The sequence below is a fragment of the Embiotoca jacksoni genome, unplaced genomic scaffold (assembly GCF_022577435.1).
Source record: "Embiotoca jacksoni isolate LCO1_2020_lvr unplaced genomic scaffold, fEmbJac1.0.p SCAF_11, whole genome shotgun sequence".
NCBI classification, from domain to species: domain Eukaryota; kingdom Metazoa; phylum Chordata; class Actinopteri; family Embiotocidae; genus Embiotoca; species Embiotoca jacksoni.
Genome location: NW_027185241.1, coordinates 3,323,890 through 3,547,806, shown reverse-complemented (window position 1 = coordinate 3,547,806; position 223,917 = coordinate 3,323,890). Strand labels below are relative to the sequence as shown.

General features: G+C 41.2%; 7 protein-coding genes across 11 annotated transcripts; 2 read left to right on the top strand and 5 right to left on the bottom strand.

Annotated features, from left to right (window-relative positions):
• Positions 1–18,911: 18,911 nt before the first annotated feature.
• Positions 18,912–25,015, bottom strand: rps19 (ribosomal protein S19). The gene is made up of 6 exons (XM_069142327.1): positions 24,983–25,015; positions 23,874–23,944; positions 23,551–23,651; positions 22,919–23,102; positions 20,843–20,897; positions 18,912–18,963 (listed from the first exon to the last, which is right to left on the bottom strand). Exons 2-6 carry the CDS (start codon positions 23,942–23,944, stop codon positions 18,934–18,936), a joined length of 441 nt encoding a protein of 146 aa, XP_068998428.1. The 5' UTR covers positions 24,983–25,015; the 3' UTR covers positions 18,912–18,933.
• Positions 25,016–27,309: 2,294 nt separating this feature from the next.
• Positions 27,310–29,304, top strand: LOC138191454 (adenosine receptor A1-like). Its single transcript, XM_069138298.1, has 2 exons — positions 27,310–27,677; positions 28,446–29,304. Exons 1-2 carry the CDS (start codon positions 27,310–27,312, stop codon positions 29,302–29,304), a joined length of 1,227 nt encoding a protein of 408 aa, XP_068994399.1.
• A 2,551-nt stretch (positions 29,305–31,855) lies between these two features.
• cadm4 (cell adhesion molecule 4) lies at positions 31,856–169,993 on the bottom strand. Of its 3 annotated transcripts, XM_069142326.1 has the most exons (9): positions 67,923–70,110; positions 60,522–60,668; positions 54,561–54,848; positions 51,763–51,924; positions 50,080–50,170; positions 45,406–45,578; positions 35,164–35,292; positions 34,093–34,171; positions 33,797–33,886 (listed from the first exon to the last, which is right to left on the bottom strand). In XM_069142326.1, exons 1-8 carry the CDS (start codon positions 68,017–68,019, stop codon positions 34,131–34,133), a joined length of 1,128 nt encoding a protein of 375 aa, XP_068998427.1. In that variant the 5' UTR covers positions 68,020–70,110; the 3' UTR covers positions 33,797–33,886; positions 34,093–34,130. The 3 variants fall into 3 exon arrangements, with proteins under 3 accessions (XP_068998426.1, XP_068998425.1, XP_068998427.1); XM_069142325.1 differs by lacking the exons at positions 34,093–34,171; positions 67,923–70,110 and adding an exon at positions 169,821–169,993 and having other exon boundaries at positions 31,856–33,886; XM_069142324.1 differs by lacking the exon at positions 34,093–34,171 and having other exon boundaries at positions 31,856–33,886; positions 67,923–70,109.
• Positions 169,994–173,295: 3,302 nt separating this feature from the next.
• On the bottom strand, positions 173,296–183,435 carry LOC138193984 (opioid-binding protein/cell adhesion molecule). The gene is made up of 7 exons (XM_069142323.1): positions 183,312–183,435; positions 182,345–182,466; positions 181,416–181,614; positions 180,194–180,339; positions 178,000–178,144; positions 174,961–175,105; positions 173,296–174,080 (listed from the first exon to the last, which is right to left on the bottom strand). Exons 1-7 carry the CDS (start codon positions 183,361–183,363, stop codon positions 173,993–173,995), a joined length of 897 nt encoding a protein of 298 aa, XP_068998424.1. The 5' UTR covers positions 183,364–183,435; the 3' UTR covers positions 173,296–173,992.
• Positions 183,436–185,644: 2,209 nt separating this feature from the next.
• taf12 (TAF12 RNA polymerase II, TATA box binding protein (TBP)-associated factor) lies at positions 185,645–187,966 on the top strand. Its single transcript, XM_069142322.1, has 5 exons — positions 185,645–185,902; positions 186,218–186,295; positions 186,563–186,677; positions 187,382–187,470; positions 187,646–187,966. The coding sequence occupies exons 1-5, from the start codon at positions 185,825–185,827 to the stop codon at positions 187,679–187,681; spliced, it is 396 nt and encodes a 131-aa protein (XP_068998423.1). The 5' UTR covers positions 185,645–185,824; the 3' UTR covers positions 187,682–187,966.
• A 1,039-nt stretch (positions 187,967–189,005) lies between these two features.
• rab42b (RAB42, member RAS oncogene family) lies at positions 189,006–193,515 on the bottom strand. The gene is made up of 3 exons (XM_069142321.1): positions 192,152–193,515; positions 191,691–191,917; positions 189,006–190,755 (listed from the first exon to the last, which is right to left on the bottom strand). The coding sequence occupies exons 2-3, from the start codon at positions 191,906–191,908 to the stop codon at positions 190,305–190,307; spliced, it is 669 nt and encodes a 222-aa protein (XP_068998422.1). The 5' UTR covers positions 191,909–191,917; positions 192,152–193,515; the 3' UTR covers positions 189,006–190,304.
• An 81-nt stretch (positions 193,516–193,596) lies between these two features.
• On the bottom strand, positions 193,597–208,194 carry ctps1b (CTP synthase 1b). 3 transcript variants are annotated; one of them, XM_069142318.1, is made up of 18 exons: positions 207,868–208,188; positions 203,662–203,842; positions 202,859–203,029; positions 202,461–202,561; positions 201,639–201,755; positions 201,337–201,420; positions 201,016–201,096; positions 200,389–200,540; positions 199,928–200,060; positions 198,049–198,137; positions 197,396–197,490; positions 196,289–196,351; positions 196,109–196,152; positions 195,924–196,020; positions 195,757–195,812; positions 195,427–195,523; positions 195,062–195,206; positions 193,597–194,506 (listed from the first exon to the last, which is right to left on the bottom strand). In XM_069142318.1, exons 1-18 carry the CDS (start codon positions 208,060–208,062, stop codon positions 194,431–194,433), a joined length of 1,977 nt encoding a protein of 658 aa, XP_068998419.1. In that variant the 5' UTR covers positions 208,063–208,188; the 3' UTR covers positions 193,597–194,430. The 3 variants fall into 3 exon arrangements, with proteins under 3 accessions (XP_068998419.1, XP_068998420.1, XP_068998421.1); XM_069142319.1 differs by lacking the exon at positions 207,868–208,188 and adding an exon at positions 204,559–204,666; XM_069142320.1 differs by lacking the exon at positions 195,427–195,523 and having other exon boundaries at positions 207,868–208,194.
• Positions 208,195–223,917: the final 15,723 nt, after the last annotated feature.

The window sequence follows — 223,917 nt, the reverse complement described above, 5'->3', positions numbered from 1 at the left end:
TCAAAGCAACAGAAGGTCATTTCTTGGAAGCGGGTTAAGTTGCCTGTCATTGACAGACATACCATTCATTCCTAGACATGTAATCCCTTCAGAATCTGTTTAGGTATTTACATGGTATGGTACAGCCTATTTAGGTATTTGCACTTCAGATATACAGTTATCAAGATGGTCTAAGCAGCTTTTTTTTTACAATGCTATAATACAAGTCTCAGTGCTAGGAGTGGGTATTGTTTGACCAATGAAGTTGATTTATGCCAAATCCCATAAGCTTGGAGTTCGAAACCATAAACTGCCATAAATCCACTCTAAGATGGCTTAATGGTACCATTGTCCACCTAACTGCACAACACAAACATCTGTCTCCTTGTAGTTTCTTTCTACTGGAGACAGGTTGACTGTGGAGAAGCACCAAATGATCGGCACACCCTGCAGGTAATAATAGTCCCTTGCAGAGCAGTTGCATTCAAAGACACACATTCCAAACATACTTGGCCCAAAGCAGATGGTTAATATTTTCTCAGCCCTGTTCGAGGAGGAGACGTGATACTTGGAACCTGCTACATTTTAGCATTTACTGTACATAGAACAGTCACCTCGATGGATAGGATCTGATAGTCGAGCTGCCAGGAATGCACACTCACAGCTGTCTTACTCATAAAGAAAGAAGAAATTTGGCAGGAGTTTATAAAGGCTACTGAGAGTTTGATGGGACTGAGGCAGCCAGTTAACCCTCACATCCATTCATTTGACCAAACTGTCTTTTGCTCCATCTATTCTTGACAGCAGGAGGGGGAAAAAGTCTTCCCACCAACTATCGAATGTCAATAAAATCACTCATCCCTTAATATCGACCCAGTCATAATCATCTTTCCATGCTGTAGAGACACGAGCTATACAAATAAATCTTCTGTCCTGTGGACTTAGCACTGCATAACCCTTGCACTGCCTTACATAAGGCCTGTATCATGCGGCGTAGTTGTGAATAATGCTGATTTAGCCAAACGGGGTATTTTTACGTAAGGCTTTTAGTCATGCATACAGTAGCTGTTATTTACTGTATTGGCTCATTACCTAATGGAGCTGCAGCAGAGGAGAGGATGGATGAGGACACAAGGAAACAGAAGGGGTTAGTGCAAGTATTTGCAATGAGGAAATGCAGGGAATATGTACATGAGCAGAAGACAAAGAGGGATTAGAAGAGAAAGAGAGAAGAAAAAGGAGGAAGAGAGAAGATAAATGCTCCTAGACATTTCTTGGCATAAATTAATTACATTAAGTGTTTGCTAGAGCCACAAACAGCAGCTCATTATATCGGAGTTCAGACTTATTTAGGTCGGCACAGGTAAGGCAAAGGTGCAACGTCACAATGAGGAAACCTATTGGCCAATTTGTAAAAACTGTCAGTCAAGAGATGTTTTTAAAATGACAGGGCAACAATCTTTCTTCAAACAGTGTATGGAATACTTTGAAATGCGTCACTCAAGTGCAGAAAACTATTATTTTAGAACCACAGTCTCCATGTTTCTCACAATGAACACATCTTTGTGGAAACTAACGTTAGACCGTTAACATACTATTTTGCCTATTGCGCAAGTAACCCAAAGTGACACCGACAACACTTCTTGAATAGACCATTGCCTAAATTCAAGGTTTTTTATCAAATCAATTTTGGTTTGCCAGTAAATGTACTGTTTTGTTTCTTAACAGTTGATGAAAGAGTTTCAACACACTCATCAACCAACCAGTTTTCTGACGCTTACTTGGATCCAGGTCACAACTGGGGCAGACTAAGCAAGACTAAGCAACCACATGTCTGTCTCCCCTGCCATGTCCTCCAGCTTCCCACAAGGACCTTGGTATGCTCTTAAACCATGTGGGATTTAATTGCCCCAGTTTGCTCCAAACACATCCTAAACAGACGTGCCCAGAATACCTCTAACAGAGATACATTTAGAAGGCTTTCTGCTTTAATGCCTGAACCAACCTAACTTTCTCCATCAAACACAAAATATTACCAGTCTTGTTCCAAGCGCTGTAATTCCAGGCTCCTCGCCCAGAAAAGGAAATTTAAGCAAGTTGAATCAGTTGGCCTCTTTATATTAGGTGTACCTACTGCCTTTTGATGCCACACTTTATCTTACCATGACTTATAAGTAAGACCCAGAGATACTTGATCTTCTTCACGAGGGACCTCAACATACAGGAGTCCATCACTGACAAATATCACAGAAGCAATGCTTACATCCCCAATAGGACACTCCCCACTACCCGGCTGCACTTAGAGGTTAATTTCATAAACAGCTGAATTGGTACCAAGGCACAACTTCTCAATCCCAATGACCATAGTGAGTGGATACATATGGATTATGCTCTAACTCTGGTCATATAAGTACACAGCAAATTCACATTTTTGGAATCAACTCTCCGAGATCAAATCAACTCGATTTGCTTGTACATGTGAGACCACGGATACACTCTCAAGCAGAGTGAAAGTAACTCTTTTCTAGGAGTTGATCTTTTAATACTTTTCAGGAGTTGAACCTGAACGCTTTGGGAGTTAAAACTCGACTCCCATGCAGAGTAAAATTGTATTTTAACCTTGAGTTGTTTGAATGTGAACTCTTTCACAATGTTAACAGTCAACAGTTAAAAGCATGTATTATTTGACATTCATGGAGTTAAAATTTCATCCCACTAAAAAGGTTTTAGGTAAGGCTGATTACAAGATAACCACATATTCCTCACAAATTCATAGTTAACAATTATATGCAGTGTGATTATATGCAGTGTGCAGCAATTAATGCTGCATGAAAACTTTGTGTAACCAGTTAAAAACTAACAGAAGTATTATTTTGACTGTGATTGGTATATATCTTACGTTCCTACCTTGTACACTTATGGTTTTGAATGATGGCCCCATTTTATTTATCATTATCTTCATTGAAATATTAATAAACAGCATGTTTTAACAAAACTAAATGTAATTTCTGCCCGTCACTTAGATTTAATTTGGTTGCTTTATTCTCAAAAGTTACCAAGAAATAACTAAGGCATGCTGGGAAATGCTAATATGGTAACAAAGCTGCCAAGTAAACACCGGGAGTAGTGTTGAATCATGCTCCTCAACACTCAGCGAATGAACACCAAAATATTACCCCACCAAAGATAATCCCTGAACACAAGCTGGAGTCTAACTTGGAAAAGAAACTCCCAAAATCCAACTTTATGTTTAACTCCAGGATATTCCCCTCCAGAAATTTGCTGTGTAGATTTCTTGCATCCCCACTCCCATATTCCAACAAACTCCCCTAACCAAAAATCCCTGGGATACAAGATCACAACCCTTCTCCAAGTCCACAGAGCATATGATGTGGTCAAACGCCCATAAACCCTTAGCAAGTCTGACGCTGTATAGAAACAAAAGAAAGTATTAAGTTTATTAGCCAGGTGTTCACTATCTTAGTTGATCACATTCGCATGCTAACATTTGCTAAACACAAAATACAGCTGGGGCTGGTGGGAAGTTTTGCAAGTATTTGGTTAACAATTAAAGATTTGGACAACTTACATTTTTGACCTGATGATGGTGCTAAAAGAAGACTCCAAAAATTGAACAATGCATTGATGGACTCATGGTGGGACAGTTTAAAAAAAACGATCAAAAATTATGTAGCACATATCTTTATATCCTGCACATCCTTTTTATTTGTCTAATCTTGGTGCCTACGTTACCAACAATGTAATAGAATATATCAAATAATCCATCCCAAGGGGGACATTACTGTCTGTGCCAAATTTCATGCCAATCCATCCAATACTGTAGCTGTTAATACCCCTCACTCCAACATACAAAACCTCAAAGCAGTGCCAGAGGAAAAGACAGGGAATCCCTTGGGGTTCATCCTCTCGGCACAATGAATACCTGTACAAGATTTCAAGTCAGTGTATCCAGTGGTTAATGATGTGTTTCTGTCTGAACTAAAGCGGTGGATGGACCAACTCGGCACCATTGCAGCCCCGTGGAAACACACTGCTGGCATGGCTACAAATTAATTTTTATGTGTGTTCTGTGTTCCCCTTTATTGGGACGTAGGGAAATTTGCATTATATGGCTGTCAAATGACTCCAAAAGGGCTCAAAATCATACAAGGTCACAACATGCGAGAATTCTGCAAACACGGAGACTTGTCAGCATTTTAAGACACTCGTTGAACGCCATGTAAGAAAATTGTCACACTTTCAAAATGTAATACAGACAGCCTACTTTTATAGTCCCTTGTTTTATGTGATTTACCACCCCCACGTCAAAAATTAGGCTACCTGACGGGGAGAATATTTGACACATCAGCCTAAAGCCAGGGGATAAAATGAAACAGAGACATGGAGGCACTACAAAGGGAACAGAGATGTGTAATGAAAGAATAATGAAGAGAACAGATTAGAAGTGGAAGAGGAGGGGAGAACTTTAATTCCAAAGTCAGAGGATGGGTAACATATCGCCCCGGGGAATAATAGCAAAGTGTTGGCAGAGAGAAAAAAAAAAAAGGGGGGGGGAGATAAAAAGTGAAGGTAGCCGTAATCTTGTATTAATTATTGTCCCAACATCGCAGGGAAGAATGAATGATGTGCTGAAGCTCCATCCTTCTCTCCATGATTCTTTGATCTATCCCTTTGTTTCACTCTTACTCTCTCTCTCTAGATGTGCCCTCTATCTCTGTCCACACTAATCTTTCAATATATCTCCTTTCCACTTCCCTCCTCTTGGCCTCCTTCTTTTTGGCTGGGTTACAGATGATCACATAGCTATTTTCCAAGCATTGATACATGGTAAAGTGGGAGTCAGAGTGCAGAATTTGCACAGTGATTAAGCTATTCTCTGGGAATTGACCGTTACTGTTAAATTTCCATATCACTTTGATTGGATGCCAACTGACTCTGATGATCAATAGACCCAAACACAGTCACTAAGATGAACTAATCATCATGATTCAGCAAAACTTCTTTTCTGTCCTAATGGTTCACCTGCCTTCGATGTAATAAATTTAATAGGTTCAATTTCACTTAATGGGCCCAATGACAGTACTTTGGTACAAAACGTCTCCCGGCGGTATATTTACAGCGTTGGTTATAACAAGATCAAATAAGCTTCAGCATTTCGTTTGTGTGCCCGGAAGAGTGTCACTGGTATAACTCCTCTTAATGAGGGTTTGTGTTTATCAAAGTGGATTCAGTCTGACTGGTCATGAGGCACAATACCAGCCTCTCTGACAGTAACTGTGGGAGGGAAATCTGTACAGGAAATGGTGCTGAACAATATGGCAGTCACATACCCGCCTCTGTGCGTATAGAGCAGGTCACTGCATCACAAAGGTCATCTCTGTGGTCAACTGCTGGCAGCACCGTTTACAAGAACTGGAACAAGTCATTCATGCACTTATGTTGTCATGGTTTTTATCCCATTACATAATATACTGTACAATTTCTACAGTATTCTGCAATTCAGTTTTAATTTGTAAGTTTTGGATTATAGGCTTTCTACAGCATCAGCAAAGAGGCTGGACCATGGCGATAATGTAATCTACAGTCAAATCTTAGAGCTACTTCATATACAGCAAATAATAAAAATGCTCTTAGAACACAATATGACAACAGTCACGGTGATTAAACTGGGAAATAGGGAACGTTTCTGATTCACCTTTATTTGCACAACATTCAAATAAAACACATGTAGTCTAATATTGCATACAAAATGGTCTGATCGCGTCGATAAATCTGTATATTCCCAAGCCTCAACAAATGTAATTTTCAGCACAGCGCAAATAATGCATTCTATAATTGTATTTGTTTTAGATTTGTTCAGTATTATATGTCCTGTATACAAAGCCCTCAAGTAAACAGCTATAATCCACTAAAAGTCACTTTTATTTGGCTATTCTTCAAAGACCAACCCAGTGTTCATATTTTATTCATACAAATCAGTTTTTTAACAACGTCAATAAATAAATAAATTTTTCGGGCGCATTATTCACAGCAGTGAATGCATATGTTTTGAAAATTTTGTGTCAAAGTTGGATGTTAATTGGTTGAAGTTTTTTTTTGTTGTTGTTTGTTTTTTCTCCACCATGCTATAACTGATTTATGTTCACCTCTGCAGTTGGTTAAAGGCTCATGTCACTATTCAATTCAATTCAATTTGATTTATATAGCGCCAGATCACAACACAGGTTATTTCATGGCACTCAACACATTAAAGTCCTTACAACAGAACTTTACAGCATTATACAGAGAAACCCAACAATGCAATAATTCCCACATAAGCGAGGAGGGAAAAAAAACTCTTTTAGGGAGAAAAACCTCCAACAGAGGGAAGGAAAACTATTATACTACTGCTACTATATAAACACTATTAATGGATGAACTATACTGCCACAATACATTATAAATCAAGGTTGTAATGCTGTAATGTTCAGCCTAAGCAAACAGATAAATGCAAATACTAACTGTATGCTTTCAGAGACTACCAAACCAGTTTACTGTAAACTCATTTGTAGAGAAGATATTGTCTTTAAATGAATTCAAAAGAAAAAATTGTTTATCTGCAATGAAACCATTATTAAGATACAAACACATAGTTTTAAACTTGATTTTAAATCAAATAATAATCACGATACGACATAAATCTACAAATAGAGGCTTATCTACTTTCAACAATTAAGTCAGGCAGGGAACAGGTTGTCTTGTTGAAAGAGCTTTTAAAGTAAGGCTGTATATGACTTTTCCACAAAACCATGAATAATATATATTTTTATGCTTTTCATGCAGCCTACTCTTTTATACTCTTGAACCGCAGTTGGCTTTTCTTCAGACGTCTTTTTCTGCAAAGCATGTAAATGTAGCTTTCAGAGGAAAATTAATTAGGAATCAGCGCTTTGCCTTCAAAGTCTCTGCACTGCACTTTATGTTGCTTACAAACACACCCTCACAATCCTCCATGCCTGCTGGGCTACGTGGACTTTATCGTGCCTACACCAACTCAATGTTGGCGGTCTCTGCATTCAAACCCTCAGGCATTGAATATGAATACATAAACCATTTTGTAGAATATTAATCACCCTTTTCCACTGAATGAATTGCAGGCAACTGCAATTTCTCTGTGTCCTCCCCGGGGTTACAATAGAAATATGAAAGTGTTACCACCTCTGTCAAATTTAAATGGTGTATTTATGTACGAGCACATTTTTTATTTGCATGTTTAGGCCGCCCTGGTGGGTTTGCTTGCTGATGTGACCCAAAGCAATGTTATCCTGTAATTTAAAAGCCCCTTTGCAGGGTACATTCTCCAATAAACACACAAGTGCTTATGTAAGTAACTGGTGTAAGATGTTGCATATTTTTGACCTAACAAGAACACAATGAGGTTTTTCCATCCAAGAGTGGACTTTAAGATGTAGAAAACATTTGCCCTCAGAGAAGTGGAAACTATTAGAAATTGGAAATGATTATGAATAACATGAAGTAAAATAATCCAGAGATAAAATAAATGATACATATTTTCCCTACTATATTCGAATTAAAACAACATGATGCAATTATTTTACATTAAAATAACAGCCTAATATCATTTGAATCGTACACTAACTTGTAAAGGGGAGAATGACATATTTTGTCACTCCCACTCCACACCCAATACACTTGTTCTTGCATCATGTAACTTTAATAAATTGGTACAATCTCCAATGAAAAGCGAAAAAGTTAATGCCACTACGCCACACACTACCAACTATTGGTCAACAGTGAGTTACAAGAAGAAGCTAGTTTGGTATTCTCAGAAAAAAGGAATTTTGGCAGAGGTGAATACACCAAAGAGGACATCCATAGAGGAAACTAGAATAGAAAAAGAGTGACTGAGCTAGAAGCAAGAAGAGAGTAATTGGTTGGATTGGTTCCGAGTCGATTGGGGAGAGCTTCACAAACTAAATGGCGAAGATAGTTGCCAAGGTGGCTTTCTTGCTGAATGAGTACCAAGTAATATGAGCTGGATTGTTGTAACTTTTGTTGTTGCACTTGCTCGTTGTTTGACTGTTTGCAAAACTGTTGACTCGCTAGTTTTTGATTCTAAGCCAAGTCAGCTCATTTTAACTGAGGTCTAGCCACACCCTACACCTCTCAGGGTGATACTAAGCAACTTAGCTATGTTGGCTAGCGAGCCACCCAAGTTTCCATCACTTAGTGTCTGGAAAGTCCAAGTTTTGTAGGGTTAATTTAGTTGAGCAGCTGTTGTTTGTTGGATAGTATCTCTTATATTCTTACATGACAGCACAATTGGTGGATTGCGTTGTCATTATGATTTCATGTCATTATGTCTTGTAGCCACAGAGGCCGCTGTTTCCGTTGCTCAGAAAAAGTTGAATAATGTACAGAGCTTAAAAATATTTATTACGAAATTTGGAAATTCGTTTAACTAAGGTCGTCACATTTGTATTTGTGGCTTAGCTTTAGGTATGGGGAAGTTTTTTAAGAACTCGTGTTTACACTTTCACAAGCAAGTCAACAGCTCCTGATCTGAGGGTCTAAGATAAAAGATAAACCATATTTTTCTCAATGCCTCTGTCATTCTGCCTGATCTCTTTTCCGTCTTTGTGAGCATGCGTGTCTGCTGTAGTCCAACGTGTGGACCCATCTGTGTGTGTCCAATGAAGCCTAAACCATTACATCTCTACTGATGTGGCCCCCCACGACAGGAGCCAAGAGCAGGCCGTCCCCCTGAGACACACAGTACCAGACGTTCCCATTCTCACAAATGCGCGCGCACACACACAAATAATCACCAATCTGACTGATCCACTGACCAATATACTAATCTTCAAACATCTTTCACTCTTTTTGTCACACTCCAGCCTCTTCTCCCTCACTCATCTCTCTGTCCAGCTTATCTGGACCCCCTCATCCTTCTCTCATCAGATCGACTGCCCTCCCTCCCTGTCTCTTCCCCTTTGAAACTACTTCTCTCCCCCTCTCCTGTCCATAATGGGGAGTAATTATGGCATTACTGCCACAATGAATGTGCAGTGTGGGCTGAGGAACCGTGACACACGCTCATGCACCATGGCCAAGTGTTGCCATCAATACAAACTTCTGTGACTCCACAGGAGGGCATTAGGAGGGGAGAGAGGTGGAGGATGAGGAAGGATGGAGGTTAGAGGGGACAAAAAAAAAAAAAAAAAAAGGGCAATGGAGAGTCAATTACTGCAAAAGGAGAAGGCACAGGAAAGGTGAAGAAAAAAAAAAGACTGGGCGTGGGTTTGTTAGCTGTTGCGGAATAGAGAGAGTGAGTACAGCCAAGATCAAAGTGATTGAGTGAAGAGAAACAGTGTGAGGGACTGATGTGATTCGGACTGCAGCAAATTGACTTGGGGCAGGAGATAGAGAAAGTGGAAAAGAAGGAGGGGGAAGGCCGAAAGGGAAGGTTTCTGTGAATAAAAGCAACAGTGAGCGATTGCAAGCCGGTGGGCCCTCACTGACTGACCGTACAGTTTGTCTAGCTCGGCTGGCTGGGCTGGGCTGGGCAGACTGTTTGACATGACGAGATTTAATGCAACTCTGTAGTGGGCTGCCAATGGGAATAAGACTAGTAGCAAGGTTGTATATCACACTGCTGTGACAGAGCGAGAGGAGCCAGCCACGTTTGTGGGGGTAACTTTCCATTGCAATCGTTTCTAGCTGAATTGTGTGCACAGAGGGAGCATGAGCTTTTTGTTTTGGGATTTTTAAGAGCATTTTTGCTAAAAAAAAAAAAAAAAAAAAAAAAAAAAAAAGATACAAGAAGTGGACAGGGACCACGGCATTAAATATTAAATCATCAAATTAAGTGGTCAACGCATTTTCTCACACCTCATTGCCTTCTGATGAGTAAATTACTTCTGCTGCTGAGGCTGCCTGTACAAATCAATATTTGTTATTGTAATCAATTGGCAGCAGATGGTTTTTGCCATAAATGGGATCCGACTGAAATTCGAGCGGCCGGCTGTACAGCACTTGAGTAGAGTGCATTAGGGGCCCTGTGCCGCAACAATGACATCAATTAGTGTGTATATTCGTAACATGTTTGTATCTAATGGTTGCTGATGCAATATCAGATGACTGCCCAAAGTCTTCTGTGTTCCGTCAGCCCAAAACAATCCACCGTATTCATGAGTCATGTTGGACTTCTACCAGCCAAACACAATTCTGATGTCATCAACATGGGCCTGGCTCATGCTTCGTGATGACCTCGTGATCGCTTGTCATCGCTGTCAGGATCAGAAGGAGGGTGACGCAGCACTCGTCTGTGGGTAGAGATGAACAGAAATGGTCCTAGATCATAATGCGGCATTAAGTCTGTGGTCACAAGGCACATGATCAGGAAGCATATGAAACTGTATCGTGTTGTTTGGTGCATTGATTTGGGGACAGTGAGTAAATCAGCTTTGTGTAATTCTGTATTGCATCGATTATTCAAAAGAAATCGAGGGTAGAGAACGCGGGAATTATTTTTATGTTTCTGTTTTTAGACTAAGATGAATTACAAGCAGATTTTCAGTCCACTTGAAGTCACACTGAAATATTCCTCGTGATAAAAACAGAATGACAAAGAGAGCTAGGGCAAATATGTTTCATGGTTTTAAGAAATATTTCTTTGCCGATGTGTTAATTTTACCTAAAAATGTTGACACTAAAATTGTAAAAGACACAATCTGCATCACTCTTATCAACATGTAACAACCGACTTTTGCTACCCTGTTATGATTTTAACTATTTTTTTATTTTTGTGATCGTGCCATGAACTCGATTGATGGACTGCATTTTTTTTCTTCATGTTTGTTCTTGTTTGGAAGGTTTTGTGACCCGCAGAGACATTTCATCTTCGGCTGTGCACTTCTGTATGGTTGAATGAATGAAGTTGAACTGAATAATTTTTTCATCCGTCAGGAACTGTTGCTTTACTTCATCTTCATCAATCTTTCAGTGTTTTAGCTCTAATGTCCCTCTCTCTCTCTCCCTCCCTTCCTCCCCCTCTTCTGCCCATCTCTAGTCTTAAGGTACATTCTAGAAAAAGTCAAGTCTTGCTCATCTGCATGCAGAGCGCCTTGGTTCCAGCTGTGAACAGAGGATTGAAATGGAAATGGGAAGAGGAGAAAGAGCAGATTACGCTCCTCAAATGCATGCACTACCTCCTGGCTGGCCCACCAGCTGAGAAGAGAGATAGAAAAGGAACATGGGTGGGTGGGTGGGTGGATGATTGGGGGTTAAGGAGGGAAATGTAGGAAGCAGAGTTAGACAACAACAAAGTAAAGAGAGTGAACGGAAATGTGGGGAGAATAAAGGAAAGATGTAAAAGACTGCAGATGGCAGACTTAAAATTGTGTAAAACTAGATCAGTATCTTAAAGACATCAAGTTTTCACACACACACACACACACACACACACACACACACACACACACACACACACACACACACACACACACCAGCAGACAGACTTGGACTGAAAGGCATGATTAAATGAGTGTATGTGTATGTGACATTATGCTGTACTACACAAAGCGGATACATCTCATAAATGATAACAATGTGCAAGGTTGGTCTGAATGATATCAGACAAAGTAAAGGATCCTGGCTGCATTGTATTGTTACTGAGAAATGGCAATGAAGGAAAAACGGTGTGGAGTTTCATTTACCAGCTCAAAAAGTATTAAGATGTGACTGGAAGTATGTTTTTAAAAAAGCTCTAGATTTTGCTGAAACTGATTTTACTGAAAAGATGAGGATTATAATTTTTTGTTGTTGTTGTTTTTAAATCACAGGATTTATCTACTTGACGTTACAATTAAAATATTGAAATGAACTTTAGTTTAATATACCGTTTCCAAATGTCAGGGGGCCTGCCAGTTTGATACATTGCTATTCATGAGATTCCTGTGTCCTGGTGCTTCAGCAGAGTGGTGTGTATTGACCTCAGCTGGAACAGCCAGATGGGAAAAAGGAAGAGCAACAGAATGAGAAGAAAACACTGTATAATGGAGAGTGAAAAAATGAAATAATGAGAGGAGAAAATGAGACAGAGAAATCCAAGGAAAACAATTTCTCTATCAGGACCCAGAGAGGCGTGACGACCCTGTGCTTTGCTGACTGCTCATTTCGAGCAGGCCCAGAGGCTATAGTGCACAAATGTTAGCCGAATGTTGTACCAAACCTCTGCCACAGCAGGATCCGACTGTCAAATAAAATGCTCTTTAAGAAGACAGGTAACCGCGGTGTGACTGGATTTCTATGATTGTTGTCAGCCATCAAAATGCAACTTCTGGTGTCAGCGTTTCTCTCACCCTGACATCACGAGTCCAACAGGTTCCAAATCTCAACTGACAAATCAGCAGTGGTTAAAGACTTCATCCAGAGGTATTATGTGAATTTGGAAAAGAATTCCTTTTTGTGTAAACGTGCAGAAATATGCAATCTGCATTTGCAACTATTTCGAAAACAGTCAATGTTGTGCAGAGCCATGGAGTTTCTCAGGAGATGTGCGGCTAGAGAGTTAACGAGAAGAGGAAGCTTTGAAAGCGGCCCAGAACTTAATCTGATTTCCACTAACACAAGCTCATCTTTGTGACACACTGATTTAACACGCATACATCAGCAATGCCCAGTGTTTTCACCCACTTTTCCACTCTGATACACACATGCACAAGGAAGAAAGCAGCATATTGACAGCATTTTTTTTTTTTTTAAATATTTGTGTGCTCGGAGTGAGATAAAAAAAAAAAGAAAAAAAAGAAATCCGAAGACAAAAACATGCAGGCAGTAAGGAAAGAAATCTGATAAAAGAAAATAATTCCATACAGATGATGAAGCACGAGAAAGTGATAGAAATGGTACAGTAGGCCAGGGGTGTTTAATGGAAAACAAGGATATAAAAGAGGAGAAACAGACTGGAGAAGAAGTAACACAGGGAAGAGAAAGAAAATAAGGGCATTTTGGAATTTGTCCAGGGGGAGGGGAGATCACATTGAGCCGAGGAGGTCACTGTGTGAAAGAGGCACAGAGACCACGCAGAAGCCCAAAATTAGTTCCCTCACCTCCGCAACCCTGCCCGCGCAACAGACACACTTGTACACTCACTTGTACACCCATTCACACAGAACACCTGGTTTGGGTGTCAAGAATGATGACAGTGTAGCAAATGTGTACGCGTACAGTAACTACAAACCAATCTGTTGCAACTTGGTGGTGCACTGCTGAATCTCTGCAGCTCTACAACTCCATCTAGTTCTCTTCCCTAAGTTCAATTGAGGGACATGTTAGGAAGTCACAAGATAATCACACTGAAGTCGACACAGGCTGCATAGTCTGAGTCATAGATTTTCTATTTGGATTGTGAAATGTGGAAAACAAAATGTGTGGGGGGGGGGAAATTAGTTGGGTGCAACTTACTTTGGGTTTTAAATCATATAAAGTAATTTTGGTGATCAGATGAAATTCTTGGCAGTGGTGGAGGAGTGATTTTCTTTACTTTCTCTGAAATACAATAGGGTAAAGAGTACCTCAAAATTGTATTAAAATACTTCAGTGGAGTAAAAGTATTTTCCATCATTGACTGTTGGTTTGTTTATAACCTATCTGATCGGACTAATGATGTTTCCTGCCCCACGTCTCTAGCTATGTTGCCATATTCTAGATCTCAGTATTTACTTTGGTGAGTGCATTATAACAAAAAAGAAATTGTGGCAATTTCTTTTTTATGAAGGCCTATGCAGTACTAAAACTACACAATCCTTTGAAACCCTTTCAAGCAGCAGCATTGTCACTTACACTAATCAATCACAGCTTCTTATTATTTACATATAGATAAAATCGTCCCGTGACTCGTCAACCATACACTGACCCTCTATGACTGAAAAATTCACAACCTTTTGAGACAGTTAATCACAATTGGGGAAAAACTAAGTTTTGCTTCCTTTCCATAAACGGCGGTTAATGCAATCATAAAATCCATTTCCCTCAAATTGACAAGATTTGCCTGCATACTTGGATTAAATTAAAATATCTTCAAGCAAACCTCTCTCAAGATTTCGCTAAAAATAAGAAAACATTCCATGTTTGATTTAATCTAAAAGAGGTGGACAGCAAGGACAAGACCTTTTAAGTAGAGCCAAGGCATAGCACAATGGCAAACCCAGAGGATGAGGGCTTTCAGCCCTGATAAGGAATGGTATAACTGAGGGAAGGGGTAATAGGGTAGTAATGGTACTAAAGGAGAAAGGAGAACACAGGCACACAACAGGAAACTTGCTCTAAGAGCAATGGCAGCTGTGACCACATCTGACCGTTTTGATTTCTTTTAGTATTTAAATATTTTATTATCTTGGAATATTTTACCACAGACGTTCACCTGAAGAGAACCACAACACTTTTCCAGTCAAGTGTTCATGTTTACAGTAAACCCGGCACAACATGAAATTCAGCAAAAGGCCATCGAGTACAAGGTACCCTCAACCATCTTCTCATGCATGCACTAAATCTTAAAAAACATTTCTAGTGTACCGCAGCAAAGAGTCCTGTGTCCTGGCTGTGGGTGAGAAAGCTGGGCTTTTAGATAGTGGGTCTGGAAAGCTAGCTGAAGCGGCTCTGTTGGTTGAGTTCTTACATGGTTTGGTCACTTTCTGACACCTCTGCTTGGCATTTCTTTGGGGATTTTCCCTCCCTCCTACAGGTACATAAAGATAGTGAGAGCGATAGAGAAATGATGAAGCACAGAGCTCCAATCTCTCTCTCACACACACACACACACACACACACACACACGTCCTCCTATCTCACTCCGTCACTGTGTCAACCATCTCCACAGCCGTTCGGTGTCACACTGGTGTCTAGCTGTCTCCCTGTCACTCTTTTGTTCTGTGCTGAAGAAAGCGCAGGGCCGCAGCATCAAAGTATGAATGACTTGAAAGCTCCGATCTGAATGTGCACACACACGAGCATGGGCATAGCTTAGAAATGATATGACCTGCACACACGCAAACGCACGCACACACACACACACACACACACACACACACACAGAGAGAGAGGACACACTGTGCAATTCAGTTCGGCTGGCTTTGTAGACAGCATCTGTTCTGCGCCCCGTCAACCTCCCTCTGCACCCCACCCTCTGTGACAGGTGGAGGGGATTGAGACCCACAAGCAGGCACACACTAAAGTAACTGACGCATGGTTAGTGTTTTGCCTGCACACACACACACACACACACACACACACACATATGTGTACACACCTGCTGTGGGGCAGTACTACAGTGCCCTGTGGTGCCAGGCTGGCTGAGCGGCACGTTGCATGTTTACACCACCTGCTCTCAGGCCAAACACAGGATGAGGGATTAGAGCTGACAGCAGCAACACACACATACAGTAGACAGATGTACATAAAACTATGAAGGAGGGCAACAAGGGCACATTTCTTTCTTACACACTCGTACATCTATCAGCTGCTCACACCCACCGGGACGGATAAGTGTGTGGAGCGGTCTTCTCGCTCAGACTTGTGATGCGGAGCAGGGCAGCTCGGCTCTCTTCTAAAACAAAACGGACCTTTTGGCCTCAGACTAATTTCTGTAAACAATCCTGCAGACGAGGGCTGACCCGCACCGCACAGCATCAACAACCTCTACAGGAGATCTGTGATACTTTAACCACTGGCTGTTGGAATAAGATTCACAAACAACGATGCGACTTGAAATCATAAATATCTATCACAGAACCAACTGACAAGCATTGAATCAGATCTCACAGCTAAGAACCATCAGCACAAAAAAAAAAAGATTTGAACACTAAACTGAATGAGATTGTGATTCTGATAAGAAAGCAACGTAGTTTCTGAGAAAAGCATTGTGTGGTGCAACAGAAAGGGCTGATGATGTTATCTCGACTAAGCCAGCAGCATCTGGGTCAACCCTCCCCAAGAAAACTCACTCGACTCAATATGCCAGGGAATGCTGGGAAACTTTCTGGGGGATGTCTTGTCTTGTGAGGAAAACATGCCACAGGGCATGAAACCATAGGTTGACAGTGTGTGTGTGTGTGTGTGTGTGTGTGTGTGTGTGTGTGTGTCGGAACTCTCCTGATAGTGGTTTCTATTTTGGAGACTTGTGCAGCAGACATTTCTTAGTTATCGGCTGTTTCCAGCCCCGAGGAGGTGAGGCTGGTCTGCATCCATTCTCAGTGATCAAGCTGAGCTGCCAAAGGATTGGGAGATTGAGTAGGCGCGCGCACACGCACACACACACACACACGCACGCACGCACGCACGCACGCACGCACGCACGCACAACAAACCACTTGAATGTGCATTTGTTTAAGTGGTAATTGTTCCACAGCAGTAATTGCTATAATGAAGCCTGCTGATAATTACGCTGCTCAAACCACGGCACAAACAAATTGACTGACTGGAGCTGAAATAGCCTGGAAAACAAGGCACGTTATCACCGAATAAGGATTCACACACGTATGAACAAGCGTACACATACACAGTCCAGCAGCAGCAAGTGAACAAACATTGCAGACCTCCTCTGGTGGAGTCCACACATTTCTCTCCACCACTCAAGGACACGGTGATCCTTCTCTCGCTACCAAATTACAGGGTAGAAGAAAAAGCCGGATCATGAAGAGGAGGCGAGAGAGAGAGAGAGAGAGAGAGAGAGAGAGAGAGAGAGAGAGAGGGATTGGCCAGGGGATGGGAGCCATGATGGGTTCAGGTGTTCAGGAACAGCTGGTCTTCAAATGAAAACAAAAGGGAGATGGAGGGGATATGAGAGAGAGAGAGAGAGAGAGAGAGAGAGAGAGAGAATGGAGAATAGGAGCATAAAAAGACCAGAGATTAATATTTCCTGAGAGACATGCAGAATAATAAATGAAGACTGTTTATTATGATTGACGTTATAAAAAGACGTGACAGCCGCTCATTCAGTTAGACGAGCCAGCGCATGATGTGTGCTGCACTGTGTATACTATACACACACACACACACACACAGATAGATACAGTGGATGACAGACTGGCAAACACAGCAGGCACACTGTCCACAGATCGACAACACGATATCTCTCAAACACAGGATCAAGTATAAACTCCCTCGCACGAGCGGGTAGCGCAGCAGGCTGTGTGCAAGGGCTCAGCTCTGTCAGCAAACACTGCCTTCTGGTTGTTGTTCATCAAATCTGGACATGAAGGGAGTTAACAACATAAAAGCAATCTGCATTATCTCAAAGGCGACATAGATAAATGTAAACTGCATCACTAGCACCCCCCCCCCTTCCTCTTCCCTCTCCTCCCCATTCGGTTGCGCTTGTAGTTTTTGTTGCCTCAAACCGAGCTGAGGAATGAAATGAGATTAAAAAATAAAAAATAATAAAAAAAAATGAGAATGAAAATAGAGATTGGATGTTTAAGTCAGTTGACCCTGCATATTCCTCCGTGGAAGCTGTTGCAGTGAACATTTGTGAAGTGTTGTATATTTTTGCATAATGCCAAGTGATTTAGAAAATACTTCTTCTATTGGCCGTCGAACTATTAATCTCAGTTATTGGAGAAGGATATTTAATACTTTTCTGCAAATACTGCACCTATTAATAAGTCTGTGCTTTTTGGAAACCAGCTAATGCTTTAATAAGTAGAACTGCTTTCTGCAAAGGTTCATGATATATAATCTATGCGCTCATGTACCGCAATGACACATTCTATAGGCTTTGGCACCCTCTGCAGGATTGTAGAGGTACCGCCAAATTAAAACACTACTGGTCTTCATGATCTGAAGCGCTTTGTGCAACAGGACATGCAAATGTACCTTCATACAAGTGAAGATATTATAGTAGCTTGACCAAACTGAAAGGCACATATTCAAAAGTCACACTGTAGATAATAGCTTTGGATTCAAACATGGAACCACACGATCCATTCAGTCTTCAAGGAGACAAATTAGAAGTACCTGCATTGCCATCAAACCGCGTCTTAAATGAAACCCCCCCGTAAGTGGCTCAAGGTGAGTTTGTCTTGGCGGTGATGGCATAAAAGTAATGTCCGGTAATTTTCCCCCACTTCATTAACATTCTCAATTTTGTTTGAGAACATTGTTGGCCGTTTTTAATCTCTAGGTGGCAGTGTGGCCCTGAACGAAACTGCTAAATCATGACATCATTCCTCACTACAGAACTGTCAACTGTGCTGCTTATGGAAATGTAATCATACGTCTTTGTTAACCGGACAATTTCCATTGATTGTCATGGTATCGCAGAACAATCTTGCACGGCAAATCTGATATGTGAACACCAGTGGCAAGAACCCAAGATTAATATGGAAGAGAAAGTGGGTACTGTGATAGTAAGAGTAGCTGGCCAATGATGAGAAGCTGCATTTGCTTTGTGATGAACCGCTTCCAGGAAGCTTTTTCAAAACTGTCCCCAGTCATCAAGCGTGTGCTAGCAACACGGTATGAACACACTACAAATGGTGGTCATTCTCTTGCTCGTTGCTCTTCGGACAAAATCACATTTAAACCAGACTGCCAGATATCAGATAGAGACGACTTCATGCAAAAGCTTGCTTTCCTCTGGCAACGTGTTTCGTAGCGGTCATTAAGTCAGAAGGGAAACGGCTCATCGGGACATCTGTACGGAACTTTCCGGTTTTTTTCTTTCCAACTAAACTGCTTTTAGAACTTGAACACAGCCGAAAGAATATAAACTCAGACACTAACTCAAGCATGTTCTCAAACTGTGAGCGGAGTATTTCAAAATACCGACACCATTCGCGTCCATGGGTTCAACTTGATTGTTCACACAAGAAAAAAAAGAAAAGAAAAAGAAAGGCGCGCACACAGCTATCGACTTTTTCCAAAAAAGATTTATTAAACAGTTTTCTTGTTTGCAGCTGCAACCTGTGGAGAAACACAAAAAACAAACAAACATGAGGCATATTCATAAGTTACATCCTGCCCCAAATTAGGTGTTGTTCATTTGAAACCTTGTCTTCAAATAGAAATCCAATTAGCCAACTAGCTGGGGGGGGGGGGAGAAGAGGTATTTAAACGATTTCATCATGCTGCCGTGGTTGGTGCAAACGATCACAACCATTTTAATTAATTTGATTTAACTGCAGTAAGAGCAAACTTCCCATTTTCATAATATTCCATTAGTTTACTTTAAAATGTTCACAAAACACAGGACTGGTTCAAAAGGAAGTCTGCAATTTAACGGGAGTAAGACACTATCAAAATGTAATTTCACAGGGACTTGAGAGCAAACGCGGTTTGGAAGAGAAACAGCTTTCCGTGTTACAGCTGCTGCCAAAAACACCAGGAATAGTCTGATATTACATGGCAGAACTTCACTTGCAAAGGAAAAGGCATCACTCTCTCAACAAGCCATCAGAAACTACAACGCGCGCGAGGGATTCGAGAGGAAGCAGTGGAGCCGCACCAACATGTTTCCTGCCAGTTCTGTGCGGCGGGCGGGGCTGCCCGGGCCTGCTCATCTGCATACTGCTCATTAGAATGGGTAAACAAGGAGAAAACTGGTGCCATACGGCAGACTTACCAAGCATGAAATTCCCTCCTCATGTTTACCCCTTTTACCCTTGGATTATCACAACGTTGCCACCTCTCCTGATTTTTGACAAGGCCCAACTGCGATTTTTTTTTTTTTGTGTGTGTGTGCGACGGCTAAAACAAATTTCAGCAGTGAAGTGTGCCACATAAGGCAAAACTTACTTTGCTGGTGGAGAAAAGTGTGCCCAAGGACAAGCGCCTTGAAAAGCCTCGAACGCTAAAGTGACACAGGGGCCCTGTACTCCCACAACAGACAAGGTGTTGCATCAAAGTAAAGAACGATATTTCTGTGATGATCACGCGCGCTTAAGGCGCCATCCTGCGTTTGTCAGAATGTCACATCAAACAGCAGAGTGTGTCAGGCAACATCAGACACAGAAAACTCCCTCTGCCTGGACGGCATGGGGTTACCATGACATTTAACAGCTGGAGAGCTCGATACTGGAGCATTTCAATTCTAGCAATGAGTTAGACCAGACTTTAACACGTATATAGTCTACGACACACGGATGCGCAACGTAATGGTTATGCAACGGTTTTGCAAACGGACAAACAAAAAAAGAAAACCAAGGGCATCCCCACAATACGAATATCCTGCTTTACAGACCTGTACTGCGTTAGGCTCAGTCCGATTCAAAGCCTTTTGATTGTGATTCCTTTTACACGTGTAAGTTAATGCAACACTGTGTTTTCAAAACGTGTTTCAGCACAGGAAGGTGATGCAGAAAAGGAGCCGTGGTCAAGGTGTTTCAACAGGACGTGGTCACATTACCAGTCCAATGATTTGTTAAAATTGTGTAAAGATTAGAGGCAAGCTGCCGATAGTGTGTAACCGCCAGAGTGACTCATTGGTCTTCATCACATCAGAAAATAATGTGTCCTTTTCAGATACAACCCTTACACTCTGAATACTCCAGACTCACCGCATGTCAAATGTTGCTATAAACCTGCCACGGCGCGACTATTTCAGTCCACAATCTCGACCTCTATCCACTGAGTTACCTCGTTCGAGATCCCTGTTGCAACAGAAAACAACAACCGCCTCCGAGGTATCTAACTAAGATTTGGATCGTTCTTTAAAGGCCCACCTGCTTGTTTCTTTTTGATCTTTAGCTATTTTACGGACAGGGCTCTCCTCCGCACGGTCCGTCAAATAATTAAGTTAGTTGTATGCATGTCAACATAATTAGCAAAGAGATTAGTTTCTCACCTGGCCAGCGATTCTGTCCAGGTCTCTGGTTCCCTGGGGGGTTAGTCTGCGTCCACTAAGAGAAATTAAAAAAAAAAAAAGCAGCATAAATTAGAGAAACAATGGAATACATCAACTTTTAGAACTTGGTCAAAAATCAATAGACAAAATAACAACAACTTTATGCCACAAATATCCATCCATCCATATTTGCAAAAACCACAACAACCCTGACACAAAGGCCAATCCAAAATTGGGTTTCATTTTTCTGCTCACATGGAATGAATAAAACCAAGCCAATCAATTAGTCGTTTGGTTACAGAGAAATCACATGTTTTCGGGCTCAGAGCAAAATCCTAGCTTATGCATTTGGGGATGTCGCAGTTATTCGACATTATATTAACTTATCTTCTTCACATCAAGGTTCTGCAAATATAAAATGACCCAGGGGAAAATGACTATTTATTACCGACTATTGCAAAGATGAGTGGCAGTATGTGTGGAACCACAAGAGCGCGCGCGCGTGTGTGTGTGCGTGTGTGTGTGTGTGTGTGTGTGTGTGTGTGTGTGTGTGTGTGTGTGTGTGTGCGTGTGTGTGTTAGTTACTGTGCCCCAAAACCACTCTGCACAACAAGTGGTGTGAATCTCTCGATTCAATTCAGGATCATTTCAAGGCAATGCCTGATGCAACAAAAAGAAAGAGGCGTCACATTTTGACTGTTACTTCATTTCAGTGCGTGTCAAAATATGAACTCCTGTCAGCCGAGCTAACTGGTGGGGTCAAAGAATGAGCAGGCTGCTACGCTGAAGATGAATACTTTTACTGGGTATTGCAGCCACTCAATGCTCCACTCCAACCGTTTATATGCCGGCGATCTTGTACAAAAATCCCCCAACGCCTCAGCTTCACCATGAAAAACGAATTAAGTCATTATCTCCTTCTACAAACCCCTCTGTACATCAACTCTGTGCTGCGTTGTGCCCTCGCAGCCGAGTTCCAATTTTTATGTTCCATCGTGATTACGACAATGGATTTTTGTCAGTTTTGAATAGATTCAGAGTAACAAAAGATATGAATTGTGACTCCAATGTGAATCAATTATTTCACCCAGCCCTGACACGTGCATATGCCAACTTAAACATGCAGTCAGCTCATAGCGCGTGTACAAAAACCACATATATAAACAGAAGGTTTGGATTAAAAACCGTTTTAATCAGTCCATCAAGGATTTCAAAGTTTTTTGTGATCGTTGCGATACAACAATCGCAAGTTGAGAAAGAAAAAGGACAATTTTTAAAAGCACTACCTGATTAAGGAATAAATATGCAATCACTTCCTGTGATAATAATCGTGTTCCACATCAGAAATATTTTAGTTCTAATCTTTTTTTTATTGAACTTGGAGAACCATGGTGCTAAAAGTAACAAAACATTTTTTTATATATATGTGAGACTTTAGAGCTTTACAGAACAGTCTGTGACTGTAATATAGAATACGGAGACTACATCAGCTGTCAAAATAAGAGCTTTAGATGCTGTTTAATTCATGTTAATTCAACACGGGCCTGCTGTATCCACAAAACAAAGTGCAGTCTTACAACTTGACGCGTGTATACATATTCTGTAGGATACAGTAATATGTAATCGCTCCCATTGATAATAAGCATTTCATTCAAAAAATATATTGTGAAGGCCACGTTTTCCGCCACTTCCGTTTTTTCCTCCGGTGCACCGGAGTTTGTTTTCATGAGATAATGAGAGCCGTACTGAATGTAAATGAGGAGTTATGTGTGTTCATAAAGCCAGTTTTGTCTGAAAATACTGACTTTATGCACTTATACTTTCAGCACAGCTTTTGCTGATGACATTTAATTTTTTTTTATTTAAAAAATTTGCAAGCTCCTGCAAATATTGAGACGTTGGCTTGAATTTGTGTCAATTATTGCGATCGCAAATTCCTGGAGGGGCTGTTTATCGCTGAGTAATTTATGAATACAATAGTGTTCACATTTTTTGATTGAGTTAAATTCACTTCATTGCCAAAAAACATGAATTTCAACCAATCAACTGATAAATTGTAGTTTTAAATACACTCACCCATTGGGATCCTTCTCAATCATCTTGAGCAGCTCAAGGGACTGCAGCACTTTGCGAGCCACATTTTTTGATCCTACACTGTAGTGGGCCGGGCACACGCCGTTCCTCTGGCGGCCACCATAGATCTTGGTCATGGAGCCAACACCAGCACCACCACGGAGGTACAGGTGGCGAACTGTGGATGCTGTTGGAGCAGAGAGATGAGGGGCCAGTCACAACGCATTACTGAGGGGCTTCCAAACAACACGCAAAAAAAAAAGAAAAAAAAAAGAGGCATTTGGATAAACAGGCTTATGATCTTGGGAGGAAATCATGACAAATTATTGTTTCATAATTAACGAGCAAGGCCCTAAAGTGAACACCTAGCACAAAATAAGCTTTGCAAATTTAAGACAACTTTTGAACTGTGGGATGTAAAAAAATAAATCATCAAAGTCAAAACAGTTTCGCAAATAAAATGACCCCATCCTCTTCTTTAAAAGATTTTCAACCACCATTTAAATCTAAAAAAATAATGTGCAAATTTAAGCCTAAAACAGTAATAAGAAGTCTCAGTGGTGAGCCTTTGGAAATCTCAGGAAATAAAACGTTTAGGACATGCGTGACTAATGAACGTAAACATTTGGACTTACCAGCTCTAATGTAGTACCAGTTCTCATCACTGGGGGCCAGCTCCTTGTGCTTACCCAGTTTGACCAGGTCCACCCAGTCAGGCACCTTCAGCTTTCCTGACCTGGACACAGGAGAGAAGGTTCAGCATGAACTAAACCACAACAACCCTTTTTGATAATTGCACTGCAGTTGAGCTCAATTGCTGGCTGCATGTGGCACAAAGTACGCAAACAAATCCACAGAAAACGACATTTAAACACAAGCACTTTTTTTTGGAGCCCGGTTGATGGGGAGATGCTAAAATCCAAAAGATTAAAGAGGTTTACAAAGAAACAACACTCACTTCTTCAGGAAGGCAGCCAGGGCTCGTACGAACTCCTGCTGGTTGACGTCTTTCACCGTGACTCCTGGCATCTGTAAGACAAAAACAAGTGTTACATGAAGCCAAAACCACAGAAATAACAGAATACGCGCCTTCACCCTTGGTTTCTGGGAGGCTCGGCTGCTGTGGTCGCAGAGCCGGGTTGGTTGGTGGGCAGTTATTTGACTAAATGAGATGTATTTTCCACGTAGTTCTCAACTATTATCAACACAATGTTTAAAATGCACCGATCACTGAAATGATAAGTTGCCAAACGATGCAAAAGCTTGTGGTAAAGCAATAGTGGCATACTTGCTGTGGGGAAAAACACCCAGGGGGGGGGGGGGAAAGCAAGTTATAAGTGATATAAATGGCAGGGAGGAAAAAAAAAAAGCCTTGATCAGCCGAAATTGTTAGATTAAAACATCTCTTGAATATAATGAGAATTTAATCCGTTTCACGAGTAAAAAAAAATAAAAAATAAAATACACTTCACGTGAGCTTGCACAGGAGCACGGGTTGCTAAACCAACAAAACTAGTTATGCGTACAATGAAACGACACTTTAGTAACACGATGATCAAGCCGACACATGAGTCCATTAGTCCAGGACCATGTGTTTGGACTCTGTTAACGTCCACACTTTCAACCGGCATGTTGGCTTTCAATGTGATTATCACTGAGCTAACGTAACCGCGAAGCTACATTTGGTTGTTAAATGTTTTACCTTCCCATTTTCAAAACATCTTCCGATTCACGAAGACGCGATTATTTGTTTAGGCATACCGACACATTTCAGTAGTTAATTAAAAAATAAAAATAAAAAACGAATCGGGAGCAGCTAGCCTCTTGCTAATAGGCCTCAACGAGGTTGCATGGAGGCATCCATTACCAACAGGCATGTAGTACGCTAGCAATATTCAAACGAAATCCTTTAAAATAACACTAAATACGTCTTGTGACCCCCACGGAGGGGCAGCCACCTTCTTTATGTGTACATTATATCGTGATTAAACACGCTTGAAGCGCAAACGCTCGTGATTTTAGTCAATTTCGTGCAATATAAGAGAGGCAGGAGAAACGGCGCTTTACCTTGCTTGTCGACAGCGAAGGGAAGAGGATGGAACGGGGTTTCCTACTCGTGTTAAAACGGGCAAATCTCGTTTTTTTACGCGAGACTAGGCCGTTGTTTTTCCCACCGATGAAACTCATCGTCCCCATTGTAATTGTGACATTAACATTACAGATCCAAAATTGAATGACAGTATTTTCAGTCTTTGACTCTCCCCTGTCCACAGAAATGCATAATTTATTGTATTCTCACTTTTATCATGTATATCTCAAGTTGTGAATGTACACAAGTCACAAATAAAAAGTGCCAAAAGAAAATGTTATTCTGATATATTCTAGTGCAGCAAACAATGTACCTTAAAATGGAGGGAATAATAATTTATTTTCTATTGCTTTTTCCTGCTGTCCTCAGGATCTCCAATTCAATTTTTCAACAAACAACTGTTGTTGTTGCCTATTCAATTTTTGTTTACAGTGTGCCACTGCCTGGATATTGGCTCTTTTGGTAGACGGTGGAAAAATAATTTGTTCACAAAGGGAATACAGGTACATTTTCCATAATAGCTGTCAGCCCAACAGTTCAGTTCTTTTAAATAGTAGAAATAAACAAACAAAGTTCTTTCATTTTTTAAAGATTTTTCAGTAGCTCCCAGATTCTTATCCTGTTTGTATCCTGTTTTGCATTAAGAACAAAGAATAAACTTTATTTTCTATGTGTGTCCATGTTCCTGTGTGTGTGTGTGTGTGTGTGTACCTTATTTACATAGTTCCCTGGCTGTGCAGAGGGGGTGTTGCCCTTTGCACATCTCAGATGGAAAGGGCAGCCATGTTCCAACATTGACACAATTGATATGTTTGCAGAGACAGGAGAGAAATAGAAGGCAGGTTGATAAGCAGAGGTTTATAAATCAGGTTTATTCTGTCAGAGGGGGTAGACAGTTAGATTGAGAGGTGAGAGGGAGAGATAGAAACCCTTAAGGGAAATAAAGAGACACCCAAGTCATACAGAAGTTAGATTACAGCTTTGTGTACACTGACATCGCAGGGCTTCACAACAGGTAACTACCTTTTTATTTCAATTTACCTTTTTGTCTTAATATCAACATCCAGGCACCCAATGACTTTGACTTTTCCCCTCTCTTTAATTGGCTGTGACTGAAAGGTTTGGCCGTATAACTGGAATGTACTTTCAAAGAGCTTAATTGATTAATTAATGCAATTAATTACATTGGGAGGAGTTTAATCCACCTTGTGTGAATTTTCAATTCAGATTGTTTGCTGGAATTAATTAAATAAGTACTAATAAGTAAATCAATTTTGCTGAGGCCCTTCAAGTAGTGAGACAGGAGACAACTGTGTAAAGTGATTATGAAGTGGTATAAAGAGGTTATTTCAGCCAGTCATGATTATTATGGGAGTAACGACTAACAACAAGTGTTCCGAAAAGGTCAATCTAATTACATGGAATGGACAGGTGGCATATTGAGGTGGAAAATCAGGTATTTCAATATTCACCCACTCCTCTTTATGTGAGGCTATTGTTTGAAAATGCACTAAAATTAGCTGCCAATCATTTGGAAATTACTCATCGGGGGAGTGCGCACTTGTGTGATTGAGTGTCGGTGTTCATTTACACATAAATGTATAGGTCTATTTGCGTTTCGGAGAGTATGTGTGTGTGAGGGATGCATGGTGGGCCAGAGAGAGAAGGGGAGGCAAAAAAATAAAAAAGCCAGAAAAAGCGGAGAGAAGATGGTGTTAACAGTATGTTGTCACCCAGCTTGGTGCCTGTTGTTCTGTGTTTGCATGGTGCTCACATCCTCAATGGAAAAGTTCTGTCAAGTCTGGTCTGACCTTTTCACTCTCCAAGCACGTTTACAGCTCTCCAATACCTATCAAAATATTTGCTCTCTCCCTGCCTGTCTCTCTGCCCCAAGCACAAACTTGCATCACATTTTCAATCCTTCTACAACTGTACTTTCTCCCTCGCTGACTTGTTTTTAGTATTCTGACCTACACCCCTGCGTTTAACCTCAAAATTCCCTCAACCAACTGTCACTCTTTTCTATTCCCTTTTTTCTATGTCTTTCTCTCTACATATGTTTGACCATTCCTTTGACAAAGCAACTGAATCCTTCAGGGGCCATCTTTGCTGATGTGAGATCCATGTGGGAACATAGGGCAGGGGTTGCAAGTGGAGCGGGAATGAATGAAGCTGAAGATGTTTTTTTTTCTTTACTTCTTTCTCATTCATATTATTATCAGTAATGACTTTTTAGATGGTATTCAAATATATTATTTGCCTTTATAAATCTCTCTCTTTTTAATTGTTTTATTCTCCACCAGACATGGAATTGATGTGGCTGTACTCCCTATGCCAGTGCGCTCTATTTGTATATGTAATTGTGACGAGTGTGAGGTTATGCATGGCAGTCACTGGCAATCGTACCAGGGCTGATTTCCCAGAGGGAACCCAGGATGCCAGGCCCCAACCTGGGAGCGTCTCGTGCTGTCTTCGGCTGTGTCTGGGCTGGGTAGGGGCAGTTGGAGGTGCAGTGGGAGTTCCTATTACCGTGTCACTAAACTTGCGAACCCCCCAGTGCCTGTACACATGCATAACCCTTGTGTGTTGCCCGTTGCTGGTCAGGCAGTTTACCATGTTCCTGTTAATGCTACTTACGCTGGACGCCCACCTGCACCATCATTTGGCAGACAGGTGAGTCGAGAAGAGGGTTACATCAGTTCAAGAAAAATGAATATATAAAAAGTGTCAAAAATGAACATACATCAATTAGAAACCTTACATAAAGTATTTTGTTCTTAAAATAAAACAGAGCCTCACATTTGCATACAATCCTTTAATACTTTCTTGCATGTCTGTGGGAAAGGGTGAATATGTGGGTGGCAAGAGTCAAGTAACACTCTCAAGTCCACTTTTAGCTATAAAGGAAGAAAATCAATATCAGTGTAAAAAAAAAAAAAAAAATGTCAGGCTGTATGGAATACTGTTACATGCAGGCTGCTTGTTCAATAGTTATAAGTCGGCTTACAGCATATGGCCATCTGAGAGACGGATTGTAAATATAATTAGGCTGTGGGGCTCCTAAATGTTTGACTGACTTTGACATACAAATTCAGTTTTTCAGTGGAAGAGAGTCAGTATTATATCTTTCTCAATGATGTTCAGTTACACCAATCAGTTGGTGCATGTCAGTAAGATCAAATGTTCTGCTCTATGCTCAGATGAAAAAAGCTAATGCAGTCAGGTCAGGAGCTTGCTCACATATTACAGCAAATCTCTTCCACAAGTAAGAAATTAAGTTTAGGATGAAAAAACCTTTTCCTGATAGGAGAAGCCATGTTGTATTTTTGGTGTGAAAGCAATGCAGGAGTGTAAGACACATTATTTTCTTTCTTTGGTTAAAGAACTGGAGAACAGTCTCCGTATTAAATATATCTACATTAATATGTCTTTGGATTCCAGATACTCCTCAGTGGTGACCCGTCAGCGAGCTCTGTGTGTGGTCCTGCTGTGCTGGGTGGGCTCCGTTCTGTCCTCCTTCGCTCAGTTCATCGGCTCAGATGTCCTTGACACCTGGAGAGGCGATGGTACTGGTCTGGGCTCAGATGGCCACGAGCTGGGCGGAAACTGGACGACCCCTTTAACCAATCTCACCCCTTCGCCACCCCCTAAGTACCACTATGACCGCAAGGTGATCGGAAAGTTTCTTCCATATGGAGGCTTCTTGTCAAAGTTTTATGTGGAGGACATGCACAACTTCACCTACGCTGAGATTCACAGCAGCCACTGGGGCGTGTGTGCTCCTGATACTATTCTCACTCCACAGTTCCTAGTCTATGTTCATGGGATGACAGTGTTCATGCTTCCCTTGCTTTGCCTGCTGGCCATATACCTTGATCTGCTATGCATGAAACCAAGGAAGACTCCCTTTAGTCATGCAGACCCCCCAAAACATGACTCCTGCTTGGTCCGTTCCCTGGCCCTGTCCCTCTCTCTTTTAGTTTTGCTGTGCCTGCCGCTCCACATTCTCCACGCTCTCTTGCTTTTCACCCCCAGTACCCATCTTCCTGCCTGGGCTCATGCAGTTGCCTTGTTCCTCTTCCAGATGTACAGTCTTGTGCCCCTGATCCTCTTCACTCCTCCTGGCAAACAAGTGGGGGAAGAACGGGCATCCTTTCCTCTTGCTGTTCCCAATCTTCCTCCTGCAGTAGCCCTGTCCAGAGCAAAATCTGTCCGTATGGCACTGTGTGAGGCAGTGCAAGCAGCTCCATGGTCTTCAGCCAAACACTCCCTTAAAGCCAAAGTGTGCCCAGAGGTCTGAATTTGTTTATAAAGTGGAATATCTGAACATTTGTTTCATATGTAAAACATTTTCGGAAACTAAAAACAACTAAATAATCTTCCGATAAATTCCATCCATGTTTTGTGTGCGTAAGAAATAGCTGTTTGGAAAAAAAACAACTTGTGGACTGAATAAATATAGCAAATTACTGTTTGTTGTTGGCTTTTTAACTAATCAGCAACCTCATGCAAACACGTTATGAATAACACACTAATGAAAAAGGCCAGTTAATTATCAGGTTCCACACCAAATGTCAGTGAGAAAATTAAGTCTCCCAATGACAACAACCATCCTGATCACAGATGTCTGTTTTCTTTGACTGCTTTTCCTGTGGGTCTCATTCTAATCCTATTTTAAATCTCTGCTAAGTCAACCAACAGTAATGTAGATATATGAGTGACAGCATTTAATTAAATATTTGGTAATAACAGAGTGGTCCAGAGAGGATGAGGTATTGTTGGGAAAACCTAATTAACCTGGTTATGACACAATAATCATGGCTGTTTTGATTAAACCTGTAAATACAATGTGAAGTTCTCTTGTAATAAAAAGGGCCATGCTGTGACTAATTGGATTGTTCATCTTGAGCCATGTTGGTGTTGAGAAATCACTGATGGAGAAAAAAAATATGTCTCCTTCTGCATAGAACACGGGCATGACAACCAACATGCATTTCATTCTCTCTTTTTTTTTCTCTGGTTCTTGTGATCAAAGACCTGCTCTTTCTCTTCCTTACTCGCTGGATTTAGATTTGATGTCCACTTTTTTTTCTTATTGATCATTTTCCAGCTCTCTATAGTTCTTGTGTCTATTTTAAATTAATTTCCTTACTCGTGCTTTCCATCTCTCTCTTCAAAAAATAAACAGACTATTTTGTATTACTGCAAAAGAAAAAAAGCTGACTAGAACACATTATTGACAGAGGAATCTGGCATAAGGTAAAAAAAAGAAAAACGATTTCCCCCGCTTCCCTGAAGTGGCTGCCCATTCAATTGTTCTGTCTGCCTGAAAGCACTCTGCTTCCTGATTATGCTAGGCCTAGACACACTCAACCACCTCAATCAATGCCTCGGGCTATACTGTCACCCTGTACACACCTCTTTGCCACGCTAGGGTCACACTGCCAAGACTAAAGAACATTAGCTGTGTTCACCATCCAAGGGTTACAAGCGTTGGCTTCGAAGATTGATAAGACTGTGTGTAATCCACCATGTTGCAGCCAGAAAAATAAAGAGTTTGTGTTTGGATGGACTGTGATATTTACAGCAACTCGTAGAAATGAAATATTATTGTCATAAATTGGTCATAAATGGGAGATTCCTTGATCTGAACTCGTTCCAGGACATTAAGCGGTGAAACTAGCATCAGAGAGAAGCTATGTGAGTGATTCACTGACCTGTTTCTGTCATTATTGGCCAGATTAGGGTACATTCAATTCATGTCATAAACTCTGAGAGGAATATAACTGTTTTCTGGCTTGTTCTTATTTCCTTTTGTCTTATGTTTATTGATTTGATAATCACCATCTATCATCAGTGGTGGTCTGATTGTCATCCAGATAGCAGTTGAATTGCATCATTAGTATGACCAGTCTGATTTCCCAGGATCCACCAGAGAAATCAGTAGCAGCATTAGTAACCAGCCAACAGTAAATTCTGTGAATTTCAATGTGATTACAATTTTTCAATATGGGATACATAAAAAAAGAGGTTTTTTTTAACTAAAAAGTTTACTTTTTGTTGAGGCTTTTTTTTTTCTGTGAGGAGAAGCAGACATAACAGTATGAAATGGCAAATGAAAATCAGACAGAGTGCTGTGAATCCCACAGGAAAACAAACAAATGAAACCTTTGTTTGAAGGACATACAGTTCTATTGTGAAGACATAAAAAAAGGGGACAATATTCTATTTTATTACTCATCGACCACAAAGGTCTGATAGCAGGAGATACTGAAGATATGTCTGGTGTGGTCTGAATTGTTTGTTGACCAGAGTGTCAACTCATGCTTGTAGCGCCTGGCAAGTCCATTACTTTGATTGCCGTTTGACAATCTGTCTTTATGACAGCGACCGTGGAGCTTTGCCGTCGATGGAAGAGAAACACATCGATCTATCACCCTTGCGACCTCCAGTAGCTTTCAAATCTAGCCCTGCACACAGATGGACATGTTGAGTGCTTCTCGACAGAATCGGGTATTGATTGTGTGGAAGTTAATGGCAGAGTCATATTTTTTTGCGTGCATCTGACTCAACCCTCCTGTCACCCTTTTCTTCCCCACTATCTGTTCTTATGATCCATTAGCCCCGACACAGAACCCTCCATTTTGTTTATTCTGTTTATTTTGAATGAGCTGCCAGTTATAACCAACTCCACCGCCTTCATCTCTATCGTCCCACCTACAGTATAACTCCCCTATTCCCCATTGATGTCATCATAAGCTCCATCTCCTGTTTCCTTTCACAGTATTTCAAAAACAGCACCTGCTAATTACACTGTAAACACATCCAAAAACCAGTCTGATCCCCAAGGCTTATTTTTGGATTCTTTTTTTATTTTGTCGTGCTTTGTATCTTTCCCCTATAAAGAAATAGTTAGCTATATATCAACAATGACACATGGACTCTAAAATAAACAAGAGTGAAAGACAGGAGAAGAGACAACTAGGCACAGGAGACAAAGAGAGAGAGAAAGACTGGGAAAGAGAGGAAAGGTAGGAAAGGTAAGAGGAAAAATAGTGAAAAATGACAGCAATTTCTCTACAGTAGAACCAAAAACAAACCATGGGAAGTGTACATTTCTTTAACATTTACAATTATAATAATAACAACAGCAATAATAATAACAGTAACAACAATCATAATTGTTCAAATAATAATAATAATTAATACAAAAATCAATAAGACCTCTGGTTTCTCATAAAGACATGATTTTTTTATTCTTTTTTTACATTTTCTTTAAAGATCACTGGACAGTAGTTTGTTCGGCTTTGTACCTCTATAGGCTAATATTCTGTGTTAGTATAGTTGCTTCATAATGCGTTTTAATAGTAAACTGTTTTCTTATTTCTTAAAAGTTTAATTTAATTTATGTTGCTGTTCTTTTTTTTTTTTATACAAACAAGGAATTTAGAGATATGTATACTTGTTCTTTCAATATGTTTACTTTATGTATGAATGTGTGCATGTATCTGCATATGTGTGGTAGCATTCAGAAAAAATATCCATCCATTTCATTCTGTCATTCATTCCTTTTGCTATCGCTCCTCTTGCCCTTCTTATGAAGACTTTTAAACCTTTTTATCCTCTTCATGACATTCTAAAATAATTAAGCTTTTCTTTAATGCCTTAGCAAGTCATATTCCTTTCTTCTTTCTCGGGAACATAGCCCAACACTAATCCTTTCATTATTAGGAGCCAACAAAGGAGGAGCGATAGAGGGGGACAGACAGAGAGAAAGAGAGATATAAGAGAGTAAGGAGAGGATGGTAACAGGTGAACAGAGAGGAAGGAGGACGTAGAGAATATATAAAAACTGTTGCAGCAAGAGGGATAAAATAATTTTTAAAAATCACTAAAAGCTGATTTTTGTAATCACAAATTGGCAGGCTACCCAACAGGGATAGCAAAACAGCACGGTTAGCATGTTCATGAAGTTTGGATACTTTCTGGGACTCTGGCCTTACACACCCCAGTGTTGTTAGGGAATTATGTATGAGTTGCGCTCGGTAGGCAGGATGCTTTGGCAATTTACAAAATTTCAATTTTCTAGCATGGAGGACTTAATAGCTCCTGGTCAACTCCCCCTCTCCGCTTTGCTCCACCCCCCCTCCATCCTCACACATTGCTCCCCCTGTCTGCGTCAGTTAAAGACGGAGCTTTGTGAAATGGATTCTTCTATTCTCCAGGCAGGGAATTATAGCACTCATCTGCCTCTAATTCTCCCTTCCACTTTGGCGGCTGCACAGGCAGAGTGCTGGTTTTCTTTGTGCTCCCCGCTTCCCTCTCGATCAAAATAATTATGGCATCATTTAGTTTTTGTCTACATTCACCTCGCTCTGTCCCCCCCCCTCGCTCTTCTTCTCTCATTCTATCTATTTTCCCCAGTTTCTCCGACTTACAGTATATGGCACAGTCGTTAATGGCTGGTAGGTCTAGAGGCTCTCTTTTTCTCAGTCTGTCTCTTGGTTTATGTGTGCTCGTTCGAGGAGGACATGGATTGGAGCGGGATGGATTGGCTGTGTGCAGTATCTGTATACAGTCGTTTTCAGAAGGCCGCCTGTTATGGCGCATTGTATAGAGGTGTTTGTGTGTGCGTGTGTGTGTGTGTGTGTGTGTGTGTGTGTGTGTGTGTGTGTGTGTGTGTGTGTGTATACTGTATATAAGGTGGGACACAGGGAGAGGATGGGGTAGGGGTATGAGGTCAGAAGAGAAGGGAATAGGGATGGAGAAGGGCTACAGTAGGTACTCCTTCTTGCCCTGGCTGGCGTCGTTCCCATTAAGGAAGGCCTCCTGCACCTCACCATGTTCATCCAACCCACTGGCCTCATGGGTAAGATAGGAACCTGAAAGACAAGAAATAGAAAGAGAGCGACAGACAGAGAGAGAAGGAGAGAGAAGGAGGGAGAGAGAGAGAGAGAGAGAGAGAGCGAGAGAGAGAGAGAGAGAGAGAGAGATTGTAGGGGGCAGGTTAGTGGCAAAGCGTCATGATCATTGCAGCGTCATGCGGCATTATCAAACCAATCAGCGCTTATATTATTGAGTACCATACCTATGACTGATTAATTCATTAGTTAACTGATTGTTAGGTCAATACCAGGCAAGAATAGGCTCTCGTGTACGGTATGAGCCTACCAGCAGAATTTAGAAGTGGGGGTATGGATGCGTTGAGAGAAGAGTCATAAGAGGTGGAAGTAATAGAAGAAGGATAATAGAGGATAATAGAGAATAAAAGACAGGGAGGGAAGAGAGATTGGTAGAAAAGGGTGGAGGAAATGTTAGGCGCAAAAGAACAATGGCACATCTGTGTCATTCAGAAAACCTATTAGACTCATTTTACCACCCCTCAGGCCCGTATGATTAATGATTCTGTGTAGTGCAGGTTATAGAGAGCACTGCACAAGTCATCTTCCTGCTGGACTGTCCCTTCACTCCAGGGGTGAGTGACACTCTCATTCTCCTTACCACAGAGGTTGACTGGCACACTGACACTCACGATGGCGCAAAGACAGAGCCCTAATGGCCCTGTCCCAACACTGACTGGTTGTAATGGTCCTGTCTCCATGCTGATTGGCAGTCAAGCCATACTGAATGTTGACTGACTACTTGTGTCTCCATAGGGTAAGTTGCAGCCTGCAACACTATTCCAAGATCATTTCTTGGCAGCTGTAATGCATAGTGTAAGGTTGGCAATAGGGGGGCACTTAAAAAGATAGGGAACGCAGGAAGGCTGCTTTTAATAGATGAGCCTTGATACACTAACATATAGTCATAAAACATCGCAACCACACCTACATTTCCCACCCCACCCCTTCTCTTCCACTATCCTGGCCAAGGTCGTTTATCATGGACAGTGCCTGACTAGAGAGGAACATCCTATCCTGCTTGCTTTCTGCTGACAAGTTTACACCTTAGTTTAAAAGATTATTTTCAAAGTATCTGGGTGTAACTGGGTTCCAATGATTTTTTTCACAGCATGTTAGGCCATAAAGTGTAGAAATGAGAAAATGTGCCTGTTGAAACTACTTATAAATGACCTTGATTCACAAAATGTGTCTCCTCCTGGAGAAATAAACTTTAGTGTTACTTTATGCATGCATGTGAGAGTGTGTCTGTGTATTACCTTTCTGTCGGACAGAGCACCAGATGGTGACAATGAGGACACAGATGACGGTGAAAACCAGCAGTGCCAGAACGCCACCTATCACTGCATAAGGTACCGCGCTGTGAGTCTCTACCACTGCACCAGGATCTGATAAGGAACAAGAGAGACAAATTGTGTGTGTGGGTAGAGTGTCAGGTGTATAAAGGGAATGCGGGCAAAGAAATCGAGACAAGGAAATAGATGGATCAAATATAAAAGCAGGAGAGAGAAAGAAAACCACAATAAAACGGCAGCTTGGGAAAGGGTACAGGGAGCAAGACAGCAAAAGAGAAGTCAATGTTTTTCACCCAACTCACATTATCACCTTTCATCACCTCCCAACGCACAGAATGCCAGACAGTCAGAATGGGTGAGAAAAAAGGTAAAGAAATGAGGAGAGTGAATAAAGAAATACGGATGTCAGACTCTACACAACCACTTCATCCAAGAATCTGTCAAGAGCTCAATGCATTTTGAATGAGGGTAACTTTGAGTGTGTTTACACCTCGAGTGGTGCAGCCCTCGGAAAGGAAACCAAACACTTCACCACAAAATGAGTAGAGAGAGAAAAAGACCAGTTAAATATGGAGAGATTTTATGGTTTAAAATTGCAATAGTGGTGAGAAAATTTTACACAGTAAAGAGAAAGGGGATAGTGAAAAAAAAAGTGCAGTTTATTGTTGTTAATGTATCAGTTAGTCAACCGAAAGAAAATTAGATGACAATAATTTTCAAAATTGCTTAATATTTTTTTATTTTTTTATTTTTGACATAAATAAATAAATTGCAGCTTCTGAAATGTGAAGATATACTACTTTTTGTGTGTTTAATATCATACTAAACTGAATAAGTCTGTGTTTGCAACTGTTGTTACACACGCGTGGACACAAAAAAACAATATGACATCTAAGAACTTGTAATGTTCATTGTTCAGTATTTTGAACATTCAACAGAGTAGTTGAAAATAAAACATTTTAATCGTCAGTGGCAATTTCTGGAGATCACGTGTGCAGGTACACATATTACTGTGTAAAATTTTAACAGTGGATACTGGTTGACAACAATAAATACAGGTATTTGTGTGCACAGATGCAGAGAGAGCAAAAATAAATGGCTGTTTTAATACGAATGAAGGTAAATGTGTATTGCCGAAAAGCGTGTCTTTGAGTCTGGACTCAGACAGTGTCTGAGCTGCTGGCAATAACACAATAACTAGTGCCTTTTGATGGGGAGATGTAGTGTGTCATCTGGTGAGGCCAATAGAGAGCAAGGACACAAAGTTATTGATGCAGATCTTGAACCTTGATCGGGTGGAATTAAAACATGAATCATTAAGACAGTGCTAACACATAGAGATCAGGAGAGAACGAGAGAGAGATGGAGGAGAGATAAGGGAAAAGAAGATGAAGAAGCCGAGCAGGTATTGACAGATGAAAAAAACCTGCATTCTTGTACATGTATTTATTGGATAAGTGTCTGACTGAGCACTGTGACAAACTGTCACATTCCCCGTTATGTGTATGATCAAGTATTGGCATATGCGTGTGTGGTTACGAGGATTATTGGTGAATCATGCAGACACACAGCACATGGGATTCAACTTTGATAAGATCAAGCAGTTGAGACCCAGGCAATATTTCACAGGAGATGAAAAAGCATCTGCTCAAGCACTCTACCTTTACCTCACACCAGCCTGTTCTTAATCCTCGGCAGCCCAAAGCTCCACAGGAAGTGAATGACAGTATTAAAAGTGTGTTGCTTCTCAGAGGAGCCCCTCAGATGATACATAAACATCAACTAAACATTCACCAAACCGTTCAAGCCACAGCTTTTCTCAAGACTCTTTATGACATATGCCCAGCAGGTAAACAACCTCTACTTGCCACAGAAGATGGCAGAGGCAACAGAAGAACAAGAGGAAAGCTCCCGCTCCCTTTGCTTCATCTCTTCTTTTAAGTAACAGAGAGGAGAGAAGAGAGACAGAGAGTAGCTGAAGGTGTGCAGAGAAAGAAGAGATAACAGTGAGCAAGTGTTCGTGTGACTATATGAGATAAATAGATTCTGCAGTCAAAAAGAGTAGGAAAATGGAGAAATTTAGTAGTACACGCATACACGCACACAGGGTAGCACAGTAGTGCTAGAAGCAACCTTTCTTGTACCTGCAGTGTTACTCTCTGGGAAAATATGATTAGACAACCACCTGGATCCCTGATCTTTCTTCCTTTCTTTCTGTATATGTGTGTGTTTGTGAGTGTGTGCGTGCAGATGAATATGTTTGTGTGGCACCTTCCGAGCCCTCCAGAGCCCAGTGTCAGTCAGTTAAAGGCTGGGTCCACCACCAGTTCCTTAAACTCTTAACACAGACTCATTAACAGTACCCACCAAGCACAAAGATACCCAGTCCAGACCACACACACACGCACGCACGCACGCACACGCACACAAATGCTGACTGGGCAATGTGTGTGGGGGAGCATCAAACATCTAGTGATAAGAAAAGAGAGAGTGGGTGGTTGTGCGTGGTGCATACCCAAGCGTCTGCAGGCACGTAGATGCAGGGCAAAGGAAAGTTGCAGAAAAAGGGTGTGTGTGCGCACGCTCGCGCGCGTGTGTGGGGGGGAAGAGGGAGGGGGTCACCTGAGAAACCATTGAATGCCCAGGGGAATTGAAGCCATCAAAGGATAGCAGGAAAGGACAAGGAGAAAGATGAAGGCAGGGTAGGGGGGCTATGAACTGCAAGAGATGGGTCATGTGGTCGGAGTAGGCTAAGATAGCATTATTGCTACGTTCTTTTTTTTCGTTTTTCTTTTTGACAGCAATTGGTAGCTGTGGTTTAAGGTGCATTATGTAGATTTATAAATTATATGTCTGTGAGCGAGATTAAGAATTATGTGTCTCCATAATTATTAACAATAATAGTAGGATTTTTTTTTTAAATTTTTTTTTTATCTTGAATTGACCTATTTGATTGAACTTTTTTATGATAACAAAATAATAAATAGTAACTGATGAAAGCTTAAAGGCTGCTCGAAATATATGAAGATATTTATGTGAAAATAATCAAATGCAAAATTTTTTATTTTCCTTAATTTCTTAAATTTTTTTGATTGAACTACAACTTAGAATTAGTATTATTAAAGGTATGTGTACACCCAAAATCTTACATAATAATTGTAGCCAAAGTACAGTACACTGATGAAGTGTTTGTGTATAATACAAAATATGTGGAATAATGACAACATGGTTAAATTGAAAAATAATGTCCTCATAATAAATTTTAGTCTGTGTCAAAGGCTACAAAAAAAAAAATGCACCTGGTTTAATAATTAAACTATGATGAAGTTTGGCTAACTTGGCCACATGTGATCCTCTCCCTGTAGCTCATAGCTTTGTTTTGACACTCACCCTTGGAGGGTAGCACAGCTAGGATAAAGAGGTGTGTCCATTTTACCTTTTGGCTCCGGGGCGAAGCTGGGTGTTAGGAGGGTTGGGGTGGCAGGATGGGAGGTGATTGGTTGGGTGGTAGAAGGAGTGGGAGGGACCGTGGAAGTGACTGACACATTATCTACAGACAGACAGGGAATGGGATGACACACACATATACAAACGCTATTATCTACAACATGCAGGGACATTTCACAGGTGTTGCAGGGTTTCATACTCAAGGTAACTCTGCATATAAAACATGACACATGTTTTAATATTGTTGAATATTCATGAGTTTCATGGCTGCTCAGCTGTCACTGGACAGTAGTATCGAAGAAAGTTCATTACATATACACAATGCACAAATTGGATGAAACACTTATTTCAGACACAGCAGTTGAAACTCATGCCATTCATAAGGCATAAGCTACATGTCATAAGATGCAAATGTTAAGAATTATTTTCCGAAATGGCTGTATGTTCCAAATGGAATTTATCTCGACCCGTGACAAGCAATGAGGAATGATGTTCTCTGGCAGACCTCAGCCGAGTGAGTTAGAGAAGTTGCTTACAATGGAAAAAGCATGTTTTAAAGCAGAGTCTGAGGAGAATTCCACCTGGCAGACTGACATTCATCTACAAAGCAATTTGAATACGTAGGAACACATTCTCTATCACTGACACATTTTCTATGGTACAATGGCAGGAGAGACGGAGACATTGTCTGTGACAGATGCATTCCCAATAGAACAGTGCCATGCAGGGACTGTCTCATTCAATGCTGAACAAAAGCTTGGATCTTGACACATTCTCCAAATCAGTGGCTAATACACAATGGTAGGTAGAGAGGTAAAAAGAGACAAGTTCATATTGCTGTTAAAGACAAAAATAATGGCTGACAAGGACTAAAAGGGAGATGGAGACGTGGGTGTGGATGTGTGCGTGCACATCAGCACTTTCGGAGTGAATAATATGCCACTTCATCAAACAATCTCTCTAAAACTGTAACATGCAAGGTAGTCTACATAATCCAAGTCTGGGACAGACAGACAGACAGACACACACACACACACACACACACACACACACACCTTTCTTTCAGGCAAATGCAGCCTTGTACACAATTATACACATCCTCACATGTGCTTATACACAAATAGATAATTGTCTATCCATTAACTCTCACACACACACACACACACACACACACACACACACACACACACACACACTGCCTTTTCTACTCAGGAGTAATTTATTGGTAAGTATTCCTCTGTCTCTTCTCTCACTTTCTCCCACCGGCCCTGAGATCATCAATCTCCTTTTGCACTCTTCTTATGTCAGCACTATATTTCCCCCCTCCTGCTTTTTTTCTTTCTTTAGGCCCAGCCATGGTCTTCTTCTCTCTGTTAAGAAATTCTGATGATGTATTTTGTGTAAAAGACAAAGAGTGAAGAAAAACTGAAAGAGAGAATGGACCAAATGGAAATGATTAAAATGAACTGCATATCGTGCACGTGTGTGTGGATACATGCACGCGCATGTAGTTGTCAATTGAGCCCGCGGACTGAAGATTCATATCCGAGGTCGCTGCACTAATTAACTGGACGCTGATTAATTTCTCTGCAATACCATGAAAGACCTAAAAATCTTTTTTTTTTCTCACCGTCAAACTTATTTTTATTGTTTTTTTCCATCATCTCTCACTTTTCTTTTCTCTCTTCTTCATCAACCAAACTCTCTTCTGTTATTTGTACTCCCCTCCTTCCTTCACTTCCGTTCATTCAGCCGCCTCAGCTGGCTCTCTGGTTTCATTCCTCTGTGACTACGTTCCCTCACTGCCTCTCTTCAACTTAATTAAGGAGAATGCCATACAGCTGTCGTTCTCTTGGCCGATAGCGCCCTTTTTTTTTTTCTTTCCTCATCATATTGTTATTCATTAACACTATATGCCTGCCAATCAGGCACACAGCCCATGTTATTTCGAGGGATGGATGAGGCGGCACTTGTGATAATGACGTTTTTCATCGTATCTTGTCCTCGCAGTGGTGTGCCTGAGGATGCTGCACCACCGTTTTGGATGAATCCTGTTATTCTTTCATGTTCAGTGTTTTGTATTATGGTGGCCTTTCCCAAAGCAGTTGTCTATCCAGTTGTTTATCAATGCACCTAATGTTGCACATTGGTAGATGGACCCCTGCTTGGGCCAATACTGATTGGATTAAAACTCTCCCAAAAACGTACTCAACACAAAGTGTATTATCAATGTGCTGAGGGAAACATCACTGAAGACAAGTTTTTTCAAACAAAATTGACTCTGCATTATCGTGGCCTGGCTTCCCCTGCCACTAGCCTCCAACCTTTTTTAAAAATTTTTTTATTTTACTTTCATTCTCATTCTGTGTTTTTGAAATTTTCACTTCATTAAATGGAGGTTCTGCGTTTTTCATTCCAATTATCCTGATGCCTTATTACGACAGTCAAGGAGACACAGACTAATCCCTGGTCAACTAATATCCCTCTCTATCTCCCTAAGTAGCCATCCTTTCATCTTTCTGTCACTCTTCTTCACTTTCCATGAATCTCTAAAACTAGTAGTCTCTTTTTCCCTCTGGTCACGTTCGGCTCTGTTATGCAGAAATATGCACGCACATGCGTGCACACGCACGCACGCGCGCGCGCACACACACACACGCACACGCAGAGTTAGGTGTGTTACATACTACATAAAAACTAACAATTCTTACATTCCCATCGCCACCTCCTCTCTCTCCTTCCCTCTCTCTCCATCTCTCACACTCTCTCATGCAGTTCAATTGTAATGGGTTTTATTGGCTTGGCGATTCATCTGAGTGCAACAGCTCAGTTCAATTACATAAGGGAGCCCTGTGGGCTTTCACCAGACAATCAGAAACATTCTCCTCCCTGTTACATGCACGCACATGCACGCGCATGCACCTTTGCGTATGCACATAAAAAAAAAAAATCCAATTTCTACTTAACAAAGGTGGCACAGAGATGAAACAACACACAGAGGCCACATCCTTTTTGCATTCTGCAGACACTTGCTCCATGTGTGTGTGTGTGTGTGTGCGCACACTGTGATTCATTCAAAACATTTCTCACATTTATATCATCAGTGACTTTCTGAGAGTTCCAGAAATGTAATTTCATTCCTTTAATATGTGAACATACATGCACCCTAACAAGAAACATCTCACTCTCTCGAAATCATAAAAACACGTGCACACAGGCAAACTCATTTATTCACACACGCAGACACACACACACACAGACTTATGTCTATACAAGTGTGACCGGTCAAATAAAGCTCAGCTTCAATGCATCATGTCTTTGCCACAGCCCAGGCTCCCCGGAGAGCTTCTCTCACTCTCTGTTTTCTATCACTAGCATTATACCTGTCTCCTTTTGTAAACTGACAGCGCCTAAAACACATGCAACAAATTGGTAGCCACGTTTGCCTGAGTTTGTGCTCAGTGTACAGATCCTCATGTCAGATAATTCTTACAGAGGGAAGGTTGACACGGAATGAGAGGGAGAGATGAGCGAGTTTTTCCTGCACCTGCAATAAAATGGTTCAGTTTATGCTGACTCATCCCTAACAATGCACATCTTCCAGAACTCCTCTTTTTGCCCGCACTTCTTCCCCAAGCGCACCCTGGGATTCCCGCTGGGAAGGCTGAGAGCCAACTAAACTGACATTTCGTTTATCTGACAAACTGTGGTGTTGAATGTTAACCTAAGTTCGATCTCCATCGTCCTTCGTCTCTCCCCTTTCATCCTGCCTTCCTGCTCTCCACCCATTTCTACCTACCTCGCTCTCCCGTCCATCCTTCCCCAACCCCTCATTCCTTCATGCTCACTTCTCTATGAGCCCTTTTCTGACAAAGCGAGGCCATCTTCGAGTAAAGACAACTAACTGCAGCTCAACCTAGAATAAAGGGCACACTGGTGGCAAGGTGAGAAACAATGGTAGTGTTGGAGGAGTGGGGAGAGGAAGAGGAAGTGGACAGAAGGTGCGAAATAGGTGAGAACAGTGGGCAGAGCAACAGAAAGGAAGGACATTGAAGATAGGAGTGAGAAATAAGAGGAGAGTCAATGGAGCAGAGAGAATAGCAGAAGAGAGGAGGAGGGGAGTTGTAAGAAAAAGGAGAAAGAGAAGGAGGAACAGGAGTAGAATATTTTTTCTATCACTAGTGCTTCGGAATAAGGGATTCTTTTTCACTGTTTGTAAAAGAACTAAACAATTATGACACCTACGAACATCGTAGGTGCTGGAATAAAAAGAGAAAGCACATTCCAGGTAAGTGTTAGAGTTATGAGTCATCTCAGCATATTTTACAGCAAATTTATTTTCAATACAGACTGATGAGCTTCGCTTAATGCTCAGAGAGTAGAATGTCATCAACAACACATTTAAATGATCAATGGTGGTTTATTTGCATTGGCAAATGGGAGATGTATGGCATATACTGCCTTTTTGTAATTATGTAGCAATTACAAAGTCAGACATAACAGTGTAAACATTGTAGCCTGAATTCAATGGGTTCATTCGATTTTTCTTAAGAAAGAATTAACACCACGTTGCTGTGACGTTCAGCAAAATCAAGAGCAACTGTCAGGTGTCTACAGATTAATATGATGGCTGCATCAACAACTCTGAGCTCTTTGAGATAACATTTGAAACAATGTGCCCAGTGGGCGAGTACATTTTGTTTTTTAAGTACAGTAAACCACCACTGATACAGGGCTACAGCCAGAGGATTTAAGAGGCGGATTGCTGGAAATCTGTGGCGCAGCAGAGAGAAGCTGGAGCTGAGCGTATCTTGGTTATGTGGATTTCTGGCCGTTTTCCTGGAGTTTAGTCGAGGCAGGATTCCTTATTTCAAATGTACCCCCTTTTTTCCACAATAAGAAAGGATGAGAACAACTGTGATACATCAAATTAATGACTAACACAGAGGAACAGCATGAAATAAAGAAGATAAATGATGAAATGTGAGAAAAAATGGCACAGACAAAAACAAACAAAGATGACAGATAAAGGCTGGTGAAGGAGGAAACTGAGGAAGAGAGAAAAAGAGAACATTTTTCTACAGAGGTGGCGACACATATCAAAGCTCGACATATCGAACCTTCTGGGATAGAGAGACAGACAGAAAGAAATAAAGAAGAAGAGCGAGAGGGGGTAGTGGGTGGGGATGTCACCTTTCATCTTGCCACTGTTGCCACCCTTGATGCCTTTGGAAAGCTTCCATTATGTGTCGTTTGATGCATGTACCAGAGTCTGCACAGTGTGTCTATGTGTGTGTGTGAGAGGGAAAGGGAGTGTTATCATAATAGATATATAGATAGATGAGGGGGTGCTAACTACAAGCAGCCTAAAAATGTTACATAAAATATCTTCTCTCTATTGCCTTCATTCCTCCCTGTGCTTCTGATCTCCAAATCAGGTGATGGGGATGCAATGAAAGGATCTACCAGCAGGGGGGGGTGGAGATCAAAAGGGCAAATGTGCTGAGTGACAGCAGTGTGCATGCAATTAGGCCAAACCACAAATGTATTGGATGTGAATCCATAGAAGCTTCTAATGATGAGCTTGTTTTGCAATTTAGCCTCACTGCTGCGCCATTAAAAATCTCACAAATCCTGTTTTGTTTTTATTCGACAGCAAGTTTACTCGGCTGTTTCATGTGTGGATTACACAACATTAACGGAATCCTGTTTCCCCGATGTTCTTCGAACTCAGAGAGAAAGCTGGCCAATTTGTCACATTTGCTGAAAAATAGTGATACAAGATTTTCATGTGATGTTGCAAGCTCCGCCGTCATCCTTTTGGAGCCACGATGTGTAAGTGTATCTGGGTCAACCTTCATTAAGAATGTAGCCACCAACAGTGAATCTAGGTGCAACATCTTGGAAAACTTGTAAAACCTGACAACAAAAGCCCCTAACCCACATCTTCCTCCCCGAAGAAACGTCTAACCAAGCAACAAGCTAAATTTATTCATCTGAATTTTAAATGCAACAGATGTTCAACTGTTTTTCGTTTTTTTGCCAAATGTTTCCATGTAAAATTCATTTCCAACAGATTCAGCATTGAATTAATAGTTTGCACTGTGTTGTAACTTCTGTTGTCTTTTTCGCCGATGTGCCATCTTGAACTGTGAAATTCATTCGGTTGTGAAAACGTCTTGTATCTGTATTTATTGCACTTAAGGATTTAAGTTAGTCTGAATTCCGTGAGAAGAGGGGTGGTCACAGCGGAGATAATAAACCACTTCTTTACGAGAGATAGCCTGAATAATAATGTTGGTGACTAGTATCTGAGCATGGTAGTCTCCATTGCTTTGCGGAATCAATACTGCTGTTGAATTGATTGCGAAGGAGTTTTAGCACAGGTTTCCTGCTGTGTCTGCTTCAGGAAAACAAATAAAACTGAATGACGGATGAGACTAGCATCAAGATGTAATGGGTATGTTGCCCACTGCCAGAACAGCCAGACTCCAAAGAAACTGGAAAGATAAAAGAATCAATAAAACGTAGAAGACGTCTAAAAAAAAATAGAATCAAAACACAAGAACAATAAATGTAACAAACACAGGATCCATTGAACACAAAATTAGTCAAAACAGATTAAAATGGCCTCAGATACCAAGACTCGGAATCAAAACAACATAGAAAAAAAAACATTCAAAGAAGCAAACTTTTCAAGAACTTGCAGATATTCAAAGAAAAGTTGCAACAAACTAACTTTCCGCGATGGTTACTCACCATACACCAACAGGGTGTAATGATCAGCAGCACGTCCATAGTTGTTCTGGGCCTGGCACAAGTATGTCCCATTGTGTGATTGGCTGAGACGGGAAATCTGAAGAGTGGGGCCTGAAATCTCTGCCCTCTCAGGTAAGGTGTCATTAATCTTGGACCATTGAATATTTCTGGGCCTGGAAGGAAGGAAGGAAGGGCAGAGTGACAGTTTAATGTTCGATGGTGCAAATCAATTGGAAGAAAACTGACATTTTTCATTATCAATCAATCAATTCACTTCAATTTGGGTTTTTCTTTTTGCCTTTAATTTTTTGACACGTTACCAGTTGATTGAGTCAAAACAAAATCAAAAGATGGATAGATTCAAACATAACTTTTTAATGTATGGCCTGTTAAAACAGTTAAATTGTAGATTTGGATGATTTTGCTTGTTTATTATCACCCTTACAACCACCAGTGCAGTGCAAGGGATTACAATTACAGAATTAGCATTTACATTGAGTTACTGATCCCAGTGAGGCTTTGTTGCTTTGACAAACTAAGGGTCGACTTGTTTGCTGTCTTGTCGGGGGTTTAGTGGAGGGTTCAGATCAGTCTGGTTTCTGGCTGTTTTGTGGAAAGTCTAGTCTGACAAGCCCAGAGTTTGGAGGTATGCTGTTAAGTGGTTAGCCACTCATAAGAGAAGAACTTGACTTCAAAGTTGTTCTATCACTGAACATCTTGTGTCTTTACATGTATATGTAGGTTAGACTAAATTCCGTAATCACCAGGATTGGTTTAAGTTTGTTGAAGGAAATACAAACCCCTAAGTTTCCAGTGGGGTATCACGCCTAAGTGTGTAATAAATCGGCAGTCCACTAGAGGATAGCGTGTCAGTGTGACGACTGGCCTTACCTCGGCGTAATAAGTTGACGAATGTTATGTGAGGAAGGTCATGTAACGATGTGCCAAAATGCTAAGCTCTGATTAGTCAGGCAGGTTGAGGGTAGTTGGATGCATATAAATGGCAGACATTGACACAGGAGGCCAGGGTTCTGGTCCACAACAGTGTAGTGAATTTCTTTAAATAAATCTTTTCCTAACCTTATCCAAGTTTTGGTGCCAAACTGTTGTTTTTATAAACTCAACCACATGATTTTTCACATGGTTTTGTTTTTCTAAACCACATGGTTTTTGATGCCTATGTGTGGGTGTTCACGATTTTGAATTGTTCAAAGGCACCTTTGAAAGAACTGATATTGTTACAAGTGATATAACTTATAACTTGTTGAATGATGACTTATTTCATTGAATAATAAATAATGGGTGATTGAATTTAACTACATCTTATAGGGAAGTTGCCGAATACTGACAACTTCACAACAACTACCGCCACAACAATTGCCATCAGTAAACTGCTCATAGTCTCACACATTTGGTAAAGCTTAAACTACTGAATGATATAAAAAAAAATGAGGAAATGAAAAGAAACAAGAGATTGAAGCACAGAGAACTGGGGTGCTATAAAAAGACAGGTGCCCATAGGGTGTGGTTGACATGAGAAGAAAGAATAAAAGGCAGTTGAAGAAAGAGCCAATGGCTAAAGGGCTGCATCCTGATAAATAATGAGGAGATGGATGGTCAAAGGGCAGCGGTGGTGTGAAAGAGTTGGCAGGAGCAAGAGGAGGGCAGATGAGAGAGAAGTAGGGTGTCAGATGTACAGAGAAAAAAAAAAAAAGAAAAAAAAAGCAGAAAGACAGCTGGGGATAAAAGAATGCGTAGTACTACAGGTAGAGAGGGGAGACGGAGAGGAGACGGTGTGGTGGGAGATGAAGGGAAGGAACTGGCAGACAAAATGAATTGGTCATGAAAGATGGGCAAGCAGAGCAGACAGGAGGTGCTTGGATTACAGAGACACCCTGGCGAACAAATCTCTATGTGTATGTGTGTGTGTTTGTGTGTTTGTGTGTGTGTGGGTCTGGCTCGGTGTCATGGCTCATGCCACCCTGGCCAGATTACAAACATGACTCATCTGGATTCTAATCCCCCAGGAAGTCTAATTAAACCTCTTTCTTGGTTAGTCACACACATACACAGAATCTCTTACTCCTCCTACGCACACACACACACACACACACACACGCACACACACACACACACACACACACACACACACACAAATATGCCCCTCTGTTTCTCTCTCGCTAACACACGCATACCTCTTATCCCGCACACAGTAATTCCTTGTACAGCTAACACACAAATAAGAAGGTAATCAAGCAAAATTACAAGACATTGTCTCCATCTCCCATCTCAATAACAGACAGACAATGAGTTTACCCCCTCACCAAAAGGATGTGGTATGTCATTGGTCATTAATGCTTAACAGACAGTTAACTGGGGCAGAGAGCAAGCGTGAGGGTGACAAGGGTACTGCAATGTGTGTGTGTGTGTGAGCAGTCCAGAGTGCGATGAGGGTCAGAGTCCTTAGCTCTGCCGGCAGTCCCATCCCTCACTGTCTCTCACACACACCCACACCCACACACACACTAGCCGTTACAAAGCTTTAGTAGGGCTATGGCCAATACGCTTCTCAGCCAGTCCTCACCAATTGGGGATTTCACCAAAGTCATCGCACCCGCACAAACACACACTTTGGCTGCATGAAGCTGGGGAGCTTTAGTGAACCTGATGCCCACAGACAGACGGACAATCTAGCAGAGGGTTTAACAGCTTAGGACCCAATACCCTTCTGGAAAGTGCACAAAGGGCTGCGAACACTCTAGAAAAAGGCTTTGTTCCAAAGCTGGCTCTTATAATTGTTGACTGCTGATTGGGTTCAGTGGCTCTGACACTCTTACTCACGTACAAGTTTATAATATGTCCACATTTACATTCAGTTTCTAGTATCCTCTTACCAGCTCCCAGTAACTGCTCAGCCAGTGTTAAGCTCTTTTTCTCTTTGTCCTTCATGCAATAAATATGGATCAGGTGTTTTTTTATCCACCCGTCAGTAAATGTCAGGTGAGATACCACTGTTCTGTTTTTGATCAAACTTAGAAGTTCAGAATTTCTTTGGCATGTGCTCCAACTCTAAAAAACTTCTGATTGGTTTATTGACAGTGGCCATATTCCAAAGTGATATAGAACACAATCCCGGTTTATCTTCAACTATAGATCAAGGTATATATATATATATATATATATATATTTTCTGTCTTTTTGGGATTGAATAGCTCAAAGAGTGGCGACATTATTTATGAAGGACAGCATGTGGTCATACTTCCCGCTAATAGTCTACTTAATTATAGCCTGTTCATTTTCAGGGATAGTTCTTAGAAAGAACAAAGAGGTCATACGGTAATTAATGTAATGTAATGTAAAGAATGTAAAGAAATTTGTGGAGATTAGAAATACTGGGTAATTACTCAAAGTTTCTGAGAAAGAACACTGGAATTATGCGGGATTAATTATATTGAAACAATAAGAAAAGAGGTCAACATATAGAGAGAAACTGATGTATTAGAAAAACACAGCGGGTAGGGTCTCCTATATTCAGCTGACTATTTAAGCTATTTAAAAGGAAACACTCTCTTTGGAACCTGTATTGACGGTTGATAAAGTACACACGTTGTCCTTTCATTGATGCCCTGATTTACTCTCACACCTTTGGTAGCCATCCAACAAAACCTGTGGAGCAGGGAGAGGTTGCTCAAGGAAGATTCCACAGAAGGAAAAGATTTGTTTTAATGTAAGATGGATGGTATTTACTTGGAAAAGAAAGAGTAATATATTTCAGGAAAGCTGTATGTCATCTTAAAATGTACCAGTCTGCCTTGCTACATTTTCTTTTTTCAGATATGTTGATTATTTTTGAAAATTATTTTCAGGAAATAATGAAAAAAAAAAAAAAATTACACAAATTAACAAACAGATACTTAGATTTAACTCCCACAGCTGAAAAGTGAAACTGCTGAGCTCACAGTAACAAGCTGTTTTAAAGCCCTCTTAGATTGCTTACTGTGTTTGTAAATTCAAGCATATTCTATATTAAGGTACTGTGATTTATATGCTGTGGGTAAATATGTGAACGAAAAAGTTGTCTATGTCTGTTGCTGTCTGTGTAGCTATAGCTACCAGCTGTTTGATGATAAATGTAATTGTCATAGCAGCTCAAAACAATTCCCCAAAATTGTTTTAATGTGATTATTTATGGTATCCTATTATACCACTGAGAATTGTTTTACTTGAAAAGGCTGATGTTGAACCTGAAAACCTCCTGCATGTCCTCCTCAATTAAAACCTTTCCATCTTAAACTGATACGTCAAAACTCATCACACCTTTTCATGTGCAGACGCTTTGTTGAAACAAACCTTTCATAATTTATGATTATAGAATAAGAGAAAATGCCCAAACACACTCTTGACAGCTCAGAATGAGGTAGCATTTTGTGCCAGATGAGGAACGTAACTGTTTCATATCTTATGAGAGATGAAGCTGAATTCACCTGTGATTTGACTTAATTTTTTTGATGAATGACTACAGCTGTGTTGTGCTCATACAAACTATTTTGTTACATTTTATAGTTGTAAGATTTGCGTCATTACACCATGTGCAAGGTAAAACATGGGAAACATTTTCTGAAAGTAAAGTACACAGACACAAAACTGTTTTGCACATGAACAACACAGACTTACAGAGGGTTCCCACTGACGGAGCAGGTGAGGCTGAGTGAGTCGCCCTCTCGCAAGATGCCAGAAGGAGGAACAATCCGCACTGTGGGTGCAACTTTAGACAAAAAGAGAGAGGAGGGAAGGGTTACATGAGTATGCCTGTATGAGAAAGTACAAGAAAATCACAACAGAAAACAAAAAGGAGGAGCAAGGGAAAAGTGGCAGGAGGATGGGTTTTTAACATCTGTTTCCAAGGCAACCAGCTGAAAATCCTGTGTTTGAGACACCTGTTATCATAAGCAGCCCACCACTCCAGCAGCTGCTGCACTGAACTTACTTCAGTAACAGAGCGATGGGAAGCCAAATCCAGTCTGACTGGTTGGTCATTATTGCCTGTTTGCTGGCTGGGGGAACCACCAGCGTGCAGATTGACACAACTGTTGAATATGAATAATTCTGAGCTATCAACCAACATTAATATGCAGGAGGCAAATGAATGGTACTGAAAGACTGATGTATGCGTACTTATAAGCATAAAATCACCCACTGTAAATATTTATATATGCCTGTGGAGTGTTTGATTATCAAAATTACTGACATATTGCAGGATAAGAATCACAATGAACGGTCAAGATTCCTGAAATAAGAGAACAAATGGAGTAATTAATTATTGGTGGTTTGTTGAATCCCATCACACTGATGACGGAGGAGAAAGTTTCTGTTCCTTCTGTCCCCAGGAGCTGCATGTCTCTGCTCTGTGAGCAACAGTTAATGTTTTGGATCTCGATGCTGTCCTTTTTTCTCTCTGCTCTCCTCTCACCCCAACCGGTCGAGGCAGATGGCCGCCCACCTATGAGCCTGGTTCTTTCTGCGGTTTCTTCCTGTTAAGAGGGAGTTTTTCCCTTCTCTCTGTTGGAGGTTTTTCTCCCTTAAAGAGGATTCCCCCCCCCTCCTAGTTTATGAGGGAATTGTCAAATTGTTGGGTTTTTCTGTATAATGTTGTAAAGTTTGGCGGGAAAGACTTTAATGTATTAAGTGCCATGAAATAACCTGTGTTGTAATTTGGCGCAATATAAATAAAATTGAATTGAATTGAAAGAGAATTATAAGAATTATATTTACTTTTAGCACCATGCAATATACCATAAGTTGATATTAATGGATCAATACTATGTATCAATTTTGGACCTCAGAAAGAAAAGCAACCCAACTGTGGAAGATAATAGGGTTTCATTTCATTGCAAACACTAATATGATCGAGCTTTTTCAGTTGATGTTGGTTAGCTCTTTAAACCACAGGCCAGGACCATAACCTGGCCACAGGCCTATTTCTGTCAGCTCCCAGCATGACAAGATTTGTATGTGTTAGGTTTTAATGAGAGCAGGTCTCATACAGGGCAGCTCTGAATATCAGTCATTTGAAACTCTGTGCTGTGTATAAATGAGCTGCATTCTAAAATGAGATATCCACCATTTAAAAAAACGAGGCTCTTCCCCTGACAAAATTATTGCTGGCATTATAGTAAAACACCATAACAAATAGTACTGAAGTAGCAATTTAAGGGACAGCAACACTGAAGGAATAATGTGTGTTTCTGAAATATTTGACGATGAAGATTGTGTCACTTAATTTGTTTGAAAGATGAACAGACAGTTTTTTGATAGAAAGTACTACACACACACAATTTGATTTGAGAGGAGACTTACAATAAACATCCAGGCGATAATGTCGAATCCTCTTCTGCCCGGTCAGAGCAGGGTGGAACGCCTCACAACTCAGGGCTGCACCGTTGTCTTTCCTTTCTACCGGGATGCGGATGGTGCTGGACACACTGAAGGTCTTCCCCATGTCCTGCTGGGACACCACACCTGAAGAGAGGCAAAGGTACACAACAGAAGAGATAAATGAAGGGAAAGAACAGAGGTAAGCTGGCCAAGAAACATGTTAACAGTCTAAACATGCCCGTTCTTCTTCCTTTTTCCCTGCTGAGACACCACACCTGAGGTGTAAGACTAAGAGAGACGGAGGCAGAAGAAAAGAGAAGAAGACATTTCTGACACAAGCACAGAAGGGGATAGAAGTAAGCAGACTGATGAATGAGCTTTTACACCAGATACCTGTAGACGTGAGGATGAGTAGTGAAGGACAGAATTAGAGAGACAGAGAAGAAAAAGCAATTTGCATCCATATTTTATGGCAATTATGAGCGGCAGCAGAGTTTGTTTTCAGATGGTAAATAAACTTAATGTGTGTGTGAGTGAAAGTAAAGAGAGCGATGGAGGAGAGAGAAGGATAAAAGAGAGAATATGCATAACCCAATTGAGATTTTAACTGAGCCAGACATGGAGAGAGAGGGACGTCAAAGGAATAGGGTGAGAGAAGAAAGGGAGAAGAGAGAGGGACCCATAGACAGAGAGCGAGGGCAGCAAAACAAGCATGATTGATATGTATGTGTGTGTGTGTGTGGGGGGGGGGGGGACATGAAAGAGGATGATAACAGTGCCAAGGCAGATGCAGAGTGGAAGAAAGATGCAAGAAGAGAGGAGGAGGAGAGACAGATGGAGGAAGGAGGAACAGTGGGGCCAAACTAATGGGACTTGACATGGTCACGTATTGGGAGTTTGTGCTTGTTTAGGCAGAATACAATATTACTTATATCGCGCTGAGTTTTCAATTATTGCCGGTGAGCAAATACAAGTAAGCGTAATCGAAGAGAGAGGACGGCGGTGTGTGCAGATGAGCCAGAATAAGGGAGCGGTGGGAAGATAGTGTCTTAAATAAAGAGTGCTTCCTATATCTGTTGGGATCTGCCTTTAACCTTTGGTGTCGCAGTTCATTTAACTCAGGGCCAAAAGAGATGGAAAGAGGAGAAAAGCGAGGGGAGGAAAGAGGGGAAGAGGAGAGAGTAGAAGAGGAGAGGGAAGCCTTAGGAAACAAGATGAGATGGGAGAGGCAAAAGTAAAGCTCCTGTCTTTGACTCTTGAAGCCCCTTGCAACCTATAACCATGCTGAGGAGCATCACATCTTTGTTTTTTTTGCAGAATTTCACTGGTGACAAAGGGAGATCAGATGAAAGGAAGGGGAAGGAGTAAAAGGGGAAGGACAGAAAGAGGAGAGACAGAATGACAGTGACAGGTGTGTTCTGACAGAGAAAAAGGGAAGAGACTGGATGAAAGAGACACTGATTGTCAGACGAAAATAGAAAGTAAAAGAGACTATGGCTGTCATGAAGTTTAAAAGGGCAAAACATCGCTCATTGTATGTCCCGAAATCTGTTGACATTCATGTTGAAACATTATCTCACATTATTTCATCTGGTGCATGTGAGTTATTTGAAGACAGCGAATGTAAATTAAGGAATAACAATAAAGTCTCCATTTGACAAAGATTTGTACTTTTGAACAATGCTGCCTGCATGTATTAAAAAGTGCAGCCAAAATTGAAGAAAAATAATAGCCATGAGCCTCGGCAAAAAATGCTTTGCATAAACAGACACCAAGAGATTTTTTTGTTCTTGCTCAGTCAAGGTTTTTGAGGAATTCAAATCAAACGACATATTATACACAAGCGCTGATTTGACAGCAGAATGCAAAAGAGGATTTCTTGCGGGTTAAAGAGACCGAAGGCTACGGAACGATAGGTGTCAGATGTATTATTTAGTGAAACGCCCCTTTAAATGAAAAAAGCCGAAGGAGACAGCGAGTTAGAAAGAGGGATAGATCAAGGTAACAGACTGATGGATGGCTCATAGATTTATCAGAAGCAAAGAAGTAAGGGGAGTTTGATGGTGAACTAAAAACTGTCTTCATAAGTCTGAGATAAACTGAAAATATGGAGTGTATATGTAGTACTTGAGCTTTCATATAATAGTGCACTTGTCAGATTAGGTGGAAATGAAATACATTGAAGAGAAAACTTTCAAGAGCAGAGATTGCAAAGGAAGGTACAAAGACAGGGCAACGTATATCTGTTTTGATAGAAAAAGGATTTGACTAGTGGACATAGAAAGACAAAAAAGATTTCAAGTATTTCTGGTAGTTTCTCTTGATGTGTGCCGTCTTAATATAAATACACAGATATATACTTCTTCCATGAACTTTAAACTTCTCCTCGAAGGAATAGTAATAGCAAAATTATTACTATTCAAAACTCAAAAAGTGTGTTTGATGAGTTGAAACGAGATTGTCGGCTATAAATATTGCAAAGAACAATGGATCAGAATGAAGGAAACAGGAGGAGAGATTTGGCAGCCCAGACCCCCACTTCCTCCACCCATTCATCCATCATTCTATCTTTACCTGCTCCAATCAACTGATCCATCTGCCAGTCTTCCTGTCAACCCATCAATCACCCATCCATTCATTCATTCTTCTTTTATTCAGCAGTCAGTCTGCAATATCATCCGACCTTTCCACTTCACCTGGCCTATATTATCTCATTAACCTCCTTATTTATCGCCCATCATCATCATCTGACCATCCATCAGTCAGCCATGTTCTGGTACCTGGTATCTCCCGGCCATTACGCATCCAGCGTAGGGTGGCGGCCGGCTTGCTGCGCGGCGACATGCAGGTGAGCTCCACCTCGCCGCCCTCCACGGCCTCCTGCTTCACCTCCACCGTGGGCGTCTCTGGGGGCACCGAGACAGAGAGCGTGGCCACCTGGTGGTGTGTAGCGTCCGTGTAGAGCTGGCAGAAGTAGCCGCCCTCATCCGACACGCTGACGTTGGTCAGTGTGATGCGTACCAGCCGTGGCGTGAAGAGCACCATCTGGAAACGGTCGTCCTTCAGGGCTGGAATAAAGTGAAAATGAAGGAGCGTAGTAGGGAGATGTAGGTGGGAAGTAAGTGAAAGAGCATGAGTTGGTGTTGTTGGAGAAAGGAAATAGAGGTGGGGATGAAAAGGAAGAGTGATTGAAAACATGGGAAAGAAGATAGGATGTAAGTGACGAGAAGAGTGGCAAGAACAAGGAGACTGGTAGTGAGTTTAATTGAAAAACCTCAAACTATCTCTGTAATGTGATAGATTAAATTTAAATAAGTACTAATCACTGTAGCCTATTTATATAAGAGAGTAGCCTAACAGCACAAAGAAATGGAAAACAACAAGAAAAATCCCTTTTCTCTGGGTCAAGGTAATTGATTTTTTTTTTTCAGATTCTTCATAGACAGATACAGAGCATCAATAATTGTTTTTGTCATGGTGCTTTGCATACTTGAAAAGCACACACACAAACACATGCACACAAACAGACCACCAAAGAGGGTTTTAATACATTTTGCTGGCAGGCTTTCACTTGTGTTATTTTGAATTTGTGTTTTGATGAGAAGTATCTTGGGGAGCTGGTTTGTAGCTCACTCACAAACTCTTAAATCATCAGGATGTAGATTCTCTACAAGTGGGAGCTGTTTGGTTTCTGACAAAACAGTTGTACCTATGCACACCTAGCTGAGTAAACAGAATTTTGTTTAACTTCATTTTTCAGTCTGACATTAAGTTCATGAAAAGTGTTTGTTGTCGTTATTTAGAAAGGCTCCAAATACGGTCAACTCTGTCTCCGAAAGATCCAAGATTTCAATGAAATGCCAGACTACCTACTTCAATGCGACTGTTAACAAACCCAAAGGGTGACGTCACAGTGGGTTGCCAACTGTGACCACAACACTTCACCAAGGGTATGTTCGATATCAGCAGCGATTTAGAAGTCTGGATGCAGGCTAGTGCAAACCTGCTCCACCTACAGGAATGTAAGGTAATGGCAGTTAAGACCTGTGGATGTAGGGGTCTTGATGATGCCACTTAACACTTAATGTATCCTTATTAATGAATGCCTTCAGTATATCTTTTAATTTTTCTATGTGTATTTTTTAAAAGTATAATATATTTACCTGTTTTTAGACAGTAAATGGTAAGTAAATCAAACAACACGAGGGAAGCAATGGCAATGACATTTTCAGCTTTGGAGTTATTCCTTGGCACCAAGATAGTTTGCTCTGTATTGGCAAAGAGTCAGTCTTCCACAGTCTGGAATGAGAGTGGAGCTTTCACCCTTTAATTTGTGATGTCACTCTCATGGATAGCTCTACAGGGCAAAAACAAATTGCAAAACATTGGAGAAATAGTGTGTGTGACAGCACCCTAGATGATTTGCTGCACTAGAATTGATTATGCTGCTAAATCTAAAGCTTGGTTTGATAAAAAAAAAAAAAAAAAAAAAAAAAAAAAAAAAAAAAAAGTTCAGAGAGAGTTTGCAAAGTCAGTCTCGATGGAGCAGCTCCGGGCTTTACATTGATACAACATAACAGATGTCTTGCCTCTCTCATTTCCAGCTTTGAGGGAGAGTGTTGTTCATTTTCCCGAGCACTGATTGGTCTATCCTAAACTAGAATGTATTCATTCATTCTCTTTGTAACCGATTGCTTTATTCCTCTGTAAGCCTGTTTCTAATTAGTGTCTGGCATTTTTATTGTTTATCTTATTAGGTTTTAATCATTATTGTTTTGTGTGATGCAAAGAACTCTGTAAATCTTTTGAAAGGTGCTACGCTTATTGTGCAGCCAAACATGATTTTTTTTGGAAAGCTATTAAATTGAGTGATGCAACCTTTCCATTGGTGAGAGACAGGCTAAATACTTAATCGTACAAAGGGTAAACACTGGAGTTCAGACTATGGTAAAAAAAAAACAACAAAGACATCAGCTTTACAAACACAGAAATTCTACAGCCAATCCTGTACCTCAAACCAATAAGCTACAATTACTGGCCCCAAAATGCACAAAATAGACACAAAAAAATAAAAGGAGAGACTGTGACAGGAAAAATTAGAGGAGGTGAACATGTACCAATTTTACTTTCGTTGCGAAAGAAAGAGTAGAATCGATGGGGAGAAAAATGCTGATAATAACAAATAATGCTAATAACAGTCTGTGGGTGACATTGGCTCGATGTCTAAAGATTCTCATATATACCTTTGAGACTCATTTTGTATCAACTTCATTGTGAAACCTCTCTCGCTCTCCATCTCTATTTTCTTTTCCCCTTTTCTTTGTTCCTTTGTGTTGGATTTGGCTCACAGAGAAAAGCAGACACTTCCCTGATGCAACGGACAATCATCTCGCAGCATAAAACATAGCATTGATTCTATGGTATAGATATTGGCTTTGTTGGTGTGCGTATGGTGTATATTTGTGTGCGGGAAAGAATGGGGATGAAGACAGAATGAGTGAAATAGACTAATATTACTACATAATGCAGCAGGCGGGATAAGATAACATACATATAGAGACAGAAATCCACAGGATATCACTGCCTGGAGTGATAGAGTTAGGCCACTTTTCCTGGAAGTACACCACACTAATCTCACCACCCCACCCCATGAAATTTCCCCTTCACTGGATGGCAGCAAGGCCATTGCTAGAGAGGTATTCCCCACAGATAGGTAAATCTTTTTCCCCCCTCCCTGCCCTAAATGGTAACTAAATGTCAGACTTCTGTTCAAGTCCAAGTTCCCCTTTATTGTCCTATCTCATTTGCATGCTGAGATGGCAATAAGAGAAGAAATAGCGATATGGACAACTGAGGAGAAATGGTCCATTTGGTTAGTTCCACTGCTCTATTATATATATCTGTCCCCACTATCTCATAAAACACAACCGTGACTGATTGCTTGCTTGCAAAACAGACATCCTAATTCAGTGCACTTAGTGAATCAGCTCTTGGGCAGCTAGCGTGCAATGGCTCGGCAGAGAAAGCCCTTAGTTTGTTAGCCTATAATCTGGGTGGCAGATGGGCAATAGGCAAGTGATGGAGCAAACGTGGAAGAAGAGAGAGCCAAAGTGAGATGTAATTTACACTCCCAGAAAATGTCCCCAACAAGGCTTTTTGGTGCTTATGGAAGCCAAATTCCCCAATGCTGTCTTTATCCGTTGCCTGATCTTGCTTTTTCTTATTCTCTCTGTTGCTGTGTAACCCTCTGCACCTTTTCTCATTCTCCCCCCACTTATTCTTTCATATTGTCTCTTACTTTTTAGAACCTCAAACTTCTTCTCCTTTCACGTTCTGATTAGGCTTCATCTTGCTTTCAGAAGGGTGCAGGTCCTTGTCTCGAGGGAGAGCAGGCAGGGCGGCTCTGTTTAAATACTTAATAGAACTTCTTGGCAGTGCTGATCTGATAGAATTGGGGGGAGAGTTGAAAGTAAGGTTTCTCAAAGCAGTCACCTCAACTACCCAATTAAGTGTGCTCCATGATCGTGGTGCCTAACAAGTGAAGGAAAAGTGTTTGACTGCTTTACCTGTGAACAAAGAAACAATGTGAGGAACTATTTTGTCTCTAGTATTTTACTCTAATCCATGGCAGTCTGTTCAGGAATTGTTCTCTGACTTCTATTTTGTCAGAGCCTGTTCTAGTGGGGAGTGAGGGATTTTTGATTGTTGAATCAATGTAAGTCTTCAAAGTTTTAATGATTAGAAAGTTGAAAATGTGTTCAAATGAAAGTTTTCACATGCAGAAGTTTTTGAGTTATAATTTTTTTTTTTCATTTATTTTCTGTAGTTAAAGGCAAAGTTTCAAGCAGTTCTTAAGTCTGAGTGTATTTTACCTTGCTGTAAGCCCATACTTCTTAACACCTCCTCATCATTTGGAGGTTTAACTGCAAGGTCAGCTTCTGAAAATCAGCTCTTCATCTAGCAGCCATTCATTATCTTGACGTTAACGCAAGCCTTTCCTTTAATTCACAAGTCTTTTCTGCATTTGAGAATGTGTACTACTGCTAGCAATTTAGTTTATTTTCCGTTTCATGTACTGGAAAGAAGGTTGAAGGCTGTGTGAAAGTGGAACTTGCATGAAAATCTATCAAGAGCTCAAAGCCAAACAAACACTGTGACATTTTGTTGTATATCAAGCTAAAATTGTGTCTGTCTTCTGCTGTATTTAATTTAACTTAATTAAATTGAAAAATATGAAAAAATATGTCCGGAGCAACAGTAGCATTATAAGATCAAAATATCATGTGTACGATACTTTGGAGCATAGCAACGTTCAGCTACAGTACAGTAAGGCAGATTGAGTTTTAGATAGCTCGCTCTGGAAAAAATGACTCGCTTCATATTTCTAAATCAAGCTGGGAAAATGAATACCTGTTACACAATTACAACGGCATGAGACCACACTTTTTTTTGGAGTAGCGAGGCATATGACAAACTGAGTTCTCTTACTTTTCAGGAGAGAGAAAGATCAGTAGAAGGCACTGTTGAGGTGTTTGAACAGTAGAAAGCTCATTAGATAAAAGGTGAGCCGGTGCTTTTTCAAGGGGATTCAGGGTTTCTGGTTGGCTGCTCTGCCAACTGGTTAGATATGATTTCTACTTTGATCGTCGCAGACTGTGTTTCTGATATAATTTGTGAAAGAATGCTATGTTGTGCATAACAATACAATGTGTGCTCAAAAACCTGCACCTGTACTCCAATTTGCACTTTACTTATGGGTGTTTTGTTGGTTAAAAGGATATTATCAGGAGGTTTAAATATTAAATGAAGCATAAATTCAGGAGTTTGTTCATTTGATATAATTTTATTGATCAAGAAGGGCCATGTTTTCTTTTTTTTTCCTGTTGCAGGCTTGTTTACATATGACTTTAGGGAAAGCGGGAGGGTCCACTCAATCAAATACACAGCCAACTAGCATATACTTTTAAATTTGTTTTAAACCCAACCCAAGGTCACGAGACCGGCTATGTCTCAAAAATATAACTCTGAACAATTAAAAACACATTTTGACGCTATGAACACAATCTAATGTTTCATCATGTAGATTACGTAGTGCAAGTAAATATCTATTGCTTCACCACGAAACATGATGGAATTTTTGCTTCAATTAAACTGCCACACAAATTTCAAAGGCAACTTTTGACATTTTTTTTTTTATCACGTTTCTTGCTCGCAGGTTCCCTAGCAGGTCAACTTTTGTCCTTAATTAGTAAAAAAAAAAAAAAAAAAAAAAAAAACGCCTTATTTGCCTACCCAGAGGCAATCAATGAAATTTGCCTGCATTATAATATTGATTACAATGATAATTTGCCATAAACCTACCTTTAAAAAAACATGTGATTGCCAAGGCCATGCTCTAATGAGGGCTGTATAATAAGCTCTGATCTCATCACTGGGGTTAACAGTGGATTATGCAGAGAGCTTCGAACCATGCTTTTAAAACAGTTGAAGCAGTCACTCTGCGAGGGCAGGCAGTAAGCCCATCTCCTAAATTAACTTGGTGGTATTTGACTTTTTAATGTGAAATCGCTTCAAAGGCAAAGTAAGGACATTTGCAGTTGGAAAAAAAATTTAAGTGTAAGTGTTGGTGAATCAGTGCTAATGTGTCTAAAACACTGCCTTCAAATATCATGGAGGGCACATGCATAGACACAAAAAGATTAAGTTTGCCTGTAGAGTCAAATGTACGTGCCGATACACACCTCGTGTACCATTGAAGAAGAGAGTCTGCCGGCGGGGATTCTGGATGACCACAATTGATCCATCATAGTTCTGCAGGCGGCAGGAGATCTGGGCTGTGCCTCCCTCCAAGACTGTCACATTCTCTGCTTGCACTGCCTGACAACGGGCTGAGGGAGAGAAAGATGGACGTTAATATAGTGTTTCAGGAGTTGGACAATGGAGAGGGAAAAAAAAGCAGGAGACAAGAGGACAGGGAACAGATGCAGAGAAAAAGATGTGTTTAGTTCACATCTCTCTTCAGATATAATCTTTCAAAATAGGGTACTTCAAAAAAGCATCCTTCATTTACTTGCCATTCATCTTGCAGACACAACAAAGGAAGAAATGGAGAGGGGGATGAAAAGAGATGAGGAGTGATAGAAATGAGATGGAAAGTGAGGGAAAAAACACTGGAAGACTCAACAAGTAAAAGAGGATCCTTATGAGTAATGCATTCTTATGATTATAATAGGGATAATTATAATTACTGCCATTCATCTCTTTACATTCACAAATACACATACAAACAGCTATATTGCCTCTAGTCTAACAGAATAGATCAACATGCACATTTGAATACATAAAGCCTTATTAAATCTCTAAGTGGCTGTTGGTCTATTGGAATTCAGACACACACACTTGAATGGGCACACACATACACAATCACGGACACATATGGACCAACACACTCACACAAAGGCACCCAAACAGATCACAAGACAGGGTCCCTGACACTTCATGTGTGTATTTTAATAGTTTAAATTGCAGTCGTATTGTACGAGTCTGTGATTTAGAAGTGCAGCACTGTGAGGCACAGTGGCCGCCTTGAATACACTTCACAAATTCCTAATACCATTTCTCTTCTCGGCGAGAGAGCTAAACCAATTGATTGCACTCCATGGTCCAAATGCAGCAGTTTTTATTATGTGGGTGGGGTGTCACACGCCAGCTTTGGCTCTTTTGCAGATAACACAGATACTTTTATAAGCACGCGTGTGTACACATGCTCCACTAAGTGCACACCAACAATTGAGGACAGACACAGAAATATACATGCATGCAAAGCGATGTTCACACTCACAGAAACTTTCTCACAAAATCATTTCAAACAAATTCATCTGGATCTGATCAATATTTTTAGACAAAGGGGCAGAGAAACAGCAGGGAGCCTCTTTGATGTTGTGGACAGCTCAAGAGTCAGTAATGAGGAGGTTGATTACGCTCTGATTGTTGCACCCTCCATGTCAGTGGGTCAGGTTGTTGACACGACTGGGCTGAGTCACACCTCCCACTGAGCACAATAGATACAGAGCACTGGCATTTGAATTCAAAATGATTTGCAGAGCAATTAGTCATATGGTTCCAGCCAGGAGTGGGACGTGATTGCCTTGAAGAGCGTGTACAGCTTGCTTGACTGTCAAAACTAGTATTTACCAATTTGCATGATCATTTGCATTTCTTCTCTCCTTGGCAAAGTGTTGGCCGTGGAGAGGATTTAGAGAAACAACGACATCGATATTGTAGCACAATGATGAACCAGGCAACGAGAGTAGCCGATAAAGACAGCGGGACTACATATATTTCACTGCTGAGTCTAGCAGTTTCTCTGAGCTCTGTAAAACACCTTCAGAAGGGAGGAAATGTTGTGAGACAAACAGATGGTGGCTGCCATATCGGGAGTTGCTGACTTGACTGCTTTGGCCCAAAATAAATGTCTATATCTTCAACTAAGCGTGTCCTAAGTGTTGCGTTTGTGTGTGTACAATAGGTGGCCATGTGAATTGGGTATGCATGGTTAGCATATTGCAATTAAGCTACTTTGACATTATCTGATCCTTCCAACTACATCCAAATCTAATTCCCCTCTTGATTTTAATCTCCTTTAATGAAATACTCAAAGCCTAAATATTCATCACAGCAGGGGAAACACACAGTGGATAGTGAACAGAAGACCGGAAAAAACCAAGAGGGAATAAAGACAAAGGAGAGTTTAATACTCGATGGAACCAAGAAAAAAATCTTAACAATTACCACTAATTGTAGTCATTATTGCTCCCATTCTCTGCGTCAATATTGTGATTCATATCGGGGGCCGTCCAAGCCTTCCCAATTATTTTTCTAATAGCTGTTATTACTCATCACCATAGCAACTGGGCTTGTTTTAAACAGTAGTAATTGTAATAGTCCTGATGTGTATCTTGACAAAGTCAATGCGGTGTCAGTGTGTGATTAGTGACCCATCAGAACCAGCAGAAAAAGAGGCCTTCAAGTGGGAGAGCAACTCAGGACAAAGAAAGCGGTCGAAAGTTTGCAATTGGGAAAAGGCCAGAAAAGCTAATTGGCTGTCCATTTGTACACCCACTTCTCTTGACAGCTGTCACCTCTTCAAAGAAAATGAGCTGTAGTGGAATGGCAGAAAAGTGCAAAGAGAAGCGACAAATAAAAATAAAAATAAAAAATCATTAACGGCTGTTGCAAGCATGACGACTTACATCTGCTGCTGCCTGCTGAGAGATGCCACCCAGTAACACCTGCTGGCTGTTAGTAGATGATCAATCTGGGGGAAGGGTACAGAGGGATGGAGAGATGGTGGAGGAGTGAGGGCTTTAACCAGGAAATGATAGCGGGAGTTGGGAAGTGATGGTTTGGGTATAATAATGCAGCTGGAGGGGGCTGGATGAAATATACGAGCGATGACGCATATTCTTCCACTCCCGCTCATAACGCAGCTGGGTATAGCACTTTAGCCTGACTGTAGTTTTTATGGGCTGCCATTCAAGTCGAGGCCATGAGCCTGTGCCTCTTATCACCAGCATAGTAGGGTCCACAGAGGGAACGGGAAGAAGGGAATCAACCTTTGTGACAGAGGTATTAATCTCACCCCCATTAAAATCCGTGCCCATAATAAAAATGCTCCGCAAGCGTTGACTCATATCAAGAGAGAATGCGGAGAGTAATCGATATCATGGTAGTGCACTGACGGCAATGATCAACGGATAAATAAAACTGTAAGGGGAACAACAACAATCACTTCTCTCTCCATCCAAGCGGGGGCAGTATTTCATAGCAGTGAATTGGTGCTTCGCATCATTTGAAATGCTTCTACCCCCCACCTATCACATCCCTGAAAAAAAGGAGCCATTATTTACTATGTCAATAGACGCCCGAAAAGGGCGATCATTTCAAAATACATAAACAAATAAATAAATAATAGGTTCACAAATTCATAAGACAAGGCTGTTCAGGGGCCCGTCCCAATGGTCCCGCAATGGGGTTGAGTTATAAGCCAGTGGAGGCAGGGGATGGGGTGATGGAGTGAGGGGATGAAAGGAGGTGTAGAGAGTTAAAAGAGGGGGATTTGGGAGGCAGCCAGGTGGACTGCTGGCTCACCCTTGGTCACGGTAAATTCTAGAAACTGCCTCAGTCGTGCAGGGTTAGAGGACTGAATTACCGCCTTGCTGCGTCTCTCTCTCTCTATCGGTTTCCAACTCCCCTTATTTCTCTCTCACTCCACATCTGAGAGTGGAGAAAGGTAAAGACTGAACAAAGGGACAAGCCAAATAAGAGATAAACTGTCTCCATTTGTCCAAAATAAGCCCCCATGTATCCTTGAAGCAGTGCAGTCACTGTCTCTCTATTCATTATCTGTCATTATCTTTCAATTGGAGGTGGGCCAAGAGCTTGTGTTTTCTTTTGCATGCTGGCCACGGATTTACAAGGGAATCGATGCAGGAGGCTACAATGCATAACCCCTTATGTTGTTACTGCTTTAATTAAAACAATAACAGCAGCTCGCAGTTTCCACTCATTTGGGGTCGTCCGTTGGCAACTTCTCCATCGCTTCCCATCTGTACATTTTTCCCGTTATCCCCCGAGTCTGCGAGCCGATTTCCACAGTTTGTATGCAAATGAAGTTTGCACTGTTTATGTGCGTGTATGTGTGTACGATGCACTTGCTCTAGGTTAATCACAGAGTTTTGCGGTGTACGGACTCCATGAAATAGCTGACTTTGAGGCTCTTCTCCTACATACCCCCGTGTAGACCCACAATTCCCTCTCCTCTCTTTCTATTCCCAGTCTAAAATTATCACTCCATCTCTCTCAGGGAGCCAGAACTCTGCCAATCAAATCCAGTGCCAAGAAAAAAATTCTACCTCTATAAATAATACATAATCCTTTACAAATCTTACTGTCGTCTCACTCATTACCTTCATTCTGTTGCTTTCTCCTTTCCTCCTTTTCTTCGCTCTTGCTCAGCCTTTCTTCTCATATCTTGAGTGTAGTTCTCCCCTCCCTCATTTTCACTTAGTCCACAACTCATAACTCTTTCCTCCTGCTGCCTTCGTGTCTAATCTCATTCTCACATCTCCCTCTTTCTCTTTTTATTTAAACCCGCAGTCTCTCTATCCGTCTCCTCCCCACCTTCCGCCTGATCTAATCCTTGATTCCTCCTCCCTTCATCGTCCCTTTTCCTTTCTTCCTCTCTTCTTCCTCCTTCTCATTTTCCTTATCTTTTATTGCATCGTTCATCATGCATCTTCGTCATTAGTGCTGTCCTAAAGGTCCCCTTTCCTCACTTTCTTTCCTGGGCCTCAAGAGAATAGTTGAAACGCTTTCCATCTTCCTCCTATGTTAGCTGCTGTCTCTTCAGCCTTGTCCCTCCTTCTTTCCTCATGTCGTTTTTCCTGGCCTTGGAATGATTTCATTCTGAACTGCAATATGCGTTCATTCCCTTTGCAATCTCTCTCATTCTTTCTCTTTTTGTGACTCAGTGGGAATTTTTTCCTGCCTCTCTGCTGGTTCTATCTCCACACTCTCCTTTGCTAAATGTGATTTGTTCTGCAGCTCAAGTCTGCAGCATAATCATGCTGTGTTTATGGTGTGCCGAGAAAGCGGAAGAGAGGAAGCAAGGGAAAGACAGAAAAAATAGAGGACTGAATGGGACAAGAGGACAAAATAAGTAAGGGGAGCAAGAGACTGAATTTCTCAGTTTTTCCCCCCTCTTTCATCTTGTCTACTTTTGCTTCTTTTAATTGCCTGTCATAAAGCTCCGCACTCTCTCCACTTTCTATCCCCCTTTCTCTGTCTGTCCTTCTTAATCTCTCTCTCTCTCTCTCTCTCTCTCTCTGTTCCAAAGAAACTTTAGACCTTTTCTCATCCAGCTCCCTCTCCATCACAGTGTTGTGCATAAAATTGCTTCTTTTCACTCTTGACCTCTCATTAGAAACATTTACTTTAATTTATTTATATATTTCACATCCTGTTTTTAACATTCAGATTGTGCTCACGAGTTATGCTGCCTCCATCCTCTGCACTGAAATCTGTTGTCCTCTTCCTCTCATCACCTGTACCCTTCATTTATTGCACCTCCTCCCTTTCCTTTACCCACATCCCTCATTTGACCTTCGCATCTTTATGTCTCTCCAGCCCTTCGGCGTATTTCAATCACCTCGTCCCTCTCTTGCCCCATACCCTCTATTCTTCCCTCCCGCTGCATTGCATATGCCTGAGCGCTCTTCTCTCCTCTTGTCCACCCATTCCATTACTTTTTCACCTCTTCCTACCATTCACAAACTACCATTTCCCTCTTGCTTTTCTTTTTCCTCTCCTTCCTCCCATTTTCTAACAGCCAAAGCTGGTTAGCTCTATCTACTGTGCAGAGTTTTATTGCCCGGGTCTGTCACAGCCCCAACAACCCTGCGACAATGGCCACCACACACACTCCAACAGAGGCTTAAAGGAAATTTACAGGGCTATTACACGACGGCAACGACACTGGAGATTCACCACAGCCAAAAGCACTGGTACTAACACCCTTTCAAAATCCACCACATGGCTGCCTTCCCTTTGGTGTGTACATGTTGTGTGTATGATCCCAGTGTGATGCTGATGGATGTGTATGTGGGAGAAATAAATTGTGTGGATGTGTACATGCATTTACAACATGAGTGAGTGTGTGTGTGTGCGTGCGTGCGTGTGAGTGTTTGTATCTCTGTGTGTATGAGAGAGTGTATGTCCGTGCACATTCAAGGCCCAATACAAAACTGCCCTACTGGCATGAATTACATAACCAAGCCGACTGCCAAGACACAAACGCCTTCTTTCTCTGTATCCCTCACTCCCCCCCCCATTGTCTCCCCCACCCAGCATCCCCCTCAACATCCCACAAAACAGAATGTCCTTCTGTTGATCTAATATGCAAAAAAATAAAATAAATAAAAGCACTGATTTGAGATTTGGCACTAAGAAGAAGGTGCTGTGCACAGCGGTGCCATGCCTGTTTACCAATGAGCAGCAGGCAAAGACAATCTCCCTGTATTTAATGCATAATACTAATGACAGGAGGTATTAATAGCAGGGAGCAACTCTGTCACTGATCTCACCTCACTCCATGTACTGCTTTTTCTCCCTATCGCTGCCTTGTGTTCAATCAATCTCATGACTCTTGGTTTCAAATCTCGACCTCATGCAGCTCCTTTTGAGGCCTTGTCTCTTATTTTATCTTTGCACCCATCCCCTCCGTCTCTCTTTCTTCCATACACACACAGACTGCACTGTTCTCCATCTCTTTCTCACCATTTCTTTTTCTCTGCCTCTGCTCCCTCCCTCCCTAACATACAGTACACGTTTCTATTCAGCCAAATCCGTCTTTCCGTGTGTTAGTCTGTCTCTCTCAACACATACAGGATTGCTCTCTTACACTTCACTGTTTCCTACATTCTCTTCCTACCTCGCCATTTGTTTCACTATATCTCCTAGACTCTGGGGGCATTTATTAGGTTCTTCAGAGGAAAATTGAGAAAGAGGCTTCAGACACTCTTATATCTCTCTTTCATTCTCTGTTTTCATTTGTTACCATTTCCCTTAAAGTCCTTTGGTCTACACGTACCCACTCTCTCTCTCTCCATCTGGTCTGATTCCCCAGTCCTTTCACCTCCTGGGCCTACACTCCTGTCTTCCTATTCACGCTCTTCTTAATCTTAATTAACAATTCCAACTTAATTACCAGCATTTTGAACAATTTATTTGAAGCTTTAATTTCATGATTCCATCGTGAGCTATCTCCCCTTGGTCATGTGCTGGGCACTGCACTGAATCTCATTCTGTATCACTTTACACCAATTACCACCATATTCACAATTGTATTCTAGTTTTTATACAAACAGTAATATCACATTACAACATTTAGAGGTATATCTGCAGGGAGTTCACCATCCTGTCTGTAATATGAAATGACTGTGTACATGTGAAAATTATGTGCTTGTTTCCTTGACTTATTTGGTGGGTAATGACACCTGAGTTTCCCTCTAGAATCAATACTGCACGTCTCATTTAATCTCTGTGTGTGTGCATGGCGGTGCACGCAAGCGTGCACGACTTACGAGTGATGCAGAGCAGGATCAGGACCAGGCTGCGCAGGGCCAGAGAGAAGGAGGCAGGGAGGAGGCGGCAGAGGACAGAGCTTCGGACAGGCCTCATTGTGTATTGAGAAGTGTGTGTATGTGTGAACGTGTATGTGTGTGGCTGTGCACGTTTGATCAATGGCTCCTCTGTGACCCTGCCTGCACTGCTCCAGACAAACTAGTCCACACACACGCATGCACACACCGATTTGTTCTCAACTGCAATGCTGCAGACACGCGCACACGCTAACTGTTCAGCTTTACTTTAGTGCAATCAGACAGAAGTTGTTGTTTGACGACAACACTTGAAGAAAGAACTCTTATGTGCCACACTGCATTGCAGCACATGCAAAGAAACTGCTTTAGCTCCTAAGTCACATAGGACTGACTTGTAGCCAAGGCTTGCACGCAATACACAGAATTTTGGCCGGAGCTCAGGGTGATAACAGAGCTAGCGATTTAGACACTTCTCACAATGCACACAGAGAAGAGCTTGGAGCAACAAAGTTCCTCTGTTGACTTTAGCACCTTGTGCTGCTTGGAAAGAACTTACGACATGTATTGTCTTAAATCCATAAAATATGGAAGCTTTGGAAGCTACAAAGTTGCACAGTGGCTCAGTCCCATCTGAAAAACACAAAAACAAAGCAAACACCAATAGACTTACAATTTTTTTTTAACCACAGTGCTCTGAGCCTCCTGAGACCAAAGTCCAAGATTCACAGATCAATAACCAGAAAAAACAATACTTAAAAGTCCAAAACAGATGCGCAATTATGTGGTATTTACCAGCAGTTGCATCCAGTAATGGCAGCTGTGCAATTAACCGAATGAGGGACAATTTCACTCTTCACCAACTGTACACTGCAATGTCAACATCAGAGCTAAACAAGTTCTCAGCAAAATGAGCCACACAGTTAACTACAACAACAAATAGGCTGCTTGTCTCCTGTAGGTCAAACCACGCTGCTGCCAGCAACAGAAAACATCGATATTACTATATTTTAGTCAGATACAGCCTGAGAAACTGTCTACAAAGACAGTCTAGTTTATCTGTACTGGTGTTGACTGAACGCTAACTTTTGAAATAGAGCTACCTACATCGCTGTGCCCTCAAGGACAGAGAAATCTAGGGCAAGAATTTTCATACAAACAGATTGTATTTTAATGAGTCAAACGGTTTTCAACTCTTCTCACCCGACACATCAGCAGGCAGAAGTCAATGTTCCTTTGAGATGTAACCCAACCGACCAGGCCTCTGGAGAGATTGAGCCACTATCTTACCGCACCTCATCTAAAGATAGCTGAGGTTAAATAAAATCCACTGAGTTCAAGTGACACTTCATAAAGAAAGAGAGTGGAAGTGCTTGCCCTGTGTAGAATAACCAACTTACAAAGGGTTGAGCGAACTGCAGTCACACGTTTTAGTTTCAGACATTACATATTTTGGTTTGCTACTTTACTCCAGAGACTTGCACAGTATCTTGACGAGGGTACCGACTATTACTCGCTTGAATTCTGGAACTTTGTCGATGTGCTATCATGTACACACTGTAGCGAAATAGACAGTGATTTTACATGGTAATTTTAGACTCCAAAGAATAATCACAGGCTATCAGACAGGATAATCGTGCAGCATCGACCTGCCTGACACTTCCTTCTCATCATGCACCACTGAGTGCAGACAGAGCCTGGTTGCACTCCAGATGCACACACACTCGTACACACCGATCTGAAAGCCCGCTGTGCTTAAGGTCCACAAAGGGTCCCGCTGATTGTCGGGACGTGATGCGTTGTTGGTCTATGAGAGTGTGTCAGTTTAGTGTGTTTGTATGTCTAAGTGCTTAATGTGTGCGTGTTTGAAGTGTAGAGACAAAGCGTGACGAGCTGCACCACACACCTCACTGAGCACTATCTGATGAAGTAAAGTGCGGGTGTCATCCTTAGATTAATACACACTCTCTCTCACTCAAACACAATGAGCTCTAACGGCGACGGCCCCGACACTCGTGGCAAAGCCGAAAGCGGATCATCACCGATCTTCCCTACAGTGCTGACTTCATTGGTCAACTGGCTGGTGCTGAGGAAATTACTCTGTGTTGGTGTACACCAGCAGCTCGGGTCTGGCAGGTCAGAGCTCTGGCGGTGGAAGGACAGAAACAAAGTCTATTCACTTGTTCAAATTGATCTCCTTAAATTGTGCTTAGTTTATCCAAATTTCTCCCCTTCTCTCTGTCCTCTTCCTTTCGTCCTACAGTCTGTAGAAGCTGGTTAGTTCCCACAAGCTTGTCCTCGTTTTGCTTCACTTCTTCCCTGTCGATCAGTGAAAACTGTTATAATCCCAGTGCGCTATCGCTGTCCATCACATCCATCTGCCTGTCCGTTTTCTGTCTTCCACTTCTTTATATAACCCTGAACTCCCTCCTTTGCTTAGAATGTGTGTGTGTTAGCGTGGGATCAGTGTCTGCATATTTTGCATACTATTTTGTGAAGGTTAGAGATGTGTGTGTGTGTGTGTGGATGGAAGCACTGACAATGATAGCCTTTCAGGTCGACAAACAGTGGCAGTGTGTGTGTGTGTGTGTGTGTGTGTGTGTGTGTGTGTGTGTGTGTGAATGTGCTTGACTGTCCAGTGTTGACTGAAGCAGGGTGTACATTTGGCTGACTGTTTGGTCCTTTCACTATCTACTACCCATTAATTTATCCATGCAGGCACACACAGAGGCATCACAGTGCCTCTTTATGTTAAATGGCCATTTTATGACTGCATGCGGACGGCTGTCTGCTAAAAAGAACTGTATATATGTTTGTGTGTTTTTTTTTTTATTCAAAGTGGATGTAGATAAAGCAAAAATGAACATGACTTTGACTATGTTATGCGTTGTACTGATGTGAACCTGGACCATTAATAAAATTGTATCTGCTCTGTATTTATTATGTACCGAGGAAACAGAAATCATTGCTAACAGCTAGACCAACCTGTCATTGTACTTTGTATAAACACAATGTGCATAATGCAATTCTTTTGTACAAGCTCATTTCCACGTGTACTATCATTACTGCTACTGGCAATAAAACTGGCAATATAAAGCCAATAGTGTACGCTAACTACACTTGACTCTGCTTCTCAGACTTTCATTGTCCAGTAAAATGTGAAAGGCAACACAGTTTTGCTTTTATATTAGCACCTCTACTTCTTCGTTAATCAACTGATCATAAACTATTAGCTCTAATCTGCCACATGCTACATTTACAAACATTATTATGCATCCAATTTGAAGCATGCTGCTCCCTATTATCAAGTAAAATAAAGTCAAAATGTATTAATCAAGTGCTTTTAACAAAATAGGGTCATCACTAAGTGCTTTAAAGATAAACAAAGGGCATAATTACAGACAAAAAGAAGAACACATTCCAAATCATTGCACGACTGGCGAGTATGTGTGCATTTCTGTGTCTACAAAGTCCCTGTGTGGGAAACCCCCTGATGGGTGTATTTGTTTTTGTCGCAGTGTGTGCGGAAGGAAGGGAAGTAATGGCAAATTGTGTCCCCTAGACCCCTTACTCTTTTCTCTCTCTCTCCCCCTCTCGCTCTCTCATCCAAATCAAATTTTTAATGGGCTTCATTGGTGCCACCGTGGAATAAGTGTTGCCAAAGCACTTAAGGGGCTTAAGTCAGCAGCGTGCTGAAAATATTAAGCACTCAAACAGCCTTACAAGGATCCCTGCCTGCTTAAGTATGCCGAGGAGGTCGTGCCAGCATTTAATACCAATGCTATTAAAGCCCTCCGACAAGGGAGAGGAACAGAAATATAGATACGTACGGTATGTACCACAACTAGGGATAGATGAAGAGATGGCAGCTGGCTGGAAGAATGGTAAGAGGCTGTGAAGGCATTAGGTGGACAATTCATGAGAAGACAAGGGATGGTCAAAAGGATGGAGGGGCAAAAAGCTTAAAAAGATTAGTAGTGAGGTGGAAGAAAATAGTGAAACTAATAACAAGAGAGAGAACAGAAAAGTGAAAAGAAGTGGTGCGAAAGTTGAAGAGAGGCATAGGATGGAGGAATTTAGAAAAAAAAACCAAAAAAAAAACAAGATGTGTAGTGGAGGAAAGATGCGAGGGAATTGAGCCAAGGTGTGGGAGGTAAGGGTTGATGGGATAGCTGTGAACCAGCAGCAGAGGGCTAATGCAGAGATTCTATCGGGAGGCTTATCCAAGATTAAATTTCTCTTTGTCCTTAAGGCGCTTCTTGGGTAAGCGGAAGTGTCAAATTTATTTCTTATGTCTCCCCTGAGGTTGTTGCGGCAAGTGGGTTGGGAGCATGTTCATGCGTATGTGTGTGTCTTAGTGTATTGGTGGTGGTGGTATAGCGAAGGTGGGGCGTATATGTACATGTCTGTGTAGGCATGAATCTTGAGGGTTTATTGGCCGGCAAAGTGTGAGGAATGTCATGTCTTCCTGAAAGGTAACGATAAATCAAATGAACATTTCCCCTCAGGGTGTTTCAGCATATGGGAACACCCAAGTATAAGCGTGGTTGCATTAATGTAGGCGTGTGAAGTCATACATACTTTAAATAGACATTCATGGATGGAGATTGTGTATATGCTGGAGGCAACTCAAAAAGCATTTTCAAGGTTTCTCCCTTTCTAAAGTTTGTTTTATGGAGCTGCCACAAAGTCCTAGACTACTAGAAAGTCACAAGAACGTATTATCTGAACTGTCCTGATTGAGTAATCTCCTCTGGGATTCTCCTCAGTGTAAACAAAATGCACAATATAATTTGCAACTGCTGTTCAAGATACTACAAACCCAATAGGCCTGATTCCTTGTACACTATCTTTTACAAGGAGAACATCAGAAACTCCAAATTACTGGCCATTTTTTTTCTGATAAAAAAAAGCTATTTTGACCCACGTCTGATCACATTCCTATCAGAGTAGGCACGCTCAGTCAGCCTCTCCCTGGTCCCTTGCTCTCCTTCTCCTCTCTTCTTTCTGATTTTTTGTTTGTCTGGCTGACTTGGTGTTAATAGCTAGCCTAGAGCCATGCACTAGCTAATCCAACTGGGTTTGCTCTGAACTCTCTAATTAGAAAAGTCACAGTTCCTCGATCTATGGACACTATCAGTGACTGCATTTTCTGGAGGCACGGCTCAGGCTACTTCCTGCTCACCTCACGTTCCCCGGCAAAGAGGATCAATACGACCCGATCATTTGGGTAGCTTTCGAGTGACACCAACAGTCTTCCTTCACACAATTTAGGATGACAAAGTTTTTATTTTCTTTATTTTTCTGAGTTTGTTGACAGTGGAGCCTGGCAAATAAGTCAAAATCAATACCGCTCACAACATGACATGCTAACAAGAATACAAAACAGATATTAGGATTTGAATCACTGGCTGTCTGAAATGCATGTTTTGGGTGGGTGTGTACATGCGAGGAGTGCGTTTTCTTTTTTAATAAATCACTTTGTCTCACCTTTGTGTTGTGTGTATCTATGGTAAACCCTGAGATGAAACTCCTTTTCTGGCAGACAACAGACTTGGCACTGTCTTTTCACTGGTTTTATAGGGTGGAAGGGAAGACATAAAGGCGCTGTGGTAGACACTGTAGACATCCTATTATTAGTCACATCCTATTATGCGTTTACCATGCATCAACCGCACATTAAATGGGACAATTTTAGCTTTGCCTTTTGCAGCCCAGCAAAGAATTCAGCATGCATTTTAGAGCATAACGCTATCAAGTGACTGCAAGAACTAAAGATGGAGAATTCTGTTGAATGCTGCTGCTAGTGTAGTTTAAGAAGCCAGCTGAGGCTCACTGCTTTAGTAGAAATATTTTATTTAATTCACTTAATCAGATACATTAGTTATTAGAAAAAAAAAACACAAAACATTAAAAACTTTCTGACATACATGTGTTTTTATCTTGAAAACATCCTGAAATGTTACTTTCTTCAGGCCATACATGAATGTGACCCAGATTTGCAATTTATCTGCAAAAACTTCCTGGGAATCTTCTACTTCAGTCCCAGTCTGCAAAAAAGCTAGAGGAGGTCCAAAAACAAAAACATTAAAAGGAAAATCTTACTACTGAATCAGGAAATTCAACAAATTGACATACTGGAGTTTCTTACAATCCAAACAGGATCAGATTATCAGATATGTCGACAATCTAATAATCTTAAATACAGTACATATAGTACAGAATAAAGAGCCACAGTGGAATGCCATTGTGTAACCCTGTCTTGTAAACTTGCAAACATAGAAAAGTAATTTGTGAAACATAATGCTTTTCAAGTACTTTTTTTTTTTTAATAAATGAAGGAATGTTAACTTTGAAGAAGCCTTAAAATGTTCACATTGAATGTATCAGCAAAGTCCTTAATATCTGTGTCTGTATATCTGTATTTCTTTTGTATTTGCTACAATGTCAGTTTCTGCATGGCAACTAAAGAATTATTACTATTGTGTAAGGGCAGTCTGAGATTGTGGTCTTCATTAAACATGTTTAAAAATTAAAAAAGAAAGTTCAAGCACAAGATGGAATGCAGTACCTTTTCCTTCATTTAACCAAAACCATACTCGCTTCTGAACGTTAAGTAGGTTTGATAAGTTTAAGTAAGTGCTATTATAGACTAAACCTACCAACACAACAGCCTAAAAGGACACTATTCCCCCCAGTGAGTACTGTGCTTTGGATGCTCACCTACTCCCATGTGTCAGGCCAATGAACAAAGTGCTGCAAAACATCACAGATAACCAAAACAAATCAAATAGAGTTGAAAATAATTTAAATAGTACATATCAAGAAAGTTAGACTTCCTAAACTGGAAAAATTCAATTGTAGCAGCAGATGTATTTGAAAATCGAATTGGCAAAGCAAACTAGAATGCATTTTGTAAGAGAAATGGTTGTATTGTGAATGACTGAAGCAGTCTCAGAATTTAACAAGGTTGTTGAACAAGAGGAAAAATTATACTGTGTCAAAGTACTGTCTGTAAACCCAATACACGACTTTTAATGAATAGAACCTTTAGTTTGAACACAGAAAACTGGAGGTACACTTGTTAGAAGTTAATGCAGGAACTGTGCAGGCTATGTGTGAAAACGGCTTTAGAAGAGGCAGCCATCCTTGCAAGTGCGAATAAAGTCAATTGGGAACATAGCAGCTGTTCTTAGTCAGATAATTTTATCAGACAATATTGGCCAATCACAGATGCATCGGTACTGGCATTTATGTTTTCCATTATGCATGCATGTATGTATTTTGTTGCAAAAAAAAGGTGCATCGAATAACTTAGAAATGGTGTCATCACATAATTTGTCAAGCAGAAAGCGCACTGTCTGCAGCACATGTGGCAGAGTACTCATCATGGCTGAACAGACGGTGGTCCGGACTCCGGGTCAAGTGGTGTCTTAGCAATAGCTTACTTTTGTAAAATACATTGCTGGAAAGTTAATAAACAATTAACTTTGCAAGGAAGCTAGATTGGCGAATTCGTGAAACACCGCGAGAATCCACTTTGTCAGGCTTCAAGTTAAGCAATTGTGTCCAAACCAGCAGGTTCGGACCAATCAGCCTCCTATGAGAACTTACTGGCAGCTATGAACGTGGTTTAGGTGTAACAGTGAGGACAGTGAGAAGTGACTGTTGATTAGAACTCAACAATTAACTTATTGGTTAAATGTATCCCATGATAGCGGTGATAGACAAATGGTTCACCCAATCACTTGCTGAGTTGTTGTTTTTTAAGTGCCTGCCCTTTTACAGTTCCCAAGGACGACTTCTCAGATGGTTCTGTGTAACAAATCATTAGGCGTGTTTAGATAAACCATGACCTTATCATTTATTCTTCTCAGTATAATTCCAGTGCAACAACGTCCCTGACAAATGCATATCACTCATTTCTATATAGGTTAACAATATTATCTGAAATATCAATATTGGATTATTTTTCTCCAATGTCAGAATCTTTGCTATAGGCCTAGAGGGCTGTAAGCTATTTAACACAAACATGACACTTAAATGCGCTCTGGGACCTTGCTGTTTCCTACATGCATTAATAAAAAGATATAGTTTAAGTATGAGAAGGCATTACGAGTATACTTTATGCAGACCCATGCAAGGCCTCCCCATTGGGATGCAACAGAATGCTAAGCTCAGTCATCCCTTATTCAGTAAGATAAACGCAAACAGTGTTACCTGCCAAGTTAAAAGGCACCGTCTGAGTTTCCTAACGAGTGTAGCTGTGTGCACTGAGAGCCACATGCTACACAGCTACCTGCTGGGAGTAACACTCATTATCCATGTGACATCGTACCTCCCGGTGACAGGCTACGACTCTCTGCTCACTGTTTTCACTGTTGCGGTGCATGAGTCAGACTCTCTTCTTTGTGTTGCCGGTGCATGTGCTAACATTTGCATTATGATACGTGTGGAATTCTCTTTTGTTCCCTGATGTGTGTTTGCGTGACAGATAGTTGTCATTGTGCCTATATGTGTATGGACCAGCTCACTATCTTGCTCTTTATTTTTTAGGAATATGCATGTGATAGCTTATCGATGCTCATATCGACTTGTCAAGGCCGCAGTGTATAATGTTTAATTTTTGTGCGCTCTGCAGGGGGGATGCTTTGAATCTATCACAGTGTGTCTGTGTAGCTGGAAGCTGGGTCTGGACCAGGTTAGCTGGGTGTCGCCGTGTCATAATGTGGGTGATTAGAACTGAACAGCCATGTACCACCTTGCTGAGGGAGGGCCCTGCCAACCGCCTTGCCCCCATTCCGCCAATTCAGAAACGGTTAACAAAGGGATAATTTCTCTCTTGCATGATATAATCTTTCCTTTCACCCACTGCCTCAATGGATCCCTTTATGGCTTTTTATCACATCTCCCTTCCCGTCCCTTCATCTCTTTCTGTCTTCCTCTCTGTCTGTTGCTTTTCCAACCCCTTCCTTCTCATCTCTGTCTCTCGCTCTGCCTCTTGCATTTTTCCGATCCTTTTTCTTGCTCTCCTCTTCTCTCACTTTGACCTTACAGAGGGTCTTTGCACTGAAGTCACTCTTGTTACTCGTGCTCCCTTTCTCTCGCTCTCTTTCTCTCCCTTTCTCTGGAGGAAAATCACACACTCATCAGTTTGCCGGCTCTGTTCCTGACGAGCAGGCGCGCAAGGAGAATATTAACGAAGCTCCTCAGCCAATTAACACCTAAAGCACATAACAACCTTTTATGCCAGCAGACGCACTTGCAAGCATGTCCGTGCACGCCGACACACACACACACACACACACACACACACACACACACACACACACACACACACACACACACACACACACACACACACACGCTGCACAGGCACAACCACACCTCTGCATGCAAACACTTGCAGAGAAATAGACAAACTGGCTGCCACACATAATTCAGCCTAAACACAGCGACTACCAGTAAAGAGACTTACAAAAAGAGAAACACACACCCCAACCTCAAAGCGAAAATAGGCTATCACAGACGTACACATGCTCAGACATACACACTGATAACACACTAATAGATTGTGCTGATGAGCGTGGGTGTAGAAGGAGCGAGACATTTATAGGATCAAGTGGAAGTTATGTAGGTAGAGAGGAGATGTAAACAAAGTGATGAGTGGCAGTGAGGCAGAGAGGGAGAAGAGAGAGAGGAGAAAAGACTGCGAGGACAAAGACAGATTTATGGGGTGTGAAGAAAGGCATAAAGAATAAGGGAAAATCAGTGATAGAAGGTTAACGTGGCTTGGCTGCTCCTGACATGGGTCATGCTAATTTGAAGGGTTTAGTAGATGGAGGTGTGCACACATAGACACACACACACACACAAACAAATGTGCTGAACACTGGCACACACATGTTGGTCTTTGGCATGACAGTACAATGCATTAAACATGGCGGTCGAAGGGGCATCTGTGGTGAACCTCTGCACGCACGCACATTTTTCTGGACACGTGGGGCACTATCATCGTATGCATAAAACATGGTGTGAGACAGCAGAGCAGGGGGCACGGGGGAGCTGGAAGAACAAGTGCAAATGGACAAAAAGCGTATGGTAATGACCCGGATAACGAAAGACGGCCGCAAGGGGTGGAGAGTCAGAGCGAGAATGAGAAAGGGGCGAGTGTGAACGTGATAAAGTAACAGTGAGGAGGGAGAGAGAAACTTTCCTCATGGCCTGGTGCTTTTGGATCGAACAGCATGCAAATGAAAAATGGAGATGAAATAATTAGACAGGCTGACTAGAAGCGCTCATCTAAATATGTAAATGCACTTCATTTTACTTTGATTTGCTCCACTGCTTCCCTATCACACTCCCACTTTCTTCTTTCCATTCTTTCCCTGTCATGCATTTCCATTCCCCTCTCTTCATGTTTTTCCACCTCTTTTTCCGTCTGAGGCTCCCTCTCCTTCTCTGCCCTTCTTTCCTCTCCATTTTGTCTCTCTGCATACTAAAGCTATAGTATGTTAATACACTGTAGGTACGCGCCCTCAATTATTCACTGTTTTATGGACAGAGAGTGTGTTTAATTAGTTCATTCACGCCTGCCCGCCTCTGTGATGGGGTGTGCATGTCTGTGCATGGTTGCACACAGCAACATGCAAGTGGAGATGTTTGTGGTAAAGGAGAACTTTGGATTTTTTTCTTAATTTTCTTAATCTAAATACAATGCTCACATGTCAGATGTAAGACTTACTAGTTGCAAACATCATTAAAGTTCTTATTGAACACACCTTTAGTAAGGTGGGTATAACTTCACACCCACAAAGGAGGAAAGGGATCATTACAGAGATTATTCAGGTATGGAGCCAGATCGGGGACAAAAGTTTTGTTAATTCGAAAAAATTAAAGTGAATGAAAACCTAAAATTTTTAACTTCAAAATACAATAATGTATTTAAACTAAAAGTGACAGCATACGTAGGAAACGTAGGAGCTGCGAGAAGTGTGACTCAACGCTTTCTCTACACAATATTCAGGTGATTCACAATTAAAAGACTGACGCCAGTGACAAAGTTCCATTTAACAAGCTGTTGTTGATATTAATTGGCACCGATTGCAGCATAAGAGTGATAAACTCAGCCATATAATTATGGGTGAGTATCAAGTCACATCCAATTTGAATGTCTGTATTACAGGTGATAGTTTGCAGACACCCATGTTGTAAGTATTTTTCAAATATGAAGGACGTTGCATTACAGTACTTTTATATTGGTTTGAACTATCGCTGGATGTGAACAATAATACCTCCCCTGTGTTTTCTAAATCCAATAATTCTGATACGAGTTCACAGATCCTGTTATAACCTAATTAAATGTTTTGTGTATAATTTCTAAAAAAGGACTTGTTTCTGCACTTTGTAAAGAAAACTGGCAGCAAAACACTGAAATTAAGGTCTCCCTTTCTCACACTTTCCAAGAACTCTAATAATCCCTTTTTAAGTGTATGATGACTGAGCATGTTATTAAATTAGACTGCATTTTTCCTGTTACTGATGTTTAGAGAACATTCTCTGAAACAAAGATTTCAGCTTGAATGGGAGTACAATACATGAAATGAAAAATTTTAATGTAAATGAGTTTGTATGTATCTGCTGTGTGGATTACAGATTATAAGAGTCACTGCGACAGCTGTCTTTCGTAATGACAATCTGTCAGAGCTCTGTTCTAAGTGCTCCTCCTTTCGCATCAGTCTGTCGTCTATTTCTTCAACCCTGTCCACTTCTCTTTTGTCCAGCTTGTACCAAACATCCCTCACTGGGACACTCACTCACTGTTCCTTACAAGGTGACTCTGAAAGCAGTTTTACCGATTTTCCTTCACAGAGACGACAGATTTTTATTTTTTTTTTACTCTTCTTCTTTCTCCCTGCTTACTGTTGTCTCTTCTTTTACATTAAATATAATCTTTTGTCAGCTCTCTCATTTTATTGCAATGCCAGAAAAACAATAATTACAGTATTGCACATTTTTTTGCAACTTCTTTTTTTTTGGAGCCTTTTGATCTATGACATACTGTGAATGTGTTGTATACAGTCTTGAGAGAACTAAAGCATACCAGATGTTAAGAATGCAAAAGTATAGTATTACAGAAAGGGTATTAAATTGCTGGATGACTCCCTCAATGAAAAACCCTGACTGAAGGTCAATATACTATAGGAGTTCTGCTTTTGATGGTGTGTGTATATTGTGCTGTTTTAACTCCACTGCTCCGCAACACTTTGAATCGCCTGTGGATGAGGTTGTGCTTCTACCAACTATACATTTTTTTAATGATCAGGTCAAACAAATGATGATCAATGTACAAATATTTGTATTTCACTACAGGTCACTAAATGTGGTTTGAGAGGCAGTGGTTGATAAACAGATTACAGTAATTCATACTGAAGCTTTTATACAAACTATACCTTATCTTCAGTCTTTCTGCCACTGTTCTCTCAAGTCCAGGAACATTCATTGTCGGGTTTTGACTTGATTTGATTTCTTTTAATTCTTTTGTTGTTCTTGAGGCCTTAATTGTTACTTCTTAATTTCCATGCCCCCCCCTCCCCCCCGCCTGAGGAGACAAGAAGGACAACATATTTTTGTGTTCAAAGTTTGTTTCTTCAGATAGCTAAAGCTACCAAATACAGCCTCTCTCTGTCCCTCCCGCACTGACACTCCACACAAACTGCCCACATGCATCTGTATCTAGCTACTAACCAGCCAGTTGGCATGTTCAAAAGTACCTATCACTGCCTCCACACGAGTGACCCTGGCACCACACTCATTTTATTCATTGTGCACGCCTCTTCTCCTGTCGTCTCTTCTTCATGTCCTCCAGCTTTAACTACCCTCAGGCTCTGTGTATTAATTTATTCGCCACCATCATTTTTACCTGCATAATAAGCTTCAGTGATCATTTGTACTGGACTGAGCAATGAACATACGGCCGAATAAATACACACACACACACACACACACACACACACACACACACACACACACACACACACACACACACACACACTAATCAGTCATGTCTGTGTGGGAATTATTAAGTGGACTTATCTACAGTACATTAATCATTCTTTTAATAAGTAGAGGCACGAATTTATACTCACACACACTCATTGGCAGACCGTAAAAATGGCTCTCCAATCTGCTAATTGTTTTTCAACTGGACTGCTGATCGATTTTCTGAGTTTTGGTGAATAAAGAAAATGAATGGAAAAATCTTTTAAATTTCTGCTTCACCCTCCTTTTTATATGGGCTGCCAATCACACGCAGCACTCACTGGCCCACACCTAGGGCCAACACAAGCAAAAGCTGCTTCAGCCTATACCCCTCTCGCCCCAAACAGAAAAATTAAATTAAAATGATCAATTCATTTAAAAAGCTTTCTTTCCCTTGTTCATTGTGCAGGGCGCATCAGGACGCTGCTTACCTTTAACAGGAAAATATTTGTTCAAAGCACTTTAACAAGCCGCAGCACCTCTCAGAACACAGTGTACGGTAAATTTAGCACACAAACACACACAATCACGCAGACGCCTTAATTTACTCCTGGAGTACTCAAAGTGGACGGAGAGTCTGACAAGTCTCAGCAGAGGGATCCATCACATAATTAGCTCAGAGCAACTAACCAGCCTTAATTTTATATACCTCTCGTTGCTTTAAAAAAAAAAAAAAAAATTTACATTTCACATTTAATTCTGCTTGATCAACAGTACGGTTGGTTACTCACCTTGAGGGAACATTGGCGATTTGAGACTATTTAGAGACTAACCACAAGAAGAATAATTAAATCCTGACTATTACAAACACTTGTAGCACTGCTGCTATCAGGCAGTGTTTTATGTGTGAGGCCCCAGTACACCTGTTGATAATTCTAATGAGGAGAATAACACCCCCAGCAGGGCACTAAATTAAGCTGCAGCAGTCACAAACAGGCATAATAAGGCACTATGTGGGGCCTGCACAGTTATACATAGTCTAAGCTGTATGAGAGAAAGAGAGATACAGTATATGGCAGCTTTTTTACATGACCTGAAATAACTGAAGGCATGCATAAGTCAACCTTTTCTATACATGTTCATCTGCCTGCACACACTATGTGACCCACACACACACACACACACACACACACACACACACACACACACACACATACGCACAGACACACACTGTCTTTTATGATTGCTGAGGCTTTGACAGCAGCCCTCCTTTAATTTCATTTTAGTCTTAAATGAGAACCTGAGCCCATGGCTTGGTAATGATAGTTAATACAGTGCTCTGCCTGCAGGAGGCTATCTCTCTCTCCCTCTCTCTCTCGCACACACACACACACACACACACACACACACACACATTTAATTGATACATGTGCAACTGTGCTGTTCAATCATGGGGTTATTTTGGAAGGAACCAATACAATAAACAATGTACTCATGCACTCAAGTGCACTCATGCATACAAACATATATACACAAACACAACCCCTCAGAATCACACACACACAAACATTGAAACACACACAATCAACTATTGCAGCTGCACACCCAGCTCATACTAACATCCCATTGCCTAGCAACCGCCTATCAGGAAACATGCTCACCTCGGGACCCGTGTAGTTTGCCCCCGAAAGGCAGCCAATCAGGTCAGCTGCTCCCCTGGGACAAACTAGTGTGATCGAGAGAAGAGGGTGGGGGAGTTAGTCAATAAGGTCTCGACGTCACCAACAAAAACCTCCTTTTTTTTTTTTTTTCCTCAGTCAAGCTTTTCCCTCTTTTTATGTTCTTTTGACACAGTTATTGATGCCCAAACACTTGAACATCATTCCAGTCAATTCGTCTCCCTTCTCAAGCCCTCTGTCTGTAGGAGGCTCACTATGGCTTTAAAAAACAAATAGCAAATGTACTGCATCAAGTGTATAAAGTAACTATAGACTTCCAGTTTATTTATCTGTATGCTCATACACATTTATACCTTTTCAGCTCTAGTTTATGCTTTATCAAACATTTTCTAATGGAAATTCAAATCAAATCTTGAAATTTACCAATGTCCTGATGTTGAAAAAAGATGACTCAAAAAAGAAGAAATTGCTGTGAGGATACTGCAGACGCTATGTATGTGTAATGCAACGTGTTTTGAGAGGGATTATGTCCCGCCAGAGAATTTCATTTCTTCTAGTGTCTGTCAGGTGATTGACAGCAAGCAGAGCACAATGTAACACAGTGATATAAAAGCATTCAACCTGGGGACTCTCTGGCACAATGAGATAATGATAAAACAGAAGTCTAACAGTTCCAAATAAGGGATTCATTTTTACCGTGATGGATTTTCTGTCTTTGGTAATTTTCAAGTCTGTGCGAGTTGTTTTTCGGGCAGAATAAAAATGGCTGCAAAAATAACTTCTTCAGATGGTGGAAAAATGAACTGCTGCCTCCAGCTCTCTTAAAACACAACTGGAGAAAACCTTTACAACCAGAGGCACCAACAGTTAAACAACAGAATAATATTATCTTTAAAACTGAGATAATACTAATTCTTTATATTGTAACACTGACCTTATATTCACAAGAGCATACCTGGTCCAGTGAAACCCAAATCAAAGCACAAAGTAGGAAAAGGATCAGCCTCAGCATGCTCTTCCTCACATCACATATACTAAAAGAATATGGTCACATTCTTTACATGTGTAGGGCTATAATTATTAGACACGTGACATTATTTGGGTAGTTTAAATCAATCTGCAAGTTCACATGGTTTGCTGAAATTGAATCTTTAAACCCTTCAGTCCACCAGATCAATTTAAGATGACCACTGGTCCTGATCAAGGCTTTGATCCAATTGTCCGGGTGGGCAAATCTGCTGTAAATCTGCCCGATAATCCTCTGGCACACCACCAGCCTCACTCTGTCTGTCTGTGTTTTACATCTTCCCGAGTCTCACTCTAATTCCACACTTCACCTGTTTATTTATAACACAATACAGAAGCACAAGAAACAGTTATTTTGGATGTCATGCTTTTGGACAGAAAAGTCTTATTTACTGTCTGCATAAACAGCACACTGACTGAGCACCTCCTATATGATTGGTATTAAACTACCCTACATGAATCCTCACTGCAAAGCATGAACAAGTCCATCAAAAGTTACAAAAGGTCAAAGATGCAAGCCAGTAAACATATATAAGAGGAGAACTCAATACTTTATGAACTCTAAGTTGCTAATCTTTACATCAACTTAATATTACATTAAGTAGTGTACATCAGATCTGGATTGTGTGTCGATTTTAGATAAATCTGGCAACTACAGCACATGTTTTATTTGTAGTTAAAACAAATCTAGTTCTGAATTTGCAACAGCTCTGGTTTATACACCACAACAGTCATTTTCTCCATCCAACATGAGTTGTCAGAAACAAAGTTGAAATAATTTTAACTGAAGGCCATAATATGAATTTATATTTAAGTTTAATTTACTCATGGATATTCACTGTATATATTGAGGAACATTAAGGATGTCATTAAAGTGCGAGCAGCTTCTATCACTTTAAGGGCTTTAAGGGCTTTAAGGGCTATATTATCACTCTAATCCCTCATGCTAATGAAAATATATGTGCATAAGTGTGAGGATCTCTGGCTAAGTGAATCTGTCAAAGAGTATTGTATGTTATGTTGCCATGCCATCATTTCAGGCAGCAGGAAACTGTGAAAACCTCCTGCTTTTTGTGCTCCATCCCTCCCTCTACTGCGTCTCCGTCCGTCTGTCCTTGTACCTCAGCTGCGATCCCTCCATCATTTCTATCTCTCCCTGGTGTGCTGTACTTTTTCGCCTCATCGCTTCACCAGACCCCCTTCCTCTCTGGCCCCATCTCTCCCTCTCTCTCACCCTCTGCTGCGCTTCTTGTTGTCATGTACCTTACATCCCCCCCTACCCTACTACTTCCACTGTGCTACCTCTCCTTGACTCAATCCTTTTTCTACCACCACTCCCTCCTTCACTCACCCCTGTCCTTCTTCACATCACCATGCATCATGCCATTTCTTATCGGTTTGTCACATTCTGTCTTGCTGGGTATTCATAATCTGTTGCACAATCTGTCTGTCTTTCTTCCTTCCTTTGTGTCCTGTGTTTCATCTCCTGTACACGATGCAATTATCTAGCTTTCATCGCTGTCGCTGTCTTTCTCTCCATCTCTTATGATTAGATGCTTCAGTGTATATTTGTTTCCCCATCGGTGTCCACTTCTCACATAATCATACCCTGCTTGTTGAGGGGTATAGAAGACAATTATTTGTTTGACATTCATTTTTCCTTAAGAAAGAAATTTAAAACACAATTTGCAACAGAAATATATTTTTAGTATATTATTGTTGGATACCTCAAAGGTGTCTGAGAAGGGGTGATGTATATCATAATCAGAAGATCCTCTACATTGTTTCTTCATTTTACTTCTCTATCTAAGGGCATTATCATATTCTGAGCTGTCTTTGCCACAGGAAGACCTTAGTTTACTGGAAACTGAACAAATTAAACAAACAACTGATGAACAGTTTCATCTGGCAGCAAGAAAACACGGCAACCTTGTAGCGCGTGGGAGCATAAAATCAGTTTCTACGGATTTGGTGTGTTTCCCTCAATAAAACTCTGGGTGTGTTGTTGGTGACAATCATTAAGACGTGAAATTGATTAACCTGTGTGTGTGTGTGGTGTGGTGTGGTGTGTGTGTGTGTGTGTGTGTGTGTGTGTGTGTGTGTGTGTGTTCCCAGAACCTGATTGGTATGGTCCTTGTGTCCGGCAGTTATTGCAGTGAACGCTGGAGCACAGTTCAAAGAGAGGACAGGAGAGGGGAGGAGCTAGATAAGTTGCATGGGCGCGCACGCACGCACACACACACACACACACACACACACACACATAAAGGAACTGCAAGTCAAAGTGATGGCTACGCTATAATATTGGCGCACAGGGACACACACACACACACACACATACAAATTACAGCCATACAAATGAGATGTGAAGTTGAAGCTGATAGTAACCTACAATATATTCGAGCAAGGGGATGCACACTCACACGCAGGCAGAGAGCAGCCAAATGCAAATTAAAATATTGAATATCCCCGTGTGGAGTTGTATAGTGGACACACCTTCAAAACCACCCAGACAAAAAAACAACAACATTGCTGCATTCAAGAGAGCGCTTTGATAATGTCACAGCCCTTAGGCCAAAATGTGTCCCTAAAGGATCAACCCCGCATGGCTTCAAGTCAGCATCTTATAAATGTTGTGCGTGCACATGGAAATGTACGTGCGTGCGTGTGTAGATACTCCTTTAAGGCCAACGGTGATAAAAGCTGCCTGCGGCGACAAGACAAGCTTCACCGTGACACCAAGCACACCCTGGAGGACTGTAGGCACCATGCCGCTCATAGAGGAGTGAATGAGGATCGGAAGGACAGATGCAGAGAAGAAGAGGAAGAAAAAAAAAAAAAGAACAAGCTGATAGGAGAGGGAGACATACAAATGGAGAGAGTGCCGTGCTGAGAAGGTCAGACAGAGAGGAGAGGAAATGTTTTGATGGCAGAACGAGAAAGAGAAAACAAAAAGGTAGCGACAGAGAGCGGGAGAGGGAGGAATCAGCCGAGATATGCAATATGATAAATAGAAACACAGAAACAAGGAAAACGATGAAAGACGTAATAGAGAGATGGGGGGAATCTTCATCAGAGAAAAAGGGAGAGGTAAAAAGAGTATTTATCGAAGCCCTGAGGGGAGGAGAGAAAAAAAAATGAGTGAGTGGGAGACAGAGTATGCAAGAAAGAAAGCAAAAAGGGGAGCGAGGGATGAACATGAGCAATGAGAAAAGCTGAAGAGGAGCTGCCTTTTGAAAGCTATTTGGTCCTGAGCCCCCATTAATTCAGCCTGCATTTAGCTCTGTCTGTGAAGTGCTTTGGTAACAATGGATTCATCAAGCATGCTGCACGATTTGAATTTAACTCCAGGAAGGGAGATGGGGATGGGAAAAAACAGGTTAAAGGGAGTCTGAGAAGGGGCAGAGAAACAATACGAGGAAGGAGAGGTAGGACAGGCCGACTGTGTGCTGCTCCTTCACTGTGTTGAGAGCTATTCATCGTGAATGGATGCTCACGAGGAAGAGTGGTGGAATGTCAACTTTTATTGTCACAAAGATGAGTTATTCTTTATTCACCAGGAGCGACAAAAAGAGACGGAGAGGATAAGGGCGTATTTGTGTGCATGTGCGCACAAGAATGTGAGTTTATGAGAGAGGGAAAATGTAAAGATATACATGTAAGTATGTGTTTGTATGTGTGGGCAGAATGAAACAAGTGTAAGGAAAATTCAGCATGATTGCCAGTAAAATCTAAATAATTACTTGCAATTTATTCGCCCCAAAATCCCATTTAAATGCCATCCTGAGATGTGTCTCTGTGTTCGCATGCGGAGTAGGCCACCATGCTGCATTTTCAGGAGGCCACACATTTTTGACATACCCCGTTCCCCGCATAATTGACGATCCACTCCACCTTCTCTCCACCCCATCCTTTTCATTATTCCCTTCGCCTTTCCCTCACTTGTCTCCTTCTGCTCGGGATTATTTACCATTTACAGTACTCTGCGGCATCATCTGTCACTTCTGTCGCCAGCTCGTCTCTCTTACCCTCCCTCCTATCTCGCTTGTCAAACACTGAGGTCATTGTGAGCCGTAAAAGAACAGCAGACAAAAGATTTATATTTTAAACTCCTCCTTGTATTGTCTTTCCTTTCTCTACTTTTACTGTTCTCCTACCTCTCAACTAAATTTTAAACCTAGTGCCGGGCAACGGGGTACAAAACCACCGTAATGCTCCCCTATCCCCCTCTCCTCGTGACCACCACAGGCTGAGATACTAGCACTCAGCTAATATGGTGACCAATAAACAGCAAAGTAAACACTATGCAGCGGTGTTTGCTGATGTTTACACTCAGAGCCACTAAAGTCCCACAGTTTATTCCCTCTAAAGTCGCAGCATTGTAAACTCTAACATGAGAAGGCTAACATAATGTGGGGCTCGTAGTCTGTTGTTTCCTGTTCCCAGAAAAAAAAAAATATATATATATATATATTATCCGAGAAACTGAGAAGTTTTCACTGAATTTGACTCATATTTTATGTCCCCGAGAATTCAAAAAAACTGGTTGTGAGGCTGATCACTGCAGAAGTTCCTCTTTAGCTGTAAACAGCAAAGAGACACCTCCAAAGATGTTCCCGTAATAAAATCTGAAGACACAAATGGGGATAAAATGCAAATGAGGAGCTGATTATGCACCGGAGTTGTGGATAGATTATGAGATGATAGTCTCTTGGGTATTGATGCGTGAAAAGCTCTTCCTTCCTAACTCTTGTGGTCAATTGGCCTCACAAGTAAAAACTCCTTTTTTTTTCCCATCCTGCTGTTCTGAAGCACCCGTATTGTATTAGGGAGTATTGCAGAACAGAAAACCCAACCATCCTACAGAAAACCCGAGGGGACAAACCCACACTAACCCTTTGAAAGTGTCACAATAGCTTCTTTCTTTAGGAAACTTCAAAGAGAATATTTGTGCTATTTTTTTCGGTTTGTCAGAAATACTTTTTGCTATTTCACTTTGCAATGTGAAATCTTAATGTCACTTCACACAGAGGCCCTGCCTTATAATGGTTCTCCTGCCCTGTTGGTCCACTGGGTCTGTAACCAGTCAGCCAGACCGGTAATCCATTCATGGTCTAGATATGTTAAAAAGAACAGCTGAAAACAAGCGCTGAGGATTCCACATGGTTTGAGTTTCTTTTTAATTCGATTTCTTCTTATTTCTTAATAACTTAAACTACAAAGTTAAGCACATATGAATTCTAAGCCATATTTTAAATCAACACAAATCATTTAAAACCAGGAAATATGTCGCCGGAAACAAGAGAGAAAAGGAGAAAATGAACGTGAAGGAGAAGGAAAAAAATAAAAAAAATAAATAAAACCATCTAGGCTGTGGCAGGTGCAGAAGTTATACACTACAGGAGCAGTTAAGTCACATAGTCTATACACATGCATGCGCGCACTATCACAAACAACAACATCAATAGTGTTTCTGTCTTTTAATTTGACAGCTAGGCCGACCTACTGTTTATTCTCATTATTGGGCCTTGCTACGTCAGACTGTCATCACTCTCTGTTGACCCTTACGCACGCACACGCACGCACGCACACGCAAACGCGGCATGTCTCTGTGACACAAACAGAATTCAGAAAACCCCAGAGAGAGGCAGTGCATGAAAAGGCTCTCCTCCAAATGGCTCATGTATTCAGCCCAGTCCCCCAGTGGATCTGCCCTATATTGACAGAGCAGAATGGTGAAGGCCCTTGTCAAAGTATGAGACAGAACAGTGTGACACAGTTCTCACACTACCTGAATGACACATCAAACAATACAAGACCACATCCCCCACTTTAAGATGCAATTTCACACAACTGTGGAAATTATCTCTGCGTATACGTGGCCAATGTAAAGCTACATGAAAAACTGTACAAGTTGAATAAACAGGCCATATTTTGATGGAATGGAGAAACCTCTAAAATATGGGTGCGGTCTAAAAATAAAATCAATGCGGATAACGCAGTGAAAGGAAAAAGCAGACAAAGCAATGAAGTGTTATTCTTACCGAAACCTTTTATCTAACGTGTCAACCTTGAGAGCTACTGTGTGTACCTGCGTGTGTGTGTATTTTCAGATAAATAAAAGTTTGTTTTGCAGTCCTTACTTACTGATGAAACAGAAATTTAGCTACATCAATTTCATAAAGAAGTTTATGTTTGCTGATCTTGGTAAGGGACTATAAAAGGTAAAACATATCTGTGAAATACCCTTAAAGAGCGAGAGTCACAAAGCACCTCTCAAGTCAATAAGGCAAAACAAATGACACAGAAGTACTTCATACCGTAAAACAGTCATTGATAAAAGGTCTGTTTGTACAAGTAGCTGCTCAGACACTCTTTAAGACAGTCTGAGCACAAGAGCAAAGACTCAGTCTCCCCTAGATCCTGAAACATGACTGAGGAATTGCCAGTAAAACCTTGTCCTGTGTGTAAGGTGACAGGTAAAAAGTTCCCAAATACAACCATGGGTCCAAACAAAGAGAGACATTCAGGTTTTAAGCAGAATATTGACATCAACATTGCATTTCAGTAGCATTAAGTGATACAAAATCAAGAATAAGAGTAATATGTGCCCTGAGGCTAATTCTGCGCACGCACACGCACACACACGTATACACACATATACACACACAAAGCTGTGCGGTGGCACTCTAAACCAGTTGTAATTTGACAGCCATGAAGACCGAGGCATAAATAATCAATTCTAGCAGTTGTTTTGAAGCACAATGGGCTGTTATTTGGAAATATTTCGAGGATGGAAAAAGCCAGCACAGGATAGAAGTTAGGTACGTTTACTTATGCTTATTTCAGTTATGCTGGAGGGAACTAACGGCTCGCCAATTCTTGTTAGCAGCAACACAGTCCTGTGCCAGAGCTGATATGCCTCTAATGAATGTCATAGCTGCGTCTCATCTACATTTCATCAGTGGAAGCTGTTGACAGGAGGCTGAAATAGGTGGGGATCATTTCTTTGACTGACCAAATGAAATAGGGCCTCTTACAAAAACACAGGAGTATTTGACAACTGGTGGCTCTTTAAAGCTGTTAGTTTCCACAGTTTGGGGGGCTGGAAGCGGGTTAATAAAAGACCAAGAAACCAAATTTTGCTCCAATAGTAGGTATAAACTGACAGCAAATGAATATGTTTGCAAAACATGCAGATTTCCAAATATTTCAAAAGATCAGCTTTGCTGATATATCATGAGGGGAGAAATGAATTACACACAAGTGTAGACATGAGGAGGAAGAGTATTATGGTTAGAAACATTAAATATAAATGTATGTGTTTGATTACACTGTGTATTCCTTCACATGAAGTAAATATAAAAACAAAAACAAAACAAACAAAAAAAAAAAATCAATAAATTCATAAATAATGAGCTCATGAATCCTCATTTTCATTATTTAAAATGCTTTGTCAAATGAACTTGAGCTCAAAGCTTTTTCTCATTATGTTGTCTGTCTCCTTCCTCGTTTGCTGCTGATGGCCAGGGTGAACTAGGGGAGCAGTGAGGCTGTGAGATGAGAGGTTGTAAGGACAGTTGTTGGGGAAGATAGGTGGTGCTGTGCTGATGGGACTTTCATGATGTCCTGTGTCACTGGTGCATGGAGCTGCAGGAGGGTTAGGGGCAGAAGGAGAAGACTGTCAGCAGGGCTTCTGGAAGGATGTGCTGCAGACTGAGCACTTGGTGGGTTTGGAGGGCTAAACACAGTGGGGCAAAGACACAGTGTCTCCAACTGTGTTAGTGTGCATGTTGCTCTTACATAGAATGCTCTTATTTCTGCATGCAGACGTGCAGTGATAAACTCACACAATGATTTCTTGCAATGTGTTACTCGGGTTTCGATTTCAGGTTTGGAGCATCAGGTTAGTTATATTCAAAGTCCTACTATTAGTTAGAAAAAAGGTAACACGGAAAGGGATAAGTAACTCACTGAAGATGTTGGGGTTCAACATAAGGCAGGAATGAATAGAGAAGGACAACAAAAATCTCAATTCTTTTTTTTAAACTGACTTTATGACAAGTAAAAGAAATGTATGAAGCCACCGTTTTTTTTGTGTATTTGAAACAAATCATCCCTCAACACTCTTGAGGCTCAACAGTTGTGTTTTGACAAAATAAAGTACTTTATGTCACCTCGCCCTGCATTTAAACCATCGGAGACAATTGAGTGAGGAGACAGTTAACTTTATCCAACCTCTGGAAATTCTGCTGCCATCTCACTCTACAATATAAATAAATAGAAAAAAAAATAATAATAATTTTTTTTTTTTTTTTTTTTTTTTGCAATTTTATATTTATGTAAATGAGTCACTCAAGTCATGATAGTTTCTTTCTCATTTAAGGAAGTGGCCATTATTATAGTGATGATCTATCCAATCATATTGTGCAGCAGTCCTTGACATTGCTGCACATTGTAAAACTCTACAAAGGAGGTCTTCTGCCAGTGCCAATTCATGCATTCACAAACAAAGTTTTAGAGAGCAACATGATGGAAAGACACCATGTCACCACGTGTTCTACTAATGTTTCTTTGGACATGGAACAGACAGTTTGAAAAAGGTAAGATGGCATGTGTCTGTTGTCCTTCCAAATACAGTTTCCTGCCTTCTGTATATATATATATATATATATATATATATATATATAAATAATTTGGGGATTATTTTCCATGTGAATTTAATGTTAGTTTACAGTTAAAGGTGGATTGAGTCAGATTGAATCAGAGCTAGAAAAAGGAAATATCTCTCAGTCACAACAGTCTGGGGTGTGAGGGCTAACAAATGCCATGTCTCGAGGTCAGTGAATAAGGATAATCCATGTGAGATAAGGATGACTTCACAGATACACAGATGAGTGTTTTACTCCAATTTTTCATAAAGTGATGTTTCTGTGTCTCTGGTATTTTGGTCTACCTGTAAAAAGTGTGTGTGTGTTCCTCTACGTGTGCGTGATGCAGTGTTTCGGAGGTGCCCAACGTCTTGCTGGGTGCAATCTGCAGCCAGTCTATAGTTGTAGTATCCCCCCTCCGTTGGCTCATCTCAAATGGCAATTTGTAAAACATGGCCCTCCGTTAGCCCTCTCCCTCGCCCTCTCCCTCTCCTCACAGCCATTCCCTGCACGACTGCTCCCCTCCCTCATTTGTACTCCCCCTTTCCTCTTCGCATCACTTGTTTTACTTCCTTCTCTCAGCCCCCCCCATCCCCTCCTCCTCCTCTCATTTCCATACCTTCTGTGCACTCTGCATCTTTGGCTATCTCCCTCTCTCTGCCTGTTTACCTCCCTCCACCGTTATGTTTCGCTCTCTCATTTGCCCTTCCAAGTCCAAATGCTTTTTCATCTTCATTATCTTTTGTTTTTCTCAGCCCATTGCTGCTGCTGCGCTCTCATTACCTCCTCCATCTCAGACCCCCGTACTTATTTTACAAAATTTGTTGTTGTTGTTGTTGTTGTTAGGATTCTCAACCAGTGTCTTACACATAATGTAACAAACACTTTGTTTCTCTGCATACGGTCTCATACTGAGATACAGTCACTGTTCAATATCAACTTTAAACTATATACTTTATGTAGTGCTGCTCATTGTGAGGAGGTGGTTTGAAACAAAGTTTGAGTTGTTGTCAATATAATACTTTAGCCTCATCTGAAGGTAGCACTCAGGAAAAAAAGATTCTGCCTGTAGAGAAGCTGTACAACTGATCCAGAATGTAAAAACAACTCTATGATGAGGTGCTTGAATATGGCTACCAGTGTGCAGGCGCACATTTCACTTAACAGTCGCTGTCTTGCTTAACGGTGCTTCAACAGAGTCGGACACAATGGCTATTACAGAGAAGGAACCTTGAAAATTGAAGAGGAAGGGTTGAGGGGTAAGAAGAAGGAAAGGCGATGGGAATATAATGACTGATGTATACATGGAGAGCATAGTGATGAACAGACAGACTTTCTTCTCTCAGCCATGACTGCTTAATATTACTTTCCTCCTCTCCACTTGTCTTTTCTTATTTTCCATCAATAACGTCAATTGTTTACCATTGCCTATTATTCACTTCGCCTCTATTAAATTCAAAACTCCAGACTCTCCCTCTTTAACTCGGATGTAAACAGGCTCTTTTTCATCTTCATTAACGCTCTGTCCACCCCTCCTTTGTATCCCTCTCTCATCCTTTGATCAACCCATCTATCCAGCCACATGCCCACACACAAACACACACGTGGTCTTGTGTGTGTCACTGTGCATTGCCATGACAACATCAACATGAAAACCACCCCTCCTCCAGAGGTTCCGCTTATTTGCATTTCATTTGCATGTTTCCCAAGCAACTGGCGGCATTTGACTTTGACAATGGCGAGGAAACTGGCATGACCCTTTGCTTTTCTCTCTCGGCATGTACGTTTCTCTCTGGCTTCACCCTCTCACTCAGCATTTGGTCGTTTAACCTCTCAACTCAATCTCTGCTCATTACTCTCTTTTCTTGTCTTCAATCTTCTGTCTATTCCATAATAGTGTGTCAGTTAGAATGACATTCCCTCTCCCTCTTTACTCCCTTCTTGAGCTGCTGTTTTGAAAACAGATCACTTTCTCTTCGTCAAACTGCTCCTTTTTATATCCTCCTCTTCTGTTTCTATCATTTGTAAACATTTTTCTTCCATCGTTTTCCATCCCTCTCTATTCCAAACACCCATCTGAAAGAATCTGCAACTGTAAGTCTTTCATTCCAGCTCTGAATAAGAGTCACACTTACAGCCTATTTGCAATTGGACAAAGGGCTTTCCAACCATTTCCTTCGTAGACAAACACAGCTGCTGGTAAACACGCGTGCACACACATGTGGCTACTGCATTAAACAGCACACACACTTTATTGACAATCTATAACAAGAAACATCCTGTACAAAAAGAACGTGTGCGCAGACAGACACGCACAGATCCCTATTAAGAATCCACATCCAAATCAAACAGACGCGCATACAGCTCATCAGGAAAAGTCAAAGAAACACGCACATGCACACAACTAATGCTATTTACACTTGTGCACACACCCACAATCAGACAGACATCCCCAAATAGCTGTGAAATTAAACTTCTTCTTCAGATCTGGCATGTTAACGAATCTTTTGAATGTTTACCCAGACACAAAAGCAAATGTTTTTTTTTTACAACTTTTCCTTTTTTTTTTTCTGTCGTTAGGATTTGACAATTAAACAAATTCTTCATAACTGAGATTAGCGTCACTAATTTGCTTATTCAACTCCACAACAAATTACATGCCAGCATCAACAATATGGAAAAGCCACCTCCCATTCCCTATGCTCTGCTGGAGAAATGGCTGAGTTAAAATGAGGCGGGCGTATGACAGAACATGGCTGTCACACGGCACTGTTTGCTCGCATCCTTCACTGTGGAGAATTTAAAAGCCGTGCTCAGGATGCCTGCTGTAATTGGCTGTGCTTTTGAAGAGCAGAACTCTTCACAGGCTTCATTACTGGAGAGCCAACATGTGGCATGTCAACAGGGTAAAAATTAGATGGCATCACCAGTCACTACATGTATTGTTAGTGTTTTTTGTTGCTGTTGTGAGGACCGGATGTGTGTGTGTGTGTGTGTGTGTGTGTGTGTGTGTGTGTGTGTGGTGTGTGTGGTGTGTGTGTTGTGTGCATCCATTAAAGGCAGTGTAACCTGTTAGTATGAGTCACTAAAGATATGCGCGTGAGGAAGATGTGAGAAAGCGAGTGCATATATGAGTTTGTGGAGAAACGGAGGAATTCATGTTTGAGAGTGTGTGTGGGGGGGGGGGGGGGGGGTGCGTGCGTGTGCGTGTGCATGTGTGTTTGTGTGTGTGTGTGGGTGTGTGCTTAAATTTGTGTGTCTGGGCGACACTGTGCATGTCAAAAAAAAAAAAATATATATATATATATATATTCAGGCTTGCTGGCTCTCATTTGACATTTTAAAATCCAGCCAGCAGAGAACAGAGAAAGTTTCATGAACACAGACTAACTGTCCAGCAGGGATGACAGACAGAGAGACAGCCAGACAGACTGACAGAGAGACGGGGGCGAAAGTGTACAAAGAGAAAGACAGAGAAGGAGAAAAGACAGCAGGAGGGAAAAGTATTCAGAGGACGGGAGAGAGAACAGTATTCAGAGAGTCAGGGGGAGAGGAAGGGCCTGTGCAGTTTCATTGATTTGACGCTGTAGGAGGGGAGAGAGTGGGTACAGGGGGGAGTCTCCTAGACAGAGCGGCTACTGTAGGAAAATGGCTTTATAATACAGTTAAAGAGCAGCTCAGAAGACACAGAGTCTGACAGACCGAGGGGCAAAAAAGGACAGCATAGAAGTCAAAGTGTATTGAAGAAACGGGCTAATCAGATGGAGAAAATGTCATTTTTATTTTAACCAGGAGCCTTCTCAATAAAGCTCAGTGAAAATTGATACTTTAAATAAAGCTTTATATTGTATATTTGCATGATTTGTAAAGGTGTGATCCCTTGTTTACTTAATCTAAATTGAAATGTACTGATAATGTTATTTGCACTAGTGCCTCTGCAATGTGAGAATGATATGATCATGGCAATAAAGCACTTGAACTGATTTGGAACGAAGGTGAGACAGACAAGGAGAGTGAGAAGTGGTGGATAGAGAGACAAATGAGGGAAGAGAAAGTCACAGGGTGCTAAACATTGTGTTGATTAAAGGGTATTCCACATTTTTCTGATTTGTAATCAATTACATTTCATTAAATTAAGATAAAGACTGATGCACATTTTCCTCTCCTTTCCTTTAAAAAAAAAAACCCAACAACAATCCTACATATTGTGTAGTGCTACTAATACTCAGGAATGCATTATGTTTTCCTATTTAAATAACATTTGTAAAAAAAAAAAAAAAAAACAGTGCAAAGCTGTTTTAGTCGAGTTTAGTTCTAATTAAAAACTATATCTGCAACCGATTTATAAAGATCTTTATTTTCAGTAAAAATAAATGGGGCTGTGTGGTAAAACTAACCTCGGGCCATCAGTAAGAGAAAAAAATAATCTTTTCCTATTATGGAAACAAGAGGCAGAAAATATTTTTTTTTGTAAAGGTGTGCTTCCTTATTTGTTTAATCTAAATTGAGACATACTTGTAATGTGATTTCCACTTGTACTTTAGAAACAAACAAAGATTTGATCATGCCCATAGAGCATCTTGAATTGATTTGAACTAAGGTGAAACAGATTGAGAGATTAGGTAGAGGTGCCTTAGACAGAGATAATGAGTAGAATAGAGAAAATTAGAGACTGATAAATGGTGTTGATTAACTTACTGTGTAGATTTAAATTGACTGCTTCATATACTCAGTGCCTTTGGCAATATTGTCTATTTCCCTGCAAATAAAGCTCAAATAGGGAATGTTTAAAATAGGGGAAAATGTAAACATAACAAGCAGACATGCAGAATGTATGAAATTAGATACAATACCTTAGGAAAAGTAATCAGACATTAAAACAGAGAGATGGAGCTATGAGGAAATGAGACAGCTAAGTGGAGAGAGCGAAATAGAGAGACATCGACAGAGAGATGAGCAGAGGGAGCTCAGAGCATCGAGGAGTAAACAAGCCCAAGCTGCACTCAGTTGTGACCTGTGGCGGTGACCCCGTGACAATGGGACTAATGGCCTCGAAACATACAAGGACCAGGAGAACAACCACGGATGGAAACACACATCAACTCACACGGGCAGTGAGCTATATGCTCGACCAAAGCTGTTTTAAAACAGAGTGCTACGGGAAGAGCTGGAGCACGATAGAAAGGACAAAAGTAATGCATGTCTAGGAAATATATAGTTCCACAACTGTGCTGGAGGGAAATTAATAGAAACATCTCCTTAACCCTCATTTGGGGTTGTATTAAAGTGTGGTGTGCTTTCATTTGAAGAAAGAAACAAAGACGAGTCTCTATACTCTGTTCAAAAATCTCTTTTACCTCTGAACCATCAGCTATGAATTTGAAAATCTGCTGCATTACTTTACCGCAAAAAGGGAACATGATCTACAGCACAAACAAAGAGTGTGCTCCTCCAGTGAAACCCAGAAGAAGCTTTCAACATTTGTCATTGTGGCAGATGGTGGATCACAGTAGTGCTGTAATGAAGAACCCATAATCCACTTTTATTTTGTTAAATCGTATCAGAACATGACAGTTACATTGTTTACTTTCAGTGTCATTACGCAATGTTTTGTTAGAGAGCAGGGGAGGATAAGGAAAGGCATGACAACATGTGGAGTCCAGGACAGAATAAAATACAATCATATACAATAGAACACCTTTTGACCAGCTGCCTACTTATTTCAATCGCAACTTTTTCTTGTGTCTATTTATTTACATTTTCTGTTACACAAGTGAAGTGGACTAAACTACAAAAGTGAACTGAGTACTCCAAATGCAACATCTCCATGACACTTGTGGGATCAGCCTTTGGACTGAATGAAAATGTGAATCAATTGTTGAATTTTTCTGAGCATTTATAAAAGAAAACAGTCTGGGATGTATTAGATCATGGTTTAGGATCTACAGGTTGCCTCTGTTAAAAAAAAAAAAAAAAAAAAAAAAAAAAAAAAAAAAAAAAAAAGGATTTACCTTACAGCAATTTCAGAGTTAACTCGTTAAATGTGCATGTCATTGGGTGAGCCTACATTCACCAAACAGGAGGGTTTTGATCAGAGTTAGAAAGAGCATTAATTTGAAGTTTTACCATGAGGACTGCACGTCTGGAGTTCTGCGAGGGGTCACAAGGCTTAAAAAAGACACTTAAAGAATACATATTATCTGCAGTATCCCTTCTAACTGTTCTCTGGTTGTAAAGTGTCTTTATGATCTTTAAGTGTGATGCTAGTAATATTTCAGTAGACTTCTAAACTGTACTTGAGTTCTTCTTTGTTTGTTTTTAATGATCTTGGGACCATTTAACTCGTAAAATTGTAAATTGAAGTGTTGTATAAATATGTCATATTGTGAGATATGTCACTGTACAGTCATAAACACCAAAGACACTTTACACCAAAGACACTTTACAACCAGAGAACAGTTGGAAGGGATACTGCAGATAATATGTATTCTTAAAAATGTGTTAGTTATAAAGTAATGCAGTTGGAAATGTTATTCAGATTATAAATTCAAGATTATGAGACCATTAAAGTGTGCAGATTTGTGTACACATGGCTGTGGTGAGCCACGCACACTCATACATCAACAGTACAAACCCGCAGTAAAAATTCAAAAGTACTCTATTTTCACTGTTAAGTAACTGATGAATAAGTGCAATTGTTTTCTTTCAATGACTAATACTTTTTTTTTTTTTTTTTTTTTTTACCACTGAACAAAACAAAAGCAGAGACATCAAACAAAAACAAAGTGTGTTGGGGGCAAAACGCAGTGAGTCACGATCAGATTCATAGAAAAATGGGGAAAGACTAAGATTGATAGAACGATTGATTGCCTAGGCCCAAAAAATAAAATTTAATCTGAGGTGCCCTATTTTTCATCATTGTCATCTTTTCTCTCATTGAATTTCATCTGTCTGTTTTCCAATCTATCTTTCAATCTCTGCATCATTCATTGCCCCTTCTTGTATCTCCTTCTTGTTTGTCTAACTTTGTCACTATGTCTTTCTCTCAATACTTTCCTGTGTTACTGTAGATCCGAAAACAAGTTGAACTTTTCATACAGCTTTTCTTCTCCATGTCTCTCTCTGTGTCTCTTCATGTCTTTGTCACGTTGCACCCTCTCACTGTCTCCGTCGCTCAAATTATTCAGTATTGCCAGTGTCAGGTGGGGATGTCATGCTCAACTCCCACGCTTGCAAACACACCATTAGCACAGTCAGTGGGGATTGACGCACACTAACACCCACACACACACACACACACACACACACACACACACAGAAGACATTGTTTAAATCTCTGTCAATAGTGATCTGTCTCTAAAGACACCCGCATGTGCACAGGCGCATGCTGCAAGACACTCCGTCAAAACAGGCTTTTTGAACAAGTTCGAACTGCCAGCCGAGCTCCTCCCACTTCCCAACTTTCTTTCTCTCACAGTTTCTTGGTCTCCCTCCTGGCCTCCCTCCGCTCTCTTTCCCTTTGTCATCTACCTTTACTCCTGGGAGGCAATTACTGTTTTCCCCTGGACTCAAACTAATTAGCTTAAAAACTCCCACAAATAAATGAAGCATTTGGTGTGTATATGAGTGAGTGAGTGAGTGAGTGTGTGTGCGTGTGTGTGTGTGTGTGTGTGTGTGTGTGTGTATGTGTGCGTGTGTGTGTGTGCGTGTACACAATGTTTGTACACCTATGTGCTTGTGCTTGCGTTTAAATGAGTGGAAAATGAAGATGAATATATAAATACTAATATGGCACAGATTGAGGCGAGGCTGAAGCCTGTTAGAATGTGCCTCCAAAAAGTGGCACTGAAGTGAACGCTGAAGCACACATGTGAGCACACGCTCTCACTGTTCAACAACGATCAAAGGTATGCACGCCAACCACATGTACATCTCTGACAACTTAATTTTGATCAAATATAAAGTATGAACACAGACACATGCGCACACACAGAGTATGTGACAGTTCATTTTGCTCTCATTGCTGGGCTGGTGAAACAAAGCCAGTAATGGCAGGTGGCTGTGTCACAAAGACATTTCTACTTGTCAATTTTAATGACTCACTGATGTAAACCCTCTTCCTTTCAATGTACATTCAAGAAAAAAATAATAAAATAAGCCATTATAACGCAGCACTTACAGCTACACACAAAGACATGGGCAGGTTGGTCTCCATCAAGACGACTAACTTATCATCCATGGTGCTTTGACACGAACCAGTAAATCCAATGCATGTAAGTCGGTAATAATTTTACTTATCTGAGCAGAGGTAGGAAAAATTCAAGCAAAAAATGCATTAAGAAAAGAATGAATTTCAGACAAAATGAGGGAAAACAAGATTCCCAGGGTTATATCTCTTGCAGTTTGAGCTATTTGCACAATTCAGCCCACGCATAACAAGAACACATATCACACATTTACACAAACAACGAGTAATGCATGCGGGTATAAGCACACCTATAGCTTTAAAAGATCTACACCGGCATGCACACACACACACACAGAGGCACACGAATCATTTTTGAATCATTGATTCCTCCCGAGGAACATGGGGTTACTCTTAGTAATAGCACTATCTCCCTGTAGCCAAAATGAGCATCAACATACACACTTGCGCACAAAAACACGTGGCACCCTGGTGGAGCGGAGAGCGTGTCCCATTTTTTAATAACAAAGAAGCTCTAGGGAGCTATGTGTGTTGATAGCTAAATGACACTTACAGGTTGATGTGCTTGTGGATGTGGAAGTAAAAAATAACAGGCTGCCAGGCACAAGGGGAGGAAGGCCAGGCCTACATAGGGAATTCATGCAGCAATGAGGAGCTGATTAAAGTGCCTGGCAGAAAAACTGGCAGAGCTGCAACTAGACACAGTAGATCAGGGATAGCCAGGGAATCTCAGTTTGCAGAGTAACAATATTAATTCCTACAGGCACAAATATTGTGACTTAACAGCCTGTGCCTCCACTGAGGGACTAAAATAACATTTTTAATTCAACAGTTATTAAGCTATTTGAATGATTAACCCATTTTAACAAGTAGAAAAAGGCTTGTTTAAATACAAGGTTGTCCTCATCAAAGGGCCAACACCTTTTGGAAAAAAAAAATCCAACACAACTTGCACACTTCAGGCAATTCCTACTCTAACTGCGTATTACAATCGCAGGAAAAATTTACAGGGGTGAACCATTAGAAGCATATACAATGCAAAGCTATGACATCATCTGCTGGGGCAGAAATCCATCTTTCCAGTTGCTGTTAAAGGAGGCAGACCTCCTTTACCAAATTAACGACAGCTCTGCTAACATCTGAGGGAATGTATATGTTTTTATCAAATAACTGTAATCTTCGGGGGGGGGGAAGCAGGCATGATTTTCCACAACAAAGACAATTCATTTAATGAGTGATGCTATTGTTTAGACTTCCTCTGGTAACTAAATTGATCACAGCAGATGAGATGTCATTAGGATCCATCCGACTTTGCACAGCAGATGACAGTGATTGATCAGGCTTGGACGTGATATAATTATTAAAAGCAACACATCACAAAAACAGACAACCTGATTTTTCTCTGGCCGGGAGACATTGAGGTATAAATGATCAGATAACTCATGATACATATAAAAGAACACAAGCAGCCCTGTAGGCCAAACATCACACTGAACTTAATTAGGAGTTTAAAGATCACTCGAGCAGTTTATGACTGCCAGGGATTTGGGGAGCAGAAATGGTTTGTTGAGTTGAATTATAATTTTTTTATACTTCTACTTAAAAATGCTTATTCATTTTCTGGAGAAAAAAAACTGAAAAAAAAATAAAACTTTACTTTGTTGGACTACAACAGCTCTTTAAATCTGTGCAAATTGTGGAGTTCATTCAAATAGTTACCGCCACTGACTATCACTACACTGCCCTGAGAGCAAACCTGGAGAAAAACTGTAAAAAGCTCCAAGCACAACAGGAGACACATTTGATTATGTTAACTATTCCGTGTAAGTGTGTGTATATTAGTTTCAGTACAGATGTTAGCATTGACCAGCAGGACACTTGATAAAAGACCTACGCAGTTCATATGGTATTGTGTCTGTTTTTTCAGCAGAGAACATTACGTTTATTGGTGCAGAGAGCTGAACGTGTGGCCTATAGCAAAAAAATAAACAATGTGTGTATGTACACGATGTGTGCATGTGCACAAATAAAATGTATGTGTTGTGACTGTACAAGAAAAAGAGGAGGTGGAGTGTGTCTTTGCTCAGTGGTGACAATGCGTATTACTCACATCTGATTACAAGATGGGGAGGTGGGAGTTAGAGAGATGGTGAGGGATGGGGGAGTGAAGCACGAAAGAGGCAATACAATGAAAAAATACAGCGAAAAATCAAGGCAGTACATATATCTCCTTGTGTGTGTGTGTGTGTGTGTGTGTGTGTGTATATATGTACGTGTATGTGTGTGTGTGTGTGTGTGTGTGTGTGTGTGTGTGGCCCCTTACCCCCCTTTTCATTCTCTACCTCTCCCTGCCCCCACCATATACATCTCCATGGAGACTGCCGCCTGGCAACAGCTGGAGGAGAGCCAGTTGCCGCGGCGACACTAACGCCCAACAGTAAGGAGCAGTGATGTCACCCGGTGGCCAGGATGGGAAGATGGTTACAGGCAGACCAGATGATGACCGTTGTGAGAGTTAAACACTCGTCTTCTCCTTTATCGCCGCCGTCTATCAAACATCGCTCCTCTTCAGTGACAGATTCTCTCTGTTGTTCATCTTCATTAGAGGTGTTTCTGTGCTGTCTTTGTTCATCTCTCTCTCTGCGCTTCACTCTCAATGTCTCTCACTCTCTTTCTCTTTTGCTTCCTTAATTTGTCTCTCAGTCCTGTTATCTTTCTCTCTACTTTTTCTACTCCTTTGCTTCTTTTTGCCTCCTTCTTTCGTTAATTCAATTCAAACCACAAGACGTTGAGGTCCTTAAAACGTTGTGCTAACACATACGCAAGCATGATAATCTTTACTCGCTTTCCGTACATTCTACAAATGAACTTCATACCATTTTTATGATCATAGCAGAATCATTTCAATGATGATAAGCAATAGAGAGTATATGAAAACACATAGATCTTTAAACTATAATACTGTAAAAATACAGGTGAAGGTCCTGATTTCAACCTTAACTAAAAAACATCGTATCATTACTCTATTTAGCAAAATGTTTTTGATGTCAAAAGTAAAAACATACGTATGTTGCCTTTCACACAGCTGTTATACTTATTTCATTATTCGGATAGTGTCATTTATGCATTCAAATAAAACTAGAATTTTGAAAGATTTTTTATGCGAGTAATATTTTCCTCTAAAAGGTAGTGATATGCTGCCTTTCTGTTAGTAGCTTGTATGCATTGAGAAAAAGATGTCATTTTATCCTGGCAGCAGTGTGGTTCTGTGTGTAAATCATTTCTGAAATGCTCATTTATATTCAACAATCTGCCACTCTGAATGTCGCAAAGTGGCAGTTTAAAGTAATAACCTGAAAGACTTTCATTTAAATAAATGTCTGTTAAGTCGCTATCTATCACTGAATGAAGTAAGACAAGGGTGATTGAGCCTGTTTCTGGCTGATGAAAGACCTTACATTTGCAGCTTTACAACTTGGGTGTCTGTGGTGACATTCCTGGGGAAATTCCCAAGTTCATGGTAGGTGGAGCTAATGCATACTTGTGGGTGAGGTGGCTTAACTGTCAAACGCCCGAGGTCACACTGGCAACGCTGTTTAAATCTCTGGAAGGTGCTGTTCGCACAGCTGCAATTACCGCTTACCACCATAGATGCCGCAACTGAGAAGGAAACGGGGATCTTTGAGATTGTAACTTTAACATGCAACAGAACTATACTATATATTTAAACTTGAGCAAATTTTTGCCTGATGCACTAGTGACAACATATCATCTTCAAACAGGACTTCTAATATCTTCCCTTTCTGACCAGTTACGTTAACCACAAGCAGCTCTCATTGTACACCTGTAGAGGGCATTTGTCGCATCTTCTTATGAGCAACTTTTGCCAAACTGTTATCATCACTGCGAAAAGAATAAAGTCAGAAGCACCAATCATTTTGTGGGAATACTCTTTTGGCTGCTTCTGCTATAGAAAGACACATCATAACATGCACTTCCACTTGTTTGCGTCCTTCTGCTCTATATTCATATGGTTTGTCACCACCACCTATCCCTGTTGGACAGCTGTCCTACTCTTTGCCTCAATGTTCCAATCAGAGCTTCCACTACATCATTTCATCCATTCCTCATCTCCTTGCCTTCATTCATCTTCTTTACAGCCCTTGCTCCAATCAAAAGCCAAACCGCATCTTATTCCATACACATATTTGTACACACACTTACAGGGCAGAAAGATGAATCCAAGTTGCAATTGTAAACACTGCAGATAATGGCAAGGCCACACTATGTCTGCTACAGAGCAAGCAGCAGGGTATTAGTTTCTCAGGCCTTAACCTTATTATTAACCTTTCACTGTTACATGTCTCACCCCGAACATAACCTCAACCCGATCCTAATCGTGCGCATAAAATAGAGTCATAACCCAAGCACATGTTTCTGTGACAAGGATTCAATGAACAGTTCTCACAAAGATAGAAACACACACCACACATGCAACACACAGACAGTTTTTTTTTGTTGTCATGGTTGGCCAGTGACCCCAAGAGAAAATGAGATCTGGGAAACCAAGGAGTGAAAGAAATAAAGCCTGAGAAGAGAAACTGGCATGTGATGAGGGAGGCAACAAGGCAAGACAGAGTGGTCCTGCTTCAGCTAGCACGCTACAGTGATCTGAAATGCTCCACACTCAAAACAGACTTAATTAATAGAGCAGTGCGACACCTATTGCTAAGCTAATACTAAGAAATGAACATGAAGGTTAATGCTACGAGAAGTGCTGCAGACACCGGAATCTAGTTACTGTGGTGGAAGAGATCAGTGCTAAATGGCTGGTGAATTAAGTAATTCGCTCTGGAGTAACTAATGTCCTTGTCTTGGAGCAGCAGTGAAGCTGCTGGGAAAACAACATACCGACACATCTTAGGAGCGCACCTGGACATGTATAGTATATATGTAAAATTACATTGTTTAAGCAAAAAGGTTCAAATGACATGAAAGGATTTAGCCTTATCCCCCACAAACATATTCCAATTCACCATTTTAGGCAGCAACGGGAATTCTTTGAAAGATTTAAGTAGTTGTGTCGGGAATAGATCAATAGATCTAAGATGATATGTGCACCTCAACACGTGATATGCATGATACTGTATGTGATGGGTAACTTGCAGTGTGGCTGATTTCCGCCTCATCCGCCTGTGAGCCGTCTCGGGGATTAAATGCCGACTTTGACTCCTTGGCCTTCTCTGACATTTCTCTCATCCCATTTTCTTAGCCAGTCCAGTCTTCTACCATCTAATCTGTCCCTCTTTCTCTCTGCCATTGGTCTTGTTTTTCCTTCCACTCCATTTGTTTTCTGTCCCTTTTGGTCGGCTCTCCTGTTTGTCTCCCTTCCTTCTCTCTTTTTTTTTTCCTCTTTCTCTTCTGACTGTGTTGTAAATACGAATACCTTGACAGAAATTAACAGAAAGCCCACCCTCCCCATCTGACCCCACCCTCCCCACCAACACATACACTTTCTCTTGGCGGCTCCTGCTCCTAATGGGATAGTTGGACGATTGATTACTTCCCATCACTGACACTGGTTATGTAGATAAGAGCCCACACATCTGGTAACAAATAAAAAGCACATAACCAGCATCCCACAAGCACAGAGTGTTAGAGTGTTGTTGTACTTGATATCGATCTTGGTCCCAGGACCACTTTTTGAAGGTCAAGGTTTTGGAATCAACTGTCTTATCTCTGTCTCAGAGGAAAAGGACTCTGAATTTTATTTCATGAATGGTCTAGACCACAACTGCAGGAATATCGCTTGATTCCATCGTCCGATTGTTTGTTGGCATCATTATTGTGACATTGTAAAACTTCCTGCTTCAACTGCAGCCAAGAACTTGACTCATTTCTACTTTGAGATATTTGTTATTCTTAATGACCATGGTAATGTAGCTGTCTGGAAGGAGATGTCAGCCAAATCTTCTGCAGTAAGATTTGGCTAACTAAATGCCAAAAAGTTCATAAAACAGCATCCAAATGAAAACACACAGCAATATGTTAATTCTGCAATGCAATGTGACCGCTGAAACAATTCCAAATTTTTATTAACACTTGAAGGAAGCATAAAGAAAAGTTGAGTTAAGTGTAAGTGACGCTGGCAAAGCTCGCAAGCTAATGTGAACAATCTGACTTTGTACCAAACCTCTTTCGATATCTTTTGAGTCCTCACCAAAGACAGTTAGCTAAACATACGTTAGCTACCTATGTATAGTGTATGTTTAGAGGAGTTAATATCAGTGGCTTGACAGCTGTCTGTCACCTCACTAGGTGTCCAATTTACCTAAACACAGAATAAACAAGGTGATTTCAATAATTGTTTCAATCGTTTCCACTCATTTAACAGCTCGATGAAAGTAACAAGATTGTCATATTTCTATCACTGTTTCCATGTCGTCTTCCACCATTTCAAGTTGGACTGGTGTTGTCTCGTTGCGCCTCTTCTTCTGCTGGAGAATTAGCTCCACCACCTGTTTATCTCGAGGCACTTAACTTCTAACATTTGACTGACTACCGATCAATGAGCATCTATTGACATTAAAATCATGGATTTCGCTGCCAAGCCAAACACCACAGTCAATGAATGGCTCTACTTCATAAGGTGTATGTTTATCATTAAACTATAATTAGTCTTAAACTACAATAATAACGGCATGAAATGAAGATTAAAAATACAATTTTATTGTTAACGGCTTGTATGACAATTATTTATTAACTAAAGTTTCATGACATGACATCCCTAGTCATGACGACAATGCTACATCATTGTCATATTTTTAATAATGTGAAAAAACAAACAATGGCACAAATGTGTCTTTTTTTCTGTCCACTTCTTTTTTATGTTACCCTTACACTTAAAACACCACCGTGCGCTGTTTTGCTTATAAAACAGGCTCTCTGTTTCTTTTATCCCCTCCTGTCGATTGTCACCTGTACTGTTTCAGTCCTGCCAAACTTACAATTAACCTGCTATCTTTAAACAAATTTCTGCTGTCAAACAACTGGAAAGCAAAACAAAAAAAAGACTCATAAATTTAATTTCTAATATGCTGCACAGAGATGTTCATCGGATCAGTACTGTATGACAGATTTTAGTCAAAATAAATATAAATACAGGCCAAATACTTATATGATAGGCTTGCCATTTAAAGTGGGTGATCACAGAGAGGTATGGAGGTAACAGGAAAACTTTAATGCCACAGAGCCTCTGAAAATCATCATTATTTTTTAGACTGAAACTTGAGGCCAGAGATTTTGAATTCATACACACTGAAAAACATTTTTAAAAGCAAAATTTTTTTTAAGGAGTGAAACCTGTCAGCTGAGGGAGGAAATAAGGTCAAAATAAGAAATAAAAAGATTTTGATGGCTAAATGCGCAGATGTCTTTGCTCGGTGGTAACTTGATGTTATGTTTTGTTGTGCCGTGAAATCTCACAGAGAGCAAATCTGAGGAACTGAGAGACCAGGGTCAGACCATCAATCTTCTGTAGTCAAACACAGACCGAGATAGTTGACTGAGCGCGCGCGCGCTCTCACACACACACACACACACACACACACACACACACACACACACACACACACACACACACACACAACACACACAAACCCCCACTCTCCCTCACTCTCTATGCCGCTAAGCATACCCATGTATCTCAAGTGAAGTGTCAAGCATACTTTAATTGGGCTTGAATCCGATAGCTGTGTGTGTGTGTGTGTGTGTGTGTGCGTGCGTGCGCGTGCGTGCGTGTGTGTGTGTGTGCGCGTGTGTGCATGCAGTTAATGTTTTAGCCTGTTTATGTTTGAGTTGGGTGAATACACATGGGAGAGCCAGCCTGTGTGTAGGTAAGGCTTGAAGAGCTCATTACTGCATTTGTGCGAATCCAACTATATCTAAAAGGATGTTTGACTCCTGTCTGGCTGGGATTTAAGTGTGTGCACCTGTGTCTTAGTGTGTCTGTGTTTCATTATCTATGAAGTGATGAATATCTGTGGCCCCACGTGAGCCTCTGTCTCTCTTTATGTGGGGATGTGGATCTCATAATTGCCGATTTGATCGATTCTTTGCATGAGGTTTTTATCTTTGTAGAGACTTCTTCTCACTGTGAATGTGAATGTAAACTACTGTTCTGCCAGCATCAACAGATGTGTCTGCGTGTGTGTTTATTGTCATGCTGAACAGTTTAACGGTTTAACTTTAAGTGCGCACACACACTGCCTGAAACAATTCTCTTATTCAAGAGAGTTGTCTCTCCTACAACTGCCTCTCTGTCTCTTTCTCCTCCTGTTCTCATCCGTCCTTTTCTCTGTCTCTTCCCCCACTCCTCCCCCCTCCCTCCTCGGCTTTGCTCTCTGATGGTTGTGACAGGAAGACTGACAGATGCACAATGACAGACAAACCCCTCTGCACATTTCAAAGGCCCCACACAGACAGGCACAAACACGTAGACAGTCTCACGCAGACATGAAAACACACAGACACTGTGTGCATGCACACACAGAATGAAACATATGAATATTACATATACACAGACTCCCACGTACAATAAGAAAAAACAAAAAACTAAATAGATGCAATTAAAAAGGCAGATAAAAGTGACATAAAGGCAACACAAACAGCTATAAAAATAGACACATATCTCCCACACACAGCCTACATATACACATACCATGCGCCTAACTGAAGACTCAGGATGAATCTGGGTGTTTTGCCCAGTGTGTGGGCTGCTTGGAGTGTCAGAATGTAACAGCTTTATGAACTGACCATCATGACTTGCTAAGAGGAACCAAATGCCAACCGTCTGTGCAGCTTCACTCTCTCTCTCTCCTTCTGTGTGCCAGACTGCCAACGGCACACGAGCGAAATGTAAGACAATCCGATGCATTTACAGCTACCACATTTGTAAAGGTTTTGAACCTGTAATGCACACATTTCCATAACACCTTGCATTTTGATACAGCACAGCTCAACAACATCAGACAGTTGCAAAAAGCTTCAGATTAACCACAGAGTTGAATGAACACTGCTCTGACAGAGTGTCAATAAAGGTCAAACACTGCAGGCCTCACAAACCTAGTATATTTCATGGTCACTGCACTGAATTGCTTATATTTCAGTGTTTCCCCTATATTCATTGAGTTGTAAAAGCCCACTTCACCTGCAATTCCAACACCAAAGCAATATTTCTTTATGTATCACTATTGGCTAGCCATCAATCAAATTGTCACAACAGGAGCCCTGCTGTTTTTCTGTTCTGCTTTGTGCATTTGCTGCAGTAAGCGAATGTTACTTCAGGTAACAATTCAACACTTCTATCATGTGCTACACAATAGATCCATTTTAACCCGTAGCAAGCCGTTACTGTGAAGCCCATTTCCTGGTCAAGGTTCGCTAATGCCACTAAAAGATTTATGCATGAGGCCATGCTCAAGTAAAACTGTTAAATAGAGTCATGTAAATCGTGCTCCCAATGTAGGTAAATCTCATAACTTGTCACGATGATTAGCAGTTCCTCTTCCCTGTCCTATCGGTCTTGTGGAGACGCACTATGGAGAGGTCAGGGTTTGATGCAACACCAGTAATCTTACAATCTTTGTGTTACATTGATTAGGTAACGTGGGCATGTTTGTCCACAGCTCAGTAAAAATGTATCTGGTGATCTATCAGCTGCTTAAGATTCCCAACATTTAAAAAAGACAGGCTCCAATCATTACACCATACAGAAAAAAAAAACATTACCCAGGGAAAGAGTATTATCATTGCAGCCTTCTTGAATACTATGTTTTGATCAAAAATGATGTGAAAATGTACGTTAAACTGATGAAAACATGCCATTTGTTCAGGAGTTGGCAGCCACATGTGAAATAACGATGTTGACGATGCTTAAACTGATATCATTGGGACAAAACTGAGACATTTAGGATGAAAAAATTGCACAACTTTATGACTGCTGTGTTGATTAAATGATCTGTTGGTGTGTGTGCAGCATGATTTAGAATTTTAAGGCAAAACACTCCAGACAAAAACAATGTTTGTCCATGCACTGGTCAACTTTGAGATTTTAGACTTTTTTTCGCTTTCATAAAATTACTTCTTTCAGTCTAGTGGGAAGCAAATATCTAACATACATGTCTAGGTGTTTATATTATGAATTGGACAAACTCCTCTGTAAAAATCTATTGCATATGGATGGGCAAAAATGTAAAGTTTGGTATATGTGCATCAGTGCAATTGAAGAGGGGGGTTTCTGGCTCAGTATGAGATACAAAAAAAAAACCTCATTCTACAGAAATAGGCCTTTAATTTTACGATGTATCGTGAAGAAAATGGATTCTTTATGGCTGTTGGCAGTACTTTCTGATTTATGGAGTGATAAAAAGAGATTTCCACAATCCCTCCTGTAAAAACCCCTAACTCTAATATGTCAACAAACTAAAACAAGAATTTTGAACTTGGCTTTGTCCCAATGTTCAGATTTCTGTTCTGGAAATGTATGTTTAATGTGCATATTTAATGAGATAATTCCTTATTTGCATATAAAGACATATAATTTAATCATTATTAAGTCACTATCTCTATTACTTAACATTTTTTACCCCATTCACCTGTAATGTGTTGCCTTGCTACGGCCTCTAAAGTTAGAAGTCGGTGAGCTTACAGTTTCATTATAGGCACATGTCATATTGTCTAAAAATCGCATTTACTGTTGTACTTGAGTCTGCTAGTAGCTATTGAGCAGCAGAGTAATTGATGCCGTGAGAATCCTTGAGGACATTGACAGGTGCAGTTGTGCCCTGTATTGAGCAGTATCCAAAGTGAAGCGGCATATATTTTAGTACCACTGCCATTACTGGTAGCATTACTAGCCGTGTCATTTTCTTTTTATTGAACAGATTTATCCATGCAGAAAAAAATGGAAACCATTATGGAAAAAAAGCACATATTCTGAAACTGTGACAAACAGAAATTCTAAAACTATTAATACTAAGTAATGTAATCACACAGAGTGTATAGTAGGGTTCACTTAAGTGGAGAAAAATCTCTGAATTCTTCACAGAAAGTGGATAATGAGTGGAACATGCACTTTTTTCATTTGAGAGCATCAGAAGTTTGAGATTAGGGTAAATTAGCTTTGTCTACATAATGAGAGGCACATCAGGTGGCCACACGCTCACACTGTTCATGCTGTGACTCTCAGTGTGTGACCACATTGAGTTGTATTTGCAAGCTACCTCCCCTCAGAGAAGCACAATGATAGTGCAGTCACTTATTCTCACCAGGTCACACACTGATATGGGAGAGGTACATGCATGGACATGAACGCAGGGTCCCACAAACTTATCACAAAATCATATAGCCTCTCCCTCACACAGTGTTGAATCCACCTATATCCTTATTTTCCCATCAAGATAGAGTAACACTACAGTAGCCTCCAATTCCATTTTCTGCACCGACTCTCACATAGCCCCTCCCGCGTGCAGCGTACCCATCTCTCACTCATTTCCACTTTCTCCCCCTTTACCTCTATCTCATCCTTTGTATTCCCTCCGTCTCGCGTCACGTAGGCTACCTCTTATTTTCTTTTTTCACTCTCAATCTCACTCTCACTCTCTTAACAGCTCCCATGTTGCATTTACCTCCAATCTCACTACCTCTTTTTCTTTTTCGTATGGTCCAGCGGGGCTGCTGACAGTAACCACAGTACAGTAGGTTGCAATTAATCTTTCAAATAATTCTCTCTCACCACAAACAGTGGACACACTTGCAGAAAGAAAGAGAGAGCTGAGGGAGTGGGGATGGAAGGCAGCGAAACTAAATGAGACACAAGAGACAACTTCTTTCTAATATGATATAAAATAAATGAAGAAACTTGCTGCCCATGTGTGCCCATTTGTTTTGTTCTCTTTCCATAATATTCAGCTCGGTAAGGAGGGATGGAAGTGGTGCAGTCTCTGGCTGCCAAATCTGTTTCAACACGTCACAGTCTTAGAAGGGATAATTAATCAGAGATTGATGCATTAAACATGACGTCCAAATTTTTAATATACACTACGCCTTCATTTTGACATTCATTGTTTAATACAGTGGCAGCCAATATATTCTGTTGAGCTGTTGGTAAAATAAGACATTCAAAAATACTTAAATGTGAAAAGCCATTTCCTGCAGTTGAGACAGGAATGGATGACTCATGATTTGAGGGAGCACAAGTTCTCTTTTGATAAGGTGAAATGATCAAAGGCCTTTCCACTGTTACACATACTAAGTTTCTCTGAATCTCAGGTAGATGTCTAAACTGTGAAGTCTTCTTTAGTACGTGAGGCATTTAAGTGACAATAAGTGTCAGCTAACAACAACACAGTATGGCTACAGTCTATGCAGAGTTACATGAGTTCTTGTGAGTGACATTTGCTTTCCAGCCCTTTAAAATATTATGACACTAAAATTAAGAAAGTTATGATTTCTACTTACTCATCAATTCCCACAAGGTCCTTTCAGTCGCTGTTCTGGATCATTCAATCATACCACATGTGTGCTTAAACCAAACTTGTTTGTCATTGAAGATCATGCTCCAGAAAAGCTACTACATGGACCTATTGGTAAAATATTTTTCTCAACCTCTTATCTATCTTTGGGATGTGTGTATAAACCCGACCCAGGGTCATGCCAAAGCCTGTAATACACCTGCCTGTCCACTCCACCGTACCGTATCATTGTCACGTTTTGTCACGCCTATAGGTCTGACAAGCCATGTAGGTAGGTTAAGGGGGGAAAAAAAACATGTGGTTAGGGTTTAGAAAAAGATAAAACCCACATCACTTTGGTTTGATCCATCCGACCACCTCCAACTGGCCTTCCTTCTCAAACTTTAGCACTTTTTCATACTTTGTTAAATGACCTCTGTCACATGACCTTCATCACATGACCTCTCTTTTCAAGCCTGGTAAAACGTTCGGTTACTTTTCACATCGAAGCAAGGCAAAACGTGACACTGACATGAAATTTCCTTGTAGACCAACGTGTATTTCCCGTTTTGGCAGTAAACTGGGCTTATACATCACCTGTGGTTTTTGATTAGAAGAAAAGAAGACATTACTTCACACATTACCACAAACTATGCTAGGAAAACAATTATCTTTTTTTTACAATGGTAGTGTTCGGAGCATGTTTGGGTTTGGTTGTTTCAGTTCAATTTAACACTAAATTTAATGGTCAAATTAAGTTCCAGAAATATTGATGATCCTCTGTAAAGTGCATCAAATTAAAATGTTCCATATTGCAGTATATACTATTCAAATGTTTTATATCAATGTCAGTCACAAACTACAAACGGAATTCATCAAGTGGGTTTTGTAGTATGCTGAGCTGTGCTAAATTGTGCATGACCATCTCCCCGACTTTACACTGTCTTATAATTACACTATTTAATTAGTGTTTATCCAGTTAGACATGTTGCCTGAGTGTCTTGCTATTTTCATATACAAGTGAAATATGCCCTTGCGACATTGAGTCATTTTCTATGCTTGCCAGTAAAGGAAGAGTAATTGAGGCTAATTTTTATTAAATTGAATTTGATTTAAATGGAAAAGTAAACACAACCAACAAGAAGATCTTGAAAAGGCCCACATGAGATGAAAGGGAAGAACAGAGGGGTGGAGCGCTGGTGATCTAACAAACAAGTCAAGATGGATGGAGGGTGGGGATGAGAGAGTAGCATGTTTGGTAAAAGGAAATCTGGAGATCAAAAAGCAAAAATGAAAAACAGGGAGTCAAGACGAGAGGAAGAAAGCAACAAAATGAGAACAGATTAGCAAATAAAAAGAGTGGAAACAAAGAAATAAACTGTAGTGAAGGGAGCAGAAAGCGACAGGAAGGAGGACTGTGTGGAGACGCAGGTGTAGACGAGGAGAAGGACAGATGAGGGATTACAGAGCAACAGTGAGACACAGTGATGCTGCAAGAGGTCACACTTTGTTCTTACTGTCTGCAGAAGACAATCATGGTTCACAGTGAGTCTTTGATGGTGTAATGTGTAAACATCTGTGAGAATGTGTGCGTGTTTGATGACAGCTCCGTTCTCACTACAAGGAACAGTAGGCGTGAACAGCAAAGGCTAAGAACTGTGACGACAACAGGCGAAGAAAGCAACAATATGGAGCTGTGCACCAGCTATATATCACACCAAGAGACATCATACAGAGAGGGATTTACATTTTAGGCATCTGATCAAGGCTCTTGTTCACACTACACTTACAGTTAATACACCTCAACTGCCAAAATTCAAAACATCCAAGTATAATCTGATGGAAGGAGGCCAGCGGAGCGAGGCAGACACATTGTTTGCTCTAGTTGCCACAAATTTGGCAAAAACATACAAAATTGTAACTCGAGCAGGATTTTTGTGGTGCAATAGAGTGAAAGGCAGCCATTGCCAAGCAGGAAGCTTTTCAGGCATCCATAAATTCCTCCCTCCAGTTAGTTTCATAAAGTATAAAGCAGAGTTTTTACGCCTGGCGTAGCCAAGAGATGCGAGGAAAAGATACTACACGAGATTAAAGGCACAGGTGCATATGGACAGGTGGTGTTCAGAAAACAACAGGGAGTTAGTTATTGAAGTTTGGCCCACTGATCAATATGGTCAAAAGTTAGAGCTGGAGCTGAACATGAAGATGTGATAAGCATGTTTTTAGATTTAATATACATGCACTGTTTTGTATGTGGAAATTGGTGTGCATTGTAAAATACCAACTACAATTTCCATTTTTGCATAGACAGGAGGTTCCATGTTCATTCTATTACAGAGTGAAATATCAGCCAGGTGTGGAAGGGTCACAGCCACAGTGACCTCACCAAATATGCAAAAAGTAATGTTGTATTCTTAGAGCAAAGATGAATTATTGAAAAGGTTGAAAAGGGCTTTTTTTTTTTCTCCGACGGCAGAGCCTGAGACGTAAAACGAAGAGACAGTCGGCAACAGTATGTGAATTGATTAATTAAAGATCTTTATCTTTCATTCTACTGACAGAGAGAGAAAGAGCAGACTGCGCTCCCAAAAAAGGAGAGGTGACTGGATAAAGGGAGAGGGGGAGATGATGGAAGCCATGATGTAAACCAAAAGACTAATAGAGAGGGGAAAAAAAGATGGAGAGATGGCTATTCCGGAGGGGCAGATAGATGGAAAGATAGGGCAAAGAAAAGAAATGTGACAATGATGTGGAAGCAAGGAGGGCAGATGTGAGCGGAGGGAGGAGGAAATGAGGCAAGATGTAAGGATGAGGAAAACTGTTAAGAGATGGAGGTGTGAAGGGGAGGGGGAGTCAGGGCGCGGTATTTTTACCTCTTTCCGATGATGGAGTGATGAGAGGTGGGAGGTGGGGAAGAGAACGGAAACTGTAATTAATGGGGGAGACAGGGAAGCAGGAGGTGGGTTGAGGGCTTGCTTCGCTAAAAAAAGACTAGCAAGTGTACAAATCTTCATCCACTCTTGATGGATTTTAATGTTGCTCCTGTATTTGGATTTTAGAATAATACCATCTTATTCCAACAACACCAATACAACCTGCATGGTTGCTTGCATTTGCATCATCATGTTGCTAGTGGTTACAAATTATCCTCATTTGCACGGTACTTTAGGTGTTCACTGTAATTCTGTTTGCGTTAAAGTAAGCTGGTGTTCGGTAGGCAGTCAGGTAAACAGCTTCATGGGCACAAACACACCATATCATTAGTACAATTATCCCCTTCATTACACTGTGATATTATTTCACTCTTTTGCTTTTGTAAAGTGAGTGTATATTTCTCTCAGCTTATATAAACACCTATTAGTGGCCAGCTCCTCATTCTGGCTCGCAGTCCACCCAGTTTTTATCTACAATTTAAATACTTGTTGGGTTTGCGTAATAGAAGCAACGTACTAATTGCAATACACGGAGTGTGATGTAGCCTAACACCTCTTTAGGTCATTATCGATGCCATGCGGTTAGATGACAAAATAAAAGGTAAACCATGCCAGTTTTTATGCTGCCATCCTCAGGGGTTTTTTTAACAACTCCTGCACAAACACACAATTCCAATTGTCACCAAAGACAAACAGTGTGAACACACTTTATCCAACCTCAGTCAGCACTTCCCAAATTTACACCTACCTGTGCCTCAAGCCTGCAGGATGGCAAAAGACATTTCTGATCATCAACATCATGAATCTCTGTGTTACTACTGGCTGACTGTGCTGTCTCGGAAGTGCTCACTCAGCAACTGAAAAAACACAATTGTACCGACAATCAATGTCCAAACTGATGTTTGACCCTGCTAGCCTGAAAGAGCCCACTCATCAGCTTGTTGATTTACAGTACCTCTGCAAATTGTAAGATCTTTCCACGACCATCTTATCTCCTTTCAGGGCAACTAGCAACTTTATGTTGTCCTATAAATCTATGAATACGCAGCTGAGGCCATCCACTTACTCAGTCTCCCTCGAGCTCTTGGTTTGCTTGTTAACGAATGTCTTTTTGAGACATGTCCAGAGGTGCTACAAGGTACTTAGGATTCAGGTCAACATCACTTGACCCTTGTGTGCACTTTGGCTGAATAGCACCAGTAATAAGACTGGAGGTGAATGAGAAAAGCCATTTCAAAGAAGTAACTGGCAAGCAGAAGGAGATGTTATAATACTGAGACTTCTGAACTTGCTCTCTTCTCAGTCTCCTGTCTTTCAGCTTCTTCTTCCTTGTTCCCAAATCACGCTCTCCTCCACTTCAGGCATCACTCGACTCACTTTCGTCATTTAATCGCACTCCTCTCTTCCTTTTTTTCTTGTGTCTTTGCTCCTCAGGTTATCTCATTTGCTCCCGTTCTGTTTGCGCCTTGAAGAGATCACTCATTTACATGCCTCTTCATCTGTATTTTCATCTTTTCATCTTGCTTTCTAAATTCTGTGATTTAACAATCTGTCTTCCCCTCTCTCATTATACGTCACTCTCTTCATTTCATATGTTTTGCTCGTCTCTCAATCAACTTCTCGCCTTGAGCCAACTTTTCCATCTGCAACTGCCCTGCAGACCCCTTCCATCCTTTCCTTCTTCCCTCCCTCACTACCCTTCCTCTCTGGCAATGACAGATGATGATGATGTTCAACACTTCAGTCATTTTTACGCAGAAATAAAAAAAAATGTACATCAAAGGATGCATTGGTCTTGGCATCACACAGAAAATGAATGCAAAAAAAGAACAAAGATGGTCAAGGAAAACAATGCTCTGTCTCCCTTCCTGAGTCACCCATTTCTTCTTTCCTTTCTGCTATCCTCCCCCCATTTCTATCCCTGCCATACCTTCATGCTGCAGGGCAGGTTACAGGTCTCATTGGAAAATGCTGCCTAACAGAGCTTCCTCACTTATCTCACCCACTGTTTCACTTTTTCCCCTCCTTGTTCTATGTCCTGACCTCTCACCAGTTGCAGCAAGAGAAAGCACTGCACACATGACACACACTCCAGCTTAAAAGATGGACACACTCATGGCAATAGACGTGTATAAAAAAGTTCACAGTGGTCCCATGAAACATAAAACCTATCTAAGACTACTGGTTGAAACTTCAGGTTCAGAAACACACCACAACACGCCAGCACTACCTGCACACACACACAAACAGTAAGATGCACATGAACTCACCATCCATCTAGGATCACATAAACCCATGTACAATCTGCTCAGCACGCAAACATACACAAAATCTCTCCGTACACCCACAGGCTCACACGGTGCACCACCAACAACCTGGTACTGAAAACTAGACTCAGCACTGCTGCCTCTCTCCTAATACACTCTCACCGTGGTCCACCGGCTCAAATTGGAAGCCTGCCAGCAGCAAGGTCAGGTCAGGTGTTCTATGGTTATACAGCTGCAACACAAACACACCCTATCGCCTCATTGCAGGCAGTCAATCCTCAACATTTTCGGGTCATCTTCATTTTAGGTCAGAGTTCCTTAAAAGCAGCCATGTTCACTGTAAGGATTTTACAGGTCACAGGATTAGGGCTGGATTTGCATCCCCACACCGGTGATTTCTTAAACTGTGAGATCATCTCTCTTAAGATGCTGCTGGACGCACAGGAGGCTGCTGGTTTGATTCCCCACGCCGGACGTACAGAAGCCTATTGCAGTATATTTCCATGAGTTGGGCAAAAAAGGTTTTCCCTGTCCTCCTGAAACAATGTGAAGACAGACTTGAAATTGTAAGAGGTTTTTCATTTGAGTCGATTTTACATGATCTGGACAAGAGGCAAAAAAAACTCCTGGCTGATGCCTTTTTAGACCTACGATAACACTCTTGGCAGAGCAGCTTTTTACTTTATTTTGATTGTCTTTATTGGATATTGTCTATAATCCTTTATAGTGTGTGGATATTTCCTTAGACTGTTAATGCTGTTTGTAAACAAGGTGTTTGTGTTGCCCTCTTCGATTTTAAAATAAAAATTTTACCTGGTTAAATGAAGTTAATATAAAATTACTAAATATGGCTTTTTAAACAGCCAATTTACATGTTTTTATGTTGCTTAAATTTTGTTTTATCAATTGTATTTGTATTTAACATGCTCAGATCCTGTGTTCTGTATACAAACTATAGAATAGGTCAATTTATTTTTTCTACCTGTCCACACTAAAAAGGGCTGGTATGGAGAGGAGGGTTCATCATAGGGAGCAATAACTTAACATTCAGAGAGTAATGTCAGGATCATTTAGGATAGTTCTATACAATGTACATGGGACTGGAAAGAGACCAGGGTAATTTTTTTTTATATAAGGGAGCACCATCTAATAGTGTCTGTGACACTCAAGGTTTCCCAAGAGACCCCTACAAGTATTTCACAATTCATGTATTACAATTTCTCTTCAACTCTTCAATTCTGACCTTCCAAGAGCTGTAATTTGGTGCATGTGTAACCAAGGTGAACAGTCTACTTCCAGCCCATTCTTATTCCCAGGGCATCACACACAGCCATTTTGTCAAAACCATTGGCGACAAAGTCAACAACATGGGCATGAGGCTGGGGGTGGTCGGATGGAACAAATACAGGACTTTCATTCCAGAACACTGTATGTGAGTCCATGAGAAAGCAAAAGTCAATGTGGATACATTTGTAAGTTGCTTATGTAACATATTTAACCTATTTGAAGGACATAAAGTAACTTACTTGACTGATATAATATTACTTTAAAAAAAATAATTTGTTTCAATGCAAATCCTAACCAAGTTTTGATGCATTGCACAAACATGTGAAGGATGAGTAATCACTTTAGTTTTATGAAGGTTTGCCAGCATAACTTTAAAAAATCTGCATTTTTAGAGATTATAGACTTGCAGACAAACAACAACGGAGACTCAAAGGAATGATAAGAGGTGGTCCGTGTTTGTTTAGGTGTTTTGTTTTTACCACCTTTCTTCTAAAATCTGTTCCCATTTTGCATCTAAAGTTCACTTTTTGTGATTTTTGTCAATCAATGTGCCTTTTGATGGACTAATCTAATTTTAATTCAATTCAATTTAATTTCTGATTTAATTTTTATTTGAATCTTACTTTGTGTTTTTCAACTCGCTAATTTTTTTCCCTTTCCTGTGATAACCTTGGTTTGTTGATAACATTATGTGCTGTACAAAAGTAATTTTTCCCCATTTATACTGTTCATGCACTCTTGTTCTTTTGACTATTCTTACAATGTCTTCATCCCAGAAAACATGTTACAGTTTTTGAGTTTTGTGAATGTTGAAAAGAAAAATAAATAGGTAATTTTTCAAAGAACCCATTCTTTATTTATTTATGTATTTTATTTTTACTTTATTAATCCCCAAGGGGAAATTTTTTTCGCTACAGCAGCATCTCAGGAGGGAGCTGCTGCAACAGGCTGCCACTAGCGCGGCGCCATCTAACCTGAGGTGCATATTTTTTATTTTTTTTTGGCATGTTCAGTGGAGGAGTGATTTATATGTATGATAATTACATCTGAAAAAAAAGAAGGCCTGAGGCATCAGTGTTAAACCTTTGAGACTTGGTTGTAATTTGGTGTGGTACTGCGTCGGCAGATAGGCAGGTTTAAGGTCTATGAGTCTGTATCAAGTTGAGGACTTGGTGGCAGCTCTTTCATGCCGTCCTCTAGCTGTCATGGACGTGCACCCACTCACGCGGAAGCCAAATTATAACAGCATGAAGCCATTTGAATGCATGGATTTGTGCTAAGTGTTTGAAGAGTAACAGATAGTATAGCAGAGAGAGAGTTATCAGTGTGAATGTGTGTGTGTGCTTTTGAATGTGTGTGTCTATGACAGAGAGAAAAAAGTGAGAAAGAGTAATCCCACAGTACGCAAAATTTAAAAATGCATCTTCTCTCTTTGGTTTGGCCCTCCATCTACACGGATATGGACACATGATAAGAAAAGCTCCATGGTGGACAATCTGACATTGTGTTTGAAGGCTGCACAACTCATTCTCTGGGCTGTGCCTTATTTAAACATGCATATGGGGTCATTAGGAGACATTTGTGTGACTGTTTCTTTGTATAGATTTATGGAGAACAATAGTTCCAGCTTTAGCATGTATAGAGAAAACTTCTTGTGTGCTTCTGACTGACAGTAGATATTCATAAAAATGACTTAAAAACACTAGTATGACTGCATTACATTTTTACACATAATGGTGTTTTCAATTTTGGCTGGCTTATTTTTTTATGTTTCCCCTTTTTTCCCCCTCTCTTTCTGTCTGCTTCCCTCCATTGACTCTCTTCCCCTGCAACCTTTCTGCCCCATCCCAACTCTCAAATGGTTATGTAATTCATCACGCTCCCTCTTAGTCTCTGTTCCCCTCTTTTTCACTCTCTTTCTCTTCGTCTGCTTCTCTCTACACGGGTGGAACAAATGGAGATCAGTCGGACTAATGCCGAGTTAGGCCCCTCGTCGCTCTGACAAAGCTACAGAATTACCCCTCTCATTTAACCAGCACTCTGATCCTCTGCCTTACACACACACAGACACACACTCATAGACTTGAAAGAGCACACGCTATCTCCATTTCTCTCTTCCACTTCACAAACACATATTGTGCATGTGCAAGTGTGTTGGGAGCTTTTAATGCATTCTGTTTATGCATAAGTGACATTTCAGCCCCACAACGATGACACCCCACAGGTAATCGGATGCTCAGGTCAGCTGTCGTGCTCTTTAACAATTGGTCCTCAGAGCCAGTGTGTCAGAGTCTGTCTGCTGTCTGTCACCTTTTGAGGAGGTCAGGGATCATGTTGTTAAAGAATACATCAACTTGGGTCTTATTTTTGTTTTATCGCAATCTTTTAATGAAATATTGAGCAGTAATTTAATTAAAATGATTATTATAATTCATACAAACTCAATGTGGCAAAAGCAACAGAAATTTGATCAAACCTGTCCTTTTTTTCATGTCAAAATTTACAAACCTACTCTGTATTCTCTGACCTACTTTCTTGCCGTCTCCCCAGAGTCTTGTTTGCAACCTGTTTGATTCTCTGAACACTTTTGTCTCTTGCCCCAGCAGACTTCATTGTTGCAATGTTTGTTGAGGACAATGTCATCAATACCAGTAGAAACTACAAAAGTAAGACCCGAGCTGTAATTAAGTGGAACGATACTTTAAGAACATTCAGTGTGTCTGTACGCACGTAACAAGATTTACCCTTACTATCACCTCTAGCACTGCTTTTCTTGGTTTAAGCACCAAAACATGTCCTTTCCTGTCGCGTTACAAGGAAGGCACACACCCACATACTCTCACACACACACACACACACACACACACACACATTACAGCACGATAAAAAAAATTAGTAGGAGTCTTCAATCAGCCAATTAACCTGGAGCAGAGCAGAACAAAACATTTGGCATTTGCCAATAGGGCAGCAACCTTCCAGTGATAATTACTCTTCTCACACAGATACACACACACACACACACACGCACGCCCCCCCAGTGCAGCATCCATTACACGTCATGTTGGGGACAATGAGGCTATACTTCCAGACGAATCTATTATTTATCCTGTCCCTTAACAAGCTTGAAATGCCGCATCCACACGTAAACGCGCACAGACATACAGATATACACGCACCAACAAAATAATTGTTGTTAAAGTTGACAACAGAATGCAGACAATATGAATGAATGGTGTGATTCTGAGCAGCGCCTCAGGGCATCATAATACTTCACAAAACCGATGGCCTACACACATTCCGGAATAAAGACAGGGTAACACACACACACACACACTCAAGCCCATGAATAAGCCTAACATCATGTATACAATTGAGACATTTTTCCTGGAGAGAGAGCGCCTCGGTTTTGAAATGTCAAGATAAAATGCCGTGACAGTGGTGGAGGAAAACATGAGAGAGTGTTTGAAAGAGAGGAAAAAAGAAAGGGAAGACAAGGAGGCGTGCAAAAGCCCATGTATATTTGATTCAGACAGGAAATGCAGGGAGATGAAAAAGAAAAATGAGGAAAAGAGAGAAAAGATGATGGAGAGTTACAGTAAATTGGCAAGGCCGCTTCTGAAAACACGCTCTAGGGGAGAGGAGGGAGAGAAATAGAGTGAAAGACAGAATAAGAGACAGAGGGAGTCAGAGAGAAGTGCAGCAGCTAGGATGGATTGTTAGCTGGTAAACGACTGTCACTTTCTTTAGGCAGATAAACAGATTTGACACCTCCGCATTCTTCCTCTCTCCTCTTGTCCCTTCTTTTTTCTGACTCAAGATGGCCTGACAACCCTTCAAAAAAAAAATCACTTTCTGACTCTCTCCGCCTCTCTGTTCCCTGCTGCTGTTCTATACCATCTCTCGCTCCTCCGCTGTGTGTTTTTTTTCCTCTCTCTTTTCTCCTCTCAGAATTGTGCGACAAACTCGCCCTTCCAGCAAAAAAGCGGCACATAAGAAGAAGAAAGAGGGGTAGAACTACATGAATAAAGACCCCATTTTTCACACGCTTCTTTTCTTTTCCTCACTTGCCAAGACCTTGTGACGAGATTAGATGAGGAAAGAAGAAGGGGAGGAAATAAAAAATTCAAATGAAAGAGATTTTCTTCCCGACATCTGGAAGAGGTGGAAAGGGATCGAGAATAGAGAGGAGCAGGTGAGATGGAGAGTGTAAACGACACAAAGAGGAAATCAGAGTGGAGGCGCGCATGGAGAGTGGGAAAGTGGGAGATCAGTGGAGAAATGAAGCGGACTGAAAGGAAGACGTGCGTTGATGCAGAAGGCTTGTGATCAGCTGTCACTTGGGATCTGTGGTCCGAACATGCTTGCGTACCTGCACACAGACGCGTTCTTCACAAAAAAACGAAACACTAAAAGAAACTTACACATATAAGTTCTAATCAGTTGCATCCTGAGCATCACCTTTAGAGGGAACTGTTACTACCTTACCAGGACAAGCACATGAAAATAGATAGGAAGAATAAACAGACGCTTGTTTTACCAGGATGAATGAAAGAAGATAACAGAAAAGAGAGGAAGGAGACAGAGACAGCGGGGTGAAAAGATGGAACAGCAACAATCATTCGAATAAATGAGAAGGCAGGAGAAGATGGAATAAAGAGGTGTGAATGTATTAGAGCAGACCGGTTTCTGTGTTGTCTCTCTATGATGAAGAAGTTGTTATGCTGTGATAGCGAGGCCTCTGGAGGAAAGATGGGAAAATCTAAACAATGTGAAAATTAGGCCATGTAAACACTCCCAAACACACGAGTCGGAGCACATGCACATGTGCTCTTTTACGCCGCACAACACATGTTACCCACTCGAAAAGGATTGCAAGACTCACAAAGAAAGTCTCCACTTGTCGGCGTGGCTCGCCACTCCATACAAACAGCCTCACAAACATAAACACACACACATTCCAATTTCAGCTAGGCACTGGTTGGAATAAATAAGAGGCAAGGATCTAACAAATAAAATGAATTTTTAATCAATGGAGCCATTTGAATTAGCTCTGTCATTAAGTAAACAGGAACAAGGCAGAGTTTGAAATATTCATGTTGGGCCCTGAATTCATTTGACTGTGAGGAGTTGTGGTCCCCGAGGGGCCCTATTCAGATCTAGGACAACACTAAGGGCACAATGATGTATATACAGTATAGATACTGTTATAATGGGGAGAGTGGTTGGGGGAGGCGTGAAGCAAGAGGAAGCAAGACTGAGAAAAGGAGAAAAAAGAAGCAAAACCAAACTGTTCTAATACACTCAGAGGGCTTTTTATAGATTTTATGGAGAGGGGGTTGTTAGGAGGAAGATGAAGTAAAACTGGAGAGGAAGCCTGGAGAAACTGAAAGAATGACAGAGAGGAGAGAGTGAGGGATTAAAAGAGGAAAAGAAACCAAAGGGGGGAGAAGAAGGGGATTAAAAGATGACAAGAAACAAAGTTAGTTGAAAAGGAGGAGGAAGCGCAGATGAGGGACAGACTGAAGCAAAACACGATGAAGAGCCAGCAAAAATCAAAGTAGCAGGTACGGGGGGGAAGAAAGACAGTAAGAGAGAGAAGTAATTCATCAAAGGAGCTATGATAACAGATAGAAAACAGAAGTGGAGATGCTGCACTGCAGCTTAATCTGTGGAGAATAGTAAAGGATTTACATGTACATCCCATGTCATGAAGGAAAGCAGTGTACCGGGAGGGAAAGGTAGATAACAGAAAAGATGGAGATATTATAATGCGAAGCTGCGGGATTGGGGAGAAAAAGAAAAAGAGACAAACGCGTAAGAGAAATAGAGAGTGAAGGAAAAAGGAGGCTGTGAGACAGAAGAGAGTGATGGAAACAGATTGAAAGGAGAATAGGACTGAGATGAGAGGGAGAAACTGAAGCAGGAGAGTAAGAGAAATCCAGATAGACGGAGGCAAAAACAGAAGGGAAAATAAATATATTAATCCACTGTATTTTTCTTACAGCATGTGACAGACAGCAGTGAGCACGGCAGAAGAAAGAGAGGAAGAGAGGGAGAGGGGGCTAGAGAGGAAAGAGAGAACGATTGAGGGAAGAAGGGAGCATGGGCGATTGCGTAATGACTTTAATGAAAGCACTGAATCCCCAGTGGACACTTTAGATATGACCCCTGGGGATTCATAGATGAGAAAAAAAAAAAAAAAAAGGGGGACAGGGGAAGGGGTAGGAAGAGGGAAGGTGGAGGAAGTGAGGAAAGAGAGGGAGACAAAGTCCTGTCAGGTGCAGGGAAGAAGAAAAAGCCCCAAACACAAAAGCACACAGTGGGTTTCATTTTTAGAATTGAACACTGCTGGAAATGCAAACTGCATTTATGTGTTTATGAGCGGTGTGTGTGTGTGCGTGTGTGTGTGTGTGTGTGTGTGTGTGTGTGTGTGTGTGTGTGTGTGTGTGTGTAGGGAGGCATTGGTGAATACAACAAAACATATTATAGAATTCTAATATGATGAAAGCTCCGGGAGGTTTGGCACCGTGTCTTACAAATAAATCCTCCATCCCCTCCAGTGTTTATGGGGAGTGTATAGGGTATTCTATTTTGCCTACGCTTTCATTTGCAAAAAGAGAAAAAGAAAGTCTGTCTCTGAAAGTGTTATGGGGATGGAATGACGCACAAAAACATCTTGTCATCTTATTTTTAATCTTATGACAGCTCCCTATTGATTGCCTAATTCCCTTTACTGGACCTATCAAACCTCACTCACAACTGTTTAGTCTCAAACTAAACACTAGGCCTCACCTCAAGCCATGTCTACCATTAGAGTCATCACACACATACACACAGAGAGAGGTAACATTGTTGGACTCATGATTGTTAGTTTTTTTTTTTGCTTGGTTAGTTATCAAACTCAGTGGAGCAGAACCAGAATAATAGTTGTCTTTATACATTTTATTTTTGAGAAGCAATTTGTGACTTTGTCATAAGAAAGGTACTACGCAAAAAAAAATTATTTGTCAAACCTGGCACTTACATTACTCAGCATGCAACTTGATGAAGTCAAAAATAAGTATGTGCTGACCTCAAGCAGAAATGAGGAGGGATTTACAGAAGTGTGGAAAGTTCCCCAATTTCCAGCACCTCACCCCCAGATTATTTTTTTTCAAAGTTAATCTTCTGCCTCAACTATGTTTTTTTCACATATGCAGTATCCCTCCAAAGACCTGTTAGGCTCTGGAGTTCATCTTTAAAAGATCAATTCACCCAAATTAGAAAGATATTTTCTCACTAACCCCTGGTGGCAGAGAACCGGGTTTATCTTGTGAAAAATGACATTGAAAAAAAAATAGAAAAATTCAAGGCTGAACAGGTTGTCCATTCCTCATTGGTTTGATGCTCCTTGTGGTCATGTTTTAAAGTGTTATTGAGCAAGAAAGACACTGTACCTCAGGTGCTCCTGATAGTTAGGCCTTGTATGACAACTCCACCACCAAGTGTGTGTGTGTGTGTGTGTGTGTGTGTGTGTGTGTGTGTGTGTGTGTGTGTGTGTGTGTGTGTGTGTGTGTGTGTGTGTGTGTGTGTGTGTGTGTGTGTGTGTGTGTGTGTAAATAAAAGACATCTCTTGAATAAAAAATAAATAAATAAATTTAAATTTCAGAGACAACTTAACTAACTTTTCATCAAACTATTCTCACTTGCCTGAGACGTCCTTGCTTCTAAGGTTTGGAGCTCAGACTGGTTCTCACAAGGATACACATGCACATATTCACACATATGCTCAAACCCCTGCGCAACACAATAACATGGTTTGAAACGGTGTGTCTGTCTCCCTCTCGGTCTCTTCCTCCCTCCGCTCTGCCGCCTGGGGGAACAAGACAGACCGAGGCAGACAGAAGAAGGCTGGAGGTGAGACGGGGGTTAATTTAGTCCTTTAAACAGGACAACCAATTGGATTACCGGCCCTGCAGACAAGGCAGCCACTCTAAGAATTAAAAAGGACACACCTCAAAAACATGGACAACCCGAATTAGACTTCCACCCTATTACACTCCAATCACTATGCAGATCATGGAGCCAAGCGTTTGCAGGGGCGCGAAGGGAGGCCAAACTGGGTTTTCTTTGTTTTATCAACCCCCTCCACCTTAAGCAAATACCAAGTGATTTGTTTTTAAAGTGGAAGAGATTGAGCCTCCCAAAAAGAACAAGGGAGAGCACAAAAGAGGAGGGTTGAAAGAATCACCCCACACACACACACTCTGAAAAACACATCATGACAAGATGAAAGAGCGGTGGACGGGACGAAGGGAGTGATTGATTTTCATGCAGTTCTAAAGCGGATCCCTCTGGTGGCAGGGATAACGTGAGAGAGAGAGGGAGGGAGACAGAGAAAAGAGAGGAAATTGAGAAAGAGAGAGACATAGAGAATGACAGAGAACAAGAACAAGATACTTTGCCCTACTCCAGTTACCAACAAGCCCTTTTTTTCCCCGTTTCACTCATTCAATCGGCAGCGATGGCTATAATTTGACTGAAATCCTTCTGGAACCTAAGCACATGCAGAGAAAAAGAAGAGAGAAAGAGGAGAGACAAAACAGACAGATTTAAAAATGGGATCAATGACAGCATGGATGGAGAGAAAGAGAAGGGTTGGAGAGTGAGAAAAGAGATGAATTGAGTGCACTGAAAAGTTGGTGGATGAAAAACAAGCAGATCAGAGAGATAAAAAAAAATCACCAGTGTGTGTATGTGTGGGTGTGGGGGGAGGGGGGTAATCACTGTCAGTGTGTGTGGTGGAGTTTTTGTGAGCGTGTGTGTGCGAAAGAGGACAGGTGCAGAGAGGAGACGAGAGGTGGGGGAGGTCAGAGTGGGATAAAGGGCTTTGCAACCATGAATGTCATACTAATAAAACTACGTCAGATATTGAGGTTTAGCCTGTGAGGTAAGGAATGACAGGAGGGAAGGAACATGGAAGGAGAAAAAAATAAGAGCAAAGAAGAAAAGGAATTAAAAAAAAAATGACCTAGAAAGATGGAGGGAGTGCTAAAAGAGAGAAAAAAAGTAATTGCTCAGACTGACACATTCACACAGCGACTAAAACTTCCTTGGGAAAAAAAAAAGAACAGGCCGTTACAAAGGACGTGAGACGGAGGGCTACAGAGCAACAAGAGAGGTGTGAGGAATGAACAGGGCAGAAAAGTAACAGAGAGAAAAAGCAACAGCAGACGTGGGTTGCTGAGGGGTATAGAGGAGGAGGATGAAGGTAGGAAGAGAGTGGGGATGACGGAAGCAACAGAGAAATGAGAGCAAGGCAGCAGAACGTCTGTTGATATCCCATTTTCCACAGAGGAGATGAAAGAGAGAAAAAGGGGATTAGAAAAGAGTGGGCAGAGAAGACGAATGAGCTGGTGATATGGAAAAAAAAAAAGAGGGGGGGCAGAGAGGGAAAAAAAAGTGACCAAACAGGAGAATAAGTGAAGGGAGGTTAGAGCGGATATGCAAAAGAGAAATAAAAGAGGCAGGGGAGAGTTTCACCCTGCTAATCATCAGTGTGGGGAATGTTTGTGACATGGGAGAGTTATCATTACTGCCATCTAAAAATAACATTGGCATTGGGAGGCTGTGGTCTGAGAAATGGGAAAAGAGGAAAGAGGTAATTACAGCGGGCCTATTAGCATGCAGGCTGCCCTCATTAAATATTCACACAGGAAACTGGGACTTCGGAGTAATGTTTCTGGGAAAATGCCAGACAGACAGCCTGCCAACCAGCCCCCAGAACTATTTGGACATGCAGACAGCGGCAAAGACAGGAAGAGGATACCTATTCATCCATCCGTCTATTCATCCACTCAGACCAAAAGTACCGAGATAGGAAAACAGAAAGACACACAATCAGAGGTGGCCATGCTCTATCCTGGGTAACATGCAAATATATTTAATGCAACTCTTTTTTTAAATGATACCAATCAACGCAAACAAAATCAGCCTATTTTCGTAGAACACAGCGAAATAAAAATTTGAAACTGTACATTAGCAATATAAACTAAAGGACTCCAGGGAATTGTTAAGGGACATTAAGGGCACTCTGCTTTAGTAATGCGGATTCGATGTTTATTGTACTATTAGTGCTTTTTCTCTTATACTCCTCTGAATAAAGAAACTGCACAGGGAGATTTGATGTCTCTAAACTGTGTCGAGGACATTTTCACTCAGACAATTTAAGACATTTTCAGGCTTTTCAAGCACCCACAGATATGTGTGTGATCCAAGCAGCCATAAAGCCTATTAGGCAAGCAGGCAGACACACAGCCAGGCAGAGAGACAGTCTAATGAAAAGCAGGAAGATACCTGGCTCTGAGCTGGTTAAAACAGCCTCATGTACTAATCTACAAACTCACGTAACAGCAATCCGAACATGTACATGTAGACATGGAAAAAGGCCCACACGTACTAAAGACAAAAGAACTAACAGATGAACATAGAAACAATGTCAGTATTGCTGCTATGCACATGTATTTTGAAAAAAAAAAAAAAAAGAGAGACTTAAATGAAGACATTAATCCAAACAGACACTTTGACATAACTTTTCACTGACACTCAAGGCCATCTAAGCAAATACCTTCTGAGAGTGTCTTGAGACAGTTGCTAACTCAGTGACACTAATCCTGGCTGATGTTCTGACACAAATGCAGAGCAATATAAATAAACATACGTCCACAACACGCCTCACACCCAACACAACACCTCTGGCACTGATACAGGCAGACAGTCTGACACCGAAACACACATTATACTCTCTCCTTGACTCCAAATGCAGCACACACACGCACACAGACACACTGAACCCTGCAAACATGGCACCGCAAATAACAAAATGCACAAGTGACATGAGGTGCTTTCAAACATTCAGCCTTTACTGCACGTGTAAAAGTGTAATGACATTTGACATTTTGTAATTACTGTCTATAATTAGGCTGAAACTAGTGATTATCTGTTATCATTGATTAAGGCTCCATTTTCTTTCAAGTAATCAATCATTTGATTGATGAAAAGCCAAAAACAAATGACAAAATACCAACTTTCCACAGCAAAGTGACATTTTCAAATATCTTCTTTTGTCTGAAAAGGTACTCAATTGATACTTTATTATACACGACAATGGCAAACAGAATATGCAAATCCTGTTATTTGAAAAGATGAAACCTTTCATTTTAACTTTCGAAAGACTATAGCTGACCAGTCCATCACCAAACAACAGACAGGCAAACTTATCGACTGGCATCCAATGCTATCATTCAGCAAATAAACAGCTACATTTCTTTCAAGAGTTGGTGGAGACCAAAACAAAGTTGAACAGAAACATAACTCTAGTATATTATGTTAAACATTAATAATATGCCAGTGTTGTTCAGCTGCCTCTGAGATGACAAAACATCAATTATTGAAGGTTTAATTAAATGACAGAACTGCCAACAGTGTGAGCCCGAAGGGCTGATTGCCCAACCTGCTTTCATCCCAGGGCATCATATACTGCTGCTTAGTAACAGCCTGCTGGCGTCTCAGACCTACACACAAGGCGCCTTAGGCTTAGGCACTAGTAAAAAAAACATGATTTGGGTTCAGATATATATTCTGATGTAACTAACCAACGGGCCTTATACACGTTAGGTGACATGAGTAACTTACAATAACGAGGACTCAAACTCTTTTGAGTGGATGTCCTGTTTGTTCCAGCCGACCACCCCCAACCTCTTTCTTATGTGATGTGGACTTTCTACTCCATCACATGACCTCCTTTGACCCGGGTGTTTGACCCGGGTGTTTCCGACGCTGATACCCAAAGGCACGTTGTGCAGCTCTGACGTCATGGCTTTGACAAAACAGCAGTATATGACACCCTGGAATGAGAACGGGCTGGAACTACCTACAGTGCGAGGCCACAGGGCTGATTGTCAGATACAGAAGGGCTGATGTGTTAACAGTGTTTACAGGTTGTTCAAACAAATTCTTAAAAATGTTTGACTCACCATCAGAACAATATATGTTTGTATTTTCATAGTGTTTGAATATGTCATCATTGAAATTTGAACTTTTAAATTGCTGGCAATTTTAAATGTCAACCATATTTATAAAACAGGTTTTGAATACAACTACTGTATAGTGGCAGAAACCGATTGAGACGTACATACTGGAGACAGTGACAGAGAGACCGATCGACGTTGTCAGTAAGAAAGACAGGCTCACATACTAAATTACTCACAGTCACACCTTGGCACACACTCACAGCCGGCTTCCCGAAACTAACAAGTACAAACATGACCTAGCCTTGTCCCTGAGAAAAATCACGCTGGTGAGCTGGCACACAGTGAAACAGCTTTGTGCCAAACCTGGACTCTCACGCACAGCGTACCTGCTGCACAGTGGCACCGACATTCAAATACGAGGTGCTGGAAGATGGAGAATATTGAATGCGAATAAGCAATCGCTGACAGCAGTTGAAAGTTCAAATGATCTTGCCAGCAGTGACACTCACTGTGCACATATGTACAGTTTACACCCAAATTAACATCAAGAGCATTCACACACACTCAACTGACTGGTTTTTATTGTAATATGTGTCACAGCATTCTTTTGGTTTCTTTTTTAACCCTCTAGATGTTTCAACCAAGCCCTTTCCATCAGGGCTCGTTCACATGCAAGTGGGTTAGTCACACTCAGCATCAGAGCTCCTTTGCTTTGATCCATTTATGTAGGTTACAAGAAAGCCACTTTACCTTTAGTGCCACTGAATAACTTTCTTTTAGACCTCAGTATTCATTCAAATGATCCGCAGAGCAGACCACTACAAGCTGAAACAACCGTATAGCACATTGTCTGATGATAAGATGCCAGTATCTAGTTTTTGTTTGCGAGTTATTAAAGAAAAACATTATAAAAAACCTATTCATACTTTAAACACATTAAATTACAGTGTATATATTATTTGTATATTTTTCTTATTGCCATTAGTCAAATTGGAATAGAGCAGGATTCTCTAAAGGTATCATAATACAGGGGTCTCCAACCTTGACCAAATGAAAGTGTCTGAGAGCTCCTTGTGTTTTGTAACATGTATTCACATAGCTGAGCTCCACCCAAACCAGCATAATAAGCTTCTTTTATGTGAACAATAAAAAATGTATACTGAAAACACATTTTGTATCACAACAGCTTCAATTCAACAGCATGTGCATGCTTTTTTTCTGTATGCTTTTAATTAAAAAAAAATTTTTTTTTTAAAAATCGGCAATAAGCTACAGGTAACAAGCTTCTGGTAGCTCGTGAGTGAAGGGTCGGAGACCCCCATCATAATACATAAAGGGTTGACAGTTTGTGGGATTTCATTCGTCAGAAAGATTTTAGTCACTTTATAATCTTTTATATTATACCTGTTCAATCCTTCATTCTGTCAAGAGAAAGGCACTTTCAATAGTTATTTTCAAAAAATTAAACATTTATTTTTGAAAGTTGCAGCCTTAAACCGCTGCCCTCATTTTTACTAAAAATGATGTAATATCTTAGATGTTTATTCTTTCTTGATATTTACTTTTTCCCACAAAGGACAAGAAAGGACATGAAGAGAAGTTTTTCACTTCACATCTTCAGAAGAAAACAAAGGTGGAAGTAAAATAGATACTTAACCTTAAGTCTGCCAGTTACGTACACATGTTCATAGACACTGGAACAGATTATCACTTGGGCTTACACGCACTCACGCACGCACGCACACACACGTAACCAAAGATCAGACCAATTATGCCAAGGGGGGGGGGGGTTCCCACTTCACACTGCCTTTGTGCTACAATGCAGCTACATTTTCCAGAGCTCCCCCATCCACAGGCCAGACAAAGACTGACAGTACAGCCACAGTCTCAGACATTGATTACGTAAATCTCCTTACATAAGAACTCTACAAAGATAAGTGTTTATTTGTGTGACACCTAAAACTGTAAATGTGCGTGTAAACATGAATGAGTCCCATTGTGTGAGTCCAGTCCTTGTGTGTTTCTGAGTGCCTGTGTGGGCATCCATCAATATTTTGTTCTGCCGTATGTGCTTTTGCGGTGGATTTCGACATTGTGCATGTCTGTGTTTATTACATCTGTAAATCCTCATTCACAGACAGCGAGGCGGTGTTTCAAATGTCGATCCAATAAATGACACAAACTGAGGTGCTTACAGTGGAGGAGTGGCAAAGGTCACTCAGACATGTTTGGAAAATGTTGAACGACAGACAACAAAAGAAGCTCGAAATGAATTCCCATTCTTTCTAGTTCATGAAACCCCACAAACAGAAAAAAAATTCAGTATGTTCTTTCAGGCTACAGAACAACACTCTGGCTTGTTCCCTCAGTTCATGCAGATGCACGCGATGGCTGACTGATGTTTTGGAAGGACAATGTAATTGGGTTGTGGACGCGTCCCTCCCCTCGGGAATGGCTCCATGTTTGCCTCTGTGATATTTGTGACACAGAAAGAGCTTCCTGTTGCAAAACCACTGACATTTGAGATGAGACAAACAACACACACACTGCCAAACATTTTAATCAGCCCTGTGGTAGATATCAGATGGGTAAATTATGATGTGCAGAGAGATTACTACAAAGCTAGCCATTTATTAATATAAAGGAAGGGAATAATTTGTTTCCGGGGATTTGAGTGTTTACATTATCTTGTATTAAAGCTCGTAGAAAACCATTAGCCTGGCTCCACATGGCTACTGCTCACAGCTTCAGTTTCCACAGTGATTATAGTATGTTTGCATTAAGGTTCGCTTAGCCAATCTGAAGGGACAGACAATCAGCAAACAGTTGGGGTAAATGTGGTGACGTTACACTCAAAGTTTCAAAATGTAGTTCCAACAAAAGTTGTGGTGGTAAAGTCGATAGAACCAGGACATACTGTATATACCAAGGAATTGATACCGAGGTCTGCAAAGTCTGCAATGGTCATTTCCCGACTTGGCGTTGTATTCTGCTCACGTTGGAAAAGGGTCTTTGTTGTTTGCTGCTTGGTAAGTTTTGGTACACAACATATGTCATATGATGGCCAATGATGGTTGGTTAGAGGCGGCTCTACTAGTTTAAAAATAAATCTGAGGTCTATAAACATTAGGATGGACTAACTGGATTCAATCCACAGTGACGTGTGGCCAGACCCTATTTACTCCCAAAGTGAATCTGGGTCTTGTAATACCAGACTTGAAAAACTAAGAATAAAATCTGTTATTTGAGAAAAAAGACAAGAGTATACTTGTAGCAGATCCAGAAGTATACAATTAGCAACATGCATTTCAAAATATAACTCTTAAACACTATAGAGCAATTGACTTTCTTTCTCAGTGAAACTGTTCCTTATATTCATTCAAATTCACTGTTACACTTAGCCACACCAGGGAGCATCCTTAGTACAAATGCAGTGTTCTGGTATCGAACACCAGGCAGCTCCACAGGAGCAGCAGAGGGTGTGCAACCTTGGTGATGATTTTCAGGTGAGGACAGGATTTTACTTGTTTTTCCCTTCTAGATTTTCATTTTAAAAAGGTCAAGCACGTTGTATTGTAAGATGAACTATAATTGTAAAATGAGCTCAGATTAGTGCAAAAAGTTCCAATAGTGCAAGAATCAAGTTTTTTAAAATCTGTGGTAACTAGTGAAAGAACATTGTAATTGTAATATTGCTTGTGCAATATGTGTTTTACGTTAGGGCAAGAGACGTGTCCTACCAGACATGTCCTACCAATACAATGTTTAAAGAGCAACAACAGTGACCCTGTGGACTTCAAACACTGGAGCTGAAATCATGAATCCTCTTACCTGCTGCTCATTAGATAACGGGTTAACAGCAGCCCACACTGGTGTAATGGCAAAACGGGAGAGTTATCATATTTAGTCATTCAAAACACATGGCTGTTGCCTTTTTACATTATTTCGATAAAGCAATGGGCCGTTGCAATGGCCAGAGGTGTGGGCGGAAAGAGAAAACCATGCAGGAGGGGAAAAAAAACAAACAAGGAGAGAAAGCGAGAGTGTGAGAAGCCCCCAGATATAGAGAGAAGTGGTTGTGTTTGCACGAGATAAGGCCAAGGAGCTAAATCACATAGTGAGCGAGGTGGTATGCTATTAAGCAGGACAAATATGCCTATTCAAACAGCAACTTTCACAGCCCAAATGAAAATACTTTAGGGCAAGAGACGGAGGTGAGGAGGAAGGAGAGAGGAAGAGACGGGGAAGGAGTGGGAGAAAAACAAGGGGGAGAAGACAGGGAAGGGTAAAAGGGGCAACGGAAGGAAGGAGCCGGAGATGGATTATGCCCAACAGAGGGAGAGCAAAGAGAGATAAAACAAGCAAGGCGCTATTTCATTTGTCTAATTATATTTATCTATCTCTCGCTCACAAACAAACAAAAGAGACAAATGGAGCTGACTGAATAAACTAGCGCTGAATGGGTACAAGCGTGCAGACATTCAAAGCACACGAACGTGAACACACCAAAGGCATGCAGCCACAACAAGAAAACAAACCCAACAGACAGAAATACTGAGAGCAAGAAGAAAAATATGGGAAGTGAGAAAAGTGGCAAAGAAATGAGAAAAGCTGAGAGTGAGAAAGATAGTAGGGCTAAGGGCGAAAGCCAGATTGACACTGAAAAATTAATGCGCAATTGCAAAGAGGGATGTGTGTGTGAGACTCGGAGGGGAAGGGAATGTGTGAGTGACACAAGGACAGAGGAAGAGAATATTGGTCCCCACACTGACAGATTTAAGGTTATGGTCCATGCACTTGTGCTCAACCACACACCTTCACATCGCTTTGCTCTCAATTCCTCTTTCAGCTTTGACTGCTCAGCTTTCTCCTTTTCTATTCCCATTTCTCACATCCTCTTCTCTTTCTCTGTATACGTGTGTGGTGATTTGGCTATTAGTCTTTTCTATGTCCCCCCTCCCCCTCCCCACACACACACACACACCCTCCAATGACTGTTCCTCTTCGTAGATCTGATTGTGTCAATTTCTCTCAGTGTCATGCCACTCTCCAATTTGCCATCTGCCTGACAGCATCTTATTGATTGGCCCACACACTTGTCATTCTTCCAGTCTCACACCATCCTGTCCAATCTACACATCTCCATATGAGAACAGTTTTCAGATATCCCTTCCTCCCACCCCTGCATATCCCCTTCCACTTTTTCATTATCACACCTCTTCTAACACTTATATCTCTCAATCTCTTCGCTCTTCTCAACACCATTCTCACTACACTTATACTCTCCTTTCACTCCCCGGGCTTCATAGCGCACACAAATCAGAGGTATAGGCTTTTATGCTGTGATCAGTAACCCAAATGGAAACGCAGGCATAATAGTGATTACCTGTCATAGCACGGCTTTGCTTATAAGCAGTGCAAGAGCATCCATCGCCGACTTGAAACGGCAGACTAACAGTCTTAATAGCCTCTGTAATTCAGCAGAGGTTCCTTTGCAGTCAGAAACTGTGTTGCTCTTTTGTGCGGCTTTGACTTCGCACAGAAAACTTTGGAGTGATTGGGAAGTTTAACTTCAAAAAGGTGAACACGCAGAAAAACTAAAATCAACCTGAAGAAAAACACAGGTGTTTGTAAGTTTTCTTTTTCTGTTCATCTCTACAATTTTTCTTGCTACTTTTGACCCTTATTTATTGTCAATGAGTGCGATATAGTTCTACACTGTTATTTTTTTTCTTCATATTTCTGTGTGTTTGTATAAAACAAAGTCTGTGCGTGAGATACAAAGTCTCCTAGGAATACACTGAATTTCAAACCCTATCAAATATCCTGCTAACAGACAATCTTGTCAATCTGCAGCTGCAATCCATCAATGTAAAAGCAGTGTATTCATTTTATTCAGGAGGAAAAAGCTTCCTTTTTCTATTGTTCATTCCAGGCAATGGCTTCCATAACTGACAGTGAGTCCCAGATACGTACCGTTTGAAACAATATGCCGAGTAGGAAACCTATACCATTTGCCACAACAATATAGAGAATTGTTGGCCCAGTATCCAAGCTCTTTTAAAAACAAACAAGTTAACATACAATTAAACTTGTGTGTTTATTTTAGCAATAAAACGATGTTGGAGAGGATGATGATGCGGTGGTTAGAAACACTGTTTCAGTACCTTCAGCATCAAAGGTGCCGGTCAACTGCCATGCCTCTCATTAATGTATTTTTCTTGCACGAATCTGACTCACTTGCTTTAATCTATTTACGGTCATTGTATGACAAATGACGAAATGATTCCCTTCCCGTTTCCCGTGTTGTTTATTTGTGAAAATATGTTATATTGTGTAAGTAATTTCTTCTTGGTTAGGTTTTGTTGTCACTTAATTTCTTCTACTGAGCTTGGTAGTGCTTTTATCATTTGTTTTTTTTTTGGTCCATTACTTTTGAAGTGTGTTGTTTTATAAGCCCCTTACCTTTTATTATTTTCTTTTTCAAGTAATAGTACCTCCAAATTCCTTTTACCATTTTCTCCCCTGTGCTTTGTCATATTTATTTGCTGAAATAAAGCATGAAGCTATTTCCAGGAATACTGGGTTTTACAAGCCAAAACATCTCCTGCCATGATGCAAGCCGGCACCCTCTGACTCTGCGCTGCCGTAAAGCACAATGTAACCACACAGAAGAGACGCGCAGAGGAAGGCATGTCGTCATGATCAATCAGAGCTGGGTAACACGTGCGGGAGAAAACCAATGTAGGCCCACATAAGACAATCAAGACAGAAGTGTCAAATGAGAGCACGCTCAGTCTGCAGCCGGAGCTCTCTGAGCCGTCTGGGGACTTGGACTCACATTGACTAACCAACCAACCAACACTCTCTGTGTCCACATTAACCAATCAGTGTGTCTACAAAGCAACAGTTCGTCTTTCTAACTGACTAAATCTGCTGTTTATGTTCTCCATATGAGGAGCAGCTCTCTCCATAAAAAAAAATTAAAAAAAATATGCACTGCATATAAACTGAACTTTTAGAGTGCAAGAATTATTATCACTGATCTAGCACATACACTTTATAAAGAAAAGTCACTTTTTGCCTTTACATATTTTAAGATTTGTAACAAGATACGTTGTCTTTTTAACACAGACTACACTTCCAATTTACAGTATGAGAATATATATTTTTTAGCCATCTGCAGAATGTGCACTTCTAAAAGTCGGAACAGCATTAAATAATCTAAAATCTGACATCCTCTGTTCTGCAGCTTCTGCCTTCTCAGTGGTGATGCTGCAGTTTTAAAGGTGGACTAACTAATTAAGACTTTTCCAAGTCAATATGAAAAAATCTAAATATACTTCTGCAGGGATTCAATAGGGTTGTAGATCAATTTAAATGTCATTTGCTTTGCCAGGTAGTGAGATGTGCGATTCTCAGAAACCATCTTCTCTATTTTTGAGTAAAAAGCAGATCTTGTAATTTCAAGGCACTGCACGTGCATTTCCTTTGTTTCAAACTTTAAGGGTATTTTTTCCTTTTTTTGGTTTAGATCTCCTGAGATTTTTCTGAAAATCGTTTTCACCTTTTTCTCTATTAGTGGTTTATAATGAGAGAATTGCTGATTTCGGCAAAGGATAAAAGACATAGCTGTGAATCTCTGCGCCAATCTGTCAGCTGCATGTGGCGAAATGCATTTGATTTGGAATGCAGCGAGTGGAGATAATCACATCCTTCTGCAAAATGTGAGTGTTTTCAAAAAAGCTTCAAACATTCACAGGGTACTGAGGTCAGCGTGGTGGGGCCTTAATATGAAAAGGGGGGCTGGGGTGGTGTGGGAGGGCAATAAAGAATTAACTTCATTGTATAATCAATCACACTTGTTCCCTTCCATTAATCAGTTCTCCTCCACTTCTCAAGTGTCTCATTTTCCCTTTCTAAATTCATTTCACAACCTTCGTCGTGCATGAGCTGCGGTGCTTTTTGGTTCGCACAGATCAAACCTTTTCATTATATTTCATGATCTGTAATATTTCATCACGTCTCATAAAAGTAAAAGCAAAACCTAAGAATAGCCACAACGAATTGTTTTCTCCAGAGTGCTGCCAGATCAGATCAGCTCCAATAAGAGGAATTTCAAATCAAAGTCATCCTACAGAATATGGATATATGCACTTGGCAGTAATCAAAGGCAGTAAACTTCAGGACAGCACACTGCAGTGACTACATCTGAAATACCTGACTTTGAACTGTATGTCATCTTTTTTGCCAACAGTTACTATTTATGAATCACATTTGCATGAATGTCCAGTAGAAACCTCATCTCATGCATAACGAATAGGCTACCTCATTCTCGCCTTTAATAGAAGCTTTCAAGGCAAAGGAAGGGAGGCTCCACAGACAGTCCAGTGGGATATTAGATATGGCGTGAAGAAGCCATAAGTTTTACCAAGAAATAAGACCCCAAACCAATTTACAAATGAAACCATCAGATATTCACCTTTGCTAAAAAAAAAAATTGTTTTTTTTTGCTTTAGTTATCAATATTAAAATCTATGAAATGTCCTCTCCTTTGAGAACCCTTGAAGGTTCCTGTTGTCAAATCTACTGCTTCCTGTTCCTCACAAGACAAACAGGACCTGGCTTGGATAAAATTGGCTTTGAGCTGTTTGCAGCAGATTTCATCTCACTGTTAGTGGAGGGAATGTTGCCGAAGGCAGGGCAGGTGATCAATATTATCAAGGTGTATCTACCAATGGAATCAATCACATCTGACGGCTTTCCAATAGGAGGCAGAAATGAAATGTGCCTGTCTCCTGTGAGGAAGTGATGAGAATCACAGCGGTTACTAATGTGGCTGTGTCAGTTGCTTTTCAGGTCACCAATTTGGACTTGAAAACAGGGTTTTGTTTGGCAAAATGTATAGGGTTAATGCTAATGTTAAAGACTACGTGCCAATTCTTTTTCTTTTACTTGTTTCGTTTGCTCTCATTCGTCTTTGGTTTGCATTTTCACAGACTAAACAGTGATGCTCTTTTCACGAATTTCACTTTAAGCCAAATTGTGCATTGCAGTTTTATTTAACTTTACCCCCATGCCAAAGAATGTTTCACACAAGAAGACGCAGAAATGATCATTTAAGATTCCTATGCTTCACTCGTGCCCTGAAAAGGACCACCTGAGGGTTTTGAGTGCTGTCTGCAATCAGGCCCAAGTTTTCTGGGTAAACGTCACACTTGCAGACTTCTGATGAAAAAAACAGGCACTCTAATTTGGCATTTAATGTGCCAGCAGGTGTCAAATGAGTCTCAAAGCCAGGGATGGCAGCTCCACCAGCATGGCCACTCTGTAAGGATGACCATCTTTGATGTAGGCAGCCAGAGTTATTGCCATTGACCTGTTCTGTGTGTGGGGCAGCCAAAATTCTCTGGCTCTTGATGGGAGCTTATGGTTTGAAGCACCACTAAATGGGTGTGGGTCCGAATTATGCCTTAACTCTTTTATCATTACCCAACCATCCTCATCGCTCTCTTCACTTCCAACACGGTTCTGTGGTGATAAGAAAAGAGTGCAGCCAACCAGGGGACTCAAACATGTCTGAATTGTACGTTTCCATGTGTGTGTGTGTGTGTGTGTGTGTGTGTGTGTGTGTGTGTGTGTGTGTGTGTGTGTGTGTGTGTTGAATGCACACAGGTGTGCATTTATGTAGACCGGGCCTTCCGTTCACCACAGAGCTCAGCTCTCAGGGCACTGCTGGAGACATAGGCTGCCTCAGAGGACACTGATTGGCTCAGCAGGGAACGATGAGTTCAAAGTAGATGAGGTGGAAATGAACTAAACCTGACCTGTCATGCAAGTACACACAGTCACTCTCTCATATACACACCACTCATTGCTTGTCATATAGACAAGCGCTAACATATAAACACTTGTAAAGATAAAAGCTTCTCTGACATGCTTTGATACAACATTTCATTTACACATAAATTAAATGCACAAACCCACTTCACCAGTACATGGCTGTATCCCACAGCTTGATGACACCATATGATGGCTCATCGCTCTCGTTTCTATTCCCTCCGGCCTTGATGCTTATATGTATGTTTGTGTGTGATGTTCTTTCATTCTTTGTTAATTTTCTACATCCCACTGTGTACACGCAGAGCAGGCTCACATTATTCCGTGCATCGCTGCATAGCACCAGTGTCATATGTTTGTGTGTTTCAGAGATGTTTTATCTCTCCATGTCTCGTGTATGTTCCCATTTTTATGCATCCATGTTTGGCTGCAGATCACAGAAAGCTTTGATGTTTACGTCTGCACGGGTGTTATTTTTGTAAAATAGAATTCCTTACTGTCTTAGTGTGGCTGTACTTTCTTCTCTCCCCTCTGTGTGTGTGTGTGTGTGTGTGTGTGTGTGTGTGTGTGTGTGTGTGTGTGTGTGTGTGTGTGTGCTTCTGCCATTCTGAACCCCTCACAGGTCTACCATAGTTATGACAGTATATATATTTTTTTAACCACATTTTGGCTTCACAAATATTGGGATGTTATGTATATCACTTATATCACCAAGACCAAATTCCTGCCAAGACAGAATATTATTGGGTACCTTGTCTGCACTATTTTTGTGTGTCAGCATGAAACAACTACGCAATGTGAAATGAAACGCATTGCTTTGACAGTGTGATTAGGCCACATTAAAGTTGAGGATTATTTTCGTCCTTTTCATAATGCCTCATAATTAATGTAGAGCCAGAATATGAGGTAAATATTTTGCTCTATACCTTTTTGCAATAATAGATCAGAGATTTTATTTTCCATCAAGTCTGGAGGGAAGTTTTGTGGCGTCTCCCCTCTGGTTACTCCAATGGCTGAATATTTTTTTTTCCCTCAGCAATGCAGGAAATCCTTGCAGCTATTCAACCTGCTGTGAGACACATTTAACTGGAGAAAACTTTTGTGAAACATTTGTGAAGTTTCTAAAGAGACATGTTAAAGCTTGGCCATCTGCATCAGTTAATTTATATACAGTATATATAAAAATGAAAGGTGGGCGGTGGGGCCATACTTTCTTCAGTTTTTCTTTAGCAAGTAGTACAGCAAATATAACACATTCAAGTCTGTCTGTTTTATAGTTTTGGATGGCTACTAATTAATTGGGAAAAGAGTTGGTACCACTATCTCCTGACAATTACACTGTGAGGCACCCTGCAGACTTGCTGTTGTACTGGCTTTACTTGTCTTTGTGGCTGCACTGCGTATAAAGTCCTATAGTGTAACACCAACCTATCCATCCTGTTTGGGCGGAGGTACCATATTTGAATCATGGCATGAGCAACCAGTAATTCATGCTGACCCCTGACTGGCACGGTGAGCTGATTCAGGGCTATCTCCATGCTGTTTACTACTGCTGTTTAATGTCTGTTATTACAGCCACCCTGCCACCCAGCAACATCAATTATGTCAATAAGACACCTCCTCTGACAACATTTCACATGCATTATGGAGTGTTGACACATCACTTTTCACCCTATTGTGACTGTAGCAGGAGGTGCACTGCTCACTGCACAGAGGAAATAAGGCTGCAAAATGGACCTCGTACGGATCATTAAAACGAGTACAAGGATCAGTGTTGCTGATCTCATCACATTCAGAACATCCTTTCTCATCCAAAAGATGACTCTTTCAATAAAAGGACAATAGCCAAAGAAACTAATGAAGGGATGTTCATTATGTTTATCCTGGAAGAAACAGGTCACAGTAGAGCAATACACCTTCACATTCAAAAGACAGCAGAGGTGCAAAAGACACCCATATAATTGGGTTCTAGGTCTATACACAACATGTGGCTGGCTGAGTAATAATCTAGGCTACTTTTCAAACTTGACAAGTCAATGGTTAAAAATAAAGAATTTATCAAATCTAATTAAACTTTTGATAATGATTTATCTTCTGATAAAGTATATGCCTTCTCTGTCAGTATTCTTAACACTAACCCAACTCCCCAATCAGTTTCTGATTCAGTCTGTCACTTTGAAGTGTGTAAGACTGTCAAAAAAAAAACTGTCAATAGTGGAAAAATTATCAGCTAGAGAGCATGGAAAAGATAAACCATCCACGGCGTCTGTCTCCATCAATCCTTATGGCCACCAGCCCCCTCACTGCCTATCATTTCTGTTAAACTGCTGGTCACACAGAACCACAGGGAACAAGATGAGTGATAAAGTGAGCAAAAGTGGAGTCAAGGTGAAGAGGAGCTGAGGTGACAACTTTAGGAGACAGGTGAAAAAAAAGGTCATGGCTGGGGAAAGAAATAAACAGTAATGATATGGAAGATGTAGATGGTTACCCAAGAGAAAGATCAATTTAAGTACTTGTAAAGCCCAGGAAGCCACAAGAGAGGATGCATAAGAGAATTAGTGCCACTGTATGGAGGAAGGGTTGAGAAATGACAGGTGGCGAGAATGAGGCTCTTACTGCGGGCTTAGAAAGGCAGAGAAGAGAGACGCCATCAGGCACTGAAGGAGAGAGCAATTAGATTTATCTGCTCATTAACAGAAGGGATAATTGACTACACGAGTCTGAAGCGATACACTATGAGACAGGGGGAGAAGGAGAAAATGAGCCAGGGAGGGAAATGAGAGCAGGTGGATGGAGAAAAGACAGGAGGCAGGCAGGGAGGGATTGGGAAGAAAAGGGAACAAGGCAGGAGAAATAAACAAGGGAAAAGTGAAAAATTAAAAGAATAGGGAGAAAGGAGAAAGAAGGATGGAAGGGGGAGAAAATCACCCCACAGAGAGCGCTGAAAAAAAGGATTAGTGAGGGGAAAGAGAGTAGGAGGGAAGGCAGGAGGAGTAAATGAGGATAAATGTACAGAATAGTGTTTGTGCAAGCTTGTGCATATGTGTGCGTGTCTACTGTTATACACATCTCTTATGTTTCTGTTTTCGGCACCAAGGCGAGTTCTAACATGTCCTAGTTTGTGTGTCTTAGTGAGAGGGATCTCACAGAACTGGTTTTTACCAAACTTTTTAAGTAAACTGTAGAAAGACAGACTCACTCTCACTCTCTCACACACACACACACACACACACACACATTAACCAGAATATAAACACTGCAAATCACAGCCAACTAAAATCACATCAATGTCAACCTGCTGATGGGTAACCATTTTCAATATTAGTTGCAATCAAACCTTGACACTGTGCTCAGAAACGATGCAGCAGCCTGCAGATTGGGCAGAGTGCGTCATTAGGGCTTTGTGTTTGCCAATCAGTCACTCATGCAGGCAAGTATTAGTCACTGAAGTTGGAAGTGCAGCTATGTTGATGAATAACACCTTCATTGGGCTGTCCTAAAGGCCTCAAACCTTTCCCTTACACATGGAAGTATTGACAGATTGAAGTGTCACAGCTTTTACTTTTATTTGAGTAACTGACCTCACGTTAGTTGGATAATTCCATCATGCAACTTTGTCTTGTGAAAAATACATTGAGAAAGGGGGTTGTACTTTGACACCAGAAACCAGAAATGCCCCCCCCCCCCCACCCTTATTTCCCAGGTGTTTTTTTGGTTATTTGGCTACTGAAAACACCTGGTTAAGAAACAATTGTAATTTTGTTCTGTAAAATCTCTATGAAATGGATAGTCATGACATTTGGTAAATTTTGGGGATAAATTCTAATAAAAAAAAAATCTGAATTTGGTGATGGACTTTTAACCATTTTTCATTTGTCTATTACTTTGTTTCTTGACAAAGTACCTGCTGAATTACAGAAGCCTTTGTTAGTGCGCATTATAAAAGTTTTGCATGGTGAACTTGTCAAACATTATACCTGCTTTCAGCGTGTTAACGTTGTCACAGTGAGTGTAGATTTAGTGTATCGCTCTAAGAACTGCTGTGCTCATTGCCCGCCTCATTAGAGCTGCGAGGTCCACATACGGTATACTCTTCGTCTTGTTAAATATTCAACCAAGAAATAATTCCCTCACCTTAGCCAAGTGCTTTGATTTGCCTTGACATAACAAAAAAAAAAACATGGTTTTCACACTCTAGTTGGCAGAAGCAGAAAACAAACACACGATATGGTCAGTGTAAAAGTTTCCTCGTTATGTAAATTAAAAACATCCTTAATTAAACATGACATTTCCTAAAAACTAATTATTTATGAAAAAACTTTTTTTTTTTTCCAAAGGCAGGGTTGCATCTTTTATCTATCCAGTCATTCATGTATTAATCCATCTGTGTCTACACTAGAACTCACCCTCCAAATGCTACTTCAGCTCACAGCCACCCATGTTCTGCTTAAAGCTCTGTGGGATTTAGGATTGAAGAGACAAAAGCTTCGAACGTTTGACTCCATGAAGTAGCAGCCTGACTCTGAGCCAGACACGCATGTGTTTCTGGGATGGCTTGACACAACTCAGCGTGTGACGTACCATTAATGCAACATCACGCCTTTGATCCTACAGAGGTCGACTCAAGCCACACAAAGTAGGAGGTAGATACAGAGGAAGGGGGGGGGACTCTGGCAAGAGTGGATAAGAAAGCCACCCTTTGTCACCTCCTTCATCAGCCGTTATTTTTTTTCTGATGATGATTCAATGAATCTCCAAGTAGTTGCCCTCAATTGCATCATGGATACAGCAAAGATTAGAAAGAAATAAGGCGCATGGGGGAAGGTGAGAGCAGGCAAAGAAAACTCTTGACTCCTCAACACACCTCTTCTTGCAACATTTCATTTTCGGTCTTAACCCCCTTGTTGTTTTACTCACCTTATCTCTGTCTCCTACTTCTTATCATCCCTGGGGGCACTAAAGCTGTGTTGAATTGCTCTCTAGTCTGCTCTTCAACATGTCCATTCTAAATTAGAAAATGCAGTGGTGCATCATTCCACAGCAGAGAGAACATGTTGGTGTGGCAGCATTAGTTGAATCGAATTTATTCCACGACTGCAATTATGCACACTGGTAATCAATCGTTATATATGGAGTTTTCATTACAAGAATATTCCAGCATTTAATGAAATACATTTATATTGTATTACAATTATGTTTGAGCCAAACTTGCACACATAAATATACTTCAAAAGTCTCATGAATTTAAATAGCTTCTCTTTGGTATTTTAAAGGTCACTTACAGTTTTCCCTCATGTTTTTCTTTTACTAAATCTTTTTAGTGTCATTTTAATGTAATGTACTTTATTTTCATTCACATCTAAACACAGAAAATAAAAACTCTAGTCACATATCATTTAGTCTGCACAGATAATCCATAACTGGACAACAGGTCATCAAACAAGCTTTGCAGAGCTGTTTAAAAAAAAAAAAATTATGTTTTAACCTCAAATAATACAACTCACAACTTCATATTAATGTGAGAACTTTTATGAATAAAGTCTTAAGAAAACCGCGAACATTATCAAAACCTCTGTCTCTTTCTTTCTCGTTTCTCTTTAAGAATCTGCCTTTGATGCTGCATTTCTGTGTTTCCCCCACTGCTGCAGTTTCGGGGTTTTACGAGAGGTGCGAATTGTGAATGTGGAAGTGAGGTTGAGCTTCCAACAGTTGGCCTGCTCTCAGCCTGTAAGACTGTGAAACTGCCTGACAACACAACCCTCCATCCAAACTCAGACGCACTCCGCATATGTGCGTGCACAAACACATACATGCACAGACCGGTATACCTCCACGCTTGACGGGAAGAGGAAATGGCTTTTCTCCATTTGGAGAGCCACAAACAAGAGGTGCTGGCGGCCCATTTCAGATAGCAGTCCTCTTAAAGAGGCCCTCTGTCTATGAATATGGAGATGAGGATTTAGGATAGAGGGAGGGAAGGAAAGAGGGCAAAAATTGAAGGACGGAGAGATCAGAGTGAAAAAGAGGGTGCAGGAGAGTGATTCTGTGTCTCTGAGGTGCTTTTCCTGCTTGCCCTATGGCCCTTGGCTGGATTTACGCACTGGATTTAGAACAGTGTGCGTTTGTGTATGTGTGTGTGTGGTGCAAATGAGAGGGTCTATATAGAGCCAGAGGTGACAGGTCAGGGAGTAATCACAAACAGTTATGGAAGGAAGAAAGTAACACAAATACTGCTAATCAGCTCTGTTCTCCTCATCTATTCTGTCTTTTATACAATCCCCCCCTATCTTTTCCACTCCGTTAAACGCATCTGCAATCACACGCTCGCATACCGAGCACATGCGCCGAGGCATCAGCAGAGTGCACAGTGCTGCACTTCTCCGCCTGGCTCCCTCTCCTCCTTCTGCTCCTTCTTTCCCTTCATTCACTGCCGAGCCAGTATCCGTTGCACCTTAGATAAGCCTATATGGTTTTCCTTCCCGCCTGCATTCATTTATATGCAGCTCTCCGGCAAAACAAACAGCCGTCCGTGTACAGCAGATAGCATCTCAGTATCACCATCCAGCAGCCACCACACACCACATGAATTATGGATTGTTGTAAGTATGAGGGGGAGGTCAGAGAGGAATGACAAAGGGCAGTCCCTCTGGTCCTGTTAGATGATTGATGACAGCAAATTTAACACTTCATTTTCATTATCAGTATTGTTAGCACTGTGGTATTTATAAAAACACTTTCAGTGGCACTGTCAACATGTTGGGGAAAACACTCGTATATGGGTGCTGACCTATGACCTGTGCAAAATGAAATGACATGTAGATGCATTGAATTACATCATTGTTGTCATCACGGATGCGGACCAGTCATTACCATAACTGTAGCTGATAATTGCTGCAACCGTACAGAGGCATTACTTTAATTGCTGTTAACCAACATGCCTTTAACTGTAATTGAACTATTACTGTAATTATTATGAAATTATTATTATTCTCAAAATGTTTGCATTGTGCCAATCTCGGTAATTAATGCAAAATTACTAAATGTCCCCACTGTGGGATTAATAAAATCTAATCTAATCTAAAAAAGATTCATCTGCTGACAGATGACACACTCCTACCAGAGCAGATTCATGTTTTTTTCAATTCATTCTGAAATAACATGCTCATATAAACATAGGAAGCACTATCAGTCGTTGTAAATCGTTCTTTTTGTCCATACTGTCTATGATCCCTTCAGAACATGATTCCCATGTGGGAGAAAAATCCACAATTGTAATAGTATGTAAAAATGTATTCCATAGTTTAGTCAACGTGGTCCTCAGTCTTCAGATGTTTGAGTGGTTATCTCCCACAGTTATAGTCTTCTCAGTCTAAAATTCCCTCTTGAGTGCCCTGGTGGCCTCAGAGTTTAAGGCGTTTACCAAGAAGTGCAACATTCCCAATTTGAATCTGGCTGAAGACTTTTGTTTTGCATTTCAATCCCCATATCTCTCTTCCCCCTTGTCAACTCTCTAATAAAGACATGAGATAACCCAAAAAATACCCTCTTTGTGTTGCTATTCCCATACTGTGACCCAGCAAGTAAACACTGTCCGGGGAAACACAAAGAACAAATTTTGTACTAAAAAAGACTGCCACCCGAGTTGTCCAACTCAGACTGCTGAAGACTTATTTTAGATTCAGCATCTATTTTAGCACAGAAACAGGACTGTGGATTTTGTCCCCCATCTCGGACATTGTAATCACATTCGGGAACGGATCCTTTCAGAATCTGCATGCCGAGGATTAATTGTAATAGCAACCAATAGGTCTTCCAAAACACACACAGGCACTTTATAATAAAATAGTCTTGAGCAAAAATGTGAATCGTCCTTTAAAGAACGTGATATTTTTCAAAAATCCCAACTAAAACTAGGGCTGAAATGATTTGTCAAATATTTGCAGATTCCAGCTTCTCCTGTGAGAATCTGCGACTTTGGGTTTTGAACAAAAGTAAAAGATCGCACCTAGATAAAAATAGAAATAACCATAGTTCTGGTACCCCATAAAATTATCATTATTTATAGAATAATAATCATTAAAAGTAAATTGTTTAGGAGAAAAATGTCCTTATTAAAAGCTATAGGAAGAGAACTCTAACCTTTTATTTCCTTCCTTAGTTTTGTGCAGGTGAAACAAATTCCTGGATGCTGTATTTTAGCACAGTTTGTAATGACCCCAAAGAGCACAGCAACTTCTCAGACACATAATTAAGTGTAGGAGCTGAAAACATATTCTAAACACAGCTTACAATAATGAGAAGAGAGGACAGCAGAGGTGCCCCAACTCTCTCCAACAAAGACGTGCAGTTCAGGCGAGTTGGGAACTCTCAATGTGTTAATGTGAGTATGTGATTACTTGATGTGTTAACCCTTTGATATACCTCTCATTTCTCACCTAATGCATGCTGGGAATGGCTCCAGCCCTCCTCTGACCCTGCGCAGGATAAACGGGTATAGAAACTGGATGGATGGATAATTAGCGAAAGCGACAGCACGGGCAGCCATGGCACGGGCAGCCATGACACCATCATCACATTTATCATGATCTCCATTACTGTAATCATAATTCCAACCATCATAATCATAATCACCATTACACCTGCACCTTCATCACCACCACCATCATCCGCCCAGGAGGACGGTATCTTACAGTATCACCTCCACAATCATCTCAACTGTAGCTGACGTCACTGCCACGGCCGCCTGCAGCTTCATCATCCTCTGTAGTTTCATAGACCTTGTCAGGTCTCATTTCTTAACAGCAGCACCATATAATGAGAACCATAACCATTATTGCCCAAAGGTCTCCTGTTCCAATCTTTTACTTTACCAAATGACTTTCCCTTGCCGCGACTCTCTCGCCATCTCTTTTTCCCATTCCCCTGCTCTAATTACACACTGTTTGTTTGGCCTCCTGGCTGCCCCCTAATGCAGGGGAGAGGCGTCATTAAAATGATTTACAGATATAAACCCCCTTCCCACCTCACCCTCCCACTCCCCCCAAGTTCCCGCCCCCTGGTACTCCTCAAATATAGTCTCAGTCTAATATCACCGGCGGGATTAAAATCAGTTTCTATTAATCCCTTTTTCCTTGCTGCCTCTCTCTGTTCATGCTTCCCGGCTTACTGCCCTTTCCACCTCTGCAAGTTTCTGGAGCATCGCCTCCTCATAACTCCAAACTTTTTCCAAACAGGCAAAACTGTTTTTATGAGCTGATATTCTGCCTCCTTCATTCTTCCCTTCTTTTCTCTTCACCCTTGCTCCGTCTCTCTTCTGCCCTTTCAAATACAGACAAACATTATTCCCCTCTGTAATTACTCTATAGGAAAAAACTGTAATCATATCAGGTGCCTGACTCAAATATTATTTCCTTCCATGTACCATGCTTCAAACATGAAGGAAGCGAGTGCCGATAGTTTTCTTTCTCTTCTTAATCTGTCATTTTAGGCCTGATGGCTTTCACTTTTTTAGATTTTTTTTTTTTTTCTGCCTTATTTGACCTCATGGATCAAGGACGAGAAAACACACCAGCCAACCCTTTAAAATTAAGTGTAAAACGTATACAACGAGTAAACACAAACAGCAGGATTAAAACCAGATTCAATTAATCCCTTAGTCCCATTGCCACCTACTCAGCAATGGCTCCCTTTCTTGCACTTTCCACTTCACTAACTTGCTCATTTTGTTCTTCAACCTCTATTTTCTCAGATTAAAATGGGTTTGTGTGTGTGTGTGTGTGTGTGTGTGTGTGTGTGTGTGTGTGTGTGTGTGTGTGTGTGTGGGCAGGTAAATCATTTTGTATTCAGCTCTCTGACTCTATGTTATCTCTCTTACCTGATTTTCCCACACCCCCACTCTCTGCTTTTAATTAACAGTTTTTATTTCCCTGCTAATCTCTCCATCGGAGGCCTACAGCATTAGAGGCTGAGTTTTCACTCCCACCGCGGGCTCTTTGTACTCTTTCAAAACAGAATCGGCAACAAACACAAGTCTATCCGTGCACACACAGATAACCCACACACTCACCCACACACATCTCTTGAAACACATTAATACACTCAAATGAAGAAGCATTAAGTGAAGATCCACAGGCAAAAATAGCTATCATCTGATTAATAGCGAGAAACATTCACCCTTTTTCCCTGTGCTGTGCACTTCCAATGCTGCAATGCGTTTCAACAAATTAAAAGAAAAACACGGCAAGGTAAATCTTTGAAGAGTGAGATCATAATGATTAGTGACTATGTTATCAGGGCCATGATAATTATGTGCGCGTGTCAGAATACCAGTGTGTTTAGATAAATATGCAGAAACATAATTGTGACTGTGGTTCTACTTTATCACTCAAATATTAGGTTGAATGGCTTTGTTTGTCCAATCAAGACTGTAAAACTCAAAAGATGTTCAAAATGATATGAAACAAAGCAAATTCTAACATTTACGAAGCTGAAACTGTTCCTCCATTGTTGTTTAAAGAATGACTTGAAATGGCACTCCACCAATTCTACACATGAAGGTCAGTGTACTCGTACTATTCAGCCTGTGGAACGACTTGCATAATGTCTTCTGAGGCTGTGGAGGAGCTTTGTCACGCCTAAGAAAATCACCCCTGATGATGCTGTGGTGATGTCATCAGGGTTATCTCAGCAAACAGAAAGCCTCTGTTGTAAACTCAGTTTATCACAGCCTTTAATGCGTTGATTGTTTTTAATCAGTCTCCTGTGAGTCCTGCAACTTTACGGGAGTGAAACACAGAATCACCCTTGAATGCTTAATCAATTACCAAAACAGTTGTCGATACATTTTATTAATGGTTTCAGCACTGCCCTCTGTGCATGCTTTACTCCACACTTGCAAAGACCTTCAAGACTGCACTGAGCTGAGTGTGAAAATGTGGCAAAGAGAAAGATAACATCAAAGAGGGAATTTGGGCTTTAGGCTACATTTTATTTGGAGTCCTAATCTTTCCAGCACATCGTGCTGTCGGTCTTAGCAGATTCTCAACACAGCTCGGCATAACATTAATAGATGGCTGCATAAACACCCGTCGTTCAACATGATGATTTAATTTTTAGGTGAGTGGAAAGGTTAACATGTTCATCCAAATTATTATGTAATGTTGGAATAACAGGCATGAGATCATACACCAAGATGCAAATGTGCCATGGATGGCAGGATGAGGCTCACAACATATCAGTGGGTAGGGCATGTATGTAATTACAAATATGACTGCTGTAGAGCTGTTGCCAATGTCAGATTGAGGACAAAACAAGTCTGGTTTGTATCCAAATAAGGTCAAACGGGGATTTGTTGACATCCATTTTTGTATAATTGTGTGAAATGGCATTACACGTGTGCCCTTGCGTAAAAAATTCACACTTACTTGAGATGATAAAGACAGATCATTGCACATAAAGGGGTTAATAAACCTAGCAAAGCGTGTGTACACGCATATTTCAGTTTTTGTGTATACACAGACTTTTTCGGTTGAATTATAAGGCCTGTGGAGATTCAACACCATGCTGTAAACACCTGTAAACACCTTGCGGCTAAATTCATCCATGCTGAAAGTGCTTTGTGCATCTTTTTCTGGAAAAGACTGTGAGCATATGAACGACCTGGACTCACACTTTCGGAGCTAATCGCTGTAATGTTCTCAAGGCGTACTGTACTTGATCAATTCTGCTACTCAGCCTGAGGTGAGAGTATTCTTCATGAAAGACATTTACACTTAATATGAGATGTTTCTGTTGTTGGTGTATCCTGAGAGTAATATTTCAGAACTGTAAAAATAACTTGCACAGAATCTTGGAACCCAAAGAAGATTAGTTTCAGTTTTGATTTAACTAAAGTTCACACATCCGTCTCACAGAATACAATTTTCTCCAACCAATCTGACTTCCATCATTTGACTGTACATTTGTGGGGTAGTGTAGAGTTTATTTTGTTTCAGGTAGCCGGCTGCAGTTTTCGATCTAATACAATTTACTTTTTCTGTAAGACAAGTGTCTTCCACTTTAGTCTTTTACAAATCATTAAGAATGTGAGTGATGCCAGTGATACAAAAGTTAATGACAAAAACCCTTTCCTGTCATGTGTTTGTGTCCCATGAATACATCGCTCAAATGCAATACTGTTTATCAATCCAGAAAACCCAGTTAAGAATAGATGTGGACAAGAAGACGAAGTGAGTGTGATGTTGAGCGGCATAAACAACGGCCCTCATCTCAAAGATGAAGCTAAAGACAAGCTTCTGTTTAGATTTGTCCAAAGCGATAGTTTTAGAAGTAAAATGGCATTTGGCCAAGTTTACTGTGCAAGTGTGTCTACCCTTCTCTTTATGTTTGTGTGTATATGTGGGGAGGTTAATATTTGATTCGTAGTCAAATAGCACCAAGCAATTATCGACTTGTTCTTTTGTTGAAATGCCCATCTCTAGTCAACACACACAAACATTTCTGAGGACGTTCACACTGTGCTCATTGCGTTACCCAAAGGCATGTTTCTGTGTGTGTAAGTGTACAATTCAAAAGTATTGGCAAGTATTGGCAGTAAAGGAGGTAAAACCGAGAGAAAAGTTTGGAATGATAACGTGGGCTGAACACCATGCACATGATGTTCTGTGACTGCTTTGCTCTATCCATTTCTGTCATCTTCCTTTGAGATGTCTTCATTGCAGTGAATCACATTACACCGCTGTGCTATATTTACACAGGAGCGACGCATCACAATTGAACGTGTGTCACACATGGATTCAGACAATTGTTAAATGTAAATATGGCACCGTCAAAGTGTCTCTGAAACCCATGTTGCATTCATACCACTCTATAAATAGTTCTCTATTTGCACTGCAGGCTGGGTTCAGCAGTTAAACATAACCAATTTCCAATAACTCTCCTCAACTCTAATAGCGTAAAAACCATGTTCTATCGGGAGCTCTGATACGATGTAGAGGGGTAAGCAGCAGTGCGAAGAAAATCAGTGCTCACTTTGAGTGAAGACATCAGGTGTGTAATGCCATCACATACTCTCTCTGCCTCTGCCTCTTGTAACACTTTCCAACACTCTGTTCTGAAACGGACTGACGGTCCACTCTTTCCAATCAAGCCTTTATTGTCCTGTAATGAATACCTTTCCCATAAAAGAAGCTACTGTGGGAAAAAGAGAGGGAGGAGGAGAAATAAAGAAAGACAGAGCAGAGAGAGGTACATGAGGATAAACGTGGAATAAACAACAAATCCAAGCAACATTGAGTGTGAGAGATTTAAAAGTGACAGGATGGAGTTTTTGCTTTTTCCGGCACCTTCATATTTCACCGCTGTTGTTTGTTGGCATAAAATAAGTTTGCAGTTGCAAATCAGCATTCAGTTTGCTGTTTGCTGTGTGTGCCCGTTTTCTGGCCCATTAAATAACCCTCATTAAAGGGCAACGGCAACTAATAACAACTTCTAAGCTGCACCAAGCTTGTCCCTGTGTCCCGTCCCCTTCTCTCCTTGTTTAATTTCCTTTTAAGGCTGTTTATTGATTCTACCGCTTCCATTCGCTAACTATTTTTTATAAATAACACAAAGCAATAACAAGAATGTCACAACTTCGAGTTTCACACAAGCAATTAATAAGATTAATCTAAAGCTGGCAGATGTGTGTTTGTGATATTCTTTACAGTGCGGGTCTCTCCCTGACTGTATGACTGACTTCATTATAACCATGCCACTGCCACCACCCCCCTCCACCCCACCCCCACCCCACCTCCACCCCTCTCTCTGTTCTAGGCTTTACCTCCAACTCTCAGCCAACTCGAACTTCTGAAAGGCAGTGCCGAGTGGGGGACAGGAAGAGCACATAAGAGGTCCGGGCCAAAATTAAAAGAATGGGATTTGATACCAAGACTGAGCAAAAGAGAATATGATGGGGGCCAAAAGGAACGAGAGAAAAAAAGACTCAGAGGGAGAGAAGAGCAGAAATAGAGGAGGAACTGCCAAAAGCAAGCTTTGGTGGTAAATTCAGAGGCGGAATAGGTGGAGAGAGACTGAGACAGAGGAGGAGGCAGGGTGAAATACGGATGTACTGAGGGGAACAGAAATGAATAAAAGATGGTGGGAGACAGACAGGATCGAAAGGTAACAGAGGTGAGGGAGAGAGCTGCTGAAAACTATTAGATTCGCGGTAGGCAGTCGCTCCCTCTCGCTATCTCTGCTGTAGTTATCAAGTTTAGCTTCACGCGATGCTATTAATGCAACTACTAAACTGTCACAGTATGAGGTGGCTGTGAGTTCAAATAAGTGCTCATTCGTCTACCTGCTTCTTGTGTAAGGTGCATGTAGGTACAGTAAACATGTACAGAATTCCATCTGTTGGCTTGAATCTATGTGTGTGTGTGGGAACGCAGTGCGAGGACAACTTTTCAGAACTGTGCGGGTATGTGTGGGAGGGTGTATGGCTGAAAATCACTAACTACAAGTACTGTACGTGAAAGTCATTTAAATCCACTGATGGACACAGATTGTACTTTCTCTGTAACATACAGAGACATTTTCAATACTTAGACATATTACACTGCAGGCAAATCACCATACCCACATGATTTGAATATTTAAAGAGGTGATCTACATTCTTTAACACTTGGGTAGAGAACACACCTGTGCTGGTACCTGTTACAGAAGAATTTTCTCATCTGTCTAGCTCTTTATTTTATTCTACATTTTGGCTCGCCTGCCAAGTGTAACACACAAACTGTCAGCTTGTGAATATGCCCAAGACTGCCAAATGTCACAAACACCAACACACTTGTGTCCTAGCTCCGTTATATCCAGAACCAGGCGCTGATATCTGGAGGAGAATTCCAACCTGGGTTCCATTTTCCATTGCTGCAATTCTTCAATAGCTGTAAAATCTTACTCACCAAAGAGGGAAGCAAGAAACACAAGATAATCAAACAAGTAGTTGCAAACATGCTCACAGTTTAGCAAATATGAACCTCTTTATTTAGAGGTAAAAACTAAACTGAGTGCACCTGAAATGTTTCCTCAATAAACTGTATACATGTACAACTGTGGAAAGCAGTTGACGATGAAGTCGGTCTGTAAACAGAGGATGGTCATTTTGCCCAAAACTGTCTTCCAGATAAGTTTGGCTAAACTTAGTTTTAAGCCAATATGGTTATCTGACAGCTTTGGGTTTTATTTATGTGATACTGTAAAGCAATTCTAGGTGCTATATATGAGAGTGGGTAAAATAGTCCATGATTGTGCGCAAATGGAGTGCAGATATGAGATGTGCGCAAAGCATTGGGGAGTTATAACCTTTGTAAGTATTCCAAGGTTTGTCTTTTGAATATCATCTGCACCAGAGTTACAGATGTTTTTGTGACCACTGGTGCAGGGACAATGACAATTTATCCGCTGACATGAGAAGAGGGTGCACGTTACATTTTGTGACAAACACAGGAGGTCTCAACAGAGACCTTTCAAATGCTTCAGAAAATCTACAGCAGTGAGTTCAACTGTGATGTTCTGAGGTGTCTGAGGGAAATCAGGCACAAATGACGTGATGCTAGAAACTCATGCTCATGTCCACCCTCAGCGTGGCCCACTGTCCAACTTTTATCTGGAAGAAAAGACCAAGCAGTCATTCGTCGCGGAGCTAGCAAACTACAGGATCAATTATAATCTGCGGTTGGCCTGGTCATTCCTCTACCAGAAAAGAGTCTATCAATCAAAAGTGAGGGTCATTGATATTAGAACAGTCTGTTTTTGGTAAAGCTCCAGAGAGAAGCGAGACAGGAGATTTAAAATAAATGAAATAGTTTTTGGTACTTAGAACTATACAAAAATATCTTCTTATGAATATCAAGATGGCAAATGAGCAAGCAGAAAAGGATACAATAGCAGACATTTAATTTGTTAATAACTGACTGTGGTAAGCAGTTACATGTGCACAATACATTCAACCTGTACTGCCTTAATAATGGCAGTAACAGCAGTAATCAGGTGTTTGCTATGACTGCCTGACACACAAAAAAAAAGCCACACACAAATGGAGAAGGAAAACAAATGCACTCTGGGCAATTTATGCATTATTTTTTGTGATTATGCTGTTGGTCCTCTCGTGTGGGTGGGTGACCAAATCATGTAGCTAGGATACAGTGCCTGTGATGTTTAGGAGTTTATGTGTGTGTGTGTGTGTGTGTGTGTGTGTGTGTGTGTGTGTGTGTGTGTGTGTGTGTGTTGGGAACATATACAGAATATAACTTTCTGTGTGTTCATGGTGAGGGCAAAAATGAGGGTAGGCTGTTATCATCTCCCACTTCCTCCCTCTCTTCATCCGTCCCACCTCTCCGTCCTCTCAGTGGCAGGTCCGTGTAAGTCGGCAACAGCCACATAATTTTCGGGAGTGTCAGATGGAAGCATTTTGCACCACCACTACCACCTCTCTCTCTCTCTCTCTCTCTTTCTCCCTCTCTCTCTCTCTCTCCCTCTCTCTCCCTCCCTCTCTCTCCATCCATCCATCCACCACCTCTGGCCATTGCCAGCACTTTACAACTGGATGAGCAAAGCGACAGCGGCTACCTACCTGGCTCTGTGATTGACTGCAGTGCTGCTGAGCGAGCTTCACTGTATCTGTGCCGTGTTTATTGCTTCTTTCACCTTCGCCGTAATTGAGTCCCTTCCCCATGCGAAATATGCAACGTCAGATGGGCAAATGTGTCTGTGGAAGGGATCTGTCAGGGGTGCGGGTATGAGTGGGAGCTGGGAGTTGACTGACAGGCTACATAACTCAATTCAGCAATTCTGAGGGAACCTGATGGTGTGTGTATGTGTGTGTGTGTGTGTGTGTACGCAATCTGTGAGCAGCTATTTCGAAAACAGTATGAGCAGTATGTATGTGGAAGTATAAGTCTGTGGGCTCCTAAAATCCTGTAGAAGTTTACAGATGATAACCTGGCATATCTATAGAAGGAAGGTGTTTAGGTGTGTGTGTGTGTGTGTGTGTGTGTGTGTGTGTACTGAAAAATATATATTTCTATCTACACGTGCTTGTTTATGCACACTATATCATGGGGCTGAGCCAGTCAGGGGTGTGTTTGGCATGGCAAAAACCACCAGGACAACGATGCATGTGTATATGCCTGCACGTGTGAGCAGAATACTACTTAGCCTCTTGCGAACACATATATACGCAACAGCACACACAACTGTAAAACGGCCAGTACACCATGAACAGACCAAGACACAGGGAAAAATCATGATACATAACACATAAGTGAGCGAAAGTGCCACAGAGGTAATGGAAGAGAGATGGAAAAGGTCAAGTAGAGGAGAGAAGAGGGATGAAGTGTGGACGGGTGTTTGTGAATGATCAAGAGATTGGTAGCATGATTGGTAGCATGATGTAGGTGAGGAAATTAAATATGAAGGAGCTAAACTCCGTTTTGCCGCAAATAATGGGAACACAATGTTATTCACAGGCTCCAGGAGAAATAAAAGAAATGGGAAGGAGAGAGAGAAGTGTTAGTTGAAAACAGTCAAGGGAGGAAGAGTGTGTGGGTGGGAGATGAATGGAGATGGTTGGGGGGACTGCACGGTCTCTGAAGGGCACGTACGTTGAAAATAAGCCTCCACCTCGAGAATGTTGCAGTGCAGCATATAAGTAAAATGCACACTTCAGCAAGCCCAGAGCAAAAGAGATGGTGAGCAAAGGTAAATCTGGAGGTACGGCAAAAAAGTAAAAAAAGCAAATGACTGTAAAAAGAAAGCCGAAAGTTTAAATAAAAGAAAAGAAGCAGTAGTGTAATTTGTTCTGAGAAATGAAAGCAGTGGCGGTAGAAGAGGCAGAAAGGAAACAAAAATAATATTGGAAATGAATTGATGCTGCGTTTGTAAATGGGAGGAGAGTGGGGAAAAATAAAGAGTCAGACACAGAGGGGGAAAACATTTTGTCAATGCAAATGAGAATGAGAAGCAGAAACAGCCTTTCAAGCTGGCCACCTGGGCCCCGTCAATCCTCTCTCTCTCTCCTTTTGTCTTTCGCTCCATTCCTCCCACTGTGTATCTCTCCACACCTGGCCCTGCCATCCCTATAGCCTACGGCTACAGTATGAGAGGTAGATAGGAAGGGGAGGCAGGAATGGGGTGGAAGCAGCAGGGGGGCAGGAGAGACTGTTGTCCAAAATATCCATCAGCTGGCAAAGCTGGCAACAAAAAGTCCCCCTTCCCCTTCACCAAAATCTGTCCTTCTGACTCTCACAGAGTCTCACACTCACTGCAAATGGTCAGTAACTGTTGGAGGAGACTCATGCGGACACATGCACCTGGAGAACGCAATCGGAAGATGGGCATGGGCATTGGCAGTTAAGTATGAACAAGGTTAGATGTAGAAAGACAGGCACGCAGGGAGGGGTAAGAGGGATACAAAAAAAAGCTTTTGAGTGATCATGGTGAGTACAAACAAAAAGACACTAAATCACTGCTGAGGCCCTTGAACCGGTTTCACACTGCAGGAGAATTGGGAATAAAGGATCAGAAAGGAGGAAGCTGCAAAGGGAAAGAAATGCACACCGGGGGGGGGGGAGAAAAGATCATGGCATAGAGAAGTCAGGGAGCGAAGGAGTGCGGCAATAAAGAGTGAAAAACAAGTTTTGTTTAAGAACAAAAGGCAGACAAAGAGTGCTACAAGGATTTAACAAACTGAAAAGGCAGTCTATATGCATTTGTGAACATGTTTGTGTCCCTAGAGCACAATCAACGGGTGTGTCCATCTAGTCTACGGCATCCTGGGGAAGCTCATAAAAATGAGGCCAGAGAGGAAACATGGCATTTAAAAAGCACAGAGCACCAGCACACAACACTGCAGTAAAGAAGTTTCAGAACTCCGAAAGGTCTCGACAATCTCCTGAGTGCAATTTTTTTGTTCATGCATATGCAAGTGTGTGTGTGAGAGAGAGAGAGAGAGAGAGAGAGAGAGAGAGAGAGAGAGAGAGTGAGTGCATTAGCCTACTTGCCAACCTGTCTGTCTGCTTTGTTACAGATTTGTGCCCATTTCTGTAACACAGCCAGCGAGTAATACATCAGTCATCATTTGGGATCGACCTGGTTTTTAATTACCAGTGGTTTATGTTTGTTTTTAATTTTCCCCATAAGCTCATAAATCGCTTTCCTCAATGCAACTCAAGTCCATCACCATGGTAAATAAGCGTCAGTTATAATTGCATGTACAATTAGTGCTGTCAGAAAACAAAATTTTACCTCCACTTCCCCCTGACTTCTCCATGACTTCTCCCCGATGTTTTTGTTTACAGTTGAATTGTTTGATGCTAAATATATGATTACGGCTGGATATTGTTGAAAATGCTCCATACCGTTAACGATGCCTTGACTTTGATAGATGTTCCTTCAAGACACTTTTTTTTTTTAATTCCATTCCAAATTTAATAAAATCCCTTTTAAGAAAAATAAATTTACATCATACATTACGATAAAAAACCTTTAGTTTTCATGCAGTTTAGATGGGGAGAGTGTAACCCACGTTCTTTTCTGTAGCTACAATTTTCACATAACATCAATAGACTCCAGCCTGCCTGCTGCATGATATTTGACCAAAAGTTCATTTTAAGGAGTAAAACAAGGCATCTGAATGTAATATTTACCCAAATTCAAACTGAGCGATTTTATCTACATGGCCAGGCAGCTCATATAAAGGCTACATATGGTAAATACTGTGGTTCACTGACGCTAAAGAGATTTTCTCCTGTGGAAACAGAGAAAAAGTTATGCGTTTTAAATTGAAAGCGTGTTTGTGTGCTTGTGGCCGAGGTATCGAAATAGGCATTTTTTGATACTAGATGGTACAAAACCGTTCAGCCGTTGCCATAAAGTATCAAAGTTTAGTACCCAGCCCTATATATAATGAGGTAAAAATTATTATACTGACTGTATGCAATGAACCTAATTAACGTTTTGGGTATATTTTGTACCTACAGAAAATTGAGAGGGGTTTCTGGATCATTTGTGTAATTTCTGTGACTATTAGCACCAAAGCATAATTGGATGGTTGAAATCTCCTAGATGGATGTCTATTGCACCATTTTTATTATTGTTTATGTGATTTTATCAAAACAAAAGAGTGTATTTTATTCCCGAACATGAAATACACATCTATATATAGACAGTAAATTCTGATAATTGGAAAATGTTAATCATGCGGCACAGTGGTGTAGCGGTTAGCATTGTCGCCTCGAAGCAAAAAGGTTTGAAGGGTTCAAATCCAAGCCTGGGCCTTTCTGTGCAGAGTTTGCATGTTCTCCCTGTGCCTGCGTGGGTTCTCTCCGGGTGCTCTGGCTTCCTCCCACTATCCAAAAACATGCACCTCGGGTTAATTGGTGGTTCTACAAATTACCCTTGGGCGTAAATGAGACCGTGAATGGTCTTTCTCTGTGTGTTGGCCCTGTGATGGACTGGCGACCTGTCCGGGGTGTACCCTGCCTTTGCCCAAAGTGAGCTGGGATGGGTTTTATATTAAATTAAAGATAATGGATGGAAAATACAAGTCTTAAAAAAGTAAAAATCATATATCATGGGTCACTTTGGATCAGAAATACAGCAAAATTAAATCTTGGTGACTAAAACATCAGACAGAGTTGCTCTGATAAAGGAAGAAGAGATGATAACTATCATTGCCTTAGGGGAAGAAAAAAGTAATCAAGAAAGAAAGCACATTCCCCTACAGCTCTCTTTTATTAGTTTCTCTAGCAATAAAGTATGTTACTATATATGCAGTCAAGAGGCGACACTGTCGTGCTGTGAGTGCTGTTGGATATATAATGTAGACACAAAAAACACTTGCTGTCCATGGCTACAGAGTCCACAAAAGCTAAAATGACTTTGGTACCATCCACAGAACCCCACTGGCCCCTGCAAGCTGCTTCACAGCTCAGTTCACCAGTATGGCCCAGCGGGTGGCAGTTGCTATGCAGCGGCGCCTAGCGCCCAAGGCCTGTGTCAAACTCATTCAATATCACACACTGTACGCCTGTTCCACTCCTCTACTGCAATGGCCAGAAAAGGAGAGACATGGTCCTTCTGTGGTCAATGATAACATTATTAGTCCACGTCTGCGGATGTGAGTCAAGCACCGCTTCTCTCTGCTGGTGATGCTTTATGGGAGGTGAGATGGGGGGGAAGGGTGTACCTGTTAATGGCCACAAGGTGAATCAGCAGGTGTGCACTTAAATGCACCTTCAGCCGCCCAGGAGAAAATGAATCCTGGGAGAGAATCAGCCAGAGCTTTCCTCAAGGTCATTGGTACTTGGCCACTTTTTAAGTGGCCTTGCCAACTGTAACAATCTCTGCAGAAACAATCGCAGCACCAATCCAATTTGGCCCAGCTTCTTTTCTCTACTCTTCTCTTTACTTCAGTGCAGACGGCTGCATAGCCTCACTTTTGTTGCTGAAAGCAGAGCATGAATTGATGATCTTATGAATCTCAAAAGAGCCCAGCAAATCATTGCGGTAAATCTCACACCAGCACATTAAGCATGACTGCTGGCTTTTTCCCCCTCTCGTTTTTTTTTTTTCCTTTTTCTTTCTTCTTCCTTTGTCCATCTCTCTCTCACTCTTTCCTTCCTACGCGCACCTGGGGGTCTTTGAGAGCGGCCAACTTTTTCGAGGATTGTTTTCATGTGCTGCTAATTAATTGCCTCTAATTAATGTTGTTTACAGTTTGCTAATGAAGCGGATCAAAGCTTACTACTCCTGATGTTGAGGCCCTTGTCTTAGGCTGGAGAAATAAACACAGAGAAGAATAGACAGATAAGAGACAAGCAGCTGAGAGAGTGCAAGGATGCATCAGGGAAGTATAGTGGAAGCTATGGTCGACTTTTTTTTTTTTTCAGAAGCTGTGTCAACAATCACTTGGCTTCTGTCCAGAGTGGAGTCAGGCAATCTGAGTTTGATCTATTGGCAGCTGCTGTTATCACTTTTCTTTAGCTGAACGATAGCATCGGGTATTTAAAGAGCATACAGTAAACCAGAATGTGTTTTCTTTACTAGCATTCCCACAAATAATCTATGATCATCTTTTGCTCACTAAATACAATCTTTTCAAGGCAACATCATTTTTTTCACCAAACTTCAAATGCTTTCAAAATGCATTTAACATTCATGAATAGGACAGAGGTCATATGTTTGACTAAAAGTAGCAAAATTGTCGCAATTGCAGGTTTCTGTACTGTACAGGTTTTTGACACGACTATTTTATCTATGCCAGAAATGGTCAAAGCTTGAATGAATTTGGCACTCGTGGGAGAGACATTTTGAGAGTTCTCTAAGATAGAAAACTCATCTGAGACCTCTTCAGCATTGTTGTGTCTGCATTCTGAAAATCTCCGTCTGATTTCCCAGTAGATAGTGCACTGCTTTGACTGGCAATTTTCAGCATCCGACAATCTCATCAAAGCAAACCTATTAATGGCAATGATATGAAGAAGGATTCTAAATGGCAGACAGATGAATAGCCCTGTACGTGTGTGGGTGTCTAATTCGCCGAGCAGAAGCAGTGTGGAGCTTCGCTGACGGTGGGAGGACTGGCCATGAGCTGCGGGGAGACTATTTCAATACTAGTGTGTGTGTGTGTGTGTGTGTGTGTGTGTGTGTGTGTGAGAGCATATGTGTGACCTCATCGATCATGACATCTTGTCTCTCAGGTGTGGTCACCTACACAGTTCTTGCCCTCTCTCTGTCTTTATCTCTAATGTATCTCCATCCATCTCTCTGTCTCTCCTCTTCCTCCTCCTCCTCCTCCTCCTCACCCCCATCCTCTTCTCACACCAGCACCCTGTATTTTTCCCCTCTTTGGTCCCACCTTCTAAATCGCACCCTTTCCTCCTTCCTCATTTTTTGTGGCCTTATATCAAATCGGTCATTCTGGGCCGCAGCGGTGGCTTTCTCTCGCTCTCTCTCTTGTCTTTTTTTTTTTTTTTATAAACACCCTTCCATTTTAGAGCTGAAATCCTGCAATCATTCACTCATTTGTTGGACTCCTCTATGCCTGACTTTCTCCTCTGCTCTGCTCCTCCCTGCTCCACTGGTCTGTGACGCATGCCCCTGGCGCTTTCCCTCCCCTACTTGCTCTTGCTCTCTTCCTTCCGTCTCTTTTATATACTGTGCAGCCAGCCATCTCTCCCTCTCTCTGCGCGTCTCTTTCCCTCTCCCTCTGTGACCCCATCAGTCCCTCGGTGCCCCAGCTAAGCCTGGTCACTCTTCATCAGCCAGCCTCCACTGGACACACAGGCCTCCCAAGGGTGAAGGGAAATGCGGTCTTGTTGGCAACCGCCGTGCCTAGCTTGACAGTTTCACCTAGATTTAAGCCCATTTCTGATCCTCCGTTACCACTTGGCGCACGCCTCAGGACCAGTCATCTTTGCCTCCTCTTGTCTCTACATCAAGTCTTCCAGATGGGGGGTGTGTATGAGCCTCCACGCTGGCAGAGTACACAATCTCCAGCTCTTCAATTTTAGGCACTTGCCCTTTTCAGCTCAATCAGCCACGCTCGTCCAGTCACGGCTGGTGAGGGCTCCATTGCAGCGCCTGAGTGGGGATAATCACCTTGGTTACTGGCGTTACCGGAGGCCGCTGTCTGGCCACGTTAGCTGAGCGCCCTACGGGAGCTCTGGAGACAGGTGTCACAGCAGCAAGTGGGGATGTTAAACAAGCCCAGGGCCAAGCAGGAGGTATAAACGTTTACTCTTAGTCATGGTAACTGTGCCGCCAATAGCGAGGAATGCTCACCCAATGGCGCTAAGAGTTGTAATGCTGTTTTTTTTAACTCAGGATCCCCTTTCTCCCTTCGTCTCTTTCCCGTCGATCGCATTCAGCAATGAATGTCTTTGACATAAGTACACTTGTACCCCAGTGGAAAGCATACATAGCAAATGCCTTTGTGTACAGCACAAATAAGCCATGCTGAGGCAATTGCGGTTTACTGATTTCAATGTCCCGCGGCAAAGACAAATATACAGTGAGAGGGGTCAGTAGATGGAGAAAAGCTGCTGGCTCAGGGGACATCAGGTCACAGTATGGAAAGCTGCACCCAAAGGTGGGGGCTGTGGGGGGAGAGGGAGGGAGGGGGCGTTTTGCTTTTGCACTGAGCCAATCAGATGGAGTTAAGAGCACTGGATTGATTGGCAGGCTTTGGATGCCAGCAAATGGAGGAGACGTCCTTGGCATCCGACTCAGCATTAAAAAACTTCAGCAGCAAAGTTGGTGAAACGCCAGTTGTTCCAAGAGAGCGACATGTAAGGACAACATAGATCACCAGTATGATAATCACAAGTGGCGCTGTCTGGGGAATAGTAATGGGAAGGAGATGAGGTGGCAGCCACAAAGAGTGTTTCTACATTAGTGCTGGCCTGATTAGATTGACAGAAAGTTTCGCTAATGGACAATTAAACAAATGGTAAAATGAGATATAAGGATTAAATTAGCAATTGGTGTCTTTGTATGCCCCTTTCAATCACTGTGCCTCACATATTCTGTTTGCAGGAACCTCTCTATGAGGACGAAACAGAAATTAAGGATGTGAAAAAGGTGGCCGAGTCATATGATGTGTCCTTGCAGAAAAAACAAAACGACTCATGTCTTATTTCCATTTATTTGTATTTAAGTCAGTGTAAAAATAAAATCTTCTCTGGACCTAGTCTATATTGCCGGAGGAGGTTTTTGAGATGCAATCATTGTGTGAAACAACAGCACTTCAAAACAAGGAGTTATGGATTGCACTGAAGACCGGAGGGCAGATTAGGAGATAATTACTGTAAAATACATCACCTGCACTAAACGGTGAGCCTAGAAACTTCTGCTTCTGAGTAATGGACCAATAAAAGCCCAAAGGGAGAATAAAACCAGCTCACACTTAGTTCTGTAACTCTTTCAGTCGTCACTTTCCCAAGAAGCGACACGGGCCAATTTGTTTATGGAGCTTATGCCGAAGCAGTTGCTCAGCTGAGATAGTGAGCCACCCTGTCAGGACCCTTTAAGACTGCATCAGTTGATCAAACAGGGCCGTGAACAACAGCAGCAGGCAGCGTATTTTTTTTTTTTTTAAAAAGGCTCATTTCAGCTTCTCTTGTTTACGGGCATGCCAGCACCGTCTGCCAAGTTCAGGTTGTCCAATTATTTAGACCTACAAAAGACATGGAATCAGAGGAAAAGAAAAGAATGTAAGACTGAAATCTGATTGTTTGCTGGGCTCACATTTACACCGTGAACCAGCAGATGGCAGGGCAGAGAGCTGGGAGGGGAGGTCTTGCTCTTTTTAATTAAAATGTTGACAAGTTTATTTTATTTTGGGGGTGAATTATCCTCCAAGGTTTGGATCAAAGGATAAACCTTGGCTCGCGGTGAAGACTTTTTCAGCGTATTAAAGAACAAAGAAAGACGCTGAAATAGCAAGCCCAGGACAAGGGTGGAAGAAAGTAAGAAGGCAATCTTAATTCTGGCATGATGCAAACTGTTCCTGACAAGCATCAAAAACTGCAATTGGGCTCAGACAAACTCTTGCATAAGCAGTACGATTCCTATGTTCAAAGGAAACTCTAATGTACTACGCCGTAAGCTTACTATAGGCAAGGTGCATGTGAGTATGCACACGTATCTCTGACTTATGCGTGTGCTCGTACATGTCCATATTTTTTGGTGTGTACAGCATTTCCCTTGATGTTTGCATTTACACGCCAAGCCTCCCTTCTGTGACTCACAGCGACATTGATTTATGCATGGCTTCTCTGTATGTGTGTGTGAGTGTGAGTGTGTGTGTGTGTGCGCGAGTGTGTGTGCGAGTGTGTGCGCGAGTGTGCGTGCGCACACGCACATACCAGCTATAATTGGTATTCAAATCTCCTCCCACAAGTACGTCCAACTGCAGCCATTTTTCAACCAGCAGAGCTCCAGCCAAGGTCCAACCAGGATGATGGGGAACAAGCTGAAACGGATGGCTCTCATTGCACACATTCAAATAAACAAATGGAGGTGATTTAATGCACACGGTGATAAGGCAGGTGGTAATGGAGGCATGGGAGAGAAATGGGGATGAGGTGTAAGAATGGAAGTGATGGAGGGTGGCGATTAAGGGCAGGCAAGCAGCAAAGGTGGAGTTAACAGCATTTGTTACAGTACGTGCGGTGAAAGTTTTGGCCCACAGCTGCTGTGGATCAGCCACCTCCACACTGCACTCTGCACACAAACAGCACTGACTCTGTCTGTGTGTGTGTGTGTGTGTGTGTGTGTGTGTGTGTGTGTGTGTGTGTGTGTCCCTCGGGCCTGCCCGTCAGACACACTGTGAAGTCTTTCTGCCTTTCTTCTCCCATGATTCCTCTCTCCTTCGCTCTATTCTGCCTCTCTTGCTCTCTCCATCCTTCTGTCTCTCCCTCGTTCCACGGAGGAGGGCCAAGTGTCCTACACAGCACCCCCTCAATCTATCTGTCCACTCATCCATCTATCTACCCAATCAATCTGTTCATATCTACCCTGGCATAATAACAACCGCCAACTCCCATCCCCTCCCACCTTTTCTCTCTCTTTTTCTTTGCTTGAAAAAAGGCAAAGACAAGCAGATTTATCAAAATAATAAATTGTTTTTTTTTTTTAACACACACAGTACATGTACACATTTTCAAGGTGTTTAAAAACAGAGATCTTTACACTTCCTCCTCTCCCTCCTTCCTCCACCCACCTCCTCCCTGTATCACCCCTGAAGCCCCCAGCCTCCAGTCTCTCTCGGCCCCTGTCAGAGGCTAGATTAATGACAGTGATCAGTGAGCAGCCCCCAGCTGAGGTTGCCTGCAGCTCAGGCAAAGCCCCGCGCACACGCGCATGCACACACGCTGACATAAAGCACATTTACTTGCAACGTGCACGCATATTCATAAATGGGCACGCAGATGCAGATACACACACACACACACACACACACACACACACACACCTTATACAGTACTCTGGTCTGATGAACATACAAACGCCTACATCTCATGCATACAAATCAACCATTCACTGTTCCAGGAGCAGACATGCAAATACACACACACACACACACACACACACACACACACACACACAACACACACAGAAACACATCCCAAGGGAAGAAATCAATACACAGGCCACGGTGAGGTTGGTATCAGTGCAGCCAGGGTGGCTGTGGAGCAATGTAGCCCTCTCCACGTATAGGAGACATCATCACAACAGCGCAGCACAGGACTGACTGACAATGCCCGACCAAGCACTTAACCCTTTCACAGGACAACGTAAACAAAGCAACACAAATCACAACAACCACAGGACACAAACCAGCAGAGCAGCATCAGCGTGCACATCCTCGTTATCATCCCTGCTCAGTCAGAATCACTGACGCTTTGGGTAAAATTTAATCAGGTTTGTTACGAGTTTCTATTCCAATTCACATCCACGCAGATAGAACAAAATATCAAGCTGAAGTTGCTCATGATGGAGCATAATCCAAATCCCTATTTTGCTGCAGCTGCACTTGCTAGAGGGGAGTGAGTGACCATGAACTCTATTGTGCCTGTAAGGAAGCAATGCAGGACTATCCCAGGCTGAGATGCTCCAGTGGGGGAGGATAAAAGCAACAAAGGCACTGCAGTTGTCTTCACAAGGCTTTGTAATAGATTGTTAAATGTTATTGTATCTGATAAGGAGAGGTCTCAATGGTCTGTTTAGTCCCTCACACTACTGCAGACTACAAAAGCAGTAACAAACACCACTGCTGGGTCTGTTGACTGACACACAGCTGGTCCACTGCGGGCATTTGTTATGAGCTCTTGTGTGGCTGTCAGAACATTTAATCGGAGCTCTGCGTGCATGGCTGTACGCACAGGCTACATGTCACGGGATCCCATCCGGCCACACACAACGGCTCCTACATCCTAATCACGGTCAGCCCAGAGAGAATAGCCGAAGCAAAATGCTATGACGCACGAGGGCAAAAAAAAAAAAGTGACAGCGAGTATGCGCCTTTCACTTTTGTTTTTATCTTGAGGTCTTTTAGGGTCTTTTATCAGTTACAAGAAGTGGTCAAACACAGTGACTCATACCTAAGTGGCAATACAGCCCGGGCTTGCGCAGAAGGCTTTGAGTCTAATTACCCAGCAGTGAATATTGACAGAGGTCCGCAAAGTGATAGTGAACCCGAATATCTGCACGTGTTCTTGTCCCGTCGTGCGCTCCTCCTCCTCCTCCTCCTTCCACTTCTCCTGCTTGACAAGTCAGGAGTATTTTTAAGCGTAATGTAGTTTCTTCATAGGGGACTTCTTAGGGGGGGGGGGGGGGGTTCTTCCGCACAAACTTGCGTGGAAAAGCCCCCCCAACACATTGAAGCGGCGGCTTCGCACACTCTTCCCATTCACCTCACACTCATTCACTCGTTTGAGCCTTACCAGTGTTCACCAGGCAGGCGACTGTGATGATGGTGAGAGGGACGCAGTAGTTCCACACGGTCGCGAAAGCCATCGCTGGTATTTCCCTCCAATCTTTTCCTTAGTATTCCTCTTCTTCGGAGAAATCAGAGTGACATGAACCCGCAGGTTCACTCTCCCGACAGCGCCTTCAGCGTCTGTGTTTGTGTGTGTGTGTGTGTGTATGTGTGTGTGTGTCAGATAGAGAGTGCGCGCGCGTAGGATTGTGCGTGAACGAGTGTGTGTTTTATCAAGCGCTGAGAGTACGAGCAGCTCTTTACATAGTAATGGTCCCTCTCATACACACCCACTTTTCTCTTCCTCTGAATGCTTGAATATGAAGGCTTGGCCGGTTTTTCTTGGTTACTTTACATTGTAAATATATTTAAAAGCTTGCCAACAGGGCGGGCCCGCGCGTCGCTCTGACCAATTGCGGAGAGCAGGAGCAGGTGGAGGGGTGTGCGGATGAGAGCGAGGGGTTGGGCTTTAAAAAAGAAATGGTCTTTACTGGAGGAGAACTGGGGAGGGAAGAAGGGCTGCGTCTTCCAGTTAATTGAAATCAATTCGCTCCAAATGCGATTGATAACCAACATTAATTTCCCGACGCAAATAACCAATTTATTTTAAATTCCGCCCTACAGACTGAAAAAAAAAAAGAAAAAAAAAAAAAAGCGGAACAAAATAATTGAGATGACGGAAATGAAACATATTTTCATTGTTTGAATTCAGACGCAACAGTGTTGCAATTATGAATTGTGCTCCGAAATCAATTGGAAAAAGATTACGCAGATTAAGAGGCACGCGTATGCTCATCTGTTTGTCAGGTGGACTCACTATTTCCACATTTTAGTTTTGCATGGTGGCAAACGGGAGTTTGTTTCTGTAAGTGTCTTTTTTTTTCTCTGCGTATTTGGTGATCAAAACTAGAGGAAACTCGCTGCCAAATCAGTCCATGCAGCAGCCTCTGGGTGTTTGGAGATTAAATGCAGTTGCAGGAGCTGCTTTGTCTCCAAATACGCACAGGACTCATCAAGGAGGGAACAGACCTGAATGTATTCGGTTAAATCACCGTTCACAATGACGCTAATGGCCCGGAACAAAAACTTATGCTAAAGACTAGCCAGTGTTTCTGCTCATCTGTAGTCAGGGCCTATTAGGTCCTGCTAAAGGGGCTCTTTAACTTTACCCTCATGCTGTGGACACAGTTTGCCCATAATTGTGTTTTCCAGTCAGAGAGCGCTGTTCCATTATGAAAATTGTTTCTCTTTCCACATCTCTTTTTTTTTTTCCCTCCCTAATCTAGTGTTATACCATGGACTTGTAGCCTTCAGGGCTTGTCGGCAGCTTTTTGAAACTGTAGCTTTAGCGCCCCACTCAGGTAACATTGAGGGATAGCAAGTCATGGGTCCCATCTGCTTTGGCCTCTTTTATCTGCCACAGATCCTCCAGACATTTCGGTCAGCTTGGTTTAAACAGTCAGAAAAGTACAATCAGGCAGAAAAGCATCAAAGCAGTCCCTCAATATTAATATTAATGTCAATATTTCTGCCCTTGACTTCCATAAAGTTGCTTTGAACTCTCGCTTCATAGCTGGCCTCTTCTGATGAATCTGTGGTACCTTAAGAGTCTCAGCTCCAGGCTCTCTCTACTTACTGATTTTATTTCTTGACACAAGTTTTAACTTTGTTGTTTTGGCGGGGATAATATCTTCCCCACTCATTCCCTAATTCCCATCCCATCCCATTTTTCCCTGTCAGCTCCGGCGAGTGTTTGTTCCCGGGTTGGCAGGAGTCGGTGGCAGCAGCTCCCCCGCACCAGATGGGGCATTGTCAGGAAGTAATGAGGGGAAAACACCTGCTTCTCCAGCGAACTCCACTCCTTCATTTTCAGCCATTTGACACAACATATGCAGGATGCACATACAAAACCAAGTGACCGTGACGAGAACAGCAGTAGGCAATGACATACAGTTACAAATGGCTGGTACTGCTATGCTTTAGTCATTGAGGTGTTGCGTTTGGTGTAACTCACCTTCACATGTAAGTTGGTGTACTGAGGGTTGCCAGGAAGTGTGTGTTGTGTACCATCCTAACTGTTGACACAAGTGAGGAGCTGCCTGACTTAATGTTACAGATCTGCATCCTTATCTGGATAAAACACTGCCAGCGCTAGACAAAACATTCTGTATTCTCTGCACAGCTCCTGCATCACCCGAAGCTGTTGTCCAGTGGTTTATCCATGATGCACTATCAAGGTCAAAATGTCACAGGAAACTACACTTCTCTCCCTCGTAAGCAGAGCATTCTACCTCAGGGACAGCTCCACTGTGTGAAATCCTGATACATATCTTGTCTGTTCTGGCATGCGGGCTGAATCCCCAGGACCAACGCCTGCTAGGGAGGACACAGACTTTCACTCATGACTGACTCAAAGGCCAAAACAAAATGGTGCTCGCTGGCATTTAACATGCAGGAGGGCATTTTAAATTTGCAACATTGTATTTTTTTTTTTTTCCTACTGAGCGTGACAATTTTTTAAAAGTCTTTCTGTTTTGGTTACGGTCTCCTTTTGGTTGTTTTTCGATTCCGGGGCACGACCTCAGACATAAAGTAAGCAGAAGTTTGTAGCGTTGGAAAAAGAAATACATGGAAAAATTCTGTAAAATTCTCAACAAAGGGATGTCTGCAGCAGAGCCGAGCTGTACGGGGCCTGAATAATCAGTTTAATAACATTATCCTGGCTGTGCTCTGTGGCGCATGCACCCGTTAATGGAGTGTCGTTGTTAAACTGCCGCTTCGCCCATTATTAACAACGGCCTACGGTCAACCACACACCGATAATAAAACCACATAAAACCCAACATAACTTCAACAGACAAGCGTAATGAAATTCTCAGCATTATGAGCACAGTTATGGTAATAAGCAATGGTGGTGCGGCAGCGTTAAGGGGTTACAAGCAGCAGAGGAGAAAATTAAAAAGATGAAGTTGTAGGCCATGATAGTTATTTGGAGGGAGAATTAGAAAAGACTAAATCTAGTCAAGTTAAAGTAGAAGCAGCAGCTAACCCTGTCTGCTCTTATAATGGATGGGCAAAGTTTCAAGGTTACCTGACTGACTTTACAATTATTCTCACTCTTAATGTGGGAATGCAACTCCACCCATGTGTAGCCAAACTGAATGAGGATGGGTTTGGTGTTTACAGGCAGGTGGGGAAAGAGGCAAGAATGCACGGGCACAGTGCTCTGAGAAAAGGTCATTGCTTCAGCGTAAGGTCTTTCCGACTGAAGAGGAAGGTTGGTAAACAAGCTGATGCAAGCCCGGAATGGCATTGGATCGAGAAGATGTGCGGCCAAGCAAGAATGCATGTCCGGCTTTCACCACATTGTCAATACTCCCCAACCTCTTTTTGAATTTCTAAAATGGAAGAAAATCAATGGCACACTGAAGGACAGTAAATAGTATTTCATGAAAGCCATTTAATATCAAAGAAATCCAGAGTAAATTAAATATAAGAGTATAATGTGCATGAGAGCTGTCACAGTGAAGAGATTATAATAACCTTCTCAAAAATGCATTGAGCTGTTTCTGCTTTGGAAGGAATAAAAACAAAAAAAGGTTGAAAGGGAAACAAATTAACATAATAAAACCTTGTCCTATCACCCAAATAGCTCATTCATAATACACAGCTGAGCAATTATGTTTGCAACAGAAAAGACAGAATTGCATGTAGTCTTTACAGCTCTTACAAGTACACAAAATTATTCATCCTCATTTTGCTAAGACTGTAGCTCACCATTTTTTACTGCAGAATAAATGAAAAGAAAATTACCCACCTTTCTGTCCAAGACACATAACTGCATCTTACACCCACAAACAAGAGCTGTTTTGGCATCTTTAAAGCAATCATTTACCCTTCCGTTTTTTTTTTTTTTAAATATCCAGCTTGTTCCTGATTTTGATTTTGCTCTCCACATAGTATCCCAATATCCCTATTAGCCTCCCTACTTTTTTTTCCCTTTTCTCCTCACCCATGTGTCCCTTTTTATTTATCTCCTTTGTGGCGTATTTTATCTTCAGCCCACCCACTCCATCTTCTTCATCTCTCCCTTCATCCTTCCCCTACACATTCGCATCCTTCCCTCTGCCTTCGCAGTCACACCAGAGGTTGTTTGTCTCCGCAGGTGGAGGGTAGGGACTCGGCGCTCGCTTTGTAGATGGGCTTTTTCTGAGACCGGTCATCACTGGAGAGAGGAAGAAAGGGAAAGACAGAGGAGCATGATTATCAGTATATCGATCTCCCAGTAGGCACTCGAAAAGTATAAGTGAGGAAATTATAGACTAGAACCGAGCACTGGAGCCACATCTGGCTGTTGATATGAAAGTCCATTATCTTCTCTTTTGGTCTCTGTATCTTTTTATACACCCATGCTTGTAAACTCATGGCAGCACAGGTTTGTAAAGATTCAACTTTTTCTTTCTAAACCACCACAAACACAGAGTTCTTGTATAGAGCAGGCTTCTTTCCCAGTCTATATGGAATATGGGAGATCCATTAATCTCATTATCATTGCTATGGCCTTTTTTATATACTAAACAGAGAATTTAACCTGCAGCTAAAAAACCAAGCTTTTCACAAGTGTGTGGAAATACACGGGAGAGGAGGAAGGCTAAAATAAATCAAGAATGAGGTCGAATAGGTTAGACCTGCTGAGATTGAATTTCATATTCAGTGTGGATAATGCCTTCTCAAACACACTACTTTGCACATGCAGAAAGATTTTTTGCAAAAGCTCTCAATGAAGGACACAGTAGGTCACACACCAAAAACACACACTGTAACTGAAATGGCCTTGACTCTATAACATGAGACAGAATGAACAATTGTAGCAATAACCAAATCTGTAATATAAAGTCAAACTGCAGGAGGAGAAAAGGGGAATGAGTTTGGGTAAATAGGAAGGTGAATTTGGATTAAAAAAAACACACACACACACATTCACTTGTATTCAAAGGCACGTTATCCATCAGATTTTGAACTTGGTTTAAGATCAAGATCGCATGTAAAGAAAATTGATTACTTATTCTGAAACATAATCAGACAGAAAACAAGTCGTCTCTTACATGGGCCCCTTGGTGGTCCTGGTCTGCTTGGCCCTGCGGTACACATACATGCTCACGGAGAGGATGAAAATGATGAGAGCCGCAGCCGCTGCCGAGGTCATCAGCATGAGACGGCCATTAGTAGACTCATACCAGGAGGCATCCTCTGTGGGACAGATCAGTCAGACATGAAGGAAAACATGCATCACAGAGAATCTCAAATCAGAAAAACTATGAGGTTCCCGCCTCCAGGCGAAGCTTCTAAAGACAACCTTACGCTTGTTTGTGCAAGAAATGACCGTCTGTTTGGAGTTCAGTCAGTTACAATCCAGTACACAGCACTGATCTTCAAAAAGTCTGCCTGTTACAATTTTCAAAACGGTGATTATCCCCTTCATGTACATGAATTCCCAATTTATACTTAAATTTTTTAAAAAAGGGGATTTTTGTGAACCTGGTCTTTAGAGTTGTGGACAAAGTAAACACTGAAAAATTAAGGTTATAAGTATTTGAGGTAGCAACAAACACATTCTGTGTCCATTCACGTTCACTTTTCTTTCTTATGTTAAGAGGATTTCTTGACAGCCGGAGTCACACAGGTTTGAACCAAGAAGGTTTGTACAGCTACTGTACTGCAACTTCAAAGTAACAGCAAATGGCATGCATTGTTTTTGTCACATGCCTTGAAGGATGAGTAAACATTATCCCTGTGTCTAGAAATGCTTACATTTTTAATTAGTACATGTGCATCAGAGAAAATGCTGACGACGCTGGAGCACAGTGACCAATGAGTCAATTGCAGAAGTAATAAGATGTATTGGCTTAATCACATTTGTAGAGATTGCATAAATTTAAGTATTAAGATCATAAGGTTTATGAATCCTACTGGTTGAGAGAAGAGTGTTTTAAAACTGCAGTGCATTAACACTGTGTAATCATCTCACAGGTCACCGATAAAGATGATGAAGACAGATGAAGTGCTGTAAATTGGATTAGCCATAATGTTGAAATGTAATTATTTCTCTGCTAGAATGCAATCATCATGTTTCATGTGAAATGCTGCAAAACAATTTGTCAGTCATACAGATTCAGACAAAGATAAAGTCTGTAGACTCTGTAAACATTCATCTACAAACGCCATCTATTATCAAAGAGCGTTTGCCGACTTTCACTTATTATCATCATGTTTAATAATGTAATGAATATATTTAGATCATGATCACTCAGGGCTTTGTCTAAATCTCCAAAGAGTATACAATTAATATTTGAAATAAAATAAAATATTATACATTTTACTAATGACTTGTGAGTATTTCTAATATGCGTCTCTTCATTAGACTGCACCGACCACCGATCAGCCACAACATTAAAACCACAGATAAGTAAATTAAATAACATAGTACCTTGTTAAAATGGAGCCTGTCAATGAGTGGAATATATTAGGCAGCAAATGAACAGTCTGTTCTTGAAGTTGATGTGTTTGGAAGCACAAAACTGAGCAAGCGTAAGAATTTGAGTGACTTTGACAAGTGCAGAATTGTAATAGTCATACGACTGATTCACAGCTTCTCCAAAACTGCAGTTCTTGTGGGATGTTCCCACTATGCAGTGGTCCAAAAGCGGTGCAAGTAAGGACAACCTGTGAACTGGTAACAGAGTCATGGACGGCCAAGGCACATTGATGCTCATGAGAGGTAAAAGCTATCTCATGTTGTCTGATCACACAGAAGAAAAACCTGAATGCTTGCTTTGATGGAAAGCTGTCAGAACACGCAGTGTGTAACAGCTCGCTGCAGACCGGTCAGAGTGCCCATGCTGACCTGTGTCAGCTGCTGAAAGTGCCTTCAAGGGAAATGTGAGTGTAAGAACTGCATCATGGAGTCATGTTTTTTTTTTTTAATCGAATGAATGATGTTTTCTGTGGACAGCCGGGTGCATTTATATCTTTTACCTGACAGCAGGATGCACTATGGGAAGAAAATAAGCCTGCGGAGGCAGTGTGATGCTCTGTATAATGTTCTGCTGTGAAAACTTGGGTCATGGCATTCCTGTGGATGTTACTTTGACACGTACCAACATTGTTGCAGCCCACATACACCCCTCTATGAAAGTAGTGATCCCTGATGGCTGTGCCTCTTTCAGCAGGAAAATGCTTCCTGCAAAAACTCTTCAGGAAAGGTTTGAGGAACGTGACAGAGTTCAAGGGTTGACTTGGCCTCCAAATTCCCCACATCTTATTCGGGACTAGCATCTGTGGGATGTGCTGGAAGTACAAGTCAGATCCATAGAGGCCCCACCTTATAAGTAGCAGGACCTACTGATGATGTCATCAGACACCTTCAGAGATCTTGTGGAGTCCATGCCTCGATGAGTCAGAGCTGTTTCGATGGCATGAAGGGGACCTACACAAGTTTTTGGGCTGGTGGATTTAATGTTGTGGCTGATTTTTGCATGTTTGACTTGATATTTCAATCAAAAGAAAAAAAAAATCAAAGGTCAGTTAAAATCATTGCTTCATATCCTCTTATCATTTAAAGTTAAGCAGTTCTGCCACTGCCATTTTTTTTATGATATTTAAAATCCATTATGTCCTCTGGTCTGATCACATTACATGTTTGACATTTTAGGTTATTTCATTTTGGACTTGGTCACTGTTTTTACGTGAAGTGGTCAATAAATGTCTTGACCTCTTTTTGTTGCAGCATCGCAGTCTCTTCCTGCTTTTTTTGTAATTTCAGATACATTAAATATCAACCCTGTATTTCTTTCCAGAAATTTAGTACATTGAAGGTTGCACTTCTACAACTTATAACATCTGATGATGTCATAGCACCGAAATACCTGACCGCTCTGGTGACATTTGAGTGGCTGATAGAAGAGTAAATAGGAACACGGTACTTTTAGTTTTTGCTTAGGGGATGTTGATAGAAGAATTTCCCTACAGTTACGAAGAAATCCCAAACCAGTTCTCAGAATGAGGAAGTGGCATACAACATATCAAGACCCGGTCAATCAAAGAACAATTGGCCTTGTCCAGGTGGATATATAATCTTTTCTTACCGGGCAGTACGGTGATGCTGATGGTGCGTTTCTTGTTAAGGGACTCCACAGAAGGATGCTTGGCCATGCAGGTGTACTGTCCATCCTCCATCGCACTCACCTTCCTCAGTGTCAGAGAAGAGGAGGGCATTATCCAGTCGCTACCCTGAGAGGAAAAGAGGTACAAGAGAGCGTAAAAGAGAGTAATACAGAAAGAATACTGTAGAAAAACATGCTGTATTGGCCAGATTTATACAAATTAAAATTGTGCTAAAGTGAGCGCAAGAGAAATGGGGAATAGGCGATGCTTGCTGAAAAATGAGACACTGAGAGAAAGAAACACAGAAACAAACTGTAGACGGAGAGATTTGTGGAATGAGGAACAATGTAAAAAAGTGAAATAAGACCGAGAGAAACAGAAAGACTGGGACAAAGACAGAGGAAGACTACGATATCTGCGGGTGTGTGGCCCTCGGAGAGTCAAATGTCCTAAATGAAGTGTATTTACCTGAGCAGTAAACCCAACGAATGAACACACATCGACACAAGTCAATAACCCAGATAGCACCATCATCCGCAAAAAATGATGCTGCAGCAGCACAGTGTTAACATAACACATAATGAGATGGCAAGGGAGCAGGATGAATTGTTGACACAGAAATAGCAGCACTATTATGAGATAGAGCCCAACATGGGGGGAAACAAATAATAGGCCAAACACAAGGATTGGAAAACAAACAAACATAGAAGAGGGGGTAAAAAAAAAATAAAAAAAAACATTATACCATGCAAATGATTTGGCTCCTGGGAGCTGTCATTCCTGCCAAGAAAGTCCATTTCAATTTGAATGGATCTGAATTAAGAGGATTTCCCATAAAGGCCAGGTCTGGCCAAAGCAGCATTTTGTATGCAAATCCACTGGCTCCCAAAGCAGTGGCCCATTTCTGCCTCTGTCCTGCTGTCATTACCGGGGGCCAATGTGCCCACGGCGCCTGTCTGTCAAATTGATGTCGCTTTCTACCCCACATCCATCCCCGTCACACGTACAGTGGAAGTGCAAACACAGATAGAAAAATACACACACACCAAAAAGAAATGAAATAAACATTTCATCATATCTCATCATTGTCTTCAAAGTGGCATTCCTTTTTTCTTATGTAAATGGAGCACAAATGGATTGACAAGTTAATCAGGAGCGCTGTTCCATACAGGAAGAGAACGGTCTGTCATACTGATAATAATTATTATTACATCATCATAGTGACAGGGCTATATATTCAACAAATAATGACACAAACCTAAAGCGCTGCATATGATCATGTGGAGGACAAACAGTATTAGCAGCATAAAATGTCCACTGAATTGGATTTGTACTTGTAAGCCTATTTAAAACTAGGATTAGCAGTGACCCTTTAACAAGCATATTAACCCCGAGCAAACTTATCAAGAAGAATAACAAAAAGGGAAACTCAGCAAGTACGTCTGCCTGTTCCCACGATACCTGAACGGTTGCATAACTTCACTACTTCTCACTATTTACGTGCTGCTAGCCGCAGGGGTGATTTTTACCACAAAGTGAATATGTAATACCATTTTCTCACCACAAGGGCACAGTGTATCTCCCGACTCATCAACTTCCTCTTGTTCTACGTGTCAGTTGTCACTATGGCATTTTACACTGACACGTCTTAATTTCCCATGGGCAAGGGTTTCTTAACTCACCAAAGAGCCCAGTTGAATAATTCAATGTCGGTTAACCAAATACTACAAAAATCATTAGAAATCTATCCACGTAATTGTTTTCAGGTTGACTGGCTCTTGTCTAGAGCTCATTAAACTATTAATCCTCTGTAAGTGGGCAAGCTGCAATCCCCAGCGAGCGGTGTGCCCGAGCCAACCGGTCACTTAAACACAGAGCACCTCTTTTGTGGAGGGGATGGAGGACGACAGGCGAGGGGAAACAAGTGTCTCGAGAAAGTCAGGGACAGAAACAGAGATGTATTGAAGTAGGAGATCAAATTAAGAGAATGCTTGAACAAAGCCAAGAGGCTGAGAGGGGGGCCTGGTGACACTGGGAGAAGCTAGGATAAAAAATAAAGAGTTCATTTTGAGAGGGCGAGAGAGAGTGAAGACAAGGAGCGGGAAAGAGAATGACAAGTTTTCCAAAAGTATAATGAGGACACCGCCACTGTGCACATTCGCGCCACTTTCTCACCTCTTTGTACCAGTAGTAACTCGGCTCTTCTGATGAGCTGGCAGAGCACTTCACCACCACGTCGTCTCCGAGTCGCACCTTCAGATTCTGTGGGATACCCAGGTACCTGTTGTAGCCTTCTCTGATCAGTGACAGCTCTCCCATGTCTAGAAACGCATGATCGAGCATTAATGAAGCGTGGAATCTAATGTACGACGAAGCCACCTCCCAAAGCGTTCGGGACATGACTGAACATGTGTTTGCCGTGATAGCAGCTGGTAAACACTCCAATCTTTTAAGTATATAGAAGTATGAAAGCCTCCCAGTGGTATGGACTGTTCCAAGCAATCAATAACAGTGATAATAGGCTTCATCTTATCGAAGTCTTTAGAGAGGCAATGTTGTGAATAATGGTTCATTTTCTCTTCCATCTCAATAGATGGCCCACGTCCATCCAGCTCCTGGCTCCTCTCCCTCTCTGTCTCCTTCGCTCCTATAGACCATTCTAATCTTTTCCTCTTATTGATTCCCCCCATGAGGCTGAGGAGCCTATCAAACAGCATTACCGTCGATTTGATGGCCACTGGGAAGATAGAGGACACTGAAAACCTGACTACCTGTGACGTTTCATTCAACATCCTACAGTGGTAGCTTCAAACTGGAGCTTTACCAGGGGAATGTGTCTTTGTTTACTTGGAGCACAGAAAAAAACCCCGACTGCAGTCAACTTTTCATAGGTAACAGTATTTGCACTGGATCTGTCCTTTTTGTTGTGTACCCTCGGCAGCAGCATTGCATACACACGTCTTTTGTCATTCATTATTAATGTGTTTATCCCTCACTGTGAAGAAGGCTGTGTCCACAGTGTCTGAGAGATTGTCTTTACCTCCCGCTGGTGGGAAATATGAGGAAAATTGGTTTCAGAGTCTCTTCACTCAGTCGTCTCGTCTAAACTGTTTACCATTGCACATACAGGTGATTTTCTGCTTCTTTTGTTGTTAGCAATATCAGTATTCTCATATGTGCCACAAGTTTCCTTATTGAAAGTGAAACTCAAACGCTGTTTTTATGTCGCTCATTGTCAGATTTTTTTTTTCTGGAGTCTTTTTGAGTTCGGCAACATGAAAATCTAAGGTTTAATTATTTGTCAAAAGGAAAATACTGTGTCACAGAGACATTGTCCCGCACACTCTCAGCAGGCAGCTCGTACACAACGCCCACCCGCACCAACCCAGGCACTCACAATGCACTTTGACGTTGAACGGCTGGGTGGAGTTGTCTGGCTCGGTCACATTGTCGGCGTGTGAAACACAGCGGTAGGGCCCATCGTTGTAGCTTCCTGCGTGAGGAATAGACAGGATGACACTGTCTGAAGTCCGCTGGATCTGTACGAAACTGTAGCAGTAAGATCTCTCCCAGACTGGACGCCAGCCCTGCATGTACTGGGAAGGAGAAGGAGAGAAAAAGAAAGAATGAAGGGCACAGAGAGAAGAGAGACTTTTATTTACTTTCTGATTTACTTTTTAAAAATGGAAAAGAAATACTCCAAAATACAGTATCCAGACAATAGTTCTGTAACTGGACACAAGTTTAGGGACTAATACGTTATTTTGTGGGCTACTTAACTGTACAAGAATGTGATTTATAGTGAAACATGTAAAATTATGGAAAATATAAATTCACTACTTGAATTAATATTTGATCATTGCTGAATGACCAGGTAGCAGCTGTATATTTAAATATGTTTATTCTGAGAACATTGTAGCAAAATATTCAAATAAGAAGTAATCCGAAAGTAACATTCAACTCACATGACATTACTGCGAGGAGAAATTAGAGGAAATACATTTCATGTGTTGCATTTTTGTAACATTCTCCACTGTGTTGCAGTTCACTGCCCGTCTTGGGACAGGTTTTGAAAATGAGGTCAGGGAATCAATGATATGTGGAAATATTCAGTGAACTTTCCATGCTTATCAGTCTTATCAGAGTTATTTCTTTTCAGATTTACAATATGTCAAACAACAGAAATAAAACACTTGAGAACTTTGGCCTGTTTTACCACTACTGCAATGTTACAAATAAGGCCAAATAACAGGGGGCTCCGGAACTTTTGAAATCCACCACAGCTTTTTTGTCACAGCCAGCCTCTCATTTGCTCCCATGGCTCACCTTGGAGAAGACCTCAAAGTGGACCTGGCTGATGTTGAGGTCAGAGTCTGAGTACAAACACTCCAGTTTGATCATCTCTCCCTCCAGAACTGGCTCAGTCGGTCCTTTAATGAGCAAGGTTGCTGCATGTGGACAGAGATTACAGATGAGTGTTATTGATCACAATATGAATGGACATGGGGGGCTCAGGAGGGAAGCGATGTTAACCTGAAGTGGGGATGAAGCAGCTGTTCTGGCAACACTTTCAAAACAACCTCTGCCTTTTCCTGACATTTGTTTCTGGCTCTGTGAAACTGCAAAGTCACCATGGGCACATAACAAGCAACAGGTTCTTCCACTTTATTGACATTGGTGGTAAAGAGAGGCCGTTAGTCTGTCACTTCAGGCAATAACAACTGCAAAACTCAGTTACATAATTTTACACAATTAGATAAGATAGATAGTTACTTTATTAATCCCACAAGGGGAAAAAATGTTTCGCTACAGCAGCATTATAGGTACAGGAAAGCAATAAAACAACAGTAAAAAATATTAAATATAAAAATGCACAGTATATACAATAAAATAGAATAAAATAAAATAGAATAATTAAGAACAAAGTCCAGGGCTGCAGTTAAAACATTTAATTGTTCGTATCGTCAGTCTCCCGATAATTATTGTAACATTTCCTGTTTTAGTCTGAGCCTTGTAACCACCAGGGAAACCCCATCGGTGTGACAGAAGAGAAAACAAAGCGTTTTCTCAAGAGAGCAGATCAGTTAAGAGAGACACAGGCAAGCGCATAAATAGGCGATTAGAAACCACACAAAGCCCAGGAGCAGTGAACTGCATGAATGTATTTGTGGGGGAAAAAGGACCAGAACCAGACTTGGAGATTAAACCAATATCTCATTACAGAGTAATAAATAAAATTAAGATCTTTGAGACGACTGTTTAACAGTCAATGAGAAATATAAAACATATTTACCATAACTCCCCTGAATCAGGACGACCACTGCAACAAGTAGAATTGCTTTCATGGCTGCGAAAAACCTTTTAAATATGATCAGAAATGACGTCGTGTGTTCCGCGCAGGTTCTAATCTGAAATGAAAGTTTGGTCAGTATTTATCAGTGTAGGTGGGGCTTTAATCTATGGCTTTTTCAGGAAGTGCGTGCAAAATGATCTGAACTCTGAAACCACCGAAAACGATAGCTTTCATCCATCCATAACAAGATACAGACACAAAATAAAGTGCTCTATAAGCCTCATCATGTCTACGGTCTCATAACAATTTTTTTTTTTTTTTTTTGCTGATGAGTATTTACGCGTGAAATATTGTTTGTGTCCACAGAAAGAAGAGCTGCTGCCGCTCCAATAATCAAATTCCCTCGTAGTGCGTCACCAGTGTCCAAGGAGAACCGGCCCTATCACGTTTTCACTCTCAACTTGTTGTTAAGATCATTGTTTCAACAAAATTTGAAAGCAGTGGCGACATATTGCCTCAGAGCTCGGTAATTTCCTGGCTTGATATGTAATGCCGAACAAGCAAACATGTTACGCTTCAGTTACTTTGACCTTTGATTGATTGGCTGTTAAACAGAGCCGAAACGGAGACAAGATCGAAAGAGATTCTCTGTCGGGGTCTCAGAGTAACGCTCAGTTGAAATGCTTGAGTCGTCAGTTCTTCATTTTTCATTATAATTCGAAAGATGATAATGTCTTCCTGTAAACACCCTGTGTATGCTGTAACCTTTGACTATTACTGTTGAAATTACAATATCATTCCAAAAATATATATATAGGAAAATTGGAGAATATGCCTGTAAAAAGGTGTAAAATCGTATAGGTATTTTTGTTTCTAAGAACCAACAGATTTAAACATTTAACAACAAATAAAGTGACCTCTTTATAAGGTCTAAGTTCTGTCCCATGCACTTTGTCTATCTTATACATTATTCTGACTTTATTTTTAATGAATAAATCACACAAACATACATATCTATCCTGTCTATGGGGCACCTTGATAGTGGTTTGAAGAAACTGGTGATGATAAACGTGCTTCATTAAAGCTTGACCATGCGTTTCTAGGTAATGATAAACGCAGCTGACTCCTTGTTTATTCCAAATAATTTGATTTAAAACTTTATATTTAAAGTTTTTTAACATGCATTGTAATTATTTACCAGAAAGGCGTCTTTATAATTCCCTAGTTTTTCTGAACAAACTTTTTTCAATAATTGTTATTATATTTGTTCACACATGTATAGACCACTGTGTAATTGACGTATTTGAAGTGTTGTTATATTGTCTGTAATATATTGCCTTTGTATTTATGATTCTTCACCGTGTAAAACGAATAAGAACAAATTGTTTGCTTTCACTGTTCTACTATATTCACTGCGAGTATAATTTCCTGAGGTCGATAAGAGCTCAACAAATTCATTTGTTGTTGATGCAGTCCCAGAAATATCCAGCAGGTGGCGAAGCAGAGGCGACATATTGCCACAGGAAATAGATCCAATCAAAGCGGAAGTACTGGAAAAATAGCCTCGCTAATTGTTTTAGCTGTGCAGAGGCAAATTGGGGGGTGTCTTTCTGGATCAGACTCACTCATTGTCGTCCCCGTGACGCCGAAACATGGACAGATAGTGTTTGTTTAACTGGGTAAGTTCGCAATTCAGCGCGTATTTTCAGAATGCAGCGAGCAGACAGCCGCGCTGCCAGATTAGCTGCTAATGTTAGCCTATCCGGCTAACGTCAAAGCTTGGTAGCGGCTATTGTTTTTAGCACTAAACGTTACGTTAGGGTCGGTCTTTTTTTTTACTTTGTTTGTTTTATTTTGGTTAAACTGCACCCGCATTTGAATGGAAACATATCTGCTCTCTTTTATTTTGCGAGTGCGGGTTTTTTTGTTTTTTTCTTAATCTCGCTAATATTTTAGATTTCGCCCACAGCGTTTGTTTTACGGGTCCATTCCTGTGTCTTTGGTTTCAGCACACGTCTTTAATCTCGTAGTTCAAACGATTGTTAAAAGTTCAAGTCGTGAACTTTGCATTGAAGATAAATTACGATTTGATCGTTTCTGTTGAAGAAAATCAAGTAGAATTCAACGTGTCGTTAATTAATATAATTTTTTTTTTTTTTTTAAAAGAGCAAAGCAAACAATAATAAAACACGAATAATAAAGAACTCGGCGAATCCAGTTTGAACAGCTTGATCAACCTTTTTTTTTTTTTTTTTTTTTTTTTTTTTTGCCTCTGTTGATGTTCAATTGTCATTTCTGTATTAACAATCATTTCTGTCCGTTTTCCCCCAGGTTTACGGTCGCGCTCCCTGTGGAAAGATAATCCATCACTTCTGTGTCCTGGCTTGAACTGTTGCTCAGTGCTCATAACAGGCACAGAAGGGCCACATTAGTTTTGTCCCCCCCCCCTGTGAAACTCCAGAGTCTCTCTACCTTCCCCCCCCCCCCTCTCCCCTTCCTGTGTGGCCACCAGCATGGCAAACAGCACCACAACAGTAGTGAAAGGTCTGCCCCCGGGCCCCGCGGGCAGAAGTAGTCCGGAGGGGTCTCAGGTTAGTTCATATTTCTTTTTTTTTTTTTTTTTTTCCCCCCACTGTACTCAAAAACGCTGCTGTCGGGCTGAGTTGCCGCTTCAGCGTCTGTATATTTTCCCTCCAGCTCGGTGCCTGGAAAAGACAAAGTTTGGAGCCGTTATATTTGGCTTAAAGGTTTTATTTCTCCATTTATTATCTCGTTGTCCAATTGATGAACCCTAAATGTGAATAAAAGTGTCTTGCTTTCATCTTTGCACTCATAGCTGCCGTACAACATCTGTCCACTGGCGAGCTTTGTAACTGAATGGATGGATACGTGTGCTGTATTTCTAGGTGCTCAGTAAAAAGAAGCTGCAGGACCTGGTGAGAGAGATTGACCCAAATGAGCAGCTGGATGAAGATGTTGAGGAGGTCTGTCGCTGGTTTTAATTGAGATTGTTTTTGTTTTTTTTAAGAGTATAAAAAAAAAGCACAAGCAGCAGTGGAATTTTTCCTTTGAAATTTCATGTTGCGCAAAAGCTTTCTGCCACATCCATTTGGAAGTCCTATTCTGTTGAAAGCTTGACTACATGATAAATGCAGCTGAAAATATTCGGGGGTTTTTTTAGCCAGCGAGTGTTGCTTTTTTAAAAAAATTGAAAACCATTTAGGATTTTCAAAATGCCTGTCTCTTTTCAGATGCTGCTCCAGATTGCAGATGACTTTATAGAAAGTGTAGTGACAGCGGCTTGTCAATTGGCACGCCATCGCAAGTCCAACACATTGGAGGTGAAGGATGTTCAGTTACATCTAGGTAAGTTACTTCTTTTTTTTTCTCTCGCAGAATTGTGTCATTTAATATTTATAGGGTGGGTTTATTTTTTTATTTTTGTGTTTTATTGAGTGACATCTGTCGACAGAAATGATATCGGCTACATTTATTGTAAGAATTGGATGTGCGAGTTTAATTTCTTCATGTTATAATTATACCCCTTTAGGCCATAATTGGATATTTATGTGGGAGTTTTGTTCTGTGAATTGAAAAGGTTATTTATCAAACATTTGGTTCATTTAGCAGAACATTTGTGACCATTAGGGGTATTGGTTCTTTTAAAATTTCACAACAATGTCGAACAGACAAGTCTTCTATTCATCTTGAATGACGGCAAACAGGATTCGGAAAATGAAAGAGCTTCATTACAAATGTGGAGACGGTTTCAGATTACTGGCAGGTAAACTGTCATCTCCGCTGCTTTGCCGTGTTCGGTTTGAAGCATGCCGAGACAGAACTCAGAAGTTTAAACGATTTACTTTACAGCCTTGAAACGTATTTTTGTAAACGAGATGGAAATGATATCTTTGGAGTGTGACATTTTCCTGATAGACTCAGTTACTTGCAAGGAAATGATTGCCTTCGCGGCTGATGTGACTGTTGCGTTCATGTGGCCAAACGTGTGTTGGACGTCCTGAGTTAGTTACAGCCTGTGTCCCACCGGCATTGTGCATTGCTTTTCTCAGAGCGCCAGTGGAACATGTGGATTCCTGGTTATGGCTCAGATGAGATCCGGCCGTTCAAGAAGGCTTGCACCACAGAGGCTCACAAACAGGTGAACAATAAAAGGCTTTGTTTCTGCTACACATGTTAAAATATTACTGGTACATACACCAGTACCAGCGGAGAAACTTGTCAAACTGCTAAATGACAAACTCGTATTTGTCAATACCGTTTTGTGTTGTGATAAACCTACGCTGGTCCTAACTGTGTGCATTTGTTTGTTGCAGAGAATGGCACTGATCCGCAAGACAACCAAAAAGTAGCAAGACTAACATGTTGTACCCACTCTGTGTATTTTCTTTTTATCCTTTTCAACCTTTTTTTTTTTGACTAATGAAGAAGAGGTGGTGATGGTGGGGGTATTATTTTTTTTTCTTTTTCTTTTTGACATCAAATAGTGTTTCATTGTCATGTCTCCCTAACTTTTGAGTGTTTTGCCAGAATCTTGGCACAATAATGGTCTGTTTGATTCTGATTTTGTGGCCGTTAAGCTAAGTCTGGCAGAACTCCATTGCATTTTTGTCAATAAACATTTACTGGAATACTTCTATGGGATTGGGACCTTTGCTGTATGTGGTACGCCTTTTGAAACTCCTGAGCATTTGGATGTGACTGTTACTGACTCATCTGCCACCTTTATCTTGCTAATAAGATGTAATCATACAAGTCGAGAGTATGTGAGAGATTATGACTCCCCTGTTTACCCACTCTACTCATACAATGCCCTTGATTATGTCATTAGTTAATAGGTTTATGATACCAAATTCCAACTTCAAATGATGGCTGCAAATACACAAATTTCTTTGCCTTTGTTTTTAGACATATACGTGCTGTTGTGTATTGTTACTATTACTGTAGTTTTATTACAGCAACACATTTTATTTCAACTATCTTTTTAAATTGTATTTTTACTTTTGTCTATTTGGCAAATTACATAAAAATAATAATAGAAGAATTGTTCTCTTGGTGCTGACTTTCCAGTGTTGGATTTAAAAAAAAAATAAAAATAAATGACTGATATGATCAAACAAGGAGAGATGTTGGAGTATGGCTTGTATATCCCCTGACATTAGTTAGCAAATGCTTCTTAGTACAAAGAAAATGGCTATATTTAAGCTAATCAGAAATGGTTTGACATTGCAAGTGTCCTCAAAGAAAAATGTTAGCTATTGCTGGTTATATAACAGCAATTTCCTCTTCGTGATGGAAAGTGGCCCTTCAAATTTATAACTGAAATTCCCAGTAGATTTAGAAATTCACACTCATGTACAATACATGAATTAAGTCTCAGTTAAAAGGCAAAACGGTTACAAATCTATGAATGAAATGAGTTGGCTTGCTGCAAGCTTGCGGAGGACTGAGGACAGAAACAGCAGTTAACAACCTGTTACGTCTCGTAGCGAAACTAATTTACTCCGTTAGAAACTACATTACTTGTTGCAGAAACACCGAAGACTGTTCATCAGCCAGATGAAAGATAATTGCAATGGAAACCTCTCAAAACATTTCGAGGGAACAATATCCAAAGGCACCCCGAGAGATTTGATTTAATTAATTTCAAGTGCACCTGAAAACCACTCACTGATGAGATGTGCAATTACTGGTGATGCGACAAAGCCTTTTTCTGAACAACGACTCCGGCTTAAAATGAAGACCTATGGTGATATTTCTAACACCAACGGACTCGGTCTCCCTAATTGTTACAGGCAGAACGAGCAACACAGACAAGAATCACAGGATTATGTTCTGAAACAGACTCTTGAGGGGGGAAAAAACAACAACCTTGTAGTGCAGAAGCTCCCACCTTCTTTTACTTGCAACCCCCTTAAAATAAGTCGGTCTACTTGCGATCCCTCATTATAAATTACGAGCGTGGTGTGGACATAAGCTGTAAGCAGGTAGACCAAGAATGAATTTGTTGGCTCCCCTAATGAGATAAAAAAAAATACAAAGTACTTCCCAAGAACAAGTCTCACTCCTTTAATTGTCTCTCAGATATCTTGTCCTGACCTCCGGGTTTAGGAGCCAATTTTGCACTGTGCACATTTTAAAGTACAAAAATCGATACTATAGATGATACCATCCCCAGCTTTTAGATTGAATACGGTTGTGACAATCGCATCTTTAGCACCTATTGGACCGATAGAGGAAAAAGCATAAACTGGATGTCACAGCTACAACCCCGGCCCCGACTCAACGGAGGTAAGTAGTTACCTCATGGGTCCATTAGTCTGATATGTTGTGGCCCCCCCCCCCAAAAAAAAGAGAACAAAGTCATGTGTCTTATAACTACAAAAATCTATACATTTTGCTATTAAAAGTCTGCACCATCACTTGCAGTTTTGTGAAGCTGTAATTTGTGAGGCACTGTTTAAGCAAAAAAAACCAAAACAAACACCTATGTTTTCAGTGTTATTTTGGCAGGAATCTCATCATCAAACCAGAAGTGAGCAAACTGAAATTTTGATCTGATTGTGGAATTAGATTCGGAGCAGCAAAGTCATCAGAAGCACATTAAACAATAATCGATACTACAGTAGTCAAGAAATTTCCCTCTAAAACACAAATGTCATCCTGCTGGTGGAAGGAAAGAGGAAAGTTAGGACTAACGAGGAGGAATCAAGTCAAATATCAATTGCTCAAAACCGTTCTGTTTAGCCCTGAATTTCATTTTTTTTTTATTCACGTTAGGAATGTTAAAGTATTGTACAGTCACAAAATGATCAGTCTCTAACATTAACCAAATAGTCAAGGCCGTATCTTTACAGCAAAAATGCATTTACAGTCAATTTCCTGATGGTCAGACATTTACAGTTAAACTCCACAAATCCAGTTTCCTGCCGGACAGCTCTGGTTCTGCACGAGTGACCATTGCCACTTCACAGTTCAATCACAGCACTTCTTGCTGTTTTGGGGAGCTGTGCAGGGCTGATAAATGCTGGCTCTCTGCAACCGCAGCGTCTGCGGGAGCGCACACCTCACTCCGTCCCAGCCCTCTTGCAGCGCTACCTCACCAGTCAACAGGCCCTGATAGACCCACCGAGTGAGCAGCTCGAAGGCCTCCCTCACATTTTGGCCCGTCTTTGCAGAGGCCTCCACGTAGGCCATCCCCAGCTGTCCAGCCAGCTTCTCAGCCTCTTCCCGGCTCACCACCCTCTCCGAGTGAGCGTCCCGGTCACTCTTCTGACCCACCAGGATGAACAGAACCTTGTGCGGTTGCAGCCACTCGCACACCTCGGCGTGCCACTCCCTGATGTGGTCAAAGGAGGCTCGGTTGGTCATGTCGAACACCAGCATGCCTCCGACCGAGTTGCGGTAATAAGAACGGGTCACTGACCTGAGGAAAGAAGTGAGGTGAGGGGGGAGGGGGGGGGGGGGGAGAACAAAGTAAGATAGAAGGAGAGAGCAGTGGTGCGATTTTGCCGCCAACTTATTTCCTCAGTGAGTAATAATAGCTGCAGTGTTTGAGTTGAGCTCTTTAAGATAAGCAGATTGACAAAGAATCTGTCCTTTGTTAGAAATTGACAACCATCGTGATTTTTCTCACCCTAATCATGAAGCTGTCGACGGGCACGTCGTTCACCGATGAGTCAATTAAAGTTCAAAGGCTGAGTAAACGGTCCTCTCTGCCAACTGTATGTAAAACAGTCCTTCTTCATTAGAGCACTCCTTATTGAAAACAAACCCAATTTGGCCGAGCTTTTTGCTGACTCGAGGGATTACAGATACGATGCAGCGTGGAGGTGAAAACAAATAGGCGCAGTTTGCAATTTGCTACAGTTCACTCAACTGGAGGACAGACTGAAACATGCTACTCCTGGCTCTTTCATTAAATATGCTGAGCATGGAAAATAATGCCTTTTCAAATATCTGCCTATAGGATTACGCTCACAGCGTTTCTGTACACGTGCGCACTAATCTTACGAGGGTGACAGGGTGGATACACAGTCATAGCTGAACGCAAATACAGCTCTGATGTTAATGGAATAACCGGTGGTAGTTTATTTAGAGAGTGTATTTGCATGCACGGTGAAAGCGTCCTTCGTATTCACCACCTGGACGGTGTTTTCATGACACGTTTTACTGTCCTAAACAAAGAGGCAGAGAACTGCAGCACAAGGCCTAACGCACTGAGAAGTCCTGTGCAGGTTTGATATATTAGGACATATAACAGTGCAAAGAATCCAAGGATTAGAAGTGTGATTTTTTTTTTTTTTTTTGGACAGGTGTTACTATGGGAGGCAGCAGGACAGCCTGTCAGGTCATCCTCACCTGAACCTCTCCTGCCCGGCTGTGTCCCAGAACTGCAGCTTGACCCGAACACCTGGTTCCACCTCCAGGAAGTGAACATAGAAGTCTACACCGACTGTCTGGTTGATGGACTCCAGGAACGAGTCCTCAGTGTAACGCCTCAGCAGGGAGGACTTGCCCACGGTGGAGTCCCCCAGCATTATGATCCTGAACTGGTACTGCCACAAAGTGAGATCCATTGTAACTATCTGTGAGAAAAGAGAAGTTAAAACAGGGAAGGCAGCTTCTGGAGATGTAAATATACAAATAGAAGTTCTGGGAGGGACAACAACAAAAAAAACAATAAAGATGAGGCAGAAACAGTAATTAGGATGTCAGTAAGATTAGGTAAGGTTCTTTAAAGAGGAAAATAGTAAGCGCACCAGATGGATTCCTTGAGACTGGGAAGAATGAAAGAGACCAGCAATCCCACACAAACTCACCACCGTTTGGTTCCCTGCCTCTGATGCTTAAAATGTTGAGAAACCAACAAGCAGCCACTCCTTGTTAAATCTCACAATCAGCGGAGCAGTCCGTGTTCACCGCCATCCCAAACCCTCCAGGCATCTGATCTACTGCAGCACAGGTCTCTCGGTCACATTCCCATGGTGCCTCATCAAATCTTCCACAAAAGCAGGTATATGGAGAAAAATCTGCCCTAAAAAGTAGATCCCAGTGTCGCAACAGTTCTCATCTGATCAGCTGGTCTCGAACCGCAACTGTGAGCATGTGCATGAGTGGCACGGGTGTGGACTTTTAAAGTTTGCCTGTTGATACTTGACAAAAGGAGGGGCGGGAGCACAGGAACAGAGGGAGGGCCAGATGGGGGGAGAGTAGATGAGAGCCGGGAGGAGGAGGAGGCGGGGAAGGAAGTAGTGGTTGTATTTAATCATATCAAGGGGAATTGTGCCATTTCCTGTTGACACCAAACATAGAAAATGAGGGTAAATGTTTGCAACCCTTCGTCCACAGAATTTGCCGTAGCTTTTATTAATTTATGATCTGTCCGTAGTGTCCACCAAAAAAGGGAAGTTGATAACAATGGAGCTTTGAATCTCCTGGGAAAAGCTCAGGATATGATTCATTTTTCTACACTAGCTTTGTTGGTACGTTAGGTTTATTTTTTGACATGCTTACATTTGTATTGATGACTACATGTCTGCTGACCGATATTTTGTAATGACATAATTGCTATTTTAAAATCAAGCGTCGGTGCCAGTTATTAAAGGCAAAATCTATGACCCAAGTGTAAACATTTGGGCACCTCTTCAAAATTACGATTATTAACAGAAAATGATCAAAATTCTAAACACACATTTAGATCCTATTTATATTAGAACAGGTTATCACAAGACGACTTGAATTTAATTGATTTTTTTTTTTTCTCGATACCGTTTCAAAGTGTTATTTCATTTTTGTTTCCGAGTCATCTGTATGGACTCGTTGGATCACCTGCGCAAGTCGGTGTGTTGATTCTTTGCTGCATTTTGATGTTGGGGTGTGATTACAACCACGGCCTCATATGCGCATTTTAACATCATAAATATATAAAAAAAAATAGGCCCTTTTTATTCATTTGGGTCACAAACGGATAAATAATGACGTTGGCAGCACACGCGTTATTATGCAAGCTAACCAGGACTGTAAATGTAACTTGGAAGTTTGGTGCATTCAAAATGAAGTTGGCCGTTTTATCGGTCTTAAAATGCCAAACTTAATTTCCCATTTCCTACAGTTGACTCAAAAGGTCAGATTGTCAGATGCCTGCGCATCAGCATATTTCATTTTAGTATGTTTTGGGTCAGATATAGACGTTAAAGGATAATGGACTACAAAATTGTGTTTGGTGGCAAAAGGCCTCAAATATAAAAAGGTGTGCAAAATCAACTGGTGAGTTAATGTTTTAATTCATGAAAACTTAAAACACTCAAAAGTGCACAACTTTGCAAAATCCCGTGTCAAGGTGATTGACTGATGTAATCGTTCATGTTATTACAACAGAATATTTTATAATATAATCACATTTTACTTTACAGTCACAATCTTTGTGGGCCAATTTATTCTCACCCTTGGATGTGAACGCATTTCAGAGCAAGATGATTGAAAACCAATACACATAATAAATCTGTAACGCAGACAATAACAAGCCTTTGAACAGAGTAAGTGCAACAATAACAGGATACACAGGCACAATATGGACATTGTAAATTGCCAACTGTGACATCGGGTTTCTTACCAGTGTTTTCATGTATTGTGTTGGACTGATTTTCAGGACGGCGGCAACGAGTACAAAGCTGATTGCAGGCTGGGACTTTTACCGTTACGCCGTCACTGATTCATGCAATTTTGCCGAAGCAACCCTTTCTTAAACGGCACTGCACTCACTTCACATCGACAGGCCGATATATTTCGCATTCATCATTCGCCCCGTTCCGTTTGATTTTAGTCAACACGCGTTTTCTGTGCATCTAGTTTTCTTACAGCCGCTCCATAAATACCCTTTTTCCACCTTTCGCTCAGTGCGGTGACTCGAAAGCAACATAATTCCTTTACTTTTCTACATTCACCGAGGGCATAATGTGTTCAAAGTGTACATTATTAACAGCAGATTAAACCAATACGTGTAAAAACAACTTCATACAAATTTTGGTTTTGCGGTGTCAGTCAAGGGCAGACCCAACTTTTTTCCCGGGCTTCGACACAAACACAACAACTAACACCACTACAAAGAGGGGAACTTCAGCTCGGAGAGTTCCATGTCTGGAGAGCTGCTACCGCTGCGGTCGCTGTAAGTGTCCCTGAAACGAGAGGTAAATGCATAAAGTGACTATTGCAGCACTCACACTTGGCAGGGATTGTTTTAATATAACAGCAGGTACAACGGTGACATTATAGCGTCGCTGTGAACTGCGACTCTAATACTCACGGGCATTTTGATTTCATTTTAAAAGCGCAATGATCGCCACTAAAAATGTACCAAGCTATCGCTACAGCTGTCCTATTTCATGTTAAAAGAGAAGTTAGATCTACATTTTAACACGTCAACATAAATACCACTACAGAGACGGTTAAAGGGTTTAAACGTCACTCAAATGTGATTTAATGCCCCCCAGAAAAAAAAAGAAAAAAAAAAGAACTACTTTCAAAACCGATTTCAAATCAGCGACCACTGCAGCCGGTGTGGAGAACAGCAAGATATAAAACAATGAAATAACATTCAGCTGTCGGCAGAATTGTGGAAAGTTAGAAGGGAACAAACTAATGTCTGAGGAACTACTGGACCATTTCCATTTCACAGTTTCATTTGAACTTCCACCTTTGGGTGAGAAGTCATTGCTGTGCTGGGAGTTTACCGTGGAGAGAGGCGACAGCCTTTGGCCAGGTAGCTCTGGAGTTTTCCTACAGCAGCCAGCAGGAGACCAAAGTACGGAGGAGAAGGTGTGATGGGTCTGGAGGTGAACTCCGGGTGGAACTGCACTCCAACAAAATAACTATGGTCTGTAAACACAAAGAGTGGATGATAGCAAATGTTTTGACCGTCGCTACATTTGTACTTTGAGAATACATCCGACCAGAATACGCGTGCAGCTTTAATATTCATACAGCCCAAAAATAAGACAATTTGAAGTTAAGCGTGCTGTCCCCTGTGCATGTTTAAGAGTTTTATTTATGGATATCAGCAACTGGTTTCTTGTTTTCAATAACGCTTTCCACTCACCCTCCAATTCAATGACCTCCATTCGCTCTCCTTCCACATCCTGGCCAACAAACTGAAGGCCCCTTTTTTCAAAGTGGTGCTTCAGCTCTGGATTCACCTAATTGTGGTGATGAAATTTAAGGTTTCAGTTTCAAGGAACATTTTTTTTAATTTGTCTGGACCCAACAAAAAGTAGAGAAAGGTTGAAAAAGAAACTGAAGTCCCTGAAACACGAATAAGATAGTGTAGAATATATTTTTCTTCTCCTGGAAAATATAAGTTTGTATTCAAATATTTTTCAGGTTTTGTGGTCTCAGACTAAAAGCTTTAAAACCTTGTTTTGGTCTCTACCTCAAATCTGTGTCTGTGCCTCTCTTCAACATATTCCACATCTCCGTACAGTTTTCCTGTAACAATAAAACATCAGTTATCACAAACATAGTAGTTTTGAGGAAAGAAAGAAAAAAAAAAAAAAAAAAAAGGCAACAGAGCCTCATTTGATTCAGGAAGGTACATACTCAGAACACTGGTGTTGGATTTGAAAATGGTTCGCCTCTTCCCCAATCTCATAGTCCCGCCCATCTGCCCCGGGTTGTGCTCTGGCATGTCGATCACCTGTTAAGATCGACTGGATGTTACACCACCCTGCTGGTATAATGTGATTGTGCGCATGATGGGCATGAAAAAGACATAGATAACCTACCACGGGGTGTTTGGATTCGGGATGAAATTCGGTGGAGTTGGCATCTGAAAAAGAAGCAAAACGGATCTGAGCTCAGATAAACTTCCCAACAAGGCTGGAGTTTGTTCATTATTAAATTGGAAACCACAGGAATCAAATGTTTCTTATCGATGTCCCTCGCTGAACTGCACAATTACTCACCTTCCCATCCAAGAACGTTACGGGCAAACTCGCACACCGCCAGCTGCATGCCCAGACATACCCCTGCACAGAACAAGACCAGCAGGATTCTTTTATAATTAGAGGTATAGCAAGGTCTCATTAATAGACTGAACAAGACCTCCATGGTGCCAACCGCACTCGCCTACGCAGCCGCCTCTCTGTACATTCGTACACAACTTTGAATGTTGCTCGTGGATGCAATTAAGCTTCTTTTTTTTTTTTTCTTTCTTCTGATCGGCAGGAAATGAAACTTTAATGTTTAAGGTAAAAACTAACCTCTGCAAATGGTTCTAAAATATATACAGAGATAAAACACATGCTGACTGGAGAGGTATATTCAGGTCTTCACATTTATATTTTGTAGAGACACGTGTGGGAGACATTATGGTCTCGTGTCTACGGATAAAGTGGTTCCGCGTCAACTTTGAGCCTCAACTCAACAATGTTCCCTCATTTGCCTTTGCATAATTGCTCCAATTATGTCAAGCTGCATTGAGATCTTCTTTGAACGGCACTTTTCAAGTCCTGCCAAAGCATTCTTTTTAATTGTGTGTACTTTGGTGCATTAAATATTAAATTGATGATTTGCTGGAAAAAAGTTAAATAAATTTGGAGCTTACTGTAGCTTCCACAAACCTTTGAGGGTTTGTTGCATTCCCACATCATGATGCAACTTCTAAATACTGAGCTGTGGTTGAGATGTTGCTATCAATTATATACTTTTTTTTTTTTAATATCCATTTTTAATGTTGTTTTCATTTTCCTGCCAATCCGTATCAAAAATGAACTACTTTCATTGTGATTCAGCCTTGCAAAAATAAATAAACATGATGAGGTACAAAGCAGCAAATAGTTTTTAGAGATACTGTAGTTATTACTTGAATGATTGACAGAGTAAACATTGACAGAGTATTAAAGGCACGGAGCTGTATGCCAAAGTATTACTCCACTCTAATTGAGAGACAGACAGGAGGGAACATGTTTTATGTATGGTCCTCATCAGATTTTCTTCAGGTATAAAAGATAATAAATATGATATGTCATAACGGAGAAGGCCAACCCTCTTGACATAACAACACATCTTACCCAGGAACGGCTTATTCTGTTTCCTCGCCCAGCCAATAGCCAGCATCTTGCCCTCTGTCCCTCTCGCACCAAATCCTCCTGGTACCAACACACCGCTGTGGAAAGGAAAGAAAGTAGTCTAGCCTCAGTTCAATTGTGATTTTGGTGAATTCACACATTTGAGAGAATCTAAGCCGTTGGCGTTCCACACAAGACTTTCTCTATTCAGACCTTCAGCCACTCTCTCTGGAAAAGGTCTAAGGGAAACAGTCCAGATTGTTACTGTCCATCAATCTACTGATCTAGTTCAATAGCATAGTGTATGGCTCTTGAAATAAGTAACTTTTCATTTGCAAAGCTTTGCAAGAAGTATCAAGTAAAGTATCATCAGAAAAAGGGTGTTTTCTTTATTAAAATAAACCCCAAAAGCTGTAAAATCATCTCTTGGCTTTTTGCAGTAAATGTACCGCCGCCAGCTAGTCACGTCTCTTCCCATTTGAAAACCACTGCAGTGCTCACAAACTTAACGCTTCACGTCTGTAATATTACGCTTTACTGCCATCATGTGGCATGAATGATAACACTTGTATCACCAGAGTATAAAACTTGACATTAATAGCAGCTAATTTCCAACATCATCCAAGCGCACGTTTCTCCCAGGTCGGTCTCCTCACTCAGAACTGCAGAGGTTTTGCCAGGCCTCGTGGTATTTCACTGGCTCGTCTTGCAGAGTTGTATTCTCCAAGTCAGCAGAGTCGATGTACTGCAATAACAACAAACAGTAGAATTTGGAAAGAGATCAGTCAACGTCAGGGCAACGGGCAAACTGCCATAGAAACGCATGCAAACGCAGGGTTGGGATGTAACGGAATACAAGTAACAGCAGAATAGCAAAGTGAAGTATCTGTATTTAGTCAACGTCACATTTTGAAATGCAGTATTTACAAGTTTTGTTTTGCGGATGATGAAAACTTTGTATTTATTTTCCGATTCCACATCTAATTTTAAAGAAACGCACGCAAGTGACACTTTCAATTTCAAAGTTAACCTAGACAGTTTTAGCGACAAACCAGAGGTGTGTAAATGACGGAAAGGATGTGCAAAAAAAATTGTGGTTTTTTTTTGGTTTGTTTTTTTAAACACCGACCGTGTGAATGTGTCGCCAAAGTTGAAAGACTTGGCTTATAACATCACTTTACCATAAAGTGCAGAAGAAGATCAGACTAATTACATGAGAATATTTCATTAAATTCGATTTTTATTAGATGTATTCTCATGACGTGTATGAACGTTTTAGTCTCATCATTTCACCTGCAGCCCCGAAGGTGTCAAACAGACTGAAGAGCAAATAAGAAATTGATGGGAAAAAAAAAAAGATTTGTCTCTTCCTCTTGTTTGCATTGTGGCTCCGGAAAGTCTCTTTGTCAAGCAGGGTCCGAAAAGTTTCCTTTGTTTTCTGTCTTATTTGCAAACCTCCCCGGTGTCCTTATCTCGTGACCTGCAACCAACTCTGTATTACCATACGAAAGCAGATACAAAGGGAATGGGGGTGACTGTCAGCTGTATAAAAGCTGCCCTAAGGAAAGCCCTGCTAAAGAGGACTGCGGAGGAGAGGACTGCTGGGGGGAAACCAGGCTGGGTAGAGCCCGGCTAGGGCGAGGACTGTTGGGGAGGACTGCTGGAGAGCCATGCTGGAGAACTGCTGGGGAGAGCCCTGCTGTAGAGAACTGCTGGGGAGAGCCCTGCTGTAGAGAACTGCTGGGGAGAGCCCTGCTGTAGAGAACTGCTGGGGAGAGCCCTGCTGTAGAGAACTGCTGGGGAGAGCCCTGCTGTAGAGAACTGCTGGGGAGAGCCCTGCTGTAGAGAACTGCTGGGGAGAGCACTGCTGTAGAGAACTGCTGGGGGGAGCACTGCTGTAGAGAACTGCTGGAGCCCTGCTACAGAGGACTGCTGGGGGGAGCACTGCTGGACACCTCTCTTTGAGGGTGGCATGTATTCGCTCCTTCTTGCAAGAATAAATGTCCGATGTGTTTGATTTTGAACCAAGCCTCTTGAGTAATTTTTCCAACAGAAATAAATGTAAAAATCCTAATTCAAAGCGAGAGGTAGGTTTACTGTCAGATCTTATAAGTAGGCAACAAGTGCAATGCTTTAGTGCATCAATCAGTTCCTGCTGAGATCATTATCAGTACAGAACACAGTGAAATGAATCTATACCTCATAAAAATCACCGGGGGAAAGACAGAGGTTTGTCGGTCTCTGAACACTCTGCCTGCAAAAGGCAGCGAACAACTTCACCAGCCAGGAGTATCGGTAAAAGAAAACATCATGACAATACAGAACAACCATTTTACATGTGCTCTTTTTTAAAGTATTCCAAGAGGATCCCAAAAGTTCTCCGAATACATTCCTTTTTTTTTTTTTTATTATTTTATTTTATCCAACCCTGTGGGAACGTCATTATTGAAGTTCTACGAGTTCAGTGACAACAGTCCAAACAATAACTGTAAAGCAGCGATGCTGAAACCAGAAAAGTGTTAAATGTTTCCGTACCTTGACCTCTAGTTTGTGATTAATGGCAAGGGCAGAGTGCTCGAGGGCCTTAATAACGGACGTGTAGGAGTCGGATAGCTTTGTGTATTTCCCCACCAGGGCAATGGAAACATGCTCCAAGAGACGGTCATACCTGAAGAGACAGGGAAATGGTTAACACTATTGACCCCGGTGCATCATTCACGCAGAACTTCTAAACAGCAACTGAACAGTCAGTTATCTTACCTTCACTTCCAGCCTCTTAAAAGACAAAACGTCCTCAGTCCCCACAGCACATAGTTCTGAGGAAGTTTTATCTTTAAGAGTTCAACAATTTCTGGTTTGTAACAATATTCCCAGTGGTGTGTGCGTGACTGAAAGGACTGTCCAAGAACCGAGAGGTGTGTTATTTGTGCCCATTTCCTCACAACCCTTGAGCAAGACAAATCGGCTGCCGAGACAAACATCCTCACAGGTCTCACCTGTCAGCCATCTCCTTCCATTTTGTGAGCATCCTTCTAGGCCTCATCTCGATAGGTAGGTTCAGCCGATTACATAAGTAGGTCACAACACCCTGGTCCTCCAGCAGCAGGGGCACTCTATAGATGGAGGAGACATCGTGGACACAGATCACCTGGAAAAAGTCAGAAAACGTGTTATTTCACCGTTTTAATTTGATCTAAATTAGTGTCAACATTATAACGTTGTTATTTTAATTTGAAAAATCTTATATAGTTTGAATTAATTTCCTTATATATTTTTATATATGCTGGATTTCTTTATTGGGTGGACATTTAAACAATTCCGTAGCTTAAATTCAGTCAAATGCAGCAACACGCCAGTGCAAAAACATCTGTAGATATAACCAAGTAAAATGTTTGATCACATAATAATCAAGCCTATGCGATAAAAGCATATAGGAAGTGGTGGGTAGTCTTTATTGTGTAGCTCCTGTCCTTCTTATAAGTACTGTAATTCTCTTACATCATTACATGTATACACCACAATATTGGCATGAAGTGTACAGCTTTAAAACAACCATATTAGCAGCCTACTCTATACACAGTTTTACGTGATGTCGTTTAAAGGATGAAATCAAAATACTTCACCTGTGTGGGCTCCACATGACAAAACATGGAGATCTTATCCTTGACACATGTTACCAGGGGCGTTGTACAGCGGCACATTATCTGGCAAAGAAATATGTCTATTTAGAGTGATATAAATAAACAAAAATAATACCATGGCGGCAGACTTTGTTTAAGATGTGCTTTGTCAGATTTCATTTAGTTGTCTACATCATGACATAAATCTTGGACCAACAAATACGGATTTATCGAAAAGATAATAAAAAATAATAACCTGGCCTGTGTATATCTGTGGCGCTGGCAGGAGAGCAAAGTCTGAGAACCAACTTTTATCTGACTCACCAAATCTGGAGACAAGCCGAGCCCTCTGAGCTCTCGGACACTGTTCTGGGTCGGTTTGGTTTTTTGCTCTCCTGTAGTATTGGGCTGAAGACAAAAGATACATTCAGCTAAAACTGAATTTTAACTGTCTGTGCAAAATAAATCAGCGGTGATTTTTTTTTTTTTTTTTACTGTGCAATAGCCTTTTTCACTAAAATAAATAAAGTCAAACATATTTTATAAACATATGGTAATCTTCCAGTTAATCCTTTTTTCCTGGAATAAATATGCAATGAATACATGTGTTAATTAGGAAATCATACCTGTGGTATCAAGCTGACATGGATGTTGCAGAAGTTCTCCCTCTTCACCTTGAACTGGAACTGTCTGAAGGCCTCAATAAAAGGCATGCTCTCAATGTCCCCTACTGTGCCTCCCAGCTGTTGACACAAAACATCAGCTTACGCCACAGAACTGCAGGCATGAACTCACAGGTTTGTTCCCAGCACCTTACAGACTCTGACAGACTTGGAAAGAATAGCATGTCGTCAGCAGATTCTGAGCACATAACACTGTCCGAGCTGGTTTGAAGTATGCCTCGTGAAGAGGACTGCTGGAGGCAGGATAATAACTTAACTTGGTTTATTAGCACGAGTCTTGCCAGCTGCAAATTTATCAAAGATAAAATAATTTTGCAGTACATACAGTAAAACAAATACTTGATTCATAACACTGAGATTCAACACTTTTATGTATTTGGATAAATATCCTTTCTTTCCCATGGCTGAAGGCAGAAACAGTCTGGATAGTTTTACAGCCTCTCCTTAAAAATAAAATCCATTTTTAAATCCCAGACTTTTGGGTTTCTCAAACTTGTGTTTGTTTCTCTGCTTCACTGACACGTCCATTTGTGTAGGTTCAGTGATTTCTCATACCTCTTACAGAATACTGCCAATATTTTCTACTGCTTCAGGCAACACACTTCGTTTCGCTCCTGATCGAAAACCTCAAGAAAAATAGCATCCTGGTCACAAATCATTTAAGAATGACCCACGGGAGAATAAATTACACTTCTGGCCTGATAAAGACAAAGTCCAGGATCGACTCCCACTGAATGCAAAGTTCCTCTGCCAAAAAAAAATTACCTCTATGACACAAACTTGGGGCTCCACACCGTCATCATCTACTGAAATCCTAGCCTGCTTCAATACCCACTCCTGGATGGCATCTGTGATGTGGGGTACCACTGCAAAAACATAAATACGATCATATATATAAATTGTATAAAAGGGTTTACATTGCATGTTGGACACTTACTGGCTGAATAAAAATATCAAGTGTGTTTCTATTTTGCATAAAGTTTCCAAAAAGTGTTTAAATTTAAATTCAAACAGGAATAGAAACAAAAAAACATTTGTTTTAATTATCTATGTATTTGCATTTTAAGATACCTCTCAGACAAATTAAGCAGCATTGCCCAAACCTGCTTTTGTATATTTTTAAAGCCAAAAGAGAACAAGCGACACATGCAGTGATCTCTAACCTTGTACAGTCTTGCCCAGGTAGTCTCCTCTCCTCTCCTTGTTGATTACTGACTGGTAGATCTTTCCAGTGGTTATGTTGTTGTCTCTGATAAGGTGAATGTCCAGGAAACGCTCGTAGTTCCCCAAATCTAGATCCACCTCACCACCGTCATCGAGAACAAACACCTCCCCTGTAAAGCACAGAAATGACATCCATTCATAGGATCCATTTTTAGGCTAGATCTATACAAATATGATTTCATAAAATGCATAACTTTTACCACTTCGGCCCTTTTGCACACCTAAAATACAGCCTGCTGACCCTGTTTTAGTCTTTAAATCCCTGTTTTCTTTTGAAAACAATGACAGAGAACCATGTTTACGTCCTGGTTTAATCATTCACGACGTGTCCATCCTTGATTTGTGACCAAATACAGTGCTTTACTGGTCTTGGGTGGCATACTCAGTGTATACGAATGGCCATGTGATATGCGTTTTCAGATGTGTTAGTATTACAGATTATTTCTGAAATAATGCTAAAACACTCAGCCAGAGATTGTGTTCATTTGAAAATCAACACCCTCAGTGTGACAGCAGATCTGAAACTAGTAAAAATTCAGTGTTTTGTCTGCTGACACAACAAATATCTACTGTAAGGAAGAAACCTGATCATCTCCTTTCATCTTCGAGGGCATAATGCTCCAACCACATATCTTGTCATAAATGAACTGCAGGAGTCAACCACACGATCAATTAATACAGTACATGATGGATGATCTATGACATTAAAGATCAATGTTGTTGGGCATGGTAATTTACTCACCGTGTTCATAAGGTGAGAAGGTGCCAGCATCAATATTGATATACGGGTCGATTTTGATGGCTGTGACACGAAGGCCGCAGGACTTGAGGATTGTTCCAACACTGCTGGCAATGATGCCCTTACCAATGCCAGATATCACACCACCAGTAACCAGGATGTACTTCATAGTGGGATATGACGACTGAACACACACACACAAAAAAATTTAAAAAAAAAAATAAATCATTAAATAACCTGCAAAAAAAATTACAAAAAATACAATACACCTCCAGGGCTGCTTTGCCACATGGGAGATGTACTGCTGATGCAAATTGAGACTTGGAAAGCATTTAAACAGTGTATTAGGCAATGATTGAGCTTCGGAAGTGGAGCTAACCATTTCCTTACATCCTTTTGCTTACATTAGTATTATGTATGTATGGTATCAGTTAAGGAGTAAAATCAATTAAAAAAAAACCACAATAACACTGGGCTTAACGTGTGTTTACAAGTGAAATGGCGGGAAAACAGAGGCAGGACGTTAAGCGGGGAAATATTAAGAAGACGACTTCGGGAGGTTTCAGGGTTATTTCAGTTTATCGTTACCATGCCAACTTAATATCACTAAAAGAACACGACGTACATACTTGTGTAAAGCCGACACCTGAGCGGCTGGGAAGTTTGACCTGGCTTAATTTAGCTAATATCATGTGCGTGTCTGTGTGTGGGACATAAACCCCGTAACGTCTGCTACCTAGCTGTATCCAATTTCGAGACAACAACGACCAACCGGGATTTATACATTGTCAACCGACTCTCTGAAAGAGCACAACCGTCACATATTAGTTAACGGAGAAACAGGCGTCCCGGAATGCCAATCACGGGTGATATTTATCTTATGAAATCTCCTTTATTTACCGAGTATCAGACCCACGAGTTCCCTCTGCAGTGAAAGCACGTGTAGGAGAAGCTGACTGTCCGGGCCGCTTCTCACAGCTCCGACGTGCGTCCTTCCGCTGATTTCGCGGGTTATTGTATTCCCTCTTCTGAGCCTTTCAGGCAAAGCTCAGGCCGCCGCCCACACAGGATCCACCAATCAGGTGACTGCATTCGGATTTAATTCTCCCTAGATACCGTACTCGGGGCGAAAAGGTAAGACTCACATCCTATACATTGTTATGACTAAAGTAATTCAAGGTCAGTTGTGTGTGCATTTTATAATTGAAATTGACAATAATAATTTTTTTTTAAAATGATCACGCTTATTGAATATTATCAGTTAATCATGTTGTCCAGTATTTGTACAAGACGTTGACCTCCTTTCCATTATTGAGACTGGTTATTAATTGAGATATCATGTTTATTATCAGTCATATTTTGTAATCCAGTGAAAACGTGCCTATAGATATTATAGTAGTAAAGTCAAACTATATAGAATATTTTTTTATCATCTTTGTTATGTAACTTGATTATTTATTATTTCAAACAATCTCTTACCACTAGATGGCATTAGCGCTCTATGTTGCTTTATTCAGCCTAAATCATGGCTAAATTGAGCTTTTGACGTGCACAACATTAGTCACAAATAATGATCCAACTAACTTTATGGAGGAAAATAAGCCATCAGATGCAGTAAGACAAAGGTTAATACTGGTGAAGGTATGGATACCATCATATATCCTGGTATAGTCAAGTGAGGCATTACAAAAAAAAACAACCCAATTTACACAGTAACACTGTCTGTCCTTCATGTATTCACTGTCGTGCTGCTCCACTTTTGCTATGGGTAATGAGAGTGGTGATTCTAATTCATTTCTGTCCATGATCTTGATCTAATTAAAGACCTCATCCTTGCCACCTCATTTTCATAAGCTGTTCCCTTCAATTACATCTGACAAGTGAGCACAGACACACATTAACCTCCTGCATGAAGAGGTACTGAGCTTCTCTCATCTCTCTGCAATCTTAAAATACCAGGGAGGGCTATTCAAAGGTAATTCTACCTCTTTGAGTCTACCTGTTTGCAAAACGCATCTGGTGATGGCTGCGCTTCACAATCACAGTATATTCCTATTTTCTCAGGCACGGATGACAAGACAGTTCCTTGCAATGACGTGTTTTGAAATGTGCTGTGTTCATACTGCGTATGTGTCTACAAAACCACTAATGTTCTTACTTCCCACAAAGATCAAGAGAAGCCAATGTGTCTGGGCAATTGTGTCCACCTAAATCATGTTGGAACTCATACAGAATTGATTGACTTTGCTATTATTAAAACTGACATAAAATCATAAATGGCACTGAAGACTTGAGATACTAACAATTGCATAAGTGACTGCAAAGTGAAAATACAGTGGCAGGCATATGTATTCTTATTATTTCCAATTATTACATTTTTTTTGTGCATATTCAACAAATGAGATGTAATGTAGTTGGCTAATCTTTAGATGTAAAGATTTTCAAATGGAAGAATTTTTTTAATTATTTATAGTAAACTGAATATTTTCAGTTTTTGGACTTTTAGAAAGAAAATTGATGATGCTGAAGGATAATGATTTATCAATCAATTTAAAAAATAATCAGAAAATTAATTAATAATGAAAATAACTGTCAAACAACAGCATGTCATTAATTATCTGTTTTCCATTTAAAATGCATCAAGTGAAAACAGTCATTTTCTCTTCTCACAGGAGTCAGAAATAAAAAGCTGTTTCCTGGAACTAATTTGTGGGTGTTGAATCAAATAACTCAACATATCTCTTCACTAATTATAATGTGTTATGAGTATTTTTTTATTTTTTTTTGAGCACCTGCACCACTTACCACCATGTATTAGATAACACCATCTATTCCTTGTAATATGGTGGCGTAAGTAGTGTAAATGAACAGTAAAAGCTGTTCACATCCCAGAAGGAGGATACAAACATTCTCCCAAAGTCAAACATCAGTTTGTGTTGGCAACATTCCCTTCAGCTCCACCCTGTGAAGCCAGATAGCATAAGAGTCAGATGTCACTCTTCCAGACCTCCAGTGGGGTGAAGCGGTCCAACTCAAAGCTCAAACAGATGCACAGAAACAGTAGCCCACACCCCCTCACCTCACACACATTATTTATGAATGGGAGTGGAGCTTTCCCCTGTCCTCTTGTAGTTTAGGAACGCACACGACAGATCGATTGAAGACGGGAACACAGATGGCTTTTAAGGCACAATGCAGTACACAACCACTCACTCAGAGGAAAAGTGAGCTCTTGAGCAATTAGTGTCATTATGGCTGCTCGTGTGCTTGGTGGGCTGGATAAACAGTGGCTGTGGCAGCAAAGGGTTAGGCAAGGCAAGTTTATTTGTATAGCACATTTCGACAACAAGGCAATTCAAAGTGCTTCACATAAAACCGTTTAAAGCATCAAAACATAAGGCAAAAGAAAAGGACATTTAAAAACAATTAAGAACAGTGATTAACACATTAAAAACAGTCATTAAAACATTAAACAAACAAAAAAATAGGAAAAAGTTACAGTGCAGTTTAAGAAATAAAAGACAGTAGTAAAATGCAGCAATGCAAGAAATCAATCAACATCCTTAAATCTGGTTTAATGAAAGGCAGCAGCAAGCAGAAAAGTCTTCAATCTTGATTTAAAGGAGCTGAGGGTTGCAGCAGACCTGCAGCTTTCTGGGAGTTTGTTCCAGATAATGTGGAGCATAAAAGCTGAATGCTGCTTCTCCATGTTTAGTTCTGACTATGAGAACAGAAAGGAGACCTGGGGGGGTCAGGGTGGTTCATAAGGTAGCAGCAGATCAGAAATGTATTTTGGCCCTAATCCATTCAGTGCCTTATGCACCAACAGCAGGATTTTAAAGTTGATTATTTGTTCAACAGGAAGCCAGTGTTAAGACCCTAGAATTGGAGTGATGTGATCCACTTTCTTGGTATTAGTGAGGTATTAGGCATGTGGGCAGTGCTGTACTGCAGCAAAAGCAAAAACACACACTTAACAATTTTAACCAGGGCGCTAAACAGAACACTGTAGTGAGAGACGCTGTCTGCTAAGCAGGGGAAGAGTGAGTTGGAGCAGGTGAGTTCACCTGCGCTGATTACTGAGTGATCGCACCTGTAAGGAGTGTGTGAGTGAGGGAACAGAGGATTAAAACGGGCAGAGTGAACGGAGCTCGGTGTATGTGACCGGGTAGAAACCCAGCCGAGCAAGCCGATTCAACACTCACTTACCGGATGCTGTTTAGGGCTGCCGGCGGCGGAGAGAGACAAGTGGGCGGTAGGGCAAGGTTCCTGCGGTAGGCTGGGCGAGGTAGAGATGGCGGGGAAATCCGAGGAGTGCATTCCGCTCTCCAGCCTGGTGACGAGGCTCCCCTGCAGTCTGTGGCGGTGCCTCACTGCGCTGGGCCGGTGGTCCCCCCCCCACATAACAGAGCCTGTTCGAGGCCGTGCCAGCGCCAAGCGCAAGACCCTGGGGGAGGGTCTTGAACCATTGGAAGTTTTAGATCATATTTAGCATTTATTTGTTTGTCTTTGTCGCGTCCTATGTCATTTGTTTAGTATTAATGATTTTAAGATACATGGATTACAGTCCCAACCCAGCGTGGAAGAGCTGATGGACTGAGGCTCACCCACTCAGTAGTTACCGCGCATGCGCCCTGAGAGTGCGGGTGTCTTTGCATAGCAGAGATTTCAGTGTACCTTAATTGCAGTACTGTCTGTTGTGCCCTGCGGGGGTGTGATGGTTGTGACGTGCAGTGGTAGTGCAGTGCCTGAAGGGGGTGTAGTTCTGGTGTGAGTTGCAGTGCAGTGTTATTTGCAGTGCCCGAAGGGGATGTCATTTAAGTATGGCCCTTGTGGGTGGTACACATGGGTATATATAATAAAAAGAAGAGGAGCAAATCTACATTTAATGACTATCAATTTTTAGGTTATCAAAATTGCTGTCATTGAATTTGCTGTTTGTCAACTGACTGAATGATCAACTAATCATTTAGTGTTAGTGTAAGGTTAATTTGTTATGGTATGACTTTTATTAAGCATTATGCAACACGAATTAAAAAATGTTTTTTTTACCAATATGAGATGTTACAGGTCCACAGTGACACAATACACCCACATGGTCACACTGACGTATACATTTCCTGACAGTGACACACACGAAACAAGAAAGTCAGGTGTGGTTGTAAATAGGAGGCCAGAGGAAAACAATGGTCTCTTCAACAAATCCAGCTCATAGACCTCTGGGGAAACCCACACTGAGTTTGTTGTCATTGTCTTAAACCTGTTTAATAGTCTGTTTATGCTTCGTGCATACATGCGTTTGTGTGCGCGTGCACCTCTGTGGGAATGTGACATCTACTACTCTCTCTGCCAAAATCACAAGTTATTGAAAAAATAAATGTCAGTTGAAGGGTGGTGTCTGTGGTGTCTGCATTGAGAGTAAGTCTTTCCTCCTGCTACTTCAAGCAAATCTAATTTGATTATGAGGACCAGTGAAGAAAAGCAGTGAGAGAGAGAGTTTATTGGATAACACGGGACCAGGGATGACAATAGAGAGATGAGAGGGAGTGAAATGGGGAGAAAGACAAATAGGAATTGAGTGATTTGTGAGAGACAAGGGGAGAGAGACACTCCAATAGAGTGAAAGAGAGACTCTTCCCAAGGGGGATGGCACTCTGGATCAGTGCCCGGTATGCCACTGCACTGTCATCTGTGAGCTGCCTTTGTACACGTATGGAGGCCAGCATATCCCATGATCCTCGGCTATTATCCTAACCCAACTCCTAGCATGTGGCCTGGTGCTCTCTCCTGCCTATTGCGTCTCTTCCCGATTACTTTGATCAACCTCCTCTTGCACCTTTCCCTTTCCTATCCTTCCTATCGTCCCTATAGCCACCTACTCCTCCTTACCCTCATTCCACTCTTGCTATCCGTTTTTCTCTCTCCTCGCCAACGCACAGCTAGAGGCTGGGTCTCTGCCACCTCCGTGAAAACAGATGACAATGTTTTGTTTTTTTCCCCCTCCCTACTGCCGCAGACCCCCCTCCTGGAGAGGTCTGTCTGCCTAGGAGGAGAGGGGGAAATGAGAAAGGATTGATTAATTTAAAAAGCAAGCTCTCCTCTTTTTTCTCCGCTCAGCCCCCCTTCAGGAGGACATGTCTGCTCAATGGAGAGATCGAGAGGAAGATCATGGGTGCTCATTCATCAAGCCCTGTATTCCATTATAAATAATGTGTGTAATGTGCAAACAAGCTGGAGTACTTCAGGTTGTGGCCTTTGACCAGCACAGCTATTATATGTTCTGTTAAGAGTTTTTTGATGGTGGAATAGTGACAAGATCAATATGTCAAAGCCAGCCCAAATAGTGAGGGATTCTTTTGTTGTTTTGACAATGAAAATACAGCTCTGTATTCTGTTATGATTAAAAAAGTACATATCAGGTTTCATATATAATAAGGCAGCTGTGTAAATATGATGCCATGTAAATGTGGTCTTATTCACAGTAATACCTTTCTTAATGTACAAGTAGATGAATCCTTTTTTAATCAAAATATAAGGGGGTTATTTCATCCTAAATTAGTAACACATTCAATGTTGCTCCCTCAAAAGAACTGAAGTGGCATTCACATCGCACTGGACATTGAATGGGTTTGATACTGGATCATACCAGGGAAGAGATGCACCCTGATGCCTTGTGACCACGTGCTGTAGCACTTCTAAACCACATGTCATTCTTAAGTCAGATGCTAGGCTGGGATGAACAAGCAGTCCTTTTATCGCTAACTCAGTTATTCAATTATTTCAACCTCTTCATGCACTAAAGACTGTTCGGCTTGCCCACACCACTTAGCTGTGACAGCATCCTTTACAGGCAGGAGAGGTGTGACTGGCTGCTGAGATTTTATAAAGGTAAAATTGGTTTATGACCATACAGTTTGGTACCAATTACATGAATACCTTTCTCACATTGCCCAAAGATACACATATTTCCTGGAATTGTTGTATCATGTCCTTGCAGCAAATAATTCTCATGTCACTAAAAGGTCTTTGGTTAAAGGTTACTGTGGTTGGTTTTTTTTTTGGTTTTTTTTTAGGGGAAAGCATTTTCCGCTTGACCAGAGTACATTTAAGACTTTTCCATTCTTCTGGTTTGGAAAACAAAATGTACCTAGAGGGTCAACATAAGGGTTTATTTGATCCTGCATGAATGCATTTTTATATCACACCAATAAACATAGTAATTTGACCCATTGTGCATTAAAAAAAAATTGTGATTAGTGCAGCTTCAAGCTCACAGATGTCAGTATCATATTAGGGGCATTTGTATTGCTTTCACGTCGACTGTACTTGACTGTATTCTATAACCATGCAATGGTCCCAATTCCACACAAATTTTGCTTCGCACACATAACGCAGTATCAGTCAAAGACTGTCTCCATTCCTGTCCCATACCTCATGTGTGCTTGCCAGTGTCCACAAAGAAGCTACAGTGTTATACAATGAAGTGTTCTATTTTGGTGTCCTTATCAATAGAGGATCTGTCTATGTCAGTATCTCAGCCCTCTGCCTAGTCTGTGAGAAGTCCTCATGAAGGAGAGCAAGGACAATGGACGACTTGATTGGAGGACACATCACTTTGGATCACATGTATGGAAGAATGCAGGAACATGACCCAGCCAGAACCAATGCGGCCTGCATGGGCCCTTGTGGATTGTGACCTGTCTGGCAACAAGTGTGGATGTAATGCTGACTTGCAACAGAGAGCAAAGGTTGATCAAGGTCCACCATGACACAGTGATGCAAAGACTTATATAAAAAGACTGAATGTGTCACTTGTTGTTTGCACAAGGCATCAGAAACAACAACAAAAAACAACTGCTGTTATGCTCACTGTCAGATCCCCTTTCATGTCTTAGCACTGTCTTTTGAGGTTCTTGCATGTTTGTCTTCCATATACAATGTTCATAATGCTGTAGCTGTTTAGAATATTTTACTTTCTTCCAGCAGTGTATTCTGGACTAGATTCCAGTCTCCCGTGACTCTTTACAGGGTAAACAGGATCTCAACTGCACACACTGCTTACTTGTCTCTTATTTAATGTTTATCAAGAAATCCTCAGTACTCATGCTGAGGTGGGGGTTAAAATCTGCAAAGAAATAATCCATTTAAGATTGTTGACTCTAAGGCATTGTGGTAGCTCAGCAGGTGCTTGTAAGTTTGAATCTCACTCATGACTTTTGCAGCATACCTCTCTATCGGTTGTGTCCTCCCCTCCCCCCCTCCCATCCCTTCCCTCTAAAAGGAAATCCATTGTAGACCATCTAGTGAACCATGGCTGCCATAAAAATAACTATTAAGGAAGGATTATCTCCCTCTCACCTCTCTCTCAATCTCCCTCCGTCTCTCATTGAGTTTGGAATGCACCAGTGCAGTCACCCCTGCTGAGAATAACACTCATGTTGGGTAATTTTGTCTTACATAAGGGAGAGTATTGCACACAATAAGACATGTAAAAACAACATCAGGCAAGGCCAGAGGGAGAGAATGCAATCCTCAGCTATTTGTAATGGAGAACAGGGGAGGGGCAGCGGGGTGGAAGATGGATGTGATTTCACATTAATTGTGTGGGCTCACACGAGTGTGTATGTGTGTGTGTGTGTGTGTGTGTGTGTGTGTGTGTGTGTGTGTGTGTGTGTGTTTGTGTGTGTAAATGTGTATGTGTGTGTCCACATGGGGTGGGAGGTGTTAGAGGAATTTCTGAGAGCTATGCTGATTTTACAGGCACAGCAGGGTCTGCCTGTGTGTATGTGTGTGTGCACATGTAAGTCAGCATGGATGCATGTGTGAGTATGTGCCTGTGTGTGTTCTGGGGAACATGTGATTTTGAGTGCGTGTGCGTGTGCGTGTGTGCGTGTGTGTGTGTGTGTGCGTGTGCGTGTGTGTGTGTGTGTCTTCTGGGCCTCCACACTTGGCTGGGGGTAGTGAGTGGAATCTTCGGAGTGTGATGTTGAATTTGCAGTCTGTAGAGCCAGAAACAGGCTGGTGAGTCTTCCACAAGTCAACCACTGCACAGTTTTAGTTTCTATGGACAAAAACAAGCCAAGAAGAAAGATGAATTAGGTTCAGGACTTGCTTTTCTCAAAATTCTTATTTAATCCCATTTTTTTTCCATACAAAAACTGAATCAAAGTGCCTGTCATAAGGAAGTGGTACAAACTCGTCTCGCTGCCCAGCTGTGTCACTGTTTTAGCTCCATTTAGCTCATGTAGGCCCCATGCCTTTGAGGGCAACACACACGTGGTAGCGTCTAATATACCGATAAACACTCCCAATAATTTGTCAGTTGTCATGGGTCAAACGTCAGAATAAGTACTTCCAAGCCCGGGCAACCTAAAACTCTTCATAAAGCAGCAATTTTATTTAAATTGAAATTCACAGATTTTCAAAGGTGGCGGTCAAAATACAACTATTGTGAAATAACATTCAGGATGTCCATCCATTATCTATACCCCATTTATCCCGAACAGGGTCGTGGGGGGCTGGAGCCTATCCCAGCTTACTTTGGGCAGGGTACACCCTGGACAGGTCGGCAGTTTATCACAGGGCCAACACTTACAGACAGAGAGAAACAAAGACCATTCACACACTCATTCACCCATATGGGGAAATTGTAGAATTACCAATTAACCTGACATGGATGTGTTTGGACAGTGGGAAGAAGCCAGACTACCTGGAGAGTTAACAGGAAGAGCATGCAAACTCCACACAGAAAGGGCCCAGATCGGGATTGAACCCAGAACCTCCTTGCTGTGACAGTGCTAACCACTGCACCACTGTGCTTTCCCAATTCAGGATGTCACTTAAACAGCATTTTAAAATCTGGTAATGGGAATATAGAATGTGGAAAACACAAACCATTGACCCCTTCCACTTCAAAACTGTCCAAATATTTTTTGTGCAGCTGAAAAGATCTAGTGCATCATTTATAAAAGTTAATAAGCCTCCAGTCATTAAAGCTACATTATGGAAGTGACATTTGCTAATCCTAACAAGACAGTAATTCAACATGAGGTCAAGTCAGCTGATGTTACAGATATGAAAGCATTGGCTATTTGTTTCAGCTAAAACCCAGTTTTGAGATCCTCGCTCTAAAATACAGAGCAGCATTCTGTGGTCAAAACCAGATAACTATTTTGATGGCCAACAGCTAACATGAAGATGATGTAAAAGAGATGGCACTAATAAAAAATGGTGAACTACAGATTAACTGTTTCCATAACTTAAAGGTTTTTTTTGCCTAACAGGTTATTTAATAAGGATGTTATGGAATATGATTGTTGGACTTGGCTCCATAGAGGGGATCTTCACTATTTTATGACCAAACCGCTTTTGAGATACATGAGGCCTTTCACTTGTGGGCTAACTAAAACTGATTTAAAGTTGGTTCAGACTAGGTCTCTCCCCCTGCAGAGACAGCAGCACTGATGGTAAAGAGATGAGGGGGAACAATGTAAAAACACAGAACTCTTACTGGAATTTTAATAACAGACTTTCACATATCCACCCACATTAGAAAGAGCGCATTCGGGTTGAGAATCAATGAGCTGGCCCTTTAAATGTCAGGTGGGTTGGCTTTACCATGTTCCTTGTAACTCAATTCTGTATAGTTTGGTATATTTGTTTTTAGCATTTCCATAAAGTGATCGCTTCTTTACTGAACACAGATGTTTGGGTGGTACACTGAGGGACGTCTGGATCAGACAAACAGAAAAATCAGCATACCTACGTTGACCCAAATACTGTACTTTTTGACCCAATAAACAAAGGCTTGACACCCTTTTGCGCCTGGACTGACACTGGTCTGAGAGATGTTCTGCTTTTTTCCTATGCCCCATTAAAGGGCTATTCTGGATTCTAAACAGTGCTGCAGGAAACATGTAGTCATTCCTGGAAGCCAAATTTATACAGCAAGCTCATCTGGTATTTTAAAAAACTGAAATCAACCCATTAAAGTTTGGCCTCTTTTAGCTAACAATTAGTGTATGCTTACATCTATTATTGGGTTTTACTTTGGCACTCCTGAAAATGCCCATCCTTAGTTTTACTTTCTTGATTTCAAACAGCAGTTTGGTTCTGGATTACCCTCATCTATCTGAGCGTGGTTTAAAATTGCAGGCCCGACATCGCCTGTCAGCACCCCCTTTAAATCTAACCGGCTGTCTCATGAGATGATTGCGACAAAGTTTCAGTCCTGCTCCATGAGAAATTATGACAGACAATCGCAAATGATCATGTTCTCACTTTGCAGCTCCACTCAAGCTTTCTGTCTCTCTCTCTTTCCATCTATCACTCAATTGCCCTTTCTCACCCAGTGTTTCTTTCTCTCTATAAACCAGAGGTGGATCAGAATGCTCAGCCTATAAAATCCACAACATTGACCTGAATTCCCCCTTTTTTTCCTTTGCTTCCTCTGTTTCTCTGTCAGAGCCGCACCACCCCATAATTTCCTCTCTCTCTTTCTGTCCTCCCTCCAGCCGTCCTTCTCCTCAAAGTGAACCCAACACATAAGGTGGTTTTGTTGCTTTTTTCAGGCTGCTTTGTGTGTAATCACCATATTCGCAGCTCTTCACCTGTTTATCAGGATCCCACTTTGTGAAAACACTTGTATGCAGGATGGGTGTTTCCAAGGTTACCGCAGAGGCACTAAATAACTGTGACAGCTGTGGCTAGGGACTCTAGTCAAGCAAAACGATATCGCCATAGATACAGAGTACTAGTAAACAACATCATTTATTCCCCATGCTCTACAAAACAAACAAATTGGTGTTATGATTTCAAACGGGCATAGGCGCAAGTCTGATTCCATAAACCAGTAGAAGCTTAAGTGATGCGTAAGCAGTGTAACAGGAGGTTGGATATTAGATAGCCTGAATAAATGGGACTATGGCAAGGGCTCTGGAATGGCAGCCAATGGCAGCCTATGCCAGCTCTTTAGGATGAGACCCAAAACATAGTCACAGCTAACAGCGCTACAAATCTGTGATTATATTACACCCACTTTACTGAGAGGTTAGAGGCAGTGGAGAATGTCTGGATTGTAGTCTCCACAGTAGTGTGTCTGTGGCCATCTGTGTCGCAGTGTTAGCGTGTGTTCATCTAGTGGTCTGTGTGACGTCTGTTCCGTGCCCAATGCGGCTAGCGCTGCATTCATCTTTCAGTCACCCAAAAGCAGATGTCACCAGGATGATGGGGAGCGGCAGATTGCCGTGGCGACCGACCGGTGGCAGGTTGAAGGTGTCTCCGCCCTGCGGTGCCCAGCAGATGGAAGCTGAGGTCATTATCTGCTGTTGTGTTCATCTCCTTACACCCCTCGCTCTCTCTTATGGCGTCAGTGCACTGCAAAGACTCATCAGATCAGTTAGTCTGTGACTGGCATTGAATGTAAATATATCATTAAGTGTTTTACATGACGCAAACACATGAGGCTGTTTATTTTTCTCATAATTAACAGTCATTATAACAGTCTGTTCTCTGTGGATGTTGACACATTTTTCCGTATTTAAAGAGTCCCAGCTTCTCAACCTTAATACCAGGGTTGGAAAATATTCACAGAAGCACAGCAGTAGTCCTAAGTGTTGTCTGTCCCCAGTTGTAGAGCCACTGCGTTTCCTCATAAAGAGCAAAAGTAAAGGATATAACTGCGATAACTGGCCATTCAGTACAAATAAACCAAGTCAACAACTACAGACAGAAAGTAGGGCAGCCTGGAAAGAAGCACTCTGCCACAGCAGGCAGCCATTCCTAGTTTATTATGCTGCCAGAATCCTTCTATAATAAGCTGTGCAGGCAGTATAGAGGACATGGGTAAATCCAGGTTTACATGCATCGTGTCATGTCCTTTTTGTATGCCGTGCTTCAGACAGCTGTCCGTAACAGAGGGCTTCCCTGACCACTGCAGCATGGAATGGCTGTCTCTCAAGCGAGGAGTGTCAGCAATTACGCCTCAAACTGCCGCAGGCTACAGTATATTGAGCAAATTTCACTTCCTGTGCGCCTACTGCTCCTGGTGCTCAGCAACTCTCTGCTGTTGGTTTTCTCTCTTTCAAATGTGAGCCAGACATGTTCCAGATGTGTGACGTTGTGCATTATTAGGGCCATGGAGTATGTTGTTTGTGTTAGAGTAATGGTGTTTGCAGCTCTGGCGTCTGTCCAAATGTGCCGAGTTATTCTTGTTTGTTTGCTCTCTTGGTTAAAGCAGCATTGCAACTATTTAACTGCAAATGGGCAACTTCTCCTGCAAGTTGAGTGAGTTGGAAGTGTTGGTCGCTTTACAGCTTGTGCACACATGTGGCACACAGACGTGCTGAATACCAGCTCAATGGGGCAGCAACGTCTGGCTATAAGCTTCACTTTATAGAGAAACTGAAATGATCAAAGGTTGAACTTGTTGAAGATGGTTTTCCTGTAGTCCATTTTCCATACCTGTCCATACCTGCTGTCATCCATATAGTGTATGTTCATTTGAATGAGGAAGTTATGAAAAAAAAAAAATCCTTTCTTTACAGAAAATTTAATATAATGACTTTGAATCATTATAATAATTACATAATTTTGCTATGAAGATACAATGAAACATTCAGCTATGTATCGGTTATAAAAAATGAAAGCAGGTCATTTTGCACCTATATTGTTCATTAAAAGCTTTTGAAAATAGTTCCAAAAAAAACTTAACTCCACATACATTATTGTGTTCAGATTTCTTTGACTATGATATAGATTATATATTTGCAGTGGTGGAAATTTGAGTAAAATTTAAGGAAATTTACTAAAGTATTGTACATAAGTAGGGCTAAAGATTTGAGTTATTGGTACTTCACTTGGATTTTTCCATTTTCCATTGCTGTATACTTGCACGTTTCTACATTTTAAGGTAAAAGTTATACGATATACCCCTTTTTGTATTTGACAGGTACAGTTATAGTTACTTTTTCAATTTAGATGTAATATAGAAAGTCATAAGATAAAAAAAAACAAAACAGTATCTGGTCACATAAAAAGCAAAGGAAGGTAAAAAAAAAAAAAAGGACAATACATTAATCAGAACAGACTGGACGAGGTACAACAGTAACAACTGACGCACTGATGTGTCAGTATTAACAGTCTAATCACTTCATATTAGATCATCTTTACATCACAAGGGGTGGGGGAAGGGGGTGTTTGCAGAACAAGTACTTTTACGTTTAATACTTCAATTGCATTTTGCTGATTGTATGTCTGAACTAAAATAAGACTGCAGAAACATTTTTGAACTTGTACTTTTAGTCAGGTATTTTTACATTGTTGTATTTCTACTTACTATATAAAGGATCTTGATTCACGGGAGAACTAAATAGATCTGCTCACATATTGAACATTCAGTACATATAATCAACCTACATGCATACTCACATATATTCCAACAGTATATCAGTGCATACACAGTCTTCCATACAATGCATACGCACAATGACACATGCACACGAGCAAAGTCTGTTTTGTCTGTCGTATTGTTGTTATACTCAAACTTAATTGAAGATAAACTAATTTAGGCAAACAGGGACTACAGGGGATGTAAATTGCCATTGATGTAAACAAGCATGCGTTGCATTTCTTTTTCCTGTTTAGCATCATTTATCAGTATTCGCACATAACTCAAGTATTATAGCCAAGCAAGGTCATTTTTTGTATCACCTAATTTCTCATACAGTGTCCCAGTGGGCTTTGCGGTGTTCACATGCTTCATGTGAGTGCCCACATAGTGACCGCCCATATCATCTGAAAATAATTCTATTAGGGTGAAGACTGTTTGGTGTCCAGAAGGAAGCTCAATCATTAACATAATTCCAGACTGTGAGGCACGCTTCCGTCTGTGGTGAGGCTGCATGGTTCCCCCCCCCCCCCCCCCCCCCCCCTCCTGCCCCTCTAGTAGCACATCCCAGGGAACTGTTTTTGGCCCCTGTAGCATTTTAGTGAGTAATCGTGGGGCTTTGGAACTCTCAGTCCGCCATTTACATGTCAAAACCTCCCCAGGCTCTGGATGTAAAGGACCCAATTTAGAATGACAAAGCTCAGCCAGAGACAGCTGATCCACAAAGGAGGCCTGGTTAAGTTCTTCCTCCCAGTCACCAGCTGCTCCACTGACCCATAGTACCTCTATTCAGCAAAAAGACAGAGGAACGCAGCCACGTGCTCTTGCATGTAGTTATTGAAAAACTGAGAATGGTCTTTTAATCCCCCAAGTATTTTGTCAAATTGAAACATCTCAGTATGTAATAGGAATATTGTTTACCAGCCCTTCGTTTAAATAAAATGTCATTTTTGTCTTATATCTACAGCTTAATTCTAAATCTTTCACACCATGAAATCTACTTGATTGTTAAAAGTGCTTCTTTTTCTTTTTACCTCAAAAATTGTTTTTATTGCAAAAATAGGTCACAAATAAATTGTTCAGTGCTGTTGTCTTCGGGGTGTTGGTGACATTACTGCTCACTGATGAATTCCACTACATGTAGATGTTTTGTTTCAGCCACTTTATTTATTTCACTTGTGTATTTTTTACAGCTGAACTGAACTGTCATTGATTTTTTTTTTTTTTTTTTTAACACCGTCCTGTGTGTGCAGCATCTGTCACATGGAGTGCCACTCTATTTGTGTCATGCATCTGACACAAAGTGGCTTAGGGATTTGTCACCTCCCTCCCTGAATTGTGAACTGGAATGACAGGATACTCGCTGGAACTTGTAGGTTAAACTCAGAACTGTGCATGTCATTTAAATAGAAACACATTACTCCCTACACCTATAGTCCCACTTTCCACCCACCTGACTAGAAATGCAGGAGAAAAGTAACACAGGCCTCAGTTGCTAAAACAGTAACAGCAGGAGGAGACAACTGCAGAATCAGGCCCAGATGGTAAGGTAGGGCCAGCTCCTGTTGATGCAAGAGAGAGATTACATAAGTAGATTTAAACCAGCGAAAAGGGGGACATGTTTCATTAGCGTCACTTGTGCCAGATCTATATTTGGAGGATGAGCCCACAGAAACAGACGTGCAGGGATGAAAATAGCCTTTAATAGCCCAGTTTGGGAGCTTTATTCCATTCCCCTCTCCTGCCACAAGGATAGTGACAGACGGAGCACACTCTGCAGAGAGGAGCTCGGTTCACCCAATCACGATGCTCCCTCGGGCAGGACAGGAAGGAGGAGAGTGTGGGAAAAATGAGAGGGGCGGAGGGGGGGTAGAGGTGGCAGCAAGAATGAGCTCCGAGCTGTGTGTGCATTTGGGAAGAATTTAGGAAATACCATAAAAGACCTGAGTACCTCTAGTTAAGTGCTTTACTGCCAAACCTAACACAAGGTGATGATACTGCTGCAAATGGAAGACACTTACACTAACATAATCTGTCTCCCTTGTAGAGGCAAATCCCAGTTTCTGTTATGGCTAAAAAGGCAACAACTTGCATTATTTATTGCCAAGTCCTACACAATACAGGTTTGTACTTGTACTTTTTGCTTTAAAATTTTAAAAGATACAATTACTGACTACGTGTATGCACTTGGCCAGACTTAAGTGCAAAAGCAACATTTATTTTCATGTCATGAGAGTCCACAAGTGGCCTCAGAGAGAAGGACAGACAGTCACAGTCAATGGTGCTACAGATGTGTGGGGGGCAGGGAGCAAGTTGGTGATAGAAACCCAATCTCCTCATATTGGGTGCCCATCGCCCCCAGAGAGAAAGCAAGAAACAAGAGGCCCAGCTGTCCTTAACAATGGACCTGCCCCTCACCAGCCAGGACTCAAAAGGCCTCATTCAGTCCCCAGGCTCTCCAAAGCCTGCTTCCAGGGAGACTAGCCAGAACATGCTCACATTCACAGCAGACATGTCTGTCTCTGTTTTGGGCAAGGTTGTCTGTTTATGGCATGTTTGTACATGTTATTAGCCACACTTTGTTGCATGGTGGTGTTTTTTCTAAATTCACAAAGTCAGAGAGTACATTAGACTGAGGTAACCAGAGGAGAACTTGCTGCGTCAGAGCTTTTTACAGCCAGCTTTGAAGGCTGCAGGGGGCGAGTGTTTGATAGTCAAAAGACAGAGTTGCTCATTTGGAGTAAGTTCAGTATTCTAGATAGATGTCATTGAATAATCTACATTTAAACACTTTACCAGGGTTGGGCACTGCAAATTAGCTTCCTCCAGATGCCCTGCATTCCATTTGTTGTATTGTTATCTATGTGACAATTTTTCTGTTGTATGGTCCCTTTTAAATAAACAAATAAATCAATAGATTTTCTATTGTTCCCAGTTTGCTGGGCCCAACCTGCTTTCCCAACACTGATCCAGTTGATGATCTCTGTCATTTAATGTTCTGCTAGGTGGACAACTGTCTCTTGCTGACTTTTAAACATGCTTCCTGTTGTTCTGGGTTTTGTACCCTCATGGTCGAAATGCACTTATTGTAAGTCGCTTTGGATAAAAGCGTCAGCTAAATGAAATGTAATGTAATGCTCATTTGGCTGACCAGCTGGTTACTCAAGTCACTCGGATACAGTGGAAAACCAAGGACATTGATCAGCTGCAAAGGCTCAAGGACAACAGTGCCACACAGCTGACTGTCAGAGTTCTTTGTTAAAGATCGAAAGCAGATTATCTCAACCATCAAAAGGTTGCTTGATATAGAATGGCACTTGTACACCAATCTTGTGCAAGTAATTTATCCTTTTCAGACATAAATTAAGCCTCTTTTCCACCTCCAGTACTGGGCAGGAGTCCCTTTTGACACCAGGTACTTTTCTGGGTTTTGTTTTCCAGGGCGGCGTTGCAACTATAGATGTCACATGAAACTGCTGTTACGTCATCTTCAATGCCACAAACACTTGCTGGATCCTTTCCTTGGTAATCAAGCAGAGGAATCTCTGCACTTTCACAATCGGCCACAGTGTTGTTCTGCAGGTTGCTATTAATCAAGTAATCTTAAGATAAAAAAAATAATTGTGGCCACTATACTAGCTTGGGGGATATCCACAACTTTTGGCCAATGGAAAACCAAAACTGTGAGTAGAGAAGAGTCGAGCCGAGAAGAATCAGCACCAACATTGGAAAAGGGGACTCGTGACATTTAAACATGGGTAACATGTACATTACTAATCTTGTACATGGTTTTATTGAGACATGGCAAGAATGATATAATACAAACTAACCTTGTACATGATTGTATTGAGACATGGCAAAAATGATATAATACAAGTACATAACAATATTTGACAACAAACACACAAAACTAAACAGTACAGGAATAATGTTGCACCATTACAATCCCATAAAGTTGAGTGGTTATTTCGTCTGGCAAAAGGGTTCTGTAGCTCTCTGATCTTGGTGCTGGACCAAATTTAAGCCATTTCTGCAAAACATTCTCACTAGTGTGTCAAAAGTGACAAAATCAAAATACAATGAAACTGTTAGTCTTTGCAGTTAGACCTGCCACTTCTTACTGATGTCTTGGATTATTTCACAGCTTTTGAAGCCTCATGTCCTGGGCTATTGTGATCAGTAGGCCCACTTCGAGTAAAACCTGTGTCAATGCGACTGCATTCTTTCAGACTTGTTCCATAATTTTGAAAGTGATATGGAAATGTTCCTAGGTCTGATCTAGTAAGAATGTTATTGTGAACAGATCCAGCATATAATAGTACTATTAGATAAATGGAAAGGGGTGGTGCTATACTGAAAATACTAAAGCTTGTTTCAGGCCATCTGAGCATAGTGTTTAGATACCATCTGTAATATCTCCAGTGCAGTACACATTCCGACTTGGCTCATCCCTAAAGACTTCATCCATTTTTTTCGAATGGGGAGAGAGAATTGTTGCGAAATCTGCTCTATCACACCCTTTTTCTACACATCCAAACCCAGAAATCCATTTTATACTTCTTTCTCGCAAATCACGCAGACATCTGTTTGGTAAACAAAAGCAATGCGATCTTAAAGCTTAAACGTCTCAATTCAATTCGATGACACGTATTTGTGAAATGGAGATGTAACTCCATGCATGTTGTGGGAAATGCAATTATTTATTTGAAAATTCTTGATGATTGCATCTGTTCTCCATATTCATAAAGTGTGTCTCTCACGATCAGCCCTTCAGCTATCAGTTTATATTGTGCGCTAGCTGTTGATTATTGATGTGACTGGTGTGTCAGTGAGAAGCATGCATGGAGTTTGAGTAAGTACATTTGGGAGACAGACGTGCGGGTGAGACAAAAAGAGGACGACACTGTGTGTGATGGTGTTTTGTGTAGGTGACGGTCTCCTGGGTATTCCCAGAGACCGAGGTCTTTATTCCATGCACCACAAACACAGCCAGCACTCCACAGGGGAAAGCATCAGTCAGTCAATTCCAGGGCTTAAAAGCGAAGGCCGCCCCTCCCCCATCACTAAGATGATCCCCTCACACACACACACACACACATACACACGCACATGGGTATGCATGCAAGCTACACATGTGCTCAAAGGCATATAGGAGAATGCTTCCACACAGACATGCACAGGGTTGGCCCCTTTCTCCATCACACACTCTGTTGTCCTCATTACCCTCCCTCTGTTTATTTATGGTGACCCCAGTGCTGATACCATCTCATTCTATCTCAATTACATCAGCCAACTCCCTATCCTCCTCAGCAAGAACTGTTTTTCTTCTTCCTTTACACTTGCACTTGTACCGTCTGTCAGTTTTTCTTTCTCTTTCAGACAGTATTTGAGGTAATATAACTTGCACCGTAACTAGAGAAATTAAAAAAGTAAATAAAAGAAAAATGAACTCTATGCTTGACACCTGAGTCAGCAGGCTTCAGGTATGAATTTGATGCTTTGCAACCCAAACAACAACATAAAGAATATTAATTTGGATTTACGACGAATAAAAGAGAGGTACAAAACCATGCTCCATGGGAAATGATTAGGCTGTTGCATTTAGTTGCATCACCACTCTCGGTTACTCCAAATAATAAGCCCTACTGCTCCCACATTATAAACTCAATGATTTGCAAAGCATAGCGTGATGTAATTTGACAAACATCAGACAAAGAGGCAACAATGCTTGTAAAATATGATTTATCACTTGTGCAACTGAATTCATGGTTATGTGCATCTGTAATTGCATGTTTCCCCTATCTCGGTTTCAGAAATCATTTCTAAAGCCTGAAAAAAAAAATCCCAATTATTCCGTATCTGCTGAGTTATAT

Excerpts from the sequence above, each read along its gene's own strand:
- rps19 (XM_069142327.1), bottom strand. The coding sequence starts at position 23,944 with ATGCCAGGAGTCACGGTGAAAGACGTCAACCAGCAGGAGTTCGTACGA. Across the intron at positions 20,898-22,918 it reads ATTGAGAAGGATCCCAATGG|TGGACGCAGACTAACCCCCC; the intron begins GTGAGTGTATTT and ends AATTTCTCTTAG. Across the intron at positions 18,964-20,842 it reads TGGACAGAATCGCTGGCCAG|GTTGCAGCTGCAAACAAGAA; the intron begins GTGAGAAACTAA and ends GTTTCTCCACAG.
- LOC138191454 (XM_069138298.1), top strand. The coding sequence starts at position 27,310 with ATGGAATTGATGTGGCTGTACTCCCTATGCCAGTGCGCTCTATTTGTA. Across the intron at positions 27,678-28,445 it reads CACCATCATTTGGCAGACAG|ATACTCCTCAGTGGTGACCC; the intron begins GTGAGTCGAGAA and ends TTTGGATTCCAG.
- cadm4 (XM_069142324.1), bottom strand. The coding sequence starts at position 68,019 with ATGAGGCCTGTCCGAAGCTCTGTCCTCTGCCGCCTCCTCCCTGCCTCC. Across the intron at positions 60,669-67,922 it reads GATCCTGCTCTGCATCACTC|CCCGTTGTCAGGCAGTGCAA; the intron begins GTAAGTCGTGCA and ends TCTCTCCCTCAG. Across the intron at positions 51,925-54,560 it reads TAATGGCCGGGAGATACCAG|GTGTGGTGTCCCAGCAGGAC; the intron begins GTACCAGAACAT and ends GCCTCTCTTCAG.
- LOC138193984 (XM_069142323.1), bottom strand. The coding sequence starts at position 183,363 with ATGAAAGCAATTCTACTTGTTGCAGTGGTCGTCCTGATTCAGGGGAGT. Across the intron at positions 181,615-182,344 it reads ACTTTGAGGTCTTCTCCAAG|TACATGCAGGGCTGGCGTCC; the intron begins GTGAGCCATGGG and ends TCTCCTTCCCAG. Across the intron at positions 175,106-177,999 it reads CAGCATCACCGTACTGCCCG|AGGATGCCTCCTGGTATGAG; the intron begins GTAAGAAAAGAT and ends TCTGTCCCACAG.
- taf12 (XM_069142322.1), top strand. The coding sequence starts at position 185,825 with ATGGCAAACAGCACCACAACAGTAGTGAAAGGTCTGCCCCCGGGCCCC. Across the intron at positions 186,296-186,562 it reads TGGATGAAGATGTTGAGGAG|ATGCTGCTCCAGATTGCAGA; the intron begins GTCTGTCGCTGG and ends GTCTCTTTTCAG. Across the intron at positions 187,471-187,645 it reads CCACAGAGGCTCACAAACAG|AGAATGGCACTGATCCGCAA; the intron begins GTGAACAATAAA and ends TGTTTGTTGCAG.
- rab42b (XM_069142321.1), bottom strand. The coding sequence starts at position 191,908 with ATGGATCTCACTTTGTGGCAGTACCAGTTCAGGATCATAATGCTGGGG. Across the intron at positions 190,756-191,690 it reads GCCGGGCAGGAGAGGTTCAG|GTCAGTGACCCGTTCTTATT; the intron begins GTGAGGATGACC and ends TTCTTTCCTCAG.
- ctps1b (XM_069142318.1), bottom strand. The coding sequence starts at position 208,062 with ATGTGGGGGGGGGACCACCGGCCCAGCGCAGTGAGGCACCGCCACAGA. Across the intron at positions 202,562-202,858 it reads CCTGGGCAAGACTGTACAAG|TGGTACCCCACATCACAGAT; the intron begins GTTAGAGATCAC and ends ATGTTTTTGCAG. Across the intron at positions 201,097-201,336 it reads TCGGCTTGTCTCCAGATTTG|ATAATGTGCCGCTGTACAAC; the intron begins GTGAGTCAGATA and ends TTTCTTTGCCAG.